Source organism: Ptychodera flava, chromosome 20 (genome assembly GCF_041260155.1).
Source record: "Ptychodera flava strain L36383 chromosome 20, AS_Pfla_20210202, whole genome shotgun sequence".
Taxonomy (NCBI): Eukaryota; Metazoa; Hemichordata; class Enteropneusta; family Ptychoderidae; genus Ptychodera; species Ptychodera flava.
The window spans coordinates 2,782,036-2,994,553 of NC_091947.1; the positions used below are offsets into that span (position 1 = coordinate 2,782,036).

The 212,518-nt window shown below is 37.9% G+C and overlaps 11 protein-coding genes and 2 long non-coding RNA genes across 27 annotated transcripts; 7 read left to right on the forward strand and 6 right to left on the reverse strand.

Moving 5' to 3' along the window:
- Positions 1 to 2,146: 2,146 nt before the first annotated feature.
- LOC139119747 (delta-1-pyrroline-5-carboxylate synthase-like) lies at positions 2,147 to 50,525 on the reverse strand. 2 transcript variants are annotated; one of them, XM_070683623.1, is made up of 15 exons: positions 49,661 to 50,475; positions 47,693 to 47,836; positions 38,683 to 38,787; positions 37,823 to 37,975; positions 35,930 to 36,004; positions 34,071 to 34,286; positions 33,077 to 33,286; positions 31,906 to 32,005; positions 30,827 to 31,047; positions 30,311 to 30,448; positions 27,669 to 27,864; positions 14,763 to 14,884; positions 7,985 to 8,171; positions 6,972 to 7,067; positions 2,147 to 4,483 (listed from the first exon to the last, which is right to left on the reverse strand). In XM_070683623.1, the coding sequence occupies exons 1-15, from the start codon at positions 50,024 to 50,026 to the stop codon at positions 4,323 to 4,325; spliced, it is 2,490 nt and encodes an 829-aa protein (XP_070539724.1). In that variant the 5' UTR covers positions 50,027 to 50,475; the 3' UTR covers positions 2,147 to 4,322. The 2 variants fall into 2 exon arrangements, with proteins under 2 accessions (XP_070539724.1, XP_070539725.1); XM_070683624.1 differs by lacking the exon at positions 35,930 to 36,004 and having other exon boundaries at positions 49,661 to 50,525.
- Positions 50,526 to 57,147: 6,622 nt separating this feature from the next.
- LOC139119754 (protein-lysine N-trimethyltransferase SMYD5-like) lies at positions 57,148 to 69,479 on the forward strand. 3 transcript variants are annotated; one of them, XM_070683637.1, is made up of 12 exons: positions 57,148 to 57,281; positions 61,260 to 61,508; positions 62,077 to 62,198; positions 63,205 to 63,274; positions 63,990 to 64,094; positions 64,973 to 65,035; positions 65,421 to 65,491; positions 65,994 to 66,100; positions 66,922 to 66,978; positions 67,557 to 67,651; positions 68,011 to 68,081; positions 68,853 to 69,479. In XM_070683637.1, the coding sequence occupies exons 1-12, from the start codon at positions 57,183 to 57,185 to the stop codon at positions 68,977 to 68,979; spliced, it is 1,236 nt and encodes a 411-aa protein (XP_070539738.1). In that variant the 5' UTR covers positions 57,148 to 57,182; the 3' UTR covers positions 68,980 to 69,479. The 3 variants fall into 3 exon arrangements, with proteins under 3 accessions (XP_070539738.1, XP_070539741.1, XP_070539740.1); XM_070683640.1 differs by having other exon boundaries at positions 57,183 to 57,281; positions 61,241 to 61,508; positions 68,853 to 69,202; XM_070683639.1 differs by lacking the exon at positions 57,148 to 57,281 and adding an exon at positions 57,782 to 58,084 and having other exon boundaries at positions 68,853 to 69,202.
- Positions 68,832 to 91,287, reverse strand: LOC139119753 (telomeric repeat-binding factor 2-like). Of its 3 annotated transcripts, none has more exons than XM_070683635.1 (11): positions 91,109 to 91,287; positions 84,632 to 84,870; positions 82,810 to 82,914; positions 81,745 to 81,900; positions 79,458 to 79,651; positions 78,948 to 79,068; positions 78,196 to 78,255; positions 77,170 to 77,218; positions 76,718 to 76,997; positions 75,760 to 75,866; positions 68,832 to 73,448 (listed from the first exon to the last, which is right to left on the reverse strand). In XM_070683635.1, the coding sequence occupies exons 1-11, from the start codon at positions 91,254 to 91,256 to the stop codon at positions 73,192 to 73,194; spliced, it is 1,716 nt and encodes a 571-aa protein (XP_070539736.1). In that variant the 5' UTR covers positions 91,257 to 91,287; the 3' UTR covers positions 68,832 to 73,191. The 3 variants fall into 3 exon arrangements, with proteins under 3 accessions (XP_070539736.1, XP_070539737.1, XP_070539735.1); XM_070683636.1 differs by having other exon boundaries at positions 77,170 to 77,215; positions 78,948 to 79,071; XM_070683634.1 differs by having other exon boundaries at positions 78,948 to 79,071; positions 91,109 to 91,286.
- A 2,661-nt stretch (positions 91,288 to 93,948) lies between these two features.
- Positions 93,949 to 110,550, forward strand: LOC139119748 (alpha-tocopherol transfer protein-like). Of its 8 annotated transcripts, XM_070683627.1 has the most exons (8): positions 93,954 to 94,087; positions 95,976 to 96,017; positions 98,062 to 98,119; positions 98,358 to 98,473; positions 100,237 to 100,621; positions 103,099 to 103,292; positions 108,168 to 108,278; positions 109,625 to 110,550. In XM_070683627.1, exons 5-6 carry the CDS (start codon positions 100,242 to 100,244, stop codon positions 103,100 to 103,102), a joined length of 384 nt encoding a protein of 127 aa, XP_070539728.1. In that variant the 5' UTR covers positions 93,954 to 94,087; positions 95,976 to 96,017; positions 98,062 to 98,119; positions 98,358 to 98,473; positions 100,237 to 100,241; the 3' UTR covers positions 103,103 to 103,292; positions 108,168 to 108,278; positions 109,625 to 110,550. The 8 variants fall into 8 exon arrangements, 6 of the variants coding, with proteins under 6 accessions (XP_070539732.1, XP_070539730.1, XP_070539728.1 ...); XM_070683631.1 differs by lacking the exon at positions 98,358 to 98,473 and having other exon boundaries at positions 93,949 to 94,087; XM_070683628.1 differs by lacking the exon at positions 98,062 to 98,119.
- Positions 110,551 to 113,750: 3,200 nt separating this feature from the next.
- On the forward strand, positions 113,751 to 133,095 carry LOC139119650 (alpha-tocopherol transfer protein-like). Its single transcript, XM_070683480.1, has 3 exons — positions 113,751 to 114,128; positions 131,018 to 131,205; positions 132,838 to 133,095. The coding sequence occupies exons 1-3, from the start codon at positions 113,753 to 113,755 to the stop codon at positions 133,093 to 133,095; spliced, it is 822 nt and encodes a 273-aa protein (XP_070539581.1). The 5' UTR covers positions 113,751 to 113,752.
- On the reverse strand, positions 122,173 to 127,688 carry LOC139119749 (uncharacterized). The gene is made up of 3 exons (XR_011548986.1): positions 127,569 to 127,688; positions 124,482 to 124,572; positions 122,173 to 123,474 (listed from the first exon to the last, which is right to left on the reverse strand). It is a non-coding gene; the product is annotated as an uncharacterized lncRNA (long non-coding RNA).
- On the forward strand, positions 123,984 to 126,717 carry LOC139119750 (uncharacterized). Its single transcript, XR_011548987.1, has 2 exons — positions 123,984 to 124,177; positions 124,663 to 126,717. It is a non-coding gene; the product is annotated as an uncharacterized lncRNA (long non-coding RNA).
- LOC139119751 (protein Skeletor, isoforms B/C-like) lies at positions 131,270 to 159,781 on the reverse strand. Its single transcript, XM_070683633.1, has 23 exons — positions 159,382 to 159,781; positions 156,099 to 156,248; positions 154,345 to 154,417; positions 153,474 to 153,585; positions 153,041 to 153,203; positions 152,462 to 152,534; positions 151,881 to 152,061; positions 150,723 to 150,959; positions 150,237 to 150,363; positions 148,047 to 148,157; positions 147,330 to 147,509; positions 145,897 to 146,090; positions 145,071 to 145,128; positions 143,233 to 143,390; positions 142,318 to 142,404; positions 141,554 to 141,790; positions 139,970 to 140,096; positions 139,269 to 139,379; positions 138,497 to 138,676; positions 136,922 to 137,115; positions 136,235 to 136,295; positions 135,412 to 135,569; positions 131,270 to 134,910 (listed from the first exon to the last, which is right to left on the reverse strand). The coding sequence occupies exons 1-23, from the start codon at positions 159,425 to 159,427 to the stop codon at positions 134,767 to 134,769; spliced, it is 3,162 nt and encodes a 1,053-aa protein (XP_070539734.1). The 5' UTR covers positions 159,428 to 159,781; the 3' UTR covers positions 131,270 to 134,766.
- Positions 159,782 to 161,640: 1,859 nt separating this feature from the next.
- On the forward strand, positions 161,641 to 169,252 carry LOC139119755 (alpha-tocopherol transfer protein-like). Its single transcript, XM_070683641.1, has 5 exons — positions 161,641 to 161,954; positions 163,253 to 163,637; positions 164,135 to 164,328; positions 164,729 to 164,839; positions 168,810 to 169,252. Exons 2-5 carry the CDS (start codon positions 163,259 to 163,261, stop codon positions 169,065 to 169,067), a joined length of 942 nt encoding a protein of 313 aa, XP_070539742.1. The 5' UTR covers positions 161,641 to 161,954; positions 163,253 to 163,258; the 3' UTR covers positions 169,068 to 169,252.
- Positions 169,253 to 170,837: 1,585 nt separating this feature from the next.
- On the forward strand, positions 170,838 to 178,574 carry LOC139119756 (alpha-tocopherol transfer protein-like). Of its 3 annotated transcripts, XM_070683644.1 has the most exons (6): positions 170,838 to 171,148; positions 172,898 to 173,004; positions 173,142 to 173,522; positions 174,904 to 175,097; positions 177,062 to 177,172; positions 177,657 to 178,574. In XM_070683644.1, the coding sequence occupies exons 3-6, from the start codon at positions 173,147 to 173,149 to the stop codon at positions 177,912 to 177,914; spliced, it is 939 nt and encodes a 312-aa protein (XP_070539745.1). In that variant the 5' UTR covers positions 170,838 to 171,148; positions 172,898 to 173,004; positions 173,142 to 173,146; the 3' UTR covers positions 177,915 to 178,574. The 3 variants fall into 3 exon arrangements, with proteins under 3 accessions (XP_070539745.1, XP_070539743.1, XP_070539744.1); XM_070683642.1 differs by lacking the exon at positions 172,898 to 173,004 and having other exon boundaries at positions 170,994 to 171,148; XM_070683643.1 differs by lacking the exons at positions 170,838 to 171,148; positions 172,898 to 173,004 and adding an exon at positions 172,227 to 172,423.
- LOC139119757 (pseudouridylate synthase TRUB1-like) lies at positions 178,535 to 185,319 on the reverse strand. Its single transcript, XM_070683645.1, has 7 exons — positions 185,087 to 185,319; positions 184,124 to 184,269; positions 183,512 to 183,593; positions 182,954 to 183,026; positions 181,739 to 181,878; positions 180,803 to 180,859; positions 178,535 to 180,186 (listed from the first exon to the last, which is right to left on the reverse strand). Exons 1-7 carry the CDS (start codon positions 185,313 to 185,315, stop codon positions 180,032 to 180,034), a joined length of 882 nt encoding a protein of 293 aa, XP_070539746.1. The 5' UTR covers positions 185,316 to 185,319; the 3' UTR covers positions 178,535 to 180,031.
- Positions 185,320 to 185,583: 264 nt separating this feature from the next.
- LOC139119758 (small integral membrane protein 19-like) lies at positions 185,584 to 191,529 on the forward strand. Its single transcript, XM_070683646.1, has 3 exons — positions 185,584 to 185,758; positions 188,400 to 188,545; positions 189,471 to 191,529. Exons 1-3 carry the CDS (start codon positions 185,616 to 185,618, stop codon positions 189,551 to 189,553), a joined length of 372 nt encoding a protein of 123 aa, XP_070539747.1. The 5' UTR covers positions 185,584 to 185,615; the 3' UTR covers positions 189,554 to 191,529.
- A 1,337-nt stretch (positions 191,530 to 192,866) lies between these two features.
- On the reverse strand, positions 192,867 to 201,882 carry LOC139119760 (uncharacterized). The gene is made up of 7 exons (XM_070683647.1): positions 201,450 to 201,882; positions 198,152 to 198,344; positions 197,304 to 197,539; positions 195,647 to 195,929; positions 195,102 to 195,136; positions 194,526 to 194,615; positions 192,867 to 194,180 (listed from the first exon to the last, which is right to left on the reverse strand). Exons 2-7 carry the CDS (start codon positions 198,314 to 198,316, stop codon positions 194,036 to 194,038), a joined length of 954 nt encoding a protein of 317 aa, XP_070539748.1. The 5' UTR covers positions 198,317 to 198,344; positions 201,450 to 201,882; the 3' UTR covers positions 192,867 to 194,035.
- Between the last annotated feature and the right edge of the window lie 10,636 nt (positions 201,883 to 212,518).

Genomic DNA, 212,518 nt, shown 5'->3' on the forward strand with positions numbered 1-212,518 from the left:
GAATGCCTTGAAAAATATATCTGAGTGCTAAAAGACTAAATTGTATTATACCTGCCGTGTCTGTTAAGTCAGCAGTAAAGAGAACTGTTGATCGATCATCATAAAATTCATGGCACAATTTCCTACAATGTCTTCAATACGAGAGTTTGATCTTGATCATATTTGACAACTTACAAAGAGACAATCCAGGGCAATGTCGAATATGAGATCGTCACCTTTTTTAACGCTTCTCGTAAAAAATTTACTTCTTCTATCTGTAATTGAGTTTTTCTTCTATCTCTTCTGTCAGTTTTGAATGATTACCCATTTCCACATCTCAGTCTACAATATTCACATTCCTCTTTCTCCCTTTGTGGTCAGATATACTTTGTCCTGTCTCCGTGGCAACAATACAAGAATCACAACCACAATGAATGCTTTGATTGAAATTATCGTACGTCCGTCTTGTCTTTTCCTTTGAAGAATTTTAATCATGGGAATATGTGTTTGATTACATTTTTCAAATACCAGTCAGTAACTCTAAAATATTCACTTTCCTTTCTCAGTTGTGGTGTAATATTCTGTATTGTCTCCATGTCAACTGTACAGGAAGTCATTCAACCACAACTGGTTTGAATACATTGCGTCATTGCATGTCCTTTTTAAATAATCTTTTATAGGATTTGTAACTTCAATCGTGAAAATCCGTGTCATATTTTCAACGATGCCAATTAAATGATTGATTAATTTGTTTCATTAATTCTTCCAGCTGATTAAGGCACAGTAGCATAGCTACCATTATCCCAGGGAAAGGTGAGGACGAAAAGCATGGCCCTGTTTGTAGTTGTAGCATTGTGAAGGCATTGAGTGACCCTAGCATAGTTGTTGCTTTCTGAAGACATAGCCCATCATATGCAGCGAGTAACGAGGGTTTTTGGTGAAAGGATGTTGGAAATATGACATGTTAATTGCTGCAGTTTGTGTGGTTGGATGTCGTGACGTACACTTTCATCCTCCGGCCCACAGGGCTTGGTTAGGTCGGCCTAGCAGTCTCCAAGGACGCAGAAACACCCTTGGCTGGCACTTTCATATACTTGGTAGTATCAATTTATATTATTAGTGAAGGCATTGGTTGTCCTAGGGGTGTAATTTCCAAAAGTCTTCGGATACGTTTTTGATTATTTCCATTTTTGCAGATTAATGATGAAATGAATCACAGCTATTAAGAATGTCACACTTAAGGTAGTATGCGCCTCGAAAGTGAAAGACTTAAACTTTCACTCAAAATTTCCTCAATGAAACTGTCAGCCATTCTCTTACCAAATCATCAATAAAATCGGGGTTCACTGTGCAAAGTTTGGAACTAGCAAAACAAATTGCCCAACATTCTGCGATATTAGAAATTCAAAATGGCCACCCTCCCTGTGATAACTCTAGGGGGGGCACAAAAATTCAATTACAGATTTTTGAAAAACTAAGACGGTGAAAATTTTTTTTTCTCTAAGAGCTTTAAAATAAGCCCCAACAAGTGGTAGATATGAAAAGAATTGTAGAAATTTGAGTCCGAATATCTGTCCCCAAGGTGCGTTCCACCTTAAAATAATCGTAAGTAAAAGACTTAAAACTTTTCTTGAGGAAACCTTCAACTACTCTCTTTCAAAATCAAGAACAATAATCGAGGATCACCATACACATTTTGATACTAGAGAAACAAATTACCCCACACTATTGACCCTTCAAATTCAAAGTGGCTGCCATCCCTGTATTAAATCTATTGGGTAAAAAATAAATTTTCAATTTTGGAAAAACTAAGGTGGTGAAATAATTATAGACTTAAAACTAGCCCAAAAAGTGGTAGATCAGGAAAGACTGTGTTAAAATCTGAGTCTGAATATCTATCTGTCCCTGAGGCGCATTCTACTTTCACTTGATTAATTTATTAAAGCAAGGGAGACCGTTTACTCTCTGTTAAAAACAGAAGTATATTTTTTCCTTGTTGAAAAAAAATAAAATGATCTTCACCGAAAAAAGAAGACAGAATGACAAAGGTCTGAAATTCATTTCACTACATGGAAACAACAGTTTGAAATCACGCTACCATTGGGTCTTCTTTAAGAAGTCTAGAAATGAATGTGAGGAAAATTACGCTTCGAGTACAGAGTTCCTGAGGTGAACAGTTCAATTGCCCACACCGATCAGGTGTGACCCCCTATCAGGAAGTCAATGCACTCACAAATACAGAGAAATAAACTCATCATGTTTGATAACAATGAGGTTGTAAGAGCCAGACAAGAACTGTCAAAACAACAAAGAGACATGTATGTTTGTGTATGCCAATATATGTTGAACTTCCCTCAGGGTTCTAACAGTTAAAGACAATCAAGGGTAATAATTACAGTTGTTTATCAACAAGAGCTTTACGCTCAGATCGTGCTGAGTGTCTGAAACAGATCACAAGAGTTTGGGACTGACACACTGTTGCATGTATCAGTTCAAAAGAAATACAGCATTTTTTTGTTCAGATCTCTCTTCTTCGAAAATAAAACTTAAAAAGTCCAAAGTGTTGATGTTGTATAGTAAAAATTCAACAATGTTCTATAGTTTTTGATGATTTGTCCCTGGCAACATGGCATCATCAAGGAATCGGTGTAACCATGGAGCTCAATTGTTGAGCTATCTGTTGTAATAAAGAAACTAACGAGAAATTATCTTGAAACTTAGCACAGAGAAGTGTCATTTCATCATACAATCCTTTCACTGAACGATGGAGATTCTCCCAAAATTTTAAATTATCTCTTCATAAAAATTTGAAGGGAAACATAGATTAAAATGTTATTTTCGATTGTCGTCCAGTACAGGGCAGGCAGTGGGAAACAACGAACATGACAAATTTTGTAAAATTCGTTTGAAGGAGTGTGTACTTTTCTGTTCAATATACATATGAAAGAAAACCAAGATATGACAACATCAAAGTGCAGTTCACTGATTTACTTGAGATCAAACCCCCTCCCCTAAATGAAAAAAGTTTTACTGTCTGAAGTTATATGACAAGGAGAGTTTGACAAACATCACTTGGCTACATAGACTGGAAGATCCGTCACTTGAGGGCGCTCTCTACACCCCCCCCCCCCCCCCCCCCCACCCCCTCGTAAGAAGGGGCGTAGGGAACGTCCTCAAGTGACGGATCTTTCAGTCTATTGGCTACATTACTGCATGAGAAACATTTCGGTAAATGTCACTGCAAAGATGAAATTTTCACGTCTATTATTTTGCATATTTAGGTAGGCCTTCAGAAGGCCAACCAACTTCAGCACGACAGATTTATTAGCTTAATAAATTACACTGAAAACATTGATAGGAAGCACGGAAAAAAGCACAGGTGTTGGCTGAAGATTAGTGGGTCCAATCTCCCCTAGGGAATAATCATTTGCTCAGCTGGTCTTAGCATGACAGACTCATGGATAAAAACTGTACCCCTAGGATAAATGTTGAATAATGAAACGGCAAGGGTACACAGATTAAAGTGTGAAGAAGCAAGTGTGAAGAAGCAAGTGTGAAGTATTGATAAATCTACAATGACATGAAGTTTGTACGATGAAATTCTTTGTCAATATGTAGATTGCATTCTTGAGGGGTTTACGTAGGATGAAAAATTGGCAGAAAATTTTTTTATTTCAATGTATCGTAAAGTATTAGAGTCACGATGACTAACCTGCAATGAAATGGATTGAAAATAAAATTTCTCTATGTATCTACTTTCAGCATTTAAGGGATCAATTTGAAAGGCAGGACTCGACAATATAGATAATGCTGTAGATACTAGTACAACCCTGTTGTACAAAATGGGTAGATCAGTCCCACAGAATGGCAAGTATTACCCTGTTATCAGTGGCTGGGTATGGGAGAAAAAGTGTTAAAATATACTTTACTGTTCATGTTTAAGATACCGAGTGATATGTCAATGACTTACTTGTCCATTCTGGCAGTATCATATTTCATCATTACGTATAACACGATTGGAACTGATTTGGGATAACTGGATGGTGAAGTAATGTCTATTTGATCTGCAAATGTAAGCTCATCTGCTTCTCTTTTTAAGTTACACTCTTGTTTTTATGAGTAATTTGTAATATTGCAACATTCAGCTATAGGGCGCCTAACATTTCTGAGAGATTTGAAAAATATGAAAATCTAATTATCCAAAATTAGTTCCAATCGTGTTGTATTCTGTTTACCCCTAGCACCCTACAGAGAGGGCTTTAATTGATCAGTCATAAGCGTAAAATGCCAATCATGAAAATTTAACTTGTTCACTGGTCTTCAAAAAGTATCTTTCTATGTTTTCATTGAAGTCTTTCATGAAGGTATTTTCTCTCTCCTCCATGACCAAATTCTTGCACAGTGTCACCGGATCCCCTCAAAATCCACTTCGTCGTCAGAAGGCCCTCAACGCCGACAGGTCCACGTGCATGGATACGAGAAGTGCTGATGCCCACTTCAGCCCCTGAAATAATGACATTACATTATGGTATTATGCTTATTCATGAAAAATACCGCAATTATACGGTGTCGCTCAAATTTGATCAGAATTGGTATATACCATTATGGGTTACCAATGATCAACAATAAATGTTGTTTCTATTTGTTCAGTGGAGGAAAATTCTACGTTGATGTTATGGCAATGATTTCTGCACAGTACAACCAGAAAAACAACAAGAAACATTTAAACCAGAAAAACAAGAATGACAAAAGTAATTAAGGTCTAACTTTAGGTACTGGAGGTCAACTTTAGCAACATGCATAGCAGAAACAAGCCCCTCTTAGTTTTAGTATAGACGGTCTTCCCCCATCTACTGTCTATGGTTGCAGCTGGTCTGTTAATATGTAACAGTTAATAAACAATGACAGGAAATGAGTCAAGATCAGTAGAGTTTGCCTGTTTCTCACTGGCATGCCTCCTGCACATTTGCAGGATTTCACTTTTTCTAACCTCATTTGCACATTTTTGACACTGATGTGTTCATTTGAACAAATTCACATCTCAACCCCTGCATCTACCTGTACACCAAATACTGAGATGGTAGCTTTGGCGGTATGGGAGCCTTTGTGTGTGACGGACATACATCCGCACATACCCACAAATATACAGACATAAAGACATGCAAATCAGATGCAAATGAACTGATTCAGCTTATACGATAACCTCACATTGGTACGCCAAATGTGAGCTAAAAATGAAGTGTTATATTCTCTGGATGAAAATTACGATATGATTTGGGAATCTTGGTACTATTTGTATGAATGTGCACAGGAAGTTGTCTCAGGCTGCTCTATAAATTTTTTGGAGAACATTTTTTCTAAATAAGCTTGCTGTGGACATCTTGCCAGCTCCATCAAGTGTAAGGAAATCAAGCGATTATTACATACAAAAAAACCCCAGAGCAATCAATCTTTTATCGTGTCACAGGTTTTTACTGATTTTGATTCTGCCGGAAAAGTCACTTATTCTCATCCTTTCCTGTCATTCCATATTTTTTTTCAATTCTCAGCATTGAATAAATGAAACTCACGGGAAATTTATACGCCTACAAATCTGTGAGGGAACAGCTGTTTCCTAAATGCTTGGCAAAATTCAATTCTTGGAAGCAGAAGGAGTTCCTTAATGAGCTATTCTCATGTACAAACTTGGATCTGCCTTTCAGCTTATCCTCAGATAGATGGATTTTCAATGATCATATAATCAGAAAGGGAGCAACTTATTGTCTTCATGTGACAGCACCATTTCATCACTTTTTTCATAATTCCTAACTGTCACTCTATCAAACTACAAAACTCAACACATTTACAAACAGCTCAATTGATTTCAATATATTTACTAATTAAAATCTGCTCCCCACAGAAAAAAAAACATACTAATTTATCTAACATTCCAATTGGACTCTTTGCACATTATTTTTTCAGAATATCATCTAACTTTACTCTATCTTCCTTTAAAAGGCACCGCTTAAACAATTTAATGAGTGACATGTTCCAAGCACTGGGCAAATGTACATTTTGAATTGCTTATTTGAAAAACCATGGCCACCAAACTTTTCATTCTGTTCTTACTAAACGTCGCTGCATTTAAACTAAGAAGGATTAGGTTTATCATACTGCTTTAGTGATGATTTCACTGGCCATGGGTATACCGTCCACTTTTGTTGAAACTATACACCATATGGTATTTGTCACCTGATAACACTCAAGTTTCCTGACCAGTATCTTGTACATCAAGTTTTCCAGAGTGCAATAACACGATATGTCCTTGTACATTGTTTGGAATTGAAATCATGAAAAGTGCAAACAGTCACTGATGATGAGGAAGAGGATCTCCTGACATACTCTAGAGCTCACCATCAACCCCTGCCCCCCTCTCCCTTACAGAATATTTCCATGAGTCCTTACTTCATGAAGTACGTACAGAGTCTCCATAAAGGTGACATGACATCCCATAATACAGCAACAAACCAAAATTGAACTTTTCATAAAGTACTGAGGAACCTCATGAGAAATACTTATATGCAATATAATCTAAGTACAAATCAGTACACTCTAAATTTTCATGATATTATTGCAAAATTACAATTATTATAACAATGCATAGAGATCTGGCTGTGATATTTACTTTTTTACCAAAGAAAATCTATCCGCTAAGTGACAAATAAATGTCCATGTATTTCTCAAATCAAGGATCTCTGATTGAACATATCAGTGTACTTGGTTAATGTTCTTTTTTTTTCTTCTCCATCAAAAATATGATAAAGCAGGCAAAAATATAGCAAAGCAAATCAAAAAATAGGCATTTATAACTTTTTTTGAGGGTTGGTTAGCATAAAAAAGCTGGCTAAGTTTGTTTGACGATGACAATTCAAAGATAAGGATTAATTCTCAAGTTCAACTTTCAAACTACATGTAACTTCCATATAAAGTAACTTTATGTTGACAAAACTCACCGAGGCCAAATCTGTAACCATCTGCAAATCGTGTGCTTGAATTGTGAAAGACACATGCACTGTCTACTCCTTGCAGAAATGCTTCAGCAGTGCTTACTGTGGATCAAGAAATAAATTTCAGACATTATAACATTGGCAGGAGTTCTACACCAACTTCTTTTTTCCCTTTTTTGGGTGAGAAAGAAAATTTCTTTTCAAATAAATGCAGGTACTTTGAACACAAAAGCTAGATAAGCTCAATAAGACTTTCTTTAAGGTGGTACGCATCCTGAAACTTAAAGACTGTAACTATTTGCTCAAACTTTTCTAAATTTACTCAAGGACACTTCAATTCATTCTCTTTCACAATCAGGGGTTGGAAATCAGGAGTAACCAATCAGATTTTGATACCAGAGAAGCAAATTACGTGGCAGTTACTGAAACGTTTGATTCAAAATGGCCGCAATCTCTATGTTAAGCTCTGTGAGAAAACACATTTCAGATTTTCACAAAAACAAGATGGTGAAAACTTCAATAACTCTACAAGCATCAAAATGAGCCAACACAGGGGGTAAGCCGATGAAGTAATGTAAAAAACTGAGTCTGAATATCTACCCCTGAGGTATATTCTTCCATAAGGATGGCAACCAAACCATTCAAATGAAGATCTGAAATAATTATCCCTATTCTTTAGGCTTTGTCTCAGAACAAATCCCAATTTCAACCATCATAAATATAGGGTAGAGGATCTTTAACTTTTGATCCCTAGTTTTCAATGTACAGTTTTGCTGTGTCTTGGAATACGTTATGACAGCTGCACAAAAATCATGGTGTTACTAACATCTAAAACCGATAACATTCAATCCTGGCGAGCTTCATGGTTAGCTGTGATGTATTTACATATAATCTACATCAATATATCAGCACTAGTATGGTTATCAAGCATATTACTCAAACACTTTGTGACACTGCAGATTTATTTGACATTGTTTTTGCCAATGTCAAGGATAAAAACATGTTAAGAGTCTGCTTACAGTTTTCTGTGACAACTGAATCTGTGTGCGAGCTGCCGAATTTGTTAATGTGATCAATGGCTTCACAGACATCCTCCACGATTTCTATTGCACACTCCAGTCCACTGTACTCTGCTCTCATTGACTTGGCTTCGGCTGGTCCAAACTTCAGGGACTGTGCAAGTCTTGGACCTGGGTGAAACTTGACCTGATAAACAGAGACATAAAGAAGGTAAGTAACATTACTATACATCAATCTGTCACTAAGAGTGAATGTGAGCTCCTTTCATGACCTTTGACACATCCCAAATACAGGTGACTCTGTGAGTATACTTTGGACGGTTTCGAGGGACCAACTGAAGAATGGCCAGGATTTGTCTCACACAATCTAAACTTGTTTCAAAGGCTTCCAGATGCATAACTTTGATCATACTTCAAGCTAGTGTTTTAAATCAGAAGAAAAGTTTTTGGAACCTGTACCGTTATAAAAATAGCTACCACAAATCTCATTTCACATGCCAGTCACGAATGTACATGTAAGATGTATAATGCTAAGATTAAAATGTCAGAAAGTATCCACTCCAACAGCACCCTCCGTGTGGATGGGGTGTACAGCTTTACAAATGTTCTCATACATGCTTTGCAGTATTTTCCTGATAACTTCATAATATCAGCAAACAAAAGGTGAATTTTTTGTAGTGTACATGTATTTACTTATGCTTCCCTTAATATGGATCTTATCTACACATTCAAACAATGTACTTAGATAATTACTGTGAAGAAAATTACTGGCGAATAGATGGAGAGAATCAAATCCTAACGATAAATCTATAATATTTCTTCACTTTTTCCAGTTGGCCTTAGTCGAACTCTTTGCATATTTCTCTTCCATGCAAAGAAAAATGGTTCAGTGATGTCTGTTGAAGAGATCCATGATCAATTTCATGATGCACAGTTTCTTGTCAATGTTTGTGGTGATCTTGATAATTTGAAATGCTTGATATTTTTTGCCAATTACTGTAGTTTTCACTGAAATAATATAAAAGTACTCCCCTTCATTTGATTTGATTTGGATTCTTCTTCACATAAGTGATGTTATAATTGACATATTACTTTAAGACAAAGTTCATTATCACTAGCAAAAATGGCTGAAAGTATTCCTTGCTATAGGTTTAAGTTAACCATCAAGTTCTAACTTAAAATCTGTATGTTTTCAGGCAAAAAGTGAAGACAGAACATTATATTGCAATCACTCAGATAATAGGCTTGTTCAGTTCTCACACCAGATGATGAAGTTATATTGTAAATATCAGCTTGAACTGCTTGGCAGTGTTGTGCTCGGTGAGCCGAGCAAAAAACAGCATGAAGACTTCGTTTTTGAGTGTCTGCCGGTAAATGCTGACGTGGTGGGGTACTCAGAGAACAAAACAGTCTAACTGAGATAGATAATCAGGGCTTAGTGTGTGGCCACTGCAATGATGTCTGACTGCTTTGACTCATTTGTATGTCAGAGTTTTCTGCGTTACCACACTTGGAGAGGATAATACTGCAATCAGTATATGACAGAAACTCATTTCAGGCACCATCAGTGTTGTGTGAATGTGTGTGTGCCTGGATGTGATCCGTGAAAAATGGAGCAAATTCAAAAAAAAATGTAGGTCAGTCTTCAAAATCGGTAACCAAGCCTCACCCCATTTGTATTTCAAATTCAATTGATTTTCTTGCATTAAATTAACGTTTTAAGATTTGTCTGAAGAAAAATGATCTTAAAAATTTAAAGATACATGTACAAGTTAGGTTCAGAAACAGTTTTTGATTGAATTCTGTCCAGTAGCAAAAATGCAGCCTTTGGAAGAAGACAGTCTATGATCATTTTCACACCTTAGCCATTTACACAGATCAACAGTAAACATTGAAAACAGTTGAGTTGGCACAAACGATGGTTGCATATGGGATAAAAGGCAACCTCCTTATTGAAATCTGGTTTGATAGGTAGACAGGTGTACGATTAATTTGGAACTACTGTATGAAGGCTTCTTTCGATGAAAGTCAACTTTCTATAAAACAAAAGTATAAAGTATAAAACAAAAGTATTGTCTGTCCCAGCAATTGAAAAAGAGGCACATGTTAAAACATTGTAATAAAAGGTCTGTAATAAAGTTTTACGATCTTTTCTGATTATGACCCGAAATCCCACCTTCTAGCATGTCGACCTCTGAGACTAGAATTCTCAGGTGTATCATTGAAAAGAGTAAGGTTACAAATGACGGAAAGTAAAACTGCCTCAGGCATGATCTATTTCATCCTTCAAGGAGACAAATTTAATTCCTTCTACATGTCTGGAGTGGGCGTCAATACTGCCAACCAAACAGACAAAGATGTGTAAACAAGCTACTTCAGAATGCTGCTTCTGGGTTTGTCGTTCTCAAAACCCGATATTGTACAATCCATGCACGTCTCATTAAATGGATTATCCATGTTTAAATTGACCATTTATGCTTTGAGAACAGTCAGAATGATACCTCATAAGATGATATCAATAACAGATGTATCCAGGGCTTTCCCCCTTGATTTGGGCACAGCTCTGGGAAAACATGATAAACAAGTAAACAATAATGATGACGTGCTGTAAACATTTACACCTGAGGCAATAATGATTAAGTACGGAGACCTTTACATTTTGAATCAGATACACATCTTTTTCAATATTTTCATCATCCAACTCCTGTGGAATTCTATACATTTACCTTCAAGATATGTTACATGATATCAACAAACCATTGTCCTGGGCTACAGTATAACTCTATTCTAAACCTGATACCATTGTCACTACAAATCAGTGCCGCCTTTGAAGACAGGTGAACTACTAGCCCCCTATGTCCCCCACACCCCCTAAAAAAATCTCAACTATCGGTAACCCTAAGTCATAAGTTTACAGATGAGACTTTCTACATCAGTGACTGTTAACAATTACGTATCACAGTCCACTAAATTACCCACAATTGTATTTGATTTATACCAAAGAAGGTTACTTTTCCTTTGGAGGAGGAACATAACCAGTGGATATTTTCTCAAGAATGCTATCTCCCCTCTCAATCAAGCATCATTTTCTAAATAATTCAAAGTGAGAACTGAGAAGAATGATGTGCTGAAAGGTAAGTTTCAGAATTTTAAAAACTAGTCTATGCATTTGTCTTCACTTTGGAGACATGGTAGACTTCGCTGAGGAATCTCTGATGGTACAAATCATAATGAATCATGGGATATCTCAAGCACTGTGGTAGGGTGAGTGATTGTAAAAGATTGCAGTATTAATATTCAAGGGATAAAACAGATTTCTGATAAACATCAACTGTCTAATTGATAACTAACAGTACTGGAATACAATTTTTAAAATTGACAATGATATTCTGAAAGCTTTTAGCGAATGAATCTGTAAAGATGACATACACTCATCCTCTGTATATCCCGAAGAAGAATAAATGCACTCATTTCTTTGTGAAGTTGTTTTGAGTATCTGAAATAGAACACAAATCAGACCCATCTGACAGGCTGCAAAAAGATTACTTTTCTTTGCATAATATATGAAAAGTGATTGGATCTCTATTACAAAGATACAGGCCTTGCTTCAATCTCAATAATCACTTGCAATGCATTCGGGGAGGATTCAAATGAACCTAACTTTCATTCAACCTAATGTGAGATCTGTTGGTAGATGTGTTGGTTAGAGCCTTGTCAGCCTAATTCAGTAAAATATAGCATCAATGACACTTAGCTCACATTTAGTTCAACGTGGCAGGCCACAGTGAATATACTTAAACGGGAAGTTACAGGACTGTGGGCACACAATAGGTGGATTACCAATTACATACACTGGGCAAGAATTTTTGAATTCTCATAGCATAACTTTGACCGTGTGATAAATTTGAATAGTCATGATGGGCACTTTTGTGATATATGCAAAGAGAGGTCAAATGGTTGTACAGGGAACACATTTTGAAACCTATACGTTCTCCAACAAAAATACGGAACTTTTTTTTCAGTTTATGTTTGACTTGTTTATTTGCTATATATTCACAGACATCATATGCAAGATTCAATGACAATTAATGCCAGAAACATGGCAAAATTATGAGATTCTCGGACAAAGCACAGCGTGTCCAATCCAAGTGATGTCAGAGAAAATGATTTTTTTACCAAAATTGAAAAAAAATTGCCCCAAAAATACAATTATCAAAATTTCACTACAATTCGAACAAATTTAACTTAATAAGTCACCATAAACACCCTGCATACCAAGATTCAATAAAATCTAGCCTGTGGTTACAGAGTTTGAGCAATTTGGGGGTTTCCCTTTTTTTTTACCTCATTTGTGTATTTTGACACCGACTTGTTTATTTGAACAAATTCACATACATACATACATACATAAATACATACATACGTACATACATACATATATATAGATGATGCCAACTTACCATTTAAAGAGGCACTCCCACTTGGTAACATTTATAAAACATGTTATTTTAATGCCAACGGTCGATATTTGACGTGGCGACTGCGTGCGGATCGCGAGATATCGATAAAAACATGTCATTTCCCGATAGTATTTTTCACATCCCAAAGTTTTACGATCTTTTCTGATTATGACTCGAAATCCCCCAAAGGTTTGTTGTTGTGCTGATTGACGATGTTCTAGGGAGTCCATAATAAGTTCGAACGACGCAATTAATTTACCTCCCACTGCGAAGACTTTATATACAGCATTATGCCTTTACCTCAGGTAAGTTTTTTTAAAACTTCTCCTTAGTTTTTGTTGTTTTCATTATTCTCAATCAGTTGTTAGTATTATATTTTTCACAAATACCACATACATATCAGTTTTTACGTGTAAAATATTAGCCGCCTCTGATGACTACATTTTGTCGTCTGCCAAACAGTTACGCGTGGTTCGATACATACATAGCGGCTGCCACGTGGTATGCGTCTATGCATACCATGCGGCGGCCGCTATGTATAAACCAAACGTAACTGTGCCAGTCACCTATGCAAACTTTGTTTTTCCTTTTTTTTGCAGAGGCAGTACGACTCGGCTTTCTCCCACAGGTCATGACCGATTACTGACGCGAGTGGTACTGTGGCCGTACAGCAGCGTCAGCGTAGACTTGTACTCCATAGCTTAGTTGAAAACGGCTCAAGTGCCGAACGTTCAATGTTCGGAAGCTGAATTTAGGTGGGCCACCGGAATTCAAACTTTTACATTTTTGAGGGCATGTTTTTATCGATATATCGCGATCCGCGCGCAGTCGCCACGTCAAATATCGACCGTTGGCATTAAAAAATTGTGTTTTAAAAATGTTACCAAGTGGGAGTGCCACTTTAAGCTCTCTTTGGTATATCTACATCTACAAAATGTGAGCTAAAAAGGCTTTGATTGAATGAAAAGAGCAACTATGGCTGAGTGCCCCAAGTTTGTGATCTCCTTCTTCACATTACTTATCAACATAGATATTTGGGGGGAGGGAGGCAGGGGGGAAGAGAGAAAGACAGAGAGAGAGAGAGAGAGAGAGAGAGAGAGAGAGAGAGAGAGAGGGGGAGGATGGAGAGTTTAGGGTTCATGGCTTGAAGTTGGACATGAAGGAGAGGGATGTGGGGGAGAAAGAAAGAGAGGATGACAGGGGGAGGGCCTAGCGAAGGACAGATGGACAACACATCTATAGAATTACTTATAGATTTATTCTCATCTTGATTTGGATTAGAGTGGCTCTGTGTACTTTTTAGGTTTTTTACTATTTTCATAACTTCAATGCATTATGGAATCTGCTTGTTACTGTGAAATGCAAGGCCTCAGTTTAAGATACGGCTGATCAATGTTCATTATATGACAAGGGCTTGCTAAATGCTATTAGAATGAAATTAACACCGATTTCATTTCTCAGTTTCTATTGGCACACAACATACCGTACATTGTATTCCACAGATAGGAGCCGTTCAAACATCTAATTTTGCATCTTTTCCTTAAATTCTAAAATTCTTTATAATCAAATCACTATTTGAGGTCATTCTTCAGTACAACCATTTCGACAGTGACTCAAAATTTCACAAATATCAATTAGCATAAAACAAATACTCAGAAATGACTTCATTTGCAATCACTCAATTCCAATTGTGTTTTGGAGATCCTGGCAATGGAACAGGAGAACAATGCTTGGCTGCAGTATCCAAGGCAACAACATCATCTTAAGGTTATTCGTACAAGAATATATTGTCCTATTGAACATACCACTTCCTTCAGTTGTTTTAGCTGAGCACAATTTTGTAATTTTGTCTTTTTTTGCAAGCAGATATTTCCTGTATCTTTGACGATGCTTTGAAAGATAAAGCTTTGAAATAAGGTAGGTAACCATATTGTATGAACTGAGAGTAGTTCAAAAAATTTTTTCCTGCGGAGTGTCAGAGGAAAATATGCCTTTCAATTTTTAATCACAGTTGAAGTGTACGTGCTGTGGAATTATAATGGGAATCTAAGAAGAAGAAAAAGGAACGGTATAAACTGTACTTAAGGCAGGATTGTGTTTCAGGCTGGCTTCACTCGTCTTATCCACTGAAGTTAGTGAAGTCAGCCTGAAAGCATAATGCAACCAACTTGAGCGAGTTTAAAAACCCCTATGAGGACAAATGAACCAACTCACAACTTGAAAAGTGGCGATCCACAGTCAGCATCAGACTCTCAGCACAAAATTGACTCAGCTCTACTTAGATGGTTTCTATGGAGTTGAACAAAAAAACAACTTACATTTTCTGCCTTCAGCATATCCAGGATGTCTTCAAACAGTTTGGTGTTCCTGTGGGCTTTGTGAATGAGAAGCGTTTCCATTGCATTACATGCTGCAGGATAGTCACACTTGGAATCACGCACTGAAAATGCAACCAGAAAAACCAAAAGAAAGTAGGTTATGTTATCCCAAGTGGAATTTTTTATTTTAATATATGAAATCCATGGGAGTTTCAATCTAATTAATGAAATTACCCTAATATGTTTTTATATTCACATGTACCGGGGCTACCTTCCATAGCCTTCCATAGAGTGGGAATATAACGACATCATCACTAACCCTAAGTTTGTGTACTATTGAAAATAAAATAAACATTACAACAGATGTCTCTCACACACACACACACACACACACACACACACACACACAGCTGGCCACTCAAAATATACAATTTAGGGCAACTTTAAAAGAAAGTTTTTCACGGATGTGTAAATTACAGCTTTGGATATGTATTGCATTCGGAGCTTGTGTCAAGTTCAAATGACAGTGGACCATGTCTCAGAAGTAAATCTGGACATGAAAAGCATGAAAGCTGCCTGGTAGCCATATTGGCTTGCATCACTTAACACACTGTCATGCATATGCATGCTATACACTCCTGATATAAAACTGTGCATGTGCCTGGTTTTAACAGGCTCATTTCCGGAATTTCTAAAGGAGTTTGAGAGAAATCGTGACAAAGCAGCCACCTGGAAGCCAGAGTGAATCAAACTTCACGATAAAACGATAGTCGCCGGTATTCCATTCTATTATTCAGCCTATTTCAGATACAGTAAGGATTCGCTGAATTATCGGCTCATCATGGAAAAAAGTCCTGGCATTAACCCAGGGCTGAACATTCAAGACTGTATATTACACATGTCCTCTAGCATAAGAAATAGTACCGGTACATCCTAATACAAGTGATCTTCTTGTGAAAAACTGTAACAAAGTTTAGAAACTTTTTGTACAATTTTAGAACACTTTCAGATCACTGTCTCTTTCCTACACTACACCACTCCATGTTCCTTGAACTTTTAAGTAGATCAAAACGGGAAGTGACTTGCAGAAAATACTTTTCCCCCAGGGCTGTTCATTAAATCAATTATATGTCTACATGGTTTACCTGGGAAAGAATGAATTGACGACCTTTTTCTCTGAATAAACTGAACATTACATTGAAAGTGGTGAGATTTCAAGCCATAGGGAGTGGATAAACAAGTTATGATTAAAACCTGAAGCAGGAAACCAGAAACTCATTCAGATTCATCAACGTGAATCCATGTCACTGAATCTCATTCATTCTTGCCCCAGGAATCAGCTAACTCAAGTCAGCCAATTTTCTATGGCAGAGACAAAAAATAGTCTTGCTGTGATCCTTACAATGGAGAGAAACATACGGATATCATCCTGACAATTTCGGTGACAATGAATTTAGGAAACTTTATTTATATCACGACAGTCCTCCATCACAACACTGAAAATTACCAGATATATGTCAGAGGTAACGATAAAGCAGACAAGTATTTGAAAGCAAAATTTTTGTGAAGCTCTAAAACTTTTTTTTCTACATTTACTCCTACGGATTTCAAAGATCTACTAATATTGAGTTGGAAGTAATCTCCTGCTGCTCAGAGAATTCAAATGAATTCATTTTTCTCATCTTTAGAAAGCTCCCTCCTCAAAAAAAAGTACAGCTGACTACAGAAACTTTCTTTCAAATTTTCATCCCACGTCATGACCTAACATCCTATACACTGTGCTCTAGGAGTTCCTTATATATTTCAGGATAAGTAAATAGCCCTGATCACAAGAGAAGGCCTGTTACTCATGAGCAAATTTGCAGCTGCTGACAGAAATGCAGAAAAAAATTTGTGTTTGCCGGAAAATGGGTTTAAGGTTGCAGAACACGCCTCAGGGACAGATAGTCGGACTCTCAAATTTCTAGAATTCTTTTTTGATCTACCAATTGTAGGGGCTCTTTTTAAAGCTCTTGGAGAGAGAAAAAATTTCACCATCTTAGTTTTTTGGAAACCCAAAATTTAATTTTCCCCCATAGACTTAACACAGGGATGGTGGCCATTTGGAATTTCAAATGTCACAAAATGTTGGGTAATTTGTTTCGCTAATGCAAAACTTTGCATGGTGACCCCTCCACCCCCCCCCACCCCATTTTTCTTGTTGATTTAGTAAGAGTATGGTTGAAAGTTTCACTGAGGAAAGTGTGAGCAACATTTAGGTCTCACTTTCGAGGCACATACTACCTAAATTTCATCTGTCTTTATTCACAGAGTACCATAGACAGAGTGGCAACACTTGCTTGCATGCCTTTTGTTCCATGGTCGTCTCGGTAGACTATTGGCTTTTCATATTAAAATGAGCTTCAAAGGTGTTAAACTTTTTGGAGGCTTTGTTTGTGGTTGATAATTACACGAGATTATGCGAAACACACGACGAGATGGCATCGTACTGCCAGTCGCGTAGCAACCATAGTTACTTTGTGAGCTCTCAGGCCAGAAACACTGCTTCACGCCAATCAAAACATAACACGCCAGCAGTTTCATAAACATGTCCTTTCTTGACGCACGTGTAAAAGACGGTATGACTGACCGTAAACCATTGAGTAAAACCAGACAGTATCGATAAAAGACTTTCAAATTTGGTTCAAACACACTCATTATATATTCATAAAAATATGAGAGGAATTTTTAAAACGGTAAAACCCACTTTCCTGAAGCTCAAAACACTCCCGCTTTTGCCAGCACATCAATTCCGATCAGCACCACACGACAACAACAACACAAACTTTGTCGAACATACTTTCGCTTAACAATTGGTGAAAATCCGAAAATTACCGAAGGGTGCATGGTCGGCACTCTTCGGAAAAGAGAGACAAGAGCTTCGTGAGGCGAGGCAAACATGGATTGCTTACGTAACCGCTTCACGCCTTAAACAATAGCTGTTGCCACTCTGTCTATGGTACTCTGTGCTTTATTACAGTGGCTTATGATCTGATACATGCAATTTTGATACTTTCAATCAGAACATAGTCAGTAACAAAGAATCAATTTCACCATCCCTGTAAGAGCAATTTCAAAAACAGTACAGAGTTTTTGGATGAAAAAAATTTACTTTGTTTATATTAATGATGGAACTCTCGAGTCATTGCAGAGTAGCACTATTGAATATAGCAAGACATTTTGGAATGCATTCCTTCAAAAGTTTTTTTTTTTCAATTTAAATCTGCATGTTTCTTTCCAGTTTTACAATGACATGCACATTTTGAGGAGGGTTTACCACTGGAATTACTGAGGCTGCAATAGATCTGATCTATTACAGTGTAATCTAGTCCTTCAATAGTTGGTCTGCTTGAGTGAGGTTTTACTAAGAAAAACATAACAATGGCACGAAATTAAAGAAATTGAAGAGAGACCACACTAACACACATTCTTTTTCTGAATCAACATGAAATGCTACTAGGGTCAAAGTTTGGCATATCCAAGGTTCCATGTATTACAGCCCTTGGTATGTGCAACAGTAAGTTCACAAGCACGATGTACAAGAAATCTTTAATGTATTTTGTAAACAACTTGCATAAATGCACTGTGTATCAAACACAAGGATGTAGAACACAATGATTTGATGAGCAATTTTTCTGTCTGAAATTAAAAGCTAAGAAAGGCTAGCTCCTGCTTTAACAAAACCATATACAAAATATGATCAGGTCATGTTCAAATAAAGACAATAAGCTCACAGATCTTTAGGAAAAAACGTTAATGCAATTACTGTATGTTGGGTTAGATTTGAAAAAATGACAAACACTATTCAGAAATTGCCAACCCTTTGGAAAATATGCCATCAAATCAAATACAAAGTTATAACAACTAATCTATGTTTACTCCTTCAATCCCAATTCTTTGGTACAACCATGTCTTTTCTGCTCTACATTAAAACTAGATTGGATTTTGGAGATGGATAGCGGTACATAGTTAGGCAGGAAATGATACTAATTTTGGACTTTGAAAACAATATTAATTTATAACTTTGCACCATTTTTACTGGGCTGAAATAAGCTGGAAAAAAATAATGAAACACAATATACGGACTGAACAAGTATACATCATATGCATTAGATCTACACTACAATCACATTAAAAGCATTTGATGACCTTCATTATTGTAAGTTGTTACAAAACATGATATTTTTCAAGTTTGATTTCCGTGGCATCAAACACAATGCCCTCCTGATGCTATATTCAAGGAACCCATTCTTTGATATTTCAATATGCTTTTTTATAATCATGATTTTTGCATGCCTGATAATGATTGAAAATGCAGAAATGAAAAAACATAAAATAAGTTATCTACAAGTTGATAAATCTATTAAAAATAGAATACCATTGATATGTATTTTATATTAAAAGCTTATAAAACCACATAATTTGAGTATTTATGCATTTGGTGAAATTAGACATGAAGAGATAAAAATTTTAATACTTATCTCATGCTGAAGATCTATGAACAAGATCTATGAACTATCACAGACAGCAAAATCCAAGTTTACACATCTACATTTTCAACAAAAGAGATTTCCACAAAAAAAGATATTTTCAACATTTCTACACTGGTGGAAAAGTGCAACCGCTCTAGTTGTAGACCTGTGTAATTTTTAATACAGTTTATCATTTTTCACATACCTAACTGGTACGTTACTAATTTTTATGTGTATGAAGTGTGTTCGTGTATTGTTTTGGCATATGTTTTTGTTTTGTTCTTTTAACTTGTGTGTTATTTGTTTTGCTGCTGTCAAGGAGAAATGCTTATAAATGGGCTCTCATCACCTCTGCTCGTCATCTGTGTGTCCCATCCAGCTTTTGAGTTAAAGCCAAGTAAAATTAACTTGAATTAAAAAATAAACAATCATTGACAATGACATAGTCCCCACTTGTAATAGGAGTATTAGTCTTGAGGGGGCAGGGAAATGAGGTCATTAAGAAGTATCACTAAAGTGTATATGTTCAGATCTATGGACACATAGGTCTATGTCATTGTTCCCAATTTGAAACAAGAGGCATGTCTAAGTTCTGGTTCTAAATCGGGAAAAAAGATCAACCTCTAGCTGTATTGGCCAGCCAAGAAATACATATGTGCATAATAAATGAGGTACAAGATGTGACATCTTAAGGTCTATTATCCTATCAAAATTGAAGCGTAAAGAACTTGTGATTACTGAGTTATGCATATATATGCATATTCAAGGTCTAAGGTCATCAAGGTCACGTGACATTTCGAAAAAAACATTGTCTTGCTAATTTATCCATATATGCCAAAATTCAGACCTCTAGCTCTATTGGCTTGCCCACAATTATATATGGGCATAATTAACGAGGTAAGGCATGTGTTGTCATAAGGTCTCCCATCCTACTAAATATAAAGGACATAGCACTTGTGGTTACTTATTTATTGACATAATCGTGTATTTTAGGTAAAAGGTTATCGAGGTCACATGACATTTTGTCAAAAAATTTCTATCCTATAGTCTATCCCTATATACTAAAAATCATACATTTACCTCTATTGGCTTGTTCAAAATTAGATATGCACATAATGAATCAGGTACAATATGTGGCGTCATAAGGTGTCCCATCATACCAAATGTGAAGGGTGTAGCACTTGTGGTTCCTGAGTTATGGACAAATATGTATATTTGAGGTCAAAGGTCACCGAGGTCACGTGACATTTTGTCAAAAAAATGGTATTGCTAAGTTATCCCTACATACCAAAAATCAGACCTCTAGCTCTATTGGCTCGCTCAAAATTAGATATGCACATAATTAATGAGGAACAATATGTGGCGTCATAAGGTGTCCCATCATACCATATATGAAGGGTGTAGCACTTGTGGTTACTGAGTTATGGACAAATATGTATATTTGAGGTCAAAGGTCACCAAGGTCACGTGACATTTTGTCAAAAAATTGTATTGCTAAGTTATGCCTATATACCAAAAATCAGACCTCTAGCTCTATTCGCTCACTCAAAATTAGATATGTGCATAATTAATGAGGTACAATATGTGGCGTCATAAGTTGTCCCATCATACCAAATATGAAGGGTGTAGCATTTGTGGTTACTGAGTTTTGGACAAATATGTATATTTGAGGTCAAAGGTCATTGAGGTCACATTACATTTTTTCAAAATAATTGTATTGCTAAGTTATCCCTATATACCAAAAATCAGACCTCTAGCTCTTTGGCTCGCTCAAAATTACATATGCGCATAATTAACGAGGTACAATATGTGGCGTCATAAGGTGTCCCATCATACCAAATATGAAGAGTGTAGCACTTGTGGTTACTGAGTTATGCACAAATATGTATATTTGAGGTCAAAGGTCATTGAGATCACTTGACATTTTGTCAAAAAAATTGTATTGCTAAGTTATCCCTACATATTAAAAATCAGACCTCTGGCTCTATTGGCTCGCTCAAAATTAGATATGCACATAATTAATGAGGTACAATATGTGGTGTCATAAGGTGTCCCCATCACACCAAATATGAAGGGTGTAGCATTAGTGATTACTGAGTTATGGACAAATATGTATATTTGAGGTTAAAGGTCACCAAGGTCACGTGACATTTTGTCAAAAAAATTGTATTGCTAAGTTATCCATTTATACCAAAAATCAGACCTCTAGCTCTATTGGCTCGCTCAAAATTAGATATGCACATAATTAATGAGGTACAATATGTGGCGTCATAGGGTGTCCCATCATACCATATATGAAAGGTTTACCACTTGTGGTTACTGAGTTATGGACAAATATGTATATTCGAGGTCAAAGGTCACCAAGGTCACATGACATTTTGTCAAAGTGTCTGAGATATCTGCGTGAACGGATGGACTCACGGACTGACATGACCAATCTATGAGCCCCCTGGACTTTATCTGTGGGGACTAAAAACTGTGTCACTGCATCCTTTTTGCAATATGAATACGATGAGAAACTAAATTTTTATTTATCTTGGCCTTATACATGGGAGCCTATGTACTGCCTTATAGATGGGAGTCTATGGACTGCCTTATACATGGGAGTCTATGGACTTCCTTATACATGGGAGTCTATGGACTGCCTTATACATGGGAGTCTATGGACTGCCTTATACATGGGAGTCTATGGTCTGCCTTATACATGGGAGTCTATGGACTGCCTTATACATAGGAGTCTATGGTCTGCCTTATACATGGGAGTCTATGGTCTGCCTTATACATGGGAGTCTATGGAGGTGAAAACTAAAAAGTCCTCTACCACGGCCAAATTTGATCACATTGTGAAACAAATCGACGTGCATCTGTATGAGGTATGGTGCTATCCTTGTACCAAGTTTGAATGAAATCGCTCAAGGCGTCTCTGAGATATCTGCGTGAACGGACAGACGGACGCACGACGGACGGACGCACGCACGGACGGACACACGGACGCACGGACATGACCAAACCTATAAGTCCCCCCAGACGGTGTCCGTGGGGACTAATAAACCATTTATTTTATTTACTCCGATCAGTAAGAGCATGAAGAAAGGAGAGAAAATGATAGAGAAAACAGTGTGAAAATCTCAGTAATACTTTATGGGTCGCCTGTGCTTATACATGGGAATCTATGGCTGCCTTATACATGGGGGTCTATGGAGGTAAAAACTAGTGTGAAAATCTCAGTAATACTTTATGGGTCGCCTGTGCTTATACATGGGAGTCTATGGACTGCCTTATACATGGGGGTCTATGGAGGTGAAAACTAAAAAGTCCTCTAACATGGCCAAATTTGATTGCATTGTGAAACAAATCGACGTGCATCTGTATGAGGTAGGGTACTATCCTTGAACCAAGTTTGAACAAAATCGCTCCAGGCGTCTATGAGATATCTGCGTGAACGGACGGACGCACAGACGCACGCACACACGGACGCACGGACGGACGCACGGACATGACCAAACCTATAAGTCCCCCCGGACGGTGTCCGTGGGGACTAATTAAACATAGGGCCAATATCCCTGAAGCTACTATAGACATGGATACAAAATTAAATATTTCCTGACTGTATGAAATTATCTCACTACAGTCATCACAGGGACCTGTGTACCAAATATTAAAGCTGTCTGACCAGTGGGTTTTTAAAAAAACAAGAGACCTTACAGTTGACAGAGCTCTGCTGTGTTATGTAGAGAATAACTTTTTGTGATACATGTATTGATGAAGAAGGTGGATATCTTTGATGGCTCATTTCAGAATGGCCTCACCAAAATGGCAAAATTAGCTGCTAAAGTATGAAATTGAAGATTTCATCATAATTTCAATATATATACTGGTATATATAGGAACCTGTATACCTAATATCAAAGCTATCAGATGAGTAACATTTGAGAAACAAAGATTTTGACCAAAAAACGGCAAAAATTGTCTCAGAAATAAAAAAATTGAAGATTTAATCAAATTTTAGTATATCAAACTGAGACAACCCCTAGGAACCTGAATACCAAATATAAAAGGTATCAGACAGGTAGTTTTTGAGAAACAAATTTTTTGACCAAAAATGGCAAAAAATGCGCCAAAAATACAAAATTGTAGATTCCATCATAATTTCAACAGCGGCCCGGCGACAACAACGACTCCTTTGGACCTCCTTTATGTTTATCATTTGCGATAAAATGTGAAGTTTGTCAAAAATTCAAATTGTTTGGACATAAATGAAAGTTATTTGAACTGGTTGGTTACTGCTCCAGCATAAGTTCAAGGATGGAATCTTAAGTATCAACAGCTTTGATATGTTTGAAAGTGAATTAGGACATGGAACTCAATGGGATAAAAAATATGTAAAACAGGAAATGGTGAACTTATGAAATGCAGAACGGGAGAAAAATTTAGCTACAAACTATTGTACCATAAGTGGACAATGGCTAATCTAAACCAAATTACTTAAACTGGATTGTTGGCATTGATTACACATGTATCTATTGTCAATCAAATAGAGAATAATTTTGGGCCATTGACTAAAAAACATTTGCTTGTTACACTCACCACACCATCATGTACTTAGTGTTTGGAGTGTACACCTATCTACAATACATCTCCAATGAAAAAAGTTTGGAGACTGTGAAGTCAACCATACATCTTAATCTATGAGACTAAATAAGTTTACCCCTAAACTGTATGTAGGCAAAAACAAATTTAATTTTGAATTACGTTATGCAGGGAAGGACATACAATATTGTGAAAAGCAAACTAAATATCATAAAAACTGAATATAGAATGATATGGAAATGTTGTGAGACAGTCATAAGTATCTGGTGTGTGCTAAGAGACAAATGTTAAAATTGGACAGCATCATGCTCCATGCTCTGACTTGTTTGTTTCCTTCTGATTTTCTGATAGTGATACAGTGGTAGTAGGTACAAAATATTTATAATATGCTGCTATTCACGATAGTTATTTAACATAGCTTGCATTTTTTCACAGTAGAACTCAGTTTTACATGTGAGATAAATTTCTCATAAACTGTAAATTCTGGCTTCGGGCAGCTCAAACGTTGCGATACTAAAATGTTTTGATTATGATACGGGGTGACTCGCACAGGTACACATATGTGCACTCTGCAGTCGATGTAATAAGAGTCAACTACATTCAAGCATAGTGATGTTGACAATTACATGGATGCAAGTGCACGATTTCAAGTAGCCACGAGGAAATTCTGATGGTATTTTCGTGGAAATATAGGTAACAACAGTGTAACAAACAACATTACTTATCGCATGGAGCTAGAAACAGACCGTGATCATGCTGAATGCAATCTCGATCATGTACGATCATGCCAAATTGCCATGTCGGATCATGCCATGAGTCTGAAATGCGCGTACTTCCTAAGTGAATCAATCAACATATAAGCACACACTGTCTTAAGCGATCGAAGTCAATAATTATGTCAAAATCAATACACAACTGACGAAATTACCCAAAATAAGCAACAGAAAATACAAAAGTTATCGCTGCGTCGGGAGGATGGCATATCTTCAACTCCACAATGATGCTAACAAGTTATATGCACATGTGCACACTAAGCATGGCCTCGCTCTGGACCCAGCTGCATACGGGCCGGTGCATTGCCTTCCTCGGTAGATCTTACAGCTTCGCCGGCAAAACAAATAGATTCGCCGGTACCCGTTGATTATCGCCTACAGAGGCCATCATTGTTCAGTCGATCGAAGGCACCTTTCATACCATAATATACACGACGTCACTAAAGTACTATCACTGTCAACTTTACATTTATGAAACATATTCAAATATACACTGAAATGTTTACAACGTAAAAAATCGTACAAGAAACAAGATGGCGTCTCTTTCGATTCTTCAACTCGCATTTTTTGTCCTTCAATTGTGTGCATGCGCAGATGGTAGCTTTAGCAAAATCGACTAAAAATCAACTGAATATCAAGTAAAAATGGATAAAAGTATTATTTAAAGGTATACAACACCACAATTTGAACATTTCTGACCATTTAGTTTATCTGTAGGAACCTGTATACCAAATATCAAAGCTGTCAGACGAGCGGTTTTGATGAAATAAAGTTTTGACCAAAAATGACAAAAAATTCCTTAAAAATACAGATTTGCATATTTCATCACAATTTGAACAAATCTAAGTTGGGTTATCCCTAGGGACCTGTATACCAAATAACAAAGCTGTCTGACCAGTGGTTATGAAGAAGATTTTTTACCAAAAACACCTTTTTTGGCACTAAGTTATACATTTTCAACAATATCAAAAAATTAAAAGAACAGTTTCTCAAAATCATATCTTTCATCTACACAACAAATATCAAATCAGTAAGTACTGTGGTTCTCAAGATATTTGAGTGGACGGACGCCTCACAAACGGACATACATACATACATACATACATACATACAGACTGACGCCGGACGGATACCCATCCCAATAGCTTCTATAGACGATAGTCTATAGTAGCTAAAAATCATATTAAAGAAGTCAAACCAGTACCTGTATAATGCAAATTTGGTGTTTGTATGAAAGACTGAAGATATCAGAGGCCATGCTGATAATTCATTGCCAATACAGTACAGTATGTTCTTTACTTCAATTCTCACACCCGTTATTAAATTTTCAAACTATGCTATATTTATGTAAAGTTGCAACAGATAAATTGTCAAGACTGTGCTACATTGACAGGTATTGCAAATGCAAACACAACAACAGTTACAAATATCATACTCCTCAAAACAAGAGTGCCTAGAGCACCCCATCAGTGGTTGTACCCAAAGTACCCAATTAGGGGTTGAGCCTAAAGTACCCAATCAGGAGTTGAGCTTCAAATACCCAATCAAGGGCTGTGCCGCAAGTACCCAATCAAGGGCTGTGCCGCAAGTACCCAATCAAGGGCTGTGCCGCAAGTACCCAATCAAGGGCTGTGCCGTAACTACCCAATCAAGGGCTGTGCCGTAAGTACCCAATCAAGGGCTGTGCCGCAAGTACCCAATCAAGGGCTGTGCCGTAAGTACCCAATCAAGGGCTGTGCCATAAGTACCCAATCAAGGGCTGTGCCGTAAGTACCCAATCAAGGGCTGTGCCGTAAGTACCCAATCAAGGGCTGTGCCATAAGTACCCAATCAAGGGCTGTGCCATAAGTACCCAATCAAGGGCTGTGCCATAAGTACCCAATCATGAATTTGGCATTGAATACCCCATCAATGGTTTGGCCAAAAGTATCAAATCAGGGGTTAAGCTTCAAGTACCCAATCAGGGGCTGTGCCGTAAGTACCCAATCAGGGGCTGTGCCGTAAGTACCCAATCAAGGGCTGTGCCGTAAGTACCCAATCAGGGGCTGTGCTGTAAGTACCCAATCAAGGGCTGTGCCGTAAGTACCCAATCAAGGGCTGTGCCGCAAGTACCCAATCAAGGGCTGTGCCGTAAGTACCCAATCAAGGGCTGTGCCATAAGTACCCGATCATGAATTTGGCATTGAATACCCCATCAATGGTTTGGCCAAAAGTATCAAATCAGGGGTTAAGCTTCAAGTACCCAATCAGGGGCTGTGCCGTAAGTACCCAATCAGGGGCTGTGCTGTAAGTACCCAATCAGGGCTGTGCCGTAAGTACCCAATCAAGGGCTGTGCCGTAAGTACCCAATCAAGGGCTGTGCCGTAAGTACCCAATCAAGGGCTGTGCCTTAAGTACCCAATCAAGGGCTGTGCCTTAAGTACCCAATCATGAATTTGGCATTGAATACCCCATCAATGGTTTGGCCAAAAGTATCAAATCAGGGGTTAAGCTTTAAGTACTTAATCAAGAACAACACAATGGAGATACAATTGTCATGTCGCTTTGGTGAGGGGGAAGCACAGTGGCCCCTCCAATGTACTGGAGAAAAAAAACAGAGAAAATGTGTCCTATATAAAGAAAAATACAGATCCAGCTAACATACACAAAAAGTTGCCGCATTGAACATTATTGAAACAAAACATCTGTAATCAGTGTAATAAAGAATAATGGCACATAATTAAATGGTTGCCTGTCCATCATACATATTTATAAGCCTGACATCATTATGAATTATTTAAAGCAACTAAAACCGTGCAAGGTTTACAAGTTTGTAGGTCATATTCCCATTCACCCCACGAACTACACGACAGTCTGCCAGAGTAAATTGCTTCAATTTACTGTTCATATTTGCCAACAGACTTGGGGCAAGTCTACATTTTAGGTACCTAGGAAATACCGTATTTACATAAAGTGATGTCCTGCCTTAACGTCCAAAGTCTTATGATATTTGAATGTAAAGTTGTCAACATAGTCCACCATGAAAATCTCACCTATTTTGACGACCATATCAGGGTCTGCATCCTTATCCACATAGACATGGCATATTCCTTCGCTGTGGCCTAGCACTGGGATGCCTTTGCTTTCATTTTGGATTTTGCGGACAAGTTCACTTGAGCCACGAGGAATGACCAGATCGATCAGTCCCTCCAGTTCTAGCAAATCACTGACTTCATCTCTGGTTTCAACCTGAAATTGGATGCAACAAATACAGGTTTGAATTTCTTCCCTATCCCACATCATCAAACACAGGAGCAGAGACAAGGATCAAGGATGACCTTAGTCCAATAAGGTAAAATTCACCACTACTGTTAATGCATAATTGATTATTTAGCCTGTATTTGCTATGTTGACTATTACCATTTTTGCTCCATGGAATCACTGTACGACTGTACATGTATGTGTATCAATTACAATAGAGGGCGCTATTTATCCCCTTGACATCACTCACAGTCAGAGAATGTGGATTCGTTTTCATCAAATATTCACTACTTCACCGACACTGGCAGTCAATTACTGGCAAATAAACTTTCCTATTCATTGCTGTCAGTTTTCCAATTTGCTGAGGGTTGTAAAATTGTGACAGACGCCAGGAGCCAACTTGCTTACTTTCCATAATGGTTTGCCCAATTTGCAGACTTGTGTCATCGCGTCCCCGCACAAGTTGATTGCTTTATCAAACAGCTTTGTGACCAAGACTACGACCCCTGTGTCCTCAATGGTTCACCATGATGTGGGGCACTGATGCCATTTGAGGAAATGGAAATTTGGCAATCTACTCCATGCAAATATCAAAAGGTTAATCTGGCAACCAAAACTTACACACCTTGAATTTCTTCTCACAAACTATCAATAAATTTGACATTAATTAGCCTCTACATAGCAGACGTAATGACTAAATCCGTCATTTGCAATTTCATGGCAAATTGTGCAGAAAAAATAACAACTTTACGATTTTCATTTATTCATTGATATAACATGTGCGTAACAGCAAACAAGAGTGTCTGGACAGTACAGCATGAAACATTTACAGGACTAGTCAACAGTTTCCCCTCAGGTGGAATTCAAAGTCTGGGCAAATATGTGAGCAAACAAGAAACATTGAATCTACATCAGGATACGTGACTACCAAAGTTTGCTTTTGAAGTGAGACTCAACTACAAGAGTATACGCCCGCAATATTGTGTGTTGCTGATCAGCTGAACAAATCAGTGATCTTCCCACAGCCGAAACACCCATCAAACATGGCGTCAATAACACTTGGCTCACACTTGGTTCTATGTGGCAGGCCAGAGTGAGTACACTTAACTAAGTTTCCCCCTGAGAACATGCATACACAGTTTCAAAGCAATCGGACGAGCGATTTCAGAGAAAATGATTTTTTAACCAAAAATTGGAAAAATTTTCCCAAACATACAGAATTGAAAATTTCACTACGATTTAAAGACACTCAACTAATGTTGCCTCTAGGTACATGTATACCAAGTTTCAAAGCAATCAGAATACTTAATTCTGTGAAAATGATTTTTCGACCAAACATGCGAAAAATTGCCCAAAAAGTACAAATATGAAAATTTCACCAAAATTTTAACAAATCCGACAGAAGACAACCCTAGGATTAAGAGTATCAAGTTTCAAAGCAATCCAAGAAGAACTTTGGGTGAAAATGATTTTTTGACCTAAAATGGAAAAAATTTCCCCAAAAATACAAATATGAAATTCATCACAATTTGAAAAAATTCTGACTGAGGCCAACCCTAGGATTATGCATACCAAGTTTCTCAGCAATGGGATGGGCGCTTTTAAAGATAGAGATTTTTTTACCAAAAACGGGAAAATTGCCTCAAAAATACAACTATAATTATTTCACCACAATTTTAACGAATCAAACAAAAGTCACCATAAAGAACCTGCACACCAAGTTTCAACCAAATCTGGCCTGTGGTTATAGAGTTTTAGCAATTTGCAGGATTTTCCCTTTACCTCGTTTGCATATTTTGACAGCGACATAATTCATTTGAACAAATTCACATGTCCACCCCTTGGAGCAGCTGTAAACCAGATACTAAGATGGTAGGTGCTGTGGTTTGGGACTTTTTGTTGTGGACAACATACAGTACATCCACACATACTAACTTACATACATACATACATGTACATACATACAGATGCCACCAACCTACCATATAAGCTCTCTTTGGTATATATACATACACAAAACGTGAGCTAAAAATGCTAATTTTAAGAAAACGGAAATATTGCAGCTAAACTTAATTATGCCATACTAAGTTCAGGAATATTTTGTCAAACAAAGTTGAGGTGATAGCAGTAAAATGACTACGAAGTGAAAGAAATATAGCATTTCAAAAAGGAGACTCATTCCAATTACGACCACTGAAGACCTTTGGAAAGGGCACGAGAGAACCAAAGTCTTGACTAAGTAGGCGTAGAAGTGATGGGTCTACTCAACTAGTATCTTCAATTGAAGATTTAAGAGACCGAAAAAGTCACTGTAATTTTATTTTCAAGTATGCTTTTTTCCGCATATCAAATACTCTGTCATGTTTCAAGACACAGTTCAAACATCAAAGAGGTAGCTTATCCTTGAACAAAGGACAAGCTAAACCGTACATACCAGGTGCACTGCATCCTTTGGTGCATGAAGTGACAAGGCTTCCTGTACAAGACCATGAAGACACGCATTACTGTAAGCAGCTTCTTTGCCTCCTTTCAACAACAGACCATTAGCACTGCTGATGGCAAGAGCTGCAACCTGATGTCACAGAAAGAGAAACCAGCGTTTAAACATGTAATTGGAACATTTTTAAATCTGAAAGTTGCTCAAGTTGAAAGTAGTTCTGGTTCACTTTCAGTCAAATGATGACTATGCAGCCTGCCACATCATGGATAAGTTACTATTAAATCCTATGGAGCACGCGACATTGGATACATGAGGCATGTACATGCAATGAAGAGATTTATATTGCTACACTGCACATGTCATTTTTGAAAAGCAAGATACACCAGATGTTTCCACTCTTTCGAATCAAAAAAATGCATTAACGCTGACAAGATATTTGTCCTGCTTTCTTGTTATAGATAGGGAAGGTTATCAGACAGCGATCACAGCATGGACAGACGCTGTGCTCACCTGCGGCAAGGCGTCAGGACGAGACTCAAAGATAACCATCAGAACTCCAATGGGCACAGTTTCCTGACACAGCTCCATTCCATCAGCCATTTGGATCTTCTTGAGAACACGACCCACATTTTCATGCGAGGATGCTGCTATCTGCCTAAGCCCATCAGCAAGATTGTGTAATTTGCCGGGACTTAAGGCCAGTCGGGCTAACATGGGACCAGACAATCCACCTAGGCATGGGAGTACACAGCATGAAACAGTAATGTGTATTTGAAAGTATGATGAGCATTCATGCAATATGTGACTGTCCTATCTTTATTTTGTTTCTATATGCTTACCCACATAACATGAAGGGCAATGTTTTCATTTACAAATTCACCAAGAAGTTTCTTGAAAGTGTAAATATAATTGGAAAACTGAAAACTGGTCAGGACTTAACATCTGTGACTGCACATGTGTCTTCCAATCCATGACATATCTGAACACTTTGACCAATTACAAATGTCTGGAAATTTTCTTTGTGTCAATCCTATACCAATAACCTGTAATATTTTAAAGTTTCATGCATCAAAGAGGACTTCATTGAGTCTGTAGCATACAAATTTAGAATTGAAGGTACACTGCTTACTGTACTATGAAATTGGTTTGCTGATCACTGCGTCTCACGCGACCAGACAAGCAGTACGTAGTAAGACGCAGATACAGGCAAACCGCTATTTTGAAATGTGCTTGTTTTTGGTCTCCCGGAAGTTGTTCATCGCGCATGTCCGCACATAGTGCATCCTCTTTTCTAGCGTGCTTTTTAGTCCTGTCTGGTAGCTGCCAATATTTCAAAACTTGTAAGCATGATTATTAAATCCTTAGTTAAATTCTAGCTAACTTTGCATCATGAAACTGTGATAATTTTATCTTTACTTCAAAGTAAAATTGAACATCCAATGAAAGCGCCCTATGGTTCAACCAATCAGATTTCGTAATTCGATATATGGCGGTTTCCCATTACCTGCCTCTTTGTGCTTATCACTGAGGCAGGGACCAGCCAATGAAATTGGCCCCAAGCCAAAAATTGTATGTTCGTGCAATCTTACCTCTTCGTCTGGCTATTTCCACATCTTTCCTGTTTGCCGATATGATCCTTTCCTGCCTGTCCACCAGGAGATCAGCCAGTCTATTGATGATATCCGCTCTCTGTAAGATTAAGGATGTAGAATGCAGTGTTGACAGCTAAGAGATTATTTTCAAGAATCTGACATCTCCATAGAAACACATCCATCTTGGAATTAGTAGAGCTGGGATAAATTCCCAAAGGAACAATATTTTAAAGCTTCACGTTCAGACAATAGCACTTCATTTGGACTACAGACTCTGATAATTGCTTCATGTTCATTTATGGTGTTACAAGAGCAAAAATTGTCTTGCTTCCATCTTGAAATTCTGTTCAAAAGATGCAGGTCTTTTGAAGCAGTATCCGGCCAATGGACAGATACATGTACATAGGCATCCTAGAGTTGCATAAACCTACACCTGTCAATTAAATTGTGTGACTTCTGATAAAAATTTTTATTGCACATTTTTTCTTCTTCTGCCCGGATTAGGTTGAAATACAAAATGTTAGTATTGAAAACACAATGCACTATGCACATTACACAATGTCATCCTTGACAAATGGGTTCCACCTTGTACCAAAGTTCAGTTCTCATCAATTTCATCCTACATTACAAATATCAACTATGTTGACAAAGTGAACACCATGAATCTCAGCATAATTCAGTGAATAGACGGATATTTCACAAACATCAAGCATAATGATGAAATGTACATCAAGCGTTACTGCTAACGAAGATGCAAGATGCATCGTGCTACGAAAGCAGAAATGATAAAGCCAGCTACATTGTATTTGATTATTTTTCCAACCAAAGCTCAAGAGAGATATCCACAGGCTTTTTTTTGGTGTGTTTTTCTCGGAAGTTGGATGGTTCACAACAAGGAATGCTGTGAACGCACTTCAAGCATGACATCACCATGGATACCGGCGCTCGATGAGGCATCTCACTAATATCACAGTGCCTATTTAATGCATGGACTCTCATGGTCTATTGACACGTCTTGTATTCACAAACCAAAGCATATCCACTTAGGCATCACTGCATTAGATGAAAGCCCCTAGAGCTTTGGCAGAAGTATGATCAGATATTGAAAGCTTACAAAAGCTCTGTCGGTACCAGATCTTAAAAAAATTACCACTATTCCACCCCTTACCTGATCAGGAGTGAGTGCCTGCAAGGCTCGGCCGCCTTCTCTCGCTCTCTGTGCTTGCATTTCCACAGTCATTCCGGCTTCCTTGGCATTTGTGAAGAAGGTTCCAATCTTCCGACCGTTGATAACTTTCATGATGGTATTGTCCAAGGTGGTACCGTTGGCAATCACGACTGATGTACCCCTATCCAGGGCCCACTGTGCTGCTTTAACCTATTCAAAAGAGTTGACTTGATCAGCTGTAGTCAGGTGTGGACTTGCTCAACCCTTGCAATACAGAGTTTTTGGCACAACACTACTGTACTTTGATTTTCAGTAGAACAGCTATAACCATCTCCATCAAAAAGTAATAATGAATCAGTGGATAAGTCAACTATGGCTAAGTGTGGACATCAGTGCATTTAGTCTAGTTTAGGCACATCGAACAAGAAATATTTGGTCATAATAGATGAACAGCTCTCAAGCAATGCTGTTTCTTTCAAAATATTTCTTTTATTTACTTATTACAATGCTTTGACAATGCATGGGTTGCCTTAAGCAGACAAAACTAGTTTCACAAGGGTCAAGAAACATCCTCAGACTAAAAAGCATTATTTGCACCACCAATCTTTTCCTACATGTACCAATCAACATCTTTGGTTGGGGTCACACTGACCAGGCTAACTTTCATCACCACAAGATGTTGAATTTTTTGAATATCTAGATTTGGAACCAGGCTTTAAAATGAGTTATTACAAGTGGTTTATAATTATTTCCCTGTTTTAAAATCTTTTTTAAACATTTTAATTTCTTGACATTAAACATATCTCTACATCGTGCCCATGAGGGTTTATGAAAGGAATCAATCTACATATATTTGATCACTGTACAATTACCTGATATGCTCTTCATTAAAACAGTACTTTCAAGTCAAACATCCCCATTCAGTTAATTTTTTTTTCACTGAAATAAGACAAATTCATTCAGAATTGAAAATGAAGAAATTTTGGCAACTTGCCTTAGATTCCATGCCTCCAAGTCCAACCCTGGACTTTGATCCATAGACAATGGATGTACTATCTCCGGGATAGAAAGTGTTCAGGAGCTGGGAACCCTCCAGACCCGGTGGGCCGGAATAAATACCATCCACATCAGACAAGATAATGAGCAGATCTGCGCTCATCTCCACTGCCAACCTGGCAGCAAGGCTGTCGTTGTCTTTGACACTGATAACCTGCAGGGAAATTTTCACTTCTGAATAAACTCCAAAAAGAGAAACTAAGTCAACAAAAGTGTTGGTTTTTTTAGGCCAAATCTGCAACTTTCACACATGAATAGCTTACAATATGTTGTGAATTGCTTACACATTATGTGACCATGTATCAGAGAAAATGAACATAAAAAACGCTTTCCTTTATCTTGATTCCATAAACAGCTTAACCCTGAATGAGGTCAATATGCGGTGATTACACTGACAATATAACCATTGGTAATGCTTTGAATAATGAGCAGTTACAAATGCTTCCTTCATGGACAGAAAAATTGATCAAATATAAAACTCTGTGGAATGAAAAAAGATGATCAACATATACACATCATTTTTTGTCATTTTTCACACAGACACCGAGACTTTAGTTAAAACAGTCAAAAATCCTACCAACCCTTACAAGTGTAGCAACAGCTGATTATGCCAGATTTATCAGAAATGCAAATGTGTGCATTCAGGTAAACAGCAGTGAACAGCAGAGCAAAGAAGACACAAGAAAGGAAGAGGATGAGATAATGCATAAAGAATTTTTATGAGATGATGGTGTGGTGAGACATGCGATGGGTGTGAACATTGGCAAGTTGATAAATGTTTTCCCATCAAACGTAGTAAACAAAACACAATATTATGTTTATGTTGATTGACATGGTAAAGCTGTAATGTCTGGCACTGTATAAGCACTCATTAATTTGAGTTGAATCATGACAAGCACTGCTTTCTCTGTGATTTGCCTTACTTATCACCACTTTGTAATGCCCCATTCTTTTAACAAAGATGGTACAGTCACAATAAAATAACACATTTGGGGGAATAGATTAGTGGACGGACCAGTATTAGACAAAAAGTGACATTATTAAAGTGAAACATGAAGAGAACTTCTTATTTCCTTTAAACAAGTCCACACTCACCATTGATAACAATGTGTTTGGGCCAAACCATGACATTGACAGTGAAAATGTTCAAATTCTTCACAATCCATGCACAGCAGCGATTCCAAATTACCACCATACTCAAGTTAGCTAAATCCCAAGCAGGAGTTTGTACAAACATTACAGCTTAAGAAGATGCAATTGCTTTTGATGGGAAGTTTAAATGCAATTTCCTAATTGACGTTGATTAAACCATAATGAAAGGCACTTTTCTTTACAGCAAGTTTATGAGCAGAAAGAGCTGTTGTTGGAATTTATTGCTTTGATGCCTGGAAATGATATCACCAAAACCCAGTTGATTATATTAAACGACTTTATCTTCCACACACAACAATTTGGATCATTTTTCTTTAATATCATGCAGTGAACATTTTTTAAAACACCCACTTGTTTGCTATCTGAAAATGTGACATTAACAATGTCCCCATGGGTGATAGACTGATGTGTCTACCTTTATCAACTGGGTTTTCCAGCTCACTGCTTACCATGATGGTTGCATTTAATGATATGATGGTGATTGGCAAAGTTAGATGGCAGAGACAGAATTGACAACAGAGAGAGAAAGAGAGAAAGCAGAGTCAAGATTTTTTTGTTTTGAAATACACAGGTACACTACAGATGTGTGATACGTTTCCAATGGAGATTGACATGGAAAAAAAACTAGAAGAAATGGGCACAAACTTTCTCGGCAGTTTGGGGCTTTGTCTCTTCGGGCTCTGGGGTGTACTCTGTGTCAAGACCCGCGTATGCCAACAGCTGCAACCAAATGTAACCACAAAAATCAGAAAGTGAAATAAAGCAAAACTAAAACAAACCATAATCGCGAAATGAACCAAATGGAAGTGTGCAGCAGATTTGTTGGAAATGGTGTGCATGCATTACAAAGTGGAAATAAAGTTCCATGGAAGCTGAAAAGGGGGCATCAGAGATTGAAAGTTTTGGAAAAAAGGGGAAATTTGGAAAGTGGCAAGACAACAAACTAGCAATTTCTAATTCTAAGACTCTTTGCTTGCTTGACAGTAAATTCACAGACCTGTAATGAAATGATTTGACTCAATCACCACAATGGTTGCACATTCTTATGTACAAAGATCTCCCAAGGCGTTATAAAGCAAATTGGGTGTATGGTTCAGCATGTTTAAAAATATTCTCAGAGTCATCTGGCTCAAGAACGTCATAGAAATAAACGTTACATTTAGGTAAATTCCCGATTAATATCACTTTAATCTTGACAATCAGCAAAAATCCACATTTGGTAACCATGATTCTTAAAGATCAAAATTTTACAATGTCCATCAAAATGGGGTGCTGCTGGACCTAACACTACAGTACTGTCATTTTCTGATGCTCTTATAGGACCAATGTACAGAAAACAGAACTTTTCAAAATGTAATACCAAATAGTGAAAGTCATAAGGTCCTTCACTTTTAACATCCTACTCCCCCCATTAAATTAAACAATGACCCCCACCCCCATTAAAGTAAACAATGACCCCCAACCCCAATGCTGGAAAACAATTGACCACGCAATGAAAGTTACTATTGATCATAACAGTTGGTGTCTACTAAAATATCCTTATTAACACTGAACGCTATTCTTTCTAGATCTATTCAAAATCTCATACTGTCACTAAATATGTCATAAATACAGGATAAAAATTATTAGAGCCTTAGTAAACTCCACCTTAACATCTCAGAATATCAGCTGTGTGCTTCTATGTGAATGTCTTTGAATACAAAATGTGCATTAACACGCTGTTTTCTGAATACATGGTGAAAGATCCTTATTCTTAAAACACGCTGACTGATGATACCAAGTAATTTGATTGTATGATGAGCTGGTAGTATGAGATGAGCCATTTATCTCATAGTTTCTCTGTAACTTTAATCATTTTGCAGTGCAACTCTCTCATGTAGTTGATCACTACAAGAGAGTATGAACATATTTCATTTGGTCATTACTGTCTATGTAAAAAAATACCTGTTTATATCATTATTCTGAAATCTTTTATTAATGTAATGAAGATATCAGAAAAGAAGCATTGAGAGGTTAGTAAAAGGCGAGAAGACGGCATAATATACAATAGAAAGCAAGCAAGCAAGCAAGCAGGAAAAACCCTTTATCCGAACACAGAGTTGTGCCAGCAACCTATACTCCGTTTCAAATTTCTAATATTTAATTCTTATTAAATTTCCATCTATACATCCTTGTGATGATTTTGCCAAAAGCTTTATGTAAAAGTCGACCATTTCATGCAAACGGAGTATATAATTGGGCTAATGTGCAGCATCTAAGAAGCTGTTATCCAATTGGGTAGCTTAATCTTACCATTATAATAAAAACAATAAGAATAGACTCCCTAAGTCGCTGTGAATAGTGACGATGGACCAATCAGAGATAACCTTATTAGCAGGCTGCACATCAGCAGGTATAATTTGATGGTAGAAAGCACAAACTGAAGAACTGATGAGAAAGTGAAATTCTACATATGGCCTCTAGGGGGCGCTATTTCAATTTAACAACAAATGCCTGTACTTGTTATTACTGTCCATGAAAAATGAAACTCCTACTTACTCCTTGTAGATCCTTATCTGGCTCTGGTGGTGGGGCTACTACATCATTGGCATTGATAATCGGTACTATGTTCATTCCAACAAGTTCATGCATGGTACTTCTCAAGTTATTCCGTGTGTAATCGTGGTAGAAGTCTGGCTTTGTGACAAGTACCTAGTAAGAAGTTTATATTGAAATATTTGACAAGTTACTCTCCTTTCTCTGTAGCAAAAGGCGCCTGCTCGTAATTTTATAAAACTTTGGAAAATTAATTATCAAATTCTCACCATTGGTTTAATTATTAGTGTAACATATTTCAAGTCTCTTGAAGAAAGAGATTTTGGCAAAAGTTGACAATTTACAGATCAAATTGAATTCACTTGTGCAACACTTCGAAGCTCTCAGTTCAAGCTTTCCATTTAAGACACTGTTCTCTAAACCTGTTTTCTCTAGTCCACATATAAGCTGTAGAGGGCGCTCTAACCTCAAAAGTTTTCAATATGAAGAAATCACTATAAACATCAGTTTCACTAGCTGATAGAGGAATTGTACGATGAAATCTAATGGTAAAAATATACAACTTGAAAACTGACAACCTAGAATTTATTTTGAAAGCCATTTCTTTTGTTTTCATTTTTTCAGAAATCTGGAAAGAGGTCCTGCTCATTCTAATTAAAAATTAAATCTGGCTTACGTCAAAAACATCAAGACAGCCCTTTAGTATTCTCATAAGTTTATTTCCTAGTCACTATTTTGCAGGCTGTCTTTAATACCACTTCCTCGTGCACAAAGGAACATTTTACAAATGTAAAATGTTCAGAATAAGACAAGTTACTTTGAAGCAGAAGAAAAGAAAGAGGGTGATTTTGCCTGGTCAGTACCTGGGCTGTCGTCACACCATATTGTGAAAACATTGCTTCATACAATGACATGAGTCCACTCTGCCCAGCAGCAGCACATGCCCTTGGTTCCAAGATAATTTGACCCTGTGGAAAAAAACAACCGGACGGAAAGAAATCAGACTACAATCTGACATTTCAAAACACTGATCATGACATTTTAAGATTAACAATGAAATTCACTTGCACATTGACTGGAATCAGTTTTTTAAGACAATTTCCTGATACTTTGGTTGGTGGCGCTATTATAAAATCCGCAAATAAAATTACTTGTCCATGACATTAGTGTAGTTGCGTGAAGCCATGACATCACAGCTTTGATGTCTACAAAATCTTCTTCCTTTCAAAGGCATTATGCAGTGAAAGTACTGGACTTACATTGAACAATTTTGAAAATTCACATAATCCTAGGGGGTCTAATTTTCATTAAGTATTGGCATGACCCTTTTAAGATAACCTGGATCCAGTATTCCTCATGTGTTCTGTTATTGTACACATTCAAAGCCAAATGAAATCAAAACAAATGAGTGAATGTACAAATCTTCCCTGATTGCTAAATGCTACCCAAACACAAGTAATATTCATGTACTCTATTATAAGCTTCATATTAATGGCAGTCTTTTTCCAGGTAAAGTTTTAGGCTGAATACAATTGAAGTATGCAGAGTCAAAGGTCATGATTTATTTGCATATGACTATTCATCATCTCCCAAAGATGGAATGTTACTTTTCACTTTTCAACGATGGAACCCATTTGGTCTAGGTGCAAATGACGACACTCATAACTAAAACTATGCCCTCAATGTCAATATGGCATGCCAATGACTTAGACATGTAAGCTGTCCTTCAGATATAAGAAAACGTTTTAAATCAAACAATTCCGTTTGACAGCCACAGTTTCAACTTTTTTATGACATTAATTCAGACATCTTCATTTACTAGCATTTTAGCAGAATAGTACACATCATCTACAAAAGAAGAATACGATTAAATATTGGCAATATTTGATGACTACATTTGTTCACCTAAAATCTGCCATTTCTGTTAGGGACTAAACAATAAAAGATAAAATATCAATACTGTATGCTTTTGAAATACTTTCATTTCACAAGGACAGTAAAAATCATCAAGAGAAGAAAAACATGATGTGCTGTCTGCCCTTTCAATGGCTGCATTTGTACATGTACATTTCTAAATTTGTCATTTCCATGATGAAATGAACGGCACAATGGAGGAAAATATTGAATTACTTTACAGACTTGAAACCAGACATGGTCATTAAAGAACATGGCCGGCATGCAAATTGAATTTTCAATCTAATCAATAACCTCAAAATTGACAGGATGTCCCTGCACAATGTTTCAATTCAGAAAAATTTCTATTTTGAGATTTGATGTTTTAATGCACCTTTTGTTTGAATTTCCTATCTGATCACCAAAAATGGGAAAAAAAAGGTTTCTATTCACATATTTGGGATGACATAAGCCTGATAAAAACCAAACACTGACCTCGCACATTCACAGCAAATGTAATGGAATCCTGGTCTCAATGCAATGCATTTTCTGTGACTATCACATAGCTAAGAATAGCTTTGGTGCCTAACCATTGACAAATTTACATATTCAGTGTACTTGTACATGTCATAGCATTTCAAGGGGGACAAATTCATACAATGTCTCTCGTTGACTTTACAGTGAGGAATTTTCCATTGAAATCATTCTCCTTCAGGAACAGTGGTTTCATTTTCATTACTCCAATTCTGTTCTCAATCTGTACTTCTAAATTTGTGATGTTCATTTCATTAGCCTTATCACTGGACCCTGTTTCCATGGTTACATAGTCATTTCACACACATGGTGCGTCAGAAGCTCTTTGCCAATCGAATGCAACGGTTATGATGATCATTAACCATTACTTGTTCACCCTTTCCGGCTTTGAAATCAGGTTACTAATGTAATTCTTTTCAGAGTCCTCTTCTCTGAATCATCAAAGATTGTCTATCAAGTTTGCGCTATTTGGATACCAAATATCGACACTAGACAAGTCATGTACCTCTATGAGCTGAGACGTCTCAGATATTGATTACATTCAATCTGAATTCGAACACTACATAATCACTTAAAGGTATTTTAGTTTCAAAAAAATGTAATTATAAATGTATGATTAATGAATAATCCATTGGCAGCCATCTTTTAGGAAAGTTATAAATATAGACCTGTGCTAGTATTCAGTTTTGTAATGGCTGTGGAAAACAAGAGTATATGATATGGCATGGCCATATTTGAAAATAATTTAAAATATTTACTGCATTCTATTGTTTATATTGGTTCCGAGATACCGGTATATTAATTTAATGACATGATTTGTTCTGCTTTATATTCATAATTAGTTAACCAATGAAACATAGGGCCAAAGTCCCTGAAGCTACTATAGACATGGATACAAAATTAAGTATTTCCTGACTGTATGAAATTATCTCACTAAGGTCATCCTAGGGACATGTAAACCAAATATTACAGCTGTCTGACCAGCGGTTTTGAAAAAACAAGCGACTCAACAGTTGACAGAGCTCTGCTGTGTTATGTAGAGAATAACCTTTTGTGACACATGTATTGATGAAGAAGGTGGATATCTTTGATAGCTCATTTCAGGATGGCCTGACCAAAAATGGAAAAAAAAATCGGTAAAAATACAGATTTGCATATTTCATCAGACTATATTAGTCTATAATAGCAAATAAACGAGAGTTAATTACATTCTAATTAAAGTAAACAAGACTTGCTTAAATCAAGATTTACGTCATAAAAAAAACAGCATATCTGTCAGGTTATAAAGAATCTTGAGCTGGTTATCTTTTAATATCAGTACTTTCATCCTATTAACCAAGCACATTTTAACTTTCAAATTAACATTGTAAGTAAGTTCTGTTGAATAAGTTGAGACTGTACGTACTCAGAGAAAGCACACTGAAGAGACAAATGTTTGAAACTTAAGAAGTTCAAGGTCATCAAAAGCATTATAAGGAATCATGTTACACTTTCATTGCACTGTTTACACAGATTGCATAATTGCTATAAATAGCACATAAGGAATCTTACAGCAGAGCTTTACCATAAAAACCCTATCACTTTGACCACTCTTATAATTGACCACTCTATTTTTTTCCTCAAAAAGTAATCTTATTTTATCCTTACCAAGTCAACCATAAATGGAAATTAGAACTTTCTCTATCTCTATTTATTTGACCACCCTATCATGACAAACTATTATGAGCAATTTCTTTTAGATAACATAAATGGTGGTTCAGAATATATCAAAGTTGGGATTCAGGAAAGTTGCCTTTACATGTTTTAATCCTCAATTCACTATGACACTGATAATTCCACACTAAATTATTTTGGCTTTGATGATTTCCTAATTAATTCAATTATTTAAAATCATATTAATTATTTTTTCTGGGTGAATTGATAGGGTTTATACAGTACAAAAATTACATATGTAGTCAAACTTTGACCCAAAATGACAAAAAAATTCCTTAAAAATACACATTGCATATTTCATCACAATTTGAACAAATCTAAGTTGGGTTATCCCTAGGGACCTGTATACCAAATAACAAAGCTGTCTGACCAGCGGTTATGAAGAAGAAGATTTTTACCAAAAACACCTTTTTGGCATTAATTGCCTATTTTCAACAATATCAAAAAATTAAAAAAAATGTTCTCAAAATCATATTTTTCATCTACACAACAAATATCAAATCAGTAAGTACTGCGGTTCTCAAGATATTTGAGTGGACGGACGCCTCACAAACGGACATACATACATACATACATACATACAGACTGACGACGGACGCCGGACGGATACCCATCCCAATAGCTTCTATAGACTATAGTCTATAGTAGCTAAAAATGAATTTTTTTAGTCTTATGATACCCCTCAGTGACACTTTTCATATTTAATAGATATGATTATTTCAGTATTTTATATAAGCTGTCAATGGTACAATTACAGTGTTTTTGCTAAGGTTGGGGAATATAGGTAAATGATTTGGGAACCCCGGTAACATTTCTACTGTCCCTAATCTGATTGCATTGATATACCAAGGGAACCCTGGTAAAATGACGGCGTAACCCCAGTACCATTTACCACGGTACCAGCCTTAACAAAAACACTGAATTAGAATGTAAAATTCCTGCTTGATATTAAATATTGTTGATTATTGTTCAGCTAAGAGAAACCACAAAAATTAATTTACATAAACCAGGAAATGTCATGAAAACCTTGATAATTTTTGATATGGTGATACTCTAGGCTTGACAATGACTATGGAGAAATTTATTCTACATTTTCTTTTTGATTCTGGTCAACTTCCTGTCAGCCATCTTTGCTTGCCAAGGGCTTGTCCTGGTAGTTAGAGTTACGTGGGAACGATGCCTGCCAGCTGTCTACTTGAAGATTCTTGCAGGGATAAATGCATTTGGCATCAAAGTACAACTCAGTCCTATGTTCTATCTACGAAAAATAAAAAAATTTTCCTTCATGGCTGATTGAATTACAACTATATGATTATTGATAATAATAAACTGATATACATATAGCAGTGTCCTTGACTAAAGACACTTTGGGAATTTTTGAAGTCACAAATTTTGATTTTTGGTTTGTTTATTTGTCTATTTATTACTGAACATATCTATCTTTCTCTTCACAATGTACACTGTATTTTCACTGTGTCTTTTAACCCTTATCCTGCCAAGTTCACATGTAACCATTAGGTCAAGTTGATTAACACGGGTTAAAAACTTAAAACATTTGAAGGCCCTTAAAAACATTGCTGTAAACATGATTTTTAAAACTAAAGCTGTCATAAACTACCCAGCCAAGAGGGCGAAAAAGTATACGGTTTTGGCTCAATACCACTTTTTACTAATTTGGCAGATGGGGAAGTGATACTGTTTGGAACAATGGACATGTACTTTTGTCAAGGAGTTTCATTTCACAAACTTTCAGTGTTGCTCTTTTCAAATGTGCTCATCAGTTTCAAATTATTTATTTCTGAAAATGTCAAGCATCCACACGACCATATGGACCGCTGACGTATCAGTACATGGGATTGATTTATGGCTCATAGGTATCTGGAGGCAATGATTGCTCATCAAAACTAACATTATTTCATGACAAGAAAGATTATTCATGAATACTGTCATGAGTTTGAAAATTGACAGAAAAATTACCAAATTCAGTTCTATATTAATGAAGAGCATCGTTGAGAGTTGAAGCACTGGTACATGTAAGCTGACCTGAATTAATAATGTTTTTTGTACTGTCATGACTGTAGTGATGTAAACAGTTTGAATCTGATCACTATGGTATCATGATGCCTGGAGAACATAATGTTGCCAAGTGACCACTGGATGTTGCCAGGGATATTCACCAGGGCCCAAGGACAAGAACTCAGTGATTGCAGCCCTACAGACTCATATTGGTTTATTACACTACTAGGCTGGCCTTACAAATATGGACTTGGGGGAAAGAGATTAAAGACTGATTCGGTATGTGCTTCATTGGTTTTAGGTCAATTTATACCAGGACTGACAGGGGCTCAATGGTTAGGCAGGCGATTAAGCAACATCTTTCATGAGCTAACTCAACACAAAACTCAGGCAAGGTTTTCACTAGGATATCTGACAGGGGAGATTTTGAAAGTACAGGGGGAGAAAGCACAAGAGGCCAAGCGTGAGAGTGCATTATTCCCCTCTCTCGCAACAAAAATTTTGAGAAAATTGATGTGAGCAATGGTTCAATTTGAGAAGAGTTCAATTTGTTTTGTACTTGGTAAAAGTGTTTGAAAATAACATGGGACACCCCAAGGGGGAGGGGGCAAAAGAAGGAAGTCCCCTCTCGTATAAAAAATTTCGAGAAATTGGTGTGTGCAATGGTGTAATCTGAGAGGCCTTTAAATTTGTTTTACACAAGGTGAAACTGTTTGAAAATGGCATCGGACACTGATATTTTTATTTCATTTTTCTGCATGATCAGTGTTTGAGTCACAATATTCAATAATCCAACAACGATACAATTGGAGCTGGTAAAAAATACCGCAGTTATATGGTGTCGCTCACATTTGATCAGAATTGGTACATACCAGTATGGGTACCAAAGATCAACAATAAATGTTGTTTCTACCTGTTCAGTGCAGGAAAATTCTACGTTGATGTTATGACAATGATTTCTGCACAGTACAACCAGAAAAAAACATAGGGCCAAAGTCCCTGAAGCTACAATGGACATGGATACAAAATTAAGTATTTCCAGACTGTATGAAATTATCTCACTAAGATCATCCTAGGGACCTGTAAACCAAATATTAAAGCTGTCTGACAAGCGGTTTTGACACATGTATTGATGAGAAGGTGGATATCTTTGATAGCTCATTTCAGGATGGCCTGACCAAAAATGGCAAAATTAGCTGCAAAAATACAAAATTGAAGATTTCATCATAATTTCAATATATTACATTAAGATAAAGCCTAGGAACCTGTATACCAAATATCAAAGCTATCAGATGAGTAACTTTTGAGAAACAAATATTTTGACCAAAAATGGCAAAAATTGACCCAAAAATACAAAAATGGAAGATTTCATCAAATTTCAATATATCACACTAAGACAACCCCTAGGAAACTGTATACCAAATATCAAAGGCATCAGAAGAGCAGTTTTTGAGAAACAAATTTTTTGACCAAAAATGGCAAAAATTGCACCAAAAATACAAAATTGCAGATTTCATCATATATTCAATATATCATATTAAGTTTATCTGTACGTACCTGTATACCAATTATCAAAGCTGTCAGACGAGCGGTTTTGATGAAAGAAAGTTTTGACCAAAAATGACAAAAAAATTCCTTAAAAATACAGATTTGCATATTTCATCACAATTTGAACAAATCTACGTTGGGTTATCCCTAGGGACCTGTATACCAAATAACAAAGCTGTCTGACCAGCGGTTATGAAGAAGGAGATTTTTTTACGAAAAACACCTTTTTTGGTGCTAATTTGCATATTTTCAACAGTATCAAAAAATTATCATTTGCACATTTTTGACACTGACATGTTCATTTGAACAACGTCACATCTCAACCCCTGCATCTACCTGTACACCAAATACTGAGATGGTAGCTTAGGCGGTATGGGAGCTTTTGTGTGTGACGGACATACATCCGCACATACATATCCATATACATACAGACAGACATACAGACACCACCGACTCACCATATAAGCTCTTTTTGGTATTTATATAAATACCAAATATGAGCTAAAAAGAGCTCTCAGTTTGCCACAGATTGTAGATCAAAGAATTTGCAGGAATGGCAAAATCAAAAAACACTAAAAAATAAATCATCAAAGTCATCAAAAGTATCTGTTATTTTAATTCTACTCCACTTCATGGACAACACTACAGAACTCCACCTTTCATTCAGGCTCAATGTCACTGTCTCTGTTTGTAAGGTCATAAAGTAACTCTAATATATTCATTATGCACAATCTAACACGATTTGAAATTTAAAACTCATTGTTACTGATCCGGAAACAATTTATATTGTACAGACATTGTAAATTCATAAAGGCTTATTCTATTCAGATTGTATACAATGGAATATCATCGTATCAATTGACTTGATGTTTCCGTAGATGTCACAAAACCCTAAGCTGCACTACAAGGCTGACACTTTACACAACTTTGTTTCATCATTCGTATTCACTGGCAGCTTTATTTCAATGTAAAACCATTGGCAACTTTGCAAATACGATCATCCAAAACACTGTCGAAATTTGTTCATTTAAAATGATTTTAGAAACAGCAATGACTGATCGACAAGCTCACATTTCGGACTGTCCCTAAACACATTGCAAACAGAAAGTTGAGAAATACTTGGGATAAAGATCTGGCAATGTTTTTAATTTTATCAAAATCCATATGAATACACATTGCTATTTCATTACACATAGACTTTCATTGTTTAAAAATTATTCTAAAACAGACAGCTACCTTACTTTTCCCAGGAATTCCTTCTCACACCAAAATAAAAACCAGCTGGCTAATACTGCACGATCGGTTTTTCGATGCCATTGTATGTGAACTCTACCAAAATCAAATCATTTTCAATAACACATGAAACGCTTTATATAATTGGTTAAATATAGTGATGTTTGATACATGTATGTATGACAGTCTCATTGGCTAGAAAGTATCTGATCTACATATCATAACATAAACCAATATGTGACTTTCTAGCACTGTAGCAGGCTGTGTGTACATACATAATCCAGCGCCGCCATGGATAACTGTCAGAGTTAATATTTTTTTATTTCATTCATTATTTGTTTGCAACTTCGAGATTTTACAGCCAGAGAAATGACCTCACCAGCCATGCAATTTCTTCAGCAGCCCAGCTTCTGATGAAAAGCCTGCTCAGGTATAATCCAAAACTTACAATTTTATTTGTAAGGATAGATTTCAAGCCTGAGCCTTCAGACAAAGAAATTGAAATTTTCAACTAATGTAAAACACTTTGAATTAACTACATACTTTCTTAGCATTTTCGGATATTTATTGCAATCAGCATGTTTTCAATCTAGCTCACATAACATCTAACCACATGTGGAGTTTCAAATGGGCGTTATCTTAAGTTAGGAAATCGACAGACATGGCTAAGTTTGCTCAAGAAGGATGCTAGCTACAAAGACAAATATTTTTTAAATTGGTTACTTGTTTCACGCTGAGCAAGATCTTTTAATGAAATCAAACAGTCATTCATTGCTCCTCAAGTTGTATGTCAATACTGGTACAAAAATAGACGGTTTGCCTTGAACTTCAGTTCAAACACATCTTTACAGCTGTCTTGCTGCAGCTGGCAATATTGCAGTACTTCAAAGGTCAGCCTTGAGTCAAAGGTCAAAGTTCATGCATTTCTACACTTACCCCGTTGATATCTCCCCTCTGAGACAAGGTCTGTCTCATGCTCTGTGACATCATCACCTCGTGGCGCAGACGTTGTTTACCAAATGCTACAGCACCACTGGTCACTACCAGCATTTCACGACCGGCATTTTGTAACTCTGAAACCTTCAGTTATGATGCAAGGACAAAGAAGATATGGTCATTGGTTTTATTAGAAATGTTGATGCACAAAGCATCTGATGAGACACAAAGTCACAGTTGTTCAATACGATCTCTCTATTTCATATTCTTTGGGGTCACTTATGTTGATATGCATCATATATATCTCCTAGATCCAAACCAGTCATGATTTACAACTGCAGAGTTAAATTTTATTGAAACAACACTATTTCTTGATATAAGCTTGCAGTACAAACTATCCATCAAAAGTTCCATTTGCTTTGGTAAGTAAGCAATTGAATGCCTATCATTGGTCTGTCAATGGGATGTTTATTTTTGAAGTGTCAAGATAACAATTCTAATTTCTTTGTTTTTTTAAATAATCATGATAATTCAATTCATAACATTTTTGGAGATGTACTGGGCAAAAATAGTCTAGAATCTAGCATGTTATTTTGTGGATTTGTAGGGTTACACAACAACTTGTTAGATTCTCGACAACAGGCCAGTTGAAAACAACTCAAACAAAACTTGGTAAAAAAGGATCAAATCATGCTAAAAGAATATTTTGATAAAACAGAAAACAGAGACTTCTCTAAGCTCTGCTTATAAACAGAACAAATAAAAGGCAGAGAAGACAATGTCATATATAATCTACTGCAAGTAAATTTGTTGATTTAAAATAGCTGTTCTACCGGTATGCATAGATAGTGCAGCAGGGATAAACTTGTTGCCATGTGTACCATACATTGACATACAAATACAGAATCAGTTTGCACCTGGTAACCTCTAAGGCTCAACATATTGACACTACTGAATCATTAATCATTGTCACTCATGTACAAAGATAGAAACCGGCAAATTATTGGGTTGTTGTGAATTGAGAATAGAGTAGAAATTGAGACAGAGGTGTGAGGTCTGGCAAGCTGTTTCCACACAGAATTGATTTGTTGAAAAATATGAGGATATATTATGATATTATCTCTATTGTAAGAGGTGCTACAATGACTTTCATAAAGCTGCAATATTTTCAAATTTACAATTGAGGTGAACATATGTTGTATACAGTTGGTTTGCTTATATTTACAGCACAATGAAAATATTAACAAGCTGTGTGGCATAATAATGTTAGGGTCACTGCAAACAGAACACCTCAGTTTTGTATAATGAATTTATCAAATTGACATAGTATAATTGTACAAATTACTCACAGGAATTTAGTAAATGTTATTGAATTATTTAAAAATCCTTCCACTTTTCCTTTTGTTAAGATTTTTAAAAAGTGAGCATTACACACCAGCACCTCATAGCCCTAATGAAAAATAGATGGTGGCACTGCACAACTGTCAGTGAATATTAAACCTTAGTGTAACTTTACCATTATACTAACATTTTGCAAGTTCATCTACAAAGTGGAAAAAAAATAACTTGCAAAAAGCTGCAGTAGATCAAAACATTAACAAATTTTGCATCCCTTTTTGAAATATTTGATGACTGAATTGAAATTAATGTAAGCAGATGTGTGTCAACAGAATAATTGCTGAACAGCTGTCAGTGTTCCATGAGGGAATGTGTGGTTTGATACATCAGTATACATTGTTTGTAAGTTGTTGGTATTTCCTCAAGATAAGAGGAGATTTCTTGTCTACTTGTATTTTTCGCAAGGTTTTGACAGTGATTGGCATGTATCTCTGAGTTGTACGCAACATATGCTAGTACAGATATCATAGAGGTAGGAGCGGCTTCCTTACATACATCATACCTGTGTAAGTGAAGGTTGCAGAGCATTTTAATTATATTGGTTGAACAACATCCTGAAGTTGGTCTTACCTGTTCGATGATGGCGGCTAGCCTTCCTAGCGCGAGCCCACACTCGTCTCCACGTGTGATGACTGCGCTGCCGAGTTTCACTACAATCCTTTTACAGCTGGCTAACTCTGACCTGAACGAGGCGGCTTTGAACTTCACTGCTGTCGTGCTAACTTGCCTCTGATGGTACATCCAGTCTGACCCGCGAGGGCCTTTTCCATCATGACAGATGTGAGAGTTGTTCTGTGAAACGGTGCTAAGGCACCTGCCGAATTGCGTACATCTGATAAAATGAGTTCCTTCTTGGTTAAGCTGCCTGATACCAATTCCAGTGTTAACACAAGACTTCAATATCTTACACTTTCGAAGAACACTCGAAGCAGCCATATTTGTGTAACTAATCGATTCACTCTGCAGTGTCCTTATGGGAAAAGGTGGAAATATTCGCTAGTGGGTTTGTTGACAAATCTGAGGCTCAGCTGAGCCACGTATGCACGTCTTTCACGCGCACGGTCCTTGTACGAAATGACACCGTTGCTTTGAATGGGTTTTTTTAGGAAACCCTATTACGGTACACATACAAACAAAGATGTGGAAGTGAATGAATGGAATCCCCGACGCAGGAAGGAACCACAGCTACACTGCTCTTTACACCGTCTGGCGCGCTCACCTTGCCACGTCTAGCTCAAGATGAATGAATTATGCTGATGCAATCCTCCGACAGACACCAGATACCGAAAAAGCTTCTACAAACGCAAAGTTCGCACTTTAAGTATCGCGATATCAATAAATACAACAGAAGCCCGCGCTCACTACAGCACATGCAGTAACGGCAGCCAATAGATGCCTGTGCCCTTTCAACTCTCCGTCGATACAATAATGATGCAACCTGACCATCGACCTCATTCTCGCGTCAGCGTAAAGTTGGCGTCATCCTCATATTCAACCTCAGCTACAAGTGACCTTTGTAGCTAGCAGCTGACGCTGAAAATGACTCTACTCATCGTCAGCTTCAGCGTCAAGTCCGAAGAATGTCGATGTAATTCTCCTCGAAGAGGAGTAAATGAAAATTCGCCCAACACTTTAAAATGGCAACTAGTTTTTGTCAGAATTTTCTTTTGCTGTGTAACACTGGTTTGGAAGTAATATTTTGTCGAAAGAATATCCCATAAAGACTCGTTTTTCGGTATTATTTGTAATTTTCAGTTCATAATCCGTGGCAGTGCCGCCGGTTGGTTGGTGTCTTTTTAGCTGTGGAAAGTGGAAACGCAGCTATCTGTCGGCGGGGTAGCGTGCGTCGCTATGCGGGTAGGCCTAATCAAAATGTCCATGGCGGGGTTGACCTGCTGATGACCCGCATAGACGAACTTTTAATTTTATTTATTTATTTATTAAACTTCATCACTGGCATACAAAGACAAAGAAAACACAAAGACAAACAACGTACTCACCAGGAGTGACACTAGACATTAGAATACAAAGGCCGCCAGTGAAAGGTTGAGACAAACAGGTGACGAGCACCTCTATAACTGCCCCACCACGCATTAAAAATTGAAAAGAAAAAAACAACAAGGCACAAAACATAATGCACAATAAAAAACAATTGTAACATATAGTAAAAGAAAGTCGGCAGCTATGGAACAGTAAATAGACCGGAAATAATTAAATTGGACGACAATTATGACAGCGACATGCTGAAACCCATGTACAAGTAACAGTACAATTGAAAATATTTACAAATTCCTGCTGATAAAATAAAGTTAGGCTACTCTTGATTTAAAAAGAGAGACACTCCCCGACATTCTAATATCTGAGTGTAAATGATTCCATAGTGGTACAATTCTATTAAAGTAAGAACGTGTAAATGATTCTGTGTGGCAAGACCGTGGTTTAAGTTTTAAATAGTCATCAATTGATCTCGTATTGGGATATCTCGAATTGGCTGAGTAAAAGTGAAAAAACGAACGCTAGCCCGCCGACAGATAGCTGCGTTTTCACAGCTACTTATCTAACTTATGACCTTATTTTAAATGAGGGGTAGTATTTGAGCATAATGAGGCAACAAGTGAAGGCTGGGGAAGGGGCTGGGTATAGATCCGATCGCCTTTAAAGATGAAAAAGGCACCGATTAAAGATTTTGGGAGATATAAAATAATTACGTACGGCAAAGAACATTTCAAAGGACTGTCGAGGCGAGGGAGTATTTGCATGGCGTCATTTTCAAACTACAATCCCTCCATGGAGACGCTCTGGCAAAACAAAGCTGATATATGACATTCCAAAGATACACAATGAGCAATTTAAAAGCATATTAACAAGTCGCTAAATGAAGCTTTAAATTATTACATAGTTCTTCTTGGCTGTTGTCTCAGAATCCACCCTTCCTGGCTAGATCTAAATCTCTATTCATGTTTAACCAGACAACACACATTAAACTGATCATTAACTCATCACTTTGTTGGCCAAATATTCCACAAAACATTAGCCCCCTATCCCTAAAAATGATACACCTTCTGTTATCTGCTGACTTCACAGTCCATTATCAGTGACAATAAGACTGTTCAGATATACTGAGGGGCGCTTGAGGAATTCGTGGGGGATTTGAAAATTCTGGGAGGGTGACTTAAAGTTTCTCTCTGCGTATAAGGCGGGAGCTGAAATATTTTGGTTCCTTACTATATAGTTTTTACACTTTTAGATTCCATAGTTTGGAAGGTAATTCAACATAATGTCATTATTATATTATCCAATGGTTATGATGGTTATGATTAAACAAAATCTAGAATCATTTTGTCGCATTCACGACTTTTATTTTTCTTAAATCTAACAATTTATGAATGCCATTAACAACAAGTAGGTCTTGTAACGGGGCAGAAGCTGCAACTGTTGATATTTTTTTCAATATATCAATGCAATATTATATATTATTGCCTGATTATATGTGCCCGAGAGCAGGTGACAATTTGCCCCGCCAGGAGGGCAAATTGTCTCCTGCTGCAACATCAACATCATTTTTTTTGTTATTTTTTTTTAAAATCATGGTTAAATGCTTTAAACTTATTCACATAGCCCAAGTATACAGCAGTCTTATAATATATTGACATTTCAATGTATTTGGAACGCAATTGACAGCAATATAAGTGTACGTAACAAGTACGTAGATAGTGTCGATACGTTAACACTGAATATTTCAACATAAAAGATGTAAAACAAGAGATTGGAGTTAGTACAAAAGTAGAAAAACTGAAAGGTATCAAACTTTTATGTTTGTAATATTGTTCACTGAAGGATGTGTGATCGAAAAAATTGTAGCTATTGTTATGCTGTTGCATTAGGGATTTTTGATTTCTAGTATATTAGAATAATCAAATATCAAAGAAAACGATTTGGTCACCATGCTTGATTTTCTACAAACGTCCAATGAAAAGTCATAGTTTTTCACAAAGTCACTTATCACAAACAATTCAAGTTCATGCAGTGAATGAAATGTTCCCATTCTATTCGTACAAAAACACAAAAGTAAAACTTTGAACAGTGAAGATTCTAAAGGCGAACAAAACAAATTGTGCTGTTCCGATAACCCGACTTACCCTATTTTATCTGCCAACCCCAAACTTTTTAGAGCTACATAAAGACGGAAATAGAAAAAAAGAAGGAAAAAAACTGTTGAATCACGCGTTCGTTACCTCGCGTTTGATTTTTGCTTGAACGAGGATGTCTGTTATGTTTTCATTCCTTTTATATGTATGATACGTTTTTCTTGAAATGATGTGGCCAGCGTTTGACGCCCTGAAGCTCTGAAAATGCATATATAAAAATAAAAATATTTTGGAAAAAAAATCCCTGCCTACCTACCTACCCTATGTTTGAAAACTATCGGAACAGCACAATTATTTATTTTTTTTGCCTAATTTAAATGAAATAAATGTGTGAATAAATGGCTTTTTTATTTTTCACCAAATTTGCCATGATTACACTCAAAATTTTAGAGAGTAAAAGTTTTATTTGATGGAATATTTCAACCTAGCTTCCAGAGTTGTCAATTTTCTATAACTTATACAAGTAGCATCTAGTTCGTATATGCCTTTTGCTTTTTATGATATTTTTCTGTAGGTCACTTTGCTCACATTTCGACTTTAGGCAAAAGTAAAGCCTGGAATTCGTAATGTCCATACTCATGATCATCATTTTGGGTGCTCTTAATTTGGTGCCATTGACCCAGCCAAATTTGGATTAACTAAAGTCGGCGTAGACTGATAAATCAAAAAAGTCCACCGCGATGCATTTAAAAGTGAATCACTTTGAGAACTTGCCTAGGAATATGGCTCTGCAAATTGCTTACAGCATATCTATATACACTACAGAATATTATGTGTGCTTCAAAATGTAGTGTCGAGCACTATGACGTGCAAGCAGACCTGCGCAATACATGTTTATTTTTTCTTCGAAGACATCCCTAATAAATACTGGCATGCGGTTTTATGATAGTTTGGCAGGATGGATTTGAAACTTTTTTGAGAGTATTGAGAGGGGGAATCTGAAAAAAATTAAGATTTCAATAATCGCGATCCCTCCAGACACCCTTTATCATTATTTGTGGGTGCATCCTAAGCCAACAATTTCAAGTTTTGAACACCCTGAATACTGCATTCCTAACGTTAGTTTACCTCTGACTTATTGTCACCTAACGTATAAGTTTTCTTTTATTCAGTCAAATCATCTATCCAAACCATTCATGATGGTGCACGTCATTGATAATTCATCTCAAACATCATGATCTTCTTCCAAATTAACCGGAAAGACTATTTAACAATTGAACAGTACGGATTCTTTTGGATTAAAAGGAAAAACCAATTTGTATTCAAAATTGTGTCTGTACATTAAAGAGGTCGGTACATTATTGTGATTCAGAACAATAAGATATTCTTGGCTGTGTCATGTCCATTGTTATGGTAATCTCTTTATGAAAAGAACAACATTTCTAAAATTTCCAATCCTCCTCCACGGCGTTTCACGTGATCACTGTTTCTCACCAACTGACGCAGGTCTTATGTGATGCCTTTATCATTGTTTAATCAACGGATGTTTTACTAAAAGACATATTGTAGTTAAAACTTCCTGAAATTGACTGTAGTCATAAGGTTATGTCAATTTCACATGTTTTAACATGATTGCTATAGTAGCTTAGAGTTGAATAACACTTATTATTATTACCTTTATTTCAGGCCATCGGCCCATACCAAGAAAAACATTAAAATGTAGGCATTACAGCGAGAAATAAATTTTATAAAAGAATAAAAAAACTACTGAAAATACTAATACAATACATTCCTACAATGCTGCCAGAAAGTTGAATTAAAGTAAAAATCAGAATTAACACAACTGTATATTACAGAATTCTTGCTTTCTGTTAATCTTTTGCAAAAGTTCAATAGTAACTTTCGTTGCAATGAAGCAAAATTCAAAATATTTCTTGATACAAAATTGTGACTGATACTCGCATCTCGTTTAAGATCAAAAATTATTCGCAATGCATTATGATAAGCCACTTTTAGAGTTGACATCTGTCTAGCACTGTAGTTACACCAAACATTAAGACAATACATACTATATAAAAAGCTTTTAAAAAGGGTACATTTCACAATCTGTGAACAGCAGCTGAAATTGCGCGCAATCCAATTAGCTCTAGCATAAACACATCGAAGTTGCCTGTGCATATCAGCGTTGTCTTCCCCCGAAGAAGAAACAATATATCCAAGATATTTTTTAGTGTTAACAAATTTAAGAGATTTTCCATATAAAAATACGATAGGAATTCTGTTAGGTTTCCAAGACCTCGGGAATATAGCCATACATTCTGTTTTAGTGGGATGAAAAACAATGTCATGCTTGTCCCCATAGTGTTCACATATGTAAATTAATTTTTGTAATGCTTTTGCCGAGGGGCAAATCAAAACTAAGTCATCTGCATAAAATAGGTGATTAACAACTGTGTTTACCAAACAGCATCCAACACAGGCTGATTGTAGCTTTGTACTTAGATCGTCTACATACACAGCAAAGAGCATAGGTGAGAGATTGCTGCCTTGCCGTACGCCATTAATAACACTGAATGCGTTTGACAAAGCAGACGCCCATCGTACAAAAAATAACTGACTTGAATACCAATACTGTAAAATACGGACTATAAACAATGGTATTCGCCTATTTATCAATTTTCTAAACAGAATCTTGTGGACATAGAACACCGTGACACAGCTTTCATAATCTATTTCATCTCTTAGCACGGTGGAAAGTGTATTGGTTGACTGTAATTTATGATTCAAGATGCAAATGTTTGAAGTGAATCGGCTATTTAGCTTTAATCAGTAGGTTTCCATTTTTGAACAAATGTCATGTCATGAACATGGCCAGTGAATAATAAACAAAAGACAAACAACATTGCTGAATTCTCAATTTGACAAAATTAAAAACATCAAACACGAGGGTGAGATTGTCTTTTTCAGGAAATTTCTGGGTTGTCTGTTTAATAAAATTTAAAAGGCGTTGTAAAACAAAATTTGTGTGTCTGAAAAAAGTAGTACATTAGCGAATATAGTAAACAATATTTCAGTCAGATCAGGAGAGAGTTGGATACCACATTGGCCACTGTTTTGTACATCATGTGTCAACTCGTTTATGAAAAATACAGAAATGGACAAAGCAAACATCTAACAACGACTACTCTGAATATTTCACGTTTGTACATACAAAAAGTTGACATTTTTATAGACGAGATTCAACATTTTGAACATTTTTCCCCTTAACTCACCCTGTAAGGGTATCAAAATCTCTGACAGTCGACAGTGTCAAAAGCTTTAGAAGGTCAACGAAGGCACAATAAAATTTGTCATGTTTTCTTGATAAATGCTTCTGAATGACAGACAGTTAAGTAAAAATCATTTATCGATATTAGAATATAACCATGTCGACGTCCTGCCTGAGTTTCATCATTCGTTCCCTATGTATCAGCCCAAAAAGTGAGACGACTATTCAAAAGACACTCAACAGGGATATTACTCTGTACTTTTCAGGAGAGATTATCATCAGTGTTTGAGTTAAAAATTACTATCGTCTATTTAGGTGCGTTTTTTGTTCGCGGTAGGTTTCTCTGGGCCAGAAGAGAGATTTTGTGATCGAACATTAAGTTTACGCGCTCTTTAAACGTTAATGATGATGAGGAGCAGGAGGGGGAAGAGGAGGGTGCAGGTGGAAAGACAGTAGAGCAGAAAGATTTTCGAAAATTGAATTCCTCTTTCCTATTCATTGCATGCCGACATTTTCAGAAAAAGAATTCAACTATCCCCCTATAAAGTATACTGGTCTTATTTACAGGTGTGCAAAAGTGAAAGAAAATAAATATGATGAAAGTGTTTTGTTCAGGACCTCTCCTCATCACATAGATTGTCACTGCAGTCTGGTTCCCTGCCTTATTTCTACCATAATGGATGTGTGAAGTTAGCACCCCGCCCCTCGGCCCCCATACGACGAAGTTGCCACAGTAATGACGTCATCATCAAAAATGGCGGCGCCCATGGGGAAACATGCAGACGTGCCTTGGTCGAGTGAAATGACTGAAATCAGGCAAATAGATGAACAAAAGGTAATCAAAATGGCGGAAAACACAGTATTTACCGTGTATTTATCATCGTTGAATGATGTCGATGTTTTGGTAGTTCTTCATGCAGGTCAGTCCGTTATCAACTTGCACGCCGCCGAGTCCAGCCAGTGACCACGGTGGCTGTCAAGGGTTTGTAGTTCCGTTGCCCACATCTCCTGCTCCTCGGCGATTTTAGGTGATGGGAAAAGGACAAAACCACCAACCAAAATCTCTGTAGAAATCTGTGGGCTACAGAATTGCAGCAAGGGTACAGTAGGTACACTACCAAAATGTCCCCCCCCCCCCCCCCCCCCCCCATGAGTAGCTGTGATATCGCAGCGCCGGCGGTACTTATACTTGTGGCGTGTATCGAACGCGCTCGGGTCATTGAGGTCATCGCCACAGTCCCACTGCACCGCGAGCCAACGCATAGGCTTCGTTGGCAGTTTACTACGAGACCGACCGGTATCGTAGATTTACCTTGCAAAATAATGAACTATATTAGCCTTTGAATAAATAAACTTGTATCATCTTTATCACTGACTATCTGAGACTCATCCTGTACGCCTGCTAACTTCCTTGAAGATAAAAACACGTATTTTCGACCATTTTCCCCGTGAGCCGTCGACGGTTTCTACGATGTTTGCTCGATCGCGCGTACAACGCACTGAATACGTTGGAGGTCAAAAGTTCAAATTCAAGCAGGAACAATCGACGACTCACCGAAAAACGGTCGAAAATACATGTTGTCACGGTCGGGCTCGTTAGCAGGAGTAGAAGATGACTCTCAGACAGTCAGTGATACAGTAGGTATAATTTTATTTATTGCGTGCTTTATCTATTTTATTATTTTGCGAGCTAAATCTACGATACCAGTCGGTCTCATAGTAAACTGCCAACGAAGCCTATGGTTTGGCTCGCAGCGGGACTGTGGCGATGACCCCAATGACCTGAGCGCGTTCGATATACGCCACAAGTACCGCTGCAATATCACAGCTACCCCATGAGGAGAAAGACCACAGGCGTGCGTTAGCTGGTCTCTTTTTTTCCATCCATGGCTGGACATAGCTGCAGTACAGTAGCTCGAGGTTTTGCCGGGTATTTGGGTTGGACGGCAAAACCAGGCCCCAGCCTGGCTTCTGGTTTTGCCATCCAACCCAAATACCCAGGCAAAACCTCGAGCTACTGTACTGCAGCTATGCTGGACAATGTCCATAGGCAAGACTGTGTCCGGCTAGCCTAGAGCCTATTTCTTCGTGTGGTCGGAGGCACGGAGGTCAAAGCGAAGAAATAGGGTCTAGGCTAGTGTCTGGCAGGCTAATTTGTGATTTCTCTATCGCATTACCCTGCTCACGGACGTTGTCCAGCTGACAAACGGCCGTGAGATACTTCGTCATACCATCGAGCTAGAAACGCTTCTAGCTCCATGGTTATACCACCAGGCATTTCATATATGTTACATGTATATTGATACAGCTGTACCAATTCTGATTTTCTCATTTATAAATTTATGAAGAAATCTGGTATGTAGACTTTTTTCGTATAGCTGTATACACGGTCCCTCCTAATAGTAAGTTGCAACACGGTCCCTGGAGGGACCGTGTTGCAACTTACTATTAAATTTGATAATGAACGTGGGTAAACTTTTTAAAATGCACAAATGTCCATGAGTGTGCTGAACTATCAAAAACTGTCTCAAAATGGGGAACTTGTCCATCAGAGGGTCTTTAATCTCCTTATCAGGAGATTTCTAACGATCAGAGAAATTTTCCCTTTTGGTGTGTTGTGATTTTATGTCGTTTGAGGTATAACTGTCTAACATCACTGACAGAGACCTGTTTACAAAGCTAGAATTCTAATAGCGCAATGTTGCTGGCTGTAATACAGTGTCTACATGTCTATGTCAAAGCACTAACTTCGAACTGTATCTGCTCCTACATGTAACCACAGTCAATGTTTAAAGGGAACTGATGATTTGCTGTGGATGAATGAAATTCATTGTGATCATGACGGTAAAAATGCTCCCCTACATGAAAGTATAGAAGTGTGAAAATCCACATACACAATTACGATTAAGACATGTTAAGGTAGTTGGCGCCTGTTAAACTTTTGCTCAGACTTTCCTTGAGGAATCTTTTAACCATTCTCTTTCAAAATCAAGAATAAAATCGGGGGGTCATTGTGCAAAATTTTGGTACTTGGGAAACAAAAACCCAAAATTTACTGATATTTAAAGTTCAAAATGGCCGCCACCCCTGTTTTAAAGGGGAAATTCACCTTGAAAGTTAATTTGGAATATTAAACTGATATGATCCTTGAAAAGGCTTCCGAGTTGATTTTATTCACTTTCACTCACTGGTTAATAAACAGTGGTGGACTAAAATACCGGAAGTGACGTCGTAAACTTGGTCATTTAAGCAGTCGACGTGTGCAACTGCAAGCTTTTCCACTTATAGAATGGCTACAGAATATAGGGGCCAAGCACTTGGTGTCGATGTTTAAGTTGAGCAGAAATGAAGTCTTCGGCAAATACCACTTTGAGAAGGACTGCTTTTAGCAAAAGTTGCAAGCCCAACTACTGAACTACAAGCCTAAAAGAAAACTGTCCGGGGCACATCCAGCCTCCAGTGCGCCGCTTGTACATATGGGACTGTACGTATGCTCAGGAACGGCCCCTCCACAGAGGAGGGACCGTGGCTCAGGCACTAGAAACGGAATGCTGTAGATAGGACCGCCGGTTCTAGACTAATCATGGCTACATCAGGGTGTTCTGTAACACATTAAAAATGCTCACACTTTTAGAATTAATGTTGATCTCTTCACTGCATTCCTTTGGCATTTAATTCGGCGTTGGCATGATTTCACAGCAATTGCAGACACACCACATGCATGATTGATCCTGCACCACATGCATGATTGATCACCGAGAGGAATTTGAACTTCGTCATCAGAGCCAGAATAGTCACTTTCTGAACTCAAATCACTGTAACTTTCTGACAACATCAGTCTTGGATCATTAATTGCTCGTTCAGGTTCAAAGTTATTGCCGATTATCTTCGCCATTATGATTTTCAGTTGAGCGCTGAGGTTTGCGTACTGCGTACGCGTCCTTTACTTGGCATGGCGTAGAAGAGCTTGGCTGTAAGTGACCTCGCTTTGAACTCGCTGCATACAAGACGACGAGCAAGTTTGATACGTCAATTCCGGTTCCCGTGAGTTCAGCTTGTGGCCACTGGGCTAATACGCGCAAGTGAAAGTGAATGAAACCAACGCTATTTTGTTTATTTTCCACTAAATAACGACTATATTACCTAAGAAAGGCTGGGTAAATTTCCCCTTTAACCCTATGGCGAATAATAAAATTTTTGAATTTTTAAAATCTAAGCCAGCAAAAAGTTTTCTTACACAAAGAGCTTTAAAATGAACCCCGAAAGTGGTATATCAGAAAAGAATTGTAAAAGTTTGAGAGTCCAAATTTGTGTCTCCGAGGTGCGTTCTACCTTAAATTGCTAAATCAGGTTATTGGAAGTTTATTCCAATGATAGGCTATTGAGCAACAAATATTTCAAAGCTGATTCTTAATAGTGATTGAGTATCACACAAATAGCGTAGAGAGTGAGAGAGCTTTGTATGTGTTTCAGTCATGACAACACTTGTTGTAGCATATAAAAGTTTGATAATGTAAAGTTTGTGAATGTAGTGAAATTACTCAACAAAATAATGGTATTTTGTGTCACATCTAGATAAAAGCAACATATTCATAGTTTGACTCCTACGGTATTATCATTTTGTAATGGAAAACAAAACGTAATTTCTCTCAGGAGATTCTTTTCATTGGTATTTATGCCGTCTGCTTTGAATAGGATAAAGATGTATCTTGTCTACTTTGCTCTTCATGATAATAATTGTGGAAGAAAGATACTCATAAAAGCATGTCCATAGCACTGAAATATCGAAAGCAGTTGTCGTTTGTTCTGTCAGGGCAGAGGAGTCTTTGCTAAGCAATCATTCAAGAAGGGTGATGTGATCTTCAAGGAAAAGCCGCTAGTGTGTTCTCAGTTCCTGTGGAATGAGTTTTACAAGTACCTGGCATGTGAGCATTGTATGAAGTCCCTGGAGACCAGTCAGGCAATGGCCAGCAGGCTATCAGCCAACCCATTGCTGGTCCTGCCACACCCAGAGTGTTGTGAAGTCAACAAGGAACAGCAAGTGGTTTGCCCTGCATGTCAGGTATGAACTCTCGCCAACAGTACTTACAGTCGGGGGCCAATTAGTTTGCTGTAGTGAAGTCAGGCCATACATTCTCAGGCCATACTGTCTCAAAAGCGGATATCAACTTTCATCTATTAGTTTTTACCCTGTGGAAGGCAATCTGTATATTGCCGATACATCAGTTTTAAATAAAAATTGTGTGAAGATTGAAGCAATTGGCTGAGTATGTCAATCATTTCTCCTCACTATGTCAAGACTTTTGTGTACACCAGCTCCTTCCTGGTGACTTCAATATTTGCAGTTGGACTGAGTTTAGGTTCTGTGAGGTCATATTTGATACCGATTAATTGGATAGTATTTTATCGAATACCATTATTTTGATTAAGAGGCATCCAAAGTGGGTAATTAACATTCTCATGCCAGCAACAAAAAATGAACAAAAAGTAGAGCTTACTACATCAGCTGACCATTGATAGTGATAATGAATACTTTCATTGAAGAAATAGTGCCTTCAGAGAATCTGTCAGTAGTACAATGTTTGTGCATACAACTGTTTTCAAAATCATTTGGTACTTCATCTTTGCAGACTCTCTATTGCAGTAAAGAATGCAGAGATGAAGCGTTTCAACAATATCACCAGATACTTTGTATGGGACAGAGTCCAGCAGATCCTGAACATCCATTAGCAAGGTTACAGGAAATGTGGAGGTATGTAACAGTTTATTTATGCACATGTATGCCAGAATCAGCAGGGCACACATTTATATGCTTTGTGCTGAGTCATCATTTTTATTTCATTCCTCATATATCAACCAGTGCATGCCCCATAGGATTCAATGGTGGTAATTTGTTGATGGCGTAGCGGGCTGCATAATCAACATTTAACTGAACGTGACCAGGAACTATTTTCAACTTGACAGCTTGGGGATTTAAAAATGATCAAATTACATGTTGCACGTAATAAATCAAATTTTTATAAAATTATGGTATCAAAATTCTGTAAACCGCCTAACAGTAATTCAAATGGATTAATGCGCATTTTAATTATGAAAATCATCTTTTTTAAGGAGTTTCATCTATTATGGAAAGCAAGCATGTGATTGCCATTTGAAAATCAAACCAAAAAATTTAATGTAAAATGATGTGGCAGAGGCATGAAAACATAGCCCCAACAAGGGACTATGTAGCCTTACAGGAATAGACCATGCCCTGCTGATGTCCAGCAAATGGTCACACGCCCTCAGGCAAATTGTCCCTTGATAGGGCAACAATATATTATGTACAGCAAAAGGTCAGTATTAAAAAACATTCCAGAAGTGCATGATATCGATCCACGCACTGTACACAGATGATCGGGTATATGAAATACACACAACTTCATTATCTTATCATCACAAAGCATATGGCCCTCTTTACGGTACCAACTGAATGGCTTTATGCAGAAGGATTTTGCATAGCATTGTAAGCTGAAATAAAATGGTTGCTTGCTAGAATGAATTTTTATGCCAAGTTGACTCACAAAAAGTGATCAAAATAAATACTTACTTTTTCAAAATGCACACTCTCACTTTTGCATAAACTAATATGCACCCTTGAGGACAGCTGTCACATGGTAACTATCACATGACAAGAACATGTAGACACATAATTATACCAACACATCTTCTTGTAATACCTGTATATCTGATTGTTTATTTGTGTGTTACTTTTTCAGAAACATACATTTTCCACCGGAAACGGCCAGTATAATGCTGATAGCTAAAATGATTGCAACCTGTAAACAGGTAACTTTTTCAATCCATTCTCTTTCCATTCATTTGCCTTGGTGTTTTATAATTAATTGCAGAGTCATTCGATCACATTTCTTTGAAATATATTCTCAGAATAACAGCGTAGAGGGGATGACAGGGTGGGATTCAAAATAATTATTCATACGTTTTACATGCTCAGATTAACACATTGTATATACGCTTTCAAAGTCAACAAAGCATTTGCATTCTTAAGTTTGGCATGCATGGTACAACTAGTTAAGTTTGACCAATCATGGAGACCCTTCCCTTCCTTTTCTTTCCTGTCCTGTTCCTGTTTCTACGATTAATGGAAAGTACCATTGAATTAATGGAAAAACATGAGAAAAAACTATGTAAATTCCATTCTGGAAGTGTTGACTGTAACGTCACAGTTACAAGGATAAACTTGCGCATCGCAATTACTGTTTGTCGTCATGAAAAGTCTGTAGTCAAATCTACATGTATAGGCAACCTACATTGCTGTGTGTTGTGTAACTGTAATAGTTCTGTCTCTAGTCCTCTTACAATCACTTTCCGTTCATAAAACATGTTAAAATATGGTTTATGTGATCAACATTGTTTATAACATACTTGTCTCGGTTGTATTTACCAGTTACTTATTGTGATAAACTTTTGCATTGACTATGAGAACCACACACTTGTTTGCTGACTAATCTCTTGTGTTGTGTATCAACGGTATCTTCACCAGGCACAGGACAAAGACGCAGTAATTTCAAGTTTCTCAAGTTTTAGAAGAGCAGCTATCAATGAAGAACAAGAGCTAGCTCACAAATTACTTGGAAAGCAGTTTAAGGTACAAATACTTCCAATACAATTGATTGAGAACAGTCATTACTTGGCTTTAAATTGGTGGTTTTATCAAAATTTATCAAAGAGTTACAAGATTTATAAATGACAGCTTTGTAAGATGTTTATCACTGTGTGTTTTGAATTTACAGGTTTACTAAACATAACTACTGATCACTTTCTCATATTTTGTTGTGCTTTGCCTTGTTCTATTTTGAAAGTAACAGCTTGCATCTTATTTTCCTTTGTTTGACTTTTGTTAATTTTCTTGTTTGTTTGATGCCACAGTTTATTACAGAGAGATATTGATAAATCTACCTTTTTGATTTGTTTGTAAGACAATGAAGTTTTCAAAATTTTGTAATGGTGACATGAGAACATGATATTTGGGCCTTGCATCACAAATCTCTCTCAACTCATTGTGCTTATATCACCAAACATTTATTATGATCAGTAGACCCAGTCGTATTTTTCAAAAGTCATAAACTTAAGGAGTCCATTTTAGGTTCAGGTTAGGGTCAGGCCCCAGGGTAACAATGGTAATCTTGTCAGTGACTTTTGACAATGTCTCCCACATCCACTATTCTTATTATGCATCAGAATCCACTTAAAGGCCTGTGTTGGCACCAGATTGTCTCATCAGACTATTTACCCACCAGATTACAATTTCAATGGAAAACAAAAGGATATCACACCTCCATAATCCTCTTACAGACTAGAACAAAGGCAATCCCAGGGATCACAAACTGTGCCTTTAAGTAAAGGTTATAATCATGGCCAATGATACGCAAGTCCTGTGTTTGCTACTAACTATGTTTGCTACTTACCGTATCATCACCCTTCCAATGATACTGTACGATTCTTTCCATTGTCCCATTATCACAGGACCAGATCGATAATCTCCTTCCTTTACTCATAGAAGCTTTGTATGAGGAAAGCCTGTCACAGGTGAGAGCATAATGGCAAATTTGATTTTCCAGAGTCTAGATGATTTCCTGGCAGGAACTATTTTTATAATGAAGAATTGGCAAAGATTTCTTCCTGTGCACCTTTGTTCTATCAGCCAATTTCTCTGCACAATTCAACACGATGAACAATGTCGGTGCATTTTTAAATGATATTTGCTGAGCCAAAATGTGTCCAAAGAGAGTTACCATGTCCCTCTAACCCTATCACCCCCATTTCCAGTGGTGAGATCCAACTGTGCCATAGAAAACAATAGGATTATGCCATACTGTAAGTAAAAGTAGACCAGAAATTTTGTATCTGAGGATAGTAATCTTGAAGTCTGCATGGATTTGTTGAAATTTCAAGATTTTTTTTAATTTTTCAGTGGTTTACAGCAGACGGTATCAGATCTCTACTAGCCCTCATAGGAACAAACAGCCAGGGTGTGGGAACAAGGTAGGTTGTTGAACTCTTTCTAGTGAAGATGAGTTGATTTAGCGTGAACATGATATTAAAAATGCTCAATTATATTAGCAGCTTCCTTCAAAAAGCTATGCAGGTTACTTGTACATTACCAGAAAACCAGTATTTTACACTAACATTTTTCTCATAACTTTTAAAATATGCATTCGGGATATGGTGTGATTTATATCTTCTATCTTCTATGATAATTCTGAAATGACCTCATTTAAATCATAAAAATACATATTTCTCTATCAAGATGAAGTGAAAGTTTCTGCTTTGAAAGAATTGATTTGTCATTTGAAAAAGTCAACGTAATTTTACCCCAGGTAATAACAGTTACCAACGATGAGATACAATTGTGTAGATAAGAACCATTCTAAATACATTGAACCGTTCCAACTAAAAGTCAAGACAAAGCCTGCCTCAGTACATTAACCATATCACAGCCAAGAACACGTCTAGAGTGACATCTATATCAACCTTTAATTTACAGTTCGCTCAGTGTGTATGTACACAACTGTGATGCATTGGAACTGGGCGAAGATGAGAGACACGAGTTAGATTCATTCATTGACCAACTCTACCTTGACCTTGAACAAGGTAAGTCAGTTCTTCTACTGGTAGAAGTATGTACAGTAGATTGTTCAAACACTGTCAGTGTCTTCAATGTTTCATGTATGAAGGATGCTGTTTGCTTCCAATTTAATTCTGAACTTGAAATTTGCTCAATCTGTGTTTAACGATAAAGCTGAAAAGTTTTTGTCTGAAAACATGGAAATATTCATGAATGTTCTCAGACAGTTTAGACAATGGCATACAAACTATCAAATTTCACAAGTCATTCTACAGTCAAGAAATGTTAAATATCACAGTTTACATGAACTGTCCCATTTCACAATTGGCATGAAATATGTTAAATTTCACAAGTGGCATATAAAATGTGACGTTTATTTATAAATTTCAAAATTACATTTCAAATTTCTGAAAAAATTGGTTGTATTACTTGAGACGCTTAAATTGACAACACTTTGTTAGAACTTAGAACGGCCACTTAGTGTGCTTGGAAACCACATAAACTAATTTTATTTTGTCACAGGGTTGACTGTATTCATGATGCATGTGGGATTCAGCATCCCAGAATTTTGTCAATATGAATCTAAGTTTAGTTTAAAAATTTGGTACAGCCAACCATTTCCATTAAATTGCTCAAAATGTGTGGACTGGATTTTCATAATCACTGACTTTCAAACAAAAAGCATATCTCTGATTTGAAAGTGCAAATTTTAAATATCATACACCAGAAATACAAAAATGTAAGGTCACCTCAGGGTTATAAAATGGCCTACATGTATTATTTTACATTATAAACTCCAGAATACATAATTATTATCGTCACTTATAAATGATGTTTTCCTTTTCAGAATCTGATACATTTCTCAACTGTGAAGGCTCTGCTCTGTATACATTACAAAGCTGTTGTAAGTATAAAGGATAGGCTGTTATCTGGTCACTAATTTACTTTTTTCCCCACTCCAATTGTAGTTGCCATACCACCAACAGTGACATTCAGCTGTAACTATATGGCTCAGAACATAGACCCTATTAAATCTTAAGAAAAATATGTTATCATGATAGGACATAACATATTCAATTGAGAAAATAACACTTAATTGTAAGGAGCTTGCAAAGCACTATGATTGGCTAATCACAGATTTAAACATATGAATCCACCAATCAGCAGCTGATTCTTAAAGCCCCCACTCAATTATCAGATTTATCTAATATAAATATTGTTTCCTTGATAAAATATTCAATGGAAAACAAAAGAATGACAAACTGTTAATGGACTGTTGACACATTCGCTAATGTGAGAACCAGGGATTGAGAAGGGCGCTTTTAAGAGCAGTGAACTGACAATGGAAACAGCAGCACCTATGCACACTTGGGTCAGATATCACAAGATGGAAAATGCACTGCATGTCTGAACTGATTCCAGATTTGAAAAAATGTGTAAAATTTTCAGAATGTTCACACTTGTCACTCAATCTTTATGTAGGTAACCACAGCTGCACACCCAATGCTGAAGTCACTTTTCCTGAAAACAATGCCATCTTGTCAATGGTAGCAACTGAAGACATACAGGAAGGGGAGGTATATGGTGTCTTTATTGTGGGAGATAGTCTGATATGGTTTAGTGACTTGCACAATTACAACTGTCATTGCCTTTCAAAACAGTATTTTGTGAGAGTACGAATACAAAGCAAAGAGTATTACAAGACCCTCATATCCCACTGAAGTTCAGTCCCCCCCCCCCCCCCCCCCCCCCCCCCCCCCCCCCCCCCCGACTCAAAAAAGCCAGATCGTTATCCTGGTAAAGGGTTGCATATGAACTGCAGAGTATCATTAATTCCAGTATAACATCTGAGCAGAACGTACATTTGTATCAGCAAATATGCTATATTGATCCGGGTCTTAAGTAATGAAGAATTCCTTTTCCTTCCTCTTCCCAGGAAATTTGTACGTGTTATTTGGATGAATGCAGTCGTGGCAGAAGTAGGCATTCTAGGCAGAAGTATTTAAGGTGCCAGTTGTCATATACTCTTACACCTGATAAAGCTTTGGTGAACAATTTCATTTCATTTATATAAGTTGTTAATGTAAATTGTTGAGAATGTATTGTACATGATCACAAAAGCCAGACAAAGCGTAGGGTACTGATCACAGATGGAAACCATTCTCGGAGTTACCATCCCTATAGCACCTTTTTTCCGGCGTAAGAATATCATCCACATCAAATTTTTCTAGTATTGACATGTCAAGGAAGAGACACATTTGTAATACTAGGCTGGTGTTGGTAGATGGAGAGGGGATTTGTAGAGGCTGGCTTTCATCAGGTCACAAGCCATTTGTTGATAGAAGACAAAGCATACTATCAGATTAAGGGTATACAGTCACCTGTCATCTAAATATGCCCATATATGGTCAAAGGGGCGTTCCTTGGTATTCAAAATGCCCTGTGAGGGTGCTGTTTTTAAAAAGTGGCCACCCGCTTAAAATCTGTGATTGGTTATATTTTCTCTTTCCATGGTAACTGTGGCAAAATTGGAACGGGTGACAGTATACCTTTAAACTGACAATGACAACTGGATTTAAAATAAGTTTTGCCGTGGTCCACTCGATGAATGTTGATTCATGTACTGTAAGTATACAGGCTGTCAGCTCGCTAGTGTGTAGTATCATCTGGTGCATTCACGTCACACAGAACCCAGAATGTCATACCCATATTACATCCACAGCATACAAACTAGTTGTAACAATGCCATTTGAACTCTTTCTTGTGTTTTCTTCGCAGAGAAAACTATTTATTCAATTGTTTGTGTCCAAAATGCCAATCTCAGTGTGATGATCCAGATATGACAAGTGATGACGAAGATGATGATGAACTTGAAGACATGGAAGATGACCAGTCTGACCGATAAAATATGAGGACTTTTGAACTTAAACTTTTAAAGAAATTATGAGTCACTTAAATTAAAATTTCTATCGTCCAATATTTTGTTGATGCTCAATCTCCCAGTAAAAACAGGAAGTACGGTACAGTTTCCTTGAGCACTCAACCAAAACCAGGATTGTTTTTGTTTTTCACATACCATAAGTAAACGGCAGGCTTGATGGGACTGTGAATATACCTATGACATTCAATTTTTAGTTTTCTTTGGCTGTTTTGTCTCTTGTGTTTGTGTGTGTGCGCGCACACACACACACACACACACAACATACATACACAAACCAAAGTTTACAGATGTCTTTGCGGGAGATTACAGTGCTCGATGCTAAAAGCAAACTCAGTAAATGATTATCTCACTGGAAAATTGTCTGCCATCACCCAACAAGCACAACTGTGAACACCATTATGCATGCAAATTACTCACAAACTGAAATTCAAAAAATATTTAGTAAAAATACTGTTGAAGATGAATCCTGCTGTTTTTTGTTTGTTTTCTACCTCATTCAAAGTATTTCTGATCATCTTTTTTCAACACAGAATATAGACTTGCTCCAAGTCTGAGGGCATGTCATTATCAAAACAGAATAAACTGAGGGAATAAACCTTGGCAGACTATCGCGTTAGTCAGTAGTGGTAGGCTGTTGCGTAGATTGTGGGGTGAGTTGCTAGGCCAGCCAGTGAGTTGCTAGGCCAGCCAGTGAGTTGCTAGGCCAGCCAGTGACTTGCTAGGCCAGCCAGTGAGTTACTAGGCCAGCCAGTGAGTTGCTAGGCCAGCCAGTGAGTTACTAGTCCAGCCAGTGAGTTACTAGGCCAGCCAGTGACTTGCTAGGCCAGCCAGTGAGTTACTAGGCCAGCCAGTGAGTTGCTAGGCCAGCCAGTGACTTGCTAGGCCAGCCAGTGAGTTACTAGTCCAGCCAGTGAGTTGCTAGGTCAGCCAGTGAGTTGCTAGGCCAGCCAGTGAGTTGCTAGGCCAGCCAGTGAGTTACTAGGCCAGCCAGTGAGTTGCTAGGCCAGCCAGTGAGTTACTAGGCCAGCCAGTGAGTTGCTAGGCCAGCCAGTGAGTTGCTAGGCCAGCCAGTGAGTTGCTAGGCCAGCCAGTGAGTTACTAGTCCAGCCAGTGAGTTGCTAGGCCAGCCAGTGAGTTGCTAGGCCAGGCAGTAACTGTTGCCAAGAAAAGCAAAGTGACTGAGGGCCAGTATATGCAGAATACTGTGAACATTGTAAATAATATATGGCTGTGATTACTGTACATATTTTTCAATTTGTCTAATTTTCAATGGTATGCCTAAATACTGCAGTGTTTAAAAGTAAACCTCCCATAACAACAAATAGAACAGCAGTAAACTTCTCCAAGGATGGTTCAAAAGATGTTTTCCCTCCAAATCAAAAGTTAAATTTCTGTACAAAACATTACAATTTAGGTAATATGCGCCTCAAAAGTGAAAGACTTAAAACTTTTCCTCAAACTTTCCTCCATGAAACTTTCTACCATTCTCTTACCAAAGTATGAATAAAAATCAGGGGTCACCATGCAAACTTTGGTACTAGAGAGACTAACTACCTAAGATTCCCCGATATTTGGAATTCAAAATGGCCGCCATCCCTGTGTTAACTCTATGGGGAAAAATAAAATTTTAGATTTTCGAAAAACTAAGACTGTGAAAACTCTTCTTTCCTCAAGAGCTTTAAAACGAGGCCCCACAAGCAGTAGGTCAGAAGAAAATTAATAAAATTGGAAAGGCTGGATTTCTGTCCCTGAGGCGCGTTCTACCTTAAACATCACAGAAATTGTATTTCCACCTAGTACACATTCACAACATTGTTAGCAACAGTTGGAATGATAGAGTCTTACCATACATGCAATATCAGTTGCAAATTTTTGCCTGTACAAGATTTTATTCTTCAAAAGTATATACACCATCTTTTTACGTGGTGACTTACAAAGGTGCCATGGAAAGGTATTGCATGTGAAAGGTACAGCATGCAAGGCAATGCAGCGTATACCACTGTTATTTGCAAACTTACAATTACTATGGTATCCAGGAACACATGTATATGAAATTACAATATACTGTACATATAACAGCTGTCAACAGAAGGTAAAGACCTTTCTATTAACTATAACAGACATACAATTTCAGTGATACATGTTCACTGTTGTTAATTTTGTCCACTGTTTCCATAGAGTGGTGGGTGAACCATGTCACTTCACAATCAAGAACTCTTGACCATCACACTGTAAATATTGTACAAAGAACAAATTGAAATTGCAAATCGTCAAAATTTCAAGCTCAAAGCAATTTTGTATCAAATGCAATGAAAAGTATATATTGTATTTCTTAAAAAATGCTAGACAGTGGGATCTCAATTTAATTCATTTTTTGCAATGGTTTTTACAATTGATGATCAGCAAAACAATTTTGTAGAATCTGTCCCTGGAGTATTACTCTGTAATAAGACCATAAGAATAATAGTACTCTGTAATAAGACCAAATAAAATGCCCAAGTAATTCGAGGTACAAAAGACACAGTGTTTACAGAACCAGGCCCAATTAATCTGCCCCAGGCTTAAAATCCCCCAGTCACAGAGCTACAAAACCATTATCAGCAGGGACTGTCTTTCACCTGTCCGACCCTCCCCCCCCTACCCCGATTCCCTGTAAACAAGTCCACACTCCCAATTAATAACAATGGCTTCGGACTGAACTATGGCAGTGACACGGTTGAAGATAGGTGTTACAGAAAAGTGGTGTTCACATCATCAAACAGCCAAATTCAAACATCACTATTATGATCAGGTCAAAGCAACCATGATGTATTTGCACAATGACGGATAAAAAATTTTGTCAGCTTTGCAAGTCTACCAGTGTAGTCCAGTACGATGTATTATAATTACATATGTACCACAGTTTATTCGCATCAAAGCGCGCGTGTACTACTGATATTTGCACTGCAGTGCAATACCAAAAACATTATGCCATTTCTTTATGTTAATGAGTATTTACCAATTTTAACCCGGAACTATTTTTGTTTGTAAACACAAAAATTGTCGTCTACAAGATTTCATTTCACTTTGATTTGGTGCTGGTTATCATAAAATGGATGACATTTAATACCGATATAAACTACGACAGAAAATTGCATGTACTTATTGCAGTGTGAGGATGATTTTTATTATCGGGAAGATTACTTTGTCGTCAGCGGAGCAAAACGACAACAGACGACGTCGGCACAGCCACAGTTACGTGTGGTTTGATTCATGGTGGGCGCAGTGGCCATGCATGGCCACGGGAGCCACCGTATCGAACCACACGTAACTGTGGGCGCAGTGGAGCCAGTTAAACAGTTAACATCTTCAGCGCAGAGACGTATTTACCAGTAGTTTTCTCTCACTGTTATCAATCTTTAAGAATATTAAGAACGTCATTTTTGCATGCAGTTTACTCTGTGTTTGTGTGTCCTACACGCTATCGATAACCAGTGAGCGCTTGATGTGTGCCGTGGCGAAGACAGAAATTTGATCATTCAACAAGTTGCGTTTGCCATATCTTACTCTTAAAATTCCCATAAAAATCTTTACAGTGATATTTGTATTGATTATTTAGAAGAATTTCACGCTCATAATGTGCAAAGTTCTATTTGTTTGACTATCTATGGCTTATGTAAAGTTGCGACGTATGTGTGAGTGATCGCGAGCAGAATTCGAGCTCTCCATCGCGACGTTCCTCTGAGGTCATCCTTGATAAACAAGTAAACAATAGTTTAGCCAATCAAAATAGAGGGTGTGGCGGCGTTGACCAATGAAAAGTGAAAGCTGATTCAACACCTCATTACACTGATGTCAATGTTATATAACTCTGCAGGGTCGAGCTGAAGCTTGTGAAGTCGCGTTAATCGTTGATTCTCTTACTGAATGATGCAAATAAAGACATATGTAATGATAACAGAACCACATGACGTGTGAGTGGAAGCGCGCCATACTAGCAGTATATGCACTCATGCTGCAGTGAATTTGGCGGCAGTCCTTTAACTCGCTTTGCTCGTGGAAGGACTGCCACTGAATACACCACAGCACTCGTGCAAACACCACTAGTACGGCTTGCTTGCACTCACTGGTCATGGGGTACTGTCATATTAAATGTCTGAAGAAATAATGTGTATGTCCTGGTGATTTTTTTTTTTTCTAAACTTCACCATTCCTTTCCATAACTCTCCATTTGTCCTTGAGATTGACGTTGGTGCGGTTATTAAACTCATATGTATTCAAAATTGTCCTCCAGTTGCCAGTGCCATGCCGCTTAACGCCCTGTTTTAGGTTGTATATTTCCTCTTGTGACCATGGACGCCGATGTTGATGAGAGCTGTGTTTCCTACCAGAGTGGCTCGTTTGGCAAGGGTCCACCTTGTTAAATTTTGGCAAGCTCGGTATTCTTCTTGGAGCTGTTGATAAAATGAATAAAAGAAAAACATTTAATAGTTTGGAACTTTGTTACTGTAAAAATCAACTTACTGTGTTTGTCTATGTAAGTGTCTTAGGTATGAAGCATGTAATTCTCTTTAGAAGTATGGCTGGGCAATTACCCATACCAAACTCAACATGACGCATCTTGTGATCAGCGGTCTTCATCTACTCACAAACCGCAACAAAATTTCACTTGATGCTGAAAGAAGCAGCTTTGCAATACAATTAAAATACTGGAGAATGATTGAGGGTCTTGGCCAATGACTTAAAAAGTTTTAAATTTTCCTATTTCCCTTTAAAGCATGTTAAAAACCAGGGTGGGCACGCATGTTAAAAATCAGGGTGGCCACTTTCTTCAATATTACCTTCATTAGAAATGTTTATTTAAAGTTCAGGACAGGCTTTAGCTTGAGCATATGGTGGAGTAATACATGGAAGTATGTGTTTGTAATTGAAAGAAGTAAGAATTACGCAGACTCTGCAGCGTTATAAGTTGTGGTCAAAAGACTTTTATTTAGCAAATTTGCTCTAATGACTAACACTCAATATAGCATTGAAGACTGGCTAATTTCATCAGGGATTCACTTCACTGCATATCAAAATGAATTTTTTTCCAGTCATGTTGTCAAAGCTCTCTACAAACTCCATGTCATAATCTTGACAGTATTTTTCCAAGGTTTTATGAACATGACAGACACAATTTAAGGCTCAGTAGCTGCAACTTTTCATGATAAATTTCACTGTTTTTGTTTGATACATATATGTCAATTGCAAGTTCTTGTTCTACTCTCCAAAGCATGTTTAAACATAGAGAGCAGAAGCAAGAGGTACATGTAACTGGCGGTATTTTGACCATTTCCTTTAAAGAAACCAATTCTCTAATACATTAAGGGGCCGTCGATAATAAAAGCTGACGCACAAGAAACGTAATTCCTTCGTTTTACTTGAAACCCCCTCCCTCCCCCCTCAAAACAAAAGTTCTTATGCGAAATCAACTTCATATTATGATGCTGTTTCTGACAAACCCACACACACACACACCTCTGCACGCCCATGAAAAAACACCGGAAGTTCACATTAATTACTAAACCTTCACTTTACGCGTTTCACTTTTTAAGACACAGAACATTTTAATGTATTTCGCATGTAGGAAAATGTTTCATGTATATGTTTCACGTTGAAAAAACTTACAAGTTTTATTTCACATTTATGTCTTTTCGTTGTCTTTTTTGTCTCCGTATTTGTTGTCATTCTGTTCTCGAATATAGTATTGCAAGATAGTATTGCGTTCTCGCTGCAAAGTCGCACTTCGAAAACAATAGACGAAAATACTTATGCGATTTTGACGCACGCAAAACGAAATGAGCTTTTACCCCCTCCCCCCCTAAACGAAAGAATTACGTTTGTCGTGCGTCAGCTTTTATTATCGACGGCCCCTAAAGAGCTTAAAATGAGATGCAGGTAACACACATCTTCCTGTTAATGTAGTATCATTATGTACTTATCGTGTGGTTTGATTCTTGATTATGAAAATATGCCAAAGTCTAGCAGTAATGGGTGAGATTTCATATATGCTTTTGGTTTACTGATTGTAACTACCGTTAACGATTTTTTTATTCCAAGATGATTATATAATTCTTTCAGAGTATCTACATGATTGAAATTTTATCCCTGGTGGACATCCACTAGAAGTTTTAGGTTGTCATGTGCTTTCAGTAAATTGTTATATAATATGGTGTTGACACCTCGGAATGAAAGATCGTGATCACAGCTAAACTTTCCTGCCACAAACAATCCCATACCCATGATATGCATTGAAAGCAAACGGATTTTGCCATTCCCAGCTGACTGAATGACAATTTGGTCATGTTTTCTCTTGATTTATAATTTAACAAAGGATGAAAGTTGATACAAGGTGGACATGTTTTAGTCGTTTAGTCAAGCGTTCAAAAATATGTTGCAACGCGATGATCGTGAACACACCAAAATTCCTACACCAAAAAAGATCCCATGTTCTTCCTATGCAATCAAAGTCATACGGAATATGCAATTCCTGGATAACTAATCAAATGACAATCCGGTTGCATCAACAGCTATATGTACATAGATATTATATCAAGGGAGGACAGTTGGTACAAAGTGGACATGTTTAGTTGAGTTGTAAAACAATATGGCATTGACGCCTATTGATGTACTGTTACTATGGGTTTGGGCAAAACCATGATGGTGAAAGGGATGTCTCTACAGAGCTGTCATGAGAGAATTGATCTTCAGAACTGATCTACTTACGTGTAGGGACGTCTGAATCTGAATCTGACCACGTTACTACTTCACCACGAATCTCATTCCGGTCACCAAGGAGACGATGTGACTTTGAAAGGGGACGCTTTGCACCCCTGGAAAATAAAAATGTTTGAGGAAACCCTAATGGCAGTGTACTTTGGGCTTGAAAAAATTCAGTGGGCAAGAAAACAGCTCCTAAAGGACTGACAAGAAGATCTTATGAGGGGAGTGGTCAAAAATGAACAAAAATTCAGCATAAACACATTTTTGTTAAAAGACATTTTGCAGCTATGTAATTGAAAAAAGAAATATTAACATGAAAGTAAGCCTTTAAAAGTGTGTAAATTTTTGGGGAAAAGTGTGCATGCTGCGTAGAATCTTATAAAATTGTCTACAGTGGAAAAAAATTCTGCAATTCTGACACCCTCCATGCCGAGATCTAATTGTGCATTCTAAAATATGCTGTAAGCGAACTGGAGCAATGGATAACAAATAAATGTTGTTCATCACATGACTTCCTGCCAAAATACCCAATCTACAGACATCAACTTTCTTATTATTGATGTTTACTGTACATTGTAGAGTTTCTGAATTAGGTACAAATGAAGACATGACATTGTATGCTGTGGAGATTTCATCATTAGATTGACAACCTTTTGAAAACACATCAAAATTGCCAAAGTTTCTCTGGATTCTACAAACATTTAATGTCCCTGGTTATTAAAGCTCCCCTAGAACATGACATACTTGGTTTGGGATGTAATTTTAAGACCATAGAAACCACTTTAAGAATTCTGACATGATCAAGAAGACATAAACTCAAGATTCCTAACAGAATATTTTATCATCTTTGCCACCATGTTAACCCCAATTCAATGTAAACTGGTCCACAGTCACCATCAATAACAATAGGTATGGGTCAAACCACAGATGTAAAAAGGTGAACATGTTTGGTATTTTTTACCTCAGTGGACTTAGACTGCTGTCAGCTGCACCGTCTTCTCCACTACTTCCATCTACCGATCTACCCATCAGCTTTCCATTCAACATGCCGGATGAGGATGGTTCACCTAGACTGGTTTCATGCCTTTTACGTTTCGGAGACTGTCTCTCCTTCCCAGAGGATGTTGGTCTTCCAGACTCCCTGCGACGTTTGCCGTCAGCAGGGACACGCTGCCTGGACTCATAGAGTTCTTGATCCTTCTCAAGGTTGTTATTATTATTCATGCTTTCATCTCCATTATCTTAGAAAGTAGAGACAAAAGAATGGATTTTTTCCCCCACATTATACTGTATAATTGAGTTATATAAGTTAATTCCAGGTTTTGCACACACTGAATAGGACAACTTGACTTTCTCATCTACATTGTACATCAGAGACAAAGGGTAAGGCTGCTCAATTTAATGTTTTCTCACCTGGTATCGCAGTTGTTTTTAAGCTGTTCCATTTCATCACATGGGACTTCTAGAAAGAAAAAAGTTTACGTGTTTTAAAACACTGCAGTATGATGATAATCATTTACAGAGTTCTACGGATGAGGGGTGTTATCATTCAGTGGCACTGTCTACAAACTATATATGTGTGTTATTTCATTTACCAGCCGGAATGCTTTTCTGTCACCACCATGACATGCTGTAACATCAACAATGCTTTGTTTGTAGAAAAGTTCATTGAAACTACTGACAGTGAGATCAAATGCAGTACGGTGATATAGTTGTAGTAGCAGTAGTAGTAGCAACAACAGTAGTTGTGCACACTTGTGTGTCTCACGTCTGACACAGATGGAGCGGACAGACTTACAGCGCTTACAGGCAAGCCTTGCCATTTCGATGCCTGGTATGCATGTTTTTTTACACACACTAAACGTTTTCATATCATTAACAGGAAGGAACCTAATGACTGGATTGTTTGTACAGGATAAACAACAGAATAATAATCGAGTAATACTGTGCCTGACTTTAATTTGGATGTGTGTGAGTCAATAGCCATCTGGTCGTAAAGACATTAATTTGCACCCCAGACTGGTGATAGTAATCTGTCTCAAGGCTTACATGTCAGATACATGTATATTTCCGTGTCGGTTTTCTGTTGTTTATCCCGTACAAACAATCCAGTCATTAAGTTCCTTCCTGTTAATGATATGAAAGTTTTGTGGGTGTAAAAAAACATGCATACCAGGCATCGAAGTGGCAAGGCTTGCCTGTAAGCGTTGTAAATCATCAAACACACACTGAGAGTGGCCAGATGAAAATCTTGAACTGTAGGTAAACATGAATATGTAGCTAGATCATGTTACAATATGAAATCTTACTTTACAAAGACACGCTGCAAAACATGAATGATACTTCAAGCAAATTAAATAAAATGAGGACTTTGTGGATGACAAGTTTTCAAATTAGACGGTCAGAAATTTGCTCAAAAGCACTATGCTATGGATCTACCTGTTGTTTCCTGTGCACCAGTGCTTTCCTTGGCCGTCTAGATTTTGAAGTTGTTCCATTCTGGTGATGAGAATGCAATGAGAAGAACATTTCATTACAAAATTTAACCAGTAGGTCAGAACATGAATTCATACCGAAGGGTTGGTACAGCATCATAAATTATTGTATTCAGCAATCCAAAGACATGTGAGATGGTTCTAGTAAATCCCATACGCAATCTTTTCATCGCCATGGTTTTTGCCCTAAGGTCATTGCTATCAATGGTGAGTGTGGACTTGTTCACAGGGAATTAGGGTAAATCGGAGTTACGGAGAAAAATTGGGCGTCGTTTCAGCGGTACATGGGCAGAGTTAAGCCTTAAGGAGAGCCCTGCTATCATACTGCTGGAGTTCCCCTTGGTATATCAATGCAACACTATGTTACTATAGTTCCTGAACAACATGCTTCCTGTCCCAAAACACTGAATATATCCATTTTCAGTTAACCAATCCAGTTGATTCAGCTTTCAAAATACTAACATCAGTGTGTACACAGTTGTCTGTATATACAATGTACACTGTAACAGAGAGCTGGTATGTTTCTTTGACCTGATACCCCTATGTTGATGCAATGCTTTACAATGGAAAGCAAGTGCTAAATCTGCTGACGACTGGGTCAGAAGTTTTCAAATACATGTAATCAAAAGCATGAAACACACTGCACAGTCTGTAAGGTATGTGAATACCAACCATCACTGCCATTGCTACACTCACCACAGTACTCTTCAACTCAGCAATAATCCGAGCGTCAAACTTTGTGATTTGATCCCAGCCTTGCTCATCGCCACCAACCATTTCAAAGCAATTCTTGAGCTCAGATGAAGTTTCAAAACGTCTACTGAAATGTATTACATGAAAAGTCAAAGGTCAAATGTCAGGTAGTGACCTCAGCAGAGGTCTTATCCAGGACAAGTGAAGCAGAAGTCATGATTAACTTAATCAGTCTCAATTTCATAATAAAATATGTGGTTCTACGACATGCTGTAGAAAATTTCACTTTGATGCTTATAATATCTATACCTTGAGATAGTTTCCATTTTCTTACATGTAGGTATTTCACTCTTTCTTTGTCATTCTTCACACTTTAACATATTATATAGTAGACACTTTAATAGTTTATACGCAAAATCTTCAACATAGAAAAACTACTAAGAAATGAGGAAACTCCCTCAAGTGTAGTCAAGGACACCAACAACAGAATTGAACTTCAATTAATAAACTTACTCGCTTTCTCCGTCTTTCAACATCTTGTCTTCTTCCTCATCAGCAACGTCATCATCATCATCATCATCACAGCCACTTTTATTTCCTCCAGGCTCATCCTTGCCTTGGCCAATTTCTGTCTCCATGGCAACATCTTCATCAATCTGAGTTTCTTCATCGTCAATTTGTTCTCTTTGTAAGTATTGCTCAGCAACCTGTAAGGACATGTACCATCTTGCCCAGTTAGTGCCTTTCTACCCTTCTGAAATTTGTGTTCTGAAAGAATTCTTTTCCCCAAAAATGCAAAATTCACCACCTTTTTGGATGCAGTACATTAATAAATGCGAAAAGTGTATAAGACACTTTAGGATCAACCTTGTCTTGCCCCAACCTCACACTGTACATGTGCAGTTTGAATGCACTCATGTTACACATTGTAGTCAAGATACATGTGATACTAGCTCCATTTCTGTTTTTGTTCATGTTTTACATGAGTGTTTTACATGATGTGTGCCCTACTCATAAATGCATCTACTAGGACTGTGCAGAAAGGTGCCACATGCAATGAGACTGCCATTGAATTATACAATGGTACTTTGTCAGAAAGAGGTAATAACAGGTGAAAGTCCCTGTGTAGGGCCTTGCACAGTACAATAAATTTCCCACAATACTCTTTGATTTGTATCCTTGAAGGTTACTTTTCTAAAAACTTTTTTAGTTCTGCATGTAAGCACTAATGTGCAGCATCAGAATAATTGATAAATTATATCTAGTAAAAGTACGTTTAGATATTTCAGTGAAAGTTTCAAAATAACCACTATACAACCATAAAAGTCACATTCTTCAGGTACTACAAATGCCTTGCTTTTTGGGCAGCAAGTTATGATGAACTGAAGGGGTCATTCTTAGTCTGGTTCCCTGACCCATTTCCCCGGTAGAGGGCGTGGGGAAATATAGGGTCAGGTACCGGCTAATGTAAACATGGACGCTATTGGGTTAAAATAAAACAAGCTGTGATTGGATGAAAGTAACACTTGTCACTTTTTCTCATGTTTCTTGGGTTTCGCACTTTCAGGCTCACTTGACACCAACTTCTTGTTTGTACCACAAAGCCATGGAGGTAGAAAGAAAGACTTTCTACCTCCATGATTTAGCCACTGTGATTTAGCACACCTCTTAATACTTTTAGATCGTCGACATGATGCCTGGCATTTTCACAAAATTTGGACACCATTCTATCCATCGAAATCAATCGTCGTTCAAGTTCCAACAAAGTTTGCTTTCAATTAGCTGTGATATTGCAGCAGTACTTGTGGCGTGTATCGAACGTGCTCGGGTCATTGGGGTCATGCCACAGTCGGTGATGACCTCAATGACCCTAGCGCGTTCGATACACGCAACAAGTACTGCTGCGATATCACAGCCAGCCTTCAATCACCTCTATTTCCCCGTACTTCTGGATTAATCCTTTCAGTTTATGTTTCCCGTCTTGTGTGCCAATGTTTTTGGTTCGGATACCAGTGTTCGAACATAATTCTGATCCAGTCGAATTTTGACCGGCGTTTTCATGGTAGCAGCCATATTTGTTGTAGCATGTTCTGTCAGGTGACTAACCTCCGCCATCTTGAACAAAATTCTGTTCAAGATGGCTACCCGGTACCTGACCCTATATTTCCCCACGCCCTCGACCGGGGAAATGGGTCAGGGAACCAGACTAGGGTCATTCTCTGAGAAAACTTAGCATGCAAATTTCTTTTGTTACTTCCATTGCAAAAAATCAATATCCTTTTGTTTCATAAAACAGGTGCAACTAGTCTCCCTACTTTCCATCACATTATTCTGTATGGCTGAGGACACAATCTTGGCAAATTTTACAAAAATGCTATCTCCTCTCTCAATTATGCATAATTTTCCAAATTATTTAAAATGAGAATTGAGAAAAATGGTGTGCATAAAAGTACGTTTTCAAAATTTTGATAAATAGTCTGTGAATCTGTCTACACGTGGGAGACATAGTAGACTTCACTCAGGTGTATCCGAGGATACAAATCGCAATGAATTATGGGAAATCTACAGTACTGTGCCTTGGATAAACCAAAAATACATTCTGATTGGAACATGACTGCTACTTGTAATAGCGTCAGCTGTTTGCAGGGACACTCAAATGTTTATAGACGGTAAACACAATACAATTTCTGCACCTTTACAATTACATCTTTAGAGAAGCTGTAACAGCATACGGTTTTGAGGCCAGGTACAGTTTGTATTTTAATTGTCTACAGTCCAGTGGTATACTGGTGGAACTCACATCAAACAGGTAAGGTCTCTTGAACTGTTGGTGAATGTTTTCCAAGAACTTCACGATATCTTTGTGGAATCTGGCATAGGAGTTGTGTCTGAGGATCTTTTGCTTTTCTGGTCCAGTCTTGTGAGTTAGAAGGTGTTCCAATTCTTTCTTTGTTGCCTGTTGGAGATTACAGAAAACACTGATATTTTGGTTTTGTACAATGTGTTATATCAAGATGCTATTATCAAAAACATGATCACGCTGCCGATGGGAATATTTCACCAGATGCTACCCTGGGCATCTATCAGTGCAAAATTAAATGCCTTCAACCAGATAATGTGTTGACAATAACGTGTTATTCAACATCAAATTTTGTACAATCCATCATTTTCTATGAAAAAAATTGGACAAGTGCCTTTTATGGAGGAAATGGGACGATTAAAGCCGCACTTTTCAATCCCAGGTTCTCGCATTAGCGGAGTTCTCCTCCCAGTCACACACTTGGCCAATACGATGTTTGATTTCTATAACATTAATTACACAAACTGATCTCAACCTTTTGTCACCTTTTGCTAATCCTGCAAACAGACTTTATACAAGCGTTTGATTAACGGTCGGTTCAAATTGCCAATGGTCATTGATTCCCCCCCACAAATGCTTGAATTTCCTAAAAAATTGCCTTCCAGTTGCGTTAGACTTTGAATATAACCACAGAGTTTGATCGGGCAGCAACTTAAAGCTGACCGCTTGGCAGTCTGTCTGTGTTTTTGCGGTCGGGGAAAACTAAAAAGTGGCATTTTCTGGAGCGTGTTCTCGCGTGTTGCCTGTTTGGTGTCCACTTACACAATGAACGCCGCCATAGCTTCGCGTCGTTTTAAAGGGAGGCTCCGCCTTTAAACAAAAATTTGGTGTTGAAGGTGTTCATTTGTCATGACAATATGCACCCACAAGCAAAGCGTGAAAAGTTTCCCCCATATGCATAACGAAGAAATATAATAATAAATAATTATTTTAATGATTTTCTCTATACAACCAGACTACATACTAAATCTATATCTTGCTATTGCTTCATTAATAATTCATTACCTGTTCCTCTGGAGAATTGTCATCTTCATTCCAGAGTCTATGGAATACATCCTCTGCTTTCTGATAGTTGCCTTTGGTACTTGAAGTACAACACACAACAACAGCCTGAATGAGTTGACAGAGATAAAATCAAAGACAAAATTGAGATGAGATCCACTTGAACTCAGCCTTGAAGTTGAAGAGGTTAGACAAATGAACTTAACAGCTTCAAGACCACTTCAAAGGTATCATGCAAGAAATTTGAAATTTATAACATTACTTGTCAAAATTTACAAATTTATACTTTGGTCAAATACAGTATCAGCAGTGAACTCAGATTGTTTAACAACTTCCTACACTCTTGAACAGTATTGGAAAACAAAAGGAAGCACGCATTTAAAGTAGAAAATTGATGTTCAATTTTAAAATGTGACTGATGACTCAAAAATGTTATTGAAGTACTACATACTGCTCATAAATCAGTTTGTGAAAAGATGGATCAAGAAATAATTTTTTTTTGAGAAAAATACAATGACACACTCTGCAGGTGTGAATGCATGTAATTGACAGAGCAGTAAATACATGTATAAGCCTTACTTGACTTAATGAAGCTGTGACTTTAAATATATGTTGGAATTTTATAGTTCTTTCATTGTATGTGCTTAATAAAATGTGGCCAGTTAAAGCATCCAAAATGAACACCACATAATGGTAAAACTGACAGTCAATTATACAATTTTATCCCCTGTAGAATTTTTGGAAATAAATCTAATAAAAGGCTTTACATAGCGTGATAAATTGTTATGCTGCTGGTGACTTCAATTGTTTTTCTGCAATAAAAGGACAAGGTTGGTCACTACCCTTCAACTCTGGCATACAGAATACCTTATCTGAGTGATTTACATGAATATGGACTGTTAATAAAGTGTTATAATCATCCAATTGTCATGGCCTAAGGCTGAGTAACAGACATGCAAACATGAAAACAAACAAATAAAAAAGAAGACAAGACAACAGATGTTTCACTATTGCTGTACAGTGTACATTAACTATACAATTTGAGCAAGAAAAGTATGAGGCACCATATTGAATAAGCAGCTAGAGTATGTAAATAATATAAGATGGGTTATGTTGAAGACAAGTACCATTTTCTGTTGACCTTACCATTGTATGATAAACGACGAAATCAGTTCTTGCCAAAGGAGGCAATTCATGAAGTTCAACCAAATTTTGGCAAGTTTACCAATATTTTGTCCTGAACAGATACAAAGCTGATATTTCAAGTGTGTCATTTTGTATTTGAAACATTTCATTTTAGAATGAAAACTGTTTGTATGATACAATTACCTTAAGATGTGTTTTTTCACAGTTGTATATTGTTTCTATGTAACATATATCAATTGAGTCATGTAGCTCATTGCATATGGGCCAGAGGCCTTGAATTGCAAATAAATGTTCACAAATTTCTTGTGCACCAGTCCAACGATCCCACTATACACTGGTTCATATTTTTTGCAGTCATTTTTTTGTTTGTGTGTTTTTTTTCTTTCATTTGATTATCTCCTTTCATTTGATTATCTCTACTTTCGTCTGAATGTTGTTTATTTATTTGTTTGTTTTAATATTCTCTTGTTTGTTATTTAGGCTGAGGCCCATGTGATTAGCATACATTAGATGAACACAATTATTCCAGTGCTTTACGCATTGGAAAACAGTGAAAGAAATAGTTAATGTCTTCTGATGTAAGTAATTCTTATGTGTAAGTTGATCTTGTAAAATTTTAAAGCAAAATTCATTTCATCAAGTCAGAGACAATCACTGTATTTTGTATCATATATTGTACCTGCTTTCGAATAAGTCTTCTTGCAATTTTTGCATCACCATCATCCAGACACTCAGTTGAAGCAATAATGGTGTCCATGATTCCAAGACTTGTCTCAAGTGGTGTGCCCTCCTTCCCGCCAGTTGATACGTACTCGGTGTTGGGGTCACTTCCATCAGCCAGACGGGAGAGCAAATGCAGAAATTTTATCATTTGGAATTCTTCACTGTCTCTAGACACATCAACAGCACGAATTACGCCTGGAATTATCAATCAAATGCACTTGAAGTTCATATGCCACCATCAAGTGAGTTATAAATTACATGTCCCATATCAGTGTTTTTGTTAAGGCTGGTACCCCAGTAAATGTTACTGGGGTTCCCCTGTTATTTTACCGGAGTTCTCCTTGTTATATCAATGCAATCAGACTAGGGGAAGGCAGAAATGTTACCAGGGTTCCAAAAATCATTTACCAATATTCCCCAACCTTAGCAAAGACATTGGTATATTTTAACAAGAACTTGAATATTTGAGGCCCCTGCTGAGTAACATGTTGATCTATACTGTAAATGTAATTTTTTACAGACCAAACCTGTTTCAACATACTATGCAAGGAGGGTGAAAATACTTATAGATGTGGCTTGATGCAAATTTTACTGATTCAGTATATTGGGGAAGTGTACACTTTGGTACTCAAGTTCAACATATACAAGCTATGTCAATAAACACTGGTTTTTGCTTTGTTTTATTCCCACTTCAGATCTTGGATTCAGCGGTTTCAGTTTGAGCATGGTTTGAGGTTGTTCAAGAATGAGGTGGTTTTGTACAAAATGGTATGGGATGAGCACAGACATTCATTAACTGGACTATGTCCATGAGTAGGACTATGTCCGCCTGCTGGACACCAGGACAGTCCTGTACATGGACTTGATGCAATTTCAGTGGGGAAAACCTTCAAGGGGAGTTGCAGGGCTACAAAACTGCAGCAATACACGGACATAGTCCAGCCAATGACCGCCTGTGGAAAGAAGACCTGTGTAAAGCTGCTCACACAGCACAACAGCTACATTGAATTGATGGACAGCATTACTGGTAGCATGACACATGACAGCAATACGTATACGTGTAATTGAAGTCCTTGTTGGTAGCTTTTGACTAGTTTGAAGCATAGGCACCACTGTAGTTTATAGCAGTTTTAGTGAAGTAGAAAGGCCCCTGTCTACTACATGTACACTAAAAGCGCTATCAATTACGGTTGTGCCTGTGGTTTGTAGCACGGTTTCTGGACGTTTCGGCACCAAGTCGTTTCGGCCCAAGATGTTTCGGCCTCCTAATTTCAGGCCCCAAGTTATTTTGGCACCGTGACCCAAGACGTTTCGGTACCGCTGAAGGCTACCTGTGGGAACTAGCGCTGGAGCGTAATGTTGCAAATCAAAATACTAAAAAGGACAGTGTCAACTAACATTCATGTACCGGTACATGCTTAATCTTTGAGAGAACATGGGAAGAGACCATAAGAAAAAACTTCATATCATTATCAAATCTGTGACACAAGTTTATCGATATCAATAACCGCCGACACGGCAAAAGTTTGAAAGCGGTGACGAAACAGCACGGCAAAAGTCACACAAAATGTACATAAAAGTACTGGTCAGAACGCAAAGGTCACGCTTACAAATATGACAGATCAGTCAATTACTAAATAGTTTGAAAAAAAATCGAAATACGGATGCTGAAACATCTTGGGTTGCAGTGCCGAAGTGACTTAGGGCCGGAAATTGAGAGGCCGAAACGACTTGGGCCAAAACGACTTGGTGCCGAAACGACCAGTTACCTGTAGCACCACAGTCCTTAGGAACTGACCCAGGGACTGCAGAGTATGGTGATATAAGTGGTTACAGAGGTTTTGCCTTGGTATATGGGTCGGACGGCAAAGCCAGGGTATATACTGGTTAGCCGTCCGACCCACATACCCAGGCAAACCTCAACTCCAGCTACAGTGCAGTACTGTAGCTATGGCCAATGTAGCCCTGCATACGATCATGGAGCTACCACAGTCATGCTGTGTGTTCCTGGCGTTATACAGCCTCTTGCTGTGGTTCCGTAGCCCTACCACCCCCTGGCTGGTTGTGGTCCACTCCCCACAACAACCAGCCAGGGAGTGGTAGGGCACAGTCACTCGTGATCAGTCTATTCCGCTCGGCGTCTATGCCCCATAGATATGTGTACATATGTCTGAGAAAAACCCAAGTCAGGAAACCAAATGGCTATATAGGGATTATGCCACCATGTCATCTTCGACGTTCGATTTTACTGTGAAAAGTAGCAAGTTCGTCGATCATGTAACCGTCGATCGTTTCCTATCATTCTCAAAATTCATACCGTAACCTGGTACTTAATTTGCTTCAAAAACGCTCGTTTTATGTGATTTTCAGCCGAATTCGACGGACAAATCGCTAAAACATAAGCGTGAGCAACATTCCGGTCACCTCACATTGAACGTTGGGCACCTCCACTTTACTGACGTTAGCGCCGCGTACCCATGAGGGGTGACTGGAAGGTTGTTCACGCTTATGTTTTGGCGAGGTGTCTTCTGAACTCGGCCGAAAATTACACGAAAATTCAAACCTGACACTTCATCTGCTAGCAAAATGCTCGTTTCGTGTGATTTTCGGCCGAGTTCGAGAGACACCCCGCCAAAGCATAAGCGTAAGCAACATTTCAGTCACCCCTCATGGGTAGGCGGCGCCAACGTCAGTAAAGTGGAGGTACCCAAGAGGTGACCGGAATGTCGCTCACGCTTATGTTTTAGAATCACACGAAACGAGCGTTTTTGAAGCAAATTAAGTACCAGGTATGAATTTTGAGAAGGCACCATTTTACAACTGGTATAGCCACAAACTGATGACGTCAAAGATGTGCGTACTTATGGAAATGAGGTCAAAGGTTACGTTCTAAAAGGGGCGATAAATTATTTTGGGGGTAAGAGTTAGGAATGGGGGCTAGGAAACTTAGGGGGAAATGATTGAAAAGAAGGGTCCCAATTTTCACTATTGCTGTCTATGCTCTCTCTAATTCTACTACTATCTCAACTCTATCTATGTCTATGTCTTCTTCAGCCATCTATACACCTATGTGGAAGAAACAGTTGATTAGCGAGAGAGAGAAAGCATTAATTATAAAGTTAGTATATATTTTTAACAACTTATGCTACTGCCGGGACTCGAACCCAGGACCTTCAGCATGTGAAGCACTACCTATAACCTGTACTCCACGAGAACAAGTTGCTGGAAGGGGATGCAATGTTTAATATAAACATTAGTATGATAATGGTGAACAGGAACTGGTTAATTTATAATGTTCACATTTAATGCACATTTAAATTCATTTACGTATTTTCTTTCTTTTATTGAATTCATGGTAGTGTATTCGTTTCTTTATTGTTTGTCTTGATTTTTTTTATTTTCGTCTTTGTTGTGCACATAATTTTGTGATTTTTTCCCCATATTATTTGGTGTATTCACACAGTTATTGAAAAACTGTAGCTTCTTTAAGATACTTTATTTATTGTTACATGTGTGTTTGATATTTATTGTTGAATTGTTTGCTGCCTTTTTTTTACAATATAAAAGATATGTGTTCCATTTTTGACATAATATACTTTATACAAAAGATGTTCATCAGTTAGCATATGTGAAATGCAATATTTCATTCCTATTGTGGATGAAAATGTGAAGAACAATTCGTGAAACACACTACGACAATTACATTCTAAAATTCCGCCAAATGACGAAGTCAATTCAGTACTGAAGCGAAAAATAAATTGGCTGTCAATGTCACAATGCACGGTCCATACAGTCACTATCAGGGGCTTGTTACTTCGGTTTTCTACCAATTGACGAAGTGCATGAAGTACAGAAGTAGACAAAATCCGCTACCAATATGATGTAGCGTCCATATTGTCAGTAGTATGAACTCATTTCTTCATCTGGTTTGTGCATTACCAGTGTCACACATCACATCGACGTTAGTGGCCTCCTGAACTGTTGACTTTGTCGTTTTAGTTTTGACACCGTCTGAAAAACTTTGGCACAATACGCTAGCTGTTTAAAGTGCAGTGTTGGGTCGATGAAGGGGCTGTTAACTGAAAGGATAAAGAACTGAAATATGTTGAACAAGTGACATCCACGCGTCAGCTTTATCGCCGAAACGCTTCCGCCACATAAACTCATAAAGATAAGTTGGAAATAAATCTGAAGATGTGTACCCCACCCTTCGCTTGGCATGCATCCACATGCCTTCCACGGTGTTGGTGTGGGCGAAGGTTTGAGGATCCACAAAATGAAGAGAATGATTAACGGTCAAATGAGAGAACTGAGGACACCTGGACAACGAAGAATAAGCCCTCCATTCATCAGAAATAATAGTAGAACCTGGACGAACAAATCGATAAATCAAAGGAATTAAGGTATTCGCATCACGCCGGTCAACAGAAATGAGAAAGCAAGCTGAAGAATCGCGATCGATGCTTCCAAAGACCCAGTGTCCATCACGGTGTCGACCCCGACTGTATTTGGACTTTCCGAACTTAGATTCATCAATTTCCACAATACAGCCGGGGCCACCAACCTGTTCGGAGGCATGATCGCGAAGATAAAGAAAACAAATCTCACGACAGAAATTAAACCAATCCACAACAGATTTTGAAGAGATGGACAACTGAAAAGAAGTATCAGTAACTGAAAACTTAAAACACCAAAAATACATCAACTGTAGAATGGTGACAAAAGGTAAATGGCATAAATGAAACCAACTGTCAGTGCGGACTGAAATAGCCGCGCCGCAAGAGCGGTCGGGACAGCACCAATGGTATGTATCCCGGCCACTCCGGCGACGCAACGTCATATGTCTGCCGCACTGACAGTTGCGCCTCTTGTGTAACAGGCCATTCTTTTGACACCATTCTACAGCGGTTTGTTCATCCGGCGTGACTTGAAGAAATAAATCACGAAGAGTTAACGGAAAAGAACAACCAATTGCTCCCAACACTGCACGCTGTGCCATGGTGTATCTAAAAGAGAAAAGATAGGAATGCATGAAACATTACAGCGCCAGGAGTGCATTATTGAGTATAAAACAGAAATCCTGGTGACGAATATTATTACTATTTGACTTTCGTACATTGTATGCCTTTTAAATTATAGTGAAAATATAGTGAAAGCTATCAGGTTCGTCTAATATTTCTGATAGCAGCAAAGCAGCCAGAAAGAGACAGTGTGCAGCCTATGCCGGCTTTTTATAGTGTACGGTGAAACAATGCAGGTGTGAATTTTAGTGTGTCGGAAAAGTATGCAAATGAAAGCAGAGAAAGTTTTTTGGGGCCGTCATATCGATTGCTATTTGCATTTCAATGTACGCTGGTTTCTGTTACGTAAGATGATGCCGTCTTTGGCAAGTGCGGTATTGGGGTCAATATGGCCATTGCTGTTGGGGTCAGTTTGTACATGATAAGAAATTTGCTGAATAAAACGTGAGAGAGGACATATTGTACCTGGAATGAGACGGAATTATTGCCGCGATCACATGAACTAACTAACCCTAACCCTAAAAAGTCTGTGATGGTCTTCATTTGCTTGATTTTGTGTCGGGTGAAGCACAGTGGGAGCCAGGAATTGGGGTTAGCTGACCAAATTGTCGGAACTCCGCTCGCTTCGCTCGCTCCGTTCCGACAATTTGGTCAGCTAACCCCAATTCCTGGCCCCCACTGTACTTCAACCGATACAAAAACTAAGCAGTCGGAAATTGTGACAGTGATTTGAAGAAAGTGCACATTTATATTATTTTAATCTTATTAGTTAGTCAGTGCCGCAAATACGGGGCGTCTGTGTTTTGTGTACGGCGATTTTGACGTCATCAGTTTGTGGCTATACCAGTTGTAAAATGGTGCCTTTGAGAATGATAGGGAACGATTGACAGTCTGTACATGATAGATGAACTTGCTACTTTTCACAGTAAAATCGGACGTTGAAGATGACATGGTGGCATAATCCCTATAGGAAATAGCCATTTGGTTTCCTGACTTGGGTTTTTCTCAGGCATATGTACACACGTCTATGGGGCATAGACGCCGAGCGGAATAGACTGATCACGAGTGACTGTGGCCGTGTGGGTAGGGCTACGGAACCGCAGCAATACGGTCTCCTACCACAGGCCGTATACTATTACTACGCACAGGCGTTGTGTGGACTGGGTAGTTTGTGAATGTAGTTTATGTCGTGAGTTTATGCTACGTTCTGACATTCTGATACGTAGCCTTACGTGCAACTTAGCTATTAGCTGCAGTAGAGTAGTTCGAGGTTTTGCCTGGGTATTTGGGTCGGACGGCAAAACTAGACCCAAATACCCAGGCAAAACCTCGAGCTACTGTACTGAACTGCAGCTACATGTGCAACTACACACGCATGTACCGTGTACATTTACGAAGTCAACTGTACATACCAGAATAAAGGTCCCTCGCTGTTTTGCGATCTACTTTACAGTGTTCCTTAAATTCCTCCCAGTACTCTTGAACAGCCATCTCAAGATGCCATCGATGGAAAAGAGTATAGACGTTCCCTCTTGTTCGGACGTCGTTGTTTGGCGCCATTTTGTTTGTAATCAATTTCCTTGGTCAGCTTCGGCTGCAAATTTTGTGTCGGATTCAAACCGCGAACCGTATTCCCAACAGCGCCCTCACACTCTCCGATGATCGCCGGTATGTGGTCACTGACCCACTGAGTGGGTGGAGGGACGGTGCTTATACCATAGACCCTCGAGACCCTCGAGGGCTTATGCTTACACATGTTACATGCTATTGGCTACAAGTACGCTCTGCGCCTGCGAGGCCCATAAACGTGTATAGATCCATTATGGTTTGACGTCTATCTCACTCACGCCTATGAGCGGGGTAGATACAGGGTGGATTGCAGCCAACAAGTAGTTTCTCGGGAGCGGGAAGTTGACGCATAGACCCTCGAGACCCTCCGTCGAGTTTTTCTCGAGAGGCTATGGTTACCATCGCAGTGGCTGAGCCGGCTAATTTTTCTTGCGTCTCCCTGAAAATTAGTTACACCCTATCCAATCAAAGAATAAACTCGCGATAAACCTAAGAGTACTCAGAAGAAGGAAAAATACCATGACCACAATCAAGCTATTGTGGGTACAAATTTTAATATTGTTTGCTATGTGTTCAAGCTACAATAAAATACTTTTGCCGATATTTTCAGTATTTTGTAACATGTATCGACAACAATTATTTGGTCTACTTCAGTAGGCCTACCTAGGCCTTTTTGTTTGCCCATGCGCAGGTCAGTAGTTGAAGTTTTGGGCACCTGTTTTTTTCTAGCTTGCTGTGACTATGGAAATCCGGTCACGACATGCGACATGCGACCTGTGACCTGCGACTTCAAAACTGTGACCTGCGTCCTGCGAGTTTGAAACATACGACCTGCGACTTCGGTATTTAGACCAAGGTGTAACCTGCGACTTCACAACAGCGACCTGCGTCCTGCGTGTTTGTCAAAGTGCGACACATTCTTGATTTGTTCGCACCATTGCTCTGAACACGAGCCCGAAAAACACGAGGGACACCATTGCACTGTATTAAAACAGCCGGTTTACCGCATTCTCGCGACCAGAGCATAATTTTCGCACCGCTGGCCTACGCAAAAATCGGCCAGCGAAAGAATTCAACCAGCGATAGAAGTGCACGAAGGTGTGACGGTAGAGAATTCCACAAACGAAGAGCACAAATTTATTTTCCTTCTTACGAAAGGCAAACTGATCTGAAATAATGCAATAGCAATAGGGTTTTAAACGTCTACATCAGAGTTAGTTTCTGGAACTTTTCTGCCCACATGATCTAAAATATTATATACACACAAAAATAATATGTGCATATTATAGTATGTACATATAAGGCTTAAACACTGAAAATAGGATTGTAGGAGGGTTTAATGATGTCCTGTTTTACAGTTTTAACTCGCGTTATCTATAAAGAAAGTCGGTCACTGGCTATTCATGGTTAGCAAATATGTTTGTACTTCTGTCAATATCAGTATTATTTTAACTGCTTACTTTGCATATGTTATTTGTGTAGACAAATGTAGTCAGAAGTAAACCAGTAAGAATATTTTTATTTTTCCAACTGAACAAAAGTTGGATCAATTCGATTTTTGACGAAAAAGTAAAAATTAAATTAGGCGAAAAGATGGCAACTTCCGATGATCAATCACTGGAGAATTGGAACAAAACTGGAAATGTTAGAAAATGAACGACAATAACTGAAAATTCTAATGTTTGCAATGACACTGACGCAGTTATGATACAGGGGGACAACTGATGAATTAAACAGACAGCTAGATGGTTATACCACAGTGAAATGAGGATAAATACCAGAGATATCTGAAAATCAAAAGGTTTGTCGATAACATAAGGAAAGAAGCGAGGTAAGGCAGACGAAGAATATCTAAAATAATTTGAAATTATAATATAAACATATAAATGCCTATCACGTAGCATATTATTTTCCATGCATTAACACGGACTGTCAACATTTCCGTCATAAAATTGTCTCTCCAGATGAAAATGAGTGAACTGGTGTGTACATGAATTGAGTTTTGCCAGACTTGGTGAACGATTTACCAAAGCGAAAGCAATGGCTTATCAATTGAACGATGTTGTGCGTTAAATCTCCTTTCAACGTTTTACCCTTTGAGCGCTGTAATTTTCTCCCACCAAAATTTGGTGCAAAATTTTACCAATTGTATGAATTTTCTGTAATTTGTTGATAATTTTGGACCAAATCGACATCACATTTTATTGGCTACAGGTTTTTTCCCAAGATTTGCAAAAATTGGAAAAAATTGACTGGGGTTTATTATATAAAGGGGACAAATAGACTTTGGCGCTCAAATGATTAAAGTTCACGCAAGACGCCTCCGATTTAATACCTCAGTGTTAGATTGGAGGCGTCTTGCGTGAAAACACCATGAAACGTTACGAGTTGTTGTCGCATGTCGCAGTTGTGAAGTCGCAGGTCGCAGTTTGACAAACATGCAGGACGCAGGTCGCTGTTGTGAAGTCGCAGGTTACACCTATGTCTAAATGCCGAAGTCGCAGGTCGCATGTTTCAAACTCGCAGGACGCAGGTCGCAGTTTTGAAGTCGCAGGTCGCATGTCGCATGTCGTGACCGATTTCCATAGTATGTGACCCGATGCGATAAACGGATGCGTTTTTTTTCAATGCGAAAGACGTTTAAGGTGGACTCGTTTAAATTACGGTTGGTGGACTGACTGAATCATGCTGATTTCTTTGTACAACATGACTGGCCATCCCCATGCAGTCATGAAATCGCCCATTGAACAAAACACGAAGGCCGTTACGTTTCGTCGATCTTTGTTTGATAATACACAACGCCGCCAACACAGCCAGAAGAGGTGAGTGAATGTCGCTACTTTATGACGAAGTTCTAGAATATCTCTCGATAGAATGGATCATAACATATTTAATGGATGGAAGTTAGACATCCAAAACCCTGGCGATGACATTCGCCAAAGTACACCTTTTTGCAAAAGAATGAGGAGGGATACGCGGCGTGCAATTCTAAGCTACTGTATCTTGGACCCAAGTAGATGTAGACTTCTTTACGTATGAGTATCAGTTTTGTTATAAAGATTTGTCTTGTTCATGTCGGCTATTTTCTTCTATCTTCAAGGCTAATAGAATCTATCAATTGCCACGTCAAATTTTTGGAAATGCCGAAGTTTAACTGCTTTGGTGAACGGCACAGAAAGTACTGGGACGGAATCCCATCATGTGCTTAAGACCACGTGACTCTCACTCAACATATCTACTTTTCCATTCGAAGATTTAAGAAAACTTTATCGTCGAAGTAAATTAATACAGTCTCTGGTGCTGTCAAGAGAGAATTGAAATATGTAAAGTTTCTGGGGAAAGAGTGTATGAAAGTACTTTGTACATACAGCGAACGGATTTTCCTTCCAGTCTGATCAAAATTGTGACACGATCACCCTCACTTTCAGGGCATGACGTCACAGCGCCCGAGGTCATTTGTCTGTTGCCTTTCACCTACTTTTTAAAAGGCCATCAATTAGCTTATAGCAAATACGGTGGTAAATATTGACGGTAATCTTCAAGCGGTTAACACACGGTTGTGTCGAGCGTATCGTGCCTTTACGGTGACAGGATCACATTCAATGGACGGGAAATCAAAAGTAAATAATAATATTAACCTATATTATTGGTCAGTAAATGCACATGATTGTGATTAAATGAGAACTTAATTTTGAGACGTTGGTGGAATCCATGTTTCTTTCACATTCGCCAGTGGTCACATGACACTGACGTCACCATTTCTCATACTGCCACCTGTAGACCGGGGGACTAGAAAGAAAACCGCAATGTGAAATTCACAGTATTTTACTCACTATACAACATTCGTTAGCTTTACTGACATCCATGTCATGAACCAAATGGAGGGAGAATGCAAAATAGCGACTAATCGGTTCATGCATGGTTCTCCGCTTTAGGCAAAAGTGCCCACTTTGTGGGCGGCCTACGAATGAGACTTCGTATATGCTGTTGTTGGCATATTGAAGGTAACTTTTTGCAACGTCATCGCGCCATCGCCATGATGTGTTCAACAACAACCAACCATTTCAAATACTTCCAACCCTCTGTTCCACGCTCGTCTGACAATATTTGTTCAGACGCTAAAGCCATTTGCTTTTACATACATGCAAAGATAAAACGCGCCCAACAAAAAGTTGATGCAACTGTTTGAGCGTTTGAAATACTAGTATTTGCTCGTTTTTTCTTGTGAATTGTCGCGGGTTTTTTTTCACGACAATCATTCCAACTGTCACTATGTCACTGTCACTGTCACATGTGACAAAACACTCACTTGCCGTTACTCATGTAACGACAATTTAAGTGCAATAATTCCTTAAATTCATACTTCTTTTGCAAATTGTAATCCTCTGTTTTGAACAACCGATGACGATTTTACATGTAATGTGCAGAAGCGTGAACTCTGGCCACTCGTAAACCCATATTCTTGACGTATATCGTGCACCTACTGTTTCAGTATCTATTCTGTCCGATACAGAACCTAACTATGTAACTTCCCCAATTATTCGAAGGGTGGTAGGTTGACTGTTACTGGCTTGATTAAATGAACTCATCACTGTTCGTGACAGGGTACTGTCTTCCACTAATCGATCCATCTATTTACTCTTTACTAATCAATGTATTGATGGACATTGTGTATGACACTGCATCAATTTTTGCTTTTGTTTTGGCCAGGCGAGAAAATACGTGATCTGCCGCCCTGTCATTGATTAGAAGGTAATGTTTCTACTTTTTCAGTGAATTCTAAACCTTTAACCTCGCTCCAACCCTGCAGTTACTTTGTCAATCTATGCACTACCTGTTGCGCTTGCGTCGTTTGCCCCATATGTAGTTCAGTTATTACCCAGACTGCTTTGCTGGTTCTCATCCGTGCGGCTGGGTGAGAGTCCCGCAAAGCACTCTTGGTTATTCGAAAATACCTAATATGTGGTCCAATTTCATTGATGTGTCGTGTAACACCTCAGTACGTGGTGATCTCAGTGTCATGACACTTAAATCTGAACTTTGTATAGCATTTTCCGCTTCAAGAAGGAATACAGTGAGAAAGTATAAATATACTAGTTATGGTGCTTACAGGTGAATATGTGTACGACAATTTAATTTTGGAATTTCACCGAAAGCCGTGGTTGATCAACTATACATGTTAGTCTATGAGAAAACTTTGAACAATGTCTTTCCGATGTAAAACTAGCAAAATCCGTGCATTTACAGACGTTGGATAATTGATATAAATGTACTTGAGTAAAGTAGGGTGATTACAAATGCATATGTGTACAAGACATTTGATTTCGGAATTTCACAGAAAATGCTGACTATGTCACTATACACGGCAGTATTGTTGTGAAGTTTCTTTACGCAACTCATTCAGTCTTTGCATCCATCATAAACTCATCAATGTAAAATGTACCCTTCTCCCAGGCCAAGTTTGCAAAATGTTACTTTTCCCTAGGGCAAGTTTGTAAAATGTGACACCCCATTCCTCCGGCTCACCCCTCATAATAACTGAAGGCTCCCTAAACAGAGTCCAAACAGAATACAAACGTCAACAATAGAATTACAGTCCTTTTTAGCTCCATGGTTGTCTACGTGCCGGCTTTGTTTATAATCCCAATACCGGATAATGTGAGAGTTCATGTTGAATTGACAAAGAGAAGTTAAGTGTAGCAGGTACACGGAACAAAAATACAGAAATATTGTCAAAAGACTTTTACCAGGACTTTCGCTCATAACGTAAGTCCTAATTCTATCGTTTTCGTATCGACGGTGACACCCCCAAACCGTGTGAGCTATTTATTTCCGCGTTCCATTTCCTCACTGTACCTGACCGATCGACTATAATAGCGCCAGTGATCCGACACTGCCGGGGCTTTCAATGATACAACTATTCGGTTCCCACAACTTTTTCTTCTCTAGGGGTAGAAATCCAAATCGTTCCCTTTCTCCGTCTGTCTTAAAAAATCAATCATCGCACGCATGCCCTGGGACTCCGAGGGTTTTTTCGCTAGTTTTAACCTTATGAAATCGAGAACACGTTAGATTTCATACAACGATACCACTTGTGTGAGTTTAAAAAATCATCTGTATATTTGTTTCGCAACGTTAAAGGGAAAACGGTCTAAAATATTGAATTCAGATTACAAAAAGGGAAATCTAGAAGCGACACAAGCTACAGCCCACAAAGAAAGATTAAAAAGGGAAAATACCAGACAGTCAACCGACGCCATGCAGCGTTTTCAATTCAGCAGCCTTGAGGTCCAATAAGTCAGGGTCAGCGTGACCTTCACACAATAAAGAAGCTACAACCGCGTTAAGCATGGCTGGTTAAGACAATCGTTTCTGTAAGTCAGTATAAGTTTTTACTTTTCATGGCACATCAAAGGAATAACACATGCTTTACCCAGTCTACAAGTCTTTACAATAACATGATCTATTTCAGAGCCTCTTTTATTATACCGGCAGTTATATGGGATGGAAGTGTTCGTCAGTAAGGGTAGAGACGAGGGACAGCTCAGTAGTGGATTTCTATCCATAATGGCCCATCTGTTACAATTGGTTTGGTGAACCACTGTTGAATATTTCATGATGAGACATTCAAATCGAAATAAATCATCAACAGGTTATTTGGTTCATTTGGCAAAATTGTATCCTTAGTTTGACGTATAAACCCTCGTTGCTGGGATCTATAGACGTACAGACAAACGAATTCCTCAATACATACTAAACCTAAGTGTTTAATGGTATTTGTATTTTCTACCTCCAGGATTTTGGTCATTTCATGAGATTTACACGAGATTAGAGCAAGTTTAGACACAGAGAAGGTAATTTCACATGTTCGCTACGCCGGCATGATCAACATTGGGATATAGAAAAGGAGTGATTGCTTGCCCAGCTTCGGTGACTAAGTTGGGATTTAAGGGGGATTTCCCATTGCCCTACTGAATATTTAACGTATAGAATTCAACAGTTTGAGTGCCTGTCAGAAGAAAATTAGCATAAGAAAAAAGAAGGTAATGAAATATATGCATATTGAATGACAACTTTGTTCGATTCCGCCAGTACTCGCTTTCAGTTGATACACCCAGCCACAAGTAGAGGGACCGTGACCCAGGCTCAGTGGACTCCAGTTACCCTAAATCACGATAAACTTTTAGGCTCATTTACGGGAAGAAAAGGTAAAGCGAAAGTTTATACATTTGGTTGGGTATAATAAGTGGTCATTGCGTCTCATTGTGTAACAATGCACTGGTAGCAGCCATGGTGAAGGTCCAAATGCGCTTTACTGAAAAAAAATCGATATCTGGGTGGCCAAAGTTTGATTACACGCTATACTTGCTGGTGTGAGAGGCTTCTGTTTACATAAGAATCTCTCTGAAATTCAGCTTTCAAACTTTAACGCTCTCTCACATGAAAAATCCAGCCTGACCGTGTTAAATTGTATTAATTTACTGCGACACCCTCTTATCCATTGTGCTGATGTCTGCAATCTCAGTCCACGCATGCTTTACGAAGAGGAGCTGCACAAATGTAGAATAGAAGGCTCGTAGTCAGCGGGACGGTAGGGGATATTTCGATCCCCTCAATAATTTGAAAATAACAGTCGCCATAGTTCACCAAGACACACAAGACACGATCTCAACATTTGTGTGAAATCTCAACGGTAATACTATATTATAAAGTGGTGTACAAATGAAACATACTGTCTCGTGACCTGACCAGGAGTTTGGCTCAGTGAAAATTTGATACAAGAAACAAGATTCTTCGTTCTTTCGCCTTAGATACAGTTTACGACTTTCACGTCACGCTGGGACATTTGTCTCTAAGGGGCGTTGACTTTTACTTGGCGGGTATTGTTTCAACTAAATATAGTTTTTCCCATGCAGGTAACGTGCGCTTCGATGGCTTTGGAACTCACTTGAGGCGACTCATAAATAAGCTAATTCCCAGACACATTTTTCAGGTGGCTTGACGTTAAAATAGAAAAGATTACAGTAATGGGGCAAAGTACTGTGACGGAAGGAGACAATTGAACCTTAGTTAAGGTTTACTTGACAGAGGCAAAGTCTTGTCTTCGGACGTAATTTTTGTCAGTTCTGCATAATCAGAGAAATTTTATTGTTGTACAACATCACGAAACACCACACAGATAGAATTGTCGACACGGTGTATCTGCATCACGAGCTTGCAGACTGCAGTGCAGATGAAGGTGAAAGTGACGTAATTTCTCAGGCTGACATATGTACTGTCAACGTACATGCTAATGGGCTAACGACTGCCACCACAGATCGAATTTTCCTGAACGCATGGTACACTGACTGATTTGATACCTATCACATCGTTCATCGGAATAATGATTTAGGAAGGTATTACGTTATCTTGATATAAAAAGATGCATAAAACTAACAAACTTGCCGTTTCTACTGCAACATAAAATATTGTCTGATTACAGCAGCAAAACTTAGTAATACCATGGAGGTAATAGACAGACCTCCATGGTAATATGTTGTCTATGGAACATGAGAATCTAACCATGTTATGCAGAACGTGATAGGAAAAATAATTTCTTGCCAAAAACTCTCTCTCTCTCTCTCTCTCTCTCTCTCTCTCTCTCTCTCTCTCTCTCTCTCTCTCGTCACTGTCAATGTTATTGTTCAGAAAATGTCACGCCACATTTGAACATAAGTCTACTACACACAATGCTGTAAAATATTACATTCGGGGGCTTCGTTTAGAGGAACTCATCTTCAACATCTTTCATCTTCAATAAAAGTAGCAAAATTAAATCCAAGAATATAATTGATGAATTTACGTGAAAGTATTGTGTAAGTTAAGGTCTTGCCGGACTCACTTCACTGGTCTAGAGTTTGATTGTCCTAAAAACGCGTTATTAATCTATTACAAAGAGACTTATGCACTAAATTGTTCTGTATTTGTTCAGACAAGATGGCGGAACGTGTCGGCTCGGAAAGCTACAAGTGTACGCTCAGTGACGTTGCTCTCAAGAAAGCCAAGCGTGAACTCAATGAAGACCCTGCTACGAGACAACGAAAAATCAACGATTTGCAAGATTTGTTCAAAACCAGGCCAGACATAAAGTTTCGCCAAGATGACGCTTTCTTACTGAAGTTTCTACGAGATAAAAAGTTCGACGTGAGCAAGGCTTTCAAGACGCTGACATATTACTACGAAGTAAGACGGTCGTATCGAGATGTTTTCAGGGACTTTACGCCGTCAGCATTCGAACACATCTACGACCCTGAAAATGAAATGATTTGTCCAGGAAGAGATTGTCCAGGGAAGAGCGGTTGTCATTTTGCGAGTTGGTAAGTACACCTGTTGTAATAGCAGCTTTGTCATAGAACGAAGGTGTCAACTCCATGCTTAGGGTAGCAGATATGGCGGAGCACCCTTCTAAGACTGACTCTTTCAGACTCCCGTTGTATTAGGGAACGAGCACAATTAACGGCAGGGGGGCTGGAAGAGAAAATATGTGGTGCATATATTTTTTACAGCCCCCCCCCTAACACAGCAAAAATTTTAGTGGCCCCTCCATCACCGGCAACAAAAATTTTGTGCCCCCCTCCCCAAAAAAGAAAGATTACATAGGTACAAAGTTGTACACATATATATAATCCTTATAACTTTTAATATATGCTTTAGTGAAAACAACATTCTTGCATTCTTGAAATAAATAATAAACACATAAATATATAAATAGTAAACAAACAAAATAACATATGTTCAAGCTTTACTACTTGTAACACCTACAGCTACTTTTCAGTATTGTGTTGTGCTATTTTAATCTCAAAGAATGATGAAATTACCAAATACCTTATAAACAATCTACAAGTTCATTCAGTGCTGTTATAGTTGTTATATTGAAGCATTGATTTCGACATGAATTATTTTTAATGATGACAGTGTTCACTGCACATCTCCAAGTTAGTCTAACAAGCTCAACATTGTGTATTTCATCATACTCTGAGTAAAATAAGAACTTCAAGTGAAACACACAGAACACAAAATACTAAAAATAGCCAAATTATGTACAGCTACTGACCCTCAATACCTTTCCAAATGATGCATACTCCTAGGCAGGAGATCAAAATAGAACACACTTTGAACAAAAAGAGCAACAATTGTCACTAAAGCAAATATAAACACGAATGGTCTGGAAGAGGTACACAGCATAAAAGCAGATACCAAGTACAAAGGTCTTTTGTTTACTATGACAGAATAACAGTTTTACAGAGTTTTAGTGTAGCCCATACTAGAAATATTGCCTGAAAATGGTCTGCTGTCTCAAAATAACCTAAAATGTTTTTTTCTGGATCAAATTTCATTACAAACTGATAGGAAATACAACTACATTATGACTATGATACCGTCTTCATGGGCTAACTATAAAAGACCCATTAATGCCATTTTTTCTCCTTTTTTCAGTATTTTTTCCTGTGTGTTCACTACGTATTCTAGTTCTTCCTATAGCATGATGAAATAACCAGTTTCAACCTAGCCTCTGTATCATTACCAACCATTATTATTGTTGACAAATGAAGTCAATTTTCAATAATAATATTGCTCATTTTACACATAGCAACTGCATTGTGAGGTTTAAGACTTGGTATTTCATCATGCTTCAAGAAGTTTAACAAAGGAACTCCAGCTTCAACAAGGAACAAAAATGCTGAAAAATATTCTCTGTCTGTCATGGTGTAAAAAATTTTGGGTGGCCCACCCCTTACCTTCCCTGGAATTTTCATGGCCCACCCCAAGAACACTCATTTTTTTTCGTGCCCCCCCCCCCATTTTCTCTTCCGGCCCCCCTGCCGTTAATTGTGCTCGGTCCCTTAGTGCGCCGTGCCGCAATCATTGGTCCTCAGATGCAAAATCTAGTCCCGGTTACGCAGACTGCTATACGGGGGCTCTCGTCCGACGGGGTGAGAGCCCCGAAGTGCAGTCTGGGTAACCGAGACTATAGTTTATCAATACAATGCCAGTCTCCTGTTTGGTAAGACACTATGTCGCTCGAAGGCTCTACTCAAAGACAGAGCTGCATATTGCATCACCATTTATTACAAATCGCAAAGCGTCAATTCTGTCAGAAATAAACATGCGAAACGTATACATGTTTCCTCCAGAATCGTAGTTGTATCAGATGCTAACAGATGCTAATTATTACTATTAGATTAGGGATAGGCTAGAAATTAAATCATCTGTCATGCAATATGTTATCATTTACTATTAATAATCAAAGCATTCTGCCCGATGGGTTTCTGAAATAACCTCATCCCAAAGCCGATTTAAACAGAGGACATCATCTTTGCGAAGTGTCACTGCTTTAATTCCAAATGGAAAATTGTGTTGGATGTTGTGATGATTATAATCACGATGAAATTTGTGAAATAAGAACATTTTCCCGTTTCAAACTTTGGAGTAACCGTGCCACTTAGAATCCCATATGTTCCCTTGACATTCGAACCATTAGTGACTGTGTGACTAGTGATTGACACAGTGCCAAAAATTCAATGCAGTAAGCTGCAGGGGTACACATGATGCTAATATTGTTTTCAGCGTCTAGTCTATCTAATTTGTTTTAATTTTTTAATAACGATATTTTGTATGACTACGTGAGCTTTTGACTTGCTGTAAAAGACACAGGTTTTCAAAAACTCCATTTATGGCGACGCCTCTGAAAATTAAGCTCCTGTATTGATATAGTCATCGAGGTATCCGCTTAATGTATGGCAGAAAATTGAACATTGATCGTCCTGTCTTTGTGTTCCTCTTCACTGAACAGGTAATCGAGATTTCGACGTGTACGACGTCGCCGAGCACATCAGAACTGGACTGGCACTTGTTGAAACTCTGCTTCAGGACGAAGATATCCAGGTGAACGGTTTAGTGTTTGTCTTCGACTGGGAAGGACTGTCAGCAAAGCACATGAGACACTTGGGCCCATTGACGGTGAAAAAAGTGGCCGAGATCTATCTTGTGAGTATGTCCACTGAATGAGGTGGAAGGCGAAACTTTCATCCTGTATCTGAAGTAATTTTTAGGGGTTATTACACAAAGTTTGGTCGATACCGCGTCGTATTCGAGTGATGATGTGTCCATATTTTGACGAGTTGCGCAGCGAGTCAAAATGCGGACACATCACAAGAATACGAGGCGGTATTGACTAAACTTCGTGTAATAACCCCTTTATCATACATGCATACTTTGGTTATGGCTGTTTTCCTGAGGACGTTCCGAAATTAGCGATGAAATGAACTGAAATCGACATTGCTTGCTATCCGAGTCATACGCTGTGCTATGGAGTGACGGCAACCGTACCATCTGTTGATATTATTGCGCTGTTCGGCCATACCACTTCATGGGAGGGTTTACGGTTCACTTTTAGAGCGTACAATCTAAATATTAGGATGTTATTTTTGACCACTCTGTCTGGAGCAAATCTAGCACCAAATACTAGTTTTGAGGGCAAATTTCGCCTCCTTCATATAGAAATCGTACGTTTGTTTTTCCAGGAGAACACACCATTTGACACAAAATTTGCATGTAAAGGGGTCGCCAGTAAGCACGTGGTCAAATCTGGCATAAGAAACAATGTGAAATATTGGGTAAAGCCAGTCCAAAATAAACTGATTTGAACTTTTGCGTTTTGTAATTTATACCACTGCAGTAACATTACCTTTTTTTGACAACATCACACAATGTAATACGTTTTGAAACTGAATACTCCGACGTATTCTGTGTCTCCTTTGCTAAAAAATACGGTATGCCGATTACCATGTAAGGAGATGATGACGTCAAGACAGATTTGTAGTGCGTTTGGTCCTGGATGGTGCACAAAGTTTTGTCAAGGTAGCTTGTGTATTTATTTCCTAAATGGGAGAGATTAGGGTCGATCTAAACGAAGGCCGAAGAATGTTATGATACTCTAAGCGAGCTGAACTCTAACGCGAATGGTTGGATAATTTGGAGGATGTCTAGAATGATCTCGTCTCATTAAGATTATTTGGCGGTCAGTATTGAATTTCAACTGCGTCACAAGTTTGCGAAATGAGTATTCCGTCGAACGGTCAACGAACGATATTTTAGAAATCTGGAGACATGGCACATCGCATTTTTATTTTAGTATTTTATATTTTACAAAAGATTTAAGAATCAATGATTTTGTCGAAAATTCTGAAAAAAATATAGGAAGATTTGATCGCGAACACATTTTCACTTGGGGTCAACTAGCCCTGCGTACGATGCTGTGTGTTCCGCTACAGCTAATCGCCCCGCTCACCACAGCCCTGCAAAGACCCGTACGTAGGGTCGGTGACTTCAAATCCATTTTGGGACTTGACGTAAAAAGCCAAATTACTGCCGAAATTCAGCGTTCTTGGGCCCAAGTCGTATCCCAGCCTACCTCAGCTATTCGATCGCTTCCAAAAATGACAGTCTTTTTATTCACTTCTCGTAAATAACCGTCGATGTCGGCAACTCTCTCGCTAGCCCTGCGTACGATGCTATGTGCTACAGCTAACACACAGCATCGTACGCAGGGCTAGCGAGAGAGATGCCGACATCGACGGTTATTTACGAGAAGTGAATAAAAGACTGTCATTTTTGGAAGCGATCGAATAGCTGAGGTAGGCTGGGATACGACTTGGGCCGAAGAACGCTGAATTTCGGCAGTAATTACAGCGAAAACGGAGTCAGCGTGGACTCTCGCTTGTGCTGCGCGACAAAATAAACGCAGCCACTGACGTTTTTGATAGACAAAACACACAGACAATGTAGCAAATGTCATGAAATCTCTTTCTATTGAAAAGGCATGCTGGCGTTACCAGGACTTACTTTTTTGAACGTGTTGATTTCGTCATGGATGTGTAAGACAAATATTGCCATGTCTTGAACAAAATATTTAAAAAATCTAAATTTCAATATTATCGATGATTTTATCAAATTCACAAACTGGAGCAAAGGTTTTCGGTCTTTAGGAAGAACAACCGACGCTAAAAACGGATAGCGTCTATGGAAAAACACACTACGGACCCTCGTAGTACGGATAGTCCTCGGGGAGGGGGGGGCAGAGGTGTCGGTCAAACAGTCGATGGTGTGCTCGCTGTCGACGGAATTTCATTTGGACGTTTATAATAGACGTACGGTGATGAAAGTGGCATCGAATAATATAGATAAGGTGTATACATGTACTGGCATTTCGATGGCAGCAATCTATATTTAGCTGCTTGATGCGGTGTTTGTTTGGTTGATGCTGTCCCAGTTTCGCTGAAACTGAAACTACCATCTCGATTGACCAAGGAAGTTTGTGTAGATGAAGACGCAGGAAACATGATACAGCGCCGTTCAAAGCTCTTTCTGTACATAATTTACCGTATTTTTTGTTTTATTCTCAACTCGTCAAGAGGAACTTTTTGTAACAATAAGATACAAATTGAATCTTTTGTTTGATTTGTGGATTCATTGAATAGGCGGTGTGCATTTGATGACATCATGTTTGGGTGTTCTGTCTGAAAAAACGTCTGTGGCTGCGTTTATTTTGTTGCGCCGAACAAAAGAGAGTCCACGCTGACTCCGTTTTGGGTCGCAGCTATGTTGCCTCAAAACTTATTTCTGTCTGCACTCAAAACTCAAAAATGTCGGATATGAACCTGAAAAATCGATGCAATTTTGTCAAACTTCGGCGAAATTTCAGCCTATAGACAAAATTTCATCTAGGTAAGGTAAATTTACTGAAATTTGATCGACAAATAATCCTGAGCTTGAACGTGACAGCTCGACGCCTTCTCCGGGAAGTCAAGCATCCAGCTGCCCATACACAGTTGCCCATATGGCCAGGTTTATGAGATTGTTTTCAAGCGACGGCGGCAGACCGTACGGGGCTCTGGATATGAACCTACCGCCGGTGTAGCTGTAATAACTGTTGCGTTGTTTTAGTGTCCACGGACGAAGTCCTGGGGGAGTTATAGGTTTGGTCATGTCAGTCCGTCCGTCCGTCCGTTCACGCAGATATCTCAGACATGCCCTGGTCAATTTCTTTCAAACTTTGCACAAAAATAGTACCCAACCCCATACAGATGCACGTCGATTTGTTTCACAATGCGATCGAATTTGGCCGTGTTAGAGGACTTTTTAGTTTACACCTCCATAGACTCCCATGTATAAGGCAGTTCTCCATAGACTCCCATGTATAAGGCCAAGAAAAATAAAAATTTAGTTTCTCATCGTATTCATATTGCCTAAAGGATGCAGTGACACAGTTTTTTGTCCCCACGGATGAAGTCCAGGGGGCTTATAGATTGGGTCATATCCGTCCGTGAGTCCATCAGTGAGTCCATCGGTTCACGCAGATATCTCAGACATTTTGACAAAATATCATGTGACCTTGGTGACCTTTGACCTCAATATACATTATTGTCCATATCTCAGTAACCACAAGTGCTAAACCTTTCATATTTGGTATGATGGGACGCCTTATGACGCCACATATTGTACCCCATTAATTATGCGCATATCTAATTTTGAGCGAGCCAATAGAGCTAGAGGTCTGATTTTTGGTATATAGGGATAAGTTAACAATATATTTTGTTTGACAAAACGTCACGTGACCTCAATGACCTTTGACCTCAAATATACATATTTGTCCACAACTCTGTAACCACAAGTGCTACACCCTTCATATTTGGTATGATAGGACACCTTATGACACCATATATTGTACCTCATTAATTATGCGCATATCTTATTTTGAGCGAGCCAATAGAGCTAGAGGTCTGATTTTTGGTATATAGGAATAACTTAGCAATACAATTATTATGACAAAACGTCACGTGACCTCAATGACCTTTGACCTCAAATATATATATTTGTCCACAACTCAGTAACCACAAGTGCTACACCCTTCATATTTGGTATGATGGGACACCTTATGACACCACATATTGTACCTCATTAATTATGCGCATATCTAATTCTGAGCAAGCCAATAGAGCTGGATGTCCGATTTTTGGTATGTAGGGATAACTATAGGGTAGAAATCTAAATATGCCCATCTAAATATAGACATCTACCATCGAGAACAAAAGAAATTTGCTGTAATTTGAATACTTAAGGAGTTTAAGCAATTTCCACTATAAATAAAGAACCCCTGCCTCAAACTCCACAAAAGTTGCTAGACATATTTTGCCGTTGTCATGCCATTGCTTCATTTAATAACCAGTTAATCAAATGCCTAATTGACAGGAGGAAATTCAAGACCATATTTGAATAGTAGTATATATTGTCCTCAAAATTACTATATCACGGCCCAAGTACTCATTGCCTTCAGCAATACTGCCTTGTTATTATTATTATCATCTCTCGTGAAATTTACTTCTTGTACTTTAGTTCCCCCCCCACCACCACCACCACCAGCAGCAGCAGCTTCATCCAGTGTGTGTTGAAGTTTGCAACTTTGAGTTTTTTTAATTTTTGCCTTACCGCACTCCCTGAGTGTGTTGTTGAGCAATAAAGTGATTAAGTGATTGTTATTATCAATTTATGTCGGGCTGCTGAATTAATTAGTCAGCGCGTTTGGCCGCAATATGCTATCAAGAATAATCCGTGACACTCATAGATTAAGAAGTACCTGTATGCTTTTTTCAAAATCATACATGGTTATTGAAAATACGAAACAGACATAGTATCTTCTTAAATAAATTTTAGCGTACCAGAAAAATCAACAAAAAATATATTTTCAAATTCCTTCATCGAAGCTCGTTGCAGTAAATGGGTTGGCCGCGATCTGTCACGGATTTTGTTAGGAAATTATCGGTTCAGAATGTATGTATTTACAGTGAGTTGTCGTTTTCACAGAATGCAATGCCGATGAGACTGAAGGCTATCCACATCGTCAATCAACAAAACTTGTTCCAAATTCTGTTTGGTTTTCTGAAACCTTTCCTAAGTCAGAAGATTCGAAAGAGGGTAAGTGTCGTTCACCGACTAAAACATGTAGGGGATAAATTATGTCACTGAAATGACATGCGACTTTGGAATTCGCCAGATATGTTTCCAAAGTGACCTCTACAATGACAGAAGGTGTGTTCTGTGACACCTGTGCGCCGAATAGTTTATAGTCAGGTTAAACTCGCAAGCGAAAACGATAAAGTCAGCCTTTATTTGTGTATATCTACTGTAACCCCGTGTAACCATAAACTATTCACCAATGAAACATCATATGCTTGAAAAGACTTAGGGTTGGCAGAGTACAAATGAGATGGATAAAATTACAATTATACCGGTAAAACGGCGGATAAAAACTCTCGGTGTAGAGGATTTAAACAGACATTTCGGGTACAACCCTTCGTCAGTGACTAAAAGACACATAAGGTGTCGAGAGCTAAAAGTTAAAAACTGTGACGAATACATTAAAAATGAACAACTAATACACGACTGAAAAGAAAACAAACAAACAATAGGAACACTGAAACTAAAACATATGGATAGGATGGAGAGCCAATCAAGGGCCAGTCAAAGGAAACACATCAAACTGGGCATTGGTACCAGCTGGTACCAAAGTGCCCAGCTTGAAAATAACTGACTTTTCAGTCGTTTATTTGTTGTTTCTTTTTTAATGTTTCATCACGCTTTTTCACTTTTAGCTCTTGACCCCCAGTGTTCCTTTTAGTCACTGACGAAGGGTTGTACCCGAAACGTCTGTTTTTAATCCTCTACACCTATGGTGCTTTTATCTGCCGTTTTTCCGGTATTGCATCTTCGCTTGCCAAGGTCTCCGCTCCGGGCAGCTGGATGCTTCCCGAAATCAGAGTGGAAGACTCCTGTCTGGCTAACGAGCCGTGCGAGCGGACGATTCCGGTATTGTAATTTTCTCTATTTTATACTGGCACTAGTGTGGTTTTATACCCTTTTTACCTTTATGAAGGTTTATACGGTTTTACATATCAGATGAATTTACGACATTCACTCATTTTTCACTGTGTGGGGCAACAAAAATCAATGTTACAGCCTTCATTTGTATGTATCTGAGTGACCTTTGTGTTGAACTAGGCATTTTAAAGTAAGGTTGAGAGGAAAAAGACGATGTACTTAACAAGCAAAATAAAAACTAGAAATTTATCAAAGTTTACAGGTATTGAAACTTTAGACTAAATTCTGGTGATCTTTTAATCTTAATCTTAAATCAGTCAGCTTACTGATATTTTCTGATGATAATGGGACATCAGCATAATATGTGCCAAGAGGGGTCAATTTCATTTTACTATAATTATTTTAAATTTAAATTTCTTTCTCACATTATTTTCATGCCACAGTTTCATTTCCATGGTGACGACTACAGCAGCCTACACGAACACATTCCGTCGGCCATGTTGCCATGTGACCTTGGAGGTCAGTTACCCGGATATGACAATACTGAGTGGGTCAACAAGACACTCGCGGCGGAAAAGGAGTTCGTCCATAACAACCAATTTGGTTTCTTGCAATCAGAAGACATCTTAGGAAATCAGAAAAATACATCTGATCCAACGATTGGACTGACAGGAACTTTTAAATCGTTAAATGTATAATCGTGAATGTTTTGTTGTTTTCAAGTTTGTGTTTATAGAAGATCTATCCATAGTGTTCAGTTATTTTCACACAGCGTTTTGGTTTTAATGAATGTCAACACATACGTGCAGTTTATGAAAGCGCATATTCAGCCAGAATCAAGGTTCGTGTAAATAAACCTGCCACCGTGATTAACCCGTTATCAAGAGTTTCAACGTCTACCATATAGAATAGCATTTGTATTACATTGTTTTCCTCAATCTAAATTGAAGTCATTCTTACCGAGAAAAAAATCATGAATATTCAAAACATGAGAAAATAGTAATCGAGGGCCTAATTCTAGAAAAGAATATTGCATACTGAATTTGAACTATCATTTCCTCTATCAGGTCAACATGAAATACGAAACATGGCACTTGTACTTTGAGATATTTTCAAGAAGATGGTGAAAAACTTGTCCTAATAAATGTGTGCTGTTATAGTATTTGATCACATTCAAATGTATGATCGTCTTTCACTAATCAGCGGGAGTGTGCTTCGACGGCTGAGTATATCCGACCTACCTTTGAGAAATATATTGCCGTGTCTGTGTTGCGTTTGTTTCGTTGTAATATTTTATCTTTTGTCTATTAGTTGTACCTGACTAAGGCAGTCTGTGTGTTGTTATAAATAAAGATCAGGTTTATCAGCACTTGTCGAGTCGCTCATCCATCCTTCCCCATTTTAAAACAAATAATACAAAGCTGAAACGTAAATGGCCGAGAAACAAGTCGAAGAAGACGTTTTGTTACAAAGCTGTGCAATATCACAACAATGAAATTGAAATATGTGTTACTTCGTTGTATATGAAGACCTGAAATATCGTAGAATTACATTGTTCCCGGAAATTCAATGGCGTGGTCATCATTGTGATTTTAAAGAAGCGACACTACGTGTTAGCTCTCAATGATTAATGTCAATCCCGTTTACAAACGTTCGAGTGAAAAACAGCGGGGGAGGAGGAAGCTTGCCTTCAAATTAAATTCCTGAGGGCTAACCGCTATTTACTATGCCCCTAGAACAAAGCTTAGTCGAAAGCAAAACATCAACTCCGTTCCTTAGCATAAGGCATTTCATAATGTAGATCTGCGAGATTGGTTCAAAATTGTCTTCGATTTTATGAAAACCTTCCTTAACCATAAGATTGTGAATAGGTGAGTATACTACTCCCTTAAAGTACCAGAAACAGAAAACGTAAGGTAATGTTCAATCATTAGTAAGCAGGTCTCACCGTACAATGAATAAACATGCGAATCACTTCAATTGGAAGGGTGAACACATATGTATCGCGGTTCTGACTCTTGTTCATTCAACTCAAAAATCAGAAGTTTGATTTTGAACGAAGCGTTCCATTCACTGCCAATAGGCTATACATTTTTGAATCCCGTAGCTAATTCGAACGAACGCTACAATTAGATGGCTTGGACGAAAAGGTATTTTTGTGGGACACGTCATTGAAGGAGAAGTAAACGTCATTATCAAGACGTCTGTCACTATAAAATCAATTTCTGTCCATGTCCATTTCATAGATACATTTGCATGGTAACGGGATTCAAGCAGCCTACATGAACACACACTGTTTGTCATGTTGCCGTGTGACCTTGGAGGTCAGTTGCCCGGATATAGCAACTTTGATGGGGTCAAGACGACACTTTCGGCGGAAAAGGAATTCGTCCATAACAACCAATTTGGTTTCTTAAAATCAAAGATCTCTTAGTTAATCAGAAAAATGTATTTGATCCAACCACTGGACTGAAAGCAACTTTCAATGGATGTATAGCACTTCCCCATTTTTGTTCTACATTTGTTTTTTTAAAGTCTATCCAGTGTTTTCATACGACCCTTTGTTGCTCTTGCAACGATAATACTTTTTTATCTCTAAAGTTTTGATTTCGCGTAAGAGATTATACCTCAGGTAATTAGTTTTGATTCCTCTAAAATTAAATACAGGTTATGATACAATCACCGATTATGCTTTTTAAAAGCAAATATAGTATACAAACACACCTTATTGCACTCTATTTGTTCTGTTTATCTCCACCAAAACCCTTGTTTGCACTCTTAGGTGATTTCAGTCGTGGACATAAAGGTAATTCAGATAATAGAATTCTTCGCACACTGTAATGACAGTCTTATTCGCAACTTTTATCATTATATCATACAATTTCTAGGATGTTTGGCCGCAACCTACGTCATCAGATACTTGAAAAAACAGGAAAGTTTGCCATTATGAAGTAGGCGAGCACATCTCGATGCAAACTCTTTACCAGTGCTACGAAACCAAGTGAGGTTTCAAACGTGTATATAGTGTGAGTCTACAACATTTTACGGTCATTTAGGTCACGAAGTCATTATATCGTCTCAATATTAAAATCCAATATTAAAATTCCGGCTGTGTCATATAGTAATTTTTGATCATGTGGGCTACAATGAATATATTATCGGTCTCTCAAAGTTCTTATTAGAATAACTTTTATCGTCCTTTTTGTCGTGTTTGATTTGATGGTCAGCTCGACCTTCCTGTGAACCGTGAGTGATACGACGACCTATGTTCAAAGGTTAATAGTTCACAGAGATCACCTATCTCTGGTAGACTTTGAACGTCCCCAACAGCTGCAGCTGATATGGCGTTACGCAGGTGAGAATTGTAAATGTAGAACGGCGTTTTGCATTTCAGCAATTTAGAGGCATGCTTTCAGGGTTAAAGATCCATTACCTATCATATTATTTGTCCGTACAAGTGTTATTTTCACCCAGCTTTGGTGTTAATTGCACAGATTACGTTGAACGGCTTTTGGTTTATAATAATATCTGCTTTCCTTTGACGTGTTACGGCTATCTTATGGGCACTGCTTGCTGTGACTTACTGTAATTCGAGAATAGAGGCAATACCTGGAGTTCGTGCAACCAGTGCATGGATTTAGACTTTATTTGGTACTGCCAGCAGAGAGGCGCGTACTCTAACAGCCAGCATGTTGACAGGTAAACAAATTCGTGAGATTCCCAGCGAGAAGTTTTGACGATTCACAGAGCAGGAGGCACAAAGATGAATTGGATACCAAAAGTTGATGAGTTGTCCCGACATTGTTCCAATAATCTTCCTTAGAAAACAGCGAAGAACTTTGATCAGTCCCTTGTGTTATCTACACCAAACGTCACTGCTGTCTCTGCTGTCCTTCATGAAGTAAGATATGTTGATGATCTGCTCGTAGTAAATGGCCCGGTATATGAAATGGTCTTACCTACAAACGTTGGGAAATCTTCTTATGGCCCTAGGCGTTATATGTTCATATCCTCAATCACTTATTTAACGCGTTTTTAGAATAATAGATGAATCAAACTGTGAAATCGGCACTCCCTCCAAGTAGGTCGACTTTTTCGGTCTTTCAAAGGTTGGTTGTGACAATAATGAGACAGGGCCTGCGTTTGTATAACATCGAGAGCTTGTTTTAAGATGAACAATTTCAGTTTTGTTTACTGGTTCGCATCCCTACTTTGAATATGAATGGACTAGGACCACTATCTCATGCTGTGTGGTCCACTACAGCTAGCAGTGTTTAATACCTGGTGCTAAGACTGGCAGCAAAAAAATCAATATGAAATGTCATCCCTAAATCGCTGATTTTGCCGGCCGTATGAACATTTAGGTCAAATTACCATCGTGAATACTTCCCTAAAGTTATTCTAATGCATACGTGAACGTTCATTGGCTCTTTAGAAAAGTCGGCTAATCTATTTCTCCAGCGAAGTACGTCGATAACACGGAGCATTATCATAACCATGAATGTCACAGTACCATAGTTTAAGGTATTTCATATTTGCATATTAAAGTTCTTCGTCATTTTCCAGTTAATATGGCAGAAGTGAGCGCATTGCCGTATAAATGCACGCTGAGCGAAACCTCTCTCGAGAAAGCCAAGCGTGAACTGAACGAAGATCCTGCCACCAGGCAACAGAAACTCAACGAGCTGCGAGATCTGTTCAAAAACAGGCCAGACATCAACTTCCGCTTAGATGACGCCTTCTTACTGAGGTTCCTGCGAAACAAGAAGTTCGATGTCGACAGGACCTTAAAAGCTCTTATTCATTACTACAAAGTAAGGAGAGATTATCGAGAAATATTCGACAACTACAAACCATCTGCAGTCCGGGATACCTTAAATTTTCAGCATGATTTCATTTGTCCAAGCCGAGATAAGGAAGGGAGAGTCGTTTTCGTCACTCGTATAGGTAATGAGACAAATAGTTTGTTAATCAACAGTTACTTTGAATATATAGAGCAACCGTATTTGTAGATTTATAAACTATTCTACACCTGTACACTGCTTGGTCATTTCTTTATGTCTATTCACTTGGTCATTTGCTTGCCCGCCCGTTTCTATGGCTATCTGTCTGTATATATATACTAAGGGAGCTTTCAGTAATTACAGGGGGTGGGCCGGTGGAATTTCGCGAACACCTGTACCGTAAAATGTGACCCTCCCCCTATCCTCCTGTCTAAAATGTGACCCTCCCCCTTGTCCGACATTCTAAAACTTGACCCTCCCCCCCCCCAACCACTGCGGTATTCTCCCCGGGAATAACTAAAACAGTATCAGCTAATTTACATAACAATTGGTTCAATTGTTATGTTGGGGACAAACTACAGAGGGGAGGGCTGGTGTTTTTGGAGGGACAGTCGCAATTTATCACGCAAGAATTTTTGAAGAGATATGGTATTTCATACAGTTTAGGGAGGGTCACCATATTTTGTGCAACTATAAGAAGGCAAGATGTAGCTGATTTAGTGCTTCATCCAAAAATATCAAATCATAATACATGGAGTCTATCAGGCAAATCATTGACAATTTACCCCCACAAAACATGCTATATCTGTATTTTATATATATTTGATAATGTATTTAAATGTACTTTGCTTGAATAGGGAAGTAAAATGAACATTTGTGTGAAAGAAATTGATTTCTGAATTTCATCAAAAAAGTTGGTTCACTATCCATGGTATTTATGAGGAAATTATGAATAGTTTTTTCCTATACAAAACTAAGTAAATCTGTGCATTTATGCATGCTTGATTATTTAGATTATTGTTCTTGATTAGACTAGAGTGGTTACAAGTCTATGGTTGTGCAAGAAATATGATTTTGGAATTTCACCAAAATGTCCATACGCTATGCATTGGGGTCTATGATGAAACTATGAATAATTTTTTTCAGTACAAAATTAGATAAATCTTTGCATTTATGTATGCTTGATCATTTAGATTATTGTTCTTGATTAGACTAGAGTGGTTACAAGTCCATGGTTGTGCAAGAAATTTGATTTTGGAATTTCACCAAAATGTCAATTCACTATGCATTGGGGTCTATGATGAAACTATGAATAATTTTTTTTTCAGTACAAAATTAGATAAATCTGTGCATTTATGTATGCTTGATTATTAAGATTATTGTTCTTGATTAGACTAGAGTGGTTACAAGTCCATGGTTGTGCAAGAAATTTGATTTTGGAATTTCACCAAAATGTCAATTCACTATGCATTGGGGTCTATGATGAAACTATGAATAATTTTTTTTCAGTACAAAATTAGATAAATCTGTGCATTTATGTATGCTTGATTATTAAGATTATTGTTCTTGATTAGACTAGAGTGGTTACAAGTCTATGGTTGTGTCAGAAGTTTGATTTTGGAATCTCACCAAAATGTCAATTCACTATGCATGGTGGTCTACAAGTGTGTGCGTATTTTGTTGGTGATTTCCTATTCAGGAAATATCACACGGACAATAAAAGTTTCGGCAATAATATCAGCATCTGTCAAAAGTGACCCTCCCCCCAAGATAGGTTTATAAAAAGTGACCCTGCCCCTTGAACTGTTTCCTAAAAAGTGACCCTCCCCCCACTTCCCCGCCCCCCCCTTGTAATTACTGAAGGCTCCCTAACTTTACTAGTATTTTTGTTTTCTTTATCTGCTTGATATTCATAATTTTCTGTGGAGAATCATAGCATGTTCCATATCTCCTGCTCAATGTCGCCACAGTTTGATCAAATTATCATTACACCCTCATATCACTAGGGCATCTGAGACCCTTTGCTCTACAACACGATTGGAACTAAATTGGGATAATTGGATTGGCACAATTTCTCAAAAAATTAAGGAATTTGATAAATATTACACTATATTTACGAACCATCTTTAAAATTGTATTCAAAATTTGCGATGTTGTGCTCATGTTATGAGTAAGAATCATTGCATGACTCCATCTAATGCAATATTGTTCAATACTTATGAACAATATTTATATTTGAATGAAAATATGCAAACTTGTCTATGCTTTCTTTGATACTGAAATACTAGTTTTAATCTCGATTTGTTACTTTTCCCCAAACCAAAATGAAATTTTTCCATCGATTTACGGTTTATCAGTCAGGGTCATTTCAAAAGTGTCCTGACTATATTTAGTGTTTATTAAGCCCCAAATTGACGAAAAGGATTGGACATTTTAAAAGATCCCCGACTCAAAGTCATTAATTAGACAAATTTTATGAATTTTGTCTCATTTTTTATGACATTTTACACAAAAATACCACCTTTTCATAGAAATGAATACGGTTTAATGGATATACAATAATTGACGTGTTTTTGTTATTTTGTTCGATGAAAACAATATTTTACTTTTTACAGTATTCTATCATTTTGTAAAATTTAAGCTGTAAAAATTTCGATTTCATCAAACTTTCATCAAAATTACTCTCATCCAATTATCCCAATTTAGTTCCAATCGTGTTCTACGTATCGTTTTATCATATCGAATGACTTGCAAGCCATTAGCGATAGATAAATCCGTCTATCACCACAGTCACTGTGGGACACGTTTCTGCTCATAAAATTATAAAGGCTAACTGACGACTTATCAAATATTAATAGTTTTGTGCAAGCCATCTCAGACAGTGTCAGAGACACTTGTGTGACCTTACATCCGGGTAACTTCATTACAGGGAAATTGCATTGTTTTCTCGAAAGTGAGTGACAGTATTGTAGCATTCAGAAGATATTGTCGTTTCCCAATATGGCTTTTAAATCAAACAGGTGGATTAATGCAAATAAAGATAAACGATGAAAGGTCATGTAAGGAGATGACTGCTGTAACATCAAATCTAGAATTTATACCGGTTCAGGGAAAACACCAACCCGTATATAGTTCCCTTAGAAATCTCCACACAGAGATCGAAGCGCGGCGTGGCAGCAGCGCGGTGTGGATAATTCTAATCAAGCTAGAGGGTCTCCGAGTGATTGACCGCTTGTGACTGTGGCTACTACTGAGACTCCCTAGCTAAATTATAATTATCCAAGCTGCACTACAATCTCTGTACGCAGATTGGTCCCTTAGGTCACGATGCTGAAGTTATTTTCGTATTCGTTTTCGTATTCGTATTCGTATTGGAGTCACTGACAGAAATTGTTATTTTTAGTCCAGGTTTCAGGTATGAAACGTGCAATATACGATATTTACTGAGGTTTAAATATTGTGATAATTTGATTCGTAATTTCATCTGCCAAATTTGGTTAAATTTACATAAATTTGCATTTGTAGATTTTAAAGAATTTTGTTCACTTCATTTTATTTGAAAAAAAATACTTAAAATCGGTTGGGATCTGGTAAGGCAGCATCATCGCTTGCCAATGTCTCTTGACCGGGCAGCTGGATGCACCCCGAAATCAGGTGGTCAGTGCCAAGTAATGGGACTCGTGAGAGCGGATGCAAAGGAGCTGCCCTGGACTGTACCATTGTTTTGCGGGGAGGGCAGATTTTTGTGAGGCGCTGCAAAACGGGTGACTGTTGAAAGCTATGATGAACCGCCGACTTGTCCAGGACAACCATCTGAATAAAAAAATGTGAAAATTGTTATATCCGGTCATCCTTTAGGACTCACTTTAGAATGATTATATCCATTTACAATTTGTATTTCAAGTATTTTACTTGATTTTGATATGGCTCTACGTAGACCTGAAATAAATTATAATAACAATATAATACAATACTTTACAAAACTCAGGGAGTGCGGTAAGGCAAAAATTACAAAATTGCAAGTTACGACAAAGTTGTATGTGCTGCTACAGGGGAGAAAGTAACAGAAATCAATGACAATAGGTAGTTTATCTTTCAGAGTAAAGATGTGAGCAATAATAACATAAAACCGGACCGACCGATAATTCATGTAGTACATTCAATCAGGGCTCAAAGTAGCGACCATTTTCAGTCGCATAGGCGACCAAATTTTATGAGATTGCGACTGAATTTTTTCAAGACATTTCTCCATACCGTATACGTGTCAAATACAACATATATTCGCTCAGTGTTCACGGAGCATTGTCCCGAAAGGCCGCGACCCCAAATACGCATTGAATAAGCATAGCCGTTGAGCGGAGTTACTCAAAGGTTTGAGCGCGTTCTCTCCACTGCACAGCGCTGCCAATGTGTCTGCTGATGTTATCTTGAATGATCTGTCAAAATATTCCATGAATTTAATGATAAATTTTACTTCAATCCAATCAAGTATCAGAAGCAGTTTTAGTGCTGTCACATCATTTCAATTGAACCAATCATAATCCCAGCATAAATGTCATCAAAATATAGCTGACAAGGGAAACAAGCAACCAGTAACTGCAACATGTTTCATGCGTTCACGTGCGTAATGAATATTTGCGTTAGTGGCATGTGACCGGCTAGACCATTTCCGGAAATCGTCCTTTGGAAAGCAGATCAAAGCATCGATTTCATCAAGCTTGGACTGGACTATCCTGTTTCATAAGGTTTTTGTTTTCAGCTAGATCTAAATAGCAAGCAACTTTGTTGAAATATCATGGCAAATCTGCCGGGTAGCGACTGAAATTATGTAGAACCATGGAGGTAGTAGAGAACAGACCATGGATGGGACTGTGGCGATGACCTCAATGACCCGAGCGAGTTCGATACACGCCACTAGTACCGCTGCGATATCACAGCTAGGATTAAATGCGCATATACGTTTGAGTTTTGTTCTCTTGCCTACAAAATATCTATCGAAAGTTGATAGTTGCTGCATTTCTATTCAGAGTTTTTGTTGAAAAAAGTAGCTATCTACGGCTAGCGGCTTAGTTGGTCCCCCAAAATAGTACTGCTGAAAGTTTTGGAGTGACCTGCAGAACGGCTATTGACAAAGGTTGAGACGACCCAAACTAGCCAAAATTAGCCAAACCACCATAAACCACCATAAACGACCCATATCATCAAGTAAACGACCTAAAATAAGCACAGGGATGAAATATGTCTCAGATTTCTGGAGAAACCGCCCCAAAAACGGCGAAAACCAGCCGGCATATACGATGCTGAAGTTAGACTCAGTTTTCGGATTCGGTTTCGGATTGAGTGACTGAGAGAAGTTGTACATTTTCAGTCGATTTTGTCGTGTTTTCGTATGCCAAGATAAATACTTGTCCTCAAGAACACGTTTTTACTGGATGATCTATCGGCATCTGTAACATATATTTCACAGCATAAATTGGGTGCATATATTCACAATTAAAATGCCTAAAAATTAGTTTTTTTCAACCGAATTTGTGCTACCTCAAGAGGGCGGCAAACAAATCGCAAGAGGGCGTAAGTTTGATAAATTTGTAAAACTTTAGAGTTCTTCAGTTGGAGAAACGGTCTTTTTTGAATATAATTTAACATAATTTGCCGTAAAATTTCAAGGTGCTTTTGATTTTAGGGTTTATGGTACAGTTTGTCCACGATCAGAACTCTACTTAAGGGACTGGTCAGTTACTTCGGCCGGAGGGTGTGGATTCATGGGGGGGGGGGGTTGTGATGGGGGGTCACCATGTTTTTGAAATGCCCAATGGGGGGGGGGGTTCAGTGTGTTTTTGAATTTCGACACAGGCTAATCATTGCCTAAAATGCATAGTGTCAGCAACAAATTCAATCATAGTTGCATTTTTCGGCACGCCCTTCGGGCGCGTAATCAGACATATTTTTCAGCACACCCAACTTTAACATGTCAGGCATACATATATCAGAAGCATGACTTTAATATACAAGACATATATATCAGAGATATCAGGATGTTTCATATTTTTCTCCACGCCCTTCGGCGCCATATTTAAATAAATCAGAGATATATGCCAGAGATATCTTGATGTTTGCTAAGTGACAGTGTACCATTATGAAATCTGCATTTCATATGGAAAGCATGACAAATTCCTGATACTTTTCTGTTCTCACTATGAGAATTCAGTATGAGAAAGCAACATGCACAAATATTTAACAATATACATTTGATACAGTGACTTATTTTAGAGATAGAAAAATGACAAGATATATTTTGTTGTCATTGATGCAACTATTTTTCTTTGTGTCTCAGGTTTTCTGAAGACATGCTTTTTTATGACCAAAATAACAATTAAAAAAAAAGGCAATTTTTGTCATTATTACTGTACTTTTATGGTTTCAATGTTACAAGAAAAGGTCATCTCAGACACTGCACACATCAGATTTGGCTAAAATACCTCTCTATGGCTCCTCAGGAGATTTAATTGGATGGCTGGCAAGTCTTAACACCCATTAAAGTTTCTGATTTACTGCTTTTTCCTCTTTGATATTAATAATTGACATCCGTTTCTGTACAACAGTTCAGGACATCTGGTTAAGCATAGAAAGTGTGAAATACAATCACAGCTCATTCAAAATGTACTGTATTCAAACTTTAAGATTGACGCTTTGAAAATCCTATCTTACAACTGACATGTCAACAATTTCATTAAATTACAGAATGACTGTTAAAATATAAATGTATGTAAAAATATATATATATATATATATATATATATATATATATATATATATATATATATATATATATATATATAATTTACAGCCACCTTTTGTTTTACAGCTGTTGTGTGCGGGGTGGGGGTGGGGGGTGGGGGATGTCACCCTGTTTTCAAAATTTGGACTAGGGGGGTCACCCTGTTTTTCAAATTTGGAATGGGGGGTTCAGCCACTTTTTGTCGGCAAAAAAATAATCCACCAGCCCCACCCCTCCCCCAGACCAAAGAAACTGACCAGCCTCTAACACAATTACAAGGTGAAACAAGAAAATTACCCACCAAACTTTGCATACATTAAAGCAATCATGATCTAGCAATTGAAAAAGGGAGAGACACTACTACCGGTATTATCATACTGTATTACTTTATTGGAGAAAATTTTGAACTTATTTGTATTACACTTTTATTGCCACAAATGTGATGTAAATCTGATATCTACAAGCAAGCAGTAAAATATTATTAAGAGCAGCATTCTTTTTCGGATCTTGCATATATACAGAGTATGCTGTCTGGCAGAATATTGGGTAATCTAGCATTCTGTGGGGAGTAGAACAAGAAAGTAGTGTGGTTGCTACACAAAGCAAAACAGACTGATACAGTAGCCAAAATTTACAGCTGATGTTCCTTTTGATATGTGGTCCTCTCTGTTTGTTCAGCCATCTGTAGGCTATCAAAAGAGGGGAAAAAGAGAACAATTTGTTTTAGATCTTAATCTATAAAGAGAAAACATTTAGCTACCACCCCTGTCATAATAAGCAACTTTGGTTAAAGAAAATCGTAAGCCAAATTACCAAGAATTAGAGTCTAGAATCTATCAAGGAGCAGCCACCTACAGCAGAACAAATAAGTATGTTTTATTATCTGAATACTATGTAGATTTAGTACCGTATCACCCCTCTTTGGATATACAAATTAACAAGTCTGCAGCAAGCACTGTTTCAAAAACTACAATGACAGTATAGATGTATAGCATATGTCAATTGCCACCTCAGTGTTTTCCTTGTTATTCTGTTCAAAGCCCCTCTGGACACTGTGGTCTGTCATCGCACTATGGAACAACACAAGCCAGAATGTAAATGAGACCACACTGTCCTAACATACACACATTGAACACTAAACAAAAGTCACACATGCTACTATTGCTACAAAAACTTTTGACAAAGAGCTTGGGAACCTCTTTCCCATAGTATGGTCTCAGTTACATACCAGACATCCATATATCTCTACTGTATGGATTTGACTTTGTTGTGTGTACCAGTACTTTTTTGTCTACCTGTGGGGGTTTGTTACTTGTTACTTCCAATGTGCAAAGAATAAAATAATTTGAAATGGCAACTGAAAGAGTGCATGTACTGGTGTACATACACAGAGTAATACACTTTTGAATGACATATGCAGAACAACAACTTTAAGGTAGAAAATATAGTTTTATTTGTAAACTTACAAGTCAAGATCATGTTTGCAAACTACATAAAATGTTACACAGATTTTCCTATGTTGATTTTATTAATCTGGTGCACATCAAATAATATTAACTATACATGTTTTGTTAGTGGGAAAATAATATGGTTTTCTGTTGTCTAATTTTCTTTAGAAAGTTGCTTCTTTGAACTTTGTACACTTGAACAGACTGATAAAATGTCTATGTGCCATGGCAATGTTATTTGATTTCGCATACCAAAGGTAAAAAACACCCTTTCGAGCTGCAAAGTACAGTTAGCTGTTCTTGTTAATGCACATTACAGAAAATAGATACTGTATAGTATTAAAATACTAATTGAAGAACACTACTTGAATATTTCTTTTATTATGTGTAATACACATTCCTGATGTAAAAGAATGCATTGTATTACTTTACTTTCCATCTTTACAAATATTAGGATATTAATAATACAATCCTTCTACATATATGAAAGAATTCATAGGTAGAGTGTGCAAAATCAAATTGTTTAATATCTTGCGACCCATGTATGGTTATCACTGAGTACACATTTCTCCAATGCATATGAAAGCTGGATCACTGCATGGCTATGTACAGTAGCTGTGTGAGACTGCTGGTACAGATGCTAGGATGTGAAAGGTTCTATACAGATCTTATGGCACTTTTGTTTTCATTTCAAAATATTTCATAACTGATGTGTCTTCAACTTCTCACTTAAACATTTCATTTGAAGCAAATGAAAAATTCACAAAACACTTTTTTGCTGTTTAAGTATATTTTTCTGCGAGCATTTTCAATTGTCATGAGCCTTACTTAAGCAAAAATTTGTAGATATATTAAGGGCTTAGTTGTTTTGTTTTCATAAGTTCAAATAATTCCTGAAGTATGGTACATTTCCATACATTTGCAGTTTGTTTTTGCATGTCACCTCTAATTCCTTCTTGAATATTGGATCCTGTGCCTGAGACTAGGAGGTTACATGCACAACATCATAATTTTACAGTTCTCTTTCTTTCTTTCTTTCTTTTATGTGGCTTTTGTAATTTTTTTTTCCAACAACTGTGTAACTTAAATCCTCATTCTGTTTGCAGAAGAGATTTCTGATTAGTGGACAGCAACTGTAGGAATGGGTTACATCTGTATGGAAACTCTACAATTCTTTTACCAGAGTCCTGGCAAAAACTTTGCTTCAATACTGACAAAAGGGTGATGAGATACTCTCAATCCTGTCTCCATTGGTGTAATATTAACACAGTGACATTTTACATCTGTAAGTAGAATAAAAAAAAACTTTGATTATCAATGTTAGCACATCCCTGACAAAGTTGGTGATCACAACTTTTTAAAGTATTTACCCTATTCTACTGTATATCATTGAATTACAGGTACACAGTCACTTACTGGTATGCAATATTATCAAAAGTTGGCACAAACCATACCGGTTTTTCAATCGGTAATTTTTAAGAGCTGTCTCCTCAAAAGCAATTGCACCCTCAAAGGCCTGACTGTCACTACTTGGTCTACAAGCTAGCAAGTTCTGGGCAGTAGCGTTTACCATTTATTTATTTGTTGGGTTTCAACTGCCACGCCAATCTTTCAAAAGACTCAGTAGGTTTGAAAAATATGGAATGGATTTGGAATATTGTGCTTGTATATCTTGATATCAGTAAAGTCATGCAATGCATAGTACACAAAATAGTACACAATCAGGTCAATGACCTAGCACTTGGATTTGCCAGCTTTTAGTGAAATTTTTCTAAAATATCATTTCAAATATTTTACTTAATCATGATACAACTAAACTCTTTTCCCTGTTTGAATGACAGGGCTATATCCAGTGAAAATATGAATTTTGCTATGCTTCGAGAGAAAAGCCATGCCCACAGCAGGTCTTTGCAGAACTAGGTCAACTTCAAGGTTGACATATCATTATGCCTATGCAAAAACACCTCTGAAAGTACCAAGGAAAAGGTATATTATTTGTTTGAAATTGACTGTTTCTTGTCTTGGAACCCGAATTAAGTTTCAGATTAACAATCCTAGTGCAGTTTTCAAAAAGTAAACACTTACGAATGATTGTGTCATATTTTACATTTCACATGATGTTTAAGGTGCCTACATGCAAAATAAGAATGAAAATTTTCTATATTCTTTAGGTATTCTAAAACCATGATATCTTTGATTTCAAGCATTTCAGTGCATGTACACACCTTAAATATCATGTTTAATGTAAAATATGACGCAAGCATTTTATGTATCAACATAACCACACTACCTTCAAGACTCCTGCCGCACATGAAAATTTATATCCTACGCAAATCTGTTGCTTGCTCTGCAAATCTTGGATTCAATTGTCTAAGAAATCCCTGAAAGAGACAAATAGTGAATGAAAGAAAAATCAGTGAAAGTTAAACATGATGTATCTACATTAATGCACCAAATGTTCTTGTTTGCAGGCATACTGGATAAGATCACAAGATTCTTAGATCCTTCTATTGACTCCTGGTACAGTGGGCATCATATATTTCACCACCATGAAGAATGATTGGCTAAATTCTGGTTGCAATGTAAACCTGTCAGGCATGCAAGAATTATCTGTATAAATTGTCATTAGAAGCAGCAACGTATAAAACATAAATTTTCGCATCAGCATGTTGTGGAAACTGCAAAGTAAATTTTTTTAAGGGGACACAATACTAATTTTAAGTATGTCTATGTATACTACTGTAATATTGACTTAAAAGTTAGTGCAAAATCCAACTGAGGAGTAGTCTAGTTATGTACCAGCAATTGTTTTGAAATCATGGCATCTTATACTTATTACTCAAAGCAAAGGTGACTTCATTAATATTTCATAGTTGGCACTCTGCCACTAAGGAGGCCTTTTACAGGCTCACACATGTTCAATGAACATAAAGTATTAAATGCTCTCATGAATTAAAGTGGCCAATACAAAGAATACAACTGAATGTTCATGTAGTAAGTGAAATCAAGAAACAATTGTGGTTTGAGAGAGAGGATACAAATTCTCATAGAAACTTTGGAATTGCTTGCTCCCATGTAAATATACATGTATGTATCTTGACAGAGTGTAAAGTTCACTCCCAATACCCTTTAAACAGGTCTCTACTCCCAGTTTATTACAACTGGTTTGAGTAAAACCATTTTGGTGAAAGGTTTAAGCCTCAGTGGATTGCTTATAGATGACTTAAAGTATTGATTTGAGAAGATATAGTCCATATTTTCTATGAATGTAAATATGTTCTTCAATTTGGGGTGATGTTGAATCGCTTTTGTTGAAAAAACTGTAATTTTTAAATCACTAGGATTCAAGAGAATGTTATCTTGGGAATTACACAAAGGATGACTCATTCACTGTCAACTTTTTAATAATTGTTGGAAAGAAGTACATATATGATTGCAGGAGAATGCACAGAATACCAAAGATTTGACAATTTGCAATATGGGTACAAGAAAAAAATAAACATTGGAAAAACATAAACTTAAACAAAGATTTTTTGATAAGACATACACGTAATTAAAAGTGTCAAAATTTAGTCTTTTTTTTAACATACAGAAACTTTAGAGATGTAAAATCAAAGCAATGTCCTCCTTTTTTCTTTTATGTAGCATTTTTCTGAAATGTTTCTTTTTCTATAAGTCAATAAAAAAATTTCAAAAAAGTCTTGGTTTGATAATAGTGTTCCCAAATTACATGTTGGTAAAACTAAATAAATTTGTATCATGGGGACAGAAGAAGAAGGGTCTGGACTCACTAAATCAACCAGTAACCGTGGAAGGGATAACTGTTTCCTATTTGGGCTTTTCCAAAATGTATACTTTTGGGGTGTTTTGAGTTCCTAAAGTGGTAGAATTTTTTATGTTTTGAGAAGGTCTACTTTCATTGGTTGCAATTAAATTAATTTAAACTGAAATTATTAATTACAGGATATCACAATGATAATGCAAAATTCAAATGATGTCATATTCTATAAGGATGTCAGATGCCAACGGATACATTCATATAAACAATTTTTTCAATTACTAAGCCTCTTTGATTACAACTTTACTGCCATGCATGTTGTGATTTTTATGGGATGCACCTTTAATCTTTGCTGAGATTGCAAGATTGCAATGTCAAAGTTCTTATAAGCTATGTATTTTTTCAGTCTTATTCATTCTGTTTGATACTATTCTGATGATCTCTATTGATGAAAATGAGCCTTTAATTTATACCATAAGTGAGAATATTGATGAAAATGAACCTTTTATTTATACCACAAGTGAAAAATTGCTGCTATACATACTGTTGACAAAAGTGTATTATTCTTGGTGCAATGTAAAAACTATATTTTGTAGAAACGTGTAGTATGAGGTGAAAACTATATTAAAACTATATTTTGTAAAACGTCACGTCACAGCTCCTAAAATTCCACTTAATTATGTTGCTGTTAAATTGTTATATTTGTGGCACATTTTTCTGAATATCAAATAAAATTAATGAAAATAAATTTGCACTAATATGTTTAGATCCCGTATTTACAGACAGGAGTCAATGTTGACCTAATGTGTGTGTATGTGTGTGAGTTGACTGTGTGCCATTGAAATCTTAAGAAACTATCAAAAAGTGGGATTGCTGCCCCCATCATGTTAAAAGTTTGACATTTGGTGACATCATTGTGGTTGCCATAACATCCATACTGTCTGACTTCCTGTTGAAAGCTGTTCAACACTTAAAAGTCAACTTCAGCTGCTCATATTTCAAATTTTCCAATGGTCACTCCCACTCCTCCCCCCCTGAATTTTTGCCCGGCTTGTATTATAATGTGAACTTTCTGTCGTCAATTTAAATCATGAATAATCTGGTGAACAGTTTTGTTATTAAAGATGCTTGCTGGTTGAATTTTATGTATGCTTGTACGAGCAAAATTCATTATAGTACACTGCAGGGCATGGTTATATTAGAAACTCACTTGGCCAATAAATTCATTCCAGACACCTTTTCATATGCCTGGTCATCTGTTCAGGAGATTTAATGTCATTTTCCCTCAATAAGCAGGAAATTAACATTTAAGAAAATATTTATTTAAATTCATGAGTTTGCATCCCCGGTAGTTAAACTGAACTACATTATTTCTTTCAAAATTTGATTGATGGGGTAGTTACAGCCTCAGGTTGAGATTTTAAGCGTGAAATTTTTACTGAATTGAAGGGTATCAATTTCAATGGAATTTGGAAAGAGAGAGCTCTGACAATCTTGGGATAGAACGTAGCAGTATGTACAATGATTTATCTGTTTAAAAGCTGTTTTACCGTGACGTTTTCTTTTAATTTCAATTTCAGGAAATCAAGTGTAACATACCTGCACTGCTGCAGCAAAGGTTCTTTGCATCTTATCACAGCTAGCCAGCTGCAACTGTTACGACACTTGTGTTGTTGTAAATATGCCAGCAGTGACATTTGCGCCCTCTCGCGATTTATATACCGCCCTCTTGAGGTAATTCGCTGTGGTCGGGAAAATTGTCTTTTAAACCGTATAAATTATAATCATGTGCGAAAAATTTATGTCATGAAATACATGCTACATCTATAGTCAGGCGATCCAGTTAAAAAAACTTTTTTGTGTATCAGGAGTTATCATATCCTTCGAAACAATAATAAAAATTAGCTGAAAATATAAAACTATTCTCAGTCACTCCAATCCGAAACCGAATCCGAAACCGAATCCGAAACTGAGTCCAACTTCAGCATCGTCCGGCATTTTCGATCATTGCAAATTCCTATACATGCCATCAACGAGTTAAGGGGTTCGGTTTGTTTCTTCAATAGAGGGCGCTGTGCAAGATTGTTACTGCTTTTACAACGTAAAGTGTAGCACAGGGAATTTCCCCGTTGTCGTGTTTAGTGGCTTACCAAGGAATGAGATCAAAGTTTTTAGTTTATTACATTTTTACAGCTCATTCACATTTTTTTTGATACCAACATTAATGTGTAATGTTTGACTTTGATTTGCTCTACCGCACTTCCCGAAGTGTGTTGTTATGCAATAAAGTATTATTATTATTATTTATTATTATTAATTTATTTGAATAAATTCTACAAACCAAATATTAAGATAACATGTGCCGTGGCCCTGGTTCCATACATGTACATACACATACCTGCATATATGTGCATGCATGCATGCATGCACACAAACATATATATGCGTGCATGCAGGTTACCATGGAAAGTTGAAGATCTAGCAAATAACAGATTAAGTGGGTGGTCGCTTTAAAAAAACAGCGCCCTCACATGGCCATATTGATACAAGGGCATATTACAGGAAACATGCATGTCTACATTTATATGTGGAGATCCACACACATACATACATACATACATACATACATACATACATACATACATACATACATACATACATACACATATACATGCATGCATGCATATACACACACATACATACATACATACATACATACATACATACATACATACATACATACATACATACATACATACATAGGCAGGCTGACAGATAATGAATGTAGACTCGGACTCTAAGCACGTGCATTATCAACATCACGCAGGACTTTCAACTGCATAAAGGTTTAATTTCAAAAGTTTGAAGCTTTAATTTTTTCACAAACAAGTCATCATCAATAATACAGCTGCATCCACCTGATAGAGGTGTTTGAATTATCATGGTGACTGAATAACACATGTAGTAGACTTGTGCTTCAAATACATGAAACAATAAAAAAAATTCTTCATTCACTTGGCTGGATGTACTCAAAGTGGATCCATTTTTCAATTACACATATTACCCACAGCAGACATGGCATTAAATGGCAAGATAGAACTGCTTTGAAAAAGCGCCCTCCTTCGGTGAGCCCAGTTACGATGCTGAAGTTATTTTCGTTTTCAGTTGTGTCATCGAAATGAGCCCCACAACTTGGTAATTGATAGTACCAACAACATGGCTGCCCGCAATTCTGTCGACGGTTTCTCCAGAAGGTGGAGTTTTATTGTATCCCTGAATACCTAGAATGTTTGTTTTAGGTCGTTTACTTGATGATATGGGTCGTTTTTGGTGGTTTATGCTGGTTTGGCTAATTTTGGCTAGTTTGGGTCGTCTCAACCTTTGTCAATAGCCCCTGCAGAACAGAGTTGTAGAGCGGGGCAAACTGCGTAACACTAAAACTGGATCGCACAGTAACAAATGACGGAAACCGATCGAGCCAGTTGCGACAGCTACTAGACTAGCTGAAGTCTATTTATCATAGAATACAGGTATTTCTCGATATTTCGCGATACAAATTAATTTCCATGCATTCTGGTGTATCTTATCATAACGTATTAGTTGATCAACATGTTCTGGCAATGACAGTTGACGCAAACGCAAGGAAAGAAAAAGAGATGGGCCGTACTGAAATAAAGACTCTGACAACAGCTCACACATTAATTTAATCTTTATTAGGGAAACAAATGTACCGATCGGGACATAGGCCTATGATACCATTTTATTCATCTCGTTTTCTTTTATGACGCTTTCCCACATCATATGAGATGATATTTTCTTTGCGACAGCAGTCTAAATATAGCATGTCATCGACTTAGGGGCATGCGATAACGTTGAGCCCTGCATTCACTGTCGTTATGACGATCACTTTCTCCGAGATATCAGTTTAAAACAGGAAAATTACCTTTTAAGTTTACAACTCGTCAAATTGGGCGGGTCAGCTAAATTTCCATTATCGATACTAATGATGTCAACAGAATGTTTAAGTTGGTTGTTGTGATAGAAGTTATACGAAAACGAATACGAATACGAATACGAAAATGGTGTTTGTTTAAAAAATCTTTCCCCCAAAAAACTACTACTGCCCCACAGGCGCTAATAGCTTGGTAGTCTGCTAAATAGATCGATTTTCGGCTCGATCTATCGATCCCGTGGTCAGTATGCCCGCCACTGTAACCTAGTGAGTATTTTGGTTACAATGGCGCGCATATCGACTACGGGATCGATAGATCGAACCGAAAATCGATCTATTCAACAGACTACCCAGCTAAGTAGTGCCTGTGTACTGGCCGTTTGTTTTTAAAATCTCTCCTCTAATTATAGCAACGATATCTTTCAATCTAGGGCCTAAAAAGATTGGATCTTTTTCAACTTACATTCTCAAATATTGAAGTAGCCTATTGATATATTGTCATATAAAAAGCACTTTAACTTCTGTAAAGACAGAACTTTTATATAATACGTACGAAATTTGAACTAAAAATAAAAAATTTTGTCAGTGACTCCAATACGAATACGAATACGAATACGAAAACGAATACGAAAACGAATACGAAAATAACTTCAGCATCGTGTACGCAGATTGGTCCCTTAGGTCACACTTTTGAAGTATTGTTCGGTGTTTTTGTTCTATTTGTGACCATTATTTGCTTGTTACGCTCTCAAAATAATTTCAAAATGCTTGGTGTTCACTAAATGTATCCTGTACATGTGCTGTGTTCGGCTTTATTAGTCTTGACGAGAATTCATTTGTCAAATATAACACAGAACATTTTGTGCAACAGATTGTAATGTGTCTGCGAGGCTTACACAGGGTATCATACTCAGAAAGAAGAAAAAGAAACTGAATGCAAACATTATAAAAATTACACTTTGTCATTTCAATATGGTGGATTCTACTGACTTATTTTTCAGAATTTGTCAGGAGTTGGTACGAAATTCAATGCAATCGTTTGCTGTATGTGCCCAACAATCAGAGACATGATAGATATTTTCCATATTTCTTCTAGGATTAATGGACGAGTATGACGTTACAGAAGTTGTAAAAGCCCAACTTCTTCTGCTGGAAACCTTGCTATGCGACGAAGAAGTGCAAGTGAACGGTATGGTGTATGCCGTAGATTGGGCCAAGCTGAGCTCAAAAGACATGAAGTATACGAGCCCCATGATGCTTAAAAAAGTCACAGATGTATATCTGGTAAGAATCTCTTACTTTAGACAAATGCTAAGCAAAGACAATCACGATATTACTTTGCAGCCAATTTGAGCTTTAAGTCATTTTGAAAAGACAATCTGGATATTTTAATAATTCATTTTATCAAGATGCCAGGTACATCTCCCTTTAATCCTATGGCATATTGAAGTACAGAGTATAAACATTGTAACACAAAACATTGTTATAATACCCAATCATGAAAAATGAATGGTTTTCCGGACCAATATACTGTTTTTGACAATAAAATTGGACAGAAAAGAAAAGTGCACTTATTTTGCAGAACATAAATATTGAAAACCATCCTTTTGAAAATTTGAGAGAGCAGTAATATCTAAGGTTCAAAAGGGAACTCAGAAAAATCCAACACTTTGGCAAGTATAAATCGTGACGAACTTTGGCCTTTGCCCGGTGGTGGCAGTCCCCAGGTTGGTGGGTACCCATGCGCGTTACCAAATTCACGGAAAAGGGGGTGTTTTTCTTCAGTCATCTCGGAGATTCTAGGTCCGTGAAATCGAGAAAAAGGGGTACTTTTTCAGAGTAACCTCCGAGATTAGGGGTAGTCCTTTCATAATCTCCCTAGGACACTAAATCTGGTCTAGTCTCACTCACAAAGAAAATGAAAAACAGTACCGTACGTTTGTATGTACATATGACTATACATGCCCATCACTTGGGCCGACTCGCAGCGATTTCGAAGCTGTTATCCAATTGGGTGGCTGAATCTTACCAATATAATGAAAACAATACAAATAGACTCCCTAAGTGGCTGTGAATAGTGACAATCGACCAATCAGATATAACCTTGCAAACACGCTGCGAGTCAGCCCCATCACTTAGGGTCCATGCCCCCTAAATCAAATTTAGTGTGATGTATGTACATGTATACAATGTCAACCTCCAGGGTCAACCCTAGAAGTCCACATACTAACCTCCTAGATTTCGAAAATAAGGGTATGTTTTTTATAGCTAATTCCTCCCAGATTTGCCACAAATAGGGGTGTTTTTCTCAGAAATATTCTAGGAAAGGGGGTACTTTTCAAACTTGGGTAACAAGCATGGGTACCAACCAACCCGGAGACTGCCACCGCCGGGGGCCTTTGCATCTTGGCTTTGTGGCTACTCGTAATCTTGAAAGTAACACGTTTTTTAAAACTTTATTGTAACCTTTTTACCCACTTGACGATAATAAATTAAATGATTTCAGAACACCATGCCGATTCGCATAAAGGTCGTGCACTTCGTTCGACAACCTCGATTATTCCAGGTTTTGTATGGTCTTCTCAAGCCCTTCTTGACTGAGAAGATAAGCAAAAGGGTAAGTGGCATTTGTTTGAAACCATTTAGTCCATTAAAGAGAGCAGGAAAGTAACCAATCGATTCAAAGAAGTCGAAAATCAGTCCAGTATAATTATCGTCGTCAAGACGAAGACTTATACTGTTTAAAATTAAGAAACGTATAACTCCTGTCACACAGGCAATCTGGACCGGATCTCTCGATAATTGGTTTGCTTGAGATTTTTGTGCTTAAAGGGTCTTTCCACAGAAATATTCAACATTCACGAAGATGACGTCATATCTTTGTAACGTCATATCACCTGTGTGTACTTTACACAGATCCATTTCCATGGTGACGAGTATGGTAGTTTGCATGAACACGTTCCGTCGGCCATGTTGCCATGTGAGCTCGGAGGTCAGCTACCCGGATATGACAACACTGAATGGGTCAACAAAATATTGGCGGCGGAAGAAGACTTTGTCTACTACAACCAGTTTGGTTTTCTAAAATCTGCCGATGTTTTAGGCAAACAAGAAACAACAGCTGACCCAACTACGGGACTGACAGGAACGTTTAAGAAACTGGACGTCAATTAGATGGTTAAATGTATAGACAATCTGATTGTAGTTACAGTTCTCGCAGAAATTGAATGTGTATGAGCTAGGGTTTGATCAAATTTCAAATATTTATGGAAAAAAGATAATTTTTCAGCTAAGGTTCTGAATCGGACGAGTATTCAAACAGATGTACCCAGGACATGCTTTGACAATCAATGTATACTTATCAAAAGTAGGTTACACAACCTCTATAATAACTGTAAAGGAGCAGTCATTATTTACGGCCGGGGGGATTCGGAGGAATTTCATTGGAAACTCTGAAATTTTCAGTGACCCCAATGCCATCCCTGATGAAGTAACCCCCCCCCTCTCTAACACAGAAATAAATTTTGACTGACCCCCTTCCCCACTTAGAAAGGTTAAATATCAATACATATATTTGTAAAATTTACGAAAAATACAGCAATAGTAAAGACCTTTCATATCCTTGTGTACCCTGCTACATTATCATCGGTTATCTCATGACGGTTAAAAAAAGATGAAACCAACAAAATGAAATTAAAAGTCACAATAAAAGGTAGATATGAAAAGCTCACGCTTTATCCAGTATCCAACCGTAAAGTATTGTTTAATTTGGATGGGTATCATGACAGGGTTTTCACTAAGATATCTGACAGGGCAGAATTTAAAAGTACAGGAGATACGGCAGGAGTAAACTGGTTTCAAGTGTCAATACAGTAAGAAAATTACAATTCTAACTTCCACGGTATTGAACAGGAATCCGTTGTATTTCTTCGCCTTCAGATATAAAAATGTTAACTTGAATGCTCTCATAGTTATAAAAATCCGTGAGTCTGTTATCAATTTCTTGAACAAATAAAAGCAAAACTGACCTAAGCTATCCGAACAGCAGTATCTTGTCGATTGCTTCGTTGAATATAGATTACATTATCTTTTAAGTGCGTAGTAATGGGAATTTATGTTTATGTTTATATAACGGTAAAATGTTACGCAATTTGATCATATTGATTGCCAATTAAGAGTTCGGTTCGTTAATCAAGCTGCCTTGCTCACTCTTGGACAAGTATAGAAATAAATGTTAAATTAAATTCAGAAACATTAATTGTTATAACTTTATATTTAAAACAGTTCTTGAGGTTTTGAAAAAAATCTTCATAAGCGTGATTGCAACTCTAAAAATTCTAAATGCTAATCACTTTAAGCGCCTGCGCTCAATTTTTTCTCTAAATATTGTAAATTCATTTAGCTTTGTTTTATGCATTTGGATGCTCAATCAAAAGCATTAGTCGTCCCTTTAAAACAGAATTGAGGTATTAATTTCTAAAATTTGTAACCATAGAATAATTTCAACGCCGTTTAAGAAATTCACAATGCAGTGCTAGAAACACACTCCGTCATAATATGAAGTAAACGAAATTTTCTGTTGATACCGTGACACGTTGAGCGTCTGACAATTGTGTGTGTATGTGTGTGTGTGTGTGTGTGTGTACGTCTGTGTTTGTCATGGTTTCCGTGATCTGTGATGCAATGGCTTCAAAAGCAAAACATTTTCAGACATCTTGGCTGTCTCTAAAGAGGTTGTGGAAATGTTTTAAAATCGTTCCCGCACAAACAACTAAATTAGTCTAAAGAATTGGTGTGCCGTTGTTCTATGATTTAGTCCTTGACCTTGGCGCACGTGTAAGTAGGTTAAAGATTGTCTTTATGTGTGTAAAACAGTGTGCAAAGGAGCAAAATGCATGTCACTGTTAAGCCAGCTTTGAGACCATGAGAAGCACTAACAAAGTTGTCAACGACTTCGATCTTCCATCCAAGGTACGGGTGAGTGTAGCTCTGAAATAAAACAGAAACAAAACTGTCGTTTCGTTTATTTGGTAAGAAATGGAGGTATGCCGAGGCCCAGGTCTCCTATGAGAGTTTTTCCTGGTCGGGTAGAAGCCAATTTTTCAAACTAAAGTCGGCCTAAGGAGTCTTCAGATTCAATTCATGAATATCAACGGAACAAGTGCAAAGCAAATCACGTACAGGACAGAAACAGGTGACGTTTTTCGTAACCCTTGCCTGTGAGTGAAGATTGTTGAACATTTGACTTTTCGTTTTGGGCATGCGTACTGTAACCAGGCCAGCTCACAGGGCAGAACAATGCTCGTACTGTAACCGGGCCAGCTCAAAGGGCAGAACCATGCTCGTACTGTAAACAGGCCAGCTCAAAGGGCAGAACCATGCTTAGCGGCTTCAAATCGAGCCAGAAGAGAACAAGTTCAAAGACTGGAATGCTGTGAGAGTCTAGAGTATGCTGATGCTGTTTGCAATTACACAACTTCCATACGTTACCTGATAATAGTAAGTTCCCGTTTTAGTTGGAGTCCATCGCAAGACAGCTGGGTCGCCTTCCGTACAATTCAGTCTGAGAGTTTTGAAGTAATCGTCGAACGTCTCTGATTCCTCAGAACGATCCACTCCTTTGGATTCATATTCGCAGTAGCGACCAGCTGTGAAAGTAAGCATTCCATATAAGGAAATTTTATAGGAAACATGTTGGATGCATGGAGCACGGTGCAGTAATGAGTATAAACACATGTCAGTCTGAATTTTGGTCTCTTTGATTAAATGTTGTACACACGAAGAATTGGTGACCTTATACTGTAGACCCTCCTTCAAAATTCGGCGAAGGGACTGTGGTCGTGCAAAGTGGCTGAGAGTTGACGAGCTATCAAATGCTGTCGGCGCAAAGAATTTGGTGTGACCAACATTTTATGAAAACGAAGTTTATCGCAGTCGTGATCACCACAGCATGCACGAATATAAACACTCTTAGGTAACATAACAATTTATAAGACACCGACAGAAGCAATGCTTGAGCATCTGAATCTTCCCGTGTTCCAGTCATTGTGTCATTATTTAATTGCCATATAAGAAAATGGTCAACACCAAACCATTCTGATGAAACTTTCTTCAAAGATTATTGAGACGAATAATCATAAAAATGACAAATAAAACTCCTGTATGTTTCGGTTGGACTGATGAATCAAGGTATAGTGTTCATAGAGGGAGAGTAAGGTTCCACAGTTACCCAATGTCTGTTTATAAATTACTATAAATGAGGAAACAATGTAAATAACTTGAAATCAGATCAAATTTTTGGCAAATATGTTACCTGCTGTAGGGTATGGTTGGCCACCATCGTCAAATTCCACACCAGCAAACACTTGGACGTCCTTCAAACAGAAAAGATGGCAATCTTGAGATTGACCTTATCAAAACGGTCTTATCCCCTTGAGGTGAAATATGGTGATCATGTGCCTATGTCCCCAGTGGTTCGTTTTACTGCTCTAACAAGGCAAACTTAACTTTACCAATGCTGCCCAAAATCACAGAAAGACTCGTGCATGGACTAAATTCATGGACTGAAAGTATCCTGTAAATTTCCAGAAAAATGTCGGAATCGCTGTTGGAGGCATTTCTAGCAGCCGGTTATCGATATGTCGTAAGCATTCAAAGAAAGGCTATCCCAACGATAAAAGCAACGGCCTTTATTCCTGACCCTTGTGTATATTTGTCAAAGCAACGTACAGCTGGTGTTCAACATGAATCTAGTCGAAGTCTCACAAAATGCAAGGACTAATACTCTTCTTACAATCGAAGAGTAGCTTTGCTGATCTGTACATAGTGACAAGCAAAATAAACGTCTCTCACGTCCGACAAAGCCTTTCTCGAAAGATGCAGACGTGACGATGACTACTCTAATAATCTTCAAGAAAAACACAGAACATCAAAGTCATACAAGCAGCTTTTAGTCCCTCCATTTCAACTTTTTATCGGTCATTTGCGTGACAACACTTGCCTGTCTTTCCGCTGTACTTTTCTGGATATAACCACCGATAGGATCGTCCGTAATGTAGAATGGATGATACTGGGCGGTGTTCCTGTCATCATCCCCACCTTCAACAATGAAAGTGTAATTGTGTCCAACGAGGAGTTCTAGAATAGGAATGAGTTTCCCGTTGATGTACCAGGCGATACCCGCTGACTTTTGACCTGCAAGGAAAGAACGAGAGAAGTTATGAAACACGTCAATCATAGTATACATCAGTCCTCTGTTTCGAGTCACCAGTAACGGTCACGTGAGGAGAGTTGTTTTGCGCTCGTATACTACTTATCCGAAGTGATTAGTCATTTGGAACAATTGAAAGAGCGATAGATTGACAGTTTTATACATTGTCTATCCAGGCACAAGAAGTGCATGTATTTTTCATCTACAATGTCGTCTTAGCAAGTCTATAAAGGCTGTCTCACTGTAGTTGTTACCAAGAGAACAAGAACGACAAGTTCCCGCCATGATTTGCGCTGGTATTTGGCAACCACAGGAGCAAGATAAACGTTACACAAAATAAAAAATATTATTGCAGACTAAATGTACTTAAAGGCTCAGTAACTCAAACCTTTGCAGTTGTTTTTCAGGCCTTTGTGACGTACCATCTAGTATCTACCTGTATGTGTCCTTCCTGCATCGAGTCGAAGTACCGAGAATTCAGCATGTCAACACTGATTGTGCATGAGTGTTATGAATTGTTACTGTTTAAAGTCGCATTCGGATCCGAACCTTACTAATATGTCAAGAATAACAATGACTGTCACGTACTGACACACGTCATTGACAAACAAAATACCGGATATTTCAAAATGCCGTAGAAGGTAGTGGTAGTCAAAGAAACTGTCTCTGATCAATGAAACAAAAGTGATGAAAATAATGTTGTTTTTTTCCAAATACGGTTACTGTAGCTGTGACTCAAAGACAAAAATATCGAAATTACAAAAATTCAAAATTTGCTCTTACATAGGTGTCCTGGAGTCATAAAGTTTTACCTTCTTCTGAGGGGGGTCGTCAATTTTGGTTGGATAAGGAGTTTGGCAGAGGTGCAATATAAAGTGAACTTTTCGCGCCTGTAATTTATACCGCTCAGATGACTGATACGTGCATCAACAGGCGCCCGGGTAACTCTTTTGTAAGTCTCTGTGGTTGCTATTCGTATAGCAAATAGCAATAAAAAGGCTATAATAGAGTGAGTCGAGCGCCTGTGAATGCATCTATTTGTTTCCTTAGAAAGTTTATTCCTGAGATTGGCGTATTTTCACGAACACCATTTTCATTATGTCGTCCTGTTTTTTCGCGCATCGCTAATTTTCGAACTTTTACGAATAGGACCGATGTAAGTGACGAGAAATCAATTGTAAGACTTTAGGGGTACTCGGCTAACTTCACTGACAAATCTACGAAATATATCGTCACGTTTTCAAGGTCACGGACACCGGTGCAAACTTCACAAATTGGGCAATAAGTACTTGCACTAGTGTGCTTTCCTATTTATGATTTTCGATCTTTTGTCAAGGTAACTATCTTTATTGTACTTTAAATCACCTGTAATTGCAGAATATCCTCTCCTACCACCGGCTGATCCAATTCTTGCAGTAAATCCAGTGTTTCCTTCGTCTCCTCTGATGCGTATTTGATCCCACGCCCTCACCGGTGGCAGTGTAGTACTCGTAAATGCCGGGCAATTGTTCAACGCTTGTCGGCCAAAATGAAGTTTTACGCCGCCTGTAAAATATTAACGATCAAACCGTTTCGAATTAGTAAAAGACTGCTTCGACCTACTGGACTTGTCAAATCACCTGAGATTACTTCATAAGGACATGTGCCTCACTACTTTGAGATGACCGAGCTGCCTTGAACATGGATGGAAAGCTATACGGAGAGAAGGATTGAGCATATTGCAGTCATAAAGCCTTCTTAAAATACATGATACAACAATGATACATGTATAAAACTGTGTAAGTGAGCATTGTTGTAAGAGTATGTAAATCAGCTGACAATAAATCAACATCAATGGAAGACATCCATCAACACAACGGGCGTGCATTATCTAGGTACAACTCAGGCCGAAGACTGACAAAGCACATCAGTAGACTGGGTTGTATCAAGACATTTCAGATGCCATTGTAATATCATCGCTCTGCATTCCATCGCGAATATCATCTACATCTCAACAACAAATTTACCGACATTACTCAATAAAATGACAAATGACTTTACATTTATCACAACATACAGCTCATATCTCGAGCACCATATTTCATCAACCCCGATCCATTCGAACCACGTGGTATCAAAGTACAGTAAGCTCACTTACTGGTTGGCACAGTATGATGTTTCGCTACCACTCCATTGCTGTTGATGTATCCAAGTGCCCATGCAACATACACTTCTCGATCAGTCCGAATTATTTTATCCTTTGAATCACCTCCAAAAGATAAGAAATACAGAAGTTTTGAACAACTTCTTTGGGTTCCAAAAGCTTTGAAGACGCAATAGTCGACAGCTCTACTTTGACTAACTTGAATTCATGGTGCAACGTGATGGATGTGATATAAGAATGCACTTAATCCCGTCTAATCCTTTGATTTTAGTAATTTCTAAAAGAAACTTTAAATCTTAAATAGAGAATAATTCACAAGAATATCTGATTGAGTTTATTAATTATAGAATTAAGTCAATTAATCGTCTAGAACACTTATTTGTAGTTATCAGAACGGTATACACGAATGGGTTTGTAGTAAATCTGACAAACACCTAGACGTTGTTGACAAGCAATTTTGAAAGAAAAATTAATTTGATCTTCGCATGCAACATTCTCGTTGCAATTAAATCAAACATATGAACTTCAAAGTCAAATCAATGTCTTCGATCCCCCGCTGTCAAATTGACTTCAATCAAAACCAAAACCGATTATGTAATTTCATTGTACGTCGATAATCACCATAATATAGTATGTCAAGTAACAGAGGAAGCGCCCTGACGTTGACCCAGCTTTTGCTGTATTTCCATTCATACCTGTATTGAGCAATCTTCTGAATCCAATCCGTACAATACCGTTTTCTATCATCGATTGAATGTTTGACACATCATCTCGTGCGCCTGACACTTCAGTATCTGGGCATGCGCCAAAACCCTGACGACACTTAGGGTTAGAAGAAAACATGCAGTGATTAAAATCAGTACATATTGTTGGAGAGCCTGTAAAATTGAGTTGACGATCGCACTTCCTTTCCTGCTCTCATGTTATTGAAACGTGTTATCTTTATATATATATATTATATATATATATATATATATATATATATATATATATATATATATATACACGTATATACAGTTAAATGAAGGCGTGTTAAAGTGGAGGTAATAAGAAGTCCTCGATGCAGTCCTCTCTCTCTCTCTCTCTCTCTCTCTCTCTCTCTCTCTCTCTCTCTCTCTCTCTCTCTCTCTCTCTCTCTCTCTCTCTCATGATCACTCAGTGATCATGAGAGGTTAATACGAAAAAATATCTTGCTGCCGAATCTTAGATCGTGTTACATGTATTATATAGAAACACGATTGGAACTAATTTGAGAGAATTGGATCTTCATATTTTTCAAATTTCTCAAAAATACCGCAATTATACGGTGTCGCTCAAATTTGATCAGAATTGGTACATACCAAAGATCAACAATAAGTATTATTTCTATCTCTGTTCAGTGCAGGAAAATTATACGTTGATGTTATGACAATTTCTGCACAGTACAACCAGAAAAACAACAAGAAATATTTAAACCAGAAAATTAAGAATGACAAAAGTAAATTAGGTCTGAAACTTTAGGTACTGATCGAAGGTCAACTTTAGCAACATGCATAGCAGAGAATCTTTCTACCATGGATGTACAAAAATAGACATCCATGGTTTCAGCAGATCTGTTAATATGTCACAGTTCATAAACAATGACAGGAAATGACAAATTAGCTGTTTCAGTTACTGCTATCACTCCAAAACATAATAGGTACCCTGCATACAAATAGGTTTAAGGTCAAAATCCTCTTATTCAGATGTGTGGGCTGATTCAGTTCACTGCCACCACTCCTGCACACTTGCAGGATTTCCCTTTTTCTTACCTCATTTGCACATTTTTGACACTGATGTGTTCATTTGAACAAATTCACATCTCAACCCCTACATCTACCTGTACACCAAATACTGAGACGGTAGCTTTGGCGGTATGGGAGCCTTTGTGTGTGACGGACATACATCCGCACATACCCACAAATATACAGACATGCAAATCAGATGCAAATGAACTGATTCAGCTTATACGATAACCTCACATTGGTATACCAAATGTGAGCTAAAAATGTTAGGTGCCTTATAGCTGAATGTTGCAATATTACTAAAACAAGTGCGTATAACTTAAAAAGAAAAGCAGATGAGCATACATTTGCAGATTAAACAGACATTACTTCACCATCCAATTATTCCAAATTAAATTCAATCGGGGCACAACACACCAAAGTCTGCGCATTTACCGTTGTGATAAAGGAGACCAATTTCCAGTTTGGTTTTAGGGGGCTAATGGTAATCTTATATATCATTCGAAAAGCACTTACCTGACTATATGCATTCAGGTCATAATCAACTGCCTTCATGTTTTCTGTGCCGTCATTCCACGTCACCGTGACGTCAGCACCAATCATGGCCGTTCTACTGTCAGAGCCACTGATCCCAAATGCCATGTACTCCCCGGTGTCGACCTGACCACTAAGCTCCAAATCGATGTAATCGCTTCCAACAGTCCAACTTACGTGGTATTTATCGTTCATGGCTTCACAGTTTTCGTACATTTCCTGACAAATGACAGTAATTGGGTGGCGTTAAATGTGTTCAGGGTGTCCAATCTCATTGCCAGCACGCTAGGTTTTACAAATATTAGTCATCCTGTTAAACTCAAAGTCTAAAAGTATTAAGTGATAAATTTTAAAATTTGAATACGTAGTTACCCAAATTTCAACGTCGTCGGGGAAGTTTTGATTGCAATGCTGAAGATACGCCCATGTCATGAAGTGAACTGAAGAAATTTCCGGCTGCTACTGTGACATACTGAGTTCCTGACAATTGCATTTGTTACGATGTTTGTCGTGTTTTCCATGATTACAGATTTATAAGTTCAGAAGTTCAGAAGCAAAACATTTTTAGACGCCTAAGATGTCTCGAAAGAGGTACGTTTGTAAATAATTTGGATTGATTGCCGCACAAACAAATAAACAACATCTACAGAAACAGTGTCGCCCTTTTTCGATTCTTTAGTCAATTGGCGCATGTATGCAGCTGAAAGTTTGTCTTTATATAAATACAGTGGCGAGAAATACGTTACTGTGAACCCGGTTGTGGGACCCTCGGAAACAGCAGGAAAATTGTCGACGACTTCAATCTTCCATCCCAGGTACTGGTGAGTGTAACACTAGAATAAAGTTAAAACAACAAAAGTGTCGTTTGCGTATACTCGATAAAAGTGAAGGTAATCTGAGGTTCATACTTCCTGTTTGAATGTTCCTTGCCTGGACAGAAACCTAATGATGTACTCAAGCCAAACTTAATATAAAACGTCGTCTTCGGCTTGAAACGATATCACTGGATTAAGTATACGGGACTAATCGCCGTAAAACGGGACATCGCACCATAGGTTATGTCTGTACTGAGCCGGACATGTCGTACATACGTAACCATCACATAAAACAACAGTTGTGATGACATCGATAGAAATGAACCAGGATGTATTAAATTTGGCGCCGCTGTCTCTTCTATCACGCCATGGTGGTAATTCAATAATTCGATAACTATAGCTATGCGATGTTGACAATAAACTTTCGTGAAACATGTTCGCGAAACATATGAGTAAAGTAATTTATTAACTATAAGATGGAAACCATACATCGTAACCTTTGCATCTGAAGATTAATTTTTCTGTTTAGAGTATGTTGTAGACTCTCTAACAGCCTTTGAATGGCTATACACCTTCTAATTTCTGACCCTACACAAATATCTTCGCTAGCCTAGTAGCAATTTTTCGGCACCTGCCCTACCTCCAACAACTTGTTTATGGAGAATGTACAATGCCGACCTATCCCTGACCGACGAAACAAGGCCTGGTCGTTGAGAGAACTCCACTTAGCTCAAAATCAGGACGCGAGAAGGCCACACTGTAGAGCCAAGGGGAGCCCTGTGTGAGGGTCCAGAGTATTCTGATGTTGTTTGCAACTACAAAGCATCCCTGTTATGCTCATTTTACCTGATAATAATAAGTTCCCGTTTTAGTTGGAGTCCATCGCAAGACAGCTGGATCGCCTTCTTTACAATTCAGTCTGAGAGTTTTGAAGTAATCGTCGAACGTCTCTGATTCTTCAGAACGATCCACTCCTTTGGATTCATATTCGCAGTAGCGACCCGCTGTGAAAGTAAGCGTTCCATAAAAAACAAGTCATCGTTGATGACACAGTCCCCACTTGTTAATGGGTGCTTTGATTACAGGTCCTCAGAGAGGAAAGAGTCCTCTTCATTAGGTCTGTGATAAAAATACTTTTGAATAAATTTGCTTGATACTTGTCTGAGTTATGGTTCTGGACATGAAAAAACGTAATAAACTGGCCACATGGCGGCCATATTGGATTGAATCACAAAACAAGTCAATGTGCATATGTATGACATTGGTCAATGTCCTTGTACCAAGTTTGAATAAAATTGGTTGAGATATGCCTGAGTTATGGCTCTGTACATGAAAAAATCATAACAAAATGGCCGCACGGCGGCCATATTGGATCATATCACAAAACAAATTGATGTGCATAGCTATGACATAGGTCATTGTCCTTGTATCAACTTTGAATAAAATCTGTAGAAACATGCCTGAGTAATGGTTCTGTACATAAAAAAATCGTAATAAAATGGCTGCCTGGCGGCCATATTGGATCGTATCACAAAACAAAGTGACGTGCATATGTATGACATAGGTCAATGTCCTTGTACCAATTTTGAATAAAATCGGTTGAGATATGCCTGAGTTATGCTCTGTACATGAAAAAATCGTAACAAAATGGCCGCATGGCGGCCATATTGGATCGTATCATAAAAAGAATTGACGTGCATATCTATGATATTGGTCAATGTCCTTGTACCAGCTTTGAATAAAATCAGTTGAAACATGCCTGAATTATGGCTCTGTACATGAAAAAATCGTAATAAAATGGCCGCCTGGCAGCCATATTGGATCGTATCACAAAACAAATCGACGTGCATCTGTACGACATATGAAGTAATCCTGTACCAAGTTTGAATGAAATTGCTTCAGGCATCTCTGAGATATCTGCGTGAACGGACGGACGCACAGACGGACGCACGCACGCACGCACGCACGGACGCACGCACACACGCACGGACATGACCAAACCTATAAGTCCCCCGGACGGTGTCCGTGGGGACTAATAAATTTATCGGAAACGTTAGGAATGCATGGAGCAGGGTACGGCAATGGATTATAAATATACGTCAGCTCTGAAGTTTGCCTTTCTCTACTAAATGATGTGGACGTGAAAAACTGACCACATAATATGACTGAAAGTCGACAAGTTACAATATGCATTCGCAACTAGGAATTTAGCCAGACCCTGTTACCAAATGGAATGCATGGCATTGCCTCATCGTATTAATATGTATTCAATAAATGTTTTAGGAACTAATTTCGCAGTAAATTGGCAAATGTTTCCTACTGCCTGTAAACTGAATTTTTGGTCAAAATGTACATTATAACTTAATGCCAGCAGATGCAATTATTGAATTTCTGACTCTTAGTCGATCATCTGTATCTGAATGTTCGTAGCAATATAAGCAAATTATCAACGCCCTGTATTCTTTCATGAATATTTTCTGCGAAGAAGTGTATATTTGGATAAATAAACGCAAAATGACATTATTATCTCCTGTATATTTCAAATATTTCTTGCTTTGTTCGAGTAAATTATCCAATGCAGCTCCTGTCAAAAGTGAAATAGCAAAGTCGTTCCACTTTTCCTCATTAATAAGTGAAAAATAGACGCCTCTGCAACTTGAACTAAGTTTTCAAAAATATATTACCTGCTGTAGGGTATGGTTGGCCATTGTCAAATTCCACACCAGCAAACACTTCAACGTCCTTTCAACGATTAAAAAAAGAACAAAACATGAGTCTCGAGATGGACACACTTAATTGAACCTTGCCAAAATTATCTACTCCCCGTGTCGTTAAATATGTTGTTTAATATGTTTTCATAGTTGTAAACTGTACTATACAGTACTAACTAAGGCAAACTTGACTTTACGTGCTAAAAAGATAGTGAAACATAAAGCTGGTAATGTACATGCTTGACCTTATTAGCTTGACTCCATTTCCTGAAATACATTGTTTTTGTGTTGTCATGTTAAAGCTGGTCTAACTCAGTAAAAAAGCATGAACTAAAGAGTGAGAGTATCGGGTAAATTTTCTAAACAAAAACAAATCGGAATCACATTCAGGGACCTTTCAGCAGCCGTTTAGCCATTGATTGCAAGGTTTTGAAGTAGATCTAACGCTGCTATGCAGTCAGCTACCATTATCACTGATCCAAGTGTTCATTATTCGACGTACTTAAGGTTGTAAACATGAAGGCAGTCAAAATAAGACGTATGATGGCCGTACAATTTGTTAGGAGTATTGCTCTTCTTAGAACCCATGGCCAGATGCTGTATTGTGAATTCTATAATGCGTTAAAATCGTGATGTCAAGCAAAACGAACGTGTCTCCTATCCGGCGAAACCTTTTTAGATAAAAACAGACATGACGATGACTGTTCTATCGTTAAAAACAAAAACACTAAAATCATACAAGCAGCTTTTAGTCCCTCCATTTCAACGTTTTGTCGGTCATTTGCGTGACAACACTTGCCTGTCTTTCCGCTGTACTTTTCTGAATATAACCACCAATAGGATCGTCCGTAATGTAGAATGGATGATACTGGGCGGTGTTGCTGTCATCATCACCACCTTCAACAATAAAAGTGTAATTGTGTCCAACGAGGAGTTCTAGAATAGGAATGAGTTTCTCGTTGATGTACCAGGCGATACCCCATGACACTTGACCTGTGAAGAACGAGAGAATTTATGAAACACGTCACTTTGGGTACACTGTAGTCTGAATAGAAGTGCACGTATTTTCGGTGTTCACAATTTCGATTTTCTCTTTTTTGTAATATCTTGTCTTATCAAGGCTATGAAGGCTTGTCGTACTGTGGCTTTTATCAACAGAATATTATAGAAACGACAACTTCCCGTCATGCTTAGGCCAAGCACGGGTGCAAGCTAAACGTTAAACAAAAATCAAATACTGCTCATTGCATCATTGTAGTATTCCAATAGATAAGGCCTAGCATAACGTTTTGCAATTTTTTTCAGACTTTATTACGAGTGTCAGTAGCAGTATTTATGTGCACTCTCTAAAACATGCTGACATACCAAGTATTCAGTTTGCCAACATTGATTGCATATTGAGTACCCTGTATTTTTGTAAGTGGACTTGAACTCGTTTGAATTGTAACAATGTACGTCACACATTGACATGTAACATTGATAAACCATATACTGGGTATTTCAAACTGCTTTACCTCGTACTTGAAGACCAAGAAAATATCGTTGACATATGGAACGAAAGTTATGAAAAATTATCTCCATTAAAGTTACTGTAGCTTTGAAGAAATTACAAATATCAAATTTGCTCTTAGAATGCCGTCCTACGGGTCTCGAAAATACATCCTTTTCCGAGTGACGTCACTCTGATGTCGGGTACGGGACAAATTTGATAGAGACTCAATTTTAAAGTGACTAATTCGGGACAGTGATTGATATTATTCAGATGTTGATGTATGCACAGGCGCTTGGCTAACCTTTTGTACGGCCCAGTGGTTGCTATTGTGTAGCAATCACAGGGTTATATTATAGTGAGCCGAGCGTCTGTGCATACATCTTTTTTCCTCTTTGGAAAGCCTTTTTCCCGTGGCCGACTGAGAGTCATGTGTTTCTCGTATACAATTTCAGTTTCCGACTGAGTCTTCTTGCTTTTGGCGCACCACCAAGTATTCCGAAATTTTACGAAGAGAATCAATGCAACTGACGAGAAATCGAAATTAAAACAAAACTTTATGGATACTCAGGTAACTGCACTTACGAAATTACTTATGGAAATATATTGCTGGGTTTTCCAGATTAATGGACACTGATGCCAATTTCAAAAATGAACAACAAGCACTGGCATCGGTGTGTGTTCCTAATCTGGTAACTTCTGTGGTCTGTGGGTATTTTAATTTTAATTTGTTTTTAAATCACCTGTAATTGCAGAATATCCTCTCCTACCACCGGCTTGTCCAATTCTTGCAGTAAATTCTGTGTTTCCTTCGTCTCCTCTGATGCGTATTTGATCCCATGCCCTCACCGGTGGCAGGGTAGTCCTCGTAAATGCCGGGCAATTGTTCGACGCTTGTCGACCAAAATGAAGTTTTACGCCGCCTGTAAAATATTAACGATCAAACCGTTTCGAATTAGGTAAGTGCTGTAGTAGTGACTGTTAAACTTAGCTGAGATTATTTTACAATGATAATGACAAATGACAACTCTGAGATGAGCAACTAGCGGCTACAAGGCTTCAGAACATAAAAGTTATCAGGCCTTCGTGATGTTGCCCAGTTAAATAATACAACTATGATACGCTGAGTGAGCATTGTTTGATAGGTTGAGAATATCCAATGGCCCGGAAGTTGTGCATTATCTAGATAACCTTAAAGAATGGAAAACCAATTCAAGCGCCGTATCACATTTTATATATTATTATAATATCATTGCTCTAAATTCCCTTCTAAAGATCCTGAACATTTTCCACGGCACACCTTCCAACAGAACACTTGATACGACAACATCTGACACCAATTTTGTTACGGTATAGAAACTCATATCTCGAGCACCATTATTCTTCAACCTAACCTAATCGCGATCATTGTAAGTTTTGTGTCGGGTCTCGTGATATCAAAGTATAGTAAACGGACTTACTGGTTGGCACAGTATGATGTTTCGCTACCACTCCATTGCTGTTGATGTATCCAAGTGCCCATGCAACATATACTTCTCGATCAGTCCGAATTATTTTATCCTTTGAATCACCTCCATGAGATAAAAATAAAAGCATTTTTGATAACTTCATCGGGTTCTTCACAATTTTCGTGAGCTTTATTATATCGAACTTGAATTACAGTGAAACGGGATCGAGGTTAATGTAGGAATGCGGTTGGTTCTGTTTAACGTAGAATGGACCTCGGGGACAGGTACTTGGACTCTCAAACTTCTCTGTTCATCTACCCATTTAAAGCTCTTGGCGTAGAAAAATTCTAACCGCCTTAGTTTTTCGAAAATTTCTTTTTCTCCAGAGAGTTGACACAGGAATGGTCGCAATTTTGAATTTCAAATATCGGTAAATTTTAAGTTATTTGTTTCTCCAGTACCAAAATATGCATGTTGATTTTGATTTTGATTTTTGATTTGGTGAGAGAAAGGTTAAAAGCTTCATGAGGAAAGTCTGGGCAAAAGTTCAGGTCTTTTACTTTCGAGGCGCATACTACCTTACGGTAGCGTTGCACAAAACCCACATACTTTTTCCAAAAGCATTATTTCTTATCAAAGACGACTTGAAAACTCCTAATGCTATATATTTTCAAAAGGCAGAAATCTCAAATTTAGTATGGTAGCAATAGCTTAGTCCAATGATGAAGTGAGTTCAATATTAATGATAAAAATTAAGTCAAAAACTTGTAAAATTTAATATATGAATTGAAGCTAGGGTATACGAAGATAACAATAACAATTTTGTTTTGCATTACCTATATGCTAATTCTTTTATGGCAGGGGTTAAAAGATTGACATTGAAAAACAGTGATTAAAATGAAGATAAGCAAAATTGAAATGTAAGAACTTTATTGCCAAACAAAGTTGTCGTTTTCTTATATTTTACTTAAAGAACACAATGTGAAATTTTCACAGAGCCAAATGGAGTTTTTCTTTTTTTTTTGAAATGTTGAAAACGGAGAATAAAGAAGCAAGGAAATCAGGTGATTTACATACATATGCATAAATTTTCACTTCTTTTTTATCCTACTCACAACTGCTTGTCAACCCAACAAATATTTTATCTTAGGTCAAAAATTAAAGAAACTGAATGACTACGTTTGCAAAAAAGTGGTTTCGAGCAAAATTTCCTGTGCTATGTGCAACGCCACCTCAATCCATGGATGTCGATAATTTCTGATAGACAGCCATGAAATCTGAAGCAGAGAGATAAATTAACAAAGGTGTCTGATAGGTTATTGTGCGTGACGACTCAGCAGTAAAGTCAAAGGTCAGCCTCACTTATTTGTTGACACTAGAACGGTATAATTGAATCATGTGGCTGACATATGCATCGTCGTAAACCACGCCCTCTTCGGCGAGTCTTATCACCCAACGCCGATTTTTGCGTAGATCAGCGGAGCGGAAATTATTGCTCTGGCCTGCGAGAATGGACATATGTAGTCATCGACGTGGTTGACAAGGAAGCTATTCCGTAAATTAAACCTTTAAGGTTAATCACCTTAAGTTTTATTTTCACATTTATTTTTTTCCTTGGGAGGGAATCGCTCAGTTATTTTTTACTTTTTCGTCAGTTTCTTCTGCACAAGAATCCTTGTCGCAGCAAGTAATCTATAGCTTATGTCAAATCAACATCCTAGTCTGTTTATCTAGCTACTATTGATGCAAGAAAAGACGTGTAATGTTCACATGCCTTGACAGCGCCATATCAATCAGTCAGTCGATCAATAATGATTACTAGTATATAGCCACAATGCAAAACAAAAGGATTTGCTCTGTGACGCTTAAGTCATATAGTGTGTTCTGTTGAACACGTGTATTTCAGTTTCCTTTTAAAAGTGTTCAAACCTATGGATTCTTTGATAGCCAGTTGAAATGAATTCCTTAATTTCGGTACAGATTACCGTGATGTAAAGCCACATCAACCATATGTGGCATGCTTCTAAATTGTTAGAGTTAACATTTTCTTGTTGGGAGAACGGAGCGCACGAGTTGACAAATAAGCCTTGGTCGAGAGTAGATCGCTTATATATGCAGAAGTCAGGCTACGAATAATTTAGGTGATAAAACGGGCTACCTTTGTACTCGAACAGTATTTTGCCGTATTTCTATGATTCATACCTGTATTGAGCAATCTTCTGAATCCAATCCGTACAATACCGTTTTCTATCATGGATTGAATGTTTGACACATCATCTCGTGCGCCTGACACTTCAGTATCTGGGCATGCGCCGGAACCCTGACTACACTGAGGGCAAGAAAAAAACATGAAGAAATTAAAAGTCTGTGTCTCACATTTTAACATTATTGCAGAGCCACTCCGCTTTTTACTTTTTATCATTCACCCTTTCCCTACCGCCTGCGATTTGTTTGTTTTACACAGACGCAGAAGAACAAATCTTTTAATCAAATGTTTTACTTTCAAAATAGATAAAAATTCATTTCATATATTGGCACAAATACACGTCGCCGTAAAACTTCACATCACGTTCCACGCACTTAAGAACACAACAATCTCTGCATTTACAGTTATAATCAAAGAGGACCAATTCCAGTTTGGATTTTATCGGCTTATGATAATAATTTACATTGCTCGACAACACATACCTGACTATATGCATTCAAGTCATAATCAACTGCCTTCGTGCTTTCTGTGCCGTCATTCCACGTCACTGTGACGTCAGCACCAATCATGGCCGTTCTACTGTCAGAGCCACTGATCCCAAATGCCATGTACTCCCCGGTGTCGACCTGACCACTAAGCTCCAAATCGATGTAATCGCTTCCAACAGTCCAACTTACGTGGAATTTATCGTTCATTGCTTCACAGTTTTCGTACATTTCCTGACAAATGACAGTAATGGGGTGGCGTTAAATGTGTTCAATGTAATTCTGATCCAAGTCTTTCCTTCCATTTCCTGTCACCCATGGTTGTAAATTTCTCAATTTCATCTACCGTGAGGTCATGATATTGTAACAGGACGAACAATGCAACCACTCAGTTACAGAATGCACTGTGTCTCCGTTTAGTTTGGGACTAAGCAAAAATTGTGCAGCCAAATTTTAGAGATTCTATTATCAAGTAGCGCGTGCAACATTATGAACCGTGCACTGTAAATAATCATTTATTTTCCATAGTGACAATTGTAACGATGTTTATATGAAATGTTGTTCTTATGCAAATGAGGTGTCTGCAATTATGTTTACAAAGTACTTGCGGACTTGATGAAGAATGAGAAAGATTGCATTCATTAAAGCTCCATAAGCTGTATCTTTTGGCTATTTTTTCAGAACTGCTGTTCTGTGGTGTCCCTACACTTTCTGCAATGAATCCCTTAACTGTAATTTAATGCCAAGTATTTAGCATATCCACACAACCTATATGAGTATAATCTCCATTGTTACTGTTGAAAACTGTATTCAAGTCCGGACTAGAATTCATTCGTAAACAATAAACAATGGTCACTACACACATACAAGTTGTGTTGACAAAAAGAATACTCGAAATTTCAGCATGACAAACGTATTAGGGTCAGACACGGTAGTTGATATGCAGATCAAGAATACTGAAAAAGTTGCCACAAGTTGCAGCTTATGTCCCTTTAAGAGACAAAGGTCATTACACGCGACTAATACTTGTGTCGCAATTTATACACAGTATTAGATTCCACGTTTTGACAGGCCGTCCTAGGAGTATAGGCCGTTTGTCAGGAACAGCTTTATCTACATTACACGAATTTTATGATGTACTCATAAACAGTTTACCTCGGGTTCTGTATCTTCTATGTGCGGAGGGATGTTCAAATTGTCAGGAATGAAAACGTGGCCGAAATTCTGCACTGCAAGAACACACCACATGGACAACCAATCGATGTCGAAAACTGTCAAATCACCGGCCAATTGGATGGAGACTGTTTGGCCATTGTAGCCTCTCAGAGGCCGAGTGCTAGGCCATACGGAAGAAACAGAAAAGTGTGAAAAAAGGGAAGTGGGCCATACGCGGATCGTCCAATGATAGGCAAATTCAAAATTGATAAATGCCGCGTGCATCAGAATAGAAATAAAGCCAAAAATTACGATTCGGGATTGAGAGAGTATTTATTCATGTGTCGCCGAACAGATACTGAACTAGAGTAGAACAGACCTATATAGATGCCGCCAATAATAACGTACATAACCACCACTGAGGGTGCAATAGTTTATCGTCATGCATTTTTGGAGTTGCCGATGGTGAATAACACTGTTGGTAAATTTATCCAGGAATCCTCCCGTACGATATCAGACGGTATACAATTGGGAAAGAGATCAAATTGCCATAAAATTACGAAAGTCGAATAGTTGCTCACCTTCCATTTTCGTCAGGTACTTTTATTCCATTCCTATGTGGCCGTGATCCAGTGCCAACCCAAAAATAAGCATCTACAGGGAGACGTGAAGTGGACACAAGATATGGGTGTGTTGTGAAACGCTAACTAACACCTGAATAGGCGCCAAAGATGGACTACACTCGCTGCAGTACAACATGTCATACTATCTTTGACATGGTTAACATGTCGGTCCTTTGTACTTTGTGTCTATTAGTCCAGGATGTACATTAGGACTATCATATATCATATCATATTTGTCGACCTTGTGGAAGATCGGCCTTATTGGCCGAACATGTTATCGACAATAAATAAAGTTAAATAAATAAATAAATAAATATATAAATATTCCTCTTTGAAGTCAGAATTCAGAGCGGGAGGCGAAACTTTAGAAGCATAAAAGGGATCGGTTTCTAATTGTGTTTCTAAAGGCATTCATTTTATCGAGGCTATAATTCATTGCTTTTTTCTGTCATTCGTTCTTTAGGTTGACCCGTTCATGTCGGCGTGAGATTTAAAATGGGTTAATTTCAATTGGTCTGCAAGCCCATAAAATATTACCTGGCCCGTTTCCATCGTAGTGCAAGTTTTCGATACGAAATGTTTTAGCATCAACAATGTACGGATGACCCCTGAGACCATGGGCAAGGCGAGAAAACTCCCCAAGGTCGTGTTCCGATGGTGCTATGAAGCCACCAGGGAAATACACGTGACCAAAATCAACCTATGAACGGTGAGAAGACGATAGAGATTTTATTCAGTGTTAGCATATCATAAACATGTATTTCAGGATGCATTAAGACCGTAAAGGCGAGTCTGCTATGGCTTTTTCGATATCCAAACCGAAATTCTCTACTCTTTATCATTTTGCCTCTCTAGGAAACTAGTCCATCGTTTAAGTCAATGATAAAAACGCGACGTAATAAGTTGTTTTCCAAAACATCAAAAGTGGGAGTGTCCATTTTCTTCTGGAGTCAATGGCAGTCAAGCTTACCGTGAACCTTCGGCACCATACTGATAACCATTTGTAATCTGATATTGTGCTTTCTCCAGGTAGAGTGATTGTTATATCACGATTTGAATATCCTCGGAGTGGAGTAGAGACACTGCAAACAAACACAAAATGATGGACAAAAGATTTGGACATGTTGCGTAGTATTTGTATCCTCTGTTATTCTTTGTTGGTGTAACATTTCCTGATATATAGGATACTCAAGCATGTGTCACAAACACATTTACCATCGATCGGTAAAGCTCATTTTTATGGCTGTCACTTTTGATGAGGGCTATTTTCATTATGTTTGTCCTTTTTTGTGAAATACAGTACAGTTGTACTTCTGACGTCATGTAGTAAATGCCTGGTGTAAAACTTGTCATCACAGCCTCTGTGTTGGTAACGTCAAATGTCATTGTTGACAACTGAAGTTCAATCCGGAGTATGATTTATCTATGAAAAATAACATTGCATATTGCACATAAGTCGTGTCTGCAAGGGAGTGTGCTCAACTTTTGGACTAGCGTTGCTTGCAGGTGTAAGGAAAAGAAATGATTTCCCTAGCAAATAATAGTTTCTTAAAAGAAGTTATTTTAAGTTTTTGCAAATGGTAAATGCTGTTTGTGCAAGATGATGATCATAAACAATAAAGAGACTATAGATGTAAAAACAACACGAATTCTTCATCGTGTCTCAAATTTATTTTTTTTATTTTGACAATAAATTAATGTATCTAGGAAACATTTGTGGTTGATCGGCATCAAATGACCGAATGAAGATGCGTTCATGCTCTTTTTAATTTTAATGGTTCGTAAATCAGACCAATCAAGAGTCCCTTTTAACTGGTTGCTCAATAATATATTTTACGTACCTGCCTCGCTCATCCGGGACAATCACACCTGTTGAACTTGGACTGTTCGTGGAACCAACCCAGAAGAAGGCATCTGTAAGGATTATGTGTTATAATTTGAATAATGATGTCAAGCATTGCAGGTGGATTTTATCCGGCCTTATCCAAAAAAAATTGTAGTGACAGGTTCACGAGCACATCATTTATGCAAATAATTCAAACCATCTGTCTTGCCTCAAAGATAATCCCCACACCACAAATACCAGAGATTTCGTGATGTTATTTTTTCTACCGCAGCATAGATAGTCTGGTTCCCTGACCCATTTCCCCGGTAGAGGGCGTGGGGAAATATAGGGTCAGGTACCGGCTAATGTAAACATGGACGCTATTGGGTTAAAATAAAACAAGCTGTGATTGGATGAAAGTAACACCTGTAACTTTTTCTCATCTTTCTTGGGTTTCGCACTTTCAGGCTCACTTGACACCAACTTCTTGTTTGTACCACAAAGCCGTGGAGGTAGAAAGAAAGACTTTCTACCTCCATGATTTAGCCACTGTGACTTAGCACACCTCTTAACACTTTTAGAACGTCGACATGATGCCTGGCATTTTTCACGAAATTTGGACACCATTCTATCCATCGAAGTCAATCGTCGTTCACAGTTCCAACAAAGTTTGCTTTCAATTAGCTGTGATATCGCAGCAGTACTTGTGGCGTGTATAGAACGTGCTCGGGTCATTGGGGTCACGCCACAATCCGCGATGACCTCAATGACCCTAGCGCGTTCGATACACGCAACAAGTACTGCTGCGATATCACAGCCAGCCTTCGATCACCTCTATTTACCCGTACTTCTGGATTAATCCTTTCAGTTTATGTTTCCCGTCTTGTGTGCCAATGTTTTTGGTTCGGATACCAGTGTTCGAACTTACTTCTGATCCAGTCGAATTTTGACCGGCGTTTTCATGGTAGCAGCCATATTATAATAATAATAATAATAATATTTTTATTGCTTGCTTGTAAATATAGGATTTACATCACATTTGTGGCAATAAAAGTGTGATACAAAAATAAGTTAAAATTTTCTTCAATAAAGATAAAGTATTACAGTATAATAATAGTAGCTAATAATAAATATAACTAGGTATTTCTTTGTTTATATAAAGTAAAAATATAATCAGCAAGTTGTTCATTAAAAGATAACTCTTGTTTTGTTAGTAGAGAAATAAGCTGATTTTCAGTATCGTCGTTGGGAAATTGATTTTACTGAAAAAGTACTTTCTTTGGACTTTGTATTTCTGACAGACTAATAAAAAGTGTGTTTCATCTTCAATACTGTTGGTGTTACACTGATTGCAGTATCTTTCAGTAATTGTTGTAGCATGTTTTGTCAGGTGACTAACCTCCGCCATCTTGAACAAAATTCTGTTCAAGATGGCTACCCGGTACCTGACCCCATATTTCCCCACGCCCTCTACCGGGGAAATGGGTCAGGGAACCAGACTACAGCATAGACTGAACAAAATTTACTGGCAATGTTTCTCATGTATTGCGGCATGTTTCTGTGCAGGAACTTCGTAATACTTATGATTAGGTAATGACGGCTAGTTTGAATCGTGGTCAGATTCTATGGTTTAGGTGACACATTCAGGTTTAAAACATTGTCCAGTGTTCGTTTTATTGACTCTCTCTCTCTCTCTCTCTCTCTCTCTCTCTCTCTCTCTCTCGCGGTATTAATCTGTAAACAAAACAAATTCTGTATCGATTAACTCACCTGGAGCTGCTCCGTCGTAATTAAACCCTACAATTCGAAGTCGGCGACTATCCACGGCGTAAACCGTCCCTGACACACCGTGGTCAAAAGTCGTCAAATCTGCGATGGGTTTACCATGGTACGGACTTGCCGTGGATATAAACTCTGAAACTGAATATAAACAAAATACATTTCCTTGCAAACGCGGATTGGTCGGCTACACATGATTTACCAAACTTTAATTTTCATTTTTAATCAGAGATTGTTCCATGTCACAGGAGCTATTAAAATGTTAAAATTGATAAAACCCTACAATAAAACCATTACTGTACATTCTATTGTCAAACACGATTGACAGCATTTAAAACCGAGAGGCCTTCTGGCTATGAAAAGTTGTATTCAGACATTATTTCTGTCAGCTTTTATCACTGACATGTCTATTATATTGGACATATAGCTGTTGAAAACGAAGTCGACAAAACATGCTTTCCGCCCTAACGACAGACGGAACCGGCGTGAGAAAGTGATGTCATTAATTAAAATATCTACTATAGAATACGGGTTTAGGGTCGATAGACAGCGTCCGAACACAATCGGCACGCCTTAGTGTGCTGTACAGACGCTAGCTTTTTATATATCACCAATATCTTGGATGGTTTACATTATCTGAATTCATGATTGATTTCGAGAGCGTTCTTCGTTGTAAAGATGACTCAGCTTTTCTCTTTGTGCTGTATTGAAATCTAAGGAAAACACGATTAGAACTAATTTGGGATAATTTGATGGTGAAGTAATTTCGATTTAATTTACAAATGCAAACTCGTCTACTTTTCTTTTAAAGTTATACACTTGTTTTTACGAGTAATTCGTAATATTTCAACATTTAGCTAAAGGGCACCTAACACTTTAGAGAAATTTGAAAAAATATGAAGATCGGATCAGGCCGAACAAAAAAATTATGCTGTTCCGATAACCCGACCTACCCTATTTTTAGAGCTACCTAAACACGGAAGTAAAAAAAACGAAAGAAAAACACCGTAAAATCACGCGTCCGTTACTTGGCATTTGATTTTTGCTTGAACAAGGATATCTTTTATGTTTTTATTCCTTTTATATGTATGATACATTTTTGTGGATATGTTGTAGCCAGTGTTTGACCGCCCTGAACCCCTGAAATATGCATGGGAAAAAAATTCCTGCCGACCTACCTACCCTATTTTTGAAAACCATGTTATCGGAACAGCACAATTTATTTTTTTTAGCCTTATCCCAAATGAGTTCCGATCATGCTGGAATTTAACATCAAAACTGGTCAAACAATCAAATCCACATCAGGTGAAACATTGCAGGGCTTCTAACATAAGTGACAAGGTCGCACCATTTTCTTTGTCTTTTGGTGAGTCAGAAGTTTAAACAAACTTCTGAACTAAGTTGAGCTTCGAACTATCACAAGAAAGAGTTACAACGCTAGCAGCCTACACTTTCGATTTTCTCCGTTTACTTGGATAACATGAAAAAGGGTCAGACAGGCAGGTTTGCTTGTTTTTTTTTTTAAGAATCCTAACACATAATTCGATGCCATTACTGTTTCAGATTGACAAGAAGCAGGCAGTGTACAGAGGTAACTTGCGGGTTTGTTATGCTCAGCATGTTTAAACGTGATCTTGTCTCATTGTCAAACTTCATGCGGTCAGGTCTAAGTGTGAACATGAAGTTTTGTAGCTCAATGGTGTGAATTAACGTCACTTTTCTTCCACTATGAAATTTAAACAACGTGTTTTGTGGGATCCGAGTTGGAGGTTTGAAATGGTTATACAATGGCCTATGTATTAACAAGTAGTGAGGCTTTGAAATAGTTTGCTGTCTTAGTTTCACGTCCATTAACAGTGCATTTCAAAAGACACATCTTAGCTGTGATACGTCTGCGTTCATTCACCTTCCGCGTCTCTGACCGGCATTGGCACAGCTGGCAGCAACACTTAGGCCTGCCTGCAGCGCGATCTTTCCCCGACATTGTATGGAAGTCAACGTTACTACTGCGTGCTGTGTCAAAATAATATCCATACATCCCATCTCCTCCTAATCTGTGTGGTGCTCCACCAAACTGTGTAATCACCGCGAATACACTCTGTTTTTTTTTAATTTTCGCAGGGACAAACCATGCATGGGGAGATTTTAGCACCACAGACCAAATATGGAAGACCACTTTTGAAGCAAACACCTACGCTAGAATCTGCTTAAAGTGGATCCTACTGACGTGTACGAATAAACTATATAAGCTTATGCACTTTTCGACTTCCCGTCTGTCCTACTCAGGCCCAGCAAAGCAGGCACTAAATTGTACGGGCGAATTAAGTGATAGCCAGAGAGTGAAAAAAGAGTTGAGGCTAAAAAGTGTGAAAATGGGCCACTTTTGTGGTGTATTTGTCTATTGCCATTTCAAAGAGAACACAATATACATGTATACAATAATGCATAAATACTACTACACACAACAAACAACCGCAGTCGCAGTCTCAGTTCGCGCATGTATCGTTGTACTTTCTAATAAATCGAACAGGAAATGCAACATTATCATTCTTGACCAGCGGACTTACACGGTATGACTTGAACTAGTTTTTAAACTTAGCTGATAGCCAAGTTGGTTTTATCATGGAGGTAGAAAGTCTTTCTTTCGACCTCCATGGTGTTATGGGCAATGTACCGGAAGCCATGTTACGATGGCAAGACATTTTCATTGATCTAAGTGCCAGAACATTTGACGCATGACCCAAATTGTTTTAACTTCCTGGTTTCCAACGAAAGGCTGTTATATTGAGAATTATATCCTACCAGTATATTGATGGCGCAAACACAGTGATCTGATTGGTCGAGACGCGAAAAGAACCGTGGTGTATTGGCCATATACCACGGCTGGCATACGCGCGAGCTCTCAGTTTGAGCAAAAATCCGTTTTTGACGTTCCACGACAGAATTTCAAGATACTGTCATGATATAATAGCAATAAATCACACCCAGTGACGGTATACCACTCGATTTTGACCATTTCACTTCATATATGCCCTCGCTATCGCTCGTGCATATATGTCGTGAACTGGTCAAAATCTCTCTCTCTCTCTCTCTCTCTATATATACACCATCGCTGGATGTGCTTTATTACAGAACAATGCAGAGTTTGGTTAACCATGTCGGTTTCGTTCACGAAAGAGCGAGGAAAAAGTGCAGTTTAAGATCTCTCCTGTACCCCGGCAAACGTCATAAGACTGATTATACAGTTAGGCTAAGTGTTAGTGACAAAACTCACCTGTCGCGAAACAACACACCAAGAAAAGCAACGAATGACTTGCCATTCTGCCTCATAAGTCCGTGGTCGACGTACAAATGAAATGTCACTGACTCTAAGCAGTTCGAAAGTTCTTCCGGAAAAGATCTGACGTCAAGTTCCGGTATCTTCAATCACGGTGCGAGGGACTGTGCTTCAACACTATTGTTAAAACTGTTGCTGTGAGGTTCACCAGCTTCCTTCCAATGGATATTAATTATCAACACAGGCAATACACGTAGAGTTCTAAGGGTGTTTAGTTCGCGACTGCCAATAGAACGTACACCTCAGTTGGTACAACATTCACCTCTGTGTATTGTCAGCGGCTACACCACCCAGTATTATTCTGTGCTGTGTGGGCCAAGAGCCATGCGTCATTGTTTGCGTGATTTACATGTAATATTTGAACAGGATATGATTGACTATGTATTTTCCTGGAAACTTTCTCTATCCTGTCGTTGAGATCGCTGTAATATGACCTTGGCTAAACCACCTCCAGCGCAGTTGCGTGGTGAGCAGATTAACGTTTAATAGCGAAATTCCCAGGTTATTTTACGCACATAAAGGGACTTAGCTGCAGTACAGTAGCTTGAGGTTTTGCCTGGGTATCTGGTTTTGCCGTTCTACCCAAATATATAGGCAAAACCTCGAGCTACTGTATTGCAGCTAGCAGGGACCACAGGTGCCTGGGGTTGCCAGTGTAGTGCACGCATGTACTACACTGGCAACTCCAGGCACCTGTGGGAGGGACTGTGCCTTCGTCACAGTCTCCTAAATTGTTCATATACATTGCCTGGTTTTAATTTCTAAGGATAAGAGAGCCGTCATTATTTTCGGCCGAGGGTTGGAAGAAATGGGGCATGGGTTACTCAAAAGTGATGATATAAAGAGTGGGACTTAGAAAATCAGCCTTGTTTAACTTCCTTTTCATCGTTCACAGTGGGCGAAATTGGTTATGGTAAATCGTGACCTGAAACCAAAGTGTTCGAATGTAAATATTATATTTCCAAGTCTATATTGATTTTGAGATGGAATGACGGTCGCTAATGTCGCAAGAAGTAGATTGGTAGTTCCAAAAAGACAATTAAATTGAATAACAATGTATACTGTTGTAAATAAAGGGTATTACCATTTTTAATGATGGATATAAAATTGACTGGCGACTCAAACACTCAAAAGTAAATGGACTGGCACTCTTCATCATTGATCCTATACGGAAAATAGTCCCGAAAGTTGAATATTGCCACCAGGTATGGCTTGTGTACGTTGTCGATAACGTTTGTGTGCAAATGTAAACATTTTCATTTTTCTCTTTCCGTTTATCCTGACCTTCAGCTAGACAAATTCATTTTTCACACAGACAAATTTTGATGCAAGTATCCCAAAAGGACCGCATTCTATTTGGTGAAACAATACAGAGTTTATTTCCAGCTTTTTTTACTATAAGGGCAGTCTTTCTCTTGCATTTGCAATTTACAGCTATCAGTCAATTTACATGTCTTCAGTATGTTGCGTCCCCCTAGCTGAAATTTTACACAACACTTTATAAATTTATTTTCCTTTCATAAATGGACTTTAAATCTACTTGTTTACAAATTACATATCATTGTCTATGCATTCGTTTACTGTAACAGTAGAGGCTGTCATTTTGTTTGCTATGATGCTGTTTAATTTCAATTTCTTCTTTACATCAGCATGGAGTATCATTCTATTTGTTCCAATGCCACGGGAAGTCATACATTGATTTTCAATGTCTATTGAGAGTGTCATTCCATTTTTGGACAGTTCAGACGGTTAATTCATGTTTAATTGATGCTGACTGTCATTCTTACTCCATATTTACAACATCCGTATTATTCTCTTTTATTACTATGCGACATCATATCATTGAATTTATTGTAAAACTGATCGATGCATGATGATTGTCATTCTGGTGTATTCGACATAATATGGTTTGTCAATCCATTTATTCAAACAGGACTGGCATTCCATTTACTTCATAGTTTGGACTGTCATTCAGTTGTATTTCGATGTCATACTATGTTTTGTTTGTATTGTTACATAACTGACAGCACTCTTATTTACTGTGACAGCACACACTGTCAATTAGTTAATTTTGTCAGTTACTGGCTTTCGGTATTTTGTCATTCGTACATGTCGCTCTCTTTTTCCATGCATTTGAGTGAGCCGTTTCAAAAGATTTATTCTTTTACAAAGCCGATGACGAGTATTTATCCGCACAATGGAAGCGTTTGTATGACTGGGAGGCTTTCAACTGCGTATGACCTCAATCTGTTTTATATAGATATAAAAAGTCAGTAATTGAAAGAATACTGACTGATAAATTAGCTGGAAATATGCCACGAGTGTAGACATTTTTAGTATTTCATAACGATCACAATCAGCCGCTGTAACGAAACACGTCTAAGTGATTTAATCGACTTAATCGACCTACTTTACAATGTCACCTAAGATGACCTCTTTACGTCATGACATCTCAACGGGTTCAAGGTCACTTTTACTTCTACAGTTTCGCAAGACGAGGCTGAACATAGGTGGGTAAACTTTAATCGCGTTTTCATGAATTAATACAACCTTCCCGCCACTCACAACTTTCTTGTCACTGTCTGTGTGTAACTCTAGTTGCAGTAACCCCTTGGATGTACCATATTTTCCATTTATTCGTACACGTATGTATAACACGTCGAGAAAAACTGCGGTCAACGTGTACATGATCTCTGCAGCTGGTGTCAACCCAAGCCTGTTAAGTATCGCATGCATAATTCAGGCTTGGGCCACAGTTACAGTGGATCCATTTATTCGTCAGTCCAAACCAAATATGTGTGGTTTCAATGACATGGCCTCTGAAGATACAAAGCAGTTTTTGAATTTCTTATTTTGTTTTAATTGCTGGGTGGACTCCAGAAGGAAAAGGGCGATATTTTGAACTATTGCCAAATTTATGTTTATGTGTCGAAGACATACAGAGGATTGCAGACTTTACTCTGATATAAGTAGGTCAGATTACCGGAAACGTTCATAAATTTTTCTTGACCCCATGGAGACAATTGTCACGTGACACCAGCATGCCCTTTCAAATAAAGAGATGTATAAGATATGCATGGAAACTTGATTGATTAATCTCGCAGGCTAAGGTACGTCAATGGAACGCGGAAATAATGAACTATTAAGGGCCGCGTAGAAGACCACATCGACACAAAATCAATGAACAGAAATTGAAATTATCCTTCCCTGTTGATAGCCGTGTAGTTGTCAGTGCATTCTAAAATTGCCCTACTTGTTTTCCAATCCCCGTACGTAAAAGACACCTTTGAATGAAGCAGCACATCAAGCAGAAGAAATATTTATATAGGTGCTTTATGTTATTGTCGTCGCAGCCGCCATTAGAAGACAAAACTAAGCTAGGTCATGCGTATCTGAAAGAGGGCACGTCACGTTCTCTATTATGAAGCTTCACACAATGTATTCCATTTTTCTTCAAAGCGTTTTGTAGTGACTACCAGGCTATGGCATAGTATGTGACGTATGTGAATCGAGAAGTCTGGAGCGCGAGCGCCCTCTTTAGTAAATCGTAACGCTGCAATCCGAAGCCAAAGACTATGAAGGGCAACAACTTTAGAAATAAAACCCAGTCATCAGTTTAAACAAATGCTGGCTACAGGTACACATATGGACGAAAAGGCCATGTATCGGTGATAGAATCAAATTCATAGACGTTGTTGTGAAGCTAATATTATGGGATTTGCGACGATTGTGACCGCCGAATGCATAGCGCAGGCGATAAAAAAATCACCTTGATGTTTCATTTAATTTGTTATTCGTCATTTCCCAGGCTAAAATGACGGACATCAGGCCAGTACCGTACACGTGCAAGCTAAGCGAAGCCACTCTTGAGAAAGCCAAGAGCGAGCTGAACGAAGATCCAACCACGAGACAACAGAAACTCGACGAACTGCGAGATTTGTTCAGGACAAGGCCAGACATTAAGTTTCGTCAAGACGACGGTTTCCTACTTAGATTTCTACGAAATAAGAAATTTGATGTCGACAGGACCTTTAAAATGCTCGTCCATTATTACAAAGTGAGGAAAAATTATCGAGAAATATTTGACAACTTCAAACCATCTGCAGTTCGAGATATGTACGATTTGGAGTACGATTTCGTTTGTCCCGGGAGAGACGAAGAAGGAAGGGTCGTTGTCCTCACACGGGTAGTAGGTAATTAGGAACAGATTCTTGATATTTTCTCATTAAACCCAAAATTGTTTTAACACAGACAGGAGTTTTCAGGACATGCCTGCAGCTGGGTCTGATAATTACCTGTAATCACGAGAAATAGCCTCTGTTTCAGAGCTTGAAATCTTGGACAGATTTCAAACAAACACGTTCAACAAATTTAGGAAAGCAATATCATGGGGAAATGTGGGCTAACTCACACCATGCACAAATACTATAAGTATTCTGCGGGCTATCTCACATGTTAAGTGAAAATTGCTTCGACGCCAAATGTATGTGGCTACCTAAGGTCATTTCAAGACATGTACACTCCATAGCATCACAGCAGCTGTCGTTATTTTGACTTGGAAATTCAGCAGTTCTATTGAGCTTCACTGAAATTCGATCTGAATATATTTACGTTTCGTTTTCATTTCACCTAAGTAAAGGCGAGGACATAAATGACCAGATCTCTCACCTTACATTAATTAACGTACCAGGTAGACTGGACTTGAAGAAGTACAAAATCACTGACTACGTACGAGCTCAACTGATTCTGCTGGAAACGTTGCTATTCGATGAAGACGTGCAAGTGAATGGTATAGTAATCGTAATGGACTGGGAAAAGCTGAGCCCATCTGAATTGAAATATACCACACCGACGGTGCTGAAGAGATCGGCAGATGCCTATTTGGTAGGGAGAATATTGTCATTGAGACAAATACACATAAAACGTATCCTTTGTTTCAATACCAATTTACAGTTGTTGAGGTCTTTGAGAAAGGTTGCACGTTGTCAGTCTTTTTGCAAGTAATCACCATGTCAAGAATGATAGTGTTGCAACACGTTTCTCAGTATTTCACTATTAAGCTGTAGAGTGGGAACGATATAACGCAACAGCAAAACGTCTTACAAATGTATATAAGCCTAACAACAAAACTGCCTAAACGAAGTGAATAGAATTTGTACCAAAAACAACAAATACCTGAATTATAACCGTTCGCAGTGGCTTTCCTTGGTCACCAACTTTGTTAAAAGAAGAAATTTAGTGTGACGTCAGCCTGATGTTTACTTTCCAAAAATAACAATTTCAGAACGCAATGCCGATTCGTCTGAAAGTTGTGCACTTCGTCCGACCCCCTGGAATATTCGAGATTTTGTATGGAATTATGAAAACTTTTCTGACAAAGAAGATCAGTAAACGGGTAAGCTATGTATGTATGTATGTATGTATGTATGTATGTATGTATGTATGTATGTATGTATGTATGTATGTATGTATGTATGTATCGATGTATCGATGTATATGTAAGAATAGTCATAACTCCATAAGCAATCATCCCGAGAGATCAAAATGACTGTACAGTACCATACACTCATACCATTTTTTTATTCAAAAGCGACACAAATTTTCAGCACAGTGTGTGTTTGTGGGCACGCACACGAGAGAGAGAGAGAGAGAGAGAGAGAGAGAGAGAGAGAGAGAGAGATTTGGCTTTGATAGCAGCAGTACTTGGGTATACCAAATCGCATAATGTAACTTGGCCCCTTTTCAAATCCTGCATACAGTTGCGCTAATTTTTTAACCAATGACGAAACCTACGGTGGCCCCTACACGCCACGGAACTCTATTACTTTTGAATATAAACTCTAATTTTTCTTGACAATATCTTTAATATTTGTAAGAGATTTTATTTCTCCATCGCAAACTTTTAATTTTGTACGAGCAACATTATCTTAACATTATCTTAACTTTAACTTCTCGAAAGTAATTTTAGTTTTAACAATAAAGAAAATATGTTTCTCAAAAGTATTTTTTATTTTGTAAAACAAACGTAAAATTTTTTGAAGATAACAGACTCCCCTACACGTCATGGAAATTTATTACTTTTGAACATAAACTCATATTTCTTGACAATATATTTAATATTTGTAAGAAATTTTATTTCTCCACAGCAAACTTTTATTTCTGAACGGGGAAACTTTATTTTTGGGGTAAACTGTTTTTAAAAACTTTTAACAAAACATTTTAACTTTTAAAAAATAACTTTAACTTTGAACAAATATTTGTTTCTCAAAACGATTTTTATTTCGAAAAGAAGTAAAAATTGTTCACAGCAAGAGTTGAAGATTTTTGCTGAGCGCGAACTGAGTTACTTAAATGACATAACCTTATGTCTTTAGAGCAGAAAACTTAAATTCTTAAAGAAAAGTTTATTTTTCAAGAGTAAAATTAATTTCTTTATGGAAAAAAGATTTTCTCAGAGCAGCAAATTGAAATATAGTGAATAAAACTTTTCTCAACGGAGAGAAATTATTTTCTGAAGACAACAAAACTAATTCCTTCAAGATATTTTCTACATATGAGTGTGGTTTAAGAATTTGGTAAAACTGAACTGAGAAAGAAGGAAAAAGGGATGAAAAAGTCAAACTTACTTTTCTTCAGAGCGAAATTTATTTCTTAGAGGAGAAATATTTCATGTGAGGGCGCAATTACCTATAATGCATGGCAAACTCTTTCTAGCGAGAGTAAACATATTTTTGGGAAGAGTAAAACATTTTTCCGACGAGCAAAACTATTTTAACGGCGGCGGAAGTTAAAGTATCCCACCATACAACACCCAAGTTTGATGACCCAGAGTCTCCGAGTTGGTAGCCGGTATCAGTTCGTGTTCGTGCCGGCTACATGGACGATCTGCTCTCCGAGACAACCATGACTGACTTCATCAGCGATACGGGCACGCCAGCCCGGCCCTACCCTGCCTGCGTACGATGCTGTGTGTTGGGGCTGTATAACGCCGGGAACTCACAACATCGTACACAGGGCTACGGGCACGCTGGTCAGTTGCCACTTGTCTGAGTCCCCGAAGAATGGTTTTATGTTTGAGTGATTCGTCCTGACGGCAGACGGTGTGCGACGGGACCGCATTGGGGTTCTTCATTAGCTCTGCATGGCATAGCCCTGCGTACAGGTCTGTGTGTTCCCGGCGTTATTCGCCGGGAACACACAGACCTGTATGCAGGGCTATGCATGGCAGGGCTGTGTGTTACCGGCGTTATACATTCTCCCACCACATAACACCAGTAACACACAGCCAATGTGTGTGATATTCATCTTTTCTAAGAGGAGAAGCCAGATTCGTAATTTATAGAAACTGAAACTGAACCGAGCCCGCCAGATTTGACCACAGTCGCGGACTGGTTTTGACTTTCACGTGTGGTTTGCGGGGTCAAAAACGTGAAAGTCAACCAGCCCGTAAAAGGCATATCCCGTCCGAAAACACCACAGCTGTGGACCCACAACTACTGTATTGAACCACGCTCGACTGTGGTCAAATCTGGCGGGCCAGGTTCAGTTTCAGTCGAAGACTCTATCAATTACGAATCTGGCTTATAGAAAAGATGACTATCACACAACATAACATTAACAACACAGCAACTGATGAAGGAATAGCTCTGCATGGCAGGGCTGTGTGTTACCGGCGTTATGTGGTGGGAGGCCGTATAACGCCGGTAACACACAGCCCATGAATGAAGGAACCCAATGCGGTCCATCCCGTCGCACAACGTCTGCAGTTAGGACGAATCACTCAAACTCAAAACCGTTCTTCGGGGACTCGGACAAGTGGCAACTGTTGAACTGACTCGTTTGCGTGCCCGTGCCCATAGCACTGCGTACGATGCTGTATGTTCCCGGCGTTATACGGCCCCAACACACAGCATCGTACGCAGGCAGGGTAGGGCCGGGCTAGCTGCAGTACAGTACGGCAAACCGTCCGACCGAAATACCCAGGTAAAACCTAGAGGTACTGTACTGCAGCTAGGGCCGGGCTAGCGTGCCTGTATCGCGGATGAAGTCAGTCATGGTTGTCTCGGAGACTCTGGGTCATCGAACTTGGGTGTTGTATGGTGGGATACTTTAACTTCCGCCGCCGTTAAAATAAAGTTTTGCTCGTCGGAAAAATGTTTTACTCTTCCCCAAAATATGTTTAGCCTACTCTCGAGAAAGAGTTTGCTATGCATTACAGGTAATTGCGCCCTCACATGAAATATTTCTCCTCTCAGAAATAAATTTCGCTCTGAAGAAAAGTAAGTTTGACTTTTTCATCCTTCCTTTTTCGTTTTTTCTCAGTTCAGTTTTACCAAATTCTTAAACCACACTCATATGTAGAAAATATATCTTGAAAGAATTAGTTTTGTTGTCTTCAGAAAATAGTTTCTCGCCATTGAGAAAAAAGTTTTATTCTCTGTATTTCAATTTGCTGCTCTGAGAAAATCTTTTTTCCATAAAGAAATTAATTTTACTCTTGGAAAATAAACTTTTCTTTAAGAATTTAAGTTTTCTGCTCTAAAGACATAGGGTTATGTCATTTAAGTAACTCAGTTCGTGCTTAGCAAAAATCTTCAACTCTTGCTGTGAACAATTTTTACTTCTTTTCGAATAAAAACGCTTTTGAGAAACAGATATTTTGTTCAAAGTTAAAGTTATTTTTTAAAAGCTGAAGTGTTTTTGTTAAAAGTTTTTAAAAACAGTTTACCCCAAAAATAAAGTTTCCCCGTTCAGAAATAAAAGTTTGCTGTGGAGAAATAAAATTTCTTACAAATATTAAATATATTGTTAAGAAATATGACTTTATGTTCAAAAGTAATAAATTTCCATGACGTGTAGGGGAGTTTGTTATCTTGAAAAATTTTTACTTTTGTTTTACAAAATAAAAAATACTTTTGTGAAACATATTTTGTTTATGGTTAAAACTAAAATACTTTCGAGAAGTTAAAGTTAAGATAATGTTAAGATAATGTTGCCCGTACAAAATTAAAAGTTTGCGTTGGAGAAATAAAATCTCTTACAAATATCAAAGATATTGTCAAGAAAAATTAGAGTTTATATTCAAAAGTAATAGAGTTCCGTGGCGTGTAGGGGCCACCGTAGAAACCAGTCGCCAGCTTCCATATCTAGATTATCAACACACTTTGTGTTTATTTAAGAAGAAACGCGTGCACGTGTGATGTACAAATTTGTAAACGGTGAAGTGACATCGTACAAGCTACCTCACGTTTAAACGGGTTCAGACCTAAAATAACGAATTAAGATAATTGTATTTTCTGTCGTCATGGCTTCAGAGGCAGAGCGCATTACGTGTAACAGACGTCATACCACCTGTTACTTTACAGATTTACATGCACAGTGACGAATCCGGCACTTTGCACCAACACATTCCATCGTCAATGTTGCCGTCCCACTTTGGAGGTCAGTTACCTGGATATGACAACACTGAATTTGTCAACAGAATCATGGAGGCGGAGGAAGAATTTATTTACAATAACCAGTTTGGTTTTCTGAAATCACCTGATGTCCTGAAAGCACAAGCACCAGCGGCTGATGCGACAGCGGGACTGTCAGGAACATTTCAAAAACTAGACGTCAGTTAGATCATTTACTGTGTATGATACATTCTGTTTAGAAACCCGTGAGAAATTGGATTGGAAACATCTGATATTGGGCAAATTTGAAACTTAATTAATATGGTGATATTAGCGAGAATTCATTTAAATGTGCACACTACATATATATGTTTTGATAGTTTGGGAGAAAATAAAAGTTTTTAAAAGATTCAGGAGAAGCGAAAAAAATTTCCCGATAGGGTCAACCTGTGTGAGCTGTTCAGTGACCTGACATGGACGAATGTTTGGGTAAAACTTAAACGTTTTAAAAGCAAATATTTCCATCATATACCAGAAGCAAAGGTCTTTAGAGACTTTAAAACTGAAATTTGTGATTCAATCAATTGTTGACTAGATCAAGATGTGTCGGGAAATTCGACTCGGACGAGATTCTCTGAAAAATCAGTGTCTGATGCCTAATTTCATTATTGCAGAAGTAGGGTGTGAGATATGCTTTCTCATTCATTGGCCCAGTTTTTACGCCGTAATATTGACAAGTAGGACTCGTTAGCTGGCAGTCGTAAACGTCAAGCGTTACAGATTCGGCGAAGTCTCATGCTGCTGAAAATTCAGTTTCCATAGCAACAAAAGACTTCTATTACTTGAGCATATTAGCAGTTTATTCAAATTTTCCTAAATAACAAGTTTGAATTCTCATTATTGTTGATCAGAAGTGATTAAGGCGTCATCGTCGTGATACTTTCTAGGCGCTCGCTCTCTCTCTCTCTCTCTCTCTCTCTCTCTCTCTCTCTCTCTCTCTCTCTCCCTCCTAGTGTTTACTAATAAGTGTAGCGACAAGTCAACGTTCCTGGCAACTTAAGGTTGGACCTGGCAACTTAAGGTTGGAGAAATATTCCACATTAGAAGAATAAGGTCATTGTCGCTGGTAAAAGAGCGTACAAGAAGTGTATACTTAGAAATTTTCCGGTTGACTTTTCCAGTGCATTGCACTGGAGAGCATTGTACATAGACCTGATGGTCATGTACAGGTCGCATTGCCTTATGGCGACAGCCAGTCTTCATGGAAGTAGGGAGCTGATTAATTGCCACTACCTTTAGATTGATATTTTAAGCATCCCTGTACAAATGAGTCTCAAATATATGAAGACATTGGTGGGTTGCCGACAAATAGACCGAAATATCCGTCGCTTGAGGGCGCTCTCTACGCTCCCCACCCTCTTGGGGGCGTAGAGAGCGCCCTCGAGCGACGGATCTTCCAGTCTAGCCGACCAAATGGTGAAGATAAACAATCATATTCTTTATCAAAAGGGCAAGAGAAGCACTTCTTGAATTAACGGTTCTTGAATTTCTTGTCATTAAAACAATAGCTTGATATTTTACCTTGAAATTTCGGCATGGTGATACTATCACTTATAGCTTCCAAAATGGCTTCTATTTTGAGTCTTTTGTGAAAGTTCAAGAAAATTGAAATATTAAAATAGCGTTGAATGGGCTAACACTATACTTTGCACTGTTTGCTAGCTTTCCTCTACGGTAATACAGTCACTTTGGGTGAAAAGGTCGATGTGTTCCCACACATAACTGTAATGACTGATGTGTCGCTTCACAATTCCTTGAAGCGGGTATGGTCCTTCTTTTCACGATCATTTCCGCCGTACACATAGCGACAGGCGTGAACGATTTACTCGTAAATTTCACGAGAAGTTGTTTTGGATTACTCTTTCATGCATGCCGAAAGTGGAACGTGGGCTGTTACAGATCATTGCGTTAGAAAGTTCAGCAAGAGATCCAGGTGTGTTCCAGTACTTATTCTTTCTAAAATGACGTCTCTTTCAATGAAACCCAAGAAAATTGGTCCGTTCAGAATTTATATAAAGTAGATGAAGTAGATTGTTAGGTAATCACCGGACAGCGACCACCTAGACAAGTGTTTGAAAATTGATGACTCGACAGTTTTCCACATTCCAAAATCACCTGGTCCAGTGATCATGACAACCATTTCAACGACTGTAATTGGTTAGTTATTATCCAAGAGTGGATTATACATTACTTCCATTGCAGAAAACACGTGTCGTTGCTGGAGTTGAGCTTGATCTAAATCTTTCCTGGTAAGTTGTCTTGAAATTATCTTCAAATTTTAAAATGAACGCGAAAGTTTCAGGAAGGCTTGAGGTTTGTTTTGTACGTGGCAGCTGATTTGCAGTGAACTTAAATATACCGGCTCAATCGGCATCATCGATAGCTAAAGGCAAGCCAACTCACACCCTCTGCACATCCAACGCTTGCTGGTAGGTGTAAACCCTAGGTCACGATAGCACACTTATAACCAAGCTTTCAAATTATGGAAGCAAGGTCACCAATGGAAATTTTAAACTCAAGAAAATTACGTTTTGCTGTCTGGCCTTCCACGTTACTATAAATTTCACCCCAAACGGCGCCTTCATGGTCGAATATTGTATTTGTTGAAGGTCAAAAAGGGGCAAGGTCGGTCGACATATTTACCAATATGAGTAGCCATCTATGTTGTTCAACATTTTGGCAGAAAGGTCAATAAAATCACACCTCTACTTACAATTAGAATTAATATGACACCCTATGTCATCATGTCAGGTATACACGATTTAATCAGTGTCATATTAATACCATGTTTCACGTTGTGCTAAAACAAAGTGCATTGCACTTTTGTGACGCACAATACCGCGGAGTTAACTATGTACATGTATTTTAAACCTGAACTATCGTAACACATTTACTTTAACTCATACTAATTCTAAGGATCTGATTTTTATATACATAAAAGCGGCAAAACATACTGAATTAGCGATTTTACCCTGCGAATAAAACAAAAATTAACAGCGCCAATGACTGGTAATCAGGAAATACACAGATTGAAGGGTTTATGCAGCTCACATTAACAGAACGTGCAGCGATGCACAGCGGTGCCAAGTAACGCCTGAAATTATTGTAGTAAACGTGTTTGCCCGGTGTTCGGCACTGTCGTCGCCATATCGCAAACAATATTGCTATACTTAGAAAATGTCAACATGTTTGAGTTTTGAGATCACAATCAAATGTTCGCGTTCCCTTGTTCCACCAACGAGTGATGACTCATCGAGGTACTGGTCTTTATAATAATTTCATGGTTAAACATTGTGAAATCTCGCCTTCTCTTGCGTCATTTCCAAGAGATGATGTAACATTTCAGTGTTCAATTCACGTGAACAAGGGATGTCTGTGAGTGTGTCGGAGCATAGACCTTAAAAAGACCCTACGGTTGTCGGATCTACGCTCTTCAAAAAGGTTATCATAGTACACCTCTACTATCGGCAAGTGGTCATTCGTATACAAAGGTTTCCCTCACAATTAGGTCACTGTGTCCGCAGGTAAGAGCAGAACTACAGCTTGAATAAAAATGCAGAACTACGCTATGTCATTAAATTGGGACATGTCATACCGATTTCCTTCTGTGTTCTGAGGGTATGACGTCACCAAACTTCGACCGGTATGACGTCAGTCACATTGATGTTGGGGTATGACGTCACCAAACTTCGACCGGTATGACGTCAGTCACATTGATGTTGTTTTAAAATGCAATTTACCCCGCACATTAGTGTTCATGCCCGGTGAGAAATTTCGCCCTACATTTTGACAATCGCAAGAATGAATTCAATGAAAGTACCAAACATAGTTGTATCTTCTCTTTTTCTCTAAAATACTGCTACCGGAAAAAGATAAGTAGACTTTGAAGCCAAAGAGTTGCGTTAAGATAAAAAACTCATTTACAGCAGTAGTTGTGTTTTTGTATCTAATCGATCGCTATTATAGAGGTTAACAAACTGTCATAATTGTATTAGTAGAATTAACACTTCTATGAAGATCTGACCATGGAAGGTCGATGCACATCCCATTAACGCTTTTCAACGGTCGTTAAATTATGGATATACCATACGCATATTGTCCAAAGGTAATCAATAATTTTCTGTGGTAATATTTGTAAGAAATGAAAGCCCTCCACCGTTCAGTAATTGCATGTACATGACTTTAGCGATTAAACTCCAGCTAATCTTTTGATAATCAAGCCATACCATTATATCTTGCCAGGAAACATGACGGAAAACAGCACATTGCCGTATAAATGCACGATGAGTGAAGCCACTCTCGAGAAAGCCAAGCGTGAAGTGAACGAAGATCCTGGCACCAGACAACAGAAACTCAACGAGCTGCGAGATCTGTTCAAAACCAGGCCAGACATCAACTTCCGCTTAGATGACGCCTTCTTACTGAGGTTCCTGCGAAACAAGAAGTTCGATGTCGATAGGGCTTTCAAAATGCTTATTCATTATTACAAAGTAAGAAAAGATTTCCCGGATATGTTTGACAACTATGTGCCATCGTCTGTTAAAAAGATTTTTGAGTTGAATACACAAATGGTGTGCCCTGGAACAGACAAAGAAGGACGAGTTATCTTGGTCGGAAAGATTGGTAAGTTTGGAAACATTTTACAATGACTTCGAGGCGAAATTAAGAAAGTACGTGCCTGGACATTGAAAGATTTAAACTAAGTCTTTCACCTAAACTTTCCGTGAAGAATCTTTAAACCTTTTCGAAATCAAGAATAAAAGTCAAGAGTCACCGTTTAAATTTGATATCAGAAATCAGGCACTTTATTTGTTTGCCGTCTGTGTGCTGGTAGGTTTTCAGAGAAAATTAAGATAATAAACATAATATTAACACTATAACAAACAAAGGCATTATTTTTCCAAAAGAAACTAAATAAATTTGAGTTTCTGTTAATACACTTGTGTTTTTGTCTGTTTGGGTTTTTTTCCCTGGCTGGCTGGTAGGTTTTAAAAGTCTAAGGACAGCAAACAAATAATTTTCTTGAAATGGCCCTACCAAATGTTTACCTATATTTGAAGTTCGAAATGGTCGATATCCCTGTTTTACATGTAACTGAATGGGGAAATTTAAATTTTCCGTTTTCACAAAAATAAGCCCATGACACGTTTGTTTCCTCCATTAGATTCAAAATGAACCCAACAAGTAGTATATCAAAACGTCTAAATATCTGTCCTCAAGGCATATACTACCTTAAAAAGTGAAAGAAAGGTGTATCTGGCTCCGTAAAATCATTTGGAACCAGGGCTTCTCGATATATTCGTCATGTCTGTTTTTGTTAGTGACGTTAAAGCTGTTTTAACATGTCTTCTTCTTCAAAATACAAATATCCGCTAAAAATCTATGAGTTATGTTCCCTGTGATAATTATTGTCATCAATCCAAACAAGTCCCATTACCAACTTAGATTGTTGTTAAGATAATTAATTACACACGCATGATCGCCAGCAAACGCACGGACCACAATCTAACTGCCAGGAGAAGTGGTAGCCTAAGTTCCTATGATAAAACGTGTAAAATGAGGAAAAATCTTTTTTTTTTCAAAGTATCCACCAGCGCCACTGCACGCAATAGAAACAAAATATAAAACATAGACTTATGATTAAGTTTCACAGGTATTTGAATATCTCATTGTCAAAGTTCGCGCAGAGTTCTGAAGTAACATGGCCACATGTGCATGATACAGCGGGTATATTATTAGTATTTTCAAGATTAGTGAACGATCAAGTAGCCTTTTGTCGTTACTGTCTATAAATTAAAATCAATGTTTACTTAATCAGAACTATCTACAGATATTTTTATAATAACGATGTGAGAGTGTATTTAAAATTCCACATCTTCACTTCTGAGTAAACTTTCACGACTTATTTTACACCGATTCAAATATAATCTAGTATTTTTCGTAGAAGTAACTTAAAGTAACTTTGTTTCTGCGCATGAAATTCACATTTAAGTTCCATGTACAGGAGATTGGGATCCGGAAAAATATGCGCTTATGGACGGCATCAAGGCTCAGTTGCTGTTGCTTGAAACCCTGTTGGCGGACGAAGAAGTTCAAGTTCACGGCATGGTGTTCGTTGCAGACTATGCTGGACTCAACAAAAAACATATGAAGTTCATGAGCCCGATGGTGATGAAGAAAATGAACGACGTATACATGGTAAGGAGGCGTTCTCAAGACCTAAACCATGAATTGCGAATTGCCTTCTTCAATTTATTTTCTCAGCATCCCTAGCAGTGGTACAAAGGAGGAAAATCTAAACTTTACAGAGAACTGTAACTTGCCTGCGCTCTTTTCATTCGGTCAAAAAGAACACTTCCATCGTGTACGAAGCATGCAGATATATCAAAATCAACATTTGGAAACGTTCGAAGGAGGCTATGGAGTTACTGTTCACTATAAGTTGACCAAGGCTTCGACAGATTTCATCATAAACCCTTAACAAGCGACCTAGCGGCCGATATAGCTCCGCTGTGTTTATGTAGAGAATAACTATTTTTTACACATGTTGATGAGGAAGGTGGATATCTTTGAAAGCTCAATGCAGAGGCCAGAAAAAAGTGGCTAAAATAAGCTGCAAAAATACACAATTGAAGATTTCATCATACTTTGAATATATCACATCGGATCATACCTAAGAACATGTCAACCAAAGCTATCTGATGAGTAGTTTTTTGAGAATAAAATTTTCTGACCAAAAATGGCAACAATTGCCCCAAAAAATGAAATTGCAGATTTCATGTTTACACATGTTTTGACCAAAAATGGGAAAAATTGCCCCAAAAAATCAAAATTGCAGATTTCATCATTATTTTTTAATAAATGTCATTTAGTTCATCTGTAGAAACCTGTATACCAAATTTCAAAGCTATCGGATGAGTAGTTTTGGAAATACACGTTTTGACCAAAAATGGCAAAAATTGCCCCCAAAATACAAAATTACAGATTTCATCAGAAATTCATTATATATCCCTGAACTCATCTGTAGAAACCTGTATACCAAATTTCAAAGCTATCAGACCAGTAATTTTTGAGAAACACATTTTTTGACCAAAAATGGCAAAAATTGCCCCAAAATTACAAAATTGCAGATTTCATCATAATTTCAACAAATATCATTAAGGTGGTCTGTAAAAACCTCTATACCAAATTGCAAAGCTATCAGATGAGTAGTTTTGGAAATACACATTTTTTGACCAAAAATGGCAAAAATTGCCCCAAAAATACAAAATTGCAGATTTCATCACAATTTCAATAAATATCATGTAGTTTATCTGTAGGAACCTATATAACGAATTTCAAAGCTATCAGATAAATAGTTTTGGAAATACACATTTTTTGACCAAAAATGGCAAAAATTGCCCCAAAAATACAAAATTTCAGATTTCATCAGAAATTCAATATATATTACTCAGTTCATCTATAGAAACGTGTATTCCAAATTTCAAACTATTAGACCAGTTCTTTTTGAGAAATACATTTTTGACCAAAAATGGCAAAAATTGCCTTAAAATGCAAATTTGCATATTTCTGCACAATTTGAACAAATCTGAAATAGATCATCCCTAGGGACATATGTACCAAATATCAAAGCTATCTGACTGGTAGTTTTGAAGAAGAAGATTTTTAAAGATTTTTTTACCAAAAATGACAAAAATTGCCTTAAAAATACAAATATGTAAATTTCACAACGATTTGAATAAATCTGACTGAAGTCACCCTAAGTAAACTGCATATCAAATTTCAAAACAATCGGACAAGCGGTTTCAGAGAAGAAGATTTTTTTACCAAAAACACCAAAAATTGCCCCAAAAATACAAATATGCAAATTTCACCACGATTTGAACAAACTTAAGTGTGGTCACCCCAAGTGAACTGCATATAAAATTTCAAAGCAATTGGACTTGCAGTTTCAGAGGAGAAGGTAATTGTTGACGGACGACGACGACGACGACGGACGACGGACGACGGAAAATCAACCTATTTGATAAGCTCCGCGTCGCTGACAGCGGAGCTAAAAAGCTCTATGATTTCACTTTTTCACAAAAATAATGACGTTAACGATAACTTTGCATTGTTTAAAATATCTCTTCGCGACTTTAAGATCTCTTATTGTCTTCCAGAATGCAATGCCGATACGCTTCAAGGCCATGCACTACGTCCGCCAACCTGAGCTGTTCTCTACCCTGTTTGCCCTCTTCAAACCGCTGCTCACGGAAAAGATGAAAAAGCGGGTAGGCATGTGTGTGCTTATGTTGAGACAAAGAGAGAGAGAGAGAGAGAGAGAGAGAGAGAGAGAGAGAGAGAGAGGCACACCCTCCGACAGTTATTGGTCTATTGTAATCTAGTGAAAAGCGTCACTTTTACGAGATCCTGTTGTTTGTGCAAGATAAAAACATCATGCGTTCTGTGTGTACCAGATATCGAAATGGCCAGGTAAAGTGAAACCAGCTGTACTTCGTAAGGCGGAAACATTGCAGTAGCTAATTGGGTCGCACTTTACAGATATCATTCCCTTATATGCCCAGACAAATACCACAAATTGTGACAGGTAGCAATCGCCTCAAATGTCAGAAAATGTTTCCTATGACAATTGAAACGCACAAATCTACATCAAATAGAAAGAGATTATTTAGACAAAGGGATGTGGCCACTTAAATTTTAATTTTTATCCTTTACTTCCCGTTTAAAAGCAGAATTTTGTGATTTCTCCAACAGTTGAATTTCCATGGTGATGAATATGGTACCCTTCACGAACACGTTCCGTCAGCCTTGTTGCCGACCGAGCTGGGAGGTCAATTACCAGGATATGACAACAGCGTATGGATGGAGAAAGTGCTTGCCGCGGAAGAGGAATTCGTCTACAACAACCAGTTCGGTTTCCTAAAATCTGACGATATTTTAGGCAAGGAAGGGTCCTCTGTTGATCCGACCACGGGACTGACAGGGACTTTCAAGAAACTTGACGTCATTTAGAATTGAAAGAAATGGTTTACGGAAATGCAGAAAAGTTGAAGAAATTATATCGCTAAGAATATAAATTATCAATACTTTATGGAGTATTTTAAGTAATACCACTTAGAGGAAATTTCATATACTTCGCTAGTACATGTACATTGCGAAAAACTTTCCCTTTTTCATGATCAAAAGTAAAAATCAGGGATTAGGTCCTACAGTGAAAATTGTTTAATAAGGGAAGTCAATCATATCAAATCGAATGGTAACCTAAACTTTAAATATACTAAAAAAACACATTGGCCACCAGTCTGTTCTGGTATTGTTACTAACATATTCATAAAAATGTCAATACTAAGGGTAGATGCTAGAAGAATCTGGAGATAGGAGAGTCTGAATGTCTGCCAAGAAACTCCTCATTATTATCCGTACTATGTACCTGAATTAGTAAACTCTGGGAGATTACCAGAATAATCCATTCCGTGTACATTGACATTTTCCTGCACTCAATAGCCAGACTTAGCAATGCAAGGAGTGTACTCTCCACTTTGTCCATCAGTGATCATACTCAATGATTGATGACAAAAAGCATTCCCATCCCTTCACTGAGAATACTACATGTATATTACTGCAACAACATATTAAATGTGAATTAAAAGAATTTTACTGTATGAACCAGAACTCTTGACAAATATCTTTTTTCCATTATCATCAATTATGTTATGGCATCGAAAACTGTTGTTCACAATAGAAAAATTTTATGTCAATAATCTATGACCACAAGTCCAGGCAAATATCAGTGGACAAAATTGGGAAAAGCAAGTGAAGACACATAGGGATTGTGATATAACACAGTCTTTTCTCAAACCTGATTTTCCCCCTCACTTCTTAAAAATGATGCCCTGTTTATATCAAACATGCTGTATATTTTGCATAGTCAAACATAGCCTTGTAGAAAATATCACATGGTTTACCACCAGATGTAATTTTACAGTACAAATTTGTACTATCAGTCAGCCATAGTGTACTACCAGTGATCACAATGCAGTACTCAGAAATCACACACACAGCGCCACCATGCATGGCTAAGTGTCATATTGTACCTATGTCTCATGCTGCCATTGACAGTTATGTCATACTATGTGTTGTATCTGATATTTGACAGTACACATCTGGTGATGCTTTTTACTAGTGTCTTATATGGTACATTTTGTACTACCAGCCTAAAATGATGAACAACGCTTCTCAAAGTATCCTACACCTTAAAGGGACAAAGTTGCTGTTTTTGATCTTTTTGTGGCATCAAGAAAACATGAAATACTTGCATAAAGTCACTAGGTCTACAAATGACGATGGTACATAATTGCAGCGGGGTGTCAAATTTTACCCTCTGCATGATTTGGTTGGTGATCTCTAGACAAAATGGATCTTCCTATTCTTACTTGCTTTGCTATTATAAATAAACATTGCTACAATATAAGAGAAAGCTGCTATAATTGCTACAATATAAGAGAAAGCTGCTATAATTGCTACAATATAAGAGAAAGCTGCTATAATTATCTATATGAAAGTCACTGCCAATTAAGATTTCATTACAAAAGCTTGCATATCATCCAAACTTTACATAATGTATGTTTAGCCATGCATGCTAACACTTGTGCACAGAACTGGATTTTTTGGTATAGACCATAAAATGTCCTTCACTGTTGCAAGCAGAATTGAGGTTGTGCACAGTTGACCAGTATTTCAGCATGTTTCAAGAAGTCAAACAACACAAACTATGTTTCATATCAAAAACAAAATTCATAAAAACTCAAAAAAGACAGACTTCATTGCCTTAATATGAATATCACAAGCTCAATCTAGCATTCAAGACTCTGAAAGATGAACTATCCATTATGTTTATGAGGCATTACATACAACATAAGACACATGACATGTGTGCTGCAATTATATTTCCTGATAAAAATGTTATAAAGGCTCTGTTCCTTGGTGCAACAATGGATGACCGATGAGGACTTTTTTAAAACCACACTTTTTCTGATCAATCCTTCAGATACGACAATAGCCGTATTGCTCATCCACAGCTTAAAAAGGAAAATGTAAAGTAAACTTTAATCCAATATAGGACTTGACAGCTACCTGTCAATGTCTTTCATATTGTGAAATATTTGCAAAGCGTGGGTGATTGTCTGCAGATTCCAGTCTTCCTCAAACAGAGCATGCTCAGATAGTGTGAATGGACCTTGCTGGGTTCTCTCCAGTGACACCATGTGTGCACATGTTCCCAAAGCTGAAAGAAATTAACAAGAAAGAACTTGTAAATGGAGTGAGCTTCATGATAAGCACAACAGGATAGATAAAATAATAAGAAAAATAAGAAAAATTGTCATGTTTTGATCTATTTCATTTGGAAACACATCATAGCTATTGAAACTATGATTCATCAGTACATTCTCATCATATTTTCATTATAAATTCTCTTTTAAGAGTTTTGTTTACCAAAATGTTGAAGTTATGACATGCAATACTGTTTCAGATGCTAGAAGCATGCAATCATGGCTGTATACTGTCATACAATTTACTTTGTAAGGAGTTCAGATTCTAAGCTGAATATTTATCACATTGGTCTCACAGCCATGATGAAAGACAAGACACTTGATCAAATGATTACATGCTTTTCCTTCACACATGATATGTGCTGGGCTTAAAGCGTGAATTTACCAACAACTGAAATGCACAATGGTAGAAAAATACAGGCAAGAATTTCGTTGTTAATTATCATCTAAAATCAGCATACACAATTTAATGAATAACAGCATAAGTTAGTTTTGACAAATTACACTCCCAATGTGCGATGACTGGGGAAATATAATGCAGTTTTTCTTCCTTAAAGGTTTATATATTACCTTTTCCAATGTCATGAATCAAACTCCTGATATAAACACCACCTCCACATTGAACATCTGGATAAGAATACAGAAGTATTTTAAATGTGTGAAACAGCCCGGAAGGTTTATCGCTAGAGGGCGCTATTTGTGTACCTCCATCTTTAATCAAAGGGTCTAGTTGGTCCCTGATCATTGAGAATGTATTTGAGTAATAAATCTTTCAGTAAATTCTTGAAGCAAAGAATAGAAACTCGATGAAACACAGAGGTATTTTACTTGAGCAAATTGAGTTGCAAACAAAATGTAAAATATCACCTGAAATTACATTTGTATCTGACCAAAACACCTGATATTTGCTTTGAAACATAAGCAAAGTGTACCTGATAGGTTATCTGTCCTATTGGGCTTAAAATACATCAATTGAGTTGACAGTAGGTACATGTTTGTGATTGCTGATATCATTTTCAACAAAAACAATAACTGAATTGAGGTACATAATATGTACTTCATACAAAGTTTGAAAACTGCTAAAACTTTCCTCAAGGAATTTTAACTAGTTTCTTGCACAATCAACGATAAAAATCAGGGATCGAAGAGTAAATTTGGGAATTGGAGTAAAGTGAGTTAATGCTGTGGGTGAAAATGAAAATTCCGATTTTCAGAAAATTCAACAGTAAAAACTTCATTTGCTTCATAGGCTACAAAGTGGGATCTACACAAGCAGCAGACAAGACGAATATATTGTAAAAATTTGGAAGTCTCAACATCTGTTCCCAAGGTCAGTTCTATTCTAAATCACAGATCTAAAGCTGGTCAGAATGCAGAATTGCCAGTTACAGAACAATGTTTTTTGCTTGTTCTATTCAATTTAATGAAAGCTGGAGTGGCAAAGAGACCTGGGGTGTCAGAGAAAATTTGCAAAACGTAAATGAAATAAATATACCATCTACATACCAATTTTGAAATGAGGCAAGTCATATTCAAGACACTGTATACCATGAATCTTTACATTCCTTGCTGGTTTGGCTTCCACTGGAATACCTTGTTGAACAAGGGATGACATTCTCTTCCCATTTACCTTCAGTGCAGAGTAACTGAAGAAAAAAGGAAATTAAACAAACAGTAACTCTTAACATTTGATGATTTTCTCACCATGTTTCGTTTTGTATGTCAATTGCAAGTTCTTGTTCTACTACTCACTGGCAGGATGCTGAAAGACCAACTATTTAGCTTGCTAACATAGTATCTATGCGATTAAAATGCATAACCTGGTATTGTCCATTTAAGTTTGAGTTATTGTATAGACCAGAATTCACTTGTTAACAATTACAATGAAGTCTACACATGTACAGGCTGAGTCAATAAACTGAATAATGCGTATCTTGATTTGCCCTTCTGTAGGAAAACAACAAATGGATGTTGACATTACACAGAGAGATTTATTACATGCCTCGATGTGAGTGAAAATCAGTGCATTGATTTGAATAGGAAACATCCGGGGAGGTAGCAGGCCGGTGAACGATGTACTGACCGGTTTCCATGGTTACCTGGTCCAGTGAAGCCCTTTGACATTTTCAACTTCAAAGTAGACACTTAACGCTAGATGTAAAATATCCATGCGTGCACTGCTATTTTGACTTTCGTTAAAATCTGTTTGATGCTGGTCAATAATGGTAAAATTGTTCGAAATTGCCCTGCATGTAACTAAATGTCATATGGCATTAACTGTGGAGAGGCATGTAATAAAAATATTATTGCCTGAATACATGGGTTTATGTGCCCTCGCAGCAGGAGACAATTTGCCCTCCTAGCGTCGGGCAAATTGTCCCCTGCTCTCGGGCACATAAAACCATGTATTCATATCATCAAAAGTTACTGCTAATTACCCTAGAAAGTTCAGTGAAAATCTACAGTGATAATCATATTGCACCGTTTCATTGAATAAATTTGAGCTGATCTGGAGAATGCAGACTGATATCACTTATGTGTGGGAAATCATGATCTCTGACCCTAAGGTTGGAGGTCATTGAGAGTTCACACAAGACTTCATTTTAAGGCTTCTGTTGTTTTCCTCGATCTGTGTTCACAGACAGAACAAAAAATTATCAATGGTGATTGTGGACCTGTTTACAGGTATTTGGGTAAATAGGTTAATGTTTATTTACTCACATTGGAGGAACCTGCATGATGTTTCCAGTGAACTTCTTCAAGATGTCCTCAAGAGCCTCCCTTGTAACATGACCTACATTAAACATGAAAAAAGAACAACATCACTCAGACTACAAGCTCATGACAAATATGTTATATCAAACAAGTGTATGAAAATATAATGACAACCTTTCACGTCAAAATAAGCTTCCATGAAAGCCACAGAATAGGTACCAGAGCTTACCTTGACTGGGGGTTTACACCATTGAAATGTCATGTAAAGGTAAAAGCTGATAAATTCTACCAAGGTTCTCTATTGATTTACCCATACCAGGGTTACGCCTTGGTACATCAATGGAGTCACAGTGCAGGACAACAGAATTTTCACTACAGTTGCCAAACCATGTATGTTCATATGATCATCTGCGAAAGGCTCTATCCTAAATTCACAGACTTGTTTGGATTCTTCAAGTCATCTTTTTGTACTTAGTCTCTTAAAAAGTGATCAGAACACTTCACATTTCAGCTTTGTAAGTTCACCAGTATAAAGCACTCTATATTGCATTTATTTATCCTTACTGTGAGGTAATTCTCCTGTAACTACACCACTGCTGTCATATGTGTTTGTTTCTTGTCCAAGACAGCCACTGCCAATGTATCTCTGGAATAAAGAAATGTCCTTATGATGGTGGCATAGAAATGTAGTTTTCAATACTGTCTGGTAGATGATACCTTCAAAAACTTGACTTTCTTACTGTTAGGCAGATAGATGTCATTACACAGGCAAATATGGCTTTCTTTTCCTTCTAGACATGCATGCAGAAGTTTTTTCATTGTTGTATCATTAGGTAGTACTAAGCATGTGCAAGATTTGTGGTTCCTTCAGTTTCTTGGTTGACACATTGGTTTGAAATATAAAGGGTATGTACATTAATAATGAAATGCATATACCAAAGTACAAAATTTCACACAATTTGTATGTCCATGTAAACATTATAGATGTATGGTCAGAGAAAGCCAATGTTTTGTCTAAAGAGTCATGGTAACCTGTAAGTGCATAAAACAGGGAAGTGTTACCTGGAAAGGCTACATTTGTTGTGGCTAAGGGAGGTAGATTCACTTTCATACTCATGAATTAATAAAACAGATTTGTTCATTATCAGTACTTTTGGATCAATGCTTGATATTTACCTTGTTTCCTTTCAAATACTTTCCAAGTTCCTTAGTTCCATTACCAATGCCAATCACCAAAACCCCGGATGCATGCTTGTCCAAAGTGCCCCCGTGACCTATCTTGACCTTTGACTTCCGACCTGACCTAAATCTTTCTCCAGTGTCTGTAAAGAGGACATTGACAGGATTAGAAGATGTTTGCAAGCTTGTGAGTGCAAAACTCCCCAAGTCTCAACAAGCATAGTTACTTCGGTTGTGTTCTGGTTTTCCATTTGTTTAACTTTAATCTTTACAGTGTTTCAATTGTCAAGAACCTCTCCTTAGTTATCTGTGATATCCTAAATCTTTGGAGTATCCTACTAAAACTAGGAAGAGGTCTCGGACCAGAGTTTCAAGGAAAAAAGGCAGTAAATTTTATCATCTTCCCAAGGTCATTCAGAGACCATTTATTAGATCTTTGAAAGGGTGTAGAAACTTAAAAAGTGCGGACTGAAAACTGACACAGCATATCTTTCTACTGGTTTTAAAAACATCCTCGTCACTGGAAATGACAGAAAATGGCAGAAAATGTATATAATTTTGACCATTCCTCCAAAGAAGTAATCGATGAATTTTCATTTTGCATGACCGTGAAACTAATTCATAGAGCTAGTATAGTCCGTGTCGTACAGTATCTGTCATGACCACAGTCAGTCAAGGACTGTGGTCATGTACTCAAACGGCGCATGATACTGAAACATCCACGAACAAACTGAGTCGTACGATCATGCCGACCAGTCGTGTAGCGGGCTCATTAACTAACGTAGGTTCATTTGTTCATTTAACTGTGGAGTTCAAACTTTCAGCTGGAAAGAAAATGCCCATTTTACGGGTGAGCATACGAAACGTTATACATATTTATAGTGAAATGACTGACTACAGCTACAAAACTTGAATGACAGATCATTCATGTCTTATTAAACCGGGCTTATACTCACTGACCTCTGCACAGACGCCGCTTCAGTTCTCTGATAACATCAGCTGATGTTGTGCCTGAGGGTTTTCTCACTGCAAAGAGACCGTTTAATTTGAGCAACTGGGATTCGACGGTGCCAGCCATGTGGTAGAGTGACAACACTGTTACAAAGTGCGACATCAACAGTGCATGGTGTACATACTGATGCAACATATGAGATGAGATGGCAACCGTCTGCTGACATATGTAGTGCATGACGGGAGGGGATCCCCGGCCTAACCTATTATTTGGTAGGTAAGGGCAGAACAATTTTGCTGCTATGGATGATTTTGCTGATATTTGTGTTTTCTTCATTAAGTTTAGTTACATGTAACATAATCGCGTCAAATTTGTATCGTAAGCTTGATATTTATCTGTACAGAAGACGTTGTAATGGAGGTATAAAGTAAGCTTGGCACGCTTTTGACCTCACGAAATGTTTTGGTACGTTCATGATCACGGTGGCGAATTTTTATCAGCGCCCTCAACGGGAAAGGACCTTTGCAGACCACCAAGATGGCTGAATTCGACGATAGAGAGTTCGCAGAGAAGTTTGGACATTTACCTCCTGAGCATGTGGAACTTATGTGGCACGATGCAACAAATATTTATCTCGTTGTTGCTCTTATCAGTATACTTGTTATAATTTACGTTAAAAGGTTAGTTTTTCACACCAAAGCCGTTCTTGTACTCACTCTAGTTCATTTGCTGTCCTTTGTGATTGTACTGTTACTCCACTCGTACAAATCGTCAAATGCACATGATGGGCAGATCGTCCATGTAGCCGACACGAACACGAAGTGTCTGTTACCGGCTACCCAAAAGTATTAAAGATAGTAAAGAATGAGCTACAAAATCACTGTCAGTTTTAAGTTGCAGGTAGAATAAGTCTGTGCCTTAGCAAAAAAATACTAAAAAAATAGTAGAATGTGCTGTACGTACTGTATACATGCCACACGGTCCATGGAAGTAGCTATCCCAGTGGAATTTTTTTAATGGACTTTTTTCGGAATAAGGCAACTTCTTCTGGAAGTTTGGTGCCGTAAGTCTGTAGAGGTTTTCATCCAGTGGATGTTGGTATGTGTAAGGAACTATTTCTAAGTTGGATTTACATTTTTGGGACATACTCACAGAGGATTGCATACAACTATTTTACGTTGTTTACATTGCTCCAGAATAGGCGCCCTCAGTGACTGGGCTCGCTAATGGAAGGCACTCCCATGGGTAGCCCTACGATTATAGCGGGAGTGTCCGGCTTTAGGAGTTAGGAGGCGGTGTAGCCAAAGCCGAACACTCTCGCCATACTCGTAGGGCTATCCGGTTGGTAACCCTGCGTACGTTTGCTATGTGCTCCTGGCGTTATAGTATATAGTACGGCTAGCTGCAAAATTGTAGCTCTACGGTGAGGCGGTCGGTGAGTTTTGGTTTTTGCGACCTCGCTCACCAGTAGAGCTACAATGCCGAAGGCCCTGAAGCATACAAAATAAGCACGCTGCACATGGCACGGCATTTTGATGTAAAATCCCATATACTGCATTTGGTCATACTGATTTATCACTTCTGAAGATTAAAACACTATACTACACTAACCTTGTCGTGTATGGGGTTTGCTATTTGTTCAAATACGTCGATCGCGTTCCAAAAACATTTCTTGGAGACGCCATTACCAACTTCCGGTAATGGCGGCTCCCAGAAACACGCTCAATGTTTATGGAACGCGATCGACGTGTCTGTGCTAATACCAACACCCATAAACGACAAGGTTAGTGTAGTATAGTGTTTAGTCTTCAGTAGTGATAAATCGGTACGACCAAATGCAGTAAATATGTGGGATTTTACATGAAAATGCCGCGTCATGTGTGGCGCGCTTATTTTGTATGCTACAGGGCCTTCGGCATTGTAGCTTTACTGGTGAGCGAGGTTGCAAAAACCAAAACTCACCGACCGCCTCACCTTAGAGCTACAAATTTGCAGCTAATAGTACGGCCTGAGCACTGCTAAGGTCCATAAACAAAAACAGGCGACATGCACATGCACTCTCAATTGGAACAGCACACTAAAAGCTACTTTTATACTGAATATTTTAGGCTGAAAGCAACTCGATTCCGATTTATGCCTACCCGAATCACTCAGCTGCTCACAAACTACAAAAAAAATTGCTCTCGTGACGCCCTAAACCGTTAGTTTTCCATTGAAGCACGGTCAAGGGCCAGTGGCCAGGCACATCTCATATGAATGTATCTAGTAGCTCTATGTTTAGGCGGATTGTGAGTTTTGGTTTTTGCGACCTCGCTCACCAATAGAGCTACAATGCCGAAGGCCCTGTAGCGTTCAAAATAAGTGCGCCGCCCATGGTGTGGCATTTTGATGTGAAATCCCACATATTTCCTGCATTTGGTCATACGATTTATCACCATTGAAGATTAAAAAGCCCCCACTCAATTATCAGATTTATCTAATAAAAATATTAGTTACTTGATGCAAGATTCAATGGAAAACAAAAGAATGACAAACTGTTAATGGGCTGTTGACACATTCGCTAATGCGAGAACCTGGGATTGAGAAGGGCGCCTTTCACTATACTACACTAACCTTGTCGTTTATGGGGTTTGGTATTTGTTCAAACACATCAATCATGTTCCAAAAACATTTCTTGGCACAGCCATTACCAACCTCCGGTAATGGTGGCTCCCAGAATTACGCTAACGCTCAAGTTGTGGGCTACAGAACTTCAGCAAATACATAGTGCCCACTTTCATAGTCTTCAGTAACTCCACTGCATCCACTGCTGTTACTAACCTCGTATCATTTAGAAGATAGCATGGCAACTGAGAGCTCTCTACAACGGGAGGTCAAGGTCAAGCCACCCTTGATTTTTAGCAATCTATTCTTGTGTTAATAACCATAAATTAATTCATTTTCATAAAAAAGAAATGCAGATAATGCATTGTTATGTAAATGAGCCACCTTTCTTTAGTTTTCTCCTAGCTATGGAGAACACTGCAACTTCAAAACAAACCTTGAAAATATTGTCACCTGAATTTGCTGCACTTAATGACCATGGCAGTGCAACAGATCTTTGTATACAGAATCATAACAGGACACCCAGAATAGTATTGAAAGTTGAAGCATAGAGTTACAGTGCCTACTTTTTATTTGTGACTATCTTTGCAAGGACTATGGTTTATGATGGTAGAAAAAACATGTCCTGTGTAATGCACAAACAGATGGTCAAGTATACGCAACAGAAAACTGAATATGCTTCATTGATACATTCATGTAGTCTGTTCTTTCTTACAGACACAGACGCAATCTGCAAAGACTACTTCCCGCCCAGCTTGTAAATATGTTCAGAACACGAGACACTTTATACATGGATACGACAGAGAAAGATGAAGAGTTAAAGAGAGTGCGACTCAGACAACAACTTGACATGTATTACCAATGTAAGAAAAGGATAATTACCTTCATTCCTAAATGAAAATTTCATTTTAAATACAGGTCAGTTTTCACCCTCATATTTTCGGAAAAGTTAACTACCCTTGTATCACAATGGTTTGGCTCAAACCTATTATTATCAGTGATGAAAATTATGAACCTGCTTACATGGAATGGGGGTGAGCAGGTGAATCCTCATTATCACATCCTGCAGGAGATTATTGTCATTGCCATGTTGAATTCTGTATCCAGGAGACATGGCAAATGTTTGATGAACTTGCAAGTCATCCCATCTCCTTCAAGTTGAGTTCTGATTAATGTTTCATTTCCATCAGTAGTCTGAACAGAACATTAATTTTTATGTTTGAAATATGAAAATAAACACTTCCCATTGACACCATTTTGAGCATTGGACATAATATATTTTGAGGTGTCATGCATTGACAACAGAAATCCAACAAAGTATATGTGATAAAAACAGGCTTAGAGTGTCTCAAGGTTTCCACTATTTGAAAGTTCTGCTTTGCTACCAAGGCCATTGTTAACTTTCATTTATAAAAATCTAAATTGTCAGTTTTATTTGAGATCGAAATGATGAATGCCATTGAAGTGCATTCAGAGAACAAACTCCGACCTTGCTTGGTTAAAAGATTGTGTTGGTTCATTTTTCCGTTCATTTACATGCTTTATTGTCTACTTAGTGATTTTAATCTCCAATTTTAGCATATTTTAAACCCTAAAACTCAATGGAAGTGTCACACTGAAAGATCAGTCACATGAGGGCGCTGTCCCAGAGCATGGAGATATTGGAAAGAGCCAGCCAGCTCTCAATCTAAGAATCATTTCAGTCTTCAAGAAGTGTAGATCCGATTCTTATTTGTAAAACCCCCATTACTGTAATTTATAACTTCCTTATCTCTGTTTTTATTGCAGCAAGGAAATGGGAACAAAATCAGAACAAAAAGGATGTAAACACTGACAACAAACAGAGTGTAACTGTAGAAATGGAAACGTGAAATAAAGCAAAGCTTCTACTAGATCTTCTTGACTGTAAATATTTAATGAGAAAACCTACATGATGTAACCAAGCACAGTGTGTGTGCCTTCTATCCATGACAGCTATGTGGTGATGACAAACCTGCAGCTAATATTTGCATATCAATCGTTGGGAGAGACCATACTGTGCCATCTCAGGTTTCTGGTTTTTAATCGAAGTGGTGCAAGATATTCAATTGTACAGGGAAGAGTCCTACGCATATATGATTTTTTTTTGAGTAATTCATGGATGGAGACAGGATCTTTAGCTTTCCCAATATACTCCGTCATCAATAGTGTGTACACAGGTGTGAAAGCAAATCCACTAGCCGATGGGCAAGTAACCATTAGAGCTCATTATCCAAAGGGCTAGTAGCCATAAGAGATCACTAGCAAGTCTGAGTTCCACCACTCGACATTTTAGTTGCCAGTTGAATAATTCAAAAGTCAAAGCAAAACACTTTGCTTGGCTATAATGGCAAGTCTGTATCTTTGCGTTAGGATTTATCAATCCCTCCTAAGTATAATGTACAGAAATCTCATAGCTTCAGTTGCTGTTTTACGGCACAGTAAAATATAAACAGTATAAATTGTATAGTAAACAGAAATATGCTTTAAAGGTTGTACGCGCCTTGAAATTGAAAAACTTACACTTTTGCTGTAATTACCATGAGGAAACATTAAACTATCCCCTTTTGAAATTGAGAATGAATATCAGGGGTCATCATGCGAAAGTTTGAACAGGAGAAACAAGATCCCGAATATTTGATGATTCTTGAAATTCAAAATCGCCACCATCCCTGTGTTAAAGGGACAAAGTCAGCCATTTTTCATGAATTTTGTTTGATATGAGATACTACTTATATTGTTTGACATGTTGAAAGATACTGAATAAATGGGTGACCATGCATATATTCGACCCCGATTTTATACAAATTAAATAAAACCATCACAAAAATGAATTAATGGTCACGACCATTAATTCATTTTCGCCATGGTTTCATGTATCATGTCTAAAACTGGGGTCGAATATATGCATGGTCACCCATTCATTCAGTATCTTTTAACATGTCAAACAATATAAGTAGTATCTCGTATCAAACAAAATTCATGAAAAATGGCCGACTTTGTCCCTTTAACTTCCTTGTGAAAATACAATTTTCTATTTTCACAAATGGCAGCCTGTGAAGTATTTACATACTCAAAGAGCTTCAAAACGAACCCAAACAAATGGTAGACCAAAACTCTATTGTATCTGTTTGAGAGTCTAAATATCTCACCCTGACGTACATTGTACCTCAACTCGACAATAGTGGAGCAAGTCAGGGGAGGTATGGGAGTCCATTCTTTGGTCCTTTTCAGTCCAAAATTGGTTCATCTTAATGCTTTTCTTGCAATTGTGTTGTTGTGTTTGTAAACAAAAATACAGTGAGGATAGGCTTAAAACAGTGTTGCAAAATTATTCATGCAATATATCCTCACCGAATGAGTTTGAGCAAACGAAACTCCCTTAGTTGCTAAATAAACTCTGTGACTCATATTTCTTTTGTTAACCCCAATATCACTAACTGACAGTAAACACACCTTAAAAAATGATCATATTTTGATTAAAAATGTTACTCAACTTTTGAAGTTAATTGCTGGTAATTTTAGGTTCGTAAGCTTACTATTAACTTACTTTTTAGGGTTTGTGTAATTTTGCTGGTTTTGCTGGCATGGGCAGTTCATAGTACATGACATGGACTCGGTGCGTGTATCCAAGGCTACCAGAAAGGTCTGTGTAGTACACATGATCAATGATTAATCACAATACAGCTGATGACAGTCAAAAATACTTTGATACTCTTTCACCTTCATTTCATAGAGAGAAAACAAAGGATATGGAAATCTTTCATTCTGATAATTGTATAGTATTATATTCGCATTGGTGCAATAAAGGTCAACCAATTTTCCAACACTGAGGTTGAAATTGTCTTCTTTTGTTTATCTAATGACATCGAGAAAGTACAGTGAAAGTACAGCTCAAAGAATGTCCCATCTGCAGCTACGTCACTTTCTTGTTCATAAACATTGCCTCTTCCTAGACATTTGCGATGAATATCGTGCATATATGTTGTGCATAGCAGGAGACCCATTATAAGGGTCCTATACGCGCAGCCAAAGACCGGACAGACACTCCCTGCAAAGAAAAACTATATTAATGTGACGTTTGGTATTGTGGTATTGAGTAATTCAGTTTGTCATTGACTCATGATCACCAGTAACACCAATACAGACCCGAAAACCTGGGCATATATTTACTTTTTAACAGCAAGGAATGTAGTGAATTTTTTCCTCCCTGCCCCCCCCCTCTCTCTCTCTCTCTCTCTCTCTCTCTCTCTCTCTCTCAGAGGAAAATCAAAACGTATTGCACGGGACGACAACTTTTAGCAGATATTTGACGCTACATTTCCACCACGCATGTAGAAAATTCTGTGGTGGCATTATCCCTCAACGAGCGTTCGCGATGTACTCTGCTTATACAGCTGTAAAATTATTAATCAAGAGCTATGGAAAATCCATTCAATCCTTTTTTTTACTGATGAGTGTTTCACCCTTGTGTCCGACTTGATCAATTACGTCAACTTCAACTCTCTGAAGAGCGCCCTGAACGGAGATCGTGAGAGAGTAAACATATATTTTGCCAAGTAGTGCAAAAAGATGACCTATCAAAAAGAAAAACATTTACCGACAAGACCTTATATTGACAAGATTGAACATACCAGAGGGTTGTAATATTCAATCGAGTAAATCTAAATCTCAAATTTTTGGGTGCAATTGTTGCAAATTTGATAGAAACAAATTATTCAAGTCCTTCACTCATCTTTTTCTCTTATACTGAATCCTTACAGTCTGAATTATTTGATTTTGCATTATTTTACGATGAGAATGTGAAAATTGCATCCTCTGTATAAATTCGAATAGGATGTAAAATTGATTTCTTAATGATTTTCCAGAACACAGTGAATTTCAATAGTCATTTTGTAAAAAATCAAGAATGGTGACACTATCTCTATCTTTATTTTTTTATTACTGTCTTATGTCTAAATTCAAAACCCATAATTCAAAAACATGACAGTACTTCATTTTTTGTGACGGTATATCCTTGACATCAACTCTTATGCAATTATCCAAAGAATACCACCCGACCTTATAGAATTGATAGCGGATTTCTTATTTGTGAAGATGTTGACGTCAGCGAAGAGGTGTCTAGTGGTCTCTTTAAACTCTTTAGAAGTGACAATACAACAGTCGTCGAATAGCTCAATTTTATTAAGATAGTATTTGAAATAGGTTACATTGGAATTAAAATCGTTATTTCAGTGTAGATTGTTTTCAGTTACAATATAGATTACTTTTATAAAATGTATGTAGACTGCACAGTAAAATCACAGACTGGGTGGCCATAAATTTGCCAAAACTTTAAAATAAATGTATGCGTTTTCTGTGACATTGCAAAGAAAAGTAGGGTCGGTTGGCAATAGTATCTTTATTCATTTTTTTCTTGTTTATTTATCCATGTATTTGTGCGCTGTGACCCAAAGAAACCCGAAGCAATCATTGACCCACGCTTTTAATCTTGGAAAAAAATGCGAGGATTACAACTAAGGTACGTCAAGCTACCTGAAAACGCGTTTGTCTTTGCCTGAAGTTCTCTTGTCAACTGCTTCTATAACTACTGTGTATGACAATGTTAGGTCCATCTGTTTATGCACTCTTCCTTCTATTGTTTTTCCGCAGTTCTGATTTTAAGGGGTCATTTGTATTTATTTTGTAGTTAATATTTGTATTACGTTTATACCCCGAATCAGCTTGCGATTGCGGTTGTCAAAATGCAAGAACCAGTCTCGGGGGAATTCTGTCATGGGAAAAAAATGACAGAAGGTAAGAAATCGACAAGTGCAAAACATTCCTTCTTCATTTGCAGACGTACACACATCATTTTCTGCTCTGTCAGAAAATACCTTGACCTGAATGGTGTAGTGAAAAGCATGCTCTGATACGATTTATAGATAAAGACATTTAAAAGCGTCAGTGACACAAAAGTCACGTCGACCATGACACAATCAAGTTTTAATTATTTCCAAACTTCAGTACTTGGCCTTGTAAAGATCCAACATTCGCTTCGTTGTTGGTTTTGTTCTATTTCATATCACTCTCACTCTCACATCACAAAACTTGTAAGGTCTGCTTCTACCTTTTTACGCTATCCACTTCCCTTTAATAAAAAGTACCAGTAAAGGGGACGAATCATAAATTATTTGTGTTTAACGTCATATGGCGACATTTGGACAGTTGGATAACTGACGCCTGTGTGTTTACTCAAAGTCTCTCCGCCCCACTCTCTTGGCCTTGAGTTCTTTCAGGCTGTGGAGAACTGGTCAGATTTTAGCCCCTTGACGGCGAAGACATCCACGTAGAAGCTACCTCCGTTCCACGTTAGGACCTACGAAGACGATGGCAAGGAAGACCACGTGGGCGACAAAGTACTGGTACCACATCCAGGTGAGTAACAGCATGCACGTACACATGAAGTAACAGACTGTATAGTACACTACAAGACGCATCCTAGATTTAATTTGAGTGGGGAAAGGAGAAAATTGTACGTAAGAATCGGCACCACAAAATATAAATTACTTTAAATTTTCAATGACTGTGTACTCGAAAAGCAACTATACGATTATTCAATGCGTGGTTTCGAAGACTTCAATTCTTGCAGTTGTCGAGTTTCGATAGCCGTCGCCCCGGATCGTAAATAACAGTTCTCCGGCGACTTCTGTACGTAAATATTTCCCAAGTACAACTCTGGTAAAACAGGCATTTCCAGAATATCATTTCTCCAATACAAGTGACAAAGCGCATACAAGGTTCGGGCAAGGTTTTTATTATGTATACACGTGACCTGCAACTCACCTTGGACCAAAGAGGTTGGCTAGTTTATATTGGATAGAGTTTTCATCGGACGTGAAGTACCTGTAACTATCTAGATACTCATCTGATGGTCCGAAATAAAATAGAACGAGAATGCAGCTTACATGTGGTACTTCGCTGTAGATTGCAGATGTCACGTCATCAACGTAGTTCAAAAAATAATGAATATCCGGACTGAATAAACTGAACCTTTCGTAAAATACCGAGTTATAGATGTACGGAATTTTTTGTCGTTGGAATAATTTAATTTCTTGTTTGACAGCCCGGCCCTCGTGGTCTCAGTAAAATATCATATTCGTAATGATTATTTGTCACGTCACGTTTATTTATAAATTTTAAAGCAATGATTTTTTTATTCAGCTTGATTTTTCGGTACGCTTGGAATGTATCTGACGGACGATCATGAGAATAATTGTCATTGACACATTGGTGAAAAGCTATATTTTCTCACCATTCGTCACATGATGGGTTATTATTTTTTTAAATCGTCTAAATTGTGATTATGTTACCTTAGCTATCATATTTTATATACATTACGAATTAAAGTTATTATCTTACCTGACTATGATGTAGATAATGAATACGTACAACATCTGTAATGTAAGCGAAACACTATAGGTTATGATACAATCCATGTTGGATTGGTATTATTATCGTTGTGGTAGTCGAAGTCATGCCATATTTTTCTTGATAATTTTTATGATGCTAGTTCGCATGTTTTGCGGGGAGGATGGTGTTGAGTGATTTCTGGCTGTTGTGGCACTATATCTGCGTTTTGCCTCAGTGATGCTCGTTTGTTTCATAGAAGGGGGCCATGGCCGTAAAATCATAGCAGTTGGCGCTGTGACCTTAACCAATTGAGTGCTGTAATTTTCCAGTCAAAATTTCATTGCAACACTTTACCCTTTTTTAATGAATTTTTCTGTATTTTTATAGTTTTGCAGCTAATTGACATAGCTTTTCATAGGCTTCAGTTTTTGACCAAAACTTTTGGGAAAATCTGAAAAAAAAAATCGTTGGTGCCATACAGGGCAATAAAAACTGGTATTGGCACTCTAAATGTTAACAAGTTTGTGAACAAAGTTTACGATATGGGCACTTACTGAATGCGCGACGAAGAGGGCCAGTGGGGTAGCAACTAGCCAGACCAAGTCAGGCCCGGTGTGTTGTTGCAAAAATATCGTGTACCAATGTTGGCCGGCTAACTCAGGGTACCACCTCACACCGAACGTTACGTATGCAGGGAGTAAATAAATGAATATCGACGTCATCTTGTCGAGACTGTGCAACACCAGTGAGTTTCTGTAGAGGGCCACAGCCCACAGGAGTGGTCCGTTCCCCATTGCAAATACCATATGGAAGAGGTGCTCATTGTTTGGGAATGCCCTGCCAAAAGTATAAATGTAACGTTTAAAGGTGCCATGTAACATCTAGCAGGTGAAGATGGAGGTGAATGAGAGAGAGAGAGAGAGAGAGAGAGAGAGAGGAGAGAGAGAGAGAGAGAGAGAGAGAGAGAGAGAGAGAACCTATTCCATAATTTTTTTCATAACCATTTGCCCTGTCAGTACTGAGTACTATGAATTAATTGTTAAATTAGCTGGATGTTAAGACATACACCACACTTACATAAAAATAAAACGATATGATGTGTATTCTTTCTCTGCCAAGTTCGGTGGTTGACAGGTTCACAAATGTTTCACAGAATATAAAAATATGAGCAGCTTTAAAATGAACCCTACTAGCTTGTTCAGCTTTTAGTACACCGCACTTATTGCATTCATTTTCTGATATTCATGGCGGACTATATTAGGAAAATATGTAGGAGCAGGTCTTGTCTAATAAAATGGTAATTTCATCTCAATTTGAACAGGCTATCGGCCTGAAAACATCAACACGACAACTTTAAGTAGTAACGACAGGAAACGAAGATGAAAATAGGAAGCATTTCGTTTTTCAAGAGTAAAACATTTTACACTAAACAAATCTGAATTAGCCATCAATAATTGAAAGTAATTAGATGGAGCGGTCACAAGAAGTTTGAAAATGTTAAATGTCCAATACGGCTAATTTTTGGTAGTTGAATATACAAGCTATAAACATAATAATAACATTCCATAAAGAAAATCGTTCAGACACGCACGATTTTGAGCGAATATTTTACCGATCCGACATTGCAACACTATCTTCTGATTCAGAAATGTCGACCTTGTCTGTATTCTAACAACTTTTCATGAGATTTTAGATAAGTTTTGCGTCATTGACATTTGCCTTTCAACTTTGGCCTCGATGTTTCCGCCGCCATGCATAGTTACTGAAAACATTTTGACAATCAGCGGACCTTTCACAAGCTATTATGGCACTTACCACAGATACACCCTACACGTGATATTGGCTATTATGGCACTTACCACAGATACACCCTACACGTGATATTGGTTATTATGGCACTTACCACAGATACACCATACATGTGACATTGGCTATTATGGCACTTACCACAGGTACACCATACATGTGATATTGGCTATTATGGCACTTACCACAGGTACACCATACATGTGATATTGGCTATTATGGCACTTACCACAGGTACACCATACACGTGATATTGGCTATTATGGCACTTACCACAGGTACACCATACATGTGATATTGGCTATTATGGCACTTACCACAGGTACACCATACATGTGATAAATGCTATTATGGCACTTACCACAGATACACCATACACGTGATATTGGCTATTATGGCACTTACCACAGGTACACCATACACGTGATATTGGCAATGTAGCAGAAGTCCAACATAAAGAGATGCCACTTGACAGGCCCAAGGTACCAACGGATCCGTAATGCAAGTAAGATAGGCGCACATATCGTGTAGTAGTAAGGTAAAATCCATGGTACGACACAGAGACCGAATGCCCATACAAAAAGATTGGCTACTGCCAAGACGAACACTATCTTCTCCGGGATGTGATTTTTCCAAAGGAACTGGAAAGAGACAATGGGATCTCAACAATGGGATCCAATGCAACTGTTCGGCTCTTCATCATGGCCAGTATGTGTGTGTACTGTTCAATGATATTTCAATGTGGATTGTACACAATTCATTTGTCATAAATAACACTGCATTAAGTTGTATACTCAATGTATTGTTTTGCATTGGATAATAGTTCGTATTTCAACATACTTATGGGAAGAGGAGACGAAAATGTATCTGTCTTCTGTTAGGAACACTTTGTAAATATCATCAAAATAACAGTTTCCATAATCTCTTTAGAGTTAGCTGTTTTAGTTTCAAATCAAACCACTATGTAAGCCTTGACATGTTTAGCATGTATTTCATGGACATCCTGAGGTTCCGCTTTCTGAGAGTAGGCCATGTGAGAGTCTAGGATTTCAATTTGGAAATAGTATGGAGAAACTAAAACACTCTGGCAAAATATCACATTTTATGAATCATGTAACGGGAATCAAATACCCAACGCTCAATTTGAGAATAAGTAGTCTCGAAAATGATATTGAAACTGCGGTTAGTTTATAACCCTACTTTCTCCTTGCATTTTTTCTAATAGCAAACTGCATCGGAAACAATATACTTACCGAAACGAAACCGGTTTTATCGTCAGTAGCCGAAAATTCCACCTTTTTCTCTTGAAAATAGTCACTCTCTGTTGACATGGATATACTAGTAATTACATCCTCATTTTCGTCTATAAGGCATTCTTTGTCTATCTGGTAACTGTTATCCGCCAAACTTTTCGACATAGTGGTTACGGTTGTCCTAGGACCGCAGCTGAAATATATTTCCGTGTAAAAAAGGGAGAGAATTAAACTCACTTTATATTTATCGGGTTTCGGAAGACGCGTACTTTCCGATGTTTAATGGTCTCATTAAACGACAAACGAAACGGTGTTTCGACGGGGGGATCTCCGTACGTTACTCAACTGTGTTTTGATAGATATATGTGAGAAAAGAACGAAAGCTGTAGGGACGACGGGATTTTTCTTTCTCCATTCAAGCTAGTGCTTCAACCCTTGTGTAATTCAAACAAATGTTCCAGCATGATGCCGGGAATAGCCGAAATAAAGGAATCTGTGCGACGCAATGAAATGTTTTCTTTCATGTGTGTATGCACGTTAACGTTAATTTTCTTGAGTTGTTTCCGAAAGATCGCGTAGCGTATACATAGCATATTCTGAGTCTGAAAACAAAAACGATACGAGAATTTGTCCCACTTCGCTACAATGTCCACTCGGTAATACCTCATGATGGTACATATGTCACAGTGCTATACGCCTTCGCTTGCTCCCTTGAGCAAGGCACTTCACTCCTCATACATTGGGTAGTGGGTATATGGGTACCTCATCCGGTAAGTGGGCATTCGTCAGTTGGAACTTGGATGATGGATTGAACATAATACAGTATACCTCCACGGTAATAACTGTGTGTGAATTTGTCGTTCCCTTTATACTTCGTATTTTGAAATAAAAAATGATTTCTGGGTACATCCCTCCCGTTTGTTGTTGTAATCAAATTTCCGCATTTGCTTGTCAACTCGCTTTGCAAACTTCCGCATTCACAACAGTTGCTAGCGTATGCGAAAACAAAAGAACATTCCAACGCCGAGCACTGAACTACCCACAATGCTTTGGTATAGTATACATATATCGAACCGCTCCTAGCCCCTGTTGCATGTTGCACAGTTTGGCCTTCCGTCGCAGGCCTCTCTACCATGTTGCTTTCATGATCCGGTCACGTGTCTCATTTCTAGTTCTGTGCTTACTTCATTCGGATCGCTCCACTGTACTTTTTGATACTGTTTGTTCAGAGCGCAAGTCGACCCTAAGGCCGCGTTCAAAAAGAATGGTGAGGGGGGGGGGGGCTGGAGGAATCGCGGTTGAAATCTTATTTTTTTCAGATCGCCCCCTCAATACCCTCAAAAATTTTCAAGTCCCCCCCTCAATAATTTTCAAGTCCCCCCCCCCCAAATTACCATACAGCCGCACATTTATTAGGAATGCACGCAGAGTAAAAAAAACCATGTAATGTGTCGTTCTGCACGCAAATGTTCAACACTACCTCTTATCGGCAGGTTGTAGAGCCATATACCTAGGGCAAGTTCTTAAATTGATTCATTTTTAAATGCATCAGTGAACTTTTTGGATTTCTCAGTCTAAGCCGACTTGAGTTTATCCAACTGTGGCCAGTTCAATGGCACCAGCTGAAAAGCACACAAAATGACAATCATGAGAGAGTATGAAAATTGTGTATTCCTAGCTATGTTTAACCAAATTGTGAAAAAATGAGCACAGTGACCTACCGAGAATTTTTTTTTCAAAAGTACAAGACATATACAACTTAGATGCCACTTATAAAATGTTTTACAAAATTGACAATACTGGAAGGTTAAAATATTCCATGAAATTAATGTTTTAATCTCAGAAATTTTGGGTGTAATAATGGCAAATTTGATAAAAAATAAAAGATTCCATTTAGTCACACATTTTTCCATTTAAATTAGAGTCTTTACTGTTCAAAGTTTTACTTTTGTGTTATTGGTACAATGAGATGTGAAAATTTCATTCACTGCATGAACTTGAAATTAATGGTTTTATATATTGATTTTAAGTGATTGTAGAAAAACTGACTTTTCATCGTACATTTGTATAAGATCAAGTACGGTGACCCCATCTTTTTCCTCTAATATTTGATTCTTCTCATATTCCAGAATTCAAATATCCATGGTAACTGTTAGTCCTCTAGTCTTCTATGCGTTGCTCTCTGGCTGGATCGTGTGTACAAGTAGATGTATGTTTCACTGTCAATTGAGTGTCCTATGACCGAAACTCTTCTTAAACTACATCAGAGTCAGAGCTACATGTATCACTGTCACTGCCAGTATGTAGTAGCAGGGCAGTAGTTGTATTAACTTTTTATTTTGACAATATTTTTGTTCAGTTTATACAATTGTGTTCTTGTTCTACTCCCTACAGAATGTTGAGCTATCCAGTATTCAGCTTGCCAACACAGCCTACGTGTACCGTGCATTTGCATCATTCAATTATCACCAATATTTAGACAAACGGGCTTTGTTGACAAACTGAATATTGTGTTTTTCAGCAGCATGCTGTAGAGAGACACCAAGAAACTGTGTTTGATACATTGCATAGAAATATTGAAAAATTATCAACAGTTGTAGCTCCTGCCCCATTACAAGGCAAACTTGTTCTACGAAAATTTAATGGCATTCTTACATTTTTAGACTTTTTCGAGATTAAAGACTAGAATAGACAAAATATGACAAAACGGTTCTAGATTTTGTTTAATTATTACTAACATTAGAACCATTGGACGACATCAAAATGTTGGGTGTCAAAATATTTTCAGGTCCCCCCCCCAATAGGCAGAGCAAACTTTCAAGTCCCCCCCTTGACTACCCCAAAAAATTTGAATCCCCCCTGAATTCCTCATATACTTTCGTCGCGATCGCGACATATTCTGCAGAATTTTCAGAACAATATACACCACTTACAGTCACGCGTAGTTAGGTCTGAATTAGCAAGATAAAATGCATCCGTAGTTTAAACTCTCAATAATAAGTTTGTAAGGTCTATATGTCTCTCGATGGAAGTGGAATTGTATACAGAAAACGCTGTTATTTTTGGATAGTAACTATTAGTTCAACTTTTAATTCAACAAATGAAGCTTGACAAGATCACAAGTCTTCGTTTTCCGAATAGTCTGATACCTTAATAGCTTCGCTCATCCCGTTCAGAGCTCTTGCTAACCCGCCTTTTACCGAACAACTAACGGCGAACAGTCAAATAAAATAACATAAAAATTAACTAAATTAAATCGATGATATGCATAAGAACGTTAACAATTCAGAAACCATACCTCTTGCAAGTTATTTTGTTACTCACTGCTTGCAAGTCAGACACATAAAGCTCGAGTATTGGCGATGTTGTTAGGCCTATTGTCGGTGTCCATGATTCCCTTCCCGTTGCCGTTCTCCAGTCTGCCGTATATCCACTGATCGTCGCTTTTCACAAATACAATAATTTAAGTCCAGTGCACAGCGGTCTGGGCATTTGAATAAACCATATTGTGTAGCGCACCAAAAGGCTTCATGGCAGTTTTGGATCGACTGTGTGGCCCCCGTGTACTCAGCTGCTGACTTCCACATGTTCGGCATGTGGAGTTCGTCTGCCCGCATTAGCAAAGGCACTTGTTGCGTAATTGTGCTCGATATCTCCGGTTCAGGGACCTACATATACCATAATATCGTTTTCCGTAAACGCATTGGTCGTCCAGCTTTGATTAGCGATGTTCTAAAACTCAAGTGACACATAAAATACAAAATGAATCCTTCAAGCTTTTTGAAAGGATTCGTATTTTCAAGAGTATGATGGCAACGTGGTTGGGGGTTCGGGCTTGCAGACTCAAAGACCCTGATCGCTCATGAAGCGACGCTCCAAGGTCTGTACATCAATATAACGATTTTTCTCAGGACGGAAAGTCCGATTGTTTTGTGTCCGGTCGTAAGCTTACACAGCAAAGGGTAAATCGAGAAATTGAGTTTGTCTCTTCGATCTCTTCCAGCATATATTGCAATATGTATGTATGTATGTATGTATGTATGTATGTATGTATGTATGTATGTATGTATGTATGTATGTATGTATGTATGTATGTGTGCGTCTGTGTGCCATTATATATATATATATATATATATATATATATATATATATATATATATATATATATATATATATATAATGGCACACACTCGTTATACTGTACATTTAACATTACCAAATTCTACCATACAAACGGTATATATGCCAGGTACGACTATATCGCGACCACGCCAGGCCACCTCATGGCCACTCTAGCCGTCAGGTCCGGCGTGTCAGTCATGAGTGATACACATGCCTCGCACGGACAAACCCGCGGCAGACAAGATGCAAATAAGACGTTCGCTTGTGAACCTTGAACGACCCCTGTGTCATGTTTAATTACGAAAGAGCTTATTACCATTATTAATGAGCTGTAAAGAATACAAGGGTCAACTACAGCGATTATTTACTCCACCACGGTCCCTCCGTGACTCCACTTTTCCCTATTAGGCTGCGTTCAAAAAAAAAACCGGTGGGGGGGGGGGGCTGGAGGAATTCAGGGGGGATTCGAAAATTGGAGGGGGACTTGAAAATTTTGCTCTACCTGTAGGGGGGACTTGAAAATTTTTGGTTCCCTTTTGAGTTTTACATTTTCCAATTCCAAGTTTTTGTAGGTAATTCAATGAAAAGTGAATACCATTTTTATGTCATCAAAATTTTGTAATGTTAGTCATAATTAAACAAAATCTAGAACCATTTGGTCACATTTCATGACTTTTATCTCGAAGAAATCTAAACGTGTGATTTGTCGTAAAAAACCACCCAAACTTGAGCCTCGTAACAGGGCAGAAGCTGCAACTGTTAATGATTTCTGCAATATTTCTATGCAATATAACAACTACAGTTTCTTGCTATCTCAGTACAGCATTCTCAAACACACAATATTTAGTTTGTCGACAAAGCCTGTATATATAAATACCAATATGTATTTGGTGATAATTTAATTGGAGTCCAGACTGACAGTCAGTTGTCAGTGATACAAATGCATGGTTGACATACATAGGCTGTGATAGCAAGCTGAATACTGGATAATTCAACATGCTGTAGGGAGTAGAACATGAACGCAGTTGTAAAATTATCAAAGTTAATACAGCTACTGCCTACGGGTAGTGTCAATATCATGCTCTGCTACTGCAGTGTCACTGTCTACCTGATCAGTGACAGAGATAGCTCTGACTCTGATGTACATGGTAGTTGAAGAAGAGTTTGGGTCAAATGATGCTCATGACAGTGAAACATACTTGTACACAAGATTAGGCCAGAGAGCAAAACATGGAAGAACACATAGAAATTTTTGAATTCTGGCATATGAGAAAAATCATATATTAAAGAAAAAGATGGGGTCACCATGCTTGATTTTCTAAATTTTCACATTCTTGTTATAAAATGATACAGAAGTAAAACTTTGAACAATAAAGACTAAAAGTCAGTTCTGCGCATGACAGTGTTGAGTTAACAGCACAGTCATTTCGCTCTCGCAATTTTCTTCTTTTTCCTCTTGCCAAAAGAGATTTTTACTCCTTTGTCGTCATTGTGTGGTGTTCCAGTAACACCTCGATCAAGGGAGCACTACCTTTACAAGTTTTCAGCTGTAAAGGTGTCGTTTTTGCCAATTTTTGGAGTTGGTGATTGAGTTGTGGAAATGCCGAACCGAAAGCAACGTAGATCGAAGAATCAGTCGAAGGACGGACGAGAAAGCGCCAAGAACGAGAGCGAGGACAAGACCTCTAGAAGGATGAGTGAAGAAGATGGATCAGGTCAAGTAAAAAGTGCAGAATTAGAAGAAAAAGATGAAGATCTAAGGGTAAATTTCAAAGCCTTTGGTCAAAATTTTCAAGGTTTGAGAGATTTGGACGTAATAAGAAGCGCGAAACAGGTGGTTGGAAAAAATGGTATCGTTGGAGTCCAATTCCTTCCAAAAGGTAGACAATGGTTAATATATGCAAAGAATGCTGCTTGTAAAAGAAAACTGCTAGTGTCAGGCATCGACATCGCAGGTACACATATGGCATTGAACTCTGTACTACCTGAGGACAATGGCATTAGAATATCAATGCATGATCTTCCATTAAATATTCCTGATCAAGTCGTGGCAAATTTCTTAGATGCTTATTGTGACAGAGTGCAGCCAGTCGTCAAGTGTACGGTCACAGACCCTGAAGACGGCGGGTCATATTTCAACGGAAACAGATATTGTCTTGTGGCCAGTGTCAAAGTACCTATCCCGAACTTTGCTCAACTAAAGTACATTGAAAATGGACAGCAACGAATCTATAATTTCAGAATTTTCTACTCGGGACAAGACAGAGAGTGCTCTTTATGCCGAGAATGCGGTCACAAACCAGTAGATTGTCCGAAAAAGCCACCGCTGACGTGTTTCATCTGTAAGGAAGTTGGTCACCGAAGTCAAGAGTGCAAGAAGCAGAAGCTTTGCTACAAGTGTAACCAAACCGGCCATATAGCCAGAGTTTGCCCTCAAGTTGACATTGAGTTAGTCGACCGCTTCGTTGAATCTTTTTCAATGAAAGCAAGAGAAGCGCAAGACATGATTGAGAAGGCCATGAATAGAAGTATGTCTCCATCACCGCAGAGGGTTATCACGACGCAAGCTGAAGTACACTCGGTTCGAGAATCGCAACAGGCAACGGAATCGGTATCACAAGAAACAAATACGAACACTCAACGTAAAGAGGTAAGAGACATAAACCAGCAAGATGTAGAGAAAGAAACGGAAGGAAAAAAGAAGGGACTGAGAAATACTTTAGCGTTAGTGGCATACTAAGACAGAAGGATAAGACCGCAAAATTGAGGTCACCCGCCATCGCCTATGGAACATGGCCGAGAAAAGAGACGATGTGAAGTGGTATCACCACCATTGACTGTACATAGTTCAGCAAATAAGTCCTTCTAGATATAAATGTATAGAGAAAATAAGAATTATTTCAATTTTTTTTGTTACAACTATATGTCTGCGCTATCAATTATAACACTAAATGTAAGAGGTCTTCGTGGCCAACTCAAACGAAATTGGTATTTAACTGGTGTAAGAGAAATGCTTTCGATATTGTACTTTTACAAGAAACATATAGCTTAAAATCAGATGAAAAGCAATGGGAAAAAGAATGGGGTGGGAAAATTGTTTGGAGTCATGGGACGAATCATAGCTGTGGTGTAGCCATATTATTTGGAAAAAAGTTTGATATAGCGATAAATGATACGTACATAGATGGCAATGGGCGCATTGCAGCCGCCATGGTAAATATAGAAGAAGAGAAATTTTGGCTGATTAATATTTATGCACCAAATACACCAACAGCAAAACAGATCTTTTTTAAGTCAGTAAATGATGTATGTTGTAATAATAAGGTTTTTGGTGAAGATATTATTATTTCAGGAGATTTCAATATCCCCTTAGACTTAAAGCTCGATAAAGATAGGGGAGGGAAGGGGTTGTTGGAAATGAGGAAAATTGTAACGTAAGAAAATATGTCAACCAATTTATATCTCGAATTAATTTGATTGATGTTTGGAGGAGTTTGCATCCACACGAAAAAGGTTTTACATGGCGTCGAGCAACACCATTTGTACAATGTAGATTAGATTATCACCTTATAAGTAAGTCGATTATACAAAATGTACAGGATGTCGAAATTGTTCCGTCAATTAGGTCTGACCATCACGCAGTTGTCATGAAATTAAATTTGAATTCCTCGATTAGGGGAAGGGGTTTCTGGAAATTTAACAATAGTCTATTAGAGGATAACTTGTATTTAAACAAGCTGGCTATTTTGATTGATAATTTGAAAGATAAATATAAGTGTGAATCAGAGAGAATGAAATGGGATCTATGGAAACTTGATATTAAACGAATGACCATAAAGTACAGTATTGAAAAAGCGAAAAGAAGCAGAAATACCCTAAACGAAATATATGATGAGCTGGTAGAAACGGAAAAATTTTTATGTAGTTCACCATCTAAAGCTTTATATGATAAGTTAAATACCTTAAAACAGAAATTTGAGGAGTTACACATGGCCGATGTGAAGGGTAAACAAATCCGCTCGAGAGCAAGATGGATTGAGCATGGAGAAAAAAACACAAAGTATTTTTTAAGTTTGGAAAAAAGGAACGGAAGAAATAAAACCATTAGAAAATTACAAAAAGCAAATGGAAATTATATTACCAGTCAGCGGGAAATTCAAGAAGAAATTAAAAGTTTTTATGCAGAATTGTACGGAGAAAAAAAACGCGACATTACTCTTAGGGACTTTTTACAAGACACAGTCGTTCCTACGTTAGACGAAAACCAGAAAAAGTTCTGTGATAGACCAGTAACAAATGGAGAGTGTTTTGATGCTTTAAAGAATATGAAGAAAAATAAATCACCCGGGTACGATGGATTGACAATAGAATTTTATAACAAATGCTGGCCTCTTATAAGTCCATTATTGCTTCAATGTTATAATGAGTGTTTTAGAGAGGGTATGCTTTCAGTTTCACAGAAAAGAGGCATTATCACTTATTACACAAGAAAAGCAAGCCTGAGCTTTTAAAAAATTGGAGACCCATTAGTCTTCTGTGCACCGATTATAAAATATTGGCACAAGTTTTGGCAAATAGATTAAAAACAGTGCTACCAACAGTGATCAGCTGTGATCAAGTTGGCTACATTAAAGGTAGACAAGCTGGAGAAGTTTTGAGATTGATACAAGATATGTTTGATTACACTTTCAGATACAAAATACCAGGTGCAGTCCTTTTTATTGACTTTGAAAAAGCTTTTGATTCTGTTAACTGAAATATATAGAAGAAGTGTTAAATGTTTTCAATTTTGGCGAAAAATTTATCAAGTGGTTTAATGTAATGTACAGCGACATTTATAGTAGCGTTAACAATAATGGTTGGATGACAGAATTTGTAAATTTAAAAAGGGGAGTGCGACAAGGATGTCCACTGAGTGCCCAGTTGTTCATTGTATGTGTAGAAATATTAGCGTGTAGAATTAGACAATGTAAAGAGATCGATGGTGTTCAATTACCGAGTGAAGTAGAAGAAAAACAAGCTCGTATTGCTCAATTAGCAGATGACACTACCGTTTTTGTCAGAAACGAGAAATCTATTAATAGAGTTTTGGATATCATGAATCAATTTCAGAAAGTATCTGGTTTAAAAATCAATAAGACAAAACTGAGGCTGTTTGGCTGGGGAGTTTGAAAGATTCAAAGAAAGTATGTGGGAAGTTAAAGTGGACACTGAACCTGTAAAAGTACTTGGGGTATATGTTGGGTACAATAAACAGAAATGCGATGAGTTAAATTGGCAGCCAAAGCTCGAAAATTAGAGAGCACTTTGAATACCTGGAAAATGAGAAACTTAACTCCACATGGTAAAGTTTTAATTACGAAGAGTCTTGGTTTATCTAATCTTTTATACTTAGCAGCAGTATTAGATGTTCCTCCAAAAGTTGTCAAAAAAGTTGACCAATTAGTTTTTGATTTCATAGATTGTTCCAAATATAAAATAAAAAAGGGCGTTTTATTGTCACCTATAGAAAAGGGAGGGTTAAATATTCCAAGCTTCTACGAGCTTACACTTGCTTTAAAATTTACGTGGTTTAGAAAATTTTTTGATGACAACAAAGCAGCATGGAAAATATTGTTTTCCTTCTTTTTACAACCAAATTGCAATGAGAGTATATTGAGAGCATATATTGATCCAAATAATTTGCCTCATGAGATCACTAACATGTTGTCTGGGTTTTATACCGATTGCCTGAAAGTATGGTTTAACATGAGATCGAAATGCAAAAGAGATAACAAAAAGACATTGTTGTGGAATTCCTTATACAGACTTTTTGTACCAGTAGTAGATCACATATTGCACACTTTTATTTTTAGTAAGGGAAGTGAAGAAATCGACATTTCAAAACTTTCAACAAAAATTGTCTATAATTGTTGTTAGAAGACTTCTTAACGAATACAAATGCAATTCAAATGTGGAACAGAGAGTGTAAATGTATATTGAATGAAGAAATGTATGGCTATTAGCGAAAAAGTCACACCAGAGACAAAGTTACATAGCTTTCACTGGAAATTTACCATACGACGAGTACCAACAAATCTCAGATTATTTCAATGGAAAAAATTGAAGCTCCACTGTGCACGCATTGTCGTGAAGTAGATACACTAAGACACAGATTTTGGGATTGTATTGTGGCCAGAAATATTTGGGAGATGACAGAAAATATAGTAAGTGATATTGTAGAAAGTAAGGTTACTCTAAAGTTTGAAACTGTTATAGGAGGAATAACTTTGAAAACAAAGAAAATTGAAAAAATTGTAAATCTTATTATTTTGGTGGCAAAATGGTCTATTTATAAGTATCATGTCAGTAATATTCACAGAACCTTTTCTTCAATAATGATGTTAAGAAATGAGCTGTATCTGAGAGCGCAAGCTCAAAAAATTGATATTCTACTTAGTATTTTTCAAAGAATGTAATTTGTCATTATGAAATGTCAAGACTTATGAAAGACGAAATAAATATACATTTAAATAAAAAAAAAAAAAATAAAGACTAAAAGAAAAAATATGTGACCAAATGGAATTATTTATTTTTTAACCAAATTTGCAATTATTACACCCAAAATTATAGAGATTAAAACATTTATTTGATGGAATATTTTAACCATCCGGTATTTTCAATTTTGAGTAGCATCTAATTTATATAGGTCTTGTAGTTTTGAAACAATTTTTGGTAGGTCACTGTGCAATACGGCAATTAGCCAGAATTCACAATTTGTCTACTCTCTAATGATTGTCATTTTGTGTGCTCTACAGCAGGAGCAATTGATCTGGCCAGAGTTGGCAAGTTGGCTTTTAGACCAATAAATCTAAAATATTCACTGATGCATTTAAAGAACTTGCCTTGGGAATATGACTATACAAAGTGCTAATACAGGTAGTGTGTTGAACACCTGTGAGCAGAACGACGCAATACATGTTTATTTTTTCTGCGCTCACATCCCTAACAAATATGTGGGCCTGTGATAGTTGGGGGGACTTGAAAAATTTTGACCATATAGAGGGGGGGGGGCATTCGAAAATTTTTTAGGGTACTTAGGCGGGATCTGAAAAAAAATAAGTTTCAATCGAGATTCCTTCAGCCCCAGTGATAGAGGCAATTGAACTATGTTGAAAGAACCACAGTTGCGAGTGGTTCGATACATAGCGGCCGCCACGTGGTATGCATAGAAAAATAGGCTATTTATTCTACGCATACCACACGCGGCGGCCGCTATGTATCGAACCACTCGTAACCGTGGAAAGAACAAACCTACGATTCATTTGCCAATTTCACAGTTGAAACTGACCGATCAATACAGATAGAGAGATAGATAGATAAATAAATAGACTAGATAGATAGATAGATAGATAGGAAGTGGACGTGTTTTTGCTGCAGCTCAATTTTTGTTATCACCGAGATCTGTACAGTGCAGCCAACGAATAATGCACTTTTAAAGGCGTCCTTACTATGATAAGATATATTGTGTATGACAAGCAATGTGAACTGACTAATTTTAAGTCAAGAGGGTAATTAATTAGCTGTTCATAATTTGCCCTCCCACTTAAAATTTTTCGACCTACCCTCCAGCACTCAAACTTCATTTTTACCCACTCCCCTCTTATTTTTGCCTGTGTCCCTTCCCCACTGTGAATTTTTGAAGCTCCCCTGCCCTGTGGTGAAAAAAACTTGCCGATTTCCCCTGTCCTTGAAACCCCCCCCGCAAAATTTTGTCATTCCATTTCCCCTGCAGACATAAAAAGTTATAAGTACTTGCCCTGTGTCCCAATCCCCGGAAACAGCATCGCTCAACTTCCCCTGTTCCCGTTTTAAAAGTAGCTTTCCTCGTTTTTCGCCAAGCCCTGTCCCCAGGACAATCAACCGATATCTGCCCTGCCCTACAAAAAAACTAAAATTTGCTCCCCTGCCACTTTATAACATGTCCCCTGCCCGAGCGAAAATAAAATTTCCCCTACCCTCAAAACTTGCTCCTGGAACAGCTATTGCTTGTGAATCGATACACGGCGAACGAGACATATGCAGTAGAAAGGTCTTTCTGAAGCGTACAGCTGCAGCTGCCTTAAGCTTTGTCATGTATCGAACCACACTGCGAGACTGTGCTGTATTGGGAGATTACTCTACGTATTTTTTACCTTTGGAATATTAGGCCTAACATCTGTAAAGAATCCAACCTTATCCTTAAAATTTTCGAAAGCTATAGTAACCCACGACTAAACAACGGGAGGAAATAATTCGAATACTCGATACTCCTACGTGCTTTCTAAATGTGAAGGGAGCTAATAGCCGAGTTTTTAGCCAGTGCCAGTTAAATGAAAAGATTCATGTTTTGATGATTGACTTTTTAAAATAAAACCAAACGTGCAAATACGAAAGTGTCGCACTCTTTTACTTATGATGATCTTTAATAAATCCTGCACAATAAACAAACAAACGAAAACATAATTTGTCGACTTTCACTATTTGCGCAAGTGCAGGATTTTTCTCTTTCCTGCAGTCTTGCTTATCTGGGACGGGTAGAATAAACTATAGTGTTATCACAGGGGACACGTGCTTGTTGTTTACTTGTGTCTGTTTGTTTGTGTGTATGTTTGTGTTTGTTTAGTTGTTATTTTTTATAAAATAACGGCGAAAAGCTGTTTTGTTAATATTTGTCAATAAAGAGCAGTTTATTTGTTTGTTAATACGTATTTCCGATGGTTAGGGTTAGGGTGTTTGTTTGTTGATACGTATTTCCGATGGTTAGGGTTAGGGTTAGGCTTAAGTTAGGGTTAGGGTTAGGCTTAAGTTAGGGTTAGGGTTAGACTTAGGAGTGAATAAGCCTAACCCTAACCCTAACCCTAACTTAAGCCTAACCCTAACCATCGCAAATACGTACCAACAAACAAACAAGCAAACAAACAAACAAATAAATAAACAAACAAATAAATAAACTGCTCTTTATTGACAAATATTAACAAAACAGCTTTTCGCTGTTATTTTATTAAAAATAAATAACAAACACAAACACACACAAACAAACAGACACAAATAAACAACAAGCACGTGTCCCTGTGGTGTTATGAGGGTCAACTGTTTCTTGTATGCCCCTGCGTCCATCCATGTTAAGTGGATACGAGACACAGTCGCCTGTACACACGGCGATGGCCGCTGCACTACATTTCTAATGCATGCTGGGGCTGCGGCCTTCGCCGTGTATCAAACCACAAGCGACAGTGATGTTAGACTCTTCCATGGTCTGTCAGTCCAGTTTAGTTAAAGCACAGAGGAACATAGACAGAGTCAAAACGGGTATTGTTTAAGGCGTGAAGCGGCTACGTAACTCATCCATGTTCGCCTCGCCTCAGGTTGCTCTCGCCTCTCTTTTCCGAAGAGTGCCGACCATGCATCCTTCGGTAATTTTCGGATTTTCGCCAATTGTTAAGCGAAAGTATGTTCGGCAAAGTTTGTGTGGTGCTGAGCAGAATTGACGTGCTGGCGAAAACGGGAGTGTTTTGAGCTTCAGGAAAGTGAGTTTTACCGTTTTAAAAATTCCTCTCATATTTTTATGAATATATAATGAGTGTGTCTGAACCAAATTTGAAAGTCTTTTATCGATGCTGTCTGGTTTTACTCAATGGTTTACGGTCAGTCATACCGTCTTTTACACGTGCGTCAAGGAAGGACATGTTTATGAAACTGTTGGCGTGTTATGTTTTGATTGGCGTGAAGCAGTGTTTCTGGCCTGAGAGCTCACAAAGTAACTATGGTTGCTACGAGACTGGCAGTACGATGCCATCTCGTCGTATTTTTTGCATAATCTCGCATAATTATCAACCACAAACAAAGCCTCCAAAAAGTTTAACACCTTTGAAGCTCATTTTAATATGAGAAGCCAATAGTCTACGGTGACGACCATGGAACAAAAGGCATGCAAGCGTTGCGACTCTGTCTATGTTTCTCTGTGGTTAAAGACATTGGCAGACGACAATTGCAGAGTCGCCTCACTTTGGGTAGGCCATTTTCGGGGCGAGTCGTTTAATCTTTGGTGTGATTACAACAAAGTAAGACTTTAATTTACAGTAGCACTCCATCGTAACTGAAATCATTTTATTCGGGGGATCTTTGATATGAATGGCATCAAATCAAAACTTTAAAGACTTTCGGGATTAGAGCATGGACCCATGAACGTACGGTCAATGGTTTGCTTTACGCACAGTTTTGTAA

Bases quoted from the DNA above. Each gene is read 5' to 3' on its own strand.
- LOC139119747 (XM_070683623.1), bottom strand. From the start codon at position 50,026: ATGGCTGCTTCGAGTGTTCTTCGAAAGTGTAAGATATTGAAGTCTTGT. The intron at 30,449-30,826 runs GTGAGCACAGCG...CTGTGACATCAG, and splicing joins GTCCTGACGCCTTGCCGCAG to GTTGCAGCTCTTGCCATCAG. The intron at 8,172-14,762 runs GTAAGTTGTTTT...TCTGTTTATCAG, and splicing joins ATATGCTGAAGGCAGAAAAT to GTCAAGTTTCACCCAGGTCC.
- LOC139119754 (XM_070683637.1), top strand. From the start codon at position 57,183: ATGACGTCATCATCAAAAATGGCGGCGCCCATGGGGAAACATGCAGAC. The intron at 61,509-62,076 runs GTATGAACTCTC...TCATCTTTGCAG, and splicing joins TGGTTTGCCCTGCATGTCAG to ACTCTCTATTGCAGTAAAGA. The intron at 65,036-65,420 runs GTGAGAGCATAA...TTAATTTTTCAG, and splicing joins ATGAGGAAAGCCTGTCACAG to TGGTTTACAGCAGACGGTAT.
- LOC139119753 (XM_070683634.1), bottom strand. From the start codon at position 91,256: ATGGCGCCAAACAACGACGTCCGAACAAGAGGGAACGTCTATACTCTT. The intron at 79,072-79,457 runs GTAAGTTTATTA...AATACATTTCAG, and splicing joins TTGAAAGACGGAGAAAGCGA to TAGACGTTTTGAAACTTCAT. The intron at 75,867-76,717 runs GTAAAAAATACC...TTTATTTTCCAG, and splicing joins AGCAGTCTAAGTCCACTGAG to GGGTGCAAAGCGTCCCCTTT.
- LOC139119748 (XM_070683631.1), top strand. From the start codon at position 100,242: ATGGCGGAACGTGTCGGCTCGGAAAGCTACAAGTGTACGCTCAGTGAC.
- LOC139119650 (XM_070683480.1), top strand. From the start codon at position 113,753: ATGGCAGAAGTGAGCGCATTGCCGTATAAATGCACGCTGAGCGAAACC. The intron at 114,129-131,017 runs GTAATGAGACAA...TATTTCTTCTAG, and splicing joins CGTTTTCGTCACTCGTATAG to GATTAATGGACGAGTATGAC. The intron at 131,206-132,837 runs GTAAGAATCTCT...TACTTTACACAG, and splicing joins AAGTCACAGATGTATATCTG to ATCCATTTCCATGGTGACGA.
- LOC139119751 (XM_070683633.1), bottom strand. From the start codon at position 159,427: ATGGCAAGTCATTCGTTGCTTTTCTTGGTGTGTTGTTTCGCGACAG. The intron at 140,097-141,553 runs GTAAGTGCTTTT...TCTAACCCTAAG, and splicing joins ACCTGAATGCATATAGTCAG to TGTCGTCAGGGTTTTGGCGC. The intron at 134,911-135,411 runs GTAACGTATGGA...GTTTTATTTCAG, and splicing joins CGGGAACTTACTATTATCAG to AGCTACACTCACCCGTACCT.
- LOC139119755 (XM_070683641.1), top strand. From the start codon at position 163,259: ATGACGGACATCAGGCCAGTACCGTACACGTGCAAGCTAAGCGAAGCC. The intron at 163,638-164,134 runs GTAATTAGGAAC...TTAACGTACCAG, and splicing joins TGTCCTCACACGGGTAGTAG to GTAGACTGGACTTGAAGAAG. The intron at 164,329-164,728 runs GTAGGGAGAATA...TAACAATTTCAG, and splicing joins GATCGGCAGATGCCTATTTG to AACGCAATGCCGATTCGTCT.
- LOC139119756 (XM_070683644.1), top strand. From the start codon at position 173,147: ATGACGGAAAACAGCACATTGCCGTATAAATGCACGATGAGTGAAGCC. The intron at 173,523-174,903 runs GTAAGTTTGGAA...TTCCATGTACAG, and splicing joins TATCTTGGTCGGAAAGATTG to GAGATTGGGATCCGGAAAAA. The intron at 175,098-177,061 runs GTAAGGAGGCGT...ATTGTCTTCCAG, and splicing joins AAATGAACGACGTATACATG to AATGCAATGCCGATACGCTT.
- LOC139119757 (XM_070683645.1), bottom strand. From the start codon at position 185,315: ATGCACTACATATGTCAGCAGACGGTTGCCATCTCATCTCATATGTTG. The intron at 184,270-185,086 runs GTCAGTGAGTAT...TCCTCTTTACAG, and splicing joins GAAGCGGCGTCTGTGCAGAG to ACACTGGAGAAAGATTTAGG. The intron at 183,594-184,123 runs GTAAATATCAAG...TCTTTATTCCAG, and splicing joins AGTATTTGAAAGGAAACAAG to AGATACATTGGCAGTGGCTG.
- LOC139119758 (XM_070683646.1), top strand. From the start codon at position 185,616: ATGGCTGAATTCGACGATAGAGAGTTCGCAGAGAAGTTTGGACATTTA. The intron at 185,759-188,399 runs GTTAGTTTTTCA...TCTTTCTTACAG, and splicing joins GTTATAATTTACGTTAAAAG to ACACAGACGCAATCTGCAAA. The intron at 188,546-189,470 runs GTAAGAAAAGGA...TTTTTATTGCAG, and splicing joins ACTTGACATGTATTACCAAT to CAAGGAAATGGGAACAAAAT.
- LOC139119760 (XM_070683647.1), bottom strand. From the start codon at position 198,316: ATGTCGAAAAGTTTGGCGGATAACAGTTACCAGATAGACAAAGAATGC. The intron at 197,540-198,151 runs GTAAGTATATTG...GTCTCTTTCCAG, and splicing joins ATAAAACCGGTTTCGTTTCG to TTCCTTTGGAAAAATCACAT. The intron at 195,137-195,646 runs GTAAGTGCCCAT...CTTACATTACAG, and splicing joins CCCTCTTCGTCGCGCATTCA to ATGTTGTACGTATTCATTAT.